A 218,710-nucleotide genomic window follows, 5' to 3' on the forward strand; every position below is an offset into this window, starting at 1 on the left:
TTAGAAGTAGAAATATGTATAAAATAATTTTACACACATATACATATGTGTGTATCTATATATCTTTGTGACTCCTGGCAGCCATCTCTAGGGTAGCGAGAAAAGAAAACAGAATAAATTACAAATTTATTATATATTTTAAAGGAATAGCAAGTTATATATAACAGATTTGCTATTTCATCCTTTTTATTATGCTATATTATGGAAATGCTTGTTTTATTCCATAAATTCAAAAAAAAGAAAAAGAACAGCTTCACAACACAGCTGGTTTGCCCTTACCCCATCATATAGGTAGCTGGGTACATTACCCATTCCTGAGTGGATGTATAGGTACATTCCTGAATTGATATTTTTTGAAGGAAAGATGTTGGTAAATCAGTTTTTCTCACTCTCACTCACTCTATATTTTATAGCTCAATAAATGTATTGATTTACTTTTTAAAAGGGTACAAAAGCTGGTGGCCATTTACAAAAAAATATATATATGCAAGAAAAGAGGACTAAAAACTGAGAATTTCTCTGGCCAAAAAACTCTTGCTCCAACTTAGGGATGAGTTTTTCTGAACCAAGTTAGCTTTGTCTACAGATAACAAACCATTGATAGTGGTAAGAATATTTTACCTTACTCACCTTCATGAAAATTAAACTAGCCATTACCCGGAACTGAACAGGAGAAAGATGTCAGGCCAGTTTCCCTTTGTGAAATAGCAAAAAAAATTTAATGATGCCAAGTGAAATAAAGATCTACATTTTTAACACCAATATTCTTCTAATGGTAGTATGAGCAGTAAGGTATGGGGCACTACCATTTCAGGGTAGGATCAAGCTGCTACATATCACAACCAAAGAGTTATATTCAAAAAGTAGTTTAAAGAGTATTACAAAAAAAAGCAGAGGATCAAAAAATTGAGTCAAAATATTGCACCATCCATGTAGCCACAGCCGGGAGTAGCTGATGGACATCTGACATCCTCCTGGTATTCTAGTGGTGTAAAGAAAACATGAAGAGTACAATTGAATGAATGCCCTTGTGGATAATATAGGCAGGAATCACAAAGAACAAGTAGCAATGGGTAGAATGCAATATTAGAAGGCATAGCCACATTGATGAGTTCAATGCTCCTTGAATTGTTGTGACATACTGTAGTGTTGAGGCTAGTTTTCCGGAGGACCTTGGGACCAGCCTTAATCGTAGTGTAGGAGAACAGGAGTGCAGAAGGCAGGACAGCCACCATGAAGCTGGTCCAAAAAAGTATGTCTCATTTCCAGTCCTTCTTAGCCCTTATATACCCTATTACAATTACATCATTACAACATACTATGTATATATGAACTAGAGAACCATTCCATCACCATGCTAAGTACTAAGTATATATATGTGAACTAGAAAACCATTATCTCATCAATTCCACTGAGTTAACACCTTATTTCAAGTATACTTCTCCAGAGTTCCCGCTTTCTACAACATACTTGATATTTATTTATGCATCTACATCTTCTGTCCCTGAAAGCAGGGTTGATTTTATTTTTGTTTTTGTATCTCCAAAACTTAGCAGAATTGGGAGAAAGAGAATTGAATAAATATATGAGAAAAGTGCTGTTATCCCTATTTTACAGATGAGGAAACTGAGGAATGAGGCAAATTGAGAGTAAAGTGAATTGTCCAGGGTCACACAGCTACTAAGTGTCTGAAGCTGGATTTGAATTCATGTCTTCTTTACTCCAGATCCTTCTCTATTAATTGCATCACCTCAAAGCATGTGATCTACACATAGGAATTGCTTGATAAGTATTTCTTGCATTGCACTGTATTGGAGTGCATTTTCTTCTCTGGGCACATGTCTATAACACTGAGAGTAGAGCAAGGAAGATTAGACTAAATGATTCCTCAGATCTCTTCTAACTCTATCATCCCATGGTTCTATGTCACTACAATCATTTCTTTCAGAAATGGTTCTTAATACATCATTTTGTTAGGAAAAACTCTCAAGACTCAACCTCCTCCATCCTCATCTTTCAGCCCACCAATATCTGAAACTATATCCCTAAATAAATGAATTATTTCTCCTTTCAGGGACAGTGGACCAAGAGATCCAAACATGATCCAAATACCATCCTTATCAAACCCGAAGATGTTTATGTTAAGAGCTGTATCAATCACAAGATAAAAAGTGCTTTTTTTCTCTAGTGGGCCAATATAGTGGAGCCAATATATACTATCTTAGTAGCATAACAGGTCTTTTTTTGGCACTTCTTTGATAATATATAGTACAGTAGTTCTCAGACATTATTCTTGATGTCTTACTATACCACCAATCACAACTTGTATATGAGGAGTAGCACAAAATAAATATTAACTAATTAAAAGTTGACTCAATATTTTACTATAGTGGAACATCTTTAAAAAGGAAGTTTTGATTGGCTTAACAAGATATTGTAATAAAAACTTCCAAAATAGGAAAACAAAGTAGCAACAGAGTTGTTTTAACGAACAACTAAAGAACAAAAAAAGGTTGGAGAATAGAGAGGTTATGATAGTAAATTTTGTTTGGTGAGGGATGGAGAGAAGCTGTTTTAAACCAGAACTTTGATTTCACTGGTGAAGATTTCAGGTGTCAAAATTGGGCCTTCAGGCTCTTTGAAGTACCCAAGACTCTGAAGTGCTTCCAGAACCAAATTAAAATGTAACTGGAAAATGTTTTTATAAAATAACTAAAAATACAACATAGATAACATTAACTTCTGGTTTTCTATATAAATATGCCTTTTACAAAGATATTTTTATTTGCATTTAATACTAAGTTGAAAGAAATCTGGAATGAGGGGATTCCCTCCATCAATACAGATTAAATCTATTCTATAATTCATGGTGTTTAAGAGTTTGATTTATGGAGCTTATTGTCAGAGATAGGACTTGAATCAATTACCAAGTCCCAGAAATTTTTTGAGAACCAGAAAGAAACAATCATGCAATATTATTTATTATCAAAGACTGAGTAAACTATAACCCAAATTGTTGAAAGAACTGGAAGACATGAAGATTGTGCAATTGTCAGTAATCTTTGTAATATCATGGAGCTTGGAGATAATTGAAAAAGTCCCTCCCAGCACAAAATCTAATGATGCTAACATTCTAGGAAATTTGGGGAAGCTAATATCCCTCTGAATTCATATACCCTCTTTGCTGAATTACTTTTACTTTTAGATTTGTTGTTCTTGCTATTCTTCAGTCATATCTGATACTTTGGGACCCCATTTGAGGTTTTCTTGGCAAAGATACTGCAGTGATTTGCCATTTCCTTCTCCAGCCCATTTTACAAATGAAGAAATTTGACTTCCCCATGATTATACAGCTAGTAAGTGTCAGAGGCCAAATTTTAACTCATAAAAATGAGTCTTCTTGACTCCAGACCTAGCATTCTGTCCATTATACCACCTAATGCTTACCTCTATTTAAATACTAGTTAGCTATTATTAATAATAATGTTTGGATTTTTTTTACACTAGGTATAGTTCCATGTACAAGTTCAGAGCAGATAAGATTTCAATGACTTATTATGCCATTGCTTACCTCTGAAGTGACCCATTCTGCTACTTTCAACAAAAAAGGGGAGGGGGAAGAATATTTTTACTTATGAATTTACTAATATTGTTTCTTATTATTTTAAAGCACACATATAAAATTTTATTTAATTATTGCAGTTCCTTCTTAAGGTAATTTATTTATTTAGTGTAGTTCCTTCTTAAGATAATTTGTTTCCTTTCCAATTCTGAACAAAAATATAGATTCTCTTGTTTAATTAAATAAAGGTACTTTTCAGATTTTCCTGAAAGTATTCTATTTATCAAGCATCTAATGAATATATTTGTTTGTGTCTGTGAGTGACCATTCTATGGATCAGAAGAAAGCTTTGAACATGCATAGTTTCTTTGGAATTCTCCCCATCATCATTCATGGATTCATTCGAGTGTTGCATCTTTGATAAGTCAATGGATAACAACCCTGGTGACACTGACAGAAGCAAGATGACTGACAGAAATCTCTTAACAAAAATTTCCAACTTTGCTCCATGATTGGATGACCTATCTCCCCTTAGCTGTCTAGTTGACTATTTAAAGAATTTTGTAGCTATCCTTAATGAGAATTCCATTGAAGGTATGTTATCAATCCTAAATTCACAAAATTCCCAGGGGAATTAACAATTGTGTGTTGAACATACTCAGCCTCAATGGGGAAATCATTAGTTATTTTGAAAGAATTGTGAAAAACTGGATAGGTAGTTTTGGTCTCCTAGAATCTGATACTATTGGAACTGCATTCAAACAAATTTAAATCTAATATTGTACATAACAACTAGAAAGTTAGTTTATCTTCTTGAATCATTTAAATATAGTCTATTTGTAAAGAGCCCTTGAGCAAAATTCCCACCTTCTTTGATATATCAATGCATATGCATATACATATATATATACATTTATATACAAAAACATATACACATATATGTCATATGTGTGGATATATGCTCAATATTTCATGTATCACATACATATACATAAACACATATACATACAAATATACACATTTTATCAGACTTGTGGTCTCATTAATATAATGGATTCCCAGTGAGAAAATTAATTCTAACAAAACAGATTGAGACCTGCTCAGGAATATATATCAGTCGTAGAGAGTTGTCTTGAGTTACTGAGATTTTAAGTGACTTCCCCAGGTTGATATAGTCAGTATATGTCAGAGGCAGATCTTCACACAAACACACAGTGGCGGGGAGGGAGGGAAGGAAAGAATGTGGGTAGGAGTATATGTAATTTTTCTGGGGAATTCTTCTGTGGTAAAATATCTATTTTCAAATTTTTGCTGAAGTTCTTTAGAAAGTTTCCTGTTTCAAAATAATAAGGCTGATTCTACAAATGAAATTTTGGAAATGACATTGCCCCCAAACTAAAGATTCTAGCTCTATCAATCCCAGTCTATTCTATTTCATGTGAAGCATTTAGTGACCCCAGGGATAGACAGACTTTGATTGAACAAAGACATGTTTGGTGCTAAGCAACAGTCAGATCAAAACACACTTAAGCTATCTATTGCTCTGATATGGCAGACTTCCTTCAAGGAATCCTTTGCGGTATGCAGCCTTCTGGGTTTGTAAAGTGGAGAGCACAGTCACAAAAGTAGCTTACAAATGATATAGAAAAACCTTCTTTTTTTCACTCTTCATAATTTCTATATTCCTATATTAAATGAAACATTACACAACATCTAAGGGCCCTCCAAATATTATTCTAGGATAGAAACAATGATTATTGTTCACTCAAGACCATTTCCCTCCCTTTTGCATGTGTAGGTGTATGCCAGAACTATATGATTTTATTAGTGTGAAAACTCCCTTCCCAATAGAGAGTTACCTACATCATGAAATTTAGTTACTTGCTTAGGGTGACAAACTTACAACTGAATTAATTTGTTCCAGTTGGAGATGTTTAAAAATAATAAGAAGTTGAGGGAAGAAGTGGTGTTAGCCTATAGGATATTTACCTGCTTGAGTTTGTCACTTTGAGCATTGTGGTGACAGTATTCCAGGCTACAGAATGAAGATGCTTCCCTTATGATGAATATCCTCTGCATCCTTTTGTATTCTGCCCCTTTGGCTCCAGCCTAAACATTGTCTTCATTCAAATTACTATGGAAAAATCATAAGCCCTTTGGAATAGAGAATGTTTTCAACTCATGTAACTTACATCAACCATGTTTCCTTATGAAATGTAGACTACCTTGGTCCCTACCACCTAAAGGCCAAGAATACTTCATTTCATTCCTCCCCCACCTTTTTTGGTACCTTTAATGGAATTAGGGAATGTCTATGCTCTCTGCCAATGGCTCCAGCCCTACAATTTTGTTCCCTCCATTGTAGAGCATGGAATCCCCTATAACCCAGTTCTTTGACAATTGGATTAATTACTATGATATATTTACATCAAAAGATATTCTCACAATGAGAATAAAAGATATTCTCACAAATATGCAAACTTTCTACCCCAGGTCGGAGGTATAATGCTATCACTCTCCTCTTGCACAACCTTGGGTCTTTGCTCAGTTTCTATACAACATAGTCCTAAGATTCAAGTCCAATACCCTGAATAAAGCCAAATCCCAGGCAGACTGACTTCCCAGGATTTCCAACTTGGTCCAACTGGTTTTAACATCTCACCTGCATTCTGGCTCCAAGTACTCCACCATTTGAACTGTCATCCAGTAAGGATAGCTTCTGGTACCTGAAACTGTGAAGATCAAACAACAAAAAACAGAAAGACATACCCCTAGATCCATTTTTCGGAACTAGGTTAAAAATGGGAGAGCAAGGAAAGTTGTTCTATAGTTAGCCATGCAATTGATGGCCTCCAAGTCGTGGATGAACTAGAATATTCATTCTTTGGAAGAAACGGAAAATTACAGCTGAAAAAGACAGCACTCACCTCAGTCTCTCCAATTTTAAAGACAAGGACAACCAATCAAAGAAGGCTATATCAATCCTTGGAATAAACACAACAGAGACATCCATGTTAAACAATTTGGACATGCTCCAAAGGCTCCTGAAGAGTCTCCATCTTAGAGGGATTGGCCATGCCTAGACAAATCTGGGTTACATTTAGTCCAACCCAATTTTTTTAGATTTTTCATAGCATTTCTCTCAAATATTAAAGAAGACACAATGGAAATTATGAGAATCTTTCTTAAGGCACATAGCAAATTAGGGGGAAAAACAAATTTTTAAAAGACAGATCCTACATTTGGATTCTCCCAAGATAATATTAACTTTAAGGTTTACAAAGTGTTTCTCAGTCAGAGTTATCATTGATATTCATATCAACCCTATGAAGTAACAAATGAAAGTATTATCATCCCCTTTTGAAGAGAAGCCTTGAGAAGTCAAGTCACTTGCCTATAGTAACATAGCAAATAACATAGCAGACCAATATCTCACACAGGATACTAGAAAAGGTCAAACTGGGCCCATAACTTAGACATAGAGGGTAATATCATAAGCAAATTAGGAAAGTATAGACTATTTTACCTGTCAGATTTATAAATAAGGGGAAAATGTATTACCAAATAAGGGGCAGAGAGCATTACAGGACATAAGATGAATTTTGATTACATCAAATTTTAAAAATTTTGCATAAATAAGAAGAAGCCAAGATTAGAAGGAAAACAAAACTCAAAAGTGATTCCTCAAGTGATAATTGGTGAAAGTATATGAACAAGCAATTTTCAGAAGAAGAAATCAAAGCTATCTATAGTAGTATAAAAATGCTCTAAATCATTATATATTAGAGAAATGCAAATTAATACAACTCTGAGATACCATCTCACATCTATCACATTAACTAATAGTACAGAAAAGAAAAATATGTTGGAGGGAATTTGGAAAAATAAGAATATTAATGCATTGCTGATGAAGTTGTGAACTGATCTAACCATTCTGGTGAGCTATTTAAAACTACATCCAACAGGCCTATGCATACCCTAAATACATCAAGGAAAAAGGAAAGGGGAAGCTGGGTGGTATAGAGGAAAGAGCACCAGCCCTGGAGTCAGAAAGACCTAAATTTAAATTGTACTTGATACTTAACACTTAAAAAAAAAGAAAAGAAAAGAAAAGACACATGTAGGAAAAAAAATGTTTATTGTTGCTCTTTTAGTGTGGACATTGAGAATTTTCCAGTAAGGAGGGATCTAACTTTGTTGAAAGAAAAGCTATGAAAAAGATTGAGTTGGTAGATTCCCAAGACTATGTTAGGATGTACCAATGCTGTAATAGATAAACTCTAATCATATGGATGAAACTTAGTTCCAGAGTTACAACTGATTGCACAGCTGTATAAGGACTGGTAAATCTGTAAATCTTATGGAAAATCTAAACACCAAAGATGGCTACCCAAGAACAGAATCTCCAACACTGTCTCTTTTGGACATTCTATTACTCACTGTGCCTCTTAAGATGGGCCATGACTTCCCTCAAGAAGGGATTTCTTTTGTTTGAAGGCAAGCAGAATTTAAATTTTGGCACTGTTACTAAAAGCATTCTTGTTGCTATAATCTGTAGTATTTGTCTGTTTTGTTTTGTTTTATTTTTGACACTTTCAATGTACTAGTGTTTTGGCTGATCTTTGTGATACACTTTGTCATGGTTTTATTTATAACCATGAAAAGGCAAATAAAGTATATGAACACAGGTATCTACTGTTTACATGTGGGAAGAGGAAAAGGGAAGGAAGACATTTGCTTAGTTAAAATCTGAACTGACCCTGTTGCTACATAATCCAAGAAGAAACATTTGTCATTGTATCAATGCCTTTTTCTTAATATAAAGTAGTTGATTATGAAAGACTTGAAAATTTTTGTAAAAAAGGATCTTCAATTATTTGTAATTGAAATGTCAGAAGGGTTCTTGAAGCTACTGGCATTTAAACCAGATTTCATCAAGTTCATTTTGTGGTCATGCCATATGTTTGATTCTGTCTGGCAGACTGACAATGGGTGAATAATTTCATGATAAAAATGACATTTTTCTATCTCTGTCACAATCTGTTGTATTCTCTTTGAGTGCTTCAAGTATGAGTGGAGAAGAATGGAAGGAAGCATGCTGGGAGCTGCTTTTTGTTTTTTAAATGACACAGCATTCATGAGGATGTTTCTACAGCTTCTTTCAGATTCAATCAATGACCTTCTGTTGATATTTGGAGGCCATAATCAAGTTACTGAATAGTAGACCTGATGAAGGATTAAATGCTGCCTTTTTCCTAAAGAACTTAATATTTTAGTAGTAATTTTCAAGTAACTATGTATGGGGATCTGATGCCATTTCTCTAACTGAAATTTCACTAGAAATGTTTAAGATTCAGCTCTTTTCAATAATGACTCAAAATTTCATTCTTAATAACTATGATTTCTTTGAGGAATCTGATTACAAATTTTATATATATATATATATATATATATATACACACACACATATATGTATGTACATTTGTATGTAATTATATACAACATACATATATGTTTACATGTATGTGTATATCTACCCATACATACATATAGGTATGTATATGTATATTATATGGAATGTAGGGAATATTAGTCCCATTTTACAACTGAGGCACCAAGAGGTGAAGTAGCATCATTGTCACTAATGACCCTGGGATATCACTTCATATTTCATAAGTTTACTAAGGGGAAGGCAATCAGAGATATAGAAATAATAAAAGCATAACAGAACTAAAGTTGCTTTTATAATTAAAAAGTGATCTGTTAGTTGATTATTGGTTTAACTAGCAAGTTTATCTAGCTACTCTGAAGACTGTCTTTGTTATCAGTGACCCTATAGTTAGCACAGTTAACACAACAGAATCCCATCCTAACATTTAAGGGAATTGAGGGGATTAGAACTGCAGGTAGTAATAGGAATTAAGTAGACCATACTGACTCCATCTTGTGACATAATTCTAGAGCAAATCAGTTTCCTTTCCTTTCAATAATGAGTTATTGCTAATATTGTCAATAACAAGAAATTAGTTCAATTTCTATCTCGTGAGAAAACTTTATTCAATTGTGAGAATTGGGGAAAAGTTTTATTGCATTATTTGAACTTAACCCTTAATGACTGGGAATCTGGACCTGCTGCTTAGAGAACTTTAACTAAGGACCCAGGTGAGGCTGATCCAGTGACAAGTGAAGATATTTTCTCAAAGAGTTTTCTCACAATTATACATCTCAAGTAATCCATATATTTTCTCTGAAAACTGGTCCCCATGTGATTAATTAGTTAATGTTTCTATATCCTTTTGGCTATTTACAGATACTCTTTTCTGATTCAAAGAATTGTGCCTGTTCCTTCTTCCTCTCTCAACTTTCATTCAGTTAGAAGTAAAATTGCCTAATATTGTACTTTTCCTTTTAATTAATTGATCTTCTTTGATGAATTATTTTTAATGAATAGTAATTTCTTTCCTTCTCTTTTAGGAGTCAGGCTTAAGGTGAGGAGGTCTGGTTCTACTCTAAAGCAATTGCATGCATTGTTTAATAAAACCATATCCTTGGAAGATCAAGACATTCATCTTTCACTCACCATACATACCCTAGTTATTTTAAGAAGCAGTGTAGCATTATGGCTAAATTGTCACACCTGGAGTTAGGAAGTTCTTTATTTAAATACCATCTCAGATACTTAAAAAGGCATTTGACCCTGAAAAAGTAACTTACTCCTGCTGAATCTCAATGTCCTCAGCTGTAAAATGGGGATAATAATAGCACCTGCCTCCCAGGAATGTTAGGAAGCTAAAATGAGGTAAAGCTCTTAGAAAGCTTTCAGCTACTATGTACATGTGAATTATTATTATCATTGTTATTATTATTATTTATCAATACATGGATTCAAATATTCAGTAACCAACAATATATAAACATGTTATGATGAAACTAGTTACTCTATAAATCAAGTGTCTCCTCTCCCACCCAACATTAAGATAATGAAAATGATCCCATTATATTTGTAAGTAGAATCTGCTGTTTTAAAATCCTTTGAGCTGTGGGATTTGGTGAGGTTTCTACTCCAGGTTTTTTGTTTAGTTTTGTTTTCTCCAAATAAATCTAATCTTTAAAGTTCAAAAATAACAACAATCATCTTTTCTATAAGCCAGACTCCACACTAGCTTGGAAAGGAAAAATTTTATTCCTAGTAACAGTAATTTTTTTCCCAACTTATAGCTTTTCCTCAGAGCTGCTTTCCAGATTTGAGTGTCTTGTGAGGCGTGAATGGCAGCTTATCTCTTTGAGAGCATGGAATAAACCCTTAGCAGTCCCTGGTGCTAAAGAGCTTAACTTATCTGAATTTAATGGCAGAGTGCCCTGGCTTACTTCTTTGTCTGATGCTTCTGCCTTACAGTTTAATGGAGCTGTCACACACCTCTAATAAGCACAAAAGCAGGTTGGTGGATAGTTCACTCCTCTCCAGGAAGGTAACTAAGGCTTTGATGAGCAATACATATATTAATATTAATTCACACATAGGGCTTATTAGGAGAAAGAGTTAAGTAAAACAAACTGACATATTGACCATATCTGACAGTATACACCTACTACAAAACAGTGCTGCTATAAATATTCTAGTCTTTGTCCTTTTTGAAGGATATGATCAGTGATAGTATTGATGAGGCAGTGTACATGAATAATTTAGTCACTTTTCTAACAATGTTAAGAATTGTTTTGCTTCAAATGAAGCTTCTATAGGGGAGTAAATAAAATTAATTTTAAAATTAATCATTAATTAAGAATAAATACATATACACACACAACCATCTTCCTTTGATTAAGTTCAGTATCATTTTAGATATTCCTTTCTTTGTATTGACTGACTATTCTGCCCTATATGTCAACTTCTCTAAAGTGCCAACTCACTTTGGCTATGTCTCCCACTCTTAGCGCCTGCCTTCTTCCCACAGATGCAGTCCCCCATTACCAATTTCTTCTTGGGCATTTCAAATTGGGTGTTCCAGAGACATCTCAATTTCAATGTGTCCCAAACTTAATTCATTATCTTCCTCCCACAAAAAAAAAAAAAAAAAAAAAAAAAAAAACTTTCCCCTCCTACATCTTCTCTTGTCTATCAAAGATACCACTATCCTTCCAGTCTCACAGATTGTTAACCTCAGGTTTTTCCTTCACAAATCACTCTACTCACTCCAAATATTCAATTTTTTGGCAAACTTTATCATTTTTGCTTCCATAGCAATTCTCTCATCCAAGCTCTTCATTCGATTCAAGCTTCCTCAATTTAGGCCATCATCATGTCTTGTCCATGCTATTGCAACAGCCTTTTAATTGACCTCTGATTCTAATCCTTCACCATTCAAGTTTATGTAACACACTGCTGCCAGAATAACTTGCCTTAAATAAAGACCTGACAACCTGACTCTCCAGAATTCAACCAATTTTTGCCTCTGTAATAAAATATAAATCCTTATGTTTAGTTTTTTCTCATTTTAAAATGTTTTATTCATATATTTTGCTTTTTATATCTCTATAATTCTCCCCAATTTCTAACTCCCCTTCCTAAAGAGCTATTCCATGTAATAAATTTTATTAAATATTATTTTATTAAATATTAAAAAGAAGATAGTGAAAAGCAATACCTGACCAATAAATCAAAAAAGTCTGAAATTATGTGCTTAACTTATGGGCTTCCTATTTCTTCAAAGATATGGAGTGGGGGTGTCTTCTTACTTCTCTTTTTTTAAGACATACTTGTTCTTTATCATTTTGCAATATTCACTTTTTATATTTTTAAAGATTTTTTTTCCATCTCCAATGTTGCAGTTATTGTATATATTGTTTTCTTGGCTTTGCTTACCTCACTTTGCATCAGTTTATGTAGATCTTCTTGTGCTTCTCTGTATAAGATTTGCATTTCTTACAGCACGATATTATATTACATTCATAAACCATAGTTTATTTAATCATTCACCAATTGACCATCAGCTACTTTGTTTCCAATTCTTTGCTATCACAAAAGTTCTGCTACAAATATTTTAGTGTTTATGGAGTACTTTCTCCTTAACAAGAGCCTCCTTGGAGTATAAATCTGGTATAAGCCTGGCAATGTCATCCCTGGATCAAAAGGCATGAATCTTTTAGTCATTTTATTTGTATAATTCCAAATTGTTTTCCAAAATAGTGGTACTGACTCACATCTCTCATCAATGAACTAGCATGCCTGTCTTTCCACAAATACTTTATTGTTTGTTGATTATTCTCATTTTTTTTTCCTCTGTCAATTTTCAGGGTATGAAGTGAAACTTCAGGATAGTTTTGATTTACATTTTTCTTATTTTTAGTTATTTGTGATATCCTTTGATGTGGTTGTTAATTGTTTATTCTTTTGAAAACTACTTGCTCACATCCTTTGACCACTGATCAACTAAAGAATGACTTTAGATACATATTTATGCAGTCATAAAAATGTTTAAATATATATGTATATGTTTAAGTATATACATGTGCACATATATATATATGAACATATACATATCTGTGAGTTGTTTAATATCTTGAATTTCTTATCAGAGAGATTTGATACAAAGATTTTTTTTCCAATTTGAGTGCTATCCTTCTTATCCTGGGTGCATTAATCTTGTGTGTGAACAAGCTTTTCAATTTTATATAAACTTATCTATTTTATCTTTTATAATTTCCTCTACTCAATGTTTGGTTAAGAATACATCTCCTGAGTTGTATAAGCAACAAGATGGAGAACAAGGCATTCTCTGACCCCTATAACCTCTCAAAATGCTATAAAACAGAAATTATGCTCAAAAGACAAAACAACTACGCCTCGGTCACCCCTTCTCCTTCTTTTCAGTGCTTTGGAAATTCCAAATTTGTGCTGTAGAAATTTCCTTTCAGTGACACACATATGGCTATAATCCTTCTGGAGCAAAAGCTTGCTGGGAACCACAACTTGTAGTATCAGTGCTGCAAAGTTCTAAGCTGCCTAAGATGGGGCAGAAAACTGAGAAATAGATCAACAAGATTTCAAAATATTGTATATGTATATTGTATATTGGGGAAGAAGAGTGCAGTATTCCACTATGCCTGAGGGGAAAAACATAGAATCAAGCTGGGGCCAATTCTGATGACCCAAAAGTCACTTAGGGTAGAGATCTAGTCTGGTCAAATGGGAATTTTCCAGTGTAGAAGGAAACTCATACTCTTTGAAATACAGCCCCCAGAGAAATCACCATTGGAGGTGACAGAATCAGAAAATGAACAGGGAAAATTGGGGATGGAAGAAGACTGAAATCATCAAAGAGCACAAGAAGAAAACTCAAAGAACTTGATCTTAAGCAGATAAATCAACAGGAGAAAATTAGTAATAACAAAAGGAAATATGATCTCGTTGCCCTAGTAAACAAGTTTAGGCATCTATAAATAAATACTGTTTAAAAAAAAAAGTAAATAATCCAGTACTTAATGAGACAGAAAATCCTGTGGAATGTCTAGGGAACATGGAATTACAGCATTCTGAATATTTCAGAAGGTAAATGAGAATGATGAGAGCAGAATTTATGAAGTGCACAACAAAAATGATGGGCAGAATAGAAAAGGTTGGATCTTCTATGGAAAATCCACCAAAGAAACAAAAGAGAAAGCACTAAAATTGAGAATACAAATATACAGGAGTGAAAGACAATTTAAAAGAAGAGAAGCAATATTAAAAATGTATATATCCTCACCATAAAAGCAAAACTTACTGATCTTGAAGACAGGATGACTAAAAGAATCATGTATCCCTGAAGTACATGATAGGATAAAAACCTTAATACCATAATGAAGGAAAAACAATAAAATTGGCCACAACTTCTAACCATGTAAAATAAAGGACCAATTAAAAGAATCCACAGATCACCGCCAGAAAAAAAAAAATCTCAAGGCTCCAAACTTAATGTAGTTATTAATTTAGCAATTCATTTCAGAAACAACAAATTCTAACAAAAAAAAAAGATTTTCAAATACAAAGGAAAGGAAATTCAAATAATGCAAGACTATTCTGTACCTAGCAGAAAATATATGAAAGGAATGAAATATTGTGTCCCAAAGAACAATGAAGCTCAGGATACAGCCCGGAGTGACATATCCTAAAAACAGGAACTTAACCATACACAATAAAAGATAGACTTTCAATAATAAAGAAAAGTTGGAGACAGCTTTAGAAAGAAACCATAATTTAAGAGATTATTTACCCTCAAACACCCCAAATAGAAAGGCAAAAATGAATAAATGAAGCAACCAAGGTTGGAAGCAACAACAGAGTGACAATAAAATTATTGATAAAAAATTTCTTTCTAAATGTATACAAGGAGACAGAAATGAAAATGGAAATTTGGTGGCCTTAGGGTGTTTGTTATATTGTATTATATTATATATATTATATATTTGTTATATTATATTATTTCATTAATAATTAATTTTGTAGAAAACTATATTATAACATGAAAAAGTACATGAAAAGAGGAGATGGGAATAGAAAGAACTATGTAATGTACTAGGGTCAAATCAAAGACTACCTATGAAAGAAAGATGACTCTTAGGGTCTCAGGAGGAAAAAAAAAAAAAGGCTTTAGAGGAATGGGAGAAAAAAATGGAGAAAAGAACTAAAAAGTGAGCAGAATAAAAGGAGGCTTTACTTTGGGGGGAAAGAAGATTCCATTGGCAAATGTTCCTAGGCTGAAAAGAGGGGATTTGTGGAGAGAGATGGGAATATTAAATTGGATGGTGCTTGAAAAGTCAACTTATCCTATATCAGGAAGAGAGGGGTTGAAACCCCTGAAGGTAATTAAAACATAGGGAGACTAGGATATGATTTCATATGTTTCACCTATTATAATTTTTTAATGTATAAAACAGATTACAGTTTTGTTTTCTTATCTAAAAGATCACATTCATTTCATTGGATTATTTTATCCATTCACATTCACATTTAAACTGGGATATGATGGAGAAGATTTTTGAGAGAACTTATGATAAAATGGTAATCAGAAAGAGAAATAGCTCAGTGGTTGATTTTTTAATTAGGGATGTGGTAGGGGAGAGCTTTACTATGTTCAGTATTCTCTCTCTGATATCTCTAATAATTGGCCTTGTTCTCAGAGTAAGGCATAATGGAAAGAGGGAATCCACAAAGGAAGCTCTCTAAAGAAATGGCAGAATTTGCATAGAAGAGAAAGCGTAGAATGAGTACTTTGGAAGCCTTGAATATGTGAGGAATTACAATCTTTCTGGACTTTTCTTAAGTGAACCTGCTCTTCATTTCTTATAAAACAACAATATTCCATTACATTCATATACCATAACATTCAGCCAATACCCAACTGATGGGCATGTACTTTCTAGTATTTCTCTAATCAATAGTGATTTATTTAAAGCATTTTTTCATATAACTGGAAATGGCTTTAATTTCTTTGTCTGAAAATTGTTCATATCTTTTGGCCATTTATCAATTGTGGAATGGCTTATATTCTTAAAAATTTAAGTCAAATGTCTTTATATTTTAGCAATGAGGCTTTTATCAGAGAGGTAAAAAATTGTCTCAACTTTCTTCTTTCCTTTTAATCTTGACTGCATTGGTTTTGTTTATCCAAAAAGTTTTAACTTAATATAATCAAAATTATCCCTTTTGCATTTCATAATGTTCTCTAGTTCTTTTTTGGTCATAAATTCCTCCCAAGAAGCCCATTTCTAAAACAAAAAAATACACAAAAATAAAACTGAAGGGATGAGAAAAAAAAATTTCACTATCTATTGAATGAACTCCCCAAAGTAGGATTTACAAGCATGTTATCTGAAAAAGCAAAAAGAAATATTCAAAAAAAAAATAAAAAGTGATAAATTATTAGTCTATATTATGCTGAAAGGAATCAGACAAAAAGTTATTTTGGGTAATGAAGTTATGCATTTAATAAAGGAAATCCTCATGCCCTAGCATGGAAATTCATAAAGGAAATATTTTACAAGACAACATAGACAGGAACACAATAGTAACAGGAGTTTCAATATTTCTCTCTCAGTTTTGGTTATATTTAACAGACAAATAAAAGGAAAAATATGTAACTGAAAAAATTTCTGGAAAAATCAGAGTAGACTTATGGCTTTGTATAACTGGTACAGCAAAAGAATATATACATATTTTTCAGCACCACATAGAAGTTTTACAAAAATTTTCCATATGCTAGGTCATAGAAATATTGCAAACAAATGTAAAAGGTAGAAATAGTTAATACATTCTCTATAGACCATGATACAATAAAAATAGTGATGATTTAAGGGTCCACAGACAAAAGACACAAGATAAATGGAGAATTAACAATAAAATTCTACATAACAAATTAGTTATAAAAAAAGTCATAGAAACAATAACTACAATTTAATAAATTAAAATGATGTACTATATCAAAATTTTTTCTTGTTGTTTGCTCTTTGTTCCCAAAGATCAATAAAAATTTCTAGGATGCAGTTAAAGCAGTCCTCAGAAGTAAAATCATATCCTTACAAGCATATAGAAAAAAAAAAAAAAACAGAAAAAGAGAGGTCTAACAAACTACATATGCATTTTTAAAAATTTGAAAGTCAAGAAATAAACAAATTTAAGAAGATATAACAAAAATTAGAGCAAATAAATAAATCAAATTTGGAAATGATAAATAATACAAAAAGCTGGTTATTTGAGACCAATAAAATTGAAAAACTTTAGCTAATCTGATTTCATGAAAGAAAGCAGAAAATTGAATCAACAAAATATCAAATGAGAAAGATGAAATCAGAGTAAATCAAGAAGAATTAAAAAGAATAATCAGAGCATATTATAGAATTTATACAAAAAAAAACACAAAAAATAAATTATCTTCAACAATATAAAATGCCCAAATTATCAGAAGAACTAATGGGGAACTTAAATGACCCATTCCAGAAAAAGGAAAAGATTCTAGCTATAAACAAACTTCCAAAGGGGGAAAAAATATCTTCTAATTAAGATGGAATAAAGGGACAGTTTTATCAAAATCTTAAAGAATACTTGTATTCATACTTAAGGAATTGTTCTGAAAAACTGAGAAAGCACTTATGAGCCTAATGACTAACCTAGGGAAAGATAAAACGAGGAAAGAAAATTATAAACCAATATCATTAACATTAACTTTAAAATGTTAAACAAAATTCTGTCAAACAGACCCCAGTGATTTATCCAAGAAATTATTTATTATGACCAAGTGGGATTCTTTTTTTCTTAATCAGGGACAGCAAGTATGGTTTGGCATTAGGAAAATAATCAATGTGATTAATCATGTTAAAACTCCAGAATATTCAAAACCACATAATCATCTCAATAAATGTGGGAAAGGTCTTTGACAAAGTATAACATTCCTTTGTGCTAAAAAAAAAAAAAAATCTAACAAAATATATGCACGTACAGGGACCTTTTCTAACATCATAAAAAGCATGTATGTAAAAACCAAAGAAAATATCATATGTCATGGAGATACACTAGAATCTTTTCCAATAAATACAGGAGTAAAGCAAGGATGCCATATCTCTTACTATTATTTGATATAGCTTTAGAAATGCTACTAAAAAACAATAAAGCAAGAAAAAGAAATTAAATTATAAAGATAGGTAAAGAAGAGATAAAACGATCCCTATTTGCTGATAATATGATAGTTTATTTGAAAAATACTAGGAAATCAGCAAAGATACTATTGAAACAAGTAGCTTTAATAAATTTTCAAGCTACAAAATAAACTCTCATAAATCAACAACATTTCTATATAAGAAGAAGAAAACATGGGAAACAATAATAGAAAAGGAAATCACATTCCAAATAATTGCTTAATACATAAAATTTCTGTGGATCAATCTATATACATTTATATACATTATATTATATACATTAAATATACATTAAAGACTATATGGGTTCAATTACAAAATTTTCACAAAAATAAAGAACAATTTAAATAGTTGGAATAATAGTCAGTGTTTTTAGGTAGGCCATGACAATAAAATAAAAATGACAGAACTTCCAAAAGTAATTTATACTTTTAATGCCTTTGCCAAGAAAAGCTGCTACAAATATTTTTTGTGCATATAGGTCATTTTCCTTTTTTATCTCTTTTGGTATTCATATTTAGTAGTTGCTATTGTTAGGTCATATACATGAATTTATAGTCCTTTGGGCACAGATCATATCTTTTAATCATTTATCAATTAAGGCATGGCTCTTATTTTTTAATAAATTTAACTCAGTTCCTTCTTTGTTTGAGAAATGAGGCCTTATCAGAGAAACTTACTTCAAAATTGTTTTTTACAATTATTGTGTACTTCCCCACACCTAATAGAGATCTTTAAAAATCTACAATACTAAGAGAAATGATGAAAAAAAGTAGGGATGAAGGGGAAATTGTACCTCCCAACTTCAAACTATATTATAAATCAACATCATTAGAACCATTGTACTTGGCTAAAAAATAGAACAATGGGATAGACTAAACAAGGGAGATTCAAGTGACAAGCTACTGTTTCATAAAATAAAAAATATAAATAACCTAGAAAAAACTCCACTTTTGGTTACAAAAAAAAAAAAAAAAACTGTAAAGCAATCTGGCAAAAATTAGACTAACCCATCATCCATACTCCATACATAAGCCATACTCCACAATACATTCTAAATATATATGTAACTTTAAAATTAGAAGAGAAACAGATCACATGCTTTTCATAATATGAGTGGCTATGTATTCTTAACCAAACAAGAGAAAAGAGCAATTACAAAAGATAAAACAGATAACTTTGATTATTTGAAACTGAAAAGCTTCTGCACAAATTTAATATACCTAAGAGAAGAAGGGACATAGTGGAAAGGGGAAAAAAATCTTTGTATCAAATTTCTCTGAAAGGGGTTTGTTATCCAATATATATAAACAGTTAATGAATGTATATAAAACTAATAGTCATTTCAGAATAGATGTGGTCAAAAAAACAAAATGTTCTCAAAATTTCTCTAATGTCCCAATAACAAGAGAAATATATATCAAAACAGCCTCAGTTTTGCCTCATACACTATAAATTGGCAAAAATAACAAAAAGTGACAATAGAAGGAGTTGCAAAAATATAGGCATACTGATACATTGTTGATGAAGCTTTGAAATGGTACAGGTCATTTTGTAAAGCAACTTAGAATTATGAAAAAGTGATTAAAATAGCCTTACCCTTGAATCAGAGATTACATTACTGGGTTTATAACCCCAAGGAATCTATTGAAAAGAAGAAAAAAATCTCATAAAAGTCCAAAACATTTATAGCCTCATTTTTTTCTGATGGTTAAAAACTGAAAACAAAGTAGAGACCTACTAATTGGAGAATAGCTAAACAGCTTATGAATGTAATGAAATATTCTTGTCCTGTAAGAAATAGTGGATATGATATATGTGAAGAAGTATAGGAAGATCTATATGAACTAATGCAGAAGAAAGTTAGTAAAGCAAAGAAAACTTCATATAAATACATAAATTTAACAAAATTATAAAGATCAAGCAGGATTCAAATGAAGAGATATGAAATCTCTAACCTATCCTTTCATACATTGCACATGTTCAAGGACCTTTTCAATGCATTGCTTGATTGTCCTGACCCGTTATTTTCCTCCTCTAAAATACTGCTTGTTATGTGATTTGGGGGGAGGAAAGTGAGGGGGGGAGAATACATGGGTTATGATGATGTAAGAAATAGGAAATATTGATAAAACCAAAATATACATTGATAAATACAATATAATTTGGAGGGAGAAGGAAAAGAATGGGAAAAGGCACCAATATCTAGAGAAGTCAGGAAAGGCTTCATGTAGGTAGCAGCTCTTGAGCAAAACTTTGAGAAACACACTGGACTCTCTATATATAGCCATGGTGACCAGCATTATGGATGACTAACAATTTAACTAGACTATGTGTATGAAGCAGAAAAATGCCTAGAAATGTTGGAAAGGTAGGTTGGAATTAGTTTGTGGAGGGTTCTAAATGGCAAACAAATTGATTCTAGAGATAATTGAAAGCTGCTATAATTTTTGAGGAAAGAAGTGACATGGTCAGTCCTATATGGGGAATTGTCCTTTGGCAGATCTATGGAGCTCTATAATAGGAATAGGAAGAGGAGAGGAAAAGGGCAGGGGCTTCAGGCAGAGATGCTATTGCAATAATCTAGGTGAGAGATAGGACCTGGATGAGAGGTAAATAATCTTAATTCCATTCTCATTCTCATTTATAGAAGAGGGTATGTATGTATATATATATATATATATATATATATATATATATATATATATATATATATATATGTGTGTGTGTGTGTGTGTGTGTGTGTGCGTGTGTGTGTGTGTGTATGTATGTATGTATGTATATATGTATACATATATATATGCTTATATTTATGTAATTATCCCTTCCACATGGCAAGATTGAGGGACACAGTGTTCCCATGATCTGGAAAATGCATGTAAAAATTTTTGGCTTCCCTTCACAATAGAGAAGAAGTGCTAATTTATTTTTTTTTTGCTTATGGGTGTTTACAATACTTTATTATTAAATTTGGGTTAAGTATTTCTGAGTTTCTAAATTTTCTCTCTGTAGTCTACTGGTCTTTTGTGTCATCTGATGCTTCTGCAAAATTCACCCAAAATTTCCATTTACAGTAATTACTTTTGCTACACTACAATATATCGAAACTATAATGGGGAAAGTCATGATGTGAAAGGGATAACTCTATGTACATGTATATACAGCCATCTACCTTTTAAAATTAGCTAAAATTTGTTAAATGAATTTTGAGCTACATATTACAGAAAGTGACCCAAATTTTAATCTAAGAATAATAATGAAAATTAGTTTTACATTTCTATAGCCATTTGAAAGCCTACATAGCATTTTGCTCACAAAAATCTCGGGGATAAAGAATGTTCATGTTATGATATATGATGTGACTGAGACTGAAATAACCTTGGCATCCCTAGAAAGAAGGGTCTGAGCATCCCCAGCATCTGGCACAGAGCTGGTCTTAAAAAGCATTTGATGAATTCAGATCACTTAAGTTTCAGGCTCTTCTTTTACTCCTGTACCACAATGCCTTGTTCCAACACTGAGCCAGCAAATTATAAAGAATAAATGAACCACACAAGATCAGTTTGCATTTGACTTCTTGTGAACTCAAAAACTGATTTCTGCAGTCTGGGATATCAGTGTATCATCCTTTCTACTTTCATTAGTATTTCTTTCTCTCTATTTCTGTATATATCTATGTCCATCTCTACCTGTGTCTCACTCTATTTCTCACTGCATGTCTCTCTGTCTTTCTTTAAGATTCGGTTTCTATCTCTATTTCTCTCTGTGGTTCCTCTGTCTCTAGTTGTCAATCTCTCTCTCTTTCTTTTTTCTTTTTCCATCTTTCTATCTCTATCTCTGTCTGTCTCTCTGAATCTCTCTCTTTGTCTTGGTCTTTGTCTCTTTATCCCCCTGTCTATCTTTAGGTCTCTTTCTGTCTCTATTTCTCTCTGGTTCCTCTGTATCTAGCTGTCAATCTCTCTTTCTTTTCCTTTTTCCATCTTTCTGTCTCTCTGTGTTTGTCTGTCTCTCTGAATCTGTCTCTCTGTCTCATTCTTTGCTTCTCTGTCACTCTGTCTCTCTGTCTCTCTGTGTCTCTGTTTCTTTCTGTCTCTCTCTTCCCACCCAGAGAGATAGCTTGCTCCACTTAGCAGTGGAGCCCCTCACGCATCTGTCCTATGGAGACCTTAGGCTTATGCCTGTCATTCAGCTTGTTGAAGTGTGTGTTGACATGTCTCTGTTTGTTGAAGAGAGGTGAATGCTTGTTTTGATGCAGAGCAGGATAATCAAGGCCTGGCTAGTGTGCTGTCAAAAAGCTTCATGTTAAAATGTTAGCACCACTGCAAACAGGATTACTCCGGGGTCCCAGGAGTGTGTCTATTCTGAGCCCCTCCTATTGGGAACCTATAACTAGCCTTTTTATTTTTAATAGGAATGACAACATTGTGGCCTAAGGCTACTGAAGAGACTTTCACCAGAGAATCTCATTTGAACTAATATCTTTAAGTACTAAAGATATAGTAAGTTATCTCAAGGGACAGATACCCTCTAGAATACTATGAAGAGACATCAAAAAGGTCTGCAGAGTTGGGAACTAGGAGAGGAATTGGAAACGTGATTAGAGAAAGAGACCAAGACAGAGAGAAACACACAGAGAGACAGTGAGAAACAGAGACAAAGAGAGAGGGAGAAGGGAGAAAAATTAATCAATTATGCAATTCCTTTTTTCCCTTGCCTTCATTATAGCCAATGGACTTTCTACATAAGCTTAGGGAGTTCAAAAGGTTTTAGATTTAGGACTGAAAAGAGTCTTAAAAATCATCACATTCAATTCCCTCATTTTACATATCAGGAAACTGAGGTTCATGTGGTTAAAAAATTTGTTCAGAGTTCCTTAGGAAGTATTTGCAGCAGGATTGAAATCCATTCTTCTGATTCCAAAGCTACTGTGCCTAAGCTATTGTTTGGACCCTGCTATATGAGGCACAAATGAGTTGTGGAAACTCATTTATTTGGATCCAAAACCAGATTGTTACATATAGAGCTTGTATGACTTTCTATAAGTCATTTTCCCTCTCAATTTCCTTATCTGTAAAGTGAGGGCACTAGACTAGATGTTCTCTAAGGTAGCTCCCTTCTCAGTCAAGATTTTAGAGGAATTATAGTATCAGAACTGATGTTTTCTTCTAGCCCAGCATCTTTCCTATAGTTATACTCCTGGCTCTGTTCAGCATCACTGGTTCAATGACATCCTAGTAGGGCTTCCAAACACCACTACAGACATGGGCCCCTGAATGAGCCCTATCCCATTCCATTTTTATTCTGTAAACATGTACCTCAGCTAGATTTAAATCTTTTCTTGTTGAATAGTGGATATTTAATCCCTCTGAGATTTCCTCCTATTTATCCTGTTTATGTCCTATATGTAAATAGATATTTGCAGGTCATTTCCCCTACTTAGGGGCTGTTTGTGCCTTTCTTCATATCTCTAATGTTTAGCACAGTGTTTGTCACATAATAAGGACTTTTAAAATGCCTGTTGACTGACTAACTAGGCAGGTAATAAAACTTCAATTCAAACAAATGCTAACAGGTCTTTGTGAGTGCTTCAGTGTTACTTAATTTTAAATTGTTCTTCTGATTTTTCATACCTAAAAAGCTAGCTGATTTTTTTTTTAAATTAAGAAGTTTGAATTAGCTCAGTGATGATGGGTATTTGGCGGTTCTTCAGAAATGTCACCATTTTTAAAAGTGAATTTGTATGTGGTGTTGACTTTGTTTAGACCCAAGTAACTTATGAAGGGCAATGTTTAAGGCAAGAAGGGATGGGGAAATGAGCCAGTAGAAAAGAGTTTTAAAGTAACAAAATCCTGGATCCTTGAAAGAATGAGCTAAAAAAGGGTGAATAGCATCCAGCAACGTCCTCTTCTTAATGTCTCACTGTGGTTTGGAGGTTATCCTGAACTCTCCATGGCCAACTACATAAGCTCTGGCCATGACTGACCAAGCCAAATGGCTTTAAGTATACTTGAGACCAAGCCTTGTTAATTGTGGAGAAGCTCATCACCAGACAGTTAGCTATAAAGAGATAATCATCAAAAAAAAAAAATCTACTAAGTCATAAACGGGTCAACATCTGTTATCAATAGACTCATTGTCAATATGTACAAATCATAGTTCCTGGAAGTATTGAAATAAGGAATAAGTTGATTTTTGACACCTATATGTTTTTGTGATTGACTACTCATTCTTCCCTGTGAGCTAGAAATGTTTAAGATGAAAAAAGTGTCCATGTCTGCTGAGAGAGGCTGCTTGAAAGGAAGCAAGACAGAGCCCTTTCAAGAAGAAAATTGTCCTATCTTCTCACCAGTGTCAGAATGTAGAAGTGTTTACAAAATGCTCATTAAAAGAAAAAGGAATTGTGAGATAGCTACAAAATCTGGTGCACAAGTTTACACTAGAGAGATAAGGAAGGCTAGGCTCCCATAGGCGATCCTGCTGTCCAATTACTGCAACCTGGCTTTTTTTGGGGGCAGAGGAAAAACAGAAGGGAAAGAGACAGAGTGAGGGAATGCTTCTGAAAGAGTTTCCAAACTTGGCAACTCCGGATGACATAAGTCAAGTCCTCTTCAGAAGATTCAGACCACTCGAACCACTGACACCTAAACTTCACTGGGATTGGGGGGCTTAAGCAAAGCCATGGGCTCCCAAGTCTTCCAGCTGTATGTAATCCTCTGTTTGGGAGCCTCCTTGGGATCTGGCAACCCCATCATGAGCCTGGAAGACTCTCCCCTGGAAGAAGATCTGCCCCTGCTGGATGATGTTTTTTCAGAGCAAGATGGCGTTGACTTTACTACTCTGCTACAAAGTGTGAAAAATGAATTTCTGAAGACATTGAACCTGTCTGAAATCCCCCTGCCCAATTCAGCTAAAGTCGACCCACCAGAATACATGTTAGAACTATATAACAGATTTGCAACTGATCGAACCTCAATGCCATCTGCAAATATCATTAGAAGTTTCAAAAATGAAGGTAAGTTTGGGTTTTTGTTATCATAAATTCAACTACACTTTTAAAAATAAGAATCTCTATGCATAATATATATTTATGTATTATATATGTATAAATTCACACATATAGGACTGTGATAGCCATTAAGCCTTGACTTTCACTGGAGCAAGGAATTCCCCAGGTGAGGAAAAACTCCCTCTACCAATAGAGTTCTATATCTTCTCTGCACTTGACTTTTAGAAAGGTACCAAGTACTCTGAAAGATTGTGACTTGTACAGGACCATATAACTCAAACCTACATCTTCCTGGCTCCAATGATGGTTTTCTATCCATTAAGCCAATATGTGTGTATACACATGTATATTGTGCACATATGTATTGTGCATTTATATGTAAACATTAACATGCATGTGTGTATGCTGAATATAGATTTTTTAAACATGAAAATATACTATAAACTTTCTGGAAAACTTTCTGGATGTGCAATTATATTCATTATAGACATAAATAGATATATGTTTATAAATGGTATATAGATAAAATCAATATAAAAATACTATAAGCTCTTATTGGCACCATATATACCTATATATGCATTAAATTATGTATATGAATATATGTATATATACATATATACACATGCATATATATGCCCATTGTATGTATATATATAATGTGTTTATATATACATTCATACATTTATATAGAGAACATATGTATATTTTTGTTATGATATATATACAGTGTCTATATACATATCTACAAACACACACTATATGTATTATAAAAATATATTGATGTATATATATAATATAAATGCATATGCAAGTCTTTACAATGACAATAAGAGCTTACAATATTTTTCGGTATGACTTTTATTTATATCTTGGCAGAAATGTCCCAATAGACCTTTCTGACACAATAGCACTGCATCTGAAATGGGATCATTTTCTTCTGATCAGATCACCATTTTCTGTTTGGATACCTTAAAACACAGATCGGCCAATTGTACCCCATCTATCAGTCTGCCTATAAGCTCTCCCAACAAATCAAGCTTATTGATTAGCTTCAGTTTGTCAATTTAACATAGGAAGGAAATTCTTTTTTTAAAAATCGAGAAAAAAATCAGGATAATGTGACAGGCAATTTGCTAGGAAACAGTCTCATTTTGCATATTTACTTAAGAAAAGTTAAAAAGCATAGAAATGAAAAGGGCTGCTTTGTTAAATATGCCAGTAAAGGGATAAGATGTCTTCACACAATTCAGAAAGAACTTTCTTCTTCATGATTCATCCAATCTTGAATGAGCAATCTCCCTCCTCAAATTTTTTATAATAATTTATCTCCTTTCCTTCTATATAATCTACCTTATAAGCTATTTATTTGTGCTCATGCAGTATCCCCAACTACTAAGCTACTCAAAACTCCATAGAATCATTCATCTAGAACTGGAAGGATCCTCAGAGGCCAACTAGTCCAACTCTTTCATTTTACAAATGTGTAAACTGAGGCCCACAGAAATTAAATTATTCACCTAAGGTCAAAAAGGTAGTAAGCATCATAGTTGGAACAGAACCCAAGTGTTCTCAAATTCTAATTCACTTTCCACTTTGCCAGAATTCCTCCAAGAGACTGTGCTGGAGTTTTTTATGTTTGTCCTCAGGAACAGGGCTTTGCTGAGTGTATAGAAGGCATTCAGTAAATATTTGTGGAATGGAGTGAAACAAAAACTATTCACTGAATCACAGGTCCTTCAAATTCTATTTACAATTTTTAGAACTGTATAAAACGTATTATTATTATTATTATTATTATTATTATTCACAAATTTTAATACCTAGCAGAGTTTTCTAAGTAATGGACAAGAAACAAAAGTTTGGGTTAATATGGCTTTGCCCAGACTGCTAGATTCAGTAGCAATCTCACGCTTTTCAATAGTAATGTTCCATCCCAAATTGAGCTATAACTTGCTCACTTTGTACACACTTCTTCATAGATCATAGAATTAGAATTGAAAAGGACCTTAGAGATCATGCCATAGTCCAATCTCTTCATTTCATAAATGAGAAGCTGAAGGCTGAGATTTGCAGAAAGTTACAGAAATAAAAGGTCATTGAGCAAAGATTTGAAGCCAGATTCTTCTGATCCCAAGTCCAAGGTTCTTTCATTCTCTACTACATGGACTCTTCCTAACGTACACAATATAGTTTAGGGGTAACTATTCATTTTTGTTATTGTTGTTTTGTTATTGTATGTTGTCATTGTTGTCTGGAATCTCACTGATGTAGAGAACTCCTTGATGTGAAAAACTCTTAAAACCAATGTAGATCAGCAAGTCATTTATACATTGGAGACAGCAGTGTATGGTAGATGTTTCATAACCAGCTCTGGGAAAGACCAAAAATGTGCACATCACACACTTCTACTTTTAATCTGCACTACTAATATTTTCTCCATCACCTTCTTAAATCTAGATAATCCACAAAAAAATTAGAGATTTATGGGAAAAGTTTCATGATTTTTAACAAAAGTCTAGTAGGTTTAAGCTGAGTTCCCACACATTCGTGCTACAGAGTTGCCTGGAAAATTGAGAGAATTAAGTGGCTTACATATCCATGAACTTACCAGATAGAATGTGTCAGTTAAATCCAGTTCTTCTCCTATTCCAAGGCTAGTCTTCTACACACTGTGCTCCATGATCTCTCAATGGTCCTTTCCAGCACCAGATCTATGACTTTATGACATATATTCATATATCCATCAAACCAGATAATATGTGAGTCAAATGTGTTTATTGATTAAACTCATATGTTTATTTTTTAAAAATTTAAGTTCCATACTGTCATTAGTAAAACATCACACACACATACACACACACACACACACACACACACACACACACACACACAGCACATATACATTGCATTATATTTACTAACTGACTTTAAATTTTGCTAAAGCTTTAAGGGGGAAACTGTAGCATTCACTGATTTGTGAAAGAAGAAAAATGACATTTGTATCTACAGACACATTAAGTAGGCAAGTTCAAACTCAGTAATAATCTCACTCTAAAACCTATTCTGAAGTGCTGCTGCATACCTCCATGCTTATCCCTAAGGGCTCCTGATCTGTTGAGAGACTGGAGAGTGCCATCATTCATATCCATGCATGAAAAAGACCCCATTAGCTATGGCATTCTAGTGAAAAACTACAACCAGCTTCAAAGTCCAAGTGTTGAAAGAATGATTAAATAAATTGTGATATATTCATGGAGTGCAATAGCATAATTAAGAACAATAAGTGTGAGGAATACAAATGTATCTGGAAGGAATTTGTTGAAATAATACAAAGGATGGGGGAGGGAGTATAGATCCAGGCAAATGGAGAACATTATTATGAATGTAAAAGAAGCAATGCACATCAGAAAGAATAGACCAAGAACATTAATGGGTTCTTGAAATATGTGTAAAAGAAATAGTTCCGAACTTGGAGTCAGAGGACATGGGTTTGAATCTCAGCTTTCCCACTGATAACCCCAGGTCAATCACTTAATTTTTCTCAGTTTCCTTATCTGTAAAACAAGGGGAATGGAGGAAATGATTTCTAAGGCCCCTTCTAGTTTGAAAACTATGAAACAAAACTGGGTTGCTATGACATGCTATGTATTTAAATTCATTTATTTCAATGGAAATAATTGCAAAGTTAATTTAGTTGATCATGCTGAGTGTTTGAAATTGTATATAACTCATGTAAAAATGAATCTATTATAGAAGTCAAGATTTTGAGTTTGATGATCCTGCAATTATCCAATGACAACAAAAACTTGAAAACTGAACTTGGCTGGTGAATCTAACAAGTCCATCCTAAGTGATTGAGGATCATAAAGTCCAGAATTAACAAAGGTCAACGCCCTCATTTTTACATATGAGGCAATTGAGTCCCCAGGAATGAAACGACTTGGTCAAAGTCAGACAGAATGATAAGGAACAGAGCTGATAGCTGAATGTAGACATTCTGATGCAACTAGACTGCAACCATAGGAAGTAGTGGGAGAAAGATAAAGCACCAGCAGTGGGTGTCAGTGTGATGCAGTGAACAGGCCACAGAGCATGTGTGTAGTGAGGAGACCTGGGTTTCAGTAGAAGGCTCTAAACCTACTAGCTGTGCAAACTTAGACCCCATCACTTCCTATCTGAAACTTAGTTTCTTCACCTGTAAACTGAGGATCATAATACTTGTGCTGTTACTATGAAGTTATGAGTGGGTAAAAGCACTAGATTTGGAGCCAGGAAGATCTGAGTTCAAATTCAGTTCAGATATTATTATTATTTTTCAGTCACTTCAGTCTTGTCTGATTCTTTGTTTCCTCATTTGGATTTTTCTTGACAACAATACTGATATGCTTTCCTATTTCTTTCTCCTGAAAAGATTTTTGTTGTGTTAACTTGTTTCACCCACATCTGGCTTTCCATGTCCCATTTAGAATTTTTTTGGCAAAGATAGTGGAATGATTTGCCATATCCTCTTCCACCTTATTTTGCAGATGAGGAACTGAGGCAAGCAGGGTTAATTGACTTTTCAAGAGTCACACAACTAATAAGTGTCTGAAGCTGAATTTCAATTCATGGAAGATGAGGCTTCCTAATTCCAAGTTTAGTGCTCTATCCACTGAGCCACCTAGCTGCCTTCCGGCCCATTTTACAGAAGAAGAAATAAGGCAAACATAGTTAAATAACATGTCCAGGGCCTTACAGCTAGTAAGTGCCTAAGACCAAATTTGAAGTCAGTTACTCCTAACTTCAGGCCTGGGGCTCTATCCATTTTACCACCTAGCTACCTTTTGGCAAATTTCTTAACCTTTATCACTTCAATTTCCTCATCTGTAAAATGGAGATAATAATAATAACTCAAAGAGTTATCATGTGGATCAAAGGAGAGCATTTTAAAAGCATTTTACAAACCTTAAAATGCCATATAAAACACTATTATCATCATTGTTATTTTTATTATTAGCAGTAGTAGTAGTAGAATCCTCTCCCAAGCCCTTAGATCTCCTTAATACAAATGGTATCCTAAGGAGGCTTTAAGAAAAATCTCTCTCTCTCTCTCTCTCTCTCTCTCTCTCTCTCTCTCTCTCTCTCTCTCTCTCTCTCTATCTATCTATCTATCTCTCTCTGTGTGTGTCTGTGTGTCTGTGTGTCTGTGTGTCTCTCTATCTCTCTCTCTCTATATATATATATATGTACATATATATGTATATATATTTGTAGTTACTTGTAAAACTGTTAGGTATTTATTTGCATACCTACAGACTTTCAAATATTTCTAATACAAAAAAAAAGTTTCCTCACTCATTCCTTACTTAATTCTCTTTAAACAATCACTATTTATGTTATTATGCCCAGTAGGAAACTTCAGGACAGAGCCATCTCTACTCAGAATGCTCCAGTGGAAAGAGCTCCAAGTTAGGAATCAAAAAACTTGAGTTCAAATACCAAGCCAACTATTCCTTTACAGAATGATCTTAGCCAAGTAACTTCCCATCTCTGGATCTAACTTTCTGCATGTGTACAATAAGGGGGTTGGACTAAATTACTAGTTCTTAATCTGTTTCTTGCTCACAGGACAGTAATATCTATTACCATGAAGAATCATGGTACAGTGTGAACTCCTGAGTAGGCATGTAATAACAAGTATGAACTCTTGAAAATTCCAAGGAGACTATGTATATGATTACAGGTGAAAGTTCCATACAATTCACAGAATTCCTGAATGATATTGCCACAACCTTGGAGAATCACTGGGTCAGATAACTTCTAAATTACTTCTATCCTAGATACTATGATTCACCTATTTAATACTGAATTTGATACACATCTACTGGCATGGTGTTTCATCAATCAGTAAAAGCATTTGGCCTATGGATTGGAATTGATTGGTGAAGATTTATTTGTTAAATATCTAGTGATTAGAGCTCTCATTTCTATGGGGCGCCAAGATTCACAAAATATTTTTTCTACAACCCTCTGAGGTAGGGATTATTATTATTATTGTCATTTCTATTTTATAAATAAGAAAACTTTGACTCATGGAAAAGAAATAATGATTTGCCCAGCGTCTTGCCCCTAATTGGTGACATATCCACAACTCAAATATAGATCTTCTGATTACAAGGCCAGTGTCTTGTGTGAGCTGTAATTCCAGGCTACAATAGGAAGTCAGAAATAAGTGACTAGGACACTGGAACTTGGAGTAAGGGACTTCTGGGATCAAATTTCTCCCTGGACACATACTAGCTGTGTGACCTGGAACAAGCTTTTCATTCCCTCTTTGTGTGCCTCATTTTCCTCTTTTATAAAATGTAGAGTTTGGATTTGATAGGCTCTAAGGTCTATTCCCATTCTGAAACTATGAGACAAAAATTCCTAAAATTATTATATAGTCCTTGCCTTTAAGAAACTTTTTTCTATCAAGGAGAAGGAAACCATAAATAGTGTTCAAATCCTTCCAGGATTATAATGTGGTCCATGTGGGTATTCACTCCACCAGTGCAACTCACAACTCCTCTCTTCAACAATTCAATCCAACAAATTTGGATTTGCATGTGTATGGATATGGCATATAAATTAATTTAATATAAGTTTGGTAGATGATCCTGGAAAGATGCTGTGGACACCCAAATTTACCATCCTGTGATAGTCACTCTATGATCAATCTGATGCTGAGCTTTTCTAAAATTAGCTAGACATGAAAAGGTAAGTAACAATAATGGGAAATCCATGATTTGACAAATAAGTGGCAAAAATTTAAGGAACTGGTTACTCCCATGGGGAAGGGGCAGAGAAGATTTCATTGGATATCAATGGGAGTAAGATTGGCCTCAAAGGTGATTAACTATGTAAACTAACAGAAAGGAAAGTAGAAGGCATTTCAAAAAGGGACAATGGCTTGAGCAAAAAGAGAATACCAAAAAACTGTGTTTGGAAAAGGAATTTCATGTCATCGAAGAGGGAGGTATAAACTTGAAAGGGTATAATGTAGGGGGCTGTGATTGTATTTGGACTATTCATTGGCTGGTGAAGAGCCACCAAAAGGTTTTGAATGAGAAGGATCCATGTAAGGATGTTGCACAAGAGGAAGAATGTTAATTGGATTTAGTGTAAGAAGACCTAGGGGCAGCTAGATGGTGCCATAGTGCTTAGAGTACTGAATCTGGAATCAGGAAGACTCATTTTCTTGAGTTCAAATCCAAACTCAAACACATACTAGCCCTGTGATCCTAGGCAACTCGTTTAACCTTGTTTGCCTCAGTTTCCTCATCGTAAAATGAGTTGGAGAAGAAAATGGAAAATACTCCATTATCTTTGCTAAGAAAAAGTTTCCATCCCAGTACCAATACTCACTAGCTATATAATCAAGTCAATTTACTTCTCTGAGTCTCAGTTTCACCAAATGTAAAAGTGGATATTTGCACTATCCACCTTACCTAGTTGTCATAAGAAAAGACTTTTAAGAACCTTAAAGTGATTCATAATTGTATTATACCTATACAAATATAAATTATTATATTCATCAAACCAAAGTTCTTAGAAATGAATATAATAGCAAATTAGATGCAGATAGACCAAATATAAGGCTACAGAGTAGTCTAAGTGCAAGATGACAAAAACTAGAAGAATACAAGCTCCTTGATGATAAAGTCTGTTTCATTTGTTTCTCTATGCCCATTGCCTAACATGGTACCAAGTACAGAGAAGGCACTTAATAAATGCTTGAATAGAATCATAAATTTAGAGCTCTTCAGAAGGGATGTTGGAAACCATTTAGCACAATCCCTCACTTAATGATTATGTGGAGACTGAATTTTGAAGAATGTAAATGCCTTAGCCAGGATCAATCATGGTAAGTCACAAAGGTAGTGTCTGGATCCAGGCTATCTCATTCCAAATTCAGAGCTCTTTCCATTTGCCATAAGGAACTAAGATCCAGACAAGGTCAAATGATTTATCAATGATCTCAAAGGTACTAAATAGCAGAAATAGGAATAAATTAAAATGAAATGAATGAGATTGATTACGATGGTAGCAATAGAAGTAGAAAGTAATAGGATACAAAAACCATTATAAAAGAAGCAAGTAATCTAATAAAAGGAAATCAAAAAAAGAAAATTTTATAACTGGGGATATTTATCTAAAAGAAGAGAAAACATAGAAATTGTCTCCAATTGTTTGAAGGACTGTGTTCTGAACAAGGGGAAAACCTATTCTATTAAGGATTGAAAAAGCAGAAGAACAATAAGTATAAATCACAAGGAGCTAGATTTAAGCTTTAATTTAAAGAAAAAATTCCAGTCAATTAGAGGTATTTGAAAATAGAATAAACTGCATTGTTTTCCAATAAAATCCCTTTACTGGAAATCTCCAAGTGATACTTGTCAGTTATATCATAGAAGGTATTTCTATTTTGAGGTTAGTCACATAACATTCATTAGATTCTGTGATTTTATCTGAGCTAATTGTAAAAATTATACTGTTCTTTTTTAGTCTTTTCAACCATGTCTGATTCTGTGATTTCATTTGGCACTTTCTTGGCAAAGATATACTGGAGTGTTTTGCCATTTCCTCCCCTAGCTCATTTTTACAGATGAGGAAACTGAGGCAAACAGAGTGAAGGGGTTTTCTCAGGTACACAGCTAATAAATTTCTGAGGTCAGATTCGAACTCAAGAGGAGGGGTCTTCTTGATTCCAGGCCCAGCACTTTATCCACTGTTCCATCTACATTCTCAAAATATGGTAATGTCAAAATTCTTCTTGTTTTAATTTGATCTGAATGTCTGTCTTGGGGTAAATACAAGATAGTCCAAAGCCCTAGTTCACTGATGCTGAAAATAGTTAAGCAAGCTTTGAGTTATCTTAAATTAAGATACAAGATGCATATCAGCCATTGATTCATAGATGAGTTGGTAAGACAGGGAAACAGTTTTCAAAAGTGTAACTTAAGCAAATACGTGTGTGGGTGTGTGTATGTGTGGGTGTGTGTAGCCTTTCTATATACCATGAATCTAAAAGTATTTTTATCAGATAAGGGCATTGGGACTTTAATTCACTATATAATAGCTATTTGATATGAGGTCTAGGCCATAATACAGTAAAATGCATAGGATAAATTGACATTTAGAATAAAAAGAATTTTCAGCTTCACTCTAAAATTGAGGTTAGATTAGATAAGCTTCTTCTCTTCTGAAGACTTAGAAGCAATTATCTTTGACTGCTCAAAGATAGGATTAATCACCTAATCCAATCCCATAATTATACAGAGATATTTACATCCAGACTTTAAGAATCTGTTTAGTGGGAAGTCATTCTTCATTCTGGTGAAATTCTTTATGTTAGGTCTCAGATCATAGACTCAGTCCTTTCAACTTGATAGGCTCTGTCATATATGCCTTTTGCTAGCATTGCCTTAAAGACTTGGAGGTCTGTATATAGACATAAATTCATGTATACATATATATCCATATGTGAGTGTGTGTTGTTGTTCTTTTTGTGAGACAGTAAGTTCCATATAGGCATATATTTTTTTTTAATCTTAGTAGCTCTTCCAAAGTCTAGACTAATGATCTGCATGTAGTAGACATATAAGTATCTTTTTTTATTCAATGGAAAATTTCCTTTTACTTGTTCACCAGAGGGACCTAAGATAATATGCAATGTTCTTGTTGCAACAATAGAAAGAGAAAATACAGGTTTTCATATATGGAATAAGATTGTTAATATGTATTAGGCACTGGAGTAGGTGGGATAAACAGTATTTCCACATAGGGACCAGGAAAAGATTTTTGAGCAAGGGCAATACTAGATTGGCTATTACATTATTAAGAGTATTTCCAAAATGAAAGATAAGTAAGAAGAAGGGAAAAACAGTAATTTCTAGAAATCTGAAAAATGCCCAATAGCTTGATAATTGACAGCTTAAAATTTGCTAACATTAACATAGAATTTTAAAATATATTTAGGACATATCATATGTTGTCTCATGGGAGCTTCACAACAATTTTTGAGGCATATGCTGAGAAGTATGGATGTACTAATTAATATTTAATAAAAGGATTTCCTTAAAATGTATTCACTTTGAAATCTAATAAGCATTATGAACATTTTCTCTACCACTTTTTTAGTTCTAAACTCTCAATAACATATTAAATCAATCCCTGATTTGTAAAATAAATAAAATAAAAAGAATAAAAATAAATTTTTAAAAAGACTTGGAGGTCACCTACACACCAAATAGGGTGGGCATCAAAGAAAGACTTTTAATTTGAAAGAGCTCCAGAGGAAGTTCAGCTTCTATTAATAACCCATTTAAAGACATAGAACCCTTCCTAGCTGTGTGATCCTGAGCAAGTCACTTAATCCCAATTAATTTAGCAAAAACAAAATACAAGCAAACAAAAAGACAGAACCATATAATATTAGAGTTGGAAGAAATGAGTTGAGGCCATAGCTTAGTTCCTAGTGTTTGGAGTGGAAAGGGATCTTGGAGATATTCTGGGTTCATTCCCTAATTTTACAGAGGAGAAATGAGAAACCCAGTCAGGGAAAATAATGATCTAAGATCATCCAGGTTAAGCAGCAGGTTTCATAATCCGGGTTTCCTAATTACCAATGCAAAGCTTTTGTCACATTAAGGAGCCCAACGAAAGGAGAGATATACATGGTGACATATCCCACTCATCCATATTCTTGAAATAAGACTTCCAGTGTTTATTCTCTGGGTCCCCATAATGCCTTTAAAATTACTTTTTTATTCATATAATCACAAAACCATAGACTTAAAGTAGGGATACAACTAATGACTGAAGTCGAAGGCTATGGGTTCAAATCCTGATCCTATCAGTTACTGTGTGACTGTTAGACAATTTCTGTCCTAAATATGTTTTCTCATCCCTAAAATGATAGAGTTGGACTAGAACTAGGGACCCTGAAAACTCTAGATATTCCTAAGTGATTATTTTAGCCTATAATCTTGATAGAGTAGAAAACTTAAGGTGCTCAAGGGAATGAGAGTGATAAGTCTCTAGTTCTAATGAGGTTAAATGTAAAGATTTCCCCATCTAGCAAACTACCCATGTTTTGGAGGTCTTGGAGTAACTTAGGTACAATACTTCGTACATAGTAGATAATAACTGTCAAGTTGAATTGAATTTAAATTGACTCTATTACTTTCATTTTGGCTTACTGGGAAGAGTGGGGAAGTTTTCACAGTTCAATAAACATTTATTAAATACTTTTTCATGTGACAGGAGCTGTGATGGAACCTGGGGTACAGATACTCAAAAAGTAAAACAATCCTTATTCTCAAAAGCTTACATTTTATCAGGGGAGAAAACATGTACACAAAAATAGGAGGTAGAACATTGGCAGGGAGAAGGGGAGGGAAGGACAACATCAGGAAAGGTTTAGTGTAGAAGATAATTCTTGAGCTATATCTTGAGGGAAGAATGAGATTTAATAAAATGGGGGGAGGAAAAAACATATTCTAGGCACAGAGAACAAGCAGTGGAAAAAATCACAGAGATGGAGCACCAAATGGAAGACCAGTATGACTGTACTATATAGCAGAAGGATAGATTTCTATAAAATGTGTGTATGTATGTATGTGTGTACATATATACACATACACATGTATATTGCATTGTTCACATATATGTATGCATGCATGTACACACATATATATGGTTGGAAAGATAGGTTGGAACAAAGTTATAAAGGTCATTAAAAACCAAAAACAGGTTTTATCCTAGAAACAATAGGAAACCAATAGAGTTAATTGCATAGGGGATTGATATGGTTAAATCTATTCTTAAAGAAAATGAATATAGGAAATGTCAAAATAGGAGAGCTTCAAAGTGAATTCAGTTTGGGCTATACTGAATTTGAAATGATTCATAAACATCCATTTTGAAAGATAAAGATAAAGATGACAGATGTAAAAGTGATATAAAACCTCAGAGTGAAGATGGGAGAAGGGAGGGAAAGAAAGGAAAAGAGTAGGAAGAGAGGGAGAGAAAGGGAGAGGAAGAGGAAAAAAGAGAGATTAGACATGGTAGGAGGAGAGCCAGAAGAAAATAATGTCACAAAAACCCAGAATGGAGAAAGTATCCAAGAAGAATGGATAGTCAATATTTTCAAATGAAGCAGAAAAGTGAAGAACAATAAAGATTGTTAGTGTCAATGAGGAGCAAGGGATATTGGAACTTTCCTTCCAGTGTCTTAGAAAATGTATGAAAAAAGACATACTATAGTCAGTGCTGGAGGAGAAAGATCAAGAATTCATATGAAGGAAATAAGATGTCTAAGAGCAAGTAGATGAAAAGAACATGAAAGGAAGATGTCCAGAGTGAACATTGTCATGGAATGGGAATTCCTGAGGGCTCAGTGGAAGCATGGGCAAAATTGAAACAAAACAAGAGGAGGATAGTGTTGATGAAGATAAGGAGAAAATAGGAAGTTAGGTGTTAGGGATAATTTATTCCCAAATATGGCGTAATTGAACAATATGGAAAAATAGTGCATGGGAGCTGTTGCATTGCCCACAATCTCCACTGGGCGGTGTTATAGGGCAAAGGCTGGGGTACTAGATCTTGATTGCTGCCCACTTTTGAGGACTGCTTGAGAGTGTAACAAGAGTGTGCAGAGGCAGAAGAGAACTCCAGGAATGAAATGACTCCTGGGAATGTAATCCTCTAGCCCCCATTAGAACTGTTTACTCCAAGCCAGAAAATTCACATGAGCAATGATGCTCTGGCTTTGTGGATGGAGAATTGAGTACAAAATGAGAGCTCATGGATAAAATTAAAGTACAGGAAATGACTTCATAGGGATGGGATACATATAACAAAAGGAATATTCATGAGCTATGAACATGGCTCCTCACTGCCTACCAAATAAAGCAAAAATTCTTCCATTGAAGGCACTCCACATTCTGGCTTCAACTTACATGTCCAGCTTTATCACTTCCCCCTCCTCTTCTGATGCTTTATGTTACAGCCTAATTGGAATACTCTTCATTCCCCATTTTCATGCTAATCCACATGCCTTTGCTCTCAATTCTCTATGCCTGAAAAGGACTCCCTGATGCTCTCCAACCTATATCTTCACTTGTTGAAGTCTCTCTTTTTAAGGTCCAGTTCAGGTGTCACCTCCTCCATTGTACTTTCTCCAATACTAACTCTGTGGATAGAGATATATTCCACCTCAGATTTCTCATAGAACTTTGCCTATATTTATCCTTTGCATTTATCTGATTCTCCTTTAAATTATAATTATCCATGTGGCTGTCCTTCCTCAAATCACTCACTTATATCTAACCCCATGTCATCCCTACGATTCTTGAATTATAAGCTGATACAAAGATCTCTCCTTGTATTTTCCAAACCTAGTACAAGGCTTTGTATACAAGAAACTCTGAATAAGTATGTTTTGAAATATCTGTTGCATGTACAAGGAACATATGAGGTAAGAATATACATCTAATCTATATAGAATTACATAATCTATAAATTTTCTTCCTATTTATGGTCAATGATTCTACTTTATTTTGAGGTAATTCTTTCCATTTAAATGCTGGTTTTTGTCTTTTTCTAGATCTGTTTTCTCAGCCAACCAGCTTTAATGGACTCCAAAAATATCAACTCCTCTTCAATGTATCCATCCCTCACCATGAAGAGATCATCATGGCTGAACTCAGGCTTTATGCTTTGACCCAGAGGAACCACCTGCTATATGATGGAGTGGAACGAAAAGTGACCATTTTTGAAGTGCAAGAAAATGAAGGAGAAGAAAGAAAATTGTTGGTTTTGGTGTCAGGAGAGATCTATGGAACCAGGAATGAGTGGGAGGCTTTTGATGTCACGGATGCTATCAGACACTGGCGAAAGTCAGGTTCTACTACCCACCGACTAGAGGTCCACATAGAGAGTAGAAATGAAGAGACTGAGCCTTTAGTGAGAGATCAGCTGGAGATAGACATCAGTGACCATAACAAACATGTTCCTTTACTCATTGTGTTTTCTGATGACCAGAGCAGTGACAAAAAAGAGGAAAAAGAGGAACTGGATGAAATGATAGATCATGAGGACCTTCTGGAGCTGGACAACCTAGAAACTGATGATTTCCACGATGGTCCTGGAGAAGAAGCTCTATTGCAGATGAGATCCAACATTATTTATGACTCCACTGCCCGAATTAGGAGAAATGCCAAGGGAAACTATTGCAAAAAGACACCGCTTTATATTGATTTCAAGGAAATCGGTTGGGATTCCTGGATCATAGCTCCTCCAGGATATGAAGCATATGAGTGCCGGGGAGTTTGTTCTTATCCTCTGGCAGAACACCTTACACCCACAAAGCATGCCATCATCCAAGCGCTTGTCCACCTGAAGAATCCCCAGAAAGCTGCCAAGGCTTGCTGTGTGCCTACTAAACTGGATCCCATCTCCATCCTCTACTTGGACAAAGGGGTTGTCACCTATAAGTTTAAATATGAAGGCATGGCTGTATCAGAATGTGGCTGTAGATAGCCAATAAGAAAGAAAGGAGTAATGTACAAGGATAGAATATTCAAAAACTGTAAATTTTGTACATTTGAAGTGCCTATTTAATAATATTATTTAAGGAGGGATGTACAGAAAACAGAAAGGGACTGCCTCAGAAGAATAGGTAGGTTGGTGAGTTGTAGAAAATGTATATTTTGCTATTCAGCCTGTTTCTTTCTGAGGAGGATTTCCTTGTAATTTGACATTTCCAGGAAATCTACCTGTAATTTAAAATGGCACATCCAAATAACAATTTCTACACATCCTCCATGCAGTATCTCACATAACACATGGCCCTCCAACCACAAAAACAAAGTTAATATGTACATACACATGTATATACATATATATACATAAACATTTGTATGTATATGTAGATGCCACAATGCTTCAAGACACCATGATTTCATCAGTCTGTTCCCTCCATTTACAAACAACTTAAATACCTCCACACCTTAGGAGATGTTTTTATTAGTTGCTATGGGCAATAAAATTCACTATTTGGTGTCTAGCTCTCTAGTCTCCAGCCACATAGCTAGTCTGGTCCTTGGACTACAGTCAGAGTTCATCACTGATATCATATTCAAAATCTTTCCAGTTTGGCAGTCTTGCCAACATTTGTGTTCTGCAGCCTTCAAGAAAACAAAGTCACTTTCACACTAAGAGTGTGATTACAGTGATCAACATATCTATATGCATATGGTACGTACAAGGATTTATACACAAATGCGTTCATTAAAAGTAAATTGATAGTATATCACAGATGAAAGGGTCCTTCCAGACCATGTAATCCAAACCAACCATTTTATAGATAAGAAAACTGAAACCTGAGAGGTTAAATGAATTCCCCAAGAAAATCCAGATATAATATATATCTACATATAGATAAAGGTAATTATATCTATATGTACATATATATTGTATAGATGTACCTTTTAAAAGTTTCTATATTTAAGCACAGTTAATAACTCTATCCCAAGCTAATTCAGATAGGGTCTGAAAAAAATCAATATAAAATTATATCACCCTGATGAAAAATGTAGGATTGGGTTTTTTGGTTGGGTTTTTTTTTTAATTTTCTCAAATGAAAACTTCTTCACTATTCTTTTGTCCTGTCCTCTTGTGGAAGGGCCTAGTGCTAATGCTAATTATTTGTGTTGTGTTTAATAAGGAAGTCACTTGACTTAGAGAGTTAGTCTAATTTCTCAAACAACAAGTAGGTTTGACAAGATAGCATTTAATGAACATAAGGAAAAAGGAAAGAACCTGGAGCTAATTTTTAAAGACCACAACCCATTCCCAGGGCCAAGGCCCTGTAGGAAATGTGTTTTGATTTCTGTGATCCCAGGACAGCAGAGTCCCTGTCTGGTATCTGCTTGTCTGGGCATTTCATTGTAGGTTGGAGAAACTCAACTGTAGATTAAGCTATGAGGTGGCCACTTATGGGAACAGACTTTAGGCTACTTTGTAGAATTATGCCAGAGACCTCTCCCACTCCAGTAAGGTGGCCAACCAGGGAATGTAGAATCTCTCATAAAGGTGTGGGAAATTTAGATGATGGTTAACTAAACCCAGGACATCTCTACTCTAGAAGGTTTTTAATGTGATTTGTCTCTTTTTGGTAAACAATAAATGCAGGAAAGTATGACTAATTGAGGGTTCTAGTGAACTGTGATTTAGTTTCTCCCTATTTTTCTGTTAATTTGAAGACTTCTCAGGAGAAAGAAAAGGAAAATGCTATCCACATATGTATTGAATGGAAATATCTGTGAGGTTCCTGCTATCCACCCCCACCCTATATGTAGTGGTGTCACATGCCATGTTTCCACCACTCTTCTGCAACAAATGGAAATGATAAGAAGGTGTCAGAGCTGAAAAACAATAGACCCTTCACTTTATTTATACTAAGGTGCAAATTTGTCAGATTCTTGGGAAAGTTTAACTGCCTGATGATCCCTTCTCTGGTCACCGTTAACTCCTACTTCATGCATCCATGCATACGTTGTACATTTTTAAGGTAAAATTATCTTCCCTGGAAGTGATAAAGAACTGTCTCTGAAAAGGCTAATTCTAACCATCATGGGAATCCATATAAAAAAAAACAAACTATCAGCCATTGGCTAAAACACCCATGTGAAATCTTCTCTTCTCCCCACTATTTATTGATATATTTATTGTTGTAATATACTGTAGAATACTAAATTGTTTATTTTGTTTTGTTTGTAATTCGCACTTGCGGAAAAAACTTTTATGGAATACATCAGTTAGTAGGCAAAGCTTTTCAGACATTATGCTCCGATGACTCATTTATAGCACATTGTTGCCTAAAGTTTCATCTTTTCTCACTTTGAATTCATATTTTTGGCAAACTTAACATACCATCTACTTTGCATGCTGTCAGTCTCTTGAAATATTTGACTTTTTTGTAAATGGTGCAAATTTAACTCAAGTGGGAAGGTTATAAAAAAGATTATAAAAATAAATATAGATTGTGCTACGGTCTCATGCCTATATGTTATCATACTGTTTTTTTCTGTAGTGCAGTGTAATTGCTCACATACACCTTGAAAAGAAAAGACAAATATTTTAGAGTTTTTTGGAAGAGGCTTATCATTGAGTTGGCTGAAGGATGATGCATCATTCACCCATAGCAATTCTTGAGGACTATCAACTAAATCAAAAATGGTCTGTAATCTGGATGGGTGCAGAGAATCAGTGAAATTGCAGATTACTGATGCTTGAAAGTAATGTATAAGTGAGTAGCCATCGGTCTGTTCACTGACTAATAAAAAGATTTAGTAGATTTTTTCAATCCCAAATGGGGTTTATGCTTTCTTCCTCATCTTGCTGAACTAGCTGGTCAATTCAGGTATTACTGAATCAACCCAGGACTTTTTTGAATAGTCAATATAACTCATCTAGTGACATCATATAGATGGAGTCTCAACATGTTCCCTAGGAAAAATCTAACTGATAATATCACTCCTGAGATGTTGATATATAAGCGGTATATATTCATCTTTATCCTTTAAGACATCATATACTGTTCCTTACAGCATTCATCATCTTCACTGGAAGTATTATTTAAGGAAAACCTACTGAGAATTGAAGATTAGATTCTTAGATCATCTGGTCCTATAGCCAATGTAATGCAGCAATTCCCTCTACAGTATTCCTGACAAGTGGTCAACTAGCCTTTATTACAATAATCCCAGTGTTAAGGCACTCACACCTTCCTAAGGCCCCTGCTCTCCTTTTGGATATGTCAGTTGTTGAGAAGTTCCTCTTTATATAAAAGCAAATTTTACTTTCCTATAATCTTCACCCATTACTTCAAATTCTACCCTCTGGAATAAAACAGGACAAACCTATTCACAATTCCTATAATGATCCATCAAATAGCTGATGAAAAAGACATAGTTCTCTTTAAGGAGTTCTTTGAGTTCCCTGAGGACAAGAACTGTTTTTAATCCTTTTATATCCCTAGAGCTTAACAGAGTTTCTATCATATAGTAAGTACCTAATAAATGCTTATTGATTAATGGCAATTAGGGATCAATTATGAAAATATGACCATTGGCCAGTTAAAGATTAATATACTACTTTTCCTATTTTTTTGTTAGGGCTATCAATCATGTTACATAATTACCCATCAGTTCAATTTAGTCTTATATTTCTATAAGTAATTACATTCTATGAAAAAACAAAACAAAATACTCCATGGCATAAATTCTGCTAGTTTACGTTTTTTACTCCAACCAAGAAAATTTCTCATTAATGCCTTAGATAGAAGAAAGTAATATATAATACCACAAGCAGTGAGAAAAAAAAAAGTTTTCTTAGCTGAATTATGTAACTCCATAAAAGCAGACTATCTTATCTAGACTTTGTGTCTTCCTGAATTGATACATTGTGTTCTTCACACAATAAATTCTTATTAAATGTTTGTTGAACTTGATACTTTGAAAATTACTTAGTTTCAAAATATGAGATGCATTTTCTCTGTACATATAATCTGAAATTAAAGATCATCAGATCATTCTGATTTTGTTTATAGGCTGAACTTCTGAATTCATCAGTACAGTGAACCTTCAATATGGAAACTCCTATTTATTCAGAATGCAATCTGTCCATAAACTATAGTCTTTGGAAATTACCTTGGCGCTAAGGATGACTCATAATAACATAGCTAGCATGTGTCAGGAGTAGATTTGAATCTATTCTTCCTGATCTTATGGCGAACTCTCTACACTTTTTAAATTGTAAACATGTTTCTACTTCCCATGGGCATCCAACTTTATTAGCCCCAATTTACTTTGAGAAATAAGAAAGAAAGAAAAGCAATAAATAAAGAATTCCTCTTCTAGAGATGTGCTTTCTAAATATTTTTTTCTTTCACAATCTTTTTTCACCCGACAAATTTTTGCATGATCCCGGGAATATAAATATATAAAACAGGTGTACAAATCAAACATTTACTAATAATAAATCATAATTTTGCTACATCCCCCACACATTCAGTTATGAGAGCCTATTTGAAGTCACAAACCAAGTCTGAGAAACTGGGCTTTAGAGCCCTAAATATTGTGTATGTAGGGATGATTATTATCATTATGACTTTTCAACTTCAAGTATCCATAATTTCAAGCTTCCTTTATCCAAGTCCAGTCAAATTGGCTTTAAACAAACAAACAAAAAAAAGAAAACAAACAAAAAAACCTCTTCCATATAGAACATTCCCATCTCTTACTTCTTTGTTTTTGCCTTAGCAGCCTTCACTTCTAAAACTCAATATCTACCTTTTAGAATCCCTAATTTCTTTCAACACCAGAAGTAAGATTTGAATATAGCTCCTCTGACTCCTGTGCCTCCCAATGGTTCTTCACTTAGGATCCATTGATGGTCCTGACATGAGCTCCAAGAAATGGTTTTCAGGAGGCACTGAAAATTGTTTGCTGAGTGGTTTTACTGTGTTCTCTCATTTGAACCTCATTTGACTTGTTATGGTGGCTACTACTATCATTCCTAATTTACAGATGAGGAATGTAAGATTTATTGAGTTTATATGATTTTCCCAGGGTTACACAGCTAGTAAGTGTCTATGGTAGAATTTGGTGCTTCCTGAACTACAAGGACCATTTTCTAGGGTTTAAAGTTGGACCATGTATTTCTACCTATTCCAACCTCCTTACTTTACAAATAGAGAAACTGAGTTCCCAAAAGAAGAAAATTAAGTATGAGACCTGGGATCAGAACAATAGCTTTCTAAATCCCCTTCAGGGACTTTTTTCACCATGTTGTTCTGCCTTATCACGTTCCCGGAAAAACACAACCCAACACTCTACTCTTCAGCATAAAGCAAGCTTTTCAGGCAATTAGCCTTCTGTTCCATGTGTTTAGAAAATACATCCTCAATCATTGGTAATTTAAACTTCCTCATACCCTAGCTCAATGTTTGCTAAGTGAGCAATGCTAACAGGATGGGAACTGTGTTGATGCTGGGTTACTAAATTAAGAAACATGACCAGAAAACAGAAACCAGCCCTCCCCGCCCCCTACAGATGTTGTGTTTATACTTTGGACCCATCTGTCTTAATTAACATAATATTTATTCAAAAACAGCTTTTGTGACATCTGCTCCTACAACTACCACATGTTTTTATTGTTCATCTAAAAAGTGAAAAACAAAATAGGGCCCCAAATGGACATGGAGCAGGAAAGAGCGAAGATTCACTCACTAGGGTTGAGTCCCAAAACAGAAATAGTAAGGGATCCAGAAGGCCTTGTTCATTCAGTATGACTGTTTTAAGGGGGAAACCTACAGATTTTAAAAGCCATAGATTTTGAGGGAATGCTGGATTTGAAGTCAGCAGACAAGATTTAAATCCAGACTGTGGCTTCTTTGTAAGTTCAGACATGTCACTTAACCTCTCTGAGTTACACTTTTTTCATTTGTAAAATTAGGAAATTGGATTTGATGATGTTTAACATCCCTTCTAGTGTTAAGTAATTTTCAATTTTGTTCGATTCTTTGTGACCTCATTTGTGGTTTTCCTGGAAAAGATACTAAAGTGTTTTGCCATTTCCTTCTCCATTTTACAGATAAGAAAACTGAGGCAAACAGGGTTAAGCGACCCAGAATCATATACCTAATAAATATTTGAGGTCAAACTTGAACTCCAAGTACACACTCTCCAGACCTTGTGCTCTATCTACCATTGTGGATACTACCCATCCTATGAATATTAAATAATTCCCTTTTATAATGCACTTAAAGATTGACAAAGCACTGCTTTCATAAAACCCTCAAGAAACTGTATAAGGAAACCAAACTCTGAATGATTCCCTCCAGTTTGTAATGAACTTCCTCCTCAGACCTCTAGGATAACACCTCTCCAATGTATTGATTGTTTTATATTGTGTATCAACATTTTTGTATTAGTGTTTTATCCTTTATTAGATGGAAAGCTCCCTGAGGGCAGAAGCTGTACCTTCCTTACCACCTTGGAGAGTGGGCTCTGACAATTAAAGATGCTGTATTATTTACTCTATATGTGCTTGTTTTCTCCCCTGAGAGCATGTAAACTCCTTAAGGACAGGAACTATTTCACTAATCCTTAATTAATAAATTAATATTTCTTGACTGGCAACTAGTCAGGATGGCCTGTGTAGTATTGTAAAGAGACTTCAAAATCTATAAGCATTTATTAATAACCTACTATATGCCAGAAACTGAACTAGGCACTAAAGATATACAAAGACAAAAATGAAATAATTCCTACCCTCAAGAAGCTTATATTCTATTGGGGGAGATAACAAGCACATATATAAATACAGAAAGAATATATACAAACTACATACCGTCAAGCTGATTAAACTAGCCTCTATCCTATGGGTAGCCAGAGTCAAACAGGCTAGAGACAGAAGAGTCAGGAATCAAACAGAAGTTTAATTTCAAAGTGAGGGAAATGGCTTGTAAGCAAGGACATATATACTAGGGCCATGTCCCTAGTGGAGGAAAATCTGCTTTAGTATGGCTGAACCTTGGTTTATATATTTGTGTCTAGACAAAAAGAGTTAAACAGTGTAATGTAGCAACAGTGGTGAGGTGCAACATTAGCAGTGAGGTGAGATTGTCTAGGGGCAAACAGTCCATTCAGAGTAGGGCTCCTGTGTGAGTCTGTTGGTGTTTGCCTGAGCTCAGGGAGCATCAGTTCCAGAAAATGAGTGCAAATTTTATTGTTACACCAATCTCAAGGCACAGCCTATTTGGTGGATTTTAGCCCTTGAAAACAGGGTGTCTCCTAATAGTATCTTGACAATACAAACCATTTGGGTGGTGGGAAGTAGACATCAACTGCTCAGGATGGAGTCCTCAGAAAAGACCTTATATAAAAAGTAGGGTTTTGTGTTGGTTGTTGACATAGTAAGATATTATATTCTCATTAGACAGGTGTCATCAGTATTAATATTCCCAAAACATTTTTACAGCCAAAGGTTCTGATAAAGGCTTCATTTCCAAAATATATAGAGAATTGACTCTAATTTATAAGAAATCAAGCTATGCTCCAATGGATAAATGGTCAAAGGATATGTACAGACAATTTTCAAATGAAGAAATAGAAACCATTTCTAGCCATATGAAAAGATGCTCCAAATCATTATTAATCAGAGAAATGCAAATCTGAGATACCACTACACTTCTCAAATTGGCTAAGATGGCAGGAAAAGATAATGCTGAATGTTGGAGGGGATGTGGGAAAACTGGGACACTGATACATTGTTGGTGGAATTGTAAATGCACCCAACCATTCTGGAGAACAATTTGGAACTATGCTCAAAAGGCTAACAAACTATGCATATCCTTTGATCCAGCAGTGTTACTACTGGGCTTATATCCCAAAGAGATCTTAAAGAAGGGAAAGAAACCTGTATGTGCAAAAATGTTTGTGGCAGCCTTCTTTGTAATGGCCAGAAACTGGAAACTTAATGGATGCCCATCAGTTGGAGAATGGCTGAATAAATTATGACATATGAATGTTACGGAATATCATTGTTCTATTAGAAATGACCAACAGGATGATTTCAGAAAGGCCTAGAGACTTAAATGAACTGATGCTGAGTGAAATGAGCAGGACCAGAAGATCATTATACACTTCAACAACAATACTATATGATGATCAATTCTGATAGACATGGCCCTCTTCAACAATGAGATGAACCAAATCGGTTCCATTTGTCCAATAATGTTCAATCAATAATTATTCAATAATGAAGAGAACCAGCTAGTGCTAGCACACCCAGCAAAAGAACTATGGGAAATGAGTGTGAACCACAATATAGCATTTCCACTCCCTCTGCATTTTTTATTTCCTTCTCAGGTTATCCTATTTCTAAGTCCAATTTTTCTTGTACAGCAAAATAACTGTATGGATATATATGCATATATTGTATTTAACATATACTTTAACATTTTTTTTGAGCCTGGGGTTAAGTGACTTGCCCAGGGTCACACAGCTCAGAAGTGTTAAGTGTCTGAGACCACATTTGAATTTGGGTCCTCCTGAATTCAAGGCTGGTGCTCTATCTGCTGCGCCACCCAGCTGCCCCTTACTTTAACATATTTAACATGTATTTGTCTACCTGCCATCTGGGGGAGGGAGTAGGGGGAAGGAGGGGAAAAGTTGGAACAGAAGGTTTTGCAAGGGTCAATACTGAAAAATTACCCATGCATATATCTTGTAAATAAAAAGCTATAATAAAAAAGTATTAATATTCCCATTTCCTAGATGAGTGATCCTAGGTTCACAATGGTGAAGTAACATCTGACAAGTAAAAAGTGTCTAAAACAAGTCTTTTGATTTCACAAAGTTTTGCTTTCTTTCCTCTTATACCTCCACAATTCACCTTGTATCTCTAAAATTAATGGTTCAAAGACAAAATAATAGCTAATGTTTATATACTACTTTAAGTTTGGCACAGTTCTTTTAAAATGCTAAGGCAATAGATAATTTATCAAAGCAAATTTGATAAATATACAATGCTGAGATAACACCCGAAGGTTGAAAATAAGTTTCCCTTCCAGTATGACCATAAGTTCTAATATATATTTAATGATTCCAAACATTTCACTGTAAATGTATAGGCCAATAAATATTTTGGTAATTCAGTGTTTCCAATATAGATGTCAACTTTTTGTCTCCCCCCTTTTTGTATTTCCTTCCTGTCCTCTCCCCCTCAAAAAAAAACTCACACACTTACAAATTCCAGGAAAGATGGAGGACCTAGCACTAGCATAACTTATTTTGAGTGAAATTTTTGATCTATGGCCTGTGCCAAGGAAAAAGTTCTGTTCACTGAATTCTAGAATAACTAAATTACAACTACCCTTCTATAGTATTTTAAGGCATTTCAACCAATCAAGAAATAGTTATTAAAGACTTACTATGTGCCAGGTCCTGGGCTAGGTCCTGGGGAGACAAGCACAAATAATGAAATAATCCCTACTCAATGAGAATTTGCATTCTGAAAGGAGAAGAAAGTATAAACACACACACATGTATATATAATAGAAAATTAATAAACACAAATATAAACAAAGTAATTAAATACAAGATAATTTGAGAATGAGAAGAAGTGGGAAGTTAATGCTGAGCTGTACCAAGGAAATGAGGCAGAATAATGGAAGGAGTGCACCCAAGCATGAGAGATGGACAAAGCAAAAAGCACAAAGATGTCATGCATGAGGAATAGAGAAGCTGGTTTGTTTGGATCCTGGAGTATGAGAGAAAGAAAAAATCTAATCAATCTGAAAAGATAAATTATGCCAGTTTTGTTTGGGGTTTAAAACCTCAACACAGTTTATATTTTATCCTTGATGCCATAGATAGCTACTGGAACTGATCAAATAAGAGAGTCACATATTCCAAACTGTGCTTAAAGAAATTACTTTGGGTAGCTGTACATAGAACAGACTAGAATGGTGAGAGATTTGAGACAGGGAAAACAATTAGGAGACTATTATGAGAATCTAGGGGAAAGTGATGGGAGTTTGAACTTCTGTAGCAATTGTGTGAGTGGAATGAAGGGATAAGATGTAACAGTTGTGAAGGTAAAAATAGCAGGATTTGGCATCTGATTGGATATGTGAAGAGAATAAGGAATCAAGAATAATGCCAAGATTCTGAAGTTGGAAGACTAAAAAGAGGTTAGTGCTTTCATGGTTTAGGACAGTTTTAAAAGACCAAAAGATTTAGATGGGAAGATAATGAATTCAATTTTAAACATGTTGAGATATACTTTTTGAAATGTCTAATAGTCTATTGATGATGTGAGACTAGACTTCAGGGAAAATATCAGGTCTGGGTATGAAACAATAGAGATCTAGAAATCATCTACAAACATGAAATACATACCTAGATTATAGTTAAATCTATTTGGGGTGGTGGATGGAAATAATTGAGGATGCAATTTGCTGGAGAAGGTAAGAGGGGATACAATGAAGTACACAAATAAAATATTTAAATAAATATTTATGTAAAATATTTAAATAAATATTTATGTAAGATATTTATTTCCTTGAAAAGGAAAAGATCCAGCTTTTGGTCAGAGATTGGAGGAATAAGAATTCTTTGAGAATTCATCAAATCCAAAGCATCATAATAGATTGAACCATTGCTCACAAGTACTTATGCATAGCATTAACCTATAAAAATTTAAGAACAACATTGTAATAGATACCACAATGGAAAATACTCAATTGTTTCCAAATAATATCAAATAAATATATTTCAAAATAATTACTTTAGAGGAAGAAATTAAAACCTTATATATACTTCATCACTGTCATCTTGTCTGCTACTGGAATTGTGTTAGAAAATCTTTCACTGAACCTAAAGATAAGATTACATCCTATTATTCTTATTCAATTATAAAAAGCAATTATTTTAGCCAACAAAGCAATAGTCCCCAGAAGATTAAATGTATAAGAATAACAGGTTAATGACTAATAGTTGCAGGATCATGTCCATCTGAACACTAAAACATGAAAATGCAGGTGGATGATGGTGGTGATGGTGATGGTGGTGATGGTGGTGATGATGATGATGGAGGCTCAGCTCCATATTACATTTACAAAGTGATTTCTCCACAATAACAAGGTCCAAAATGCAGGTATTACCCACCCATTTTACAAACAGGAAAGCCAAAACTCAGAGGGGGGTCTATATACATGGCAAATAGTTACAGGCATAACAGCACTTTGTAGTAGGCAGGGGCCTATCAAACTTGACTGAATGATATTTGTTTGGGAAGTTCCAAATGAGGAGCCAAGTGTGTCTGAGGTTAAGCAGAACACTGCATGAAGATGGTGCTAAAAAGCCATGTGTTGAGCTAAGTGAATAAGGCTCTGTACAGGACTAGGATTGCAATGCCAGAGCGGGATCTGACTAAGAACAGCAGTCCCATGATCCCTGGGGCTTTGGGATTAAGGTTGGTTTTGTTGTGGCAACTATTTCTCTCCCATAAATTCTTTGGGTCAATAGCTGACACTTTGGGAAGGGATTTTCTCAACAGGCAGACAAAGACCCGAACTGATTCTTGGGTTTACATATTGGAACTCAAGACAAAAATTTTTGCAGGAAATTTGTTCCCAGGACAGAACAAGCTACAACTGAGCTTCCCCAAACAAGATAGCTCTGTATAATGAAAAGAGAGCTGGCCCTGGAGCAGGAGAGTCGGATTCTGATTCAACTACTTTGTCACTGGGCTCTAAAGTATTGTCTTCTTTCCGCAAAGAAAAAGGTTAGAATAGAGTAAAGGTTGTTATCCTAGAGTCCCTGAATTTGGTTTTGTTTTATTTGGTTTTTTTAATGTTTTGATAGCTATTTCAATATAATTGCTTTCATTTGTAATCCCGTTAAAAAATTTTTTTCTGAAATAAAAGTTCAGACTCCACCAGACTGACAAAGGGGATTATGACACAAAAATGGTTAAAAATCAGTGGACTAAATGATCACTAGGCACCTTTTTTTTTCTTCTCAAAAATGACTCCCATTTCTAAATCACTTTAAGATTTATTTTCAAGGAAGCAAGCATTATGTTCCAGGCACTAAGTTCAGCTCTGAAGACAGATATACCAAAAAAAAAAAAAAAAATGACATCATTTTTGCTCTCAAGAAATTTATATTTTGTTGAAGCTGAGGGGAGGGGGAATATACATGAACAACAATTTATTAAGCACTTCCCATGGATTTTACTCAGTACTGAGGGAAAGAAAAAAAGAAGGAAGTAAGGAAAGGAAGAAGGAGGGAGGAAGAGAGGAAGGAAGAAAGGAAGGAAGGGAAAGAGGAAGGGAGGGAGGGAAGAAAAAAACGAGGGAGGAAGGAAGAGAGGGAGAAAGGGAGGGACGGAGGGGGAGAAGGGAGAGAGAGAAGAAGGAAGGAAAACAAAAAAGAAAAAGAAAGATTCCTTATTCTCAAGGTGGTCACATTCCATTGGGGAAAACAGAAAATACATAGATAAGCATATAGAGGATAAATATGAAATAAATGCAAAGTACTTAAGAGCATTTATCTCATAATTATTCTAAACAAAGGGACTCTTTTAGCTTTTCTATATTGCTACTTTACTGTATGTGAGCACAAGATAGTTATTTTCTTGCTTGCAATTAGTTTGAATTTCTAGAGTTATTATTATCATAATTAATTTTAACCCTAGACAATGAGTTTATTTTATGAGACACTGTGGCTATAATACTTAAAGGAAAACATTTGAGCATTATACCTGAAATTAGAAGACCTGGCTCATGGCCTAACTGCTGTATGACTTTAAACACAGGCTATGTGACCTTGAACAATTCACTCTTCCCATTCAACTTCCATATACTCTTATGAAAAATGTTAGGTTCAATTATCTCTAAAATTCTTTTCAGTTAATGTATTTGTACTTCTAAGATTAATTCAATAAAGTGTTTACCAAGGTCATAGAAGACATCCTACATAAAATCTAAATAAAAGGATTATCTACTGATGACTAAGATTCTACAAATGAACCTATCTGCTAATGATACTATACTAAATATGTTAAGCCTAGTAATCCTACAAAATCTCCTTACTATATCCTATAGAAATGTGAAAATGATCTAATAATTCCCAACAGGATAACAAAGTATATTAAAAAAAAAAAAAAAAAAAAAAAACATGCCTTCCAGACAAATGGCCAGTTACTTGGATGAATAATCCACTGACTTGATCTGCCGATATGGATATGTCACTCATGACCTAGCATCCCAAGCTCTGTGTTTATATAGACCAGGTCCAGTCTTGAACACTTCTCAAAAACCCTTTCTTATTAGTACATTTCATTCTGATTTAAAGAATCTTTTGGAAATTGCAAGTTTTTTCTTGAATACAGCAAGCATAAATACATGTATTTATATAAAATAAAGAATTCCCAAGATTCTATGTGACTTTCAAGGTAATAAGATATTTTGAGTTAGAAGAAATTTTTCATTTTACCCCAAAGAATATGCAAAAAGCATATCAAAATCACACACTAACCCATAAGTAGTAGAAATAATTCCCCCAATTTCTCTGATAAGCCCCACCTTCCTTCTTGCCCAGGGATATATTGTTGTTGTTCAGTCATTTCAGTCATGTCCATCCAATTCTTCATGATCTCATTTGGGATTTTCTAGGGAGAGATACAAGAGTGGTTTGCCATTTACTTCTCCAGCTCATTTTACAAATGAGGAAACTGAGGCAGACAGGATTAAGTGACTTGCTCAGAGTCACATAGCTAGTAAGTGTCTAAGAATGGATTTGAACTCAGGTCTTCCTGATTCCAGGCTTAGTGCTGTTTCCACTGAACCACCTCATTCCCCAAAACAGCCCTGTAATTTGTACTTCTCTCAGAAGAAAAACTAATTTGAAGTTACTAAAAAGAGACTTCCTTATATTCTGGTGAGTCCCTTTTTTATCCTAGGGACTGGAAAGAGGCCTCTATCTTTATTACTACTCTAAGAGTTTGAACTCTACTGAAAAGGAAGAAAATATTAGGGTTACTAAAAAAAATACACCCATTCCAATCTGACCTGTATTGTCTGAATGACATAGATAGTAGAAGAAGTTGAAGAAACTTTTATTTGCACATATTGTCCCCCTATTATATTCTATCTCTATTCATGGAGCTATGGGTATGCTCCTATACTTCCCAGGAGCTTAGAGCCACCCAGAAATTCTCCCTAGTTTCTAGAAGGCTAAGTTCTTCTAGAATTGCAATCCCTCCTGCATCCTAGACAGTAGGTTCCCAAACGCTTAAGAAATATCCCCTCCACTAAACTTCAGTAACTTCTGACAATCATCTAGAAAACCAGGATGTAGGAATTCCTATTCTTTGCCTTACTTTCTGTTCCTCAAACATCTGTATACTATCTCCTATCTCTGTGCCTTTATACAAGCTGTTTCTAATAATTGGACCACTCTCTCTCTTCTCACCTCTGTCACCTGGAAGTGTTAATATTCTGTAAGGCCCAGCTCAAATGCACATCCTACTAAAGAGATTTTTAATATTCTTGAATCTCAGTAGTACCATGTGCTCCCCAAACCACTTTGTATTTATTTGGTATATAATTTATATTTACTGTATTTACTAATTTTCTAAACATATTATATCACCCCAGTAAAATGTGAGCTTCTTAGGGCCACATATTATTTCATTTTTGTATTTTTAACCAATATTTGTTGTTAAGGGGTCCCCTGAACTTGTTCTTTTGAATTGCTATATTTTCCAGGAATACTGGATCCAGAGAGTTCAAGAAATCTTGAATATGTCAAGAATGATGTCACCTTTTCAGCTCCACCCTGAGCTGATGTAATTTGCTGTTTTCATCCCCAAGGTAGACTCCTTGCATGTCCTTAGGAGTCAAGTGATTGTTATATTGTAGGTGCTTAATAAGTTACTGATTGAATGGTGAGGGAAAACTTTGGAACTATTATAGTGTGGTTGGGAATACCTAAAGTCCAATAATAGGGTTGCTGAGTGTAAGCTAAGATCCCACAGCATATATAGTGAATGCAACCAAAATTTTTACATGATTTTGTCCAAAAATAGTCAGCAATCCAGAGGAAGAATAAAAGAAATCAGAAATTGTAACTTATCCAGAGTTGATGTTTAAGAAGGTGAGAATAGTTGAAGGTCAAGGGGTTGGGGATTCCAAGGTGGTGGCTAAAAAACTATTGAAGTGGCTGATTACATGGCCAAAGCTTGATAGGGAGATAAGTGATGCCAGAGTGGTAGAGATAGATTGGAAGAATGGGGAAAGGTCAAGGAACTGATGAACACAAGAGTGAAGAGGAGGATTAGTATGAGTGAGTGACTGGGAAAAGTGGAAAGATAGTCGGCTATGGTCAGATGCTCCTATGGCAAGAGGCAGCAATAGTGTAATGAGCAGAAATCACACTGGGCTTTATTTTAGCCCACACTGGGTTTAATTTTAGTTCCTTCCATGTCTCAATTTCCTCAACTCAAACAAATTCCCAATATTCCTTGATTCAGACAAATATATCCAAATAAATGGATCACTTCACAATTCCACTTCAACAGCGAATTAATGTCCTAATGTTTCCACATTTCCTCCAACATTTGTCACTTTTTTCTTCAATCATTTTAGCTAATTTCAAGTTGTTTTAATTTTAATTTCTCTAATCAATAATGGAGAGCATTTTTGCACATGAATATATTTTGGTTTGATTTATTCTTTGGAAATCTTCCTGTTCATATCCTTTAATCAGTTTTCAGTTGGGGAATGACTTGTATCTTTATAAATTTTATAAAGTTCTTTACATATTTGAGATATGAGATCTTTACCAAAGAAACTATTTATAAATTTTTCCCTATTTTCCTTACATTGCTCAAAAATATTCCAACTTCAAATCTTCAACATAAAGAAGATCCAACTCACTTCCAGTTGATCAATGATGGACGGAGATAACTACACCCAGAGAAGGAACACTGGGAAGTGAATGTAAATTGTTAGCACTACTGTCTATCTACCCAGGTTACTTATACCTTCGGAAGCTAATACTTAACATGCAACAAGAAAATGGTATTTACACACATATATTGTATCTAGGTTATATTGTAACACATGTAAAATGTATGGGATTACCTGTCATGGGGGGAGGGAGTAGAGGAAGTGAGGGGATAATTTGGAAAAATGAATTAAAAAAAAATATATTCCAACTTCTAGACATTGCTCATTGTTCTGTCTTGGGGAAAGGGGGATTCAGAACTAGTCTAATAATACTTCCAATGATGCTTCCAAATAACAATACTTCAAACATTCCAAAGAATTTGATCCTTGAAATGTACCAAAGTAGTTATCCAGTTCAGCATATAACTGAAAAATAAACTCCTCAACAAGGTTTTTAAACCCCATTTAAAAAAAAAAAAAAAAAAAAAAGGAAAGATTGTTACCTCCTCGGAAGCCCATTTCACCTATAGGCAGCTTTAAAGATTAGGAAGTTTTTCCTAACATCAGTTCTTAGTTTAACTCTTTGTAACTCAAACCACTGTTCTTACATCTGCCCTCTGGATCCAAAAAGAATAGCATCAATTCTTTCTCTAAATGATAGCCTGTAATGTTCTCTGGGAGCAGGTTTCTTGAAGGGCTTCTGGAGGTAGCCTTAGTTTCAGTTCAGTTCAATAATCCCAAATGCAGCCAGGAGTTAAAGTCCACATCCTTTATTTTCTCCTTCAAGTCTTATCTCCTTCCTTGGGCCCGGTTAGCTTTCTTAGAGGCCTATCTCTCTCCTTGGTTCCCTGAGAGCTCCTGTCCAAATGTCTCCAGCCAGCACAAATGTGGAAGTGGGAATGAATCTTGACTCCTCCCAGAGAGTGGGATTGTGGGTTTCTGTGGTCTTGTGAATCTCCCAAAGTCCATGAGCAAGCTTTTCTTTTCCTCCTTATATATGCTCTCTAAAGGTGTGAAATCTAATGTGTGAACCAATGAGTGAACTCCTTTAAAGGTGTGAACTAAGTACATTACCTTGTCTCAAGTTCTGGCCCATAACCTGTCTCCTTGTAGGATCAGATCAATCATACTGAATCATGCTAAATTAGCACCTTGTAAGAATGCTAACAATAACCCCTCCAATACAAAAGACAGGAGTCACATCCAATTTAAGTCAACTTGCCAGTTCCTTCAACCAACACTTACACAATATTAATTTGGGGTACTTCCTAACTCTAGTCTTCCTCTTTGGGACACTTGCCAGTTTATCAATGTCCTTCCTAAAAGGCTACACTCTGAACTGAATTCAATACTCCAGATGTTGTCTAACTAGAGCAAAAAATAGTCAAAGTATTATCTCTATTCCTGGAAGCTGTGCCTTTCTTAACACAATATGAGATTTCATTGGCTTCCTTGGCTACCATATAATACTCTTAACTTTTATCGAGCTAGCAGTCTCCTAAAACCCCCACATCTTTTCCAGATGAACTACTTCCTGTGAAATTTCATCTCAGTTGACTTAAGTCATTGTTTCTTCCTATCAATATTATTTGACATCCTATTTTCCAATTAATTAAATATTCTTCTTAGCTTTGTGCTATTTGCAAATTTAATAAGTATACAGCTTCCATCTTTACCCAAGACTTTATAAAAATGTTAAATAGCATAAGGCGAAGCAAGTGTAGATTCCCTGGGGGACTAAGCTAGAGATTCCCAAGTTAAACTATGTAGTTCATGCTTGCTATCAAATTATCCAAGTTGCCAGGAAATAGAATGACATTCTGAAAACAACACTAAGATAAGGAAAAAGACTTTAAATTCAACAAAGACACACTTCCACCCAGGGTGAGTACTATGTAACTTGTCAGGATCCAATCCACTTTTTAGCCATATCCGAGACAACACATTGAGATGACTCATTACCCTCCCACATTACCTCAAAGAATATAAAGACAAAAAATGCAAAGAAAGGTGGGTTGATTGAACTAAACCAGAGCAAACTTTCTTGTGAAATGGAACATCAATTGAGCAATTTAATGTGCAAAGAGTAGAAGCTGCTCTTCTACTGAAACTATAATAGCACTCCACTTTCCTTTGTGATATATAAATAAAGGATGAGTGCCTGCGTTAGTGACTATATGACTGAATGTGATGAGAGAAAGGAAAGGGGGAACCCCATTGGTTGGCACAAAGATAGTAAGATAGTCCCATGAGGCACGGTGTCCTCTGTAAATGAATTTATAGGCCCGAAAGCCTAGATTGATAAAAGGTTTATTGTAGAAATTTGGAAGTAAAGTTGAAGATAGAAAGACACCAGGGCCAAAAGCTGGGCGAGCAGGAACCCTTACATGGCCAGAAGGATACCATGTTTTGGGGGGAAGGGCTCCTGCAAAGAGAGAGCTCCAGTTTGGCTCTTTTATACCTAAAAGGTGCTTGTGGGTGGTACCCCAAGTTCCTGGCGGGCTTTTCAGATAAGGAAGAAACTGTTTGTGGGGGGTTGGGGAAACCTGAGCAGATAGTGGGGGCTGAAAAACCCAAGCCAGCTCAGATCTGGTGGGGGCTGGGTCTGGATATTCAAAAGGGTGCTTTTTGACCAGGATTTGTGAATCAAAGGTCAGCCATGGGGGTTGGGGAATCAGAAAGGAATCTTAAACAGTTAAGACTTAAATTCATTTAAAAAAATTTGGGGCAGTGTCCTTCATTTAAGGCAAGGTTGAAGATTTTCTCCAAAAATCTTCAGAGTAGCGGGGTCCCCTCATCTTGTTTCCCCCTCAAACTGTTACCTCCAAATGCATGTGGGAAAAGGGGCATCAATCTCTTCTTAACTGCTTTGAGCTGACAAGGGTCGTAGAGATTTGGGATTTCATGCCAGAAGGTGAGGCATAAGGTGTGGGAGATGGCAGCAGGGCATCTGGGGGTATCCCGGTCAGTCCCGAGTCAGTTGTCCCATGTTCTCCAGGCTAAAGGGCAACTGAGAATCCAAAGTTTGAAGCCTAGAGAAAACAGATCTCAGGAACAGATTAAAAGTGGGGTGTCATCCAGCGTGGAGATGGTGACATTCAGGAGAATAGGGCCTTTAGCAAGAAATGCATCAAATGCATCTGAATATGTGTGTCTGCATAAATGTGGGAAATGTGAATATATAGTAAAACTGAGGAAACTTTTTAGTAAATTTATTTTTTAATACATTTTGCTTTATGAATCATGTTGGGAGAGAAAAATCAGAGCAAAAGGGAAAAACCATGGGAGAGGGAAAAAAAAAAAAAACCAAACAGAAAAAAAAGTGAATATAGCATTTGTAGATTTACATTGTCTCCTTAGTTTGTTTTGTTTTGTTTTTTTCAGTATACAGATGGCATTTTCTGTCCAAAGTCTATCAGGATTGCTTTGGATCACTGAACCACTGAGAAGAACCAAGTTTTTCATAGCTAATCATCACACATTCTTGCTGTTATTGTGTGCAATGTATTTCTGATTCTGCTTGTTTTACTCAGCATCAGTTCATAAATCTTTCCAGGCCTTTCTAAAATCAGTTTGTTCATCATTTTTTATAGTACAATAATATTCCATTGCCTTCAGATACTACAACTTGTTCAGACACTCCCCAGTTGATTGGCATCTACTCATTTTCCAATTCTTTGCTACCACAAAAAGATCTGCTACAAACACTTTTGCATTTGTGAGTCCTTTTTGAGGAAACTCTTAAAAGTCTCTTGCTTATTTAATACTTTAATATCACAATGAAGACACAATCTCATTTATATAGGTAATTCTTTCATCTACACTTATCTCAACTCAATTATGCTTATTTATCTTGTTCAATTTTTTTTCTGTGTTCTTCCATAAGTCCTCCAAAGAAAATCTATTAAAAATGTGGGAGCCTTCCTGCAAGTCTATTTTTTACATTTCAAGTGTGCCATCTGAATAGAGGTGATAATTAAGCTTAAGGGATTAGATAAGGTAATGAAGTGAAAAAATATAAAAAAAGATGCTGGAGCTAAGAAAAGAGCCTTGGGCATCACTAGGGGAATGAGAATGACAATGAACCAGGGAAAGAGATCTAAAGAATGGTCAGACAGGAAATAGAAAACAGAAAAAGAGAAGTATCACAGAAAATAATGGAATACAGTGTATTTGGGAAGAAGTCATTATAAACTTTGAATACTGCAGAAAGGTCAAGAAGAAGGTGGATAAGAAAGGGTCATTTAATTTAAATCCAGTGACTTGTGAGTCATATTGTGAGTCATATCCTTATGGCTGGACTTGACCTTCTCACCATGCTTTTATTATGAACTTTAGAGGCTTGATCTCAAAATTGCATTGTCCTCTGAAAATGGTGAGATACCAAATAAGAAACTGGGGTTACATGGCTGGAGATTGCCAGCCCCAAGACAAGTGTCTATATCTTGGAGATTTCCTAAAAGCAGGCAATCAGAGAACAGTCTGACAGAGCAATTCCAACAGAATAACGGATTTCTAAGCTAAAGCATCAAATAATCATCCCACATATAAAGTTCCCATACATCCATAACAGCAATAATTGCACAATTTAACAATTTCCATCCCAAATCTTAAACACACACCTTATCTCTCTATTCCACACAAATCAAAGCAGGGAAGTCTGACAGGAATAAAAAACCTTACCTTTGTGATTCCACTCCCATGTGCTGGTTTCGTTTCCATCACTCTGTGACCTCGGGAAAGTTGTAGTCATCTCATTTCTAAATTTTTGGAGAAATTTTAATTATGTTTCCAGGAGAAATAAGGTAGAATCGAATCCATTAATTCAATATCCTAACTGGAAGTGAATCATTTCAGAGGTGAACTGAAAAGAAAACAACACTTTATTTTAAACTACTTAGGATGTCCCTCACTAAGAAGTGACTTTCTGTTGGAATACACGGCAGCCACCTGACAGTGGCTGCTGAAGATCCAACCCAGAATGGATCTCCTCTTGTGAAGGAACGAAACAAGGAGAATGAGACAGTTGCTGGTTTCTGACATCTCTGACTGAGAGGCCATTGCATTGTCTCACCTCCCTCTTCTTCCCTCTGCCTCCAATTTATCTCATTCCCAGTCCCCAATGTGTCAGCAAAGGTTGCCCTGGAACTCCTTCAGAGGCACAGCTGGGGAGGCTCTCAGGGAGCTGACCTGTCCTTTAATAATTCCCCATTTTTTTGTTTTTTGCTGTTATTTTCCCCTCCCTCCCCCCCACCCAGCATGGTCCGAACACTGAGAAAGGCAAGGCCCACCCACTATATGTGCTTGTTCACTCAAAGACTACAGGGACTCACACTTGAGTATCCATTAGTAATAAACTGCCTTGACTTGTAATTCATTGAAGGCTTGTTTTCCTTTTCAGTACATTATTCACAATCCAGTCTTCTTAAAGTTATGATGATCCATGGGTATTCATGAAGAAATTTACAAACACATTTTAACAGGATTAAAACACCCATAATTAAATAGACAAAAATCAGGGCCAGAACAAAGGCTGCCCATTCTTCTTGTCTTTTTTCTTTCATGTTTCTACTACAAGCATATACATCTAGAATTCATCATTTAGGAGTCGAAACTCATGATCTTGAAGACAGAAACTGAAGGTGTTTCAGACACTGCCTGATAGTTAACCTGTTGCCACCTGTCTCTTTTTTTCTTTATTTTCTCTGGAGAGTTCCTCAAAAATCAACTGCCTTATAAAAAAACAGGCAAGGCTTCAGTTTCCCTATCTGAGTACCTATCTAACAACCACAAAAGAATAAGAACAGTAATAACAATTGGATTTTATGTAACATTAAGTATATGGCAAGCACTATTCTAAGTACTTTGCAAATATTTTCTCATTTGATTTGGTGTTAGTTTCTTTTATTTCCAAATTGGGAAGATGTTTGTAACTTTTGAGGGTCATATGGCCAAAGCCCTGTCTGAGGTTTTTATATAAACTTCATCGAGGCAATTTCTGGCCTCAGATAACTACATTCTCATAAAGAATACAAAACATAAAAGAGGCCCTAGAAGAAGAAGTGGAGAGGGTGACCAATGTGAGCCAAACAATTATGGAGAAAGTGAAAGAATCTAGAGAGTTAGGTTTGTTGATGAAGAAACTTGACTTCTACAGAAATGGTCACACAGGTCACAAATAACAGAAGGATTTGAACCTAGGTATTCTCATTGTAAACAACACTTTATACCTTCTCACCATGCTTTTATTATGAGCTATCTCAGACAACCTTCTTTTAATAATTTTATAAAAAAGAAAAATGATATTCATATTTGTTGCCTCAGACAGGATCGTGAAACTACTAAGTTTCAGAGTTGGAATTAGTACATAGTGCTTCCGATTTCAAGAATCTTTGCATTAAAGATTTCTTCATAAAAATTTTGTTATTGTTGGATTGGATCTATTCTTCCCTTCTGCAACTACCATCCATCCCCTTAATTTGTTGTAGGCATTCAATAGTTTTTGTGAGTGTGTGTGTGTGTGTGTGTGTGTGCGTGAGAGAGAGAGAGAGAGAGACAGAAAGAGAAAGAGAGACAGAGAGACAGAGAGACAGAGACAGAGACAGAGAGAGAAACACAGTGAGAAACAGAGAAAAAGAGAGAGAAATAGAAAGAAAGAAGAGAGCTTGGAAAAGGAAGCTTTGAAAATTTATAAATTTGATAAGTTGTGTGGACAGATGAGAATATAAAATATTTTAACAATGTTGTCTTTATGCAGGAAATCATAATCAGTGACTAAACTAAAGAAATGAATATGAGAAAAGATTCTTTTTAGTTAAAACCCAGAACAAAGCTTGAAAATCCAGGCCAGATAAAAAAAACAAACAAACAAACAAACAAAAAAAACCACTCAAGGTGTCCTCAGCTGTTCTTCCTTATCTCCATCCTCCAAAGTGCCTCTTGTGTAGCAAAAATTGATATTTCCAAGGGTTTTCGAGTGACTCTTTCAACCACATTGGATAAAGCCAGTTCAACTTCTCTCAAAGTAATAGGCGTTGTGTTCTAGAGTGGGAAATGTAGCCCATGACTTCCCCCTCCATATGCTGCACCTTGACCTAACGTTTTTATGGTTTCATACTTTTGCTCACTCTGGGACCCTGTCGGGGTGAACTGATGGTGGCGGTACATAGACTGGGCAAGCGAGAAGGGGTGAGGTGTATCGGGGTTTATTGATTATGGAACAGGCTCCTCTAGGAGGGTCTAGGGCACCGCCAAATCCTTTGAGTTTTAAGCAGTGGTTAGTAGTTCTCTGGAGAGCAATCTTGTTATTTAATTACCTCAGTTTAAGGCTAAGCATAGTGGGCTCTAATTCCGGTTTGTACCTTAGCTTTAGTGTCTTCGGTAAAGTCCCGTTAGTTAGGCATTTTAATATCAACCAGGGTATATTACGGGACAATTGATTTTAACCTTATTGTGTGATTATTTTGCTTAAAAACACTTTATGCTGTTCTTCTGTTAATCTGGGCTAATAGGATGACCGTGGTTTCTGGCACAAGATTTACCGACCTTTTTATTATGATTTAGTCAAACTTTTGTTTATTGCTCAGTGTTAGTCACTGCTGTATCCCATGGGGGTGAAGGGGATTATACCAGGTGTCACGGACTACTTTAAGGAGTGTGCCTGATACCCGCTCCTTTAAATTTGGGTCAAGTTTTAAGTGCATTCTCACCGAGTTGTGGAAACTTGCATGTGTAGTTCTAATAAAAATTAACAGCAAGGCTAGGACCAAATCTTTGTGCCTGTGGGACTGATTAAAGCCCATTTAAGCATTTTCAGTGCTTTGTTTTGGGTTAAGCTACACAAACTAATAAATTTTTTACAAAATTTGAGTTTGTATACTATGTCAGTATTAAATTTTTTGCATTTTTTCCTCAATATACATTTTCCTATTATGTCTTTTCTGCTGGATCCTACACATACTGATTAATATCTCTATATTTGTGTATATACAAAAAAAATATAAAAAAGCAGTAACACTACAAGGGTATGGAATCTAGGATTCTGTTCAGAATCTGCTTCAGTGGCATACAGAGTCTCTCTATTAATAATGTTGTTCTTTATTCCTGATTTCCTGTGTGTAGGATTTATGTCCATATTCACTGGCTACCTGGTGCTTCTCCTGCAAAAACACCATCAACAAGTCCAGGATATTCACAGCTCCAGCAAATTATCCAGAAAGTCCCCTGAGACTAGAGCCACTTACCCCATCTTGGTGTTGGTGAGCACTATGTCACTTTTTACTTGGTCAAGTCCTTTTTCTCATTTTCTCTCTTGAATTTTGATAAACATTATCAGTGGTTAATGCCCACCATAGTTTTCTTGCATGCATATTACCCAGCCATCAGTCCATTTGTACTTATTAGCTCTGATTTCCAAATTCTCCATTTCTATTACTCATTCTGGCAAAAAGAAAAGATCCAAAGACTCTCTTTCCTACATGTTCCACTGCCCACCATTCTATTTCCAGCTTTACAAAAGATTACAAAATCAGCTACTAAAAGTAGCTGATTAGAACAGGTAACAAATATTAGAATCCTGAAGCTTATTAACTAGTAGTTGTTTTAATGATGACAATTATGGTCATTTTGAGCATTTGAAAGTTTGAAAAAGACTTTACATATACTTTACATTGAGTCTATCTGCATTGCCTTTTATTCTGAACCTCTTTGTTTCCCTTCCTTTTGGACATTTTAAACTCTCACTCCTGAAATCTTTGTTTTTTCATAAAACTTCCAATTTTTTTCATTTTATTTTTTAGTATATTTTTTCAATTATGTGAAATGATGCATTTTTACTTTCATTTTTATAAGATTTTAGCATATATATAGCTTATATCAAATTGCCCATCATTTAAACAAGAGGTGAGGAGAAGGAAGGAGAAAGGAAGACAAATTTGGAACTCAAAATTTTGTAAAAATAAATGCTAAAAATTGTTTTGACATAATTGGAATTGGAAAAAAATAAAATCTTATTTAAAAAAATAAATGCAACTCAATAAGTGTTCAGTAAGTATCTCTAATATACTTGGAACTTCCCTAGATGTTGCAGATACAAAGGAAAAAAAAAACAGGACCTCTCTTTGAAGTACTTATATTCTACCAGTAGGAAATAATATGTTTGTAGACAAGTACAAGTCATAGTTAGTAGATTCAAGGGGGATAATATAGTATCTCCCCGTAGATGTTTGAAAGGTCACAAAGAAAAGGAATGAGACTCATTTGACTTGGCAAAAAAGGCAGAACAAAATGCCAGAAGTTGAAGGTACATAGTACCTAAATTGGGATTGGGGTTAAGTACCTTTGTAACAAAAATCAAAAGAATGCCTTGGGATAGATCAGAGTTTTAGAATATCTAGAGACCTAGAAGAGTGCTTAAAGACCTTTCGGTTCTATGTAATTTTTAAAGATGATGAAATAGATCCAGGGATTTTAGTGAATTTGACTAAAACAAAGGGAGAATTCAACAAATATTGGATTTGAACCCAGTTCTTCTGATATCAAGATCAATGTTCATCCCACTTTACTATACTGTCTTACATTAAAATGTAAGTTTCAAGTAGGTTTCTAAGCTGAATGATTCAGATAACATTGTATAAGAACATTAGTCATCCCCCAATTAAAAAATGGCTGAATATATGAACAGGCAGTTTTTTTATGAAAAAAGTAGAAATTACATGTGGTCATGTTAAAAATGTTATAAATCATAACTGATTAGAAAATTTCAAATAAAAAGAAAACTTTAATGTAGTCCTCAGAAGTACCAGATTAGCTAAAATGATAGAAGGTGGATAGGAAAATATTGAAGGAGATGTGAAAAAATTAGAATCCTAATGTACCTTTTGTGGATGTCTGAAGTGATCCAACTATTTTGGGAGCAATCTGAAATTATGCACAAAGGGTTATAAAAGTGTGTATAACCTTTTATCCAGAGATTATTATTATTATGTTTGTTTTCTAATGTGGTCAAGGGAAAAAGAAAAGGAACCCTTATGCTCCAAAATATTTTTAGCAACTCTTTGTTGTGGCTAAGAACTGGAAAGTAAGTGGATGCCTATTAATTTGGGAATATCTCAACAAGTTGTGGTATATGATTCTGATGTAAGTGTAGTGGTTGTGTGACCATGGGAAAACCAGGAGAGAGTGAAAACTACAGGGTTTTTCCTATTTACTCAGATCAAGAACTCTAAGTAATATCTCTAAGCAACACATTGGGTTATGAATAGCATATTAGGCCTGTTGGTAGCTGTAGAATCCATTAAGGCTTCATTAGTAGGGCCCTTATTATTAGGTGGTCATGTTGTTGACTAAATCCTAGCCTAGCACGGGACGCATCCATTGGATATCTCCTATCAATTTCTGGAAGTCATTTAAGGTGTTTAGCTTCTCTGTTCTTAAGGAGAGATTTTGTACTGTAAGCACCTTAGGATATACTTCATATCCTAAATATTGAAAAGGAGCATGTCTTTGAATCTTTTCTGAAGCTATGTGCAATTTATAATTCCTTAATGTTTCTATGGTTTTTTGTAGACATGCTTCTAACATTTGTTCCTCAGGTGCACATCCCAGTATATCATCCATGTAATGTAATAGCATTACTTTTGGAAATACTTTTCTTACTAGAGTAAGAGCAGCAGCAACATACATTTGACACATAGTAGGGCTGTTTTTCATTCCCTGTGGCAAAACTGTCCATTCATATCTTTTATAAGGCTCAGCTAAGTTAACGCTGGACACTGAAAAGGCAAATCTTTTCATATCCTCCTTATCTAGAGGGATAGAATAGAAACAATCCTTAATGTCTATAACCCACAGAGGCCATTCTCTAGGCCAGGTGTCCTCAAACTACGGCCCACGGGCCAGATGTGACCCACTGAGGACATTTATGCGGCCCACCAGGTTATGGAAAAATCAGATCGGAAGTGACATTCAACCTAAACTAGCGTTAGCAACGCACACTTCTGGCACTGGGCTGAGGCGGCGGAGTGTGAGGCGATACTGAAGTGAGGTGAGTTCCCAGGCTGGGGTGTATGATATGGGGAAGGGAGAGAGATGCAGAAGACAGAGAACTGACGGCCCACGGCCTTGTAAAGTAATGGAAGCCACCACAACAGACAGGCGCGAGGATGTAAAGTGCATGCTGCACATGTCACAGCTGCTGCAGGGGGAATATTTGGGCTGTGTCTGGTGCGAGCGTATAGTAACAGTTAGTACTACAAGTCCCAGCTTGACGCTATCATTGTCATTATGCTGTAATGACAATGTAACGGCTTTCTCTCTAGAGCATGTTGCGGTACTGACTGCTGTTGTCGCCCAGAGTGAGGCTCCTGGTCCCAGGCCGTGGCCCTGTATCCACAGTGACCTCATGTCTGGCTGTTGTGGTCATCAGTTTTATCATTGTGTGTGTGTTCTGTAGTTTCATAAAGAGATGGAATATTGCTAACATATGTCATCACCTTATAATCATTGGGGGTCTGATCTTAGTGCCCTTCCACTTATCCTGAGTATGAGGAGGTGCAGAGCTGGTGTACTGCTTCATCCCCCTCCAGATTCTAAAGACCCCATATACTTGTGCAGCTTCAGGTCACATGATGACCTCCCCTGGAAGCCCTAATGTATGATTTGTCACTGAAGCTCATTCTGCACATACAATATGTCGCACAGTTATATACATATACGCACAGTCTTGCCTGTGATTATGATAAATTATGAGTGCAGCATGGACGATCATGCAGCGCTGGATCATGAGAATTGATCCCAGGATTCAGAGGAAGCCAGGGCATTTGGGAGGGCCGCCTGAGCAGTGACTTGTGTGCAGTGAAGGTCTGAAGTGGGAGAGAGAGTGAGGGAAACAGAGGCACCACAGCACAGAGGCAGCTTGGAGGAAGTTGGGCATTGCAGTCTGTATGTCTCTGTGTGGGCAAAGTTATTGCTGGTATATTGTTTTTGTAGCGCTGCATATAAATATTGGTATTTTACTAATAGTAATTTAGAATCCCTTAGAAATAATGATGTCAAGAAAAAGAAAATTTGACTTGGAGTGTAGGATATTCAAAGAACAATGGATTTATGATTACTTTTTCATGCAGTACAAAGAAAGAGCTGTATGTCTGATATGCCAGAATACAGTGTCTATGTTCAAAGAATATAATTTGCGCCAATACTATGAAACTCCACATAAAGATAAATATGATTGTTTGGCTGGAGAAGTGAGAAAAGATAAAATATTAAAACTGAAAAATACATTGACAACTCAGCAAAATATTTTTGAAAAGCAGCTAAATATTTCATCACTGCGAGCAAGTTTTCAAGTTGCCAAGCTAATAGCATGCACTGGCAGACCATTCATGGAGGGAGAATTTGTTAAAGAATGCCTTCTTTCTGTTGCCAAAGAGATGTGTCCAGAGCAGGCCAATTTATTTAGTACAGTGAGTCTTTCAGGACCTACAATTACACGGAGGATTGAAGAAATGGGAGACAATCTGCATCAGCATTTGCAAAAGTCCACAAAAAATTTTCATATTTTTCCTTGGCACTTGACAAAAGCAATGATGCTCGTGATTCTGCACAACTTCTAATTTTTATCCGTGGGATGAATGATTATTTTGAAGTCATAGAAGAGCTTGCTGCACTGCAAAGCATCAAAGAAACAACTACAGGAGAGGATATCTATGAAAAGATTTGCCAAACTATGAATGGTTTGGAGCTGGCCTGGGCTAAACTAGCCAGTGTGACAACTGATGGTGCCCCTAGCATGGTGGGGTCTAAGAAAGGAGTAATTGCTCACATTAACCAAGAGATGGACAAACATAACCATTCTCATCCAATAGCCATACACTGCCTCATCCACCAACAAGCGCTGTGTAGTAAATCACTGAAGTGGGGCTCTGCTATGAAAATTGTGGTATCTTGTGTTAACTTCATTAGAGTTAGTGCAATAAATCACAGAAAATTTCAGGAATTTCTGTCTGAGCTAAATGTTGAGTATGAAGATGTTCTGTATCACACAGAAGTCTGTTGGCTGAGTCGAGGGAGAGTTTTGAAATGTTTCTATGACTTCCACAGATTACAACTTTTCTGCTTTCAAAAAACAAAGAAGTCCCAAAGCTCAATGATGCAGAATGGAAATGGCACCTTGCCTTTCTGACAGATGTAACAGAGCTACTCAACAATTCCAATATGTAACTTCAAGGAAAGGGGAAGCTCATCTGTGATATGCAATCACATGTCAAAGCATTTGAAGTAAAATTAGGCCTCCTCATCAAACAAGTGAAGGAGGAAAACTTCTGCCATCTCCCCACAAATCTGTTAGCAGAAAAACCACTGATTGCATTTCCAAACAAAACGTGTGTGGATTCATTGGAAAAACTACAAAAGGAGTTCCAATTTAGATTTAAAGAGCTTCGTCTCCATGAACAGGACATACAGCTTTTCCGTAACCCATTTTCTATTGACATTGAAAATGTGGATACAATTTTCCAAATGGAACGGGCTGAACTGCAGAATTGTGACTCTCTGAAAGACGCATTCAAGTCAAGCAGCCTTCATAATTTCTATGCATCTCCCTCCTCTGAGACATATCCTCATCTCAGGAACCATACACTCAAAATGGCAACCATCTTTGGCAGCACTTATGTCTGAGAACAGACTTTTTCTAGAATGAAACATTTGAAACCTCCAACCAGATTAAGACTAACGGATGCACACTTGCATCACTTGTTACGACTAGCTGTGACAAATATGGAACCAGACACTGACCATCTCATTAGCCAAAAGCAGGCCCATAGTTCCCATTGAAATACTGGTAAGTTTGTTGATTTAACTTTATACTTCATTTTAAATATTGTATTTGTTCCCATTTTGTTTCTTCACTTCAAAACAAGATTTATGCAGCATGCATAGGAATTTGTTAATAGTTTTTGTTTTCACTATAGTCCGGCCCTCCAACAGTCTGAGGGACAGTGAATTGGCCCCCTATTAAGCAGATGATGAGGAAGTAGAAAAATCCAGCTGAGATGACTATTTCTGGGAGACTAACAGTGAAAAAATGAAATGTAGAATGATAGATTAGACCTAAGGGGGAGATAATTAATAAAGACATAAGGGTCTTGAGTCATCAAGTAGATGAGTTGAAGGATATTGTCTCAATATTCTCTGTAAAGTGGGTAAGGTGATCTGCTGAGAGTGGAGGTGAGAGTGGAGGGGGAATGGTGGGACCACACACATGGCCAAGATAATTCACATCTCTGATATATCACAGAACCCAGATATCTTTTCTATTCTTGTGGTGTTTTCATACTGTTTCTCTAGAATGCAGCATCTTTCCTGGGCAGATTGATGACTGGATCTCTGGAGTTGCAGATTTATAACAACCACTGTGAGGAAAGTGATAAAAAGAGATTGAAGAGGAAACCCCAAAACTCTGAAAAATCCTTAAAGGAGAAAACCTCTTTCAACTCTACCTCAGTGAGGGGACTCCACCCCAAGCACAAACAGTTTCATCTTTGTTATCTGGGTGGGGATGGCTCAGTCCCAAAACCCATTGAATTCAATTCAAATTCTAACCCTGGCTGAAACCCAGCCAGGAGCCAACCTGGGATTCCATCCACAAGCCCCCTTCAGCTTGTAGCCAAAGCCCCCTATTATAAAAGAGCCAGACTGGAGCTCTCTCCTTGCAGAGATCCCAAACATGGCAGCCTCATGCCTGGCATGCCAGGGATCTCTGCCCACTGGAACACTGATTCCAGTGCCCTCTTATCTCTACCTTCAACTTTACTAACTAGACTTTAACTTTACTTCCAAACCCCATAATAAACCTCTTTTATCAATCTAGGTTTTCGGGTCTGTAAATTCCTTTACTGAGGACCCTTGCGCCGCTACTAGACCTCATTTAACTCCGTATCCTTGCGCCAAATCCAAAGGGGTTGCAGGGAGCTCTATTTAATTCCTATATCCCGAACCTGCCACTAGACCTCAATTAAACCCTAATTTCATTTAGGTTCCCCAAATCTAAATCTCATCAAGATGAGAGATTGTCAGTGAGAGATCATTGAGAAAGGACTGTTATGCAGGAGTGAGGGCCCAGTTTAGGTTCCAGAACATAAACTTGGTGTGCATTCAAATAGCACTAAGCTTTACATCCTCTTAGGTCTACAGATGTTGTCTTTTTTTCTCCCAAGAGCAAATGAAACACAACCAGAAGTCAGTATATAGAGTCAGTGTATATAGTCTTTTGCTACCAAGAGAGTTGTCATCTGGGCCAAAATCTTTGCTCAAGCTGTTTCTAGTAAAAAAAAAAAAAAAAAAAAAATACTGACTCTCATGCTGACTGAGAGAAATGGGGGGTAGAGAAGGGTTTCTATTGAAAAGTAGGTAACAGATGAAAAAGAAACATTTTGTTCTGCTTTCCCTTTTGTTTTTTGGGGATTTTTTTGGTTTTTTTACAATTTTGTCTGGGGAATCAGGGATGCTTTTGGATATATTTCATTTGGATAAATAATCTTGTCCCCTATATTAAACATACTAGACTTTGGATACTAGTAATTGTAAAGGACAGAAAAGGCAACATAGTGTGAAGAAAGAACACTGAATTTGGAGGCACAATACCTAAATTCACTTAATTAACCAACCAATCAATCAACAAAGCATTTATTGAGGACCTAATATATGTCAGCCACAGCTTTGACGACACAAAGGCAAAAAAAAAAGGTGGGGGAGCAGTCCTTGTCCTCAGGATCTTACAATCTGTAAGAGGAAGCAATTATAAACAAAGCAGCTGTCCACCAATGGTTAAACAAATTATAGTATATGGATATAGTGGAATATTACTGTGCCTTAAGAATAAAAAGTAGGAAGAATTCATAATACTATAGAAAGTTTTGTATGATATGATACAGAATGAAGTAAGCACAATCAAGAAAACAATAAACACATTGACTATAATATTGTAAATACAAAAAAATTACTTTTTAGGCTATTTTTACAAATTATACTACAGATTGGGACTCCCAGAGGATGACTACCCCCATGTTCAAGATGTCATGTGAAGTCTCCCCATTCAAGATGCAGTTCACAAACCCTTACTCATAGACATACTCTCAATAGTCAACCATATAGAATATATTTGTAGAGAGTCATGCATTTAGGAAGCACACATGGCTAAGGCAACTCATATCACTAGCACTGCAGGACACCAATCTTTTTTATTCCTGTATCCTCACACTACTGCTCTCTGAGTACAGCATCTCTGCTGGGCAGGTCACTGGAATCTCTGGACATGTTCTTCTCTGAAATTCAACCTAATTCTGTAGCAATTCTCTGAACACAGAATTTAGCATTGCTGTATGAATGGGTTTACTGGAGAAAAAAATGGAAGGCAGAGGAAAAAAGAGAGCCCTTTTCACTAATTAATCAGGGTGTAAAAGAATCAAACCCTTTATGAAATGAGCCACTTTTATGTTTGAAAGGGGTGAATATATTTGTATGTATGTTTATGTGTATGTGTATATGTATGTGTACATCTATCTATAGCTATATATTTATATATGGGAACAAAAGAAAACCTACAAAGAACCAGAGAAAAGCAGGACAGATTTGAAAGTGATGTGTAGTATTTGTTACATAGATTTTCTTAAAATGGAAATTTATTATTTTATATTGAATCTTACCTTATGTTCTTCTGTGTACATGGTAACGTTTTCTTTTCTTTTTTTATTTAAGTTAAAAAAATTAAAAACTAAAAAGGGTAAATTCTTACACTATATGTCTCTGTTACTTAATCTCTGATGATTGTAATTTCATCAGGTAGGTTGGGTAAACTCAAGTAATCAGGAGTTTTTTTTTATCAATCCCGGCTCTTTGACAGAAAATATAACATATAATACAGTATCTGGCATAGTAGATATTTAATAAAAGTTTTATGTAATATTTATGTAATATATATATTTATATAATATATATATATATAATATAATTATAATGACCAATTATGTTTGACCCCAGGGAAAATTTGAGAAAATGCACCTTCTTCCCTTCTTTGCTGAGGTAGGGAACTATGGGTGAAGAATATTGCTGTCAGAAATGACTGCTCTGTTTATTAGTTTTTCTGAACTGGTTTTTTCCCCTTTTTTTGTTCTCTGTTTAAGAGAAGGCTCATTGTGTAGGGGAGGGTAAAGCATATATTTAGAAATGGATGTGATATAAAAATAAAAGATATATATAATCTATGTGTGAATATGTGTATTCTAAAAACTGGACCTCAACCATATTTGGAGGCAAAATGGGAAGAAAAGAACCTAATAGAAGCCCAGTTTTGTGATGGGTCCAAGACACTGCCTCATAAGGAGAGAGACTTCAAATATTGATTCTATAGGGGGAAAGACTTTAGGCCACTACCCTGGAGCAGGGCATCCCAGATCTACATTTAGCTGGATTCTGTTGATTGAATATATAGCATTAGGCCTTTCACCTCTACTCTTATCAAAGTAGGAAGTATAACATAAATATGGCCACCTCCTCTATTTTCTACGTGATCTATTGCATGGAGATTCCATGGAGTTATTTCCCTGGACCCCACTAATGAGCTTAGCCTCAGATACCCAAAAGATAGTTTAAACAAAAGAGGCTCTCATTTCTTCCTGCAGAGAAGGGGAGGGACAACAATTCTTGTATATTATGGACCTCAAAGAACATCCCCCACAGGCTCTGGAGAACTTCGTTTTCCATGTCATTTGAGAGATGGGAAGAAGGACCAAATGAATGGTGGGGTGTCAGCTGATTTATGAATAATACATTCTTCCCAACTGACTCATTCAGCTTTATAAAAGGAAATTTCTACAGAAGTATATATTTCATAGACATTGCAGAGATAGGAAAAGGCTGACCTTATGACAAAACTACTATATGTTTATGTGTCTTTGAATAAACACTGAAGGATTAAGCTACTTGATCTGCTCCCCCTTGCTTCTGCTCTCCAACTGCCTCAATAGTAAGCTCTTTTTCCCCATGGAGGATATGCTTCCTGTTACTGATGACTATGATGATATAACAGTCATAAAATTATAGAATATAATATAACTTTATAGAATCTTAGGAAACAGAATGTCAAATGAGAAGGATATTTTTTAATGTTTTTAAGAGTTGGAAGAGACTTCAGAGATCATTTACAGACATGGAAACTGATGCCCATGATTTTACTTAGACTGAGGTCCATGTTTTCACTTGATCAGAGTGCTTGGTAGAGAGTAAGTATATGAAGACTGAAAAGGTAGGTAGAAAGAAGGTTATATAAGGCTTTATCAGATGATTTTGCATTTGCCCCTAGAGGAAAGAAGGAACCATTGGAGTTTATTGAATGATCAAACCTGTACAGGCATGAAGAAAATTACTTGGAGGATGAATTGGAGTGGGAAAAGACATGAGGCAGGAGGCTATTGTAGTAATCATTGTAATGTCCATTATTAAAATCATCTGATATTTTATCATGAAATAGATGTTACCACTGGTTCTTGAAAGCTATCCCTTGAGCTACCAATAGTGGACATTTGGTATATTGTCCGAGGACAGTCTAGCAAGTTCAGAGATACTCATCTCCAGAGAACCATGGATCTTTGAAATGTTGAAGTTTTTGCAGTGAATGACAATGATAAGAAGAAATGGAAGATATCAAGAATCATATGAAAAAATTATCCAAATTACTAACTAATAATAAGAGATATACAAATTAAAACTGCTCTAAGGTTTTCTCTTACATCCATCAGATTGGCTAAAGAGACAAAAATAGTAATTGCTGAAAAGGTTATAGATAGTCATATTAATATGCTATTGCTGGAGCTGTTACTTGGTCCATTTTATAAAGTAATTTGAAACTATACCCCAAAATTCATTAAACTGTGCACACAAATTCTGACTCATGAATACCACTATGTGATATATAAGTGACCTCAAAGAAATCACATACATAAGGAAAGTTTTCAAATGTACAAAAAATAATGTACAGAATTATGCTTTTACAGTAAAATATAATATATGCCATCAATTAGGGAATGGTTGAAGAAATTATGGTATATAAATCAAAGGTTATTATGTCATAAGAAATAGGTAATATGACCAAATCTGAGAAACTTGGGCAACTTCTCATGAGCTGATCCATAGTGAAGTGAAAAGAATCAGGAAAACTATTTACATGCTAAGTATAATAATAAAAAAGAAAACAAATTTAACAGACAAGTTCTGATCAATGTTGTTGAGTCATCTTAATCATGTCCGACTCTTTAAGATTCCTTTTGGAGCTTTCTTGGCAAAAATGCTGGAGTGGTTTGCCATTTCCTTCTCCAACTCATTTTACAAATGAGGAAACTGAGGCAAACAGGGTGAAGTAACTTGCCCAGGGTCATATAATTAGTAAGTGTCTGAAGCCATATTTGAACTCATTAAAAAAAAGTCTTCCTGACTCCAGGTCCAGCACTCCCATCTACTGCACCACCTTGTTGCCAATTTGCTTATTAATCTAGTGACTAATTAGAACTCAAAAGATTGATATTAAAATATGCTTCCCAATCCTTGGCAGAGATATGCAAAAACAAATGCAATCAATGTCATAATTAGTTTTATTTAATTTTAATTATTAGTTACATAAAAAAGAATTTCTAAGCAGGAAGAGTTAGGAGGAATTGGTACAGATAGTGACAGAAGTAGACATAAGACAGCATCAATGAAACATTTAAAAATTGCACAGAAGAGCAAAAATCCAGAAAAGGACAGACAGGCAAAATCATTTTGTTATTAATATATTACATATATAAATATAGATAAGGTGTGTTTATGAATGTATATGTGTGTGTGTGTCTATACACACAAAGTACACAATTGAATTTTGTAGTTTTGGGGGCAGCTAGGTGGTGCAGTGGATAGAGCACCAGCCCTGAATTCAGGAGGACCCGAGTCAAATCTGGTCTCAGACACTTAACACTTCCTAGCTGTGTGACCCTGGGCAAGTCACTTAACCCCAGCCTCAGGAAAAAAAAAATGAATTTTGTAGTTCCATTTACAATTCTCTTTTCTGTAACTTGTTTTTGAATGAACATGTTTATTGATTTTTGTTAAATTCACATTTTTAAAAAAAGATAGTTTTAAAATGCACTTTCCCTCACATTTGATTTCTCCCCAAACTATGAGTTAGATTTTGAATTCCAGTGTGCTTCTGATGTCATATGGCTTTTGAGATGTTGAATTAATTAGTCTCTGCAGAATTAATTTGAAAAGGCAATTAATTTGAAAAGATATATTGAGAGTGAGTAGCTTGCATCACTTGGCAAATGAAGAATCACATGGAAGAAGTGGAATAATTAATATTTTCAAAGAAACGTGTTATTGGAGAAAGGGATGGTCTGGCCACATAGTAAAAGCAAGAGATAATGTATAACTTATGCATGTACTCCACTGATACCCAGGCAATGTCAAGATAACTAGAACAAGGCCCTCAACATGTTGAATAGATTCCTGGCAGTGAATTTTTCAGTAGGACATAAACAAGAGTCACACAGGTCAGGTAGCCATGGATGGGATACATCCTGTATTGTTGGAATGGGTTGCTATGAGATGCACAAGACACACCAGAGTAGGAGACAGAGCACCCACTATTGCTCTCACTTGACAGAGAAGGAAATTGAGGTAAGGAAAAATTAAGTGATTTAGAAGAGACAGCGCTATCATGTCTTCTGGCTTTAAAATTATAAAATAACCTGTTTACCTCTGGTATTATTAGAGTTCACTGCTGTGATGATGTTTGAGATTTTTTTTTTATTCTTATAGCTAAGATTTTTACAAAGTAAAGATCACTACCCTCAAGGAAAAAAGATCTCTATTTTGCTGTTTGGTTATTTGACAGTTATAAGAAGCAATAAAATGGGAGGATTCAAGATTTTAAATTAGGGTCCTGACCGAGCATTAACTTTCCTGTTTTCTCAAGTATAAAATATTTATTTAGGTTGTGCAATGGAAAGACCCCTAGATTTGGAGCCAGAAGAAATAGGTTAAAATCCTATCCCTATCATTTTTATATATGTAACTTTAGACAGTCACCTTAACCTTATTCAGTATGATATTGTCTGATACATAGAAGGTGTTTGATAAATATTTCTTGACTGATTGACTTAGAAGGAGGAGGAGGAGAGGTTGGGAAGAGAGGGTTTCCATTTCAGGGATGGACCCAGGACAACTGTGCTTTATTGCCCCCCCTGCCTGGGCTTCTGACTCTTCAGGCTTTGTTACCATGACGCAGATGTCTCCTCATCTTTGACTATCTCTCTGCCATACTGTACCCTTTCTTCCACTTTTGAGATCCTTCCAAGGGACCTCCATCTGAGATCAGGCTTGTGTTAACAATGGTTATGCATGCTGGTCATATTTTTGACTACCAAATACCAGCAAATGAATCCTCTCTTTTCCTCTCCCTTTTTTTAGCTCTTTTTTTTGCTTTTATTTGTATCTTCAACTCTTAAAAGCATGTTTGATATATAGTAAGGGCTTAATAAATGCTTAAAACATAAAAAAATTATTTCTTTGCCTTAACTTCTCTGGACCTCAGTTTCCTTAACTATAAAATGGAGTTAGACTAGATGATTTATAAAGTCTCTACCAGTCCTAACTGTATAATCTTAAAAGACTATTTTGAGAATTGATAGTATGTTATATTTATATGTTCAAAGTTATAAATGTATATGTATATTTCCATAACATAGTATAATATATATTATATTTAAATACATGTTTATAAATGTATATAGCATGTTACGTGCATGTCTATGAAGTCTCTAGAACAAATATTATTATTCTCATTTTACCCATAAGAAAACTAAAGTTCAGAGAAGTTGAATGGCCAGCCGGAGGTAACAGAGCAGGAAAGTGTTAGAACTAGTAACTAAATTCTAATCTCTGATTCCAAGCTCAGTGTTTGTGAGATTATAACAAAACTGCCTCCTTCCACCACCATTCACTAACTAAAAGTAATTTTATTAGTTAAAAGGAATTTCTTTATGATGTGACAGCCTTGAAAAATAAGGCTTTCGTGTCAGACATCTGAATACAAGCCTGGTTTCTCCACCTCTCCCAGCTGTTTCCGGCCATGCTAAGTGCCTGGTTTGAAAATAACTTTTGGAAGAGAGCAGGCAGGAATGGTGTCACCCAGCCAACTGAAGTGATTACAGGCACATTCCCTCATCCCCAGGGTTTGTTATCTGTACATTGTGTCAAGAGAGTTGAAATCTCACATCATGTTTTTACGCATGATAAAACACATTTTCACAAGCCGGACCAGCAATCACTGATGATATTATTGCCATTCCCTGCTCAGGATCCTCTTCCCCTCCCAATCCTGCCTTCTCCTAAATTCAGCATAATTCAACTCCATTAAAAAAGCATTGATGAACTGCCCATAGTGTGCCAGAGATTTGGCAGGTTTCCAGATACAAAGATAAAAATTTAATAGTCTCTATGCAAATGGAGCTTGTATTCTCTTGTGATGGGGTAAGAACATGTAGGCAGATAAATAAATACAAAATTTACAAAAAAAAATAATTTGGAGAAAAGATATTGCTGACAAATGGGGTTAGGGGATCAAGAAGGTATATAGGAGGTGACACTTTCAGGGAACTGGTCATCCATCCTAAAAGAGTAGAGGTGAGGAGATTAGAGTCATTCTAGCCTTGGGGAACTGCCTGAACAAAGGAAAAGGATGGGTAATGGAATATTTTGTATGAAAGGTAGTCTTGCCAGATAAAACTTGGGCAGGATTAGAAGGGAAAGGTTTTATGCCTAGTTGAAGATTTCCAGCTCTGTCTCAGGCATATATAGCTTAAGGAGTAAACTAAAATCAATGGGTGTAATTGGCAGAGAGGCAAATTGTGACCCAGCCATTTGGCGCTGTCCCTATCTGAGATGATCCTGCTCATAAAAGAGTGAATTCCTTGACCTTTGGAGATCCTCAAGATATGGCTGGAAAATCACATGTTGGAGAGGCAATTTTTCTTTAGGTAAGAGGTAACTAGAAGGTAACTTCTAACTCTAACTTCTAACTGTCCATCTCATATTTAATAAAATTTTAGCAATTTATTAGAAAATTATTCTGAAAAATCAATGATTAGGCAAGAAGTGCTATCTTCTCTGCTATGCCCCTGATAATCTTAATTCTCCTTTCTATCATCACAATCTTACATCAGAAGATTTAATATGAATTGCAAGGATTTAGCATCACTCACTACATGTCTATATCATGGACATCCAGGACTCATTCCTTCCAAAAAAGAGTAGGTAGAGTCTGGGATTTCTGATTCACAAGACATCCAATTCAAAATATCCAATAGATAGTTGGAAATGCTAAATTATAAGGTAGTAATGAAATTAGGAATGGATAAATGTATCTCAGAACCATTTGCATGGAAATGAAGAATTCATGGGATGAGATCATTAAGTAAACTAATATAGAGGCTTAAAAGAAGAAGATCACAGAGTCTTCAGGGAAACTAAAGGCTATTTAGGCAAAGCCTAGATGAAGAATAAGCAATGTTTTTTTATCTACTAAATAAGATTGCAGAATCTCATAATTACAATGAGAATTCAATAAGTATATACTGCAAACTATATAGGAAAAAGGTTCCTCTTCCCCCTCCAAAAAAAAACAAAAAACAAAAACACTAACAAATAGGCATCCTAGCTTCTACTTAGAGACTTCTAAAGAGGAAAAACCCACAACCTTTTAGCAAAGTCCACTGTACTATTGCCAGACAGACAAATGTGAGGAAGTCATCCTTAGATTAAGTCTAAATCTGCCTTGTTGCAACTATTCCTCGCTCCAACTTCTACCCTCTGGGGCCCAGCAAAACAAGTCTTATCCCTCTTCCCACTGACAACCTTTCAAATCCTTGAAGGCATATACACTGATAAAACACCAAAGTCTATGCATGCAACCATGTGTTTCTGTTGCCTTATCAGCAAGCTACAATTTTTGCTCTTTGAAATCATGGAGTTTTATGGTTATTATCTACCTAAAATCATTGAATGGTGGTGTAAAAAGATTGGTTTCATGATTATAATCTGAGATTCAAAGATGAATCAAAAGTTATGAGTCTCACATTTTGTATTATTCTGCTATCCGGAGGTCTTTGAAACTTATTCCTGATTTCTTTGATTCTTAAATTCTTTTCCCCTAAAGAGTAAGGTGGTACTGAGCATCAAGCAGGATGTTCAACCACATGTAACTCAATAACAATGAAAGGAGGCCAAACTAGTCTTGCTGACCCTTTAAGAACTGATGATAGATGCTTAAATCATTCTGACCAGAACTGAAAGGAGTCTTAGAGACAAAATCCCTGTTCTCACACGTGCTAAACAGTTGAATGACCAGAATTTCAGGGGGTGAGTAAACTAAGTCTAATTATGCAGTGGAAAAAGCTTTTTTTAGGGAGAAAAAATTATATAGCCTTTTCTCTGGAGTGGGGGCTAAGAGGTAGAGCTGTTTTGTTTGTGTTAATTTCCCATCAAAAAAATCCTGTATCTCAAAATAGCCAAATAGCCCAATCCAGGCCACCTGCTCTTTGTGGCGCAGTTCAAGTTCCCACTGACCTCCACCCTGGTGTCCCACTGAAGTCATTCCTCACAGGGGCTTGTGCTGGGTTCCCACGTGCTGGTCAAACTCAACAACCGCCATCCTTCCCCTTTTGGCTTATGGAAGCTGCTTCTAAGAGCAAAAAAGCCTTTGTCTTCAAGCCAAAATATTCACAAATGATAAAAGTCAAGGAGGAAAGGTCAAGTCTGTGTAAATGGATCATTAAGACAAGACCTTCTTATTTCCAGTGTTGTCATGTGGGAAAGCAGCTTCCCATCTTCTCTGTTTTCCCTAAGAGTTTGCCGAGAAGATTCATGTCAACAGTAAGCCATTGCAGCCATGTAGGTTCAAAGGAACTCACCAGTTAGGAAGAGCCTGTCTTAGTAAACTTCTGGAGATCTAGAACAGAGCTTGAGAAAAAGGAAAGAAAGATGTGGAAATGATGTCCTTTCTCAGCCCCCTAGTCGCAGGGAGTTCATTCATCCAGAGCAATATACTCCTCTTATGGACCTCAAGATTTAGGGAAGAGGAAGAGGAAAACAAACAAACAAAAAGAAAGAGTCAATGAAAACTATGGGAAGGTGTGAGGGTAAGACTTGGGAGATGTTGAATCAGAGATAAGTTAGTGAAACTAAAACTCAATCTGCTACAAGGAGAACTTGAAGTGATTCTGTGATTCTTAAAGCAAAAAACAGGACTTCAAGTTGAATGATTATTCAGAGGTCTTCTGGCCTAATCCATACCTTACCATGAATCTACAATATTCCCAGCGAACTTCGGACTGAAAATGTCCCAGGGAAGGAGAAGCTACAAACAAGATAGCTAGATGGGTCAGTAATTGGGGGGGTGAATAAATTAAGTCTAATTATGCTATAGAAGAGAGTATTTTTAAGAAAAAAAAGTCTTTTCTCTGAGGTGGGGGCTAAGAGGTAGAGCTATTATTTTCTATCAAAAGTAATCCTGGACCTCTAAATAGCCAAATATCCCAATCCAGGCCTACTCCTTGTGGTCTAGTTCCCACTGATCTCCATCCTGTGTCCATCCCTGGGTCCTGTGTAGACCCAAGTTCAAATCCTACCTCACACCCATTTCATGTATGGTCTTGCACAAGTCATTCAGCCTCTCCTTGCCTATTTCTTCATTTGTAAAATGGGTATAATAATAGTACCTCCCTAATAGAGGGTCCAACAACATATGAAAGGCACTATGTAAAATCCTAATGAGTTCTACAAATGTTAGTAATATTGTTGTTATTAATTTGTAGCCCATTCCATTTAGAGAAAGTTGTAACTGAAAGGATAAAACCTTCCAATATTGCCAATAAGGTTGAAAGCTGCTTCTTTACAACTTATACCCAGCAGCTACCTTGATTAATGGTGCCCAGGATGGTGTGCTCGGAACCAGCTCTGGGCCAAATGCCACCATGTCTTTCTGCACCACCACTCCCATTCTCTCCCACAGGTGGGAAATTTCAGGTCAGCTGTGAAGCCCCCTCTTATTTCTTTTACCAAGTGGCCTGAAATTCCACAATCGGAGTGTCACTTCTTTGGGCTTACCCTTGCCCTTCTGGTGTCCAGCCAGTCGGACAATAAACTTTTATTGAACACCTATTCTGCACCAACCACTGTGATGTCTGCTGGGGATACAACATAAATGCATGCAATTAACAGTGGAAGACGACACCAAAAAAAGAGGAAAAGAGAAAAAGGGGGAAGGGGTGGTACCTGGCATGGGAGCATATGGAGAAGCTAAAGAAATCCAAAATGAAGGCTTCCAAGTAGGCAACAAGAAGCCTTTTAACAGGCAAAGGCCATCCCCAACCCCTTGGCTCTCACATAATGGTGGTTGGTGTGGTACACTGCGATGAATTTGGAGAGAGAGCAGCTGGGCTTGGATCCTGTCTCTGCTACATTCATCCTATACAGTGAAGCTCTCTTGTCCTCCTTGGGCCTCAATTTCCTCATCTGTATATTGGAGGTTTTCCTATAAACCCATTAATTTGTTGGATCACCTTTTCTAGAAAGAATTCAAGGGTAAAATGGGTATTGAGGTAAGAAGGATCAAAGAGAGAAAAAAGCAAAGAAGGGAAGGATAAGCAAAATAAACCTCAATTATGTCATGATTTGACCTATGTGCCTGACACTATGCTAAATGGTCAGATAACCAAAAAAGGTTCCCCAAAATGGTCACAACTTTTCCTATCTTCAGTTTCCTAAACTTTAAGTAGGGATAATAATAGCACCATTTTCAAGAGATTTTTTTTTGATCAAATGAGATCATAAGTGGAAATCACTTTGCAAACCTTTAAGGTTATGCAAATGTTAACTGATATACCAATATGTGGTTAGCTGCTTAGTTCTTCTGAATATCAGTGTTTTCCATTTACAAAATGGCAGAGAAGTGTCATCTTAGGAGAGAGCTGTGATAGAGTAAAAAGAGCTTTGAATTTGAAGGAGTTAGAAAGATGTGAGATCACATTCCAGTTCTGCCTTAGTGGACCTTGAGTAAGTGATTTCACTTGTCTACATCTCAATTCCATCAGCTATAAAGGAAGGGGATGGAGTAGTATATCTACAAGATCCCTTCCAGTTCTACATCTTATGATGATCTTTCTGCCAAAATTTTATATCTTATATAAATAATGGATTTGCTTAACCATGTACCCGTTTCTTCCTGAAAGATTGTCAGCTCCCTGAAGGCAGGAACATATTTGAATGTGTGTGTGTGTGTGTGTGTGTGTGTGTGTGTGTGTGTGTGTGTGTAGTTGTTTTTTGTCTTGGTATTAACAATAACTAGTGCTGTGGTCTGTAAGTATAGAAGAGATTTGATAAAAATTTGTTGAATTGAATTGAATGAAATTTAACTAACCATACATCTGATAAATTTAGAAAATAAAAAGGGTTTGAGGGATCAAAGATCATGATAAAAAAAAATTAGTGAGTTCAGGAGGAGCTGAGAAATGGAAGAGACTGATCAGGGAAGAAAATTTCCATTTTAAATTGTTAAATCAAAGAAATCTGAAGTACTGTCTAGCTCTATTAGTCTATGATTTTAAAAGGGATCACAAATATAAAAGACAGGTGGCAAAAGAAATGATTTTCATTTGGAAATTTTCTTATTTCTGTAAATAAAAGTCTCCCTTAAAAAAATTTTAAGCCCAGAATTTTTAAGGAATCATGCTTCCCAATTCAGGACAATTTTGTTGATTTCTCAATGCCCAAGTCCCAAAATAATCCATCTTGATCCCCTTTTTCAAATAGATAACTGGATTTGGAGTTAACTGGAGTGTCTTACTCTCTGGGGTGCACATGACTTTAGGAAGATTCTTGCAAACCCTTCTGCTTTAATGGGAAGAAAAGGGGTCTTAAAGTATTTTCTCATTTTTATGCTGCTCAGAAAATAGTTGCTGCAGGACACAACCCCATTGCTCCTATCTGCAAAGGAAGTGAAGGAATGTGGAAGTTTATATTGTCGTAATGTGCACTTGTCTACATCTCAGAAGACTTGGAAAGGCTTCCAAAGGCTGCCTCTCCCTTGTCACCAAACTGTTCCCTCTGGAAAGGGACCTGAGACTGCTAAACTGCTTCCCATTGCTGTTTCTAGGAATGGAAGAGCTGCTGAATGGTCCAACTAGAGGATTTTACTCCGATGAATCCAACTGGAAACAGGCCTTAGAATGTCAGTTTTGAAAAGGATTTCATACCATAGAAGAATATAGCCTAATAGAACTGGAAAGATCTTTAGAACATAGATGAGAATACCTGAGTTGGAAGGGAACTTAAAACATAGAAAGTCAAATCTGGAAAAGAACTCAGAACTAAGTCTACCAGGGAATAATTTCAAGGGAAGAAATTTAAACTATTTATAACTATATAAAAAAAATTCCAAACTATTAATAATTAGAGAAATACAAAAAAGCCATTCTCAAGTTCTATCTCACACCCGATTGGCAAAGGTGACAAAAAAGACAAATGACAAATATTGGAGGAGCTTCCAGAAAACATTAGTGGAGCTGTGGATTGGTGCAGCTATTCTGAAAGGCAATTTGGAACTATGCCCTCAAAGTTACTAAATTGGGCATACCTTTTAAACTAGTAATATAACTATTAAGCCTTTATTCCCAAGAAGATCCAAAAAAGAGAAAAAGATCCTAAATGTACAAAAATATTTATAGCAATTCTTTTGCTAATGGCAAGTAAGGTGTTCTTCAGTTTAAGAATGACTAAACCAATTATGGCATATGAATGTAATAGAATACGTTGATGCTATAAGATATGATGAAAGACAGTTTCAGAGAAACCTAAATCATATGAACTAATACAGAGTGAAATGAATGGAACTAAGAGAACAATTTGTACTAGAATAAAATTATGAAAATGAACAGTTTTGAAATACTTAAGAACTCTGATCAATGTAATTATCAATCATGATTCCAGAAAACCAGTGATGAAGAATATTACCTATTTCTTGACAAGAGGAGTAATGGGCTAAATTGCAGAATGAAACATACATTTTTTGGCCTTGGACAACATAGATACTTGTTTTGCTTGGTTCTGCATATTTGATACAAGGGTTAGTACGGAGGTTTTCCTCCAATGGGGATGGAAGAATAAAAGGGGAGAAACACTTATAAATGAAAAAAACTTGAACTGCTAGTGAATGAATATATGTCAACAATGTGGGAGGGAAGTAAAAAATGCGACTTTGGTCAATCTGGAATAAAAAAATCCAGAATTAGGGAGTTGAGAGTCCTATTATATCCTATTCTAATCAGGCATCATCTGGAATTCGAGTTCATTTCTAGAACTTCATTTTTAGGGAAGACATTAACAAACTAAAGAGAATCCAGAACAAATTATCAGGATGGTAAGGCACTTTGAAATTATGTCATATAAGTAAATGAAAATATGTAGCCTAAGAAAGGCATAATCACTTACTGTCATGAAGAGAAGACTTGATCTACTTGATAATAGAAGTTAAATACTAGAGAAATATGTGAAAATTAATCATTTTTTTCGTGATACAAGGAAAAATTCAACAGAATTAAAAAATGGAATGGGTTGCCTTAGGAAGTAATCAGAACTCGTTGGAAATCTTTAAGAAGAGAATGTGTCTGCTTACTGGGGATTTAAAGAGGAGATCCAACTAACAAGCTGATGGCCTAGGAAGTTGTCCGAAATCCAAGACTCTATGAGCCATTTGTCAATATGTTGACATCATGGATCAGTATTTGGATCCTTGTTTTTTTTCAAGTTCACACAATAAGGCAAAGGGAGACTCTGGCTTCCTGTCCAGGAATGTGTTCCTCTCCTTTCCTTTATTTCATAACTCACAAGTTGATCATGAGAGATAACAAATTGCAAAGGCTTGTTCAGATCTGGAACAGTGTAAAACTTACCATAAATATCAATGGAGAGGTTCAATTTTCTTTCCAAAAGTACATCTAAAGAAGCAAAGCACTGTATTACTCTATTATAAGTGGTCCCCAGCACTATCCCATTTCAGAAGGCAAAGAGTGAAAACTGGTCCCTACATGAAGTAAAGCTTGTGAAGAGATGACCTTTCTCCTGCTGGTGGACGGTTAGTATAAACATCTGACTGCTTACTACTGTCTGTTGAACTTTGTAAATAAAAGAATTTCCCATGAGGACTTCTCGTGTAGAGGGATGTATGGACTATGACATGAATCGCTTGGAGAAGTACTCAACAATTCCTACTATCCTACAGATAAACCCAAGAATCCTGAGAGCAGCAGTACCCTCCCATCCCACCCACCCCCACCATCCTTCCTCCTAAATCCGCCCCCATAGTCATCATGGAGGAGAACAAATTTTATGGAGGAGTCCATCACCACCATCATCACTGACCAAATGGCAATCAATAAACATTTATTAAGTGCCTGCTAGTTTCTGGCACTGTGCTACTGGTTGCTAATATGCTGGGGATACTAATATGAATAAGAAAGATGGTCCTATACTCAAGAAGCTTATAGATTACTGGTGGAAGCTAAAAGCAAGGAAGGGAAGCAAGTCACCCTAGCAAGATAGCGAAGTGTCTAGAGAGACAGAAGGCAACATTTGCCATACGAGCAGTAGTAGGTCATAATATAGCTAACATTTACATGATGCTTTGAATTTTGCAGAATTTATAAATATTATATCATTTGATTGTAACAATTATGGGAGGTAGGTGCCATTATTATTATTCTCATTTTACAGTTGAGGAAACTGAGGCAGACATAAGGTTAAGTCATACAGAGCTGATGTCTGAGACGGCTTTTGAACATTAATCTGCTTGACTCCAAGTCCAGTGTTCTATCCTTTTATTAACTGATTATTATGTGACCAACCAGCACCTCAACTACCTCTCCTTCAGACCCTGATAGAAATAGCCTATGATCCAGAGTACAGAAACGCGTTGATATACTCCCGGGATACTGATCCTCCTTCTTATCTGATCCCTACAGCCTTCATCACCATCAAGGGGAGCAACCCTTGAGGAAAAGGGTCCATCTCCATCCTCATCTCCTCCAAAAACCTACTACCACTGGAGAGGTAACTTCCAGAGCTTTGTCCCACTACTTTTTAATCCAGTCAAGGAGGCTCCTCTCACCCTGCGGTAAGGGAACATAGTTGGCTCCATGTTAGAGGTCAAGGAATTTGAAAGCCAGTGCCCCATCCCGACCAAGCTGTCTTCTGGAGAGGGGAGGACCAGAAAGGGGATTTTAGAGAAGAGGGCAGAGAAGGACCCAGAGTGGAACATGGCAGAGCATCATCAGTGATTGCCTTGGAGACGGCTCACATCCCTGAGCTACCCTGTAGAGCTCTGCTCTCCTGCTGACACCTGGTGGCCATCTAGGGAAACAGCACCATGAGAACAGAGGCCGGGAGCTGTGGGCAGCAAGCCCAGCTATCTTTTTGGAGGCATAGAATGCTTGAATTGTAAAGGATCTTAGAAATAGCTCCACAAAGAAGGTGCCCTACCCAGGGCTGAGGAGACAGGTTCTTGTTTCTAGGGCCAGAAAGGTCAAAGACAATCCCTTTAGTTTCCTGTTGAGTTGTTTCTCCATCTCCCCATGACCCTATTTGGAGTTTTCTTGGCAAAATCCTGCAGTTTCCTTTTCCAACTCTCATTTTACAGATGGGGAAACTGAGGCAGGCAGTGACTTACCTGGGGGTCTCACAGCTGCTAGGTATATGAAGTTAGATTTCATTCAGGATTTCCTGGCCAGTGTGCCTCCTGGTTTTCTGTGTGTATGTGTGTGTGCACGTGTGCATGCACACTCATGTGTATACATGCACGTACAAAAGCATACATGTGTGGTTGAGCTGTTTTGATTGTGTCGGCTCTTTGTGATGTCTTTTCGAGTTTGCCATCTCCCTCAGCTCATTTTGCTCCCATTTAAAACCTGGAAGTCTTTTCAGGGAACAAAGCCCACAAGGCTAAAAATGCAAACACCTGCAGGGTAATAGAAGAGGGAAAGGAGTACAGGTACCTAATTCCCAATCAGACATCAGATGATTTTCTAAGAAAATGTTTCTATAAGGAAAATAAGTACAGTGGATTTCGAGGCACTACTACTAGGCTGGATTGTTTTTATTTGTTCTTCATTCTCCAAGAGGATCGGGACATCAAAGCTGGATTAAAAAAAACTTGCAAGGTTGCCAGAGACAAACCATCCAGACTTCATCATCTGGCCCTGACCCAAACCTTACTCTTCTTACCTTCTCAGAGACAAACCATCCAGTTCAGCTACAATGGCATGGAACTGCCGGAATATAATACATTTTTAATGCTCGCTACTTGCCTCTGAGATTATTTCCTATCTCTTATCTTGTTTGTACGTAGCTATTTGCATGTTGTCTCCTCTGTGAGCTCCTTCAGAATAGAGATCATCTTTTGCCTTTGTGTCCCCAGTGTGTTACACAGAGTCTGAAACACATTAATAAATGGTTATTGACCTGAAGGTTTTTAATTTTGCATCCCCAAAATATATTTAGAAGAGTGCCTGGCACAAAGTAGGTTTCAATAAATGCTTGTTAACACAAAAATATAGTTGCTTTGGTTTAGGTTATATATCCCCAAAATATTTATAGCACAATACCTAGCACATAGTAGATGTTTAATAAGTGCTTGTTAAGGTAAAGACATAGATACTTTGGTTTAACTTTTATATATCCTCAAAATATTTACAGCAAAATGCCAGGCACATAGTAAGTGTTTAATAAATGTTGGTTTACTTATATTACTATTGTAGAGGCAGAGTGTCTTAGCTCTCTTACAGATCATTAATCCAATGGAAATTCCTTTCTACTAAACTCCAAGACAATGGTGATCCAACTTCTACTTAGAAACCTCCAGTGACTGGAATTCATTATCTTCCAAAGCAACCCATCTTCTTTTTCTGTTATGAACCAGAACTCTGAACTTGAAACAAAGGATTCTTATAAGGCACTAAGTCAGTGGAATTGATAGAGACAATAGTTACCTAATTTAGCATGGTTCAGTATGATTGATTTAATCCTACATGGAGATGTTATAGGCCAGTACTTGAAACAAGGTACTAAGTGGAATTGAGGAGACAGTGGTTAAATCTAGTTTAGCATGGATTTAATCCTACAACAAATAATGGTTTATTAGTGATATTAGTGTATACTGAGTGTGGAGCATATAAGCAAGAAGCTCTCAAGGACACTAGAAGCTCTCGGAGGCTGAGACAGATTCATTCCATCGTCTACCTTTGTTGTGGCTGGAGGCTGATGCACCAACCCTTGGAGTCGGGAGATTCAGAGGCCAGAGAAGGAGGCAGGAGCTCAAGCTCTGGGAACTAAGACTACAGAAGGCCTCCAAGAAAGCAAGCTGAAGCCCCAGGAAAAGAGACAAGACTTTGAAAGAGATAATAAAGGATTTGGACTTTAACCCCGGCTACTCATGTGGTGGTTACTGAACCGAAACAAAGGCTGCTCCCAGAGAACCCCAAGAAAACCTCAACAGAGAACGTTACATTTTAGAGAGAATTTTACATTTTTCCACAGAACTCTTGATTAGTTTTTTCTTACAATGAGCCAAAGCCAGGTCTCTGTTATGAAGGAGTAGTGAGTTCCCTGTATAATAAAAGAAAAAGATAATGCAAAAGATGTTTCTTTTTAGCTTTGAAATAGTTTATATTTTCTTCCAGCAGATTCCTTCTTACAGAAGCAGTGTGGGACAATAGAAAAAACATTGAGTGGGAACCCAAGAGACCTGGGTTCTAGGTCCAGTTCTGCCCCTAACTCCATTTAGGACATCAAAAAGCATATCCCCTCTCTGGGCCTTAGTTTCCTCTTCTATAAAATGATAAATTGTACCAAACATACCCTAAAGTCCCAGTTTTGCCTTTCTATGATGGTTCCCAATCCTTGAGAATATAATAACTGAATGGAAGTAGTCTAGGATCTTGATAGACATTATCAAAAACAGAAACCAAATCTTTGATGTCATTGATATAAGGGATACTTAGATGAGAAAACAGCACCATCTCTGCAAGTACAAGTTGGAAGTGACTTGCCCAGAGTCACACAGCCTATATGTGTCAAAGATGATACTTGAACCCAAACCCTGAGCCCCATTGAGTCAGATTGCCTCATTTTTAAGGCAGTAATGGTAGGAAATTCAAAACTGGATGTCAAAAGGCATCCCAACCATATTACAGATAAACAAGAGTTGATTGACTATCACTGCATTTCCCTTGTCATTCAAAACTCAAAGAACCAGGAAACCAAAATTCAATGGCCCAGAACCAGCTGGTTTTCTGAATTCTCCTGAACTGTAGCTTTCCAGAGATATTTTCATTTTATATTCATTATTAGAAGAATTAATGTTACCTTCACTCAGAGGAAAAAGCCTTATCCCTTTCCAAACTCATCCAATAGGGAGATCTATGTAGCAGCCTTTTGCCACATCCTGTATAGACCACCATATTAACTTCCTGGGAGAAGTAAAGGGTATTTTTTACTTGTTTGTTTCCCAAATGGCCCTTTCTCTCACAAGGACCATTTTTGCTTCCAAGTCCCCCAACAGGAAAGAGAGGTAACTGTGTCTGCATCACATCCCAGATGCTCACAAGTCAGACTGTGCCCTAAATCAGCACCTCTGCCCTCTCCAACATCAAGCATTTGAATTGGGCTCCTTTGTCAACTTCAACTTGGCACACTCTTTGAGCTCTCCCTCCAAGACTTTGTTCCTCTTCTCCATGTCCTGCCGTGAACGTTCCATACTTTGAAAGCTGATTTCCAGCTCAGAAAACTTCTTCTTCTCTTGCTCCAGCTCTTCATTCAGCCTCACTACTTTGGCCCAAACTTCATAGTTCTCCTTCTCAAGGCTGCAGAGGATTGAAAGAAAGAAAGAAATGAGAAATCTGAGGCACTGCCTCTGTATTTTTCCTGAATTCTTCCCCAAGAAGCCCTTTTCTTTGTACAATCAGTGATTCCCAGTCCCTCAACACCAGTTCCACTATCATCCTATATGTGTCGAATCTATTTTTGTCCCTGTCCATCCAACTGAACCTACCCATGATCCAGGAATTAGCTAAATTTCCTCCTCCTCCATGACAAGTACAGTAGGGAGGCATGGGGTGAAATCCAAACTCTTCCACCTCTTGGTCAAAAATACCTTTTCCAGCTCAGTTTCTTCAATTTTAAGATAGGGGGAGTGATCTTTAAGATCCATCCCCGCTGTAACAGTTTGTGCTTAATGTTCTAAGATCCTTTTCAGGTGATGTTCCATGTTCTAAATAAAGTATACTCCAGCTATAGCAGAATCCCTCAGTTCTAACTCTCTACCAGTCCTTATTATTTTGTATCTATTTTTAATTTAATTATATTTAATCTATATGTGTAAAAAATATGTAAATGCTCTCCCAACCTCTCTTAACAAATTGCCCTTTCTATTATCCCCATCCTTTCTTATTTTCACTCCTCTCCCTATTAACTAGCTTTTCCCCTGATACCTACAAACTACAAACTCTCACTTCATCCTATCATCCCTGCTAGCTATTTCCCTATACTCTCCTTCTTTAACTAACCAAACTTCTTGAGAAAGTCTTCTACACTCAGTGCCACATCATATCCTCAATAAGCATTTATCAAGCACATATTATGTGCCAAGCATTCTGCTCTGGGCTAAGGATAAAAGGTAAAGCAAAAGTCAGTCTATCTTTTCAAGAAAATTTTGTGAGGTTTTTTTTAATCCACATAATTATATTTTTAACATATTTAACATATATTGGATTATTTGGGGCTGAGGGGAAGGAAGGAAAACATTTGTAACACAAGATTCTGCAAGGATCAATATTGAAAAATTATCCATACATGTGTTTTGAAAATAAAAAGTTGTAATAAAAAAGGAAAGAAGCCATCATACATGAAAAAAAAACATTCACAGATTTAACATTAGAAAAAAATAGGTAACTTGAAAAAAAAATCCTTGCTGCAAGTTTCTCTAATAAAGGTCTCATATATAATGTGAAAAGGGAATTGATTCAAATTTATAAGAATCATTGCCCCTATAAATGGTCAAAAGATATGAACAAGCAGTTTTCAAAGGAAGATATCAGTTATCAACAACAACAAAAAAATGGGGGGAAAGTTCTAAATAATAATTAAAGAAATGCAAATTAGAGAAAATCTGAGGTTGCCCTTCACATCTCTTTGGCAAAGATAATTAATTTTAGAGACACTGCAGGAAAAATGGAGAATGAATACATTGCTGGTGGAGTTGTGAATTGGTCCAATCATTCTGGAAAGCAATTTGGAACTTGTTACTAAACTGGGCTTACTTTCTGTCCCAGTTGACCTATACTCCAAATATCAAAGAGAAAGGATATTCATTCATTCATTTATGACAGTTCTTTTTATAGTAGTAAAAACTAGAATTTAAAGAGTGCATATCTATTAGGAATGGCTAAATACATTATGGTATATGATTGTAATTGAATGTTAGTTACTATGCCATAAGAAATGATAAAATGGACCATTTCAAAGGAAATTGGGAAGATCTCTATGAATTGATACAGAAAGAAGTAAGGAGATACAATGACAATATTATAAAGAAATAAAACTTTGAAAGATTTAAGAATCTGATCAATGAAAGAAACCATGAGTCCAAAAGACCAAAGGTAAAATATGCCATTTTTTGTTACTGGTTCTTTATTCCTGTTATGCTCACTAATTGTATGGTCCCCGAAACTGTCCTGGACTCTCTTTTTATTCTATGCTATTTTACCTGAAGCTCTCCTCAGTTCCTATAGTTCCATTATCTCTATGAAAATAATTCCCAGAATTACATGTTCAGCCTCAGCCTCTGTTTACAAACTTCCACATTATCCTTGAGTTCCTACTTTCACTCATCCAATATATCCAATCAGTTGCCAAATCTTGTCATTTCTATCTCCACAAAATGTCTCATATATGTCCTAGTTCAGATCTTTCCCTTTTGCTTAAACTATTATGATAACATTTTCTGATTTCCTTTCCCTCAGTTTCTTTCTCCTTCAATCCATTCTCAATTAAGCTGCATAGGTGATTTTTCTAAAGCATAAATTTAACCATATTACCTATATTCTCTAGTGGCCCCTAATTTCTTCCAGGATAAAATTCAAATTCTTATTTTTTTCATTCAAAGCTCTTAATAACCTGATCCCTACCTACCTCACTTTCCTTATGCCTTACTCCTTTTTATGAACTACAGAATCAAACTGTTAACCTACTTATAGTTCCTTAAATATGCTGCTCCTCCTTTCTCCTTGCCTTGGCAAAAAAAAAAAAAAAAAAGACTCCATACCTGGAAAACTATTTCTTCACCTTTACTGTGTTTTCCCTAACTTTCTTCAGCTCAAACTCTACCTTCTGCAGTAAGCTGCTAATTCCTCTCCTTCTGAGATTATTTCTGATCTACTATTTGTCCCTTGTATTTTCTCATTATTTACATGATATCTTTCTCCATTAGACTGTGAGCTCCCTGAGGACCAGGGATGTTTCTGCCTTTCCTTGTATCCTCAGTGCTTACTCAGCCCTATGTTAGGCACATAGTGGGTGCTCGAAGTGCTCATTAGATGTTAAGTTCTGTGTCCTAAGGTCTCTTCTAAGTCTGATATTTTATGATTGCAGACCCTTCCAGAATCATCCAACAAAAAGTAGTCTCTCCCTCCTGTGAACTCACAACCCTAATTGTCCATGAAACAATTGCCCTTTTTACACTATTTTGGCAGGTCTTATATTCTTCTGTTATTTTTCATATGTTCATGCTTTGTCTCCCCAACTAGAAAGCAAGCTTCTTGTAAACAGATATTTGTCAAGTCCTATCTATCTTTGGACCCAAGGACAAATAATAATCCAATAACACATAATACTCAGCACAAAGTAAATTTTCAATGAATAATCATTTTCATTAACTGCCTAAAACAACATCAATGTTTCAAGGTCTCAAAACCTCTGTATGTATATATATTCTCACCATCTCAGCTGAGTTGTTTCTACTCTACTGGAAATCTCTCTACTCAAAGGCTTCTGAATGGAATATTTTTATAGCACTTGACCTGGACCTCTCCTTTGTACTCATCTCATTCTTTGTTTCATAGTTATTTCTTTCCATGTGTTTTCTTCTAAGGTTCTAAAGTTCTTGAGAATAAAGTCATCACATTAGTCTTTATATCTCCCTATCTCCTATTTCCTTCATTCTGTCTTTCAAACATACTCAATTCTTCTCCATCCTTAAAAAAATGTTCTCTAGATCCTGCTATCTCTATCAGCTATGGTTCTATAGGATAGCAAGAAGGACAGGGAATAAAGGGTGGTGGGGGGGGGTGAGGAAAGCATAATGAGTTTTGTTATAGTTATACTTATTTCAAGATGCATAAAGGATTTTCAATTGGAGATATCACTGTTCAATAAGCAGGTAATAATACAGACTAAAGTTCCCCTTCTCTATATCACATAATTACATGTGACAATTATAAATGCATGCATAACTGCTATATCAATTACAAATAATTCTTCTCACATCACTAACAGAGGTACCTGAAGGATCAGGACTTTATAACACTTTATTAAGCACTTAACAAGAATTCATTCACCTAGATGGAGTTCTATATTCATTTGGAAATATTAACACTTAATTTTCATAAGCATAGTCTTCAGTACTGAAGCCATGTTTTGTAGTCTCACCAAAGTATATCAGTGAGCCTGGATTCTGGAATGTCATATCAACAGTGCTCCCCTTCTGGCAAGACCTCTCAAGCTGGAAAGGTTCTAAGTAAGGGCCTGGGGATAGATTCTGTAGCTGTCATCTCAGAGATTGCCTCTCTGAAGTAAGAGAGATTCCACACTAGCTGTTGGGCCACCAGCTGGTTATTTTCCTGTTATAAAGCCACCTACTAAGGCTGTCAAGGAGGGGATGCAATCTTTATAGGTGGAAGGAACACATCAAATAGCCATAATTAGGATGGGACAACTAAGGCTCTGTTCCCAGGTCATTGAAATTTAAAAGGTTCACTTATACTTTTTCAGCAGAATCAGAACTACTTAGCTAAGAATCTAGTTAGCAAAAATAATTAATTAAATAAAATAGGAAGCTACCAAATGATATTCTTCCTTTTCTCTAGCATTGTCCTACCTTAATTTCATATCTACTTCCAAACACAGACTCTTTCAGAAGTAGCATCAAAGTTTCCTTTTCCTCATCTCAGGATTTCATGTCACTCAATAAACATTTATTAAATCCTTATTGTGTGTCAGGAATTATTCTAAATTCTTAGTATACAAAGGCAAAAAATATAATCTCTGACTTTAAGGAACTTACATTCTATTAAAAACAACATGCAAAAAATATATAAATATAAAATAGATAGATATAATGTAAAAGGAAAATAATCTTAGAGAGAAGGTATTGGAGGGTGGGAGAAAGAACAGATAGACTGGAAATGACCTCTTAAAGAAGCAGAATTTGAGCAGAAAGGGCAGAATCTGAGAGAGAGAAATGGAGGGAAGGAGGAAGAGAGAGAATTGGAATTCAAAATTTCAACAAAAAATGTTGAAAATTTATTTTACATGCAATTGAGAAATATAATAAAATTTACTGTAAAATGGCCTATAGTGATGAGGGACTGAATAAGGGCTGTGACTATGTAAACTGAGAAAAGGGGACATGTAGTAGATATTTTCCAAAGGTAGATATTAGAAGATTTGGCAACAGAATGGACATGCGGAACGACCTTGAATCAGGAATCCAGGTTGTGATCCTCGGTCACTGGGAGGATTGTGGTGATCTCAACAGTAACAGGAAAGTTAGGAAGAGGACAGGATTTTTAGGAGAAAGAGACTATCTCAAGATCACTTTTCTACTATTAACATTATTAGTCCTAAAAAACACATTTGAGGGTACTTTTGCAGAGCTAGCCTCAGATACAAAATTTGCTACCTAGGGAAATTTTGTCCCACCATTCTATAACAGTGACCTTTCCCTGCAGTTAGCCCCTGATGTTGTGGTTTACACATGCATGTCATTCTCTGAAGATCATTTCTAGATAATGACAGTGCTCTTTGGGTTTCTAAAGAGCCCACTCACAGCCTGCCTGGTGAACACTAAGTGCCACCTTGTGCCCATGTCTTACCTTTTGATCCGTTCCTCATAATCCTGTCTCTGTGCATCCATTTCCTTTTTCAGTTCTAAAATCACTTTCTGCAGAGACTCCTGGTCCTCCTGAGTGGACTCTTTTTCCTCAGAGCTTAAACTAGCCAGAGAATTGGTCTTGGAGGCTGCCTGGACATCAGGTGGGCTGGTTTTGTCACCCTCAGATGACGAGCCAGTGGGGATGCTATTGCATGGGGAAGTCAGTTCTAGGTCAGAAAAGTGCCGCAGGTCCTGAGACAGTGTTCTCTTGTGCCCGCTGGTTTTGCCTTCAGGGGAGGGGGACCAGAACTCTGTGTTAAATATCTCTGCTTTGCTGCTGTTGTTAGTATATTGCAATGCTGAAGTTAAGAAACATTTCCTGTTTGGAAGCGTCTGAGTCCTTTTTCGAGGTTGCAGCTTCCATGATCCTGAGAGTTTTTTACTTGCTTTGCTGGCTGCCAATTCCAGGGTTTCATCAGAAGTCTTTAGACCAGTGGAGCTGCTGCTTTTAGAGTCATTGGTCTGAAAAATAAAGCTTTGGATATTAACTGGATTTTATCCAATTCAAAAGTGCTAAGATAAAAATCAGAAATTTGAAAATGAATATTCCTCTCTGGGTGCATTGTTTAAGGCCTTACTAATAATAACTACTTTTCTTTCTTGAATTCTGACTGCCTGTCGTTGTCCCTTAGCTTTGATAATTATTTAATTCTGGATCTCAGTTTCTTCATTTTTAAAACGATGGGCATGAACTAAATTATCTCAGAAAGATCCCTTCCAATTTTATATTCTGTGATGCTATAATTCTATGGTTCTATAAATATCATACTTCTTTGTACTTCTTTGAGTGATACTAGGATTTTTGTGGAGTGAGTGAGTGTGTGTGTGTGTGTGTGTGTGTGTGTGTCCATGACTCCTGGAAAACGTAACTGTAAAGGGCAGTTGAGTGGTACAAAGTATAGAATGCCAGGTCTGGAGTCAGGAAGACTCATTTTGCTAAGCACAAATCTAACTTCAAACACTAACTGTGTGATCCCTGGGCAAGTCACTTAACTTGTTTGCCTCAGTTCTCACTTATAAAATCATTTTCTGGCCATCATTTTGAATCCATTCTTCAGTACCTCCTCTTCCCACTTTTTAGTTCCCTTATATGTATTGCCTTCCCCCATTCTAATGGTGGAACATTTAGATACTTTGAAAAGAGAAACTGTGTTCTTTGCTAATTTATATCACTTAGCACATTCTCTGACACATAGTAAGCACTTAATAAATGCTTTATCTGCCATCCATCCCCATTCGTTCAATAAGAAGTCTTTAGAGCTTTATGAGGAAAGGAGGGATTTGGTCAGAGTTATGAACTAGGAAGATGATTTTAACAGTTTTGTAAAAAAAATAGATTAGAAAAGAGAGAAACTAGGAATAGAGAGACAACTTAGGAGATTCTCTCTCATGTAGGTCAGAAGATGAGGGCCTGCGTATGTGTTTCTCAAAATATGAGTTATAAAGAATCTTTATTTGGGACTGCTTAAAATAAAGCATCAGATGGATTAAAAGAGCTTTTCTACTCTGGGATAAACTATTACCTTACCATCTGACTAAAACTTTCTGTCCGGGGTATGGAGGAATCCTCAGCAGCATCCCAGCCAACTGAGCTCCGTGGGACAGGAGACTTCTTAGAGTCATGTTTCTGGGCAGGTGAAGATGGGGTGATGTCCTTGGATTTGGGGAAGAGCACTTCATGGTCTCGAATCATCATGGTCATCACTCTTTGGATCTGGAGAGTTCCTGAAAGAGAAGGGATGACAAAGTATTTCCAGGCATACACACACACATGCACACATCCTAAATCCATAGAACTGAAATGGATGCTACTAAGGTGTGTTTTTTTATCTTCCTGTAATCCAAAAATGTGATCTGTATGTGCATTTGCCTACCCATGTAAGTAGTTTAAGAAAACTTAAAAAAAAACTTTAAGAAAACCCAATATTAGAAAATCCTGATTAAGGAAACCAATAAAGTAGGGTCTGAGTTCCATATCACAGAAAGATTCACCAGTTTTGTATAAGATTAAGCTGTCTCTAAAGCCTAAGAGGATACTACAAGTCAAACAGAGGAAGATCCAGTAACAGTCCTCCCCTGGATGCTCTGGCTCCTCATTTGACTCCAGGGCACTACTCCCCCATTCAAATGGGCATGTATGCTGCCCCAAGAAATATAGAACCTATAGAGCTTATTGCCCAAGGGGTAAAAAGAATCTAAATGAGAAGTTTTGTTTTCTTTTCACTTTTAGGACCAAATGTATATGTTCCTCTTAGTCACAGAAGGAAAGAAGTACACTGGATCTGCTATGAGAAAACCTGAATTCAAATCCTAGCTCTGTGCTTATTAGCCATGTGATCCCAGACAAATTATTTGATATGTCAGAGCGTAATTTCTCATCCAAACCCAGGATAAAAATATTTATAGAATGTATCTCACGGAGTTGTGAGGATAATACTTACTCCTGTAGAAATGGGAGCCTGCATAATCTCTTTACCTGGTATTCCCAAATTGTGGCTCTCTGGTCTATTGTAGCTCTTCATATATGACTTCCAAACTGGACAAGTCTAATTTCTGTACTAAAATATTCTATTTCATCAGACTCCATGAAGCCCACAACAGCTTTCTGAGGCTTTGGATTAGGGGCAATTGTAGCTGGGATTTCTGACTCCCATGACTTGAAAGTACATTGCTGTGGATCAAGAGTTCTCAATTTTCATGCAGGGAGCTCTTCTGTCCCTTGCCTGAGCTTCTTTATTGCCCATAGAGTGTTGGGAAAGACTGGACAAGCACCCTGAGTCTGCTACCAAACGCCACATACCTTTCCCTATGTCTAGCCCTTGAACATAAGGAGTCACATCGAGGGAATTGCAGAGTAGCTACAATTTCCTAAGGAGCACCAGATTTGGACTGAGAGAACCTGGATTCCAATCTGGCCTGGTCCTCTCTTGTGAATCCATGCAAGTTACTTCTCTGCTGTGAGTTTCGGTTTGCTCCTCTGTAAAATGGGGTTGGATTTGATCAGTAGGATCCCAGCTCTAAATCCTGAGAGTGAGATGGCCTGGGTTGTTTTGTTCCAGGAAATCAGTCATCAAGGTAGAAATAAAACCCAAATATCTTGTCCATTCTTTTCAGCGACCCAACCATCTTACTTCATCTGATAGACTGGAAAGAGTATCACTGGGAATTGTGATGTCAGATGATCCAAGACCTATTCTTGACTCTGTCACTTTGGAAAGTCCACCTGTGGCAAATCCATTATACCTTATAAACTGACTTCCTAATCTTTAATAAACATGAAAGGATTTGATTTACTTACCTTACCTATTGGAAATCATTCATTTCTCTGAACTTCTAAAGATGGTCTATTTAGGGGCAGCTAAGTGTCTCAGTGGATAGAGCACCAGCCCCAAAGTCAGGAGAATCTGAGTTCAAATCTGTTCTCAGACACTTAACACTTTCTGATGTGTGACCCTGGGCAAGCCACTTAACCCCAATTGCCTCAGGGAAAAAAAAAGATGATCTATTTAAGTGTCTATTATAAACCGTGATTTAGGAACTGAAGAATAATGAGACAAAAATGAAGTGGATCTTACCTTCAAAGATCTACATTCTATTAGAGGATAATGATTTTTTTTACCTGCCTACTTTATCATAGGGAAGCCACTTCTACTTCTAGGAGCCTTATTTTCCTCAGATGTAAAATGGGGAGATAATATTGTTATAAAGATCAGTCATTGAATTAGCAAACATTTATTACATGCCTTCTAGGCACCAAGTACTTTGGAAGATGTTAGGATGTAAGGATAAAAATGAAACAGTCCCTGTTCTCAAGGAACTTAAATAAGATAGTATATGGGAGAATAACTTACAGAACTCTGAAGTGGGATTGAGTTCCACACGTATTTATTAAATGCTCTCTGTGTTTAGATGAGACATTTTAGTCTAATGGGGAATAAAATACAAACTCATAACAGATACATGTACCTGAGAGTGCATTAAATTATATGTGACAGGTTGTACAAATTCCTTCCTTCACAAGGGTCATCTGTAGAGAGAGAATTGCCTGGAAGCACTGAGGTACCTATTTTGACCATGGACACACAGTTAATACATGTCAAAGATAGGACCTGAATCCAATTCTTCCATACTCCAAGGAACCATTCCATCTCTATCTGCACAATTCTGATAACTAGCAACTGAGAATTTCATGTCATAGGATCATAAATTAAAAACTGGAAGGATTCTTCTTCAAGAATATAGAGTCCAATTTCCTAATCTGACAGATCCGGAAACTGAGGCTAAAAGAAATTAAGTGATTTGCTCATAGTTGTATGAGCAAAGATTTGAAATCAAGTCTGTTAGGTTCTTACTAGGTGCTAAGTCGGTACTTAACAATTCTCTAGCTCAGGGTTCACACCTTAGTTCACACCTTTAAAAGGACAAGTTCATTGGTTGTAAGTAGTTCCCACAATCTAGAGACTAGAACTTTACACAAGTCTTGCAGCCACTGTCATATATGCATGTATATGTAGAATGTGTATTTATATGTGTATATGTATCAAACATATTATGTGTTTAGAATTTGCAAAATAAATGCATAATAGTGATAAGTGTCACTTATTTTAGCAAGGAATAAATTATTTTTATCTTCATTGAATATGAAAAAGCAAGAGTAATGTATAAATTAATTTTATATTGTTTTAGTATGTATGATAGATATTGTTTATATGTTTATATACATGGATTTTCTTCTGAGTTGCCCTCTAACTCAAGAACCAATGCATACCTGTCATGATCACAGCAGGGTCTTCTACCTTGGGCCTGATGAGGTTTACACCAATCACAGTGGCCAGATTGTCCACACACATCTTATTAATTGCACTGTTCAACTGGATTTCATGTAGGAACCTGATAAAAAATATATTCCACAGGGGAAATTGATAAATGAAAGCCCTCATGTTTTCTACAAAATTCTGGGGAATAATCCAATTTCCTCTGAGTCTCTGCAACATAGCCAGTCTTCCCCAGTCCTTTGTCAGACAGTATCAGGACAGTAACAGATGTGAGGGATTGAGCTCACCATTGATAGATTTAATCTCACTAATGAAAAGTTCAAGAGCCTCTAGTCCTAATTCAGAATCTTCTGGGAGTACCAGCACACAGAGAAGGAACTCAAACACAGAGAAAAAGAAAGACAAGAGTGTCTTAACTGATCTCCCATCTACTGTTATAATCTCCATCCCTCCTCCATCTCCCCGCCCTTTCTTAGCAGCTCTCATATTTCCAAATCGAGAAATGAAAATGAACAAAAGTTTGTTTTGTTGGAGGAGACAGTGAGGGAAAATTAAGAAGGAGGGGTCACAGAGATTAGAGACTCGATTTGAGAATGCTTAATCAATCTGACCCAGATCATCTGAAGCATTTGGTATATAAAGCACTTATATAAATATAAGTATTTAATACCATATGTATTAAGTAACATAGATTAAAAATATGGTAATATCAATTACTAATATATTATTAAGGGAATCTAGATGGTGAAATAGAGAGAGAACTAGACCTGGAATCAGGAAGATTCATCTTCCTGAGTTCAAATCCCACCTCAGACACTAACTAGTTCTGTGATCCTGGACAACTCATTTAATCCTGTTTAGCCTCAGTTTTGTCATCTGTCAAGGAAATAGCAAACCAGTCCTATATCTTTGCCAAGAAAACCCTGAATGGGATCACAAAGAGTCAAACAACTGAGAAATGACTGAATAACAATATATTATTAAGTATTATAGTTTACATACTCTGTGGACTGAAGACAAGAACTCTTGAAATTCACTATGAACTCTAAAATGATTCCTCAAGGGAAAAAGTGAAATAATCCTTACTTCAGGAAATTTTAAAATAAGGTCACAATTTGTCAGAACATAGGATCATAGAGCTAGAAATGGAAAGACATTAAAGGTTATCTAGTCCAACTTCCTAATTTCACAGACCAAAAATTTGAGGTCAAAAGAATGAAGTAACTAGCCCTATCTCATATAGATGGTAAGTGGCAAGGATGGGATTTGAATCCAGGACTTCTATTCTGAATCCGTTGTCATAGAAATGAAGCAGATCCTCTCTGGTTTCTGGTTTCTGACATTGCCTCTCAAACCCAGGACGCTGTCTTTGGATCTAAGCCTTGTGAGTAGCATTAAGGCAAAGTGTACAAGGGAAGGCGTACTCACAACCAATTAGCTCAACAAAACCGCACAGAATCTTGGAATGGAAAGGAACCTTAAAAACCACTTAGTTCAATCCCTGTTTACATTTGGATCCTTCTCTATTACAACCTTGACATATAGCCTGTGCTAGAAGGCTTCCATTGGTAGAGAATTCATGTGAGATCACGGAGAATAAATCTGGTCCTTTCTGGATTGTGGCCCCCAAACATTTCAAACTGATACTGCCGGCCCTTTTATTAACAAAAGTGTTTCCTGTTGGTCTCATTGATCAGGAATATGACAGGAGGGTTCTATTTTTGAATATTCATTTCCCAGACAAATCAGCAGAATACATACCTACAGATGTAACTCAAAAGGTTATAATTGTCTCTGGGAAGATTGGAAATCTGCTTCATCAACTCCTGGTGTGCCTAGACAGAATTAAAATGAACAATGGTAAATATGTATGTGTAGAAGTACTTACATATGTATATATAATGTATATACACACAAATATAAACATAAATAAAATTTTAATATATTTCATGGACTCAAGGCAAAGACTCTTGAGATTCACTATGAATGATTCCCCAAGGGAGAGAGCAAAATAATCATTACTCCAGGAATTGTCAAGATAAGGTCACAAGCTGTCAGAGTTGTGAACATTCTCGAAGGAAAGTTTAAGAGGATCATAGAGCTGGAATGGGAGGGTCATCTCATCCAAAGCTTCTTAAATTGTGAGATTCACAGCCCCTTACTGGGTCTCATAAAAATGTGGAGGGTCATAAAATTATGAGTTATCATCAGTAAATGTTTGGTTTGTATATCTATTTTATATTCCTATGTAACCAGAATCACATAAAAATTTCTCAGGCAAAAAGGGATCACAAGTGGAAAAAGTTTAAGAAGCTCTGCTCTAGTTTATTTTCCTAACTTTAGAAAAGAAAAAACTGAGACTATGTGTATGTGTATGTGTTTTGTGTGTTTGTGTGTGTGTGTGTGTGTGTCCCAAATCCCATGTTACAATAGTTCCCATTTTGAGGTTCCAAGAAAATGTAAGCTCTTTGGGGGGGAAGAGAAGAGGGGTGTTTGGTTTTTTACTTTGTATCCCAGTGTCCAGCACAGAGTAGACATCTCATAAACACAGATTCAATTGAATTGATGGGCAGAGTGGTATAATCAGGAAGACTAGACTGGGTAAAATCCTGGCACTGAAAACAATAGCCAAGTCCTCTTTATCTGAAAAATGAGGTTAGACTAAATGACCTCTTGGGTGTTTTCCACCTTTAAATTTGTGATCCTATGATTCTATGATCTCTGATTTGTTGATTAAATCCAATTAATCATCCAACATGTGAGTTAATCACACACAATCACACTCCTACTTTTGCATCATCTGCAATTTCATGTGCTTCATCCAAGACATTGATTTAAAAAATTCAATACCAAGCCTTTTATAAACCTTATAAGCATCATATAATAGTCTGCTACACCAAGAGATCTTGAGTTTGAATTTCTACTCTGAAAATCACCAATTGTTACCCCAGCATTAAAAAAAAAAACAAACTTTGCACTACATACCTCACAGGTCTGCTATGAAGAAAGTGTTTTGCAAACCTTCAAAGAGCTACAACAAAGAGTCACTTTGGTCATAGGCAAATTACTTACCCTTGGTAAACTGTATCTTTTCCTAGTATTTCAAAGGGATGATAATATCTGAATCATATTACTCACAGGTTTGTGTTTTTTTTTTTAATTCCAAATGAACTAATATGTAAGAAATGGCCCCTAAAAGATAATTTAGGTCACCAAATGCAAGTAACTGTATTTGCAAATTAACTAAATGCAAAATAGTTTTATTATTAAATGAATGGGGAAAATGAATGAAAGTTGTTTCCTCATAATTTCTTAAGCTTTGCTTCATGCAGGAAATGAAAAACAAACTTGTATGGTTCAATGAATAAAAAGTACTTCTAGGAAATTTCTAGGACCTCCAAAAAGCATTTTTTCCACAAGAGTTTCGTGACATAATTAATAGAAATGAAAGATCTTTGGATATGATCAAATTGGGAGTTGAATTTCAGCTTTGCTCCTCACTTCCTTAGTAGCCTGAAGCAAATGACCTCCCTTCCGTCCTTAAATTTCTTCACCTATAAGATGGTAGAGTTGCAGATGAATTCCACAGTCCCTTCTAGCTAAGTCTGTGATTATTCACTAAGACAGTAAAACAAAATAAAACAAACAAACAAACAAAAAAACAGCCATGAAAATTCAACGTTCTGTTTAATCTAGCTGTCTTGAAAACTCTTTTTTGATGGTAAAACAGAGGATTAGAATCCAAGACTCAGGTTCCTTCTACTTTACCTTGTAGTAACCAAAATCTTGTTATGGGGACTAGTATCAAAATGAACCCACAAAATGAAAGGGGGAAAAAACTAACAAATTTGCTTATTCTACCTTTGGGTAAACTTAGTTTTTAAAAAGCGTGGGGGAAGAGGGAGAAAGGAGAGAGATAGATGTCTGTGGTTACTTTGTTAATCTGACTACAATGAATTTATTGTTGCTCATGGGCAGATTAGTGAAAAGCATTCCTCAAAGATCAAAAAAACCCAGCCCTTTGCCTGTGAAAAACCACAGCTTGTTCTCTCTTACCTCCAGCTGTTCCTTTCACTTCTCAAAGAGCAATAATTTTAAAATGTCACATCATAGATTATAGGATTATAACACATGGATTAGAGACCTTAAAAGTTATCTAGTTCTATCCCCTTATTTAATAGCTAAGGAAACTGAGAGACCTAAACCCAAGATGGCAAAGTTAGTACTAGGCCCCAGGATTCCTGACTCAGCCCCGTGTTCTATTCACTGGAATGGAGTTGTCCATTTAACAAAAGGCCCCTGTTCTCCCCACTTTAACTTCATTCTACCCCTTCAAATGGTAAGAAGCCAAAGTAATTCTGTTTCCCTTGACTAAGCTGGAGGCTGTGAGCACCCCTATTAAACGCACGCAGTTGCAATAGTCACAATTAAAATGAGAAGTATTTTCCTCTAAGACAAAAATAGTTGGTAGTGAGCATTGGGTGGGGTGATGCAGTGATGCAGAGGAGAATGCAACTTCCAGGGTCCCCCAATGTTATAAGATAGTTCCTGAACTTGCCCTTGGATGGAGCTGGAGAAAGAAGGGAAGACAGACTGTGATAGGTCTTGGGGAGGGGAGACAGCTGTACTTCTGATCAGAGTGAGCTGGTGAAGAAGGAAAAGGTGAGGAAGCACCAGCCCTTAAGATGTCAGCATGAAGAAATACAAGAGACACTTGATAGAGGTCTTCAAGTCGATGTAATACTCCAGATGGTAAGAGAGGAATTAGATTAGTTCAACTGGATCCCAGAGGGAAAAACAAAGGAATGAAGTTGAAAAGAAGCAGGTTTTGGCTCTGTATGAGGAAAAGCTACTTGACAAATTCATCCCATTTTAATTTAGAGTTCAGCTAAGCATCACATTCATAGTGGATCATATGTAATCTATATCAAATTGCTTACCATTTTAGGAAGAGAGGAGGGGACAGAGAGAAGGAGAAAAATTTGAAACTCAAAATTTTGTGAAATGAATGTAAAAAAATGTCTTTCCACATAATTGAGGAAAAAGATAAAATACTATTTTAAAACATTTCACAGGGGATCAGCACTAAGCTTAGAGGCAAAGAGTTCAGATTCTCCTTCAGACACTTATCAGTGGTGTGACCTTTAGAAAAAAGCTTATGCCCTCTCAGCCCTAATGTCCCCATCTGTAAAAATGATAAAGTTGAACTCGATGACCTCTAAAGTCCTATGATTTTATCATCTCTTAGATTTAATGCTCTCAATAAAACTTTTTACTGAAGGGAAGGAAATATTCTTTTTGTATCGTTTTTCAAAAAATTTTACTTTCTAGAATTCTATAGAAAAATTATTACAAATGTATACAGATCTGTATATGCATATAGATAGGTGTAAATGTGTTTGTGCAAATATAGAGAGATATTTTCATACAATCATAAAATCTGGAGCCAGGAAGACTAATCTTTTGGCTTTAAAAACAGGTAAGAGAGGATACCCATGGTCATACAAGTATAAATAGCTGCTACTTTGTGCTAAATAGAATTTTTTAAGAACTTGAATTAGGACTAATTTTGGCAATATTTGTCACCTAGAATAATTCCCAGTAAAGAAATTACTTTCTGAGCAAAAAAGCCCAGACTCAGGGCACAATAATACCTTTGATTCATCTGCATTCATAAGTTTGCCACACAGCAGAAATCCCTCATATTGACTCCAGGGCACCACAGGGACAGGGAGTTCTCGAAGGTAGAGCTTCAACAAGGAGGCCACGGTATGCACATCTGTGTCTCTGCAAGATAACAGGTAACCTTGGCTTTAAGGGAAATATTTAATTTCACATCTCAGCATCATAGAATACTAGAGATAGAAGGAACTATCTAGACTATAGAACATGGACTTTCAAAGCTAGAAGATCCCTTAGAACAAAGAGTCTGCAATGTTACAGCTAAAGGTTACCATAAAGACCATCTGCTCTGGCTTCCTTATTTTGATTTCTATTGTAACAGCAAGATTTTTTTTTTAAAAAATGAACCTGAGAACAGCTAGATGTCACAGTAGATAAAACACCAGCCCTGAAGTCAGGAGGACCTGAGTTCAAATTTGACCTCAGACACTTAACCCTTCCTAGCTGTGTGATCCTGGGCAAGTCACTTAACCCCAGCCTCAGGAAAAAAAATTATATATATCCACCTCACATGGAACAAGACATGGTGATCAATGTATAATGGTCTTAATGAGGTCTAATAAAATATCAATATACTAACTACATGGTCCAGAAAACCATTCAAATGTTTTTCTGCCATTTCTGCCATTTACAAGGCAAAAGACTACCAAAAATTAAATATATGGTTCTCCTTGGTTATCAGCATTCACTAGTGAACTCATAAGACATCATTTGTGCAATGTGACAAAAAGATTATGAAGTTCATACTTACTAAGCTCTCACATTTGCAAAAGAAGATACTCCAATAGTTTAGCATTATATGAAGTATATGATGGACAAAATTAGGAATCAGCAGACCTAAGTCCTTGTCTTGGCTCTGCCATGAAGTTCTATTTGCTTTTAGATAATAATGTCTCATTTCTATGACACTTTAGTGTTTACAAAATGCTTTCCTCCCAACAATCCTGTGAAGTAGCTAGCAGAAATATAACTTATTCTTATTTTACAGATTAAGAAATTGATCCTTAGCAAATGTCTCATCCATGGATCATGTAGCTAACTAGACAGTCTCAGAGCCAGGATTTATATGCAGGGCTTCTAGCTCCAAATCCACTCCTCTTTTTATTATACATCTGCTCAAGTCACACACCTACTTCTCCAGGCCTCTCTAAGCCTTTGTCCTTATTTATAAAATGAGGGGAATAAATTAATGATTCTCCATAGTCCCATCTAATTTTAATTAGGTCCTACAGACAAATAAGGATGATCTTGTGGACAAAGAATGAGCCTTTCTATTCATTCTTACATCCAGGGGGCATTGTCCAATTAGGCAGAAGGCTAAAATCTGGTAAGGATTTAAGACAGCATGAATTCCACTGACATTTTTTAAGTTTCCATCATACTGGAATGCCCTTTACTTATCTAAATTTTACTGCCTGTATTCCAAGGCCCAGCTCAAATCCCACTTCTTCCATATCTCTGGTTCCTCATTTCAGAAATGAAGACAGATGATTTCAAAGGCCACATCCAGATCTTCTGGGATCCTTCCCTGACTAAATCAGACCATATTCTTACAGAAGGGAAAGCCCTTCTCTAAACTTCAGTGGTACCAAGCCAGAACCACTCCATCTGGTGCCACATTATTCTTTAATTCCATCCTGAGTTAATCTCATCTCTCCAGCTTTGAATACTTTTCCCCAAAGGGAGGAGATGGGGCACCAGGCCAGTGATTGGAAGTGAGTTAACAGAGCCCCAGGGGAAAAACTCTCCTCAGGAAGGAAGATGTGGTCTCTGAATCATGATCAGAGAGAATAAACAAGAATCCATGCCAGGTCAAGCATAGAGTAGGCAGGGTAGTCAAATCCAGGGGCTAAGCAGGAGAGGGAAAGGGGCTTCTGAAGCACTGACCTAAAACCAGAGAACAGAAGTTGGGACAACTCCTTCAAGGATACCATTTTGTAACAGTAACTCACATTTTTAGTTTATGACATTTCACTCACATTAGCCTGTGGGGCAGGTTTTATGAATGAGGAAGCTGTCCCAAGTGAAGGAAAGTGATTTGTGGGTAGTCATAAAGCTGGTCAGGGGCCAAACTAAGATTTAAACATAGTCTCCATCCCACCACACTATCAAAGTCTCATGCAATTTCTGGGCCAAAAATTTTCTTGTGCAAAAATAGCATCCTTTCATAACAATGGCATGCTAACCTAGTATCTCAATGATTCTGCATTAGTAATCCCATGGCACCAGACACACAACTAAATTTTAAGTTGTTCAATGTCTTGATAAATAGTTGGCTAACTGATTGATTAAAATAGGCCTGAGCTATTCAATTTATCTTCTTAACTACTTATTGGAAAAGTAATGTAATCCTAGAGAGGTGCAAGATTTATTTTCTAGGACTGTTAAAAAGATAGTGAGACTCCAATAAAGCAGTAATGAATTGAACCAGCTACACCCAGCAAAAGAACTCTGGGAGATGACTATGAACCACTACACAGAATTCCCAATCCCTCTATTTTTGTCCACCTGCATTTTTGATTTTCTTCACAGGCTAATGGTACACTATTTCAAAGTCCAATTCTTTTTGAACAGCAAAATAACTGTCTGGACATGTATACTAATATTGTATTTAATTTATACTTTAACATATGTAACATGTATTGGTCAACCTGCCATCTGGGGGAGGGGGTTGAGGGAAGGAGGGGAAAAATTGGAACAAAAGGTTTGGCAATTGTCAATGCTGAAAAATTACCCTTGCATATAACTTGTAAATAAAAAGCTATAATAAATTTAAAAAAATAAAAAATAAAGACAACCTGAGGATGAGTGTCTAGGGCAACTGATTTATTATTTTTTTAATATCCAGAATATAACTTTACAAGTCATAGAAAGCCAAAAGAGAGAGAGAGATAGTGAAACTATCTTGGAGAAGGAGCTTAGGCTGGGTGTCAAGAATTAAGTTCTGGTCTCTAATTCTGGTTCTGATAGTAACTTGCTGTTTGACTTTAGATATATCACTTTATAAAATAATAGGCTGAAATAAACCCTACATATCATGTAGTCCAATTCTCTTGTTTTATAGATAAGGAACCTGAATTCAAAATAAGTTAAGTGACTTGTCCAAGATCACAAGGTTTAAAAATAAGATTTGAGCTAATGTCCTCTAAATAGATCTATCCAGTAAGAGCAATCACCACAAAGTCCTCAATCTATAGCACCAATTCTAGCATAAGAACAATGATCTAGGACAATTACTGATCTATTTCCTAGTTCAGTGAAAAAAGTAGTGCATTTGGGTCAAAAGATCTATGGTTGGGATTCTAATTCTGCCAGAAATAGTTGTATGATCTTAGGAAAAGCATTTCCTTTCTCTGGGTCCCTTCTGTTAAATGAAGATGTCAAATTATCTCAATCAATAAATATTTATTAGGGGACTGCTATGCTAGGGGAGGTAATATGCTAAACTCTAGGGACACAGAAAGAGGCAAAAGATAATTTCTGCCCTCAAGGAGATTACAATTTAATGGAAGTGTTTCCAATTTAATTCATTACTAATCTATATGATCTCTAAGATTGTTTTCAGTTCTGAATCTTGCAAATTTAACCTAGAGTTGGAGATTTTTTTCCTGTTCCCATGCATAATTCTTGCCTCCAAGACAAGATTAGGTCTTTTACCAATACTTTTCATCCAAAAGGATGAACCTCATATAATCTGTAGACTAGGAGATGGATTCTGCCCAAGAGTACAGTCTGCTTTTCTAGACAAACTGGTGATTTATTGCTCTGCACACCCATCAAAAACAGAGGATTTAAACTTTTAGTATTTAGAAACAAAAACACTGAGAGACCTAGAAAAGACACACCTATGTTTGACTATCTCCATGCTTTTGTTCTACCTGATTTATATCTACAATTTCCTCCCTCTCCTTCATCACTAGCTGAATTCCTACTTGCTCTTTAAAGATCAAATGAAATAACCCCCTCCTCCAGGGAGCCTTCCCTAAGGCCCCTCTTCTCCAAGTCAAAAACAACCTTCTTCCATGGAATTCATGCTTTGCATTTCTTTATTGTCTCAATTTCTTTATTTATAAAATAAGAGTATTGGACTAAATGATATTTACATTCCAACAAAGAAAAGCTCCCTAATCTGCCATTTGGGTTCTTCAAGGTCTGATATCACCCTATAGTTTCCCTCTTCTTTCATATTACTTAAAACAAGTAGTACACAGAAGCTCCTTCTCCTGATCCAAGTACATATGAGCATTCAGGAAAGGTTAGACTTACGGTTCAAAAGAAGGTCTCTCCCCAGCGTCAAAGGCATCCCTCAGCTTTTTTACCAAGTTGTCCTGTCCAGGCAGTCGGAAGATACCTTCCTCATTCAGGCCGTGTTCTCTGATGAATTCCATGCACTTCTCCACCAGGATGGGCACTAAGTAATGCCCGAATTTTTGTTCATATGCCACAGTCTCATCCAGCCGCTGACCAAATACCACTAAAGAGAGAAAAGCCAAAAATGGGACCTCCCCAACAGTTCCAAAACCAGCTGGCCCCGGTTTCCTCTCAATAAATTGGTCACCTTGCTATGTCAATTTTATCTACCCCCTCCCAAATGCCAGTAGATTCTGGATCTAGCAGGAACTTGAGAGATGATCTAGTTCAATATCTCTATTTTATATTTGAGGAAACTGGGACCCAAAGAGGGGACAAAATTCCCTAAAGACGGCAAAAGTCAATCAATAAAACTAATAAACATTTATTAAGCACCTATGATATGCCAGGCACTAAGCAAATCTTGGTACCTACACAGGTAGCAAGCAAGCAAACCAGGTCCCTTAATTCAAATTCCAATTCTCTTTTCTCTTCTCTATACCCCATCTCATGGTGCCTTGTATAGGCTCTTAACCTTTTTAATATCACGAATATCTTTAGCAGTCTAGGGAAGCCTACGGATCTACCTCAAAATGATGTTTTTAAATGCACAAAATAAAACAAATACTATTACAAAGAAAACAAATCATATTGAAACAGTTATCAAAAAAAATTTAAGACAAGTTCATGGGATCAGATAATTAATTGCACTGGATTAGAAATCAGGGAGGCAGAGGCAAGATGACTGAGTCACCAGAGTTCTCCAAACTCATCTGAATACCTTTAAATAAACAAATTTTAGAGCATCAGAATGCACAAAAAGACAGAGTGGAACAATTTTCCATAAAGGCAGCTTGAAAGGTGGACAACAGGGGTCCTGATGCAGGGCAGAGCTGGAGCTCAATCACAGCACAGGATTGGCCAGCACAGCACAGGAAACCAAAGCCAGACCACGAGGGTCTCTAAAATGGCAGCAGTAACAGCGATCTCCAGCTCTCTCAGCCCACAGAGGCCGACAATTCAGCAGGAAAGACTTGGCACACCAGGGTTTAAAGGGAGTCCCAGCCCAAGATTGTGCTTTGGGAGTCACTGAGTCAACAGCAGAGGAAGTAGAGCTGTGGTTGCAGCAGTTACCTCAGCACAGACAGTGGTGATCAGCAGGAAGCCCACAGGTAGGGGGGGCCTGGCAGCTGGTCAGGAGGAGATTGCAGAGACTGTTACACAACTCTATTGCTTTGCCCATAATCGGATCTTAACAGCAATGCTGGCTCAAAGTACAGGTCCCTGGAAGGCTCTCTGAAAACACCTGCACAAAAGCTCCTAAAGTTTGGGACATTACATCCTCCCTCCTGGAAATAAGGCCCTACTTAACAAAGTGTTAAAAGCCAAGTGACAGACTGGGAAAATGAGCAAACAACAGAAAAGGATTCTGACCATAGAAAGTTACTATGTTTATTGCAAAAAAGATCAAAAACACACTCAGAAAATGGTAACAAAACCAAAGTTCCTACATCTAAAACCTCCAAGAAAAATAAAAAATTGGTCTCAGGTCATAGAAGAGCTCAAAAGGAATTTTAGAAATCAAGTAAGAGAGGTAGAAGCAAAAGTGAGAAGAAAAATGAGAGTGAATCAGAAGGAAATACAAAAAATGAAGGAGGAGAAGAATGCCTTAAAAAGCAAAATTGGAAAAGGAGATATAATAGCTTACTGAGGAAAATAATTCCTTAAAAATTAGGAATGAGAAAATGGAAGCTAATGACTTTATGAGAAATCAAGATATAATTTTTTGAAAAGAATGAAAAAATAGAAAATAATGTGAACTATCTCACTGTAAAAGCAACTGATTTGGAAAATAGATCTAGGAGAGATCATTTAAAAATTATTGATCTACCTAAAAGCCATGATCAAAAAAATAAAAAGAGGCTGGACACCATCTTTAAAGAATTATCAACCATATCAATAACAAAACTAACAAATAATATGCTAATTCCAATAGATGCAGAAAAAGCTTTTGACAAAATACAGCACTAATTCTTAATAAAAACACTAGAGAGAATAGGAATAAAGGTAGTTTTCAAGCCATCAGCAAGCATTCTTTGTATGGAGAAAAGCTGGATGCATTCCCAATAAGATCAGGATGAAATAAGGATGCCCATTATCACTATTATTATGCATTATTATTATTATATTAGAATTTTTGGCTTTAGCAATAGGAAAAGAAAAATAAATTAAAGGGATTTAAACTATCACTCTTTGCAGATATGATAACATATTTAGAGAATCCTAGAAAATTATCCTAAAACCTAACTGAAGCAATTAACAGTTTTAGCAAAGTTCCAGTACATAAAATATATCCTCATAAATCAACAGAATTTCTATATATTACTGACAAATCCTGGCAACAAGAGACAGAAAGAGAAATTCCATTTAAAATAACTGTAGACAAAATATCTGAATATCTACCTGCCAAGACAAACCCAGGAATTATATAAATATAATTACAAAACACTTCTCAAACAAATAAAGTCTGATTTAAACAATTAGAAAAATATCAATTGTTCATGGATAGGCCAAACTAATATAATAAAATGGTAATTCTACCTAAATTGGTCTATTTCTTCAGTGCCATACCAATCAAACTACCAAAAAATTATTTTATAGAGCTCAAAAAATAATAAAAAAATTCATCTGGAAGAATAAAAATGCAATAATATCAAGGGAATTAATGAAAAAACAAATACAAAAGATGGTAACCTAGCAGTAACCAACCTAAACTATATTTTAAAACAGCAGTCATCAAAGCCATTTGGTATTGGCTAAGAAATAGAGTAGTAGATCAGTGAAATAGGATAGATATACACAACACAATAATCAAAGACTATAGCAAATCTACTATTTGATAAACCCCAAAACTCCAGCTTCTGGAATAATAACTCACTATTTGACAAAATTTGCTGGGAAAACTGGAAAATAGTATGTCAGAAATTTGATGCTTATCTACATCTCACACTCCATACTAAAATAAAATCAAAATGGGTACATGATTTGGATGTAAAAGGTGATATCATAAGCAATGTAGGAGAATAATCTAGTATTTGATAAACCCCAAAACTCCAGCTTCTCAGATAGATTCATTGTTTCACAAAAATGGCTAGAAAAAAATGAAAAACTATATGTCAGCAACTCGGCATAGATCTTCATCTCATATTCCATACCAAATAAGGTTAAAATGGATACACGATTTGAGCATAAAGGGTAAAGAGATAATTTATCTATAAGATATTTGGAGAAGGGAGGAATTTATGACCAAAGAAGAAGTAGAGAATATTACAAAGTACAAAATGGATAACTTTGATTACACTAAATTAGTGTAATTTTTAAATTAAAAAGATTTTGCATAAACAAAACCAACACAAACAAGATTAAAAGGGAAGAACAAAGCTGGGGGAAGAAATTTTTTACAGCCAGTGTTTCTGATAAATGTCTCATTTCAAAAATATATAAAGAACTGTGTTAAATTTATAATACAAGTCATTCCCTAACTGATAAATGGTCAAAGGATATGAACAGAAAATTTTCAGACGATGAAAATTAAAGCCATTTATAATCATTTTAAAAAATGCTCTAAATTAATATTGATTAGAGAAATGCAAATTAAATCAACTCTGAGATACCACTTCATACCTCTCAGATTGGATGATTACAGGAAAAGATCATGATAAATGATGGATGGATGTGGGAAAATTGGAACCCTAATGTCTTGATGGTGAAGTCATGAAATGATCCGACCATTTTGGAGAGCAATTTGGAACTATACCCAAAGGGCCATAAAACTGTGCATACCCTTAGATCCAGCAATGCTATTACTACATCTATATCTCAAGAAAATAATAAAGGAGGGAAAAGGACCCACACATGCAAAAATGTTTATAGCATCTCTTTTTGTAGTAGCAAAGAATTGGAAAGTGAGTTGAGGAATGGCTGAATAAGCTGTGGTATATGGAAGTAATGAAATATTATTGTTCTATAAAAAAATGACGAACAAGTTGTTTTTAGAAAGACCTGCAAAGATTTATACAAACTGATGCTGAACGAAACAACTAGGGATACATTGTACACAGTAACAGCAAGATTATGTGATGGTCAACTATGAAAGATTTGGTTCTTCCCAGAGGTTCAATGATTCAAAGCAATTCCAATAAACTTTGGATAGAAAATGCCCTCTGCATACAGAGAGAGAATTATAGAGACTGAATGTAAATCAACACATGCTGTATTCACTTTTTTTCCCTTTTTATTCTGATTTTTTTTCTCTTGTAGTTTTTCCCTTTTGTTCTGATTTTTCCCTTATAGCATGATTCATAAAGAAATGTGTATTTTTAAAATTAATGTAGATGTGTAACCAGAAAAAAGAAAACAATAAAAAGGAAAAAATGTTTAAAATAAAAGAAATTAACAAGGAAAACTGTTCTGATATTTTAGAACTAGAGGGTAAAATAGACATTTAAAAGAATCCATCAATCACCTCCTGAAAGCTTTCCCAAGATGAAAACTCCCAAAAGGATTATAGCCAAGTTACTGGATTAGAAATCAGAGGCCCTGGTTTTGAGTCCTGGCTCCAAACTCACTAACTCTGTGGCTTTGGGCAAGTAACTGAGCTTCAGACTTCTCCTGTGTAAAGGATGATAATAATCTCAAGGGGTTATTGTGTACAGAAAGTTCTTTATAAACCATAACATATATGGAATTAGGAGATAGTATAATTATTAATCCCAGATGCTACTTTAATGACAACATAGTTTGTGACCTGAGGACTATCTGTTGATTATATATTTATTTATTCACTCAGTCAAAAAGCGTTTATTAATACTTTTGTCCAGGCATTATGCTAAGAATTAGGGATACAAAGACAAAAATGAAAAATAGTCCTTATCCAGAAGAGATTCTAGAGTCTATTCCAATTTTTGCTTTTATACCAAGGGGTTTCAACATATCTGTTGACTATCTCTCAAATACCCTAACCTCCTACTCTATCATTTTCAGTTCTTGTGACCTTCTCCTCCACTCCATTCCACCGTAATGGGAATGATCAAATGCATCTTGCCATCATTGTCTAAGGTCTGGATTCTAAGATCAAAAACTCTGCAATTCCTTTATCTGATAATAGCCTCCAATCATAACATCTCTTACTCACCTTTGCCTCCTCAGTCTGCTCTTCATCTTCACCAAGACCTTCAATCCTTGTGCCCTTCAGTATTTTCTCAGGCCCTCACTGTGATTTCACATTCCTCTCTTTCCAAACTCAATCCTTAGTTAACCAAGTCAGCTTTCTCCACACCTTGTCCTACTCTTAAAAGGCTTATTTCTTTGCACTATCTCTACTCATGCCTTGTCAAAGGCAATCCATCCTTGGTTTTTTCCACCATCTACCTCTTCCCCTTCTCATTGTTGCTGAATTTTTTCACTCATGTTCAAATCTCTGAGACTCCATTTTGGAGTTTTCTTGGCAAAGATACTTTTTTTTTTTACATTTTACAAGTGAGAAACTGAGATACACAGGGGTCAATGACTTCCCAGGGTCACAAAGCTGGTAAGTGTCTGAGGCAGGATTTGAACTCAGATCTTCCTTAATCCAGCCCTGGCCCTCTATCCACTGTATCACCTACTTTCCCTAGAGTCAGGAATACTTTAATTCAAATCTTAGACATTACCTGTGTGACTCTTGGCAAGTCACTTAGTCCCTGTTTACCTCACTTTCTTGACCTGCAAAATGAGGATAATAATACCAAAACACTTCCAGGGTAGAAAATATTGCACTGGGGCCAGAAAGACAAATGGCATCTCATCATATTTTGTTGTGAAGTGACCAAAGACAAATCTCTGACTTTCAAAGACTTGGGCAGAGAAGTTACAGATAGGCTGGAATTTCTAGTGGGTAAACTTTACAAAGCATTTTCTCCACAGCAATCCTATAAGACTGAATTGATCAACTGACTTATGAAATTATTAAATGGGGACAGGAATGCCCAGTTCTTTGGGTACTTACTGAGAAAGGCCACAAACAACAGCAGGAAATGGGTGGCAGGCAAATTTAATAAGGTATTGAGACAAGTCGGGAAAAGCTGGACAGAGGAAGATGATGTAATTCAGGACCAAGGAATGGGATGGTAAAAGGAGGCAGAGTGAGAAAGAGGCTGGGAGAAAGAAAAGCATAGAATATCATTTCTGTAACTATGGATTAGAGTTGGAAGCATTAAGCAACATGGACCCTATGGAGATGGAAGAGTGCTTGGGGAGGTGGAGGAGGCAGGATTTTGAGTGAGTTTCCCACATCTCATCCAACATTTAGGGTTTTGGAGGAAAACAGAGTCTTATCTCTGCTATTTTGGGGTTACTTCATTAATACCTCAAAATCATTTCAAAGTTATCAGCATCTATTTGATGTTCTGCAGGTATAGAAATATGGAGGTTTGGCACTTGTCAGGAATTTACAACTAGAACCTTGACAAACTGCATCTAAATGTGTTCCCCTAATTCAGTACTATCAATAATAATCGTTAAAATCAATTTTAATTAATATATAATACAATTTGTAAATTATGTTCCTTTGATTTTAGAGAGGGCAGTTTATATGTGACTTACAGGTTCCCCTTTGCAATCTTATTTCCTACTAAAATTTATTCTAGGCTGAGAAGCTAGGACTGGGGTTGGGATAAGGGGTGAGGGGGATTAGTCAACAAGACCAGAACAATATAAAAGTTTAATGAGCTAGCATTTAAATAGCACTTTAAGGTTCACAAAGTCCTCCATAAATACTGTCTCATTTTTGTCTTCATAATAACCTAGAGAGAGGTTACTAGTACTGTCTACATTTCACAGATGAGGAAACGTAGTTATTTGCTTCAACATAACTGGGGTCGGAAGTTGTCTTTGAACTCCAGGACTCCTGACCCCAGTCCAGCACTCTGTCCACTGGGCCATTAAACACCCTCTACAAGCTATTCCCCTCCTGGACTGAGTGCCATTTTCAGCCTACCTGACCACATCTTTCTTTAATTCAAATTATGCTGGGAACACTGGATGCAGAGATTTCAATGTATATAGTGTTGGTATTATTGCCCCTATTTTACTTAAGAGAAAAATGAGACTTACAGAGATTGGATGACATGCTCAAAGACACACAGGAAGTTAAGTAGAGAGTTAAGATTTGAGTCCCCTGGTTCAAAATCCAGCATACTTTCCACAAAAGGCAACTGACCTCCCTAAGTTCCTCCAGTAAGTTCCCAGAAATGTGCTCAAAGGGGACCAAGTGGAAGTATGGGTTAGAGTGAAGCCATTCCCAAAGTTTGAAAAACATCAGAACACATTCTTTCCTATCAGGGAGGACATTTAGTTCATCTTCATACATTAAAGAACATATTTTCCCCCTTACGTTCTTCCAGGTCAGAATTTGACACATTTCCTGCACTTACTCAATGACTTGGAATTCCTAGATCTTGTCTAAATTTGTCATCCCAGAACAAAAACCCAAACCTGAGCTTATTTATTACCTAGCCATCCACTCTACCCACTCCACTCCCAGAGCTCTTCTTATCTCCACTCCTTTTAATTCAAATGATTCTAAGTGAGCTTTAAAATCAGAGGGAATGCAGGGACCTGTGGGTGGATGGATTTCAAGGAAAGGAAAAATCATGAATGAGGGCAATGGGCAGAGGATGACATTGTCCTCCCCTTAACTACCACACGGGGGCAGCCCGGGGAAGAAGGAGGAAGGATGCAATTTAGAGATTTTACATCCACATCTGCCTTAGGGGATGGGTACCTCCAGCAGCACTTTGCTGAGAATCACAGTCTCCTCATCTGCAAAAAGTTCATGATGCTATTTGTGCTGCTTACATCTCAAAGGTGTAATGTAATTGTATGAGCGCTATAAAAATGTGAATCATATAAATACCTTCCCTAAGTAAAATGTAATCTACTCCAGCGCTGGAATAAGAGTGTGCCACAGTGGGGATTTTGGATCTATGAGATGGATCAGCACATACCAAAATAAGGGTGTGGTTCCCATTACACTAACCACCCTTCTAATAAACTCTGAAAAGTTTCCCCAAAATCAAGGTTTATACTTTGCAGCCATCATTCTCTTCCCTTTTTTGAAAATCTGGATAGCATTTTTGCTTCTCCAAACTCATGGTTCCTCTCCCATTTTCCACATTTTATTGAAGATTAATGATAGTGGTTCAACAATTACGTGTGACTATTTCTTCAGTATCCCAGGATACTGATAATAAACCTGTTAACATGGAATCACCACGGGAATCTAGATGTTATAGTTAGAGGGCTTTATGGTTCATGAAATCTTTATGTGCACACTGTTTTGTGTAATTTTTAGAACAACACTACAAGGGAGTTACCACAGGTGTAATTTTACAAATGAAGAAACTGAGATTTCCAATGCAAGTGACTGATATTTATGAAGCACTCAAAATTTTGCAAAGCATTTTACCAAAATTATTTTCTTTGATCCTCGTGGCAATCTTGTAATGTAGGTATAATTTTTAATCACCATTTTACAGATGGGGAAACTAAGTCTGAAAGCAGTTTAAAGAATTGCTGAGTCAGACAGATAGCAAATGTTTGAGATGTGATTCAAATTCAGGTCTTTGTTACTTCGAATTTAATACTAGCCACTATTCCAAGCTGCCTCTACTACAAAAAATTGCTCATTGCCAAAAAACTAGCAAGTGTCAGACAGAATTTAAATCCAGATCTATCTCAGCTCTGAGTACAGAACCCTTTTCCTTAGTCCACAAGAAAAAATATCATTCGATCAGCATCATTTTATAGATTATTCATTTTTGTGGAAATATAGGTTTTTATTTAGAAGTTCTTTATCTCAAAATGGAATGGTTTATCCATTGCATGTGATTCTGAGACAGTAGTCATGATGGTGGTTTGTTGGGAGTGTAAAGAGATGGTTGAGTTGAGGTTTTATATGTTCTAGTGTCATGAAACACCAAAATCTTTGAAGAATTGAAATTGCTGATGAGTCAAAGGAGGAAGAAAGGTGCATGATGGACATAAACAGACTCTTGACTAAAACAAGAAGTGGCATAAGAGGGATGATCTAGGAAACATATGATCAGAAAAGAAGATGGGTCAGTAATATAGCAAGAATGAGGTATAGTAAATGAATTATCCAAGTACAGCACTGATATCTGTGAAATGTTTACAGACCTAAAGACCAAAGATTAAAAGTTAAAACAATCTAGATACATCTAGTCTGGCTACTTTATTTTACAAGTGAGAAATTGAAGCCTGGACTGATTAAATGACTTGCCCAATGTAAACCCACATTATCCATGCAGGTATTGAAAAACAAAAACAAAATTTGAATTTAGATCCTCTGAACTCAGCTTCAAAATTCTGTCCACTGTTGCACACTGTCTTCCAATGGAAGGGCTCTCTTACACTGGAAAGATTTCAAATAATAATAGTTTGTCTTTGCATAATGCTTTAAAGTTTATAAAATAAAAGTAATTAGTATAACTCTAGGCACTTGATCCAGGAAGCTACACTTCCCTCTACCATTACTACCACCTCCTGAAAAGCTTACAGTGAAATGAGTTTTTTGGGAGAAATTTTATGATACTTTATAGATGCTGTGGATAAGTCCCTTGACACCCCCCTATTGGATGAGTTTGACTGTCCGAGCCCATTGCCAAGATAAATGTTGTTCCAAAACAATTATTTTGGAAGAGGTCCCCTTGAATTAATGTATAAAACAGAGCCTGTAGACTTTTTGAAGTCTGTCCTTTGTCTTTTTTTGAAGAGGTCTGAGATTACAACAGAGCTAAGAGCAGACCTGGTTCCGGGAGAGAAATTCTTCTCCAACATCAGGACCCATTAATGGAGCAGAAGAGAATGAGTTACCTGACCCTCATTCATATGGTCCAAGCCTTGGGGAGCAGTGATGTAACCCCACAACCACGTGCCGGCCACAAAGAAGGGAACTATGTGGTCAGATGGTAAGAGCTCTTGAGGGGTGCCTCTCGGAGAGTCTAGAAGCCCTAAGTTTATGAGTCTTTGAATCTGGCTTCATAGTCAGAGAAATGATGGGCTGGGGCTGCTAGACAAAGAAGCATCCTGGAGCATTCTGGAGACTCCTCTTTTACCCTATAGAAACCTATCCAGATACTAACTCCTCTGAGGGCTTGGACTCCCCAAGAAGGGAATCACACTTACCACAACACAGATAATTTCCATCAAAGTATCAGCTGGAGACAGACCCCATATCATTTACTCCTGCCCTACTATGACTTTAGTACCTGGCAGTCGGGGCCAAATGTGAAAATCCTCTCTTCCTGGATTGGTAAAGAAATTCCTTTAGAACTTGGGATTGCTCTTAGGCAACTTCTGAGAATGGCAATGTCCAAAAAAAATCCTTATCTAGTGAAAAGGCCAGATTTTAAGATCACATCGCCCAAGAAATGCCCCTTCTCCAGCTAAAAGACCAAAAACCAAGATTTATTCTTGCAAGAAGGGTTATCCTCAGGAACTCTCACCAATTGTTTGTTTGCTGCCTCCCCAAAGCTAGTGCCAGGAATTTGTCAGTTGTCTAAGAACTCTCCTGTTGAGCCATATGGGTAAGAGCATAGGTAGCTCCCAGATGCTTCTGTCTCACACATTGGATAAATAGCTCCTAGTTGGGAAGATTCCCCATCCCAGACCAAGCTATGCTCTTAGCTCTACTGTACCGATAAGTCTTAAGAAAAATGAAAGGAAAAACAAAGGGGAAAGAGCAGGCCAAAAGCGTTTGGAGCCTCCCTTTTGTACATGCCAGCACAAAATGGTTTTAGCTTCTAAAATGGCCTATCCCACACTAGTTAGGACTGTCCAGTTCACCTTGGGGTTAGCCTAGATCAGAGAAATCTGATCTCAGAGAAGGCTGATACCTTCCAGTGGAAGACACATTCAAGGCCCAAGCAAAAGGCAGGAACAATTGTATGTAGATAGTAAGGTCTTGGATCAAGTCCATTTTATATAAAATGGAAAATGATATTTGTGTAAAGTGCTGATCAAGGGAGCTCCCTCATCATCTGGATAATTTTGAAGACCCTTTCCATCTCAGTCCTATAATATGATAACTAAATGATATCTCAAATTCAAAGCCTTTCTAGGCATATCTCATTTTTCTTAAAAGATATGTTCCTGAAAAATCATATGAAATTACATTTTTTTAATTGAATGAGGAAGCTTATAATCTCTTAGGAATACAAAGTACCCTTTTCAGAAGCTCACTCTTTAATTCATTCTTGCTAAGGTAAGCTGTCTCTTAAGATAGGGGTCTGGGGTCTCTTAAGGTAGGGCCCACAACCAGAGCATAAACTTAAGTAACAGATCCAAGGATATCAGTTTGTGGACCTTGTCCTTATTGTATCTCAGCTCCAAACCATTCTGTGTAATGTAAAACTACAAAACTCGGGAAACCACATATGAAACTTCCTTTATTTGGGGTTTTTTATTTTATTTTTGAGGAAGAGTAAGCCTTGAAGCCAGGAGAAATGAATTCCTATTTGGGTTCCAAGACTCAATTGGTAAAGTGTTTCTTTCAATTTCTTTCAGTTTCCTCATTTGTAAGACAGAATTATCCTGTAATGTTTAAACTACTTTGGGAGAGGCAAAAGCCAATTAGCAAGTAATTTTTAAAGTGCTTTAGAAAAGTGAACTATCACTTGTCGTGTGTTTGTCACAATTGTACTACACTGAAACTTACTTTCTCTCTCTAGACTTATTTCTTGGGATATAAAATAAAAATGTTTCTCTAGGACATAAACTCACAAAAATTCATAACACTCCCAAGTGTAGCTCAGCCAGATTAAAATGTAATTGGAAAATATTTAACAAAATAAAATATGATAAAACACAGATAACAGTAATACATGGTTTCTGAAATCAATATGTAGACTTCAGGGATCCTTAGGTATCATTTCATGGTTTCTGTTTCTATTAGAGTTTAACACCATTGGTCTAGATCATTGCTCTCCATTACCAATTTCATATTTGTTAACAAATAACACTAATTTATTTCCACTGTCTGTGTTCCTCTTTGAAGATTTGTTGCTCTAATAATATAAAATATTATTAGATAAAAGGCTACAGAATAAAATTAACTATAAGACAAGCAGTTTGATATAGTGGAAAGAACAATAACCCTGGAGTCAGAGGACCTGAGTTCAGAGACCTTTATCTATTTGTGATCTTGGGAAGTCACTTAATCTCAATTTCCTCACCAATAAATGGAAAAAAACAAACTAGATGAGGTCCATTCCAGTACTAAAGTTATAATCTGTTCCCTTCCACCCATTCCTATTTAATGGGAGATACCTGGAGAGAATGGTTTTTAAGGTATCATGAAACTGCAATGTTCTATTCCTTTTCTTTTATTTCAAGTCAAGTCAATATTATGTTTCAGGCACTGTGCTAAGCTCTGAGGATACAAAGAAAAGCAAATCCATAGGGTCTGCCCTCAATGGGTATACAATCTATTGAAGAGATGCCTTATAAATAATAATATGCAAACAAGATATATACAATATAAAATAATCACAGAGACAAGGCACTCCCTTTAAGAGAGATAGAGAAAGACTTCTTATAGAGAATAAGATTTTAGCTAAGACCTGAGGGAAGCCAAAGAGGTCTGAAAGTGGACATGAAGAGGGAGAGAATTCCAGTCATAGAGTACTGCCTGTGAAACAGTTAAGGAATATATACTTTGACATATTTAACATGCATTGGTCTCCTGCCATTTAGGGGAGGGCGTAGGGTAAAGAAGGGGAGAAGTTGGAACAGAAAGTTTTGCAAGGGTCAATGCTGAAAAATTACCCATGTATATGTTTTGTAAATAAAAAGCTATAAAAAAAGAGTTAAGGAAGTTCAGTTTGATATCTGAATGGAGGAGGAGTAGGGAAAGACAAGGCAGGGAGACCAACCAGCAGATATTATAATCACCCAGTTGTGAAGTTTTGAAAACCTGAACCAAAGTGGTGATAGTATCAAACACACACAAGATATATGGTGAAGGTAGTATCAGTAAGGTTTGGCAACAGGATGGATATGGAGGGGTTGGGGAAGGATGCAAGAAAGAAATTGATAAACTGATAAATTCAGTAATATGTGAATAGGTATGAGGTCATGACACTAAGTAGTGAGCCTAAGAAATGGGAAGATAACAGTGATCTTGACAGTAATCGGAAAAGTAGGAAAAGGAGAGGTTTTTTGAGGAGGAGATAAGGAGCTCAATTTTGGACAGGTCAATTTTTGAGAGATCAAGCAGGAGAACTGAGAAAAGGCCATTAGAAAAGACAATTAAGAGATCATGGGTAAACATTTGGAGAGAGCAATTTCAGTTAAATGATGAAATCTGAATTCAGACTGCAGAGACTGCAGAGTTAAGAAGAAAATAAGAGACAAAGAAGTGAGAACTCCAACTGTAGATGGCCTTGCCATGTAGTTTGACCATGAAAGAGAGAAGAGGTAAAAGAAAATAGCAGGGATGGATAGATCAGGTGAGATATCTATCTATCAAGTGATAGATGAGGGAGACGCAGGTGTGTTTGTAGGCAGCAAGAAAAGTAGATGGAGAGATCAAATATTAATGAGAGAGTGGGGATGATCTCTCTGTCAGAGAAGATAGGATGAAATAGGGTCATTTGTGCATAGAGAGCTTTGGCTTGGCAAGGCAAAGAGCCACTGCAGATGGCATGGTAGATAGGATGCCAGGCCTGGAAACAGGAAGATTTATTTAAATAAACAAGATTTTACTAAATAACAATAACAACCTGGCATATAGTAGGTACTACATGAATGCTAACTGCCTTAGCTATTAGCTTAGTTAATAAAAGCTAATTATCTTTATGTAAGAAAGTGGCAAAGAAGGTGGTAGTAGTAAAAGAACGTCTGAATGATTTAGGATGAAGAGAGGAAGTAAAAGTGAACTCTCCAAATTACCTCAATTTTTTTCAGTGAAATATGAGGCAAGATTCTCAGCTAAGAAGATGAGGGAAAAGGAAGTCAAGAGAGGTTTCAGGAAGAATGAAAGGGTTTGGAAAAACTGTTGTGGAGCATGAGATAGTAAATCAATTAGAGTAGTTGTAAAAATATTGCCTTGCCCCTATAAGAGCCAGTTAAAATTATTTTGAGATTATGCTATATGTATTTGTAGGTACCCAATCAGCAGAGTTTGGGGATTTTTTTCCTACCTTTGTTCAGTAATATGTGAATAGGTGTGAAGTCATGGAAATTGGTAGTAATCTAAGGCTGGAACTTCACAAAACAGCATCACTGATAGGATAAAGGGGCAAAGGACTGAAGATAGCGTTGAATTCATCTAGCAAAGGATAAAAATGGGGAAGGGAGGAGAGATAACCTGTGTCCTGGGTTTATGGTGTGGGAAAGAACTGAGGGGTTGAATGAATAGAGGTCATAGGAAAAAACAAAGGACAGGTTTATAAATGGTAAAAGAGAAAGATAGATAGACAACAAATTATGATCAAATAAAGGAATATCAGACTTCAGAACATGAAAGCAGAACCCTTGTGGATAATAGCAAGACCAAAAATATAAGCATCTCTTCATGAACTCATTACAACTTATAGTGGGATGAGTTATTTCACTCCACTGACCCTCAACTTCTTCATCTATAAAATAATAAAATACTTGATCTTCCTGCCTTGATCAGAGCTGTTGTGAGGACAGTGTTCTGTATATTTTTAAAACCTTTAAACATGTGATTTTCAATTTTTCATGCCTAACCCCTAGCTTTTCTTGGCTCCATTATTCTCCTGACCAAAATGGTCCACTTCTCCCAGGTTTAGGTCTTTATTATCTCCTCCCATGACAAATATACTTTTATGTGTTCATGTACTCTCCCTCATTAAGGTCAAAAATAGTTTACTTTAGTCTTTATATTTATATATAAATTTATATTTAGTTGCTTATTTATGTCCAATTTTTCATGACCCTGTAGACTATAGGAAGCCAGTACTGTTTTGCCATTTCCTTCTCCAATGACCTGAGGTAAACAGAGGTTAAGTGACTTACTTAGAATCACATAGCTAGTAATTATCTGAGACTGGATATGAACTCCAGGCCTAGTGTTCTATCCACTGAGTCACTTAGCATCCCTCCCATGCAGCATGTATTTCATTATTTTAATTAACTTCTTGTTCCCCTCATCTGTAAAAGAAGCTTAGAACAAGTAAATACTTCTTCTAAGGAGGATAGGACTGAGGACTTCCACCTAAAATGTGTTTTTCTCCCTTGATCACCCCTTTCCTGAGACTTCTCTTAGAATAAATGCATACAGTCTATAATACACTACTATGACTTTTCTAGACAAGTTATAAAAAATTCAGGTGGCTACCCAATGATAAGGATTTGTGATCAATCTGGGCAACAGTAACTCAAAAAGAACCTTCCACTAAAGCCTAGGCTCAGAGATAAGAAACCTGGTTCAAATAATAAACAATTATGGGTGATTCTCCCTGAGCCTCAGTTTCCCTAAGTGTAAAATAAATATAAGTATCTTCACTTTCTACTTCCCAAAGAAGCTGCCACAAAAGCATTTTGACAAACTGTAAATTTTTTAGCAAGGGACCAAGTCTCGTCACAGCAAATACCAGAGAGGTAAGTTCCCACTGGTTCTTGGAGACACATTCTGCATCCTCATCTCTACTGTGTGCTTCTCAAAAGTGTGTGGACCTGGCTTCTCCTTCCTCCAAATCCCCATAATGCTCTGATGATGGACAGCGCTCATCAAATGCCCTCCAAATAAGAGTGATGCTCAATGGTCAGTTACCTCCTGATGGTGATCCAGTGACTCTTCGGATGGATTTCACCCACTCCTCCATCTCTGACTGTGAGCTGGCCATGAGGACATAGGAGTCCTGTCCCATTCGATTCTGGTCACATGAGGCTGCAGGAAGAAAAAATAAATCATGAGGGGTTAGGATCAGCAAAGGAAAAAGAGATTGAATCGGCATTTAATAAATATTTATTAACTGATTGATGGATCAAGGGCTTGTGACATTAGAAGCCAAAGAATTATACTCATATTCATTTTTGGTAAAGTCAAATAATTAATAATAATAATAATGTCATTCTTACTTACATAGCACTTTACAAGGCCTTAATCTCATTGATATCTATAAGGCTGAAAGAGGAAATCACCCTTTTCCCTTTCCACCTCCATCCAGCTAACTAGAAGATTATTTTTTTAATTTGTTTTTTTTTAATTAGGTAAAAGAAGCCATTCTTTTCTTCATTCCATACCCAGTCTTAATCACTGATTGGAGGCTGCCTCAGTCAAACTAATACCTGTTAAAGACCTTAGCTTAAAAGGGACAAGGCCCCTCATCTGGGGCCATCTCCAATCATATAGATCTATATTTTGTCACTGGAGACAGATGGCTCCAGAGGAAAAAGTATCTTTTTTCTTTCTTTTTCCCTTCCTACTTCTTCCTTTCTTTTTTCTTCCCTTCTACTTGCTCCTTTCTTTCTTCTTTCTTCCTTCCTTTTTTCTTCCTTCTTTCTTCTCTCCCTCCCTCTTCTTTCTTTTTTGTCCTTTTATTCTTCCTTTTTCCCTTTCCTCTTTCTTCCCTCTATTTTTTCTTCCTTTCTTTTATCCTCTCTCTTTGTTATTCTCTCATTCTTTCTTTTCTTCCATTCTTCCTTCCTCTTTTTTCTTTCTCCTTCTGTCTCTTTTTCCTCCTCCTTTTTTTCCTCTCACTCTCGTTTTGTCTTTTTTCCTTCCTTCCTTTCTTTCTTTCCTTCCATTCTTTCTTCCTCCCCATTTCTTTCTCTTTTTTCTCATTCCTTTTTTCTTCTTCCTTCTTCCTACTCTCTTTCTTTTTCTCTTTGTTTTTCCTGTCTTTTTGTCTATCTCTCTTTCCTTCCTTTCTTCTTGTAGTGGGAGGAAGAGAAAACATGTTTTAATGGGAAAAATCACTAGATTCAGAATCAAGAAGCCTGGGTTTAAGTCCTGCCTCTGCTTCTTTTTAGCTACATTAAACTTGACAAGTCACAATTTCATTTCCATAAATATCAGTTTCCTAAACTCTAGAATGGGGACACTATTTGCTTTGCTTACATTTAGTTTTTTTCTAAAACATTCAAATAAACTAATGCATAGAAAGTGCTTTCTTTTTTTGTGTTTTTTTTATTTGTTTGTTTTTTTCTGATGCAATCGGGTTAAATGACTTGCTCAAGATCACACAGTTGAGGCTGTATTTGAACTCAGTAACTCAGGACAAAGTGCTTTCTAAACCATAAAACTTTATGAAATATGAGTTATTATAAACATTATTATTTTTAAAAGTACTCTTTGTCACAATGATCAGTTAAATTATAGAGAAATAAATGGCTTGAAGTTATTGACAGTCTCAGGGAGGGCCCTACTGATGCACAGCCACTTACCTGGGATGACTTCAAAAACAAACTTCCCAGCTTCTTCTGGATTTGTAGCAATCTCTCTGATGGTGCTCCCTGGTAGATACTTAGAGCCCTGTAAATATAAGCAATGGCATTTTTTTAAAAATCCACATCAGAATGCTTTCCTCAGGACCAAGGCATGGAAAGAGCATTGAACTGAAGTCAGAAGAACTGAATTCAAATCTGGTTGTGTCATTTCCTACCTTTATGAGCTTAAGCGAGTCACCTCACTCCTGGGTCTAAGATTCTATTCTCATAAAATAAGAAAGTCAAGCTAGTTGAGCAGTACAGGATAATCCTAAAGCCTCTAACCGAGAAATTATGTCATCTAGACATATGTCCACTTGAAAGGCCAACCCAAGAGCCAGAACCTTACATGGATCTAGAAGTCAGGCAACACACAATTATTAAGCATTTACTATGTACCAGCACTGTACAGGAGTTAGACTTGTAAATACAACAGGAATTTCCCTCAAGAAGCTTATATTCTATAGAGAGGATGAAATACATTCTCAGATAAATAAAAACAGAATGTAAACAAAATAAATATAAAACTGATCAAAGGGAATCCAGGGAAAAACTTATAAAGGAAGCGGCACTTAAGTTGAGCTTTAAAAGGAACCAAGAATTATAAGAGACTGAGGTGAGGAAGGAGAGAATCCCCATGCAAAAGCCTGGAGGTAAGAAATGGAGAATCATCCATAGAAGGAAATGAGTAAAAGAGTTTGGATACAACATAATAAGTGAAAATTGTGATGAGCGAGTATACGATGAAAATAGGCTGAAATGTATACTAACCTTAGAAAAGTAGGTTGGAGGCAGATTGTGAAGAATTTAAATGCCAAAGAAATTTAGATTTGATTCTAGAGGTGATAGTGGAACTTACTTCAGAAGGAGACAAAGTTGTCAGATTTATACTTTAATAATCATATACTAGCAGTTGTGTGAAGGATGGATTGGAAAAGAGAGAAGCTGGAATCACAGAGTTCAATAAGGAGATTCTTACAAAGATCTAAATGAGAAGTCATGGGGCCTTGGAGTAGGAGGGTTGAAATATAACCAGAGAAACTGGAAAAAACATAAGAGATGTTGTAAAGATAAAAATTGATAAGAGTTGAAAATAAATTTTAAATAGGAAATGAGAAAAGTTGAAGAAAAAAGATGATAACAAGATAGTGAATCTAGATGACTGGAAGGGCATAAAGAGATTAGGAAAGAGAGTGGGTTTATGGAGAAAGGGAATGATTTTTGTTTTGGATATACTGAGCTTGAGATACCATGAGATCTTCAGGAAGAGATGTCTAGCAGATAATTGGAAATTAAGGACTAGAGCTTAAGGAACTGATGTCTGTTGAGTATGTAGAGTTGAAAGTCATCTACATAATAGAACTCAATATGGCTGATAAGATCACTAAGAATGTAGAAAGAAAAGAGAAGAGGGACCAAGATAGAAGTCCCAAAAGAGACTGATAAAGATCAATCAATTAGAGAAAGACAGAGAGAAGAAAAAAGGAAGAGGAGGAGAGGAAAAAGAAGAAAAGAAAAAGAAAGATATGAAGGAAAGAGAGAGAGACGAATATAAAGAGGCATACATAGAGACACAGAGAAAGGGACATGGAGACAGGGAAGAAAGAGAGAGACAGAGAAGGGAGAGAAACAGAGAGAGAGATAGACAGAGAAACAGAGAGAGACAGAGACAGACAGACAGACAGAGAAAAAGAGACAGACAGACAGACAAGATAGAAAGGGGGAGAGGGAGATTGAGAGAGAGAGAGATTCGGAGAGAGGAGAGATTGAAAGAGATTGAAAGATTCATTAATGAATGTTCTCTTCAGAGACTTAACAGAGCATTCTCATGAAAACCCAGGCTCATGTCAATATGCAGAAATGTCAGGGTAGAGATGAGATAATTATCAGTCAAAAGCTCAGAAACCAATAAGGATGATAGCTAAAAAAAAAAAAAAAAAAAAAATTTAAAAGCCACTGGATCCATCAATAAAGACGTCATCGGTGACTTAGGAGAAAGCAGTTTCAGTCTAGTGATTCTATCAAAGCCAAATTACAAGGAGTTGAAAAGTGAGTGGGAGGTGAGACAATAAGAATATTTTACTATTGACTGTTTTGTTGTTTGGGTGATTTTTTCCTCCTGTGAGTTTGTCTGCTAAAGTGGGGAGAAACATAAGAAGACAGATTGTTAGGATAGTTGGAACATCTGAAGGCTTTTCAGCAATGGGGAAGATAACCAGAAATGAGACAATAGATAAGGTGGAGTGACAATTTAGGGAACTTGAAGAGATGAAAGAGTGTCACATAATCCAGAACTCTAAAAAGACAAACATACCTGTAGAGACTGTATGGGTCAATTTTTTTAGAAACTAAAGGCCATGAAGTTAATCTAAATCAATTCAATGTCACTTTTCCTATTAATAAAAAAAGTCTCTGTCCCTGGTGTTATTAAAGGACCATTATTAGGACCATATGTGTTTTACTCAATTAACTTTTTCATAAAAGTTATAAAACAATTCTTTCTTAATAACACTAAATAATTTACTAATTACTATTTATTAATTAATTTTTAATATTAAATAAGGATGAGTAGATGAAGAGACATATCTTTAATCCCTTATTAATGATTAAGCTTATTTTACAAACAATGATATGGTTAAAACCTAAATGCCCCAATTAAGGATCATGGGATCTTCAGCTAGAAAATCCCTTAGAGATCACAAAATCATAGCTAAAGAGCCAGAAAAGAACTCAAGCTTCTTATTTTGCAGGTGAGAAAACAGAGACTCTGAGGGGATATGTTATATTCCTAAGAAAAAAAGGCAACAATGACTAAATTTAAACCAAGTCTGATTCCCAAGTAGAATTCTCCTGTGTGATGCTTCCTTGTCTGCTATTATCTGTAACCACAAAAGAACAATTTGCACCTTTGGTAATTAGACTCTTATTTGTACTTCTTTACCAAAGTTTTAAATGTGGGGGAAAGGTTTACTTGAAATAACATTTTCTACCTTCATTAAAATAGGTCATCCATACCAGTAGATAAATGATATGTTGCAAAGTCTGTTTCAACTTCATATGTTCTACATTTCCCAGGAGGAATGTACATTAAATCAATGGCATCATTATAACAGAGGGTTTTTACTTAAACCAACAAACAACCAGGTTGCTCCAAATATTAAAAGATCTGGAGGAAGTCCTTCAATATGTTGGTTAAATCCCTAAGAAAAATGTATAGAAAGACATATATAAAATGAGATGAGGAAGCATGTATGGGTTACAATCTGTATCTTTGTAGAGATGGTCCCCACACAGGTATCATCACAGATTCATCAAAGAAACACATAATTCATCTTTACACTAGAAATAGCAACCAAATCCTAATTCATTAATATTTTTATTTTTATTTTCTAATGGCCATTGTGCCTGACAGTAATAGAGAGAGAGAAAAAAATTATACCTAAAAACTTTTAAACGCTAGGAAAGAAACTCTAAGCAGCATCACTAATGAGCTATTTAACCGTGGGTCTTGTCTATGGTTAAAGTTCATCTCATCAGACTTCTAGCTCAAAGAATTATGAACTTGGGATCACATGAGCTGGAACTGGACTCTGGACTCTGCCAGAACTAGCTACATGACATTGGGTAAGTCATTTAATATTTCTGAGCATCAGTTTTCTTGTCTTAAGAAACATAATCCAACATATCTTAAGAACTCACCATGTACAAGGCACCATGTTAGGTTCTGGAATTAGAGAGACAAAAATAAAACCATTTTTGCCCTCAAGAAGTTTATGCCCTACTGGGTAATACAATATGGACACGTGTAAATAGTAAGATGAAATTCGAGGAGACAAAAATATGGAAAATCAGGAAAGTATTCTATAACATGTGGACCTTGGAAGAAGTTTAGAGTTCTTATGCCCAAAGGGCAATAAAATTGTGCATGTCCTTTGACCAGTATTGCCACTTCTTAGTGTGTATCTCAAGAAAATCATAAAGGAGGGAAAAGGACCCACATGTAAAAATGTTTGTAACAGGTTTTTTAGTGGTGGAAAAGAACTAGAAAATGAATAGATGAGTAGATGATGAATAGATGAGTAGATGATGAAAAGATCAACTGGGGAATGGCTGAGCAAGTTGTGGTATATAAAGGAATGGAATATTATTGTTCTGTAAAAAATGATGAACTGATTTTAGAAAGACCTGGAAAGATTTACATGAACTGATGCTGAGTGAAACAAGCAGAACCAGGAAGACATTGCACACAACAGCAAGATTGTGTGATATTCAACTATGAAAGACTTGGTTCTTCTCAGTGGTTTAGTGGTCCAAAACAATCCCAGTAAACTTTGGATAGAAAATGCCATCTGCATCCAGAAAAAGAATGATAGAGATTGAATTAAATCAACACATGTTATGTTCACTTCTTTTTTCTGCCTTTTTTTCCTCTCCCATGACTTTTCCCTTTTGTTCTGATTTTCTCTCCCAACACAATTCATAAAGAAATATATTTTTAAAAAGTTAACATACATGTATAGCCAGAAAAAAATAAAATAATTTTTTTAAAAAGAAGTTGAGTTCTAAGAAACTCTTACAGGAGATAGTATATTCCAGGCATGGTAGGCAGCCCTGAGATGAGAGATATAATGCCAAATTTGGGGGGAATGAATAATCCAATTTGGATGAAACAAAGAATGGATAAAGGGAAGTAATCTGAAATGTCTAAAAAAGTTGGTTGTAGCCAAATGATAAAGGGCTTATTTTCCGGGTGACATTTATATTCTATCCTACAAGCAATAAGAAGGAACAGAAAACTTTTCAACAGCAGATTTGGGAACAGGGAAAAAAAACTTTGCATAGCTTGACCTGCATCACAGATTTTAAAGGAACAGATTTCAAAGAGTTCAGGAGAAGTATAGATAGGATCCTATAGGCCAAAATTCTACAGGAGAAGTCAGTGGAAGGAAAATGAAAAACTCTCAAAAATAAAGTTATGAAGGTACAAAGAAAAATAGATATAATTGTTTAAAATGGCTGTGTGGCTACACATGAAACTTGATAATCAACTTAAAATTTTTAAATAATATGTAGAGAAGATGGAAGGGCAGAGGAGTTAACAGATGGATACAAAAGCATAATATAGTCCTATAATAATGTAGTCAGATATACTCTTCTGCTCTGCTACTGACCCCTAAGGAACAAGAGGTCTTCCTATCATCCCTGCTCCTGAACCCTCTCAAGTATGCTATCTCCAACTAGCACAGGAGGATTTTTTGAGGTAAAGGACTTTCTCACTTTTCTTTTATTCCCAGTACTTAGCATACATAGTAATCAATTAATAAATGATATTTTCCTAATCATTCACTCCTGACAAAATGAATAATAATAAAAATATGAAGGAGTATCTGAAGGCCAGTCTTCCTAACTCCAAATCAAATCCTGTCTGCCTCTTAGCGGTCAATGACTTGAATAAAGGCATAGATGGAATTCTTATTAAAACTTTGAGGCAGCTAGCTGTATAATGGACTTGAGTTCAAGTTTTTGTGCTATTGTTGTTCAATCATTTCAGTTGTGACTATTGGATCCCATTTAGAATTTTCTCACAAAGATACTAGAGGATTTTTCATTTCCTTCTCCAGCTCATTTTACAAATAGGAAACTGAGGCAACTTGTAAAGTGATTAGCATAGTGCCTGCCATAGTGGTACTAAATAAATGCTAGCCATCATTATCATCATTATTACAACTCCCAGAAGCACTGTGAAGATTAAATAAGATAATATTTATAAGGCATTTAGCACAGTGCCAGCCATATTTATAAATTATAATAATAATATGAAATGTTATCATTGTTATCAACTCCCATGGTTATTGTGAAGACCAAATGAAATGTTAAATGTAGAATTTTTTTAAATCTTAAAGCACTACATAAATGCTAACCATTATTAATATTATCAAATTTGTGTTGAATAAAGCTGTAAAAATGGGAAGGATCATTGACATACAGAGTCAAGATCCAAAAAGACCAAGGTATTGGAAATTTGATAGAGGCCACTGCAAAGTTATATATTTGGATTCAAATAATCAGCTTCCCAAGAATAAGATGGAATATATGGCAAGATCTGCAAAAGATCTGAGGAGTTTAGTAGACAGCAAGTTAAAATAAGTCAACAATATAGTAGCTATTGTGTAACTAAACTGCAGTAATTTCTCAAAACCTATCTGGAATAGCCTATTTAGGACTACACTGTATTTTAGAAAAGCCATTTGTAAACTGGTGAACATCCAGAAAGCAACCAGAATTGTGAAGAGCCTCAAGTTTGTGCCATGTGGAGAGAACTTGAAGAAAATTGAGATGGTTAGCCCAGAGAAGAGAAAACTTGGAAGGCACGGGTTGGCTGTGGCCAGGTATTTGAAGGACTCTGAAGTAGAAGAGGAAATGAATCCGTTCTGCTTGACTACAGAGGGCAAAGCCAGTAGCAACAGGGAGAAGTTGCCAAGAGGTAACCTTGGGTTAGATGTAAGACAGACATTTGATCATGAAGACTGTTAACCAAAAGTAGATTGGTCTGCCTTCAGAAAAAGAGTTTCCCCTCCCTACAAGTCTTCAAGCAACTTAGTACATTTTGCAAATGTTAATTGTTATTATTATTTGTTATTTTGAAGAGGGGATTTGGAAGAAGATGTTAGTTGGGCTAAATGACACCTAAGACTCCATTCAGATCCTGGGATTTTGAGTGGAAAGACCAGATCTCTATCTTAGTAAGGTTAAAATGCAGATAATATTTACTCTACCTGTTTCACATATTTTTCTTTAAGACAAACACTATTTTTATGTAAAGAATTGTGTGGTCTTCAATCTATTGTCTCTAAAACAGAGATTTTGAATGATTTAATCTCTAAGGTCCCTTTCAATTATAAATGCTTCTTTCTATAAATCTATGATTTTTCACTTTCACTATCAAGTATTTTCCTAGCCAAAAATTCTAAATGAATTATTTAATCAATTGAGCATTTATGAATGTGACTTTAGCCCTGTATTTTTAATAATAGAGAAACAAGGAGGTGAAAAGCAAAGTGAGTTAGTTCGAACCCAGGAGACACAATGACGGAGCTATTGATTCATTCCCTTCATTTCTCCCTCACTCTCTCTCCTCTCTTTTTCATAAAATCACGAATCTCAGTGTTGGAAGGGACTTGAAGAGTCATCTGTCTACTCCAACCTTTAACCATGCAGGAAATTCCCTCTACAATATTTCCTAGTCCCTCTCCTCTCCTTTTGAGAAAGTCAATTCAGACAGGCAAGGAGGATTTTACACTTGGGAAACCCCATGCTACTCCAACTAGAGCATCAGTTTGGCTGACTCCTGACTTTTGTGATTACTGCTCCCATTATAGGTGCTGAAACAGATGGTATAGACTAACCAGAAGGACAAGGAGGTGATCTAGGGACTGCTTATGTAACATTGCCCTAGGAACTAAGCGGAACCAATCTTGTACAAAACTACCTCCTCCACTGCATCTCAATCTGCCTGAAATTCTGGTTGCAAATTTGTGCATTAAGACCCAATTCAAGAATATCCTATTAAAAAACAAAAAAAAAGGCTAATACCCTAAAATATTTTCAGCTAATGGGTTAAACAAATGAGAACCTTGAACATAGCACCATAAAAGCTTTTCAAATTAATTAACTAATTCATTATTATAATATTCCCTTTCCCACCTGGAATATTTGCTTACAAGTCAGTTTCTGGTCCTCTGCTAAGAGGTTCCTTGTTATCCCTTATAAGAAAATCCCCTAAAAGAACTGACCTCTCCCACTCAGACCCATTTCCATGAGGACTTCTATATTCCCAAGTAGCCTCAGTGGGGAATTCTCCAAACTGGAGAATGGTTTACACCCTTTCTTAGACATCATCCAGGTTCTTCACAGAGACAGGGAAGACCAGCAATAAAAAGGATAGCTACCATTTCTATTAGTTCCTTGGGATTTACAAAGCACAATAAATCTAAAGAGGGTATTAAGAATATTATTATCCCCACTATATAGATGAGGGGACTGAGGCCTACAGAAAATGAATCAAATGCAGTTCTCCTGTCTCTATGTCCAACACTTTTTTCACTCCACACCCTCAAAACAACAGGTTAAGCAAGTGGGGAGAGTTGGGTTGTATGGCTAAGCCCAGATCTACATCCCGGCCTCTTCACAAGTCAATACTGAGGCCTGAATTTCTCTTGCCCTTCCCTCCCAGGCTGGTGCAACTCCAGAAGTCATTATTTTTTTTAACTAGGCAACTTCAAAATGGCTTGGGCATGTGGGTAAAGAGACTCACTTTCAGTTCCTCTATCTGGGTTTTAAGAGAACTATCCTCTTTCTAAAATTAGCTTTTTTTTTTTTTCTTTCTTCCTCTCTTTCTCTCCATTCTCAGGCTTTTCTAGGTTCCTGTTAATTACCAAGTCTGGTTGCTCTATTTAGTTCTCTCTTCCTCGTCCATGGATTCACCTTGACCAGCATTAGCAGGTAAATTAAGAATCTCTATCTAATTAATAGGACCCCACATTTTGGAGTTCAGTAGAACCTGTGAGAAGTAAAGGGGCTGCTAAAAGGTGTGGAGCAAATGTAGGTATGGTCAAAGATCAAGGATCAAAACCTAAAAACCTTAAAAAAAATCTAAACTCCTCCCACCCACATCCACCAGCTAACAATGTGGGAGTTAGAAAGATAAGTAGGCTGAAGTCATGAAGATTTGGTTTTAATCCCATTCCTATTACTATCCTTGTGATTTTAGGCCTCCCCCTCAGTGAGTCTATTTCTTTCTCTATAAAATAAGGGAATTAAACTGGATTTGGGGTACTTAGTCCTTTTTGTATTATGGACCCTGTTATAGCTATGGTGGAGCCTATGGATCCTTTCTCAGAAGGTGTTTTAAAGACACAAAATAAAATACACATTACAAAGGAAAGCCTCTCTATGTATTTTTTAAAGTTCACTATGCTTATAAAATGAGAATAAGGCTCTACCTCATAAGGTTGTGGTGAGGAACAAGTGAGATTAAAATACTGAGGTGAGACAGTACCTGGCACACAGTAGGTGCTTCATAAAATGCTTCCTTTCCCTTCATGGCATAAGTCACTTTCCCTCTTGGTACTTCAGTTTACAGATCTGGGAAATGGGAATGGGGAAGGATTTTGGGCCTGCGTGTAAGAGCCTCCATGCCGCACTAGGTCCCCAGTGGAGGTGCCTACACAGCCTTCCTCCCCTGTCTCCCTGCTGAACCCCAGGATCATACCTGAGGCTTAGCATCCTCCTCCTCCTTGTAGTAGAACAGCTGCTGGCCTTTTAACACGAAGTATCTCTGCTGCCAGTTCTTCACTATGGACCGCTGCTTCTTCAGCCAGCCGATCTTCAGGGGCCGCTCCAGGGCACTGGGGGGTGATGGCTGATGGAAGGAGGCCATCTGCTCGCCAGTCATTACACTCCTTGACCGAGCTAAAGAGAGCAACAGGGAGGCGGTCTGAGAGAAGGACACGGAGAAACAATACTCAGGGCCCACAGGGCAGGAGCAGGGAGGGAGGAAGGCCGGGCGGTCTGGCCAGCCTCCTTGGACCCCGATCTGGATCAGGTCGGAGGTGTGCCGAGGGCTAACTGGGCTCAGGCCCGGGGGAGGAGGAGGGGGATCAGGAGGCACAGAGATAAAGAAGTAGTAGATCCAAGGCTACAGCTTAAAAACAAAAAACCACCTCGGGTCCTAGAGAACCGATCACAGCCGGGTTGGTCTGCAGAGTGCAAGGCTGGCTGGAGGCTTTTGAAAAGGAAGTGGCCACAGCATTTGACAAAAGATGCTTCCTTTTTCCTGCGTGGGAGTGAATATCTGACAAGAGAAAAAAAAAACCTAAAACTTTGCTGGGGGTGAGCCCCCACGCAGCAGCTGGGGAGGCAGCTGGAAGTAGCCCTGGCTTCCGTCCAGATCCAGCAGCTCCACAGAGGAACAAGGGGCTCTAACCTCGCCATCACCCCAGAACCTTTCCCCAGCATGAGAACCCATTCAGCAATGCTTGGCTGCGGCCCAGAAAATCTAATGCAAGGAAACTGTGTGACTCCTGAACTGGCCTTGAAAAGTGCCCCTAAGGACGTGGCCCAGGGCTGCTTGAGTGATGGGGGAGGGCACCCATGTGCACACCTATATAGTTGCCTACTGACAGGCTTCCCATTCCAAGAGGTCACCCTCCTCCCACCTGTGTTTCACACCCCTGCTGGAGTGTTCTTTCTCATGCAGAGATCAAAAATCTTGGAAAATTTCAACACTTCTGCCAGGCATTCCATCTGCTCTCTGCCCCTGTTTTATAATCTGTGTTTATTTTTGCTTTTGTTTTGTTTTGTTTTGTTTTGTTTTGTCTTTCATTTTTTAACGTATTTATTTTACAAGGCAATCAGGGTTAAGTAACTTGCTCAGAGTCCACAGCTTGTAAGTATAAACTTTCTGAGGTTGGACTTGAACTCAGATCCTCCTGATTCTGGGGCCAATTTTCTTTCCACTGTGCCCTCTAACCGCCCCTGATCTTATTTCGTGGTACTCCCCTCCGTGCACTCCATACTCCGACCAAACTAGACTGTTCACTATCCCTGCCTATATCCTACACATTGCTCCCTATGCCTGAGAAGGACTCCTAACTTTTCAATTTTGGAATTCCTATCCCTCCTTCAGTCAACTGATCAATAAGTATTTTTTTATTTGTTTTAATTTTTTTTTATTTTTATTGGTTTTTATTTTCAAAACGTATGCAAGGACAGTTTTTCAACATTGACCCTTACAAAACTTTGTGTTCAAATGTTTCCTCCTTTCTCCCTGACCCCTCCTCTAGATGGCAAGCAATCCAATATGTGTTAATCATGGTAAAAATATATGTTAAATCCAATATAGGGATACAGATTTATACAATTATCTTACTGCACAAGAAAAATCAGGTCAAAAAGGAAAAAATGAGAAACAAAATAAAATTCAAGCAAATCACAACAAAAAGGGTGAGAATGCTATGTTGTGGTCCACCCTCAGTTCCCATAGTCCTCTCTCTGGGTGTGGATGGCTCTCTTCATCACAAGATTATTGGAAGTAGCCTGAATTATCTCATTGTTGAAAAGCCATGTCCATCAGAATTGATCGTCGTATAGTATTGTTGTTGCTGTGTAGAATGATCTCCTGGTCCTGCTCATTTCACTCAGCATCAGTTCATGTAAGTCTCTCCAGGCCTCTCTGTATTCATCCCGCTGGTCATTTCTTACAGAACAATAATATTCCATAACATTCATATACCACAATTTATTCAGCCATTCTCCAATTGATGGACATCCTCTCAGTTTCCAGTTTCTGGCCACTACAAAGAGGGCTGCCACAAACATTCTTGCACATACAGGTCCCTTTCCCTTCTTTAGGATTTCTTTGGGATAGTAACACTGCTGGGTCAAAGGGTATGCACAGTTTTATAACCCTTTGGGCACAGTTCCAAATTGCTCTCCAGAATGGTTGGATCTGTTCACAACTCCACCAACAATGTATCAGTGTCCCAGTTTTCCCACATCCCCTCCAACATTTGTCATTATCTTTTCCTGTCTTCTTAACCAATTTAAGGTGTGTAATGGTACCTCAGAGTTGTCTTAATTTGTATTTCTCTGATCAATAGTGATTTAGAGCATGTTTTCATATGACTAGAAATGATTTCAATCTCTTCATCTGAAAATTCTCTGTTCATATCCTTTGACCATTTATCAACTGGAGAATGATTTGAAATCTTATAAATTTGAATCAATTCTTCATATATTTTAGAAACAAGGCCTTTGTCAGAACCCTTAAATGTAAAAATGTTTTCTCAGTTTCAATAAGTATTTATTAGGAGCCTACTATGTACTGGACATATCTCAGGTTCCCCTTCTGGTCAGTAAGTCTTCCCTTCTGGACTTCACTTAGCATTTTGGTTTTTTTTACCTCTTTAACATATTTATCACATAACATTATTCAATATAAGTTATCTGTGTTGGTGCCATCTTCCTACTAAAGGATTAAAAAAAAGCACACACACAAGTTTTTGCTGTTGAGTATTTTCAGATTCCATGATTGCATTTGAGGTTCTCTTGTCAAAGATTTGACATTTCCTTCTCCAGTTCATTTTACAGATGAGGAAACTGAGGCAAGCAAAGTTAAGTCACTTGCCCAAAGTCACATAGTGGTCAGTATTTGAGGCCAAATTTGAACTCAGATCAGGCCCTGTGCTCTATCCACTAAGCCACCCACTTGCCCCAAAATACTTTAAGTGTGAGCTATTAATATTATGAAAATAGGGATTGAGTCTTACCTAAATTTTTGTCTTCAGTGTCTAAGCACTGTGCATGTTATATTTGTGCTTGTAGTTTCAATGTCTGGAACACTTTATACTGAGCAGAAGACTTCACAATTCATCGTTTTAAATGATTCCCAACAATTCCCCTTCCCTACTAGGACAGGATGTGAAAGGGAAAGAAATATGAGAGGCTCAGAACCAGAGTTGTCATGGGTGGCCCTCAGTGTACCAAACCCTCTCATAGGACTGCTTTTCAATAAAATTCAGTAAAAGAATTGGTGAGATCAAGGTCATGGTGTGACCGAGAGCGACTGGGAACTCACAGGCTTTTGTCAGTAATCAGTATCGACGATGAAGTCAGAGTTTAGCCAGGTGTTACAAGGCCTGGATTCTAGTCCCAGGCTTTGTCATGGACCAACTATGGGTTTAGGGAATCACTTCCCTCTTTGATCCTCAGTTTCCTCATCTGTAAAATGGGGAGATTGGACTGGATGATGGCTAAGGTTCCTTACAACCTATGATCCTATGACTGAAGACAAGAAAACAATGGCCCTGACCTTTATAAAACTGGAATTCCTTCAGGAATGAATGACTCTAGACTCTACTAAGATGATAGAAGCTAGACTCCAATAAGCTTCTGGGTTTCATTTATGTACTTTGTTTTGTTAATTTTTTCCCTTTTAGTTTCATTTGGCAAATTTTCTGCTTCAAGGTCGTCCCCATTGACTTATAAGAGCAAGCTCATAGGAACATATGTCATTGTTAGTAATAGGTTTTTTTTTCCCCTGAAAACAAAAACAGACATAGTGATAAACTTTGATCCAGTGCCAATCATTGTACAGATCCTGGCATATTTCCTGCCCTTTGGAAGTTTAAATTAGACCGATAACATGCAGAGTAGAGAGGTAAACACACCCTTGCCCAATCCTTCATGTGGTCAATAGGCCTTCCCTGGGTTGTGGGCTGGGCACTATGGACCAAAGGAGAGGCAGAATCATAAGAGGAGGCCATAATGGTGTAGTTTAGGGAAAAGAGGGTATTCTGTACTAGGAAATGCTGAGTTCAACTCACAGGATCTAGAACTAGAAGGAAGCCCAGAGTTATCTAGTTCAACGCTTTTGTTCTATAGATGGGGAAAATGAGACCCAAAAAGGCAGGTTGACTGGCCAGAGTTATGCCGTAAGTTAGTAAAAGAGATGAATTTAAACCCAAATCCATAGCACTTGGTGCCTCCCAAACATGCCCCTTACTAGCTACGTAATGCTGGATGAATCACTTCTCCTCTCTGAGATTCAGTTTCCTTTTCTATAAAATTAAGAGGACAGGCTAAATGATTTCCAAGGTGCCTCCCAGATGTACATTCGATAATACATGCACACTGCAGGGAGAAATTCTGCGTAGACAGATGAGTCAAATCCTAAAGATGAGGAAGGGGGACTAGTCATAGACCATGAAACCACTCAGCAACTGCTAATTACACATATGATAAAATGGCGGCCCCCACCCCAATTAGGCGGCCATCAAAAAGAAAGCTGATTTGGCTGAGCTGCCAGTCACCACCACCTTTGTTAACTTTCCCTGTCACCACTTGAGAAATCAGCATTGGAGGGATTTCCCCTCTTTCTCTTCCTTCCACTCTCACATCCCCCTATTCTATTCACATATAATCAGTTTAAGTCCACAACTACTTTTTCTGAGTCTCTCTTTAAGGAATTGGAAATGGTTAACCCAAAAGAGGGAAGATTTATAGGGGGATGTACCCAAGTATCTGGAGAACAAGCATGTTGTTCATACAGTCACATCATGACTCCATTTTGGGGTTTTGGCAAAGATACTGAAGTGGTTTGCAGTTTTTCCTCCTCCAAATCATTTTACAGATGAGGAAACTGAAGCAAGCAGAGTTAAGTGACTTGCTCAGATTCACACAACTGTAAGTGTCTGAGGCCAGAATTTCACCTCAGGTCTTTCCAACTCCATACCTGGCACTCCATCCACTGTACCACAAACATACAGAATCCCCCTAACCTGGGAATCTACTCCATCCCTAGAAAGAGTGCCAAATTTGGAACCAAGGGGACTAGGTTTCATTTATTATTGATATGATCTTGGACAAGCAACAAGTTCTCTGGATCTCATTTTCCTTATTTGCAAAATGAAGCAGTTGTATTAGGTGAAATCTAAGCCTCAGTTGAGCTATAAATCCCAGGATTCACCTGGGGAGGGGGGTCCAGCCAGCTTGCTGAGGATGCACTGTCATCGCACTGCAGGGTTACAATTGAGCAGAAAGGCTATTCATTAACTATTTCTCACTCTCACTATATGACTAGTCCCTGTCTGTTTTTTCAGTCATATGTTTCTCTCATGGTATCTTCTGCATCACTTCTCCAATATAATTCCTCATTTGTAATCTATTGCAGCGGGCTCACACCCACCACACTCCACTCCATTAATCTTTAGATCATTGTCAACTTTAGGTCTTTGGAGGCTAGGCAATTCCATGACTTAGAATGATACAACATCAACGGAAAAATCTTAGTATTATGATAATTTTTTATTTTCAAAAGGAGCTTGGGTCATTAAAAGCTGTGTGTAGATCTTAAAGGCAATCCAGCCTCCTGCTCCATTCTGAGCCCAGTTCACTGTTCATTAACAGGATCTGCCCAAGGTATATGTACTGATGACCAGTTCTGTGGGCTATCCATCCAATTGCACATCACAATCTACAATAAGCATCTTTCATTCCCTTAGGCAAAATGGAATTTTCCTTGTTTTTTAAATAAGATTTTATTTTCCCTCCAATCCATGTTAAAACAATATTTAACATACAAAATTACCAAAAAAAATTTATAAAGCTAGAAAAATAATAAAATCCATTTAGAATATTTTCATTATTTCTTTAGAACATATCATTAATGGGGGGAACATACTTTCATTACTACGTTACGATGCTAATATTCCAATGAATGCTATAAAGGATGAGCTAGGCACTATTCTAAGTGGTTTCTTGAAGCAAATATCTCATTTAATTCTCAAAACAACCCTTTGAGGAAGATATTATTATCTCCATTTTGTGGTTGAGGAAACTAAGTCAAACAAAGGTTACGTGCCTGGCCCATTTTCATACAGCTAATAAAGTGTCTGAGGCTGGATTTGAACTCAGGCTTTCTAGGAACAGCACTCTATCCACCAGCTGCCTCATGTCCAAGGGTGATTAAACTAAGGGTTGTTAATCTTTAGGTCTATAGACTCCAGAGAGTCTAATCATCTGTGTTTATGAATATGGATGGGATATATATACACATATATGTATATTTCAATATTGTTGGTTTTCTTTGTAATCCTAAATATTTTATGCATTTAAAAATACTATTCTGAGAAGGGTCCATTGGCTTTATCAGACTGACTGTCCATGAAAAAAGGTTAAGAGTTCCTGCTTTAGGCAAAAAAGTCTATGTGGTCTCAATGAAAAAGATACCAATCATTATGGGCTGGAGTTGTAAGGAAGGTTCCCTCATCCTTCATCTGCTTACATCATAGACTAAAAAAAATGACACCTGTATCTCAATATCACCACTTCTCTTCCCTCAGTATCCTGCACAAACAACATGATGCTACTTTTTCCACCCAGAATGCACCTGGCAATCATCAAGTTCTAGAACAAATAAACAAATAAGTTAATTAAAACCACACAAGATGTACTTTAACCTCAACCCTACAAACAGTGGCTGTGTGAATAGACCAAGAGGAATAACCATATTTGGTAAGCAGATGATGCTTGACAGAGCATCTAGCCTAAGCTCTTAATATTGACATGTAGTCTACCTAAAAAGGCTAATGTGGCCTGAGGGAATCAGGAAGACTAACTGTGCTTACTTATTTGTACATTAGGGAGAAACAGACAAAGAGACAGAATCAGAGAGAGAGGGAAAAAAAACAGAGGGAGAGAGAAAGAGAAGGAAAGTGAGAGAAAAGGAGAGGAAAAGGGAGGAAGGGATAGAGAGACAGAGAGAGATGGATAAAAAAATAGATGTTTTTGTCCAGTTGTCTCAGATTCCTCACGATCCCATTTCAGATTTTCTTGGTAAAGATATTAGATTAATTCGCTATTTCCTTCTCCAGATCACTTTATAGATGAGGAAACTGAGGTAAACAGGGTTAAGTGACTTGTCCAGAACAGGATCTGAATATCCACTTTTGCAATGCACTTTAAAATAGCTGTAGAAATTCCATTTAAAATAACTGCAATTTATTTAGCTTTGCGTCCTTATGATCAGCTCACTTTCCTCTCTGTTTTTTGATCTATTAAATGATGTCAACAGTCTAAGTCCTGTGATCCTCTGATCATCGAATGGATGGCTTTGTTTCCTGTAAATACAATTTCACACATTGGCTGAGTGGAAAGAAGCAAACACGGAGGGCTGATACCTATTTAGTGTTGGCCAGAAGGCTGGCCCAGCTAACAATTCTACTTACTGACCTCATCAACTAAGCACACTTAGCTATTTCCTCTGAGGAAAGAAAGCGATACGGGGGAAAGGTCTTGATATGTGGTCAAAGAACTCAGAAGTCTTGGGTCTGAATCCTGACAAACTGCAGGTGGAGTAGGTGGAAAACAGGTCTCAAAGCCAGGAAGACCTAGATTCAAGTCCTGCTTCTGACACAAACTATCTGCGTGATCCGGCAGAGATTATCCCCTAATCTCTCAATATTTGAGTGTAACACATATAAAATGTATGGGATTGCCTGTCATCTAGAGGAGGGAGTAGAGGGAGGGAGGGGATAATTTGGAAAAATGAATACAAGGGATAATGTTATAAAAAAATTACTCATGCATATATACTGTCAAAAAAATTATAATTATAAAATTAAAAAATATATTTGAGTGTATAAGACTATAAGTAGAGAAGCTGTCAGCTGAATTTGGAGAGGTAGTTTCCGTACTTGGAAGTTCTCTACACCAAACATGGGTCCAATTTCTATCTCTATGACTTTGAAAAAATTATGTCAACACTATGAGTTTTCAGTTATGTATCTTGCCCAAGTTATAGCTATGAGAGCCCATCTTTTTCTATCATCCCACCAGGGAAAATTCTCTAAAAAAGGAAGACATGTATAAGGAGCTGAGACAATCCCAATCCATTTCCCTAGCCATTCACATCACTCTGGAAAGAAAGCTCCTTGTGAGGGGGATTATTTCAATCAGTTATATTTGAATCACCCAAAGCTAACACACAGTGCTGCCACATAGTAGGTCCTTAATAAATTCTAATTGGTAAATTAAATCTACAAATGCAGAAAAGAGGCCAACAATACTATTAGCATATTATTAATTTGCATCCCCAAAAAGGTGATAATACGTGTTTCTCCCTTTCCCTTTAGAAATTTCAGAAAATTTATGTGGCCTCAAGACTATAAATCTGAATTCCAAAGGATTCATGATGAAAAGTGCTATATATATCCAGAGAAAGAATTGGTAGATTCTGAATGCAGATCAAGACATGCTATTTTTCACTTAATTTTTTTCCCCTTTGATCTGTTACTTCTTCACAACATGACTAATATGGAAATATGTTTCATGTGATTGAATATATATTATCTATACCAAATTGCTTAACATCTTAGGGAGGAAAGAAAATTTGCAAGTCAATTTTTTAAATGAACACTAAAAATTGATTTTACATATAATTGGGAAAAAATATTATTAAATTTTTTTTAAAAAGACTATGGGTCTGGTCTATTTTTTTAATAGAAATGATGGTTTCATTAGTGTAACAAAATTCCAAGTCAATTAATTAACGAGCATTTATTGAGTGCTTACTATGTTCTGAATAGTTTGGTAAGCATTGGGAATACTCTTCCCCCCTCCAAAAAAAAAAAAAAAGTAGTTCATGCCTTCAACTGGATCACATTATAAGAGAGAGATAATCTGGAAAAAACTAGGAACATACAAAATATATGCAGAGTAAATTCTCTAGCAGTTGAGGAAGATTTGGAAAGACCTCTTGTAAAATTTGGGATTTGAGCTGCCTTGAAGATGCCAGGAAGCAAAGATGGGGCAAGAGAGCATTCTAGATATCCATAGCCAGTACAAAAGCACTGATAATATCAGCAGAGATTTGTAACTTATTTGCTTACAATCTTAGAGAGCCACCTGGGAGCACTAACAGATCCAGGTGACCTGCCCAAATTCACACAGCCAGTATGGGTCAGAGGAAGGACCTGAATCCAGGACTCCATTAGTCTGAGACTGGTTCTGTACATCCTACAGTTTAATTCCACTTACAGATGATCTACTATAACTCAATAAACTTTTAAGACCATCCATATGCAGGATGGAAAAATATAATAGAAAGAGCCAAGTTTGGAGATAGCCCGAGTTCATATCTTGACTATTTGTGTGAAATGAATAAATACATAATTTATACATCTCTAAATGAAAATGCTAGAGCAGAAGGGCCCCTCCATTCCTTTTTATATTTAAATCCTGGTTTTCCCAAAATGTAATCCTCAGTTTCCCTAAAGAACATAGAACTCAGTGTCTCTGGTGCATGTGCATGTGTGTCCCAAGTGTCAACATCCGTTGCAACATTTAACCAGCCCTTTCTGCCTATCTCTACACAACAGGAAGCTGATAGTAATAACAAGGACCTTGCAGAATGTTAAGCGTTTCCCGGCTTCCTATTCTAAGTTGCCTCAGAGACTTTCTTCCTCATGATGAAGTAGAAATGTAATAATTCATCAATTTTATCTGTGAAAACAAAAAACTGGCTAGCTTGGGAATCACAATTTGATTTTGAGCTCCCCATCTCCCTCAGATAAAAGTCCTAACAGATTAATAAAAATTTATTATACATAGTTGATATATAATAATATATCACATTTGAACTCAGGTATTGCTGAGTGTGAATTGGTTTTATTTATGACACTAGTGACCTCTAAAGAGAAATGTTGGTTGCTTATTTCTCACTCTCACCCCATAAGTGACCCATCTTTTATCTCCAGGAATACAAAAGCTCTGGTCCTTTATTGCACTTCTGCAAAATTCCTTGTGGTTTTATGTTGCAGCAGGGTTAAATTCGCGCTCAGCAGGTACTTATCCATTACCTTCAGTTTTAATGCTTTGGAAGCTAGTATATGCTGTGGCTCTCAGGTATATGGCACAATTGGGAGAATGTCTATATGTACCCACATGCATATAAGCACAAATGTGTATGTATACTATGCATATGGCTATTTAACTCCTATGATGTGGGGGGGAATATGGCCACATGCTTCTCTGTCATATGTTTATATGTGTGTATGTATGTGTATATATATATATATATATATATGCATTGTGTATATATGTTTGTGTGTTTATATGTACATACACTGAAAATCTAGTTCCTTGGGTATTCTGGACAACTACATAATGTACTTTTATAATATACATTCTTCATTCTTCATTTGTTTTTTTTCCTCTGTGGAATATACTTTTGAGTGATTATGTATGTCATTTAATAGGTTTCTACAATCATTCAGGGGCTTGATGTAATCAGCACCATGCCATCTGCCAACAGAAACATCTGGAGGACCTCCTCAACATCTACAGGAAATCCTTCTTCCATCAGGCTTCTGTGCAGGACATCCGCCATGAAAATAGTGTTTAAAAACACATAACTTTTGTTCTATTTTAGACCTTATTTAATATTAATGGTCAGGAAGGATTATCAAAGTTGTAGCCAGTGTCACCTTTTTTATGGAGTTTTGTATGATTTTGATGTTGGGTTGTTTGGGGTGGGGGTTTTGTGGTGTTTTATATTTCTGTAGGCATTGTGCTAAATGCTTTATAATTATTTTATTTGAGGCTCACAATAACCCTGAGAGGTATGTACTATTATTATTCCTATTTTACAGGTGAATAAAATGAGACAGAGGTTAAATCACTTGCCCAGTGTCCCATAACAGATAGAACTATCTGACTATGGTCAGTTTTAAACTCAGTTTTCTTGACTACAGGCCCAGCATTTACCCACTGGACCACCTAACTGCCCCTAGTTAGTGTGTGTGTGTGTGTGTGTGTGTGTGTGTGTGTGTGTGTGTGTGTGAAGTGGCACCTGTTTTGTGTAGCCTGGGAGATTTCTCCTTAAAGGAACAAGGAAGCTGTTCTCAGGACTTGCTTGCTCTGGAACACGGATATCCCTTCCTGCCTAGCTTAGATTTCAAAAGCCTGCTCTTTGGGTCTGACAGAATTGCCACTGTTGAACCACTTTAATATACTTCTCTGATTGGGGGGCTGCCTCTGTGAAAGATGCATCGAATGAAGAGAACAGCACTAAGCTGAATCAATGTTGTATCTGCTTTTCAAGATGAAATAAACAATTTTGTTGAATATTTTAGAGTCCAAGATGGTTTTATTGCTTTCTAAACCCAAAATTGAACGTGTGGACCAGCTAAGGTTTTACTAGGTTGTGATAGGACTAATATTTACTTGTGTTTCCCTACAACATGTGGACAGGGCCCATACTTTCCCTTCCAACATCCTCCCCCAAAATGGGTTAGGTCGACTTCTCCTTCCCTCCTAGCCATCAGGATTAATTTTGCCTAAAAATCAACAAAGCTTTCCTTGGGATCTGAATGACCCCTGCCTCCTTTGATCCATCCCTTGATCACCTAAGGCATAAAAAAGTCCCACTCACCTGGAGGACAGGCCCCACATCTTACCTGCCCTGCTAACCAGAATCAATTTCATAGCAAGATCTGGGTGGGGGTGGGAACCAAGTCCAGGAAGGGAAAAAGTCAATTTGCACATACTGAAAACTTCTTTTGTGAACTATTCGACTGCTTGTGAGGGCTTCATTTTATCCCTAACCTTAACCCAGACAATTTACTGGAAGATAGTCTTTCAGGCCTTATTTTGCTGTGGCCAATGAAAAACTTCATACCTTCTTCATACCTTTCATCAATTCTAAAACTATAAAGAAATGATCTGTTACAAATAACAGTAAATTATATGTAAATGAATAAGTGTTTGAATTTCCCTTAATTATAATAATCCTTGCAATTTCATACCAAGAATTATGGATCACCTTCAAATTTCACCAATCACAATTAAAGCATCAAGGTTAGCACAGCAATTGATCAATTAAATATCTTAAGGACTTGTGATAACAGAGATGTTATAACCACCTTTGCTATTTAGTATTTTTTAGGTACTGTGACAAAACAAATAAAAATAAAAGTAAAAATTTCAACACCTACCATCCTACCCACTGGCAATAATCCTTTGGCTGAAATTTAGACATCAAGCGCCCAGTTCAGTTCTAACAGTTGGTGCTCTTTGAAAAATCTCTACAAAGTCACTTTTACAATGAGGTAGCAGTTGAAGGGAATGCCTGAAGAAAGGATCAATCAACTGAAGAATGGATATTTTTTTTTTTTTTTTTGAGGCTGGAGTTAAGTGACTTGCCCAGGGTCACACAGCTAGGAAGTGTTAAGTGTCTGAGACCAGATTTGAACTCGGGTCCTCCTGAATTCAAGGATGGTGCTCTTTCCATTGCACCACCTAGCTGCCCCCTGAAGAATAGATAAATAAGCTGTAATTTATAATTGTGATTGAATATTATTGTGCTGTAAAAAATAAGAAGCAGGATGAGTTCAGGAAAATCTGTAAAATTTACATAAATTGATGATGCAAAATGAAGTGAGCATAACCAGGAAAAAAATTGTACACAGTAATAGCAATGTTATACAATGAAGATTTATAAATAACTTAGCTATTCTTAGAGAAGCAATGATCCAAGATAATCCCAAAAGACTAAAGATAAAGCATATTATCCCCCTCTAGAGAAAAAACTGATTTTGTTTGAATACAGTGAGAAGCATGCTATTGTTTAACTTTCTTTCATTTTTTTCTTATAGTCAAGTCTTATTTTTTTACATGACTGCAAATATATAACTTATATCTGCATACCATCTCAAGGAGGGGGGAAAGAAGAAACAGATAGAATTTAGAACTCAAAACATTTTTAAAAGTTAAAAATTGTTTTAACATATAATTTGGAAAAATATATAAAATATTTTAAAAGTGAAGAATCATCATAATATACACAAACTGAATAAATCCATTTATTTGCTAATTGTTCAACTTTGTAATAAAGAATGACTGTCATGTATACATATATTGTATTTAATTTATGCTTTAACATATGTAACATGTATTGGTCAAACTGCCATCTGGGGAAGGGGGTGGGGAGGAGGGGAAAAATTGGAACAAAAGGCTTGGCAATTGTCAATGCTGTAAAATTACCCATGCATATATCTTGTCAATAAAAAACTATTTAAAAAAAAAAAAAAAAAAGAATGACTGTCAGCGGTTTCCCAGTTTTTTGTTTTGGTGTTTTGTTTTATAAGTTTCCTATCCAGGTCTGTATAGAAATCTAGAGTTTAGGTCATTGAGTAAATTTCCCTCATATTTAGTCTTAATAAAAAGATTTTCTAAGATTTATTCGTCTCATAAATCATCTCACACATACTAACCATCACCCACACTGTTTCCCTGACTTCTACTTACATATCTTGTATTTACTCCTATGAGATAAGAGAAATATAGTATCACATGTACCTCCATGCCCTCACCCCCATATCCATGCTCCTTTACAGATTTATTATCTCTCTTCTTTTCTCCTGCCTGAGCATGCTATCTGATCAACGAAGGTAAGTGCTATGAGAATAGAATACTAGTCATTCCCATTTGTGGTATTTTACCTAAAATTAACCTTTTCTCAAACAGATGGTAGCATTTTCTTTTCTATGAGAGTTACATTTCAGGGTTCATTAGAAATTAATTATGTTGAGGGCAGTAGGTAATGCAGTGGATAGAGCACCAGTCTGAATTCAGGAGGACCCAAGTTCAAATCTGATCTCAGACACTTACCACTTCCTAGCTGTGTTACCCTGGGCAAGTCACTTAACCCCAGCCTCAGGAAAAAAAAATTAATTATGTTTGTAAAAAAATTACCCATGCATATGTACTGTCAAAAAAATTATAATTGTAAAATTAATAAAAATAAAAAGAAATTTTAAAAGAAATTAATTATGTTTTAATAATAGGAATCCTAGCCAATAGTGACAAGGTAAGGAGAGTAGTGTAGTAATAGAAAAATGCCAAACTCTCTAACTAAATATTTGGCTTTTACCAATGAAATTTGCAAATACACAATGATAGAATCAAGAACAATCCATCAGTCATTCAAACTGCAAGTATATATTAAGAAGTGACTGTGCTAGGCACTGTCCTTAGGCACTGAGAATACAAATAAACAAAAGTAAATAATCCCGACTCTCAAGGAACTTATATTCTAGTGAGGGAGACAACAAGAATATATTTAGGTATATTCAGAATATGTTTTTATGTTACAAAAAAAAAGAGAAATACAAGGAACCTTAGAAAGGCACAAGCAATGAAGGATTCTTTCCTATAGAGGTGGTCCTTGAGCTTTGCCTTGAAGGGAAAAGAAATTCTATCACTGGAGGAGGGAGCTCATTCTAGGAATAGGAGACAGCCACATCAAAGGCATAGAGACATGAGAAGGAACACTAGAACAGTAGGAAGGTGAGTTTGTCTTGATTGCCAAGTAAGTTGGGTGAAATAATGTACAATGTGAAATGGAAAGATAAGTTGAGGCAAGGTTGTAATGGTTTTATAAACTAAACAAAAATTTATTTTAATATATATATATGTGTGTTTATTTATTTATAAAATATATTTATATATCAAAAGAGACAATAGATTTGGAGCTTATTGAATAAAAGAGTGACATGATCCGATCTACATTTAAGGAAAATCACTTTGGCAACAATGTGGAAAAGGGATTGAAGTAAGGAGAGACTTGAAGTAGGAAAATCCATCAAGTGGCCACTGAAGTAATGTAGAGAGAATTAACGAGCGTCTAAACTGAGATGAAAGTTGTCTGAGTAGAGAGAGAGGTATTGAATGAGAGATGTGGAAGTAAAAATGACAAAATTTGGCAATTGATTACAAATGTTGCTGTTTGTCCTTTGTTCTCAAAGAAGACCAATGACATAATGAGGATGATTTCTTAAATTGAGAGTAAATTGGATGTAAGTGAGGCAGCACTGTACAAAGCCATCAGTCTCCCTCTTTTCTCCAGTTGTCAGAGTTCAGTGGCAAGACAAGAATCAAGACTATTAGTGATGACCCAACCTTGTATAGATAGGATAGAGAGTAGGAGTCAAGGATAATGCCATTCAGTAGAAATAGGGAAGTTTGTAAAACAGATGGGTTGGAGTAGGAGGGAAGAAATTGAGTTGTGTTTTAGAAATACTGAGTTTAAAATAATTTGAATGATTAACAAGTTACTGGTAATACAGAATTTGAGTTCAGGGGAGAAATTGGGGCTATATATATTAATAATAACAATAACACATTTATGTAGCATTTTAAATGTTGTCAAGTGCTTTACTAATATTAGCTTATTTTATCCCCTCAACAATGCTGAGAGATAGATACAACTATTCACATTGTTTTATAAAGCTTTTTATTTTCAAAATATATTCATAGATAATTTGACAACATTAACTCTTGCATAGCCTTGTTTCAGATTTTCTCCTCCTTCCCCCCACCTCTTCCCCCAAATAGCAAGCAATTCAATATATGTTAAACATGTTAAAATATATGTTAAATCCAATATGTATAAACATATTTATATAATTCTCTTGCTGCACAAGAAAAATCAGATCAAAATAAATAAATAGATAAATGAATGAATGAATGAATGAATGAATGAATGAATGAGTAGGAAAGCAAAATGCAAGCAAACAACAACAAAAAGAGTGAGAATTTTATGTTGTGATCCACACTCAGTTCCCACAGTCTCTCCCTGGGTGTAGATGATCTCTTCATCACAAGATCATTGGAACTGGCATCAATCATCTCATTGTTGGAAAGAGTCACATTCATCAGAATTGATCATCATATAATATTGATTTTTCATATACAATGATCTCCTGGCTCTGCTCATTTAACTTAGCATCAGTTCAGTCTCTCTAGGCTTCTCTAAAATCATCTTCCTGATTATTTCTTATAGAACAATAATATTCCATACCACTCATACCATAACTTATTCATCCATTCTCTAACTGATGAGCATCCACTCCAGCTATCCACATTTGACAGATAATGAATGCAAGGCAGACAGAGATTAAGTGACTTTTTCAGTCACACACTTAGTAAGTGTCTGAGGCTGCCTTTGAACTCAGGCCTTCTTTAGTCAAAATCCAATTTTCTACGTACTGTGCCATCTAGCTATCATTAAGTATCAGTGATTTAGATACAGGCATAAATAGCAATACTCATCACCACCTAAATCTGGAAATCAACAGAATAGCGATGATACAAATAAAATCTTTTTATTGAGGTCCAAAAAAAAATCAATAAAACAACCTCCAAGTCCAGTGTTCTTTCCAGTACAAAGACTGATCTTCTAGTTTAAATGCAAATATCCCTGGGAGAGGGATGGCAGTGATTTGCATTTGTACTAATGTAGAAATAACTGAGATCTGGTTGTGCAGATAAGGGATTCAAGAGTACAAAGATGGTGATTGAAATGGAAAAACAAATTCAAGATAGAGAAGCTGAATAGTAGTTTACCTGAAAAATGAAGGGGGGAGGGTTCCATCTGAAAATGTTCTATTTATTCCTATTATATTCCATCCTATGCAATTTGACCCAGTGTAGTTTTACAGATCCCCTAGGCGACATATGCTTTTCTACTCTCTCTTGGTGATCTCATCAGCTCTTGTTGGGCATTCTCCATTTAAATAGGTTTCAGAGGAAACTAAAGGTTGGGGGTAGTCACACATGGCTAGCCATAAAAACGGAAACATCTCCACAGATCAGATGTGGCAACTCAAAATAACTTGGTGAAATTCAACACCTTGTTACTACCTACATATCAAAGTATTTCAGCTTGAACTTTCCCCTAGAACTTTCTTGCCTCACCTCACTCCCACTTAAATCTTGCTATATAGCTTCTGATTTTGATTTTGCTTCCATTTCAAAGATTCTCTCCTACCTCGAGCCCTTTAAGCTTTTGTTACACCACCTGCGCAATTGTTGCTTTTTAAATATTATAATTCCAAACTATAAAACCTAAATTTGGATCCTTTTTTGTATGTGTACTATCTGTCTAATCTCAGATAAGTGATTTAACATCTCTCAGTCTCAGTTTCCTTTTCCATAAAATGAAGATAATAATTTGACTGTTTCTATCTCAAAATGCTATAGTGAAGATAAAAGGACTTAAATATAAAGTGTTTTGTACTCTATAAATGCTAAGTATCAGATTTGGTGATCATGGGCAAACCACTTAACTTTTTGGTATCACCAGAAAACTCTCTGAAACTACGAATTAGTCAAATTATTGATCTACATGAGTGGAGGATATTTCTACATCAGGAATTCCCCATATCAATGACATCACTTGTCTAAGCACCTATGTGCCTTCTACATGTATACAGTAATGTCACATATAACCTATACCATTCTACTCCCTCCCAAATGGGGAAAAAAGTTCAACCAGCACCATGGACACCTCCTAGTCATAGGACTTATCTCCAGCTCTTCCTTGGCTTTCCTAAAAGGTAGGAAATACAGGTGTAGGAACTAAGAGAACTGGACTCAAGAACAAAATCTATCACTAATTTGGCTAAGGCACTTTGTAAGATTCATTTCAACCAGCACTATGAAAACTACCCAGTCATAGGATTTGATTTTAACTCTACATTGAGAATGAGCAAAGCAAAAGTAATACAGGTCTAGGAAACAAGAGAGTTAGACTCAAATCCAAACTCTACTTTATTTGGCTAAGGCACTCTTTGGAATTTAGTTGCATCATCTATAAAGTAAAAAGATTGCACTAAATTGTCTCCAAGCTTTCTTCAGACTATAAAAAAACGATGATCCATTTCCTTACTTTCTTTTAAGCATGGATTTGAGTTCTATCATTTAATCATCAAGCAATTATTAAATGCTTGTTATATGCTAACTCTAAATAAAACTATGCACTATTCAACAAGGTTTACTTTGTCAGACCAAACAGATTTCTGTGTCTATACAAAAGTATAGTCCCCAAATTTTACATTTTCACTGAGTCTATTAAGAAAAAATGAATTTCTCAAAAGATATAATCTATGGCATTAAACATTAATAGTCTTGTGTAAATTGGGTAACTCCTTCTGACTTCCTCTGTCCCTGTTTTACAAATCTGCTTTTTTTTCCTATTTATAATTTATATTTATGTATAATTTATAATTTATGCCTATCATTTATAATTTATAATAATACTATTTATAATTTATAATTTACATTTAGTTTAGGAAGGTTGTTTTATTTTGTGCAATTTCATAGAGCTGCAGAATTTTAGAGTTTAAAAGGACCTTTGTCCCTATCCAATCTAACCTATACTTGAAAAAGAATTTCCAATATATTATATTTGACAAATATAAAGTGCATGAACACTTCCAGTAAGAGAGAATTCACTACCTCTTAAGATAGCTATTCTGCTTTCCAGAGCACTATAATTGTTCTAAATTTTTCCTGACACCTAGCCTCATTTTGTGTCTTTACAATTTCTATGCTTTGCTTCTAATCTGTTTTGGTCTGACAAAGTAAACCTTGTTGAATAGTCAAATGTGTTTTCCCAAGACAGACAGTAATATATTATCATTCCCTGTTTAAAAATAGCAAACCTGAGACTCATAGAGTCTCACAGTCTCACAGTTAAGAATTAGGAAAGCCAATAATCTAAATCAATGTCTCTGATTTTAAGTCCAACTTTCCACTGGCCCATTAACCTTTCACTTTCCACGTTCATTAATTACCTTTCTTCAATTCTTCTTTTTTACTCTTGGTTTGAAAACATATGTGTGCCCATTTGTGAGGTCCTGTGTCTATTTTCAATTCATCAATACATTCTTTTTGTTGCTTTTAAAACCCAAGAAGTAATTCTTAATCAGAGAACATGAGTTCAAGCTCAAAGTCTACCTCCTAGTAACTCTATTACCTTGAACATACCACTTAAACCTCAATTTTAAAAATAAATGAGGGAGGGTGGAATATATGATCTCTAAAGTAATTTCCAACTCTATGTTAAATGAAAAAGTATTGAGGTTAAATCACCATAGACTTTCATCCAAAATCCTTTCCTCAAAACCAAGGAAAGGTTCTTATCTTTATTTTATAGTTGAGAAAACTGAGGCAGACGGGCTTGCTCAGGGTCACACAGCTAATGTCTGAATTTAAATTCATGTCCTCATAACTCCAGGCCTAGTGCTCTAACCACCACTGTAGCTAGCTGCTTCAGTGTTATTTGGTAATAAATAGTAGAGTTCTCTTTCCAAAGAAGTATTGAGGATTCAAGTCACTGGTCAGAATTCAGTGAGCCCCTTGGTAAGTCCCTAGCATTATATTAGCCTAAATGGACTATGAAATAAATGTAAAATGTTACTAGGAATGGGTAGGACTTTTAAGGAACTCTGAGAAGCCAGTTTTTGCATAAAGCAAAATAAGGGAATAAGAAGTACGCATCTCAGAACTACTTACCTAGATGACTTTGGAGTCTCAGGAGTAAATAGTTTTATGAACTATTCATCTGACTTTTATGACCCAAATGACCCCGGTTTGGGGAAATTAGTTTGCAGAGGCCAACTTTCTCATCACCTTGCCACACATGTCTGGCTGCCATAAACAAACTTGCTATTCTCATCTTCTCTTGACCTTCAAAATTAACATTATGGGTGACATAACATATCCTCTCGTGAGTTAAGTTTGGTGACTCAGCAAGGAAAACATAAGGACAAGTAGAATATAGGAGGGTCCATGCATGTGGTCAATGATCAGTCATTCAAAGACAGTAGTCACCAAAAACAAGTTCATCTGGTTTCCAGTTGAAAAAGACGGGGCAATCTCTGCTGTTTCTTTAACTGTAAAATAGGTATGATAATATCACCTACCTCCCAGAGTTGTTGAGGATCAAATGAGATATTATTTGTTAGGTGGCTGGCACATGAAAGGTACTTAATAATGTTTCTTCCCTTCCCTTCCCTTCTCTGTTCCAAATTTTTATTACTAACTTGGATAAAGGCATAGTATGTGTGCTTAAAAGCCACAAGGATAATAGAAAGTTTAGAGGTATAATTAATATAACAGATGACGGTATCAGAGCCTAAGAAAATTTCATCAATCTAAAATCTGGATCCAGTAAGATGAAATTCAGGCTGATACATATTTATTAAGGATCTACTAGAAGTAAGGTCTTATACTTATATTCATTGGTATTTAAGAAGGATTATAATGATATGTTAGTCCTGTACTTGGGTTCCAAAAAAATCAACCTTTCAAATCTCTAAGTCATGTGAAACAAACTTGTGTTTTATCACAAGATAACTCTAAATGTATGTTAGAAAAAAATTTTCAACTTATGTGAAATGATGTTGAGTAGAACAAGCAGAACCATTGACAATAAGATTATGTGATGATTAACTGTGACGGACTTGGTTCTTTTCAACAATGTGGTGATTCAAGGCAATTCCAATAGACATGGCATAGAAAATGCCATTCGCATCCAGAGAGATCAATGAATACTGTGTTTGTTTATTTGTTTGTTTTTTCTTTCTCATGGTTTTTTCCATTTTGATCTGTTTTTTTTTTTCACCATGTGATAAACAGAAAAATATGTTGAAAAGAATTGCACATATTTAATCCATCAGATTACTTGATCTCTTGGGAAGGAGGGAAATAAAGGAGGGAGAGAGAAAAATTTGCATCACAAAGTCTTACAAAAACAAATGTTGAAAATTATCTTTACATATATTTGAAAATAAAATATTATTGAAAATAAAATTTAAAACCTTTTAAGGACCACTGGGGAGTGAATTCCAATTCAGTCCATATTAGAATACATGACCTTTGCAGGTCCTTTAAACTTTTGAAATTCCATGACAGCAGCCACACTCCTAAGCAATTTAATGAGTGTCCCAAGCTATTTAAAAAGATTATTGGGCATGATGTAGTTGCATGGATTACAACTCTCTTGACAGTGATTCTACTCTAAGCCATAACATTACCACAAATGGATTGGATTTAGAAGGAAATTTTAGAATACAAGTAGGGAAGACTTGACTTCATCTGGTCTCCAAAGTGATAATTGCTTTGGTTACTGCTCCTGCATCTTATAATTTTCATCTAGTACAAATTGTCTCACCTACTACACAGAAGGTTTGAAAATTTAAGCATGCGATGACCTATGAATAATCAGCTCACAGAGTTACAGAATCAAAGAGCAGTAAATAACAAGGGGTGATACTCTGAATCCCACAATTCAAGGAAACAAAAGAATGTGATCTCTAATGTTCTCTATCTGAATCTTTCTTCCTCTTTCTGTCTTCTCCTCCCTGAGTCTTCCTCCTCCCTCTTCTCTCTTCCTCTTTCTGTGTCACTCCCCTTTTTATACTTCTTATCCCTCCCCCACTGTCATTTTTACTTTCTACTTTTATCTGCCTCCACTTCTCCCCCATCCCATCAGTCTTTTCATACTTTGCCAGTTTCCCTTAAATGTTCATAATATAGAAATAAATATATTTCTAGTATTTGTACTTATTGAATAAAATTTTGTTTTCAGAGGTTTTTTTTTTTCAGTTTTGAAGATGGAAGAATCAATGTATGTGTATACATCCCACATATGTATATGTGTGTATGGAGTATAGAGTTAAAGCCCAAATGAAATTGTTATGTGTGGCCTTTGAATGTTTTGGGCAAGTATAGAGATGGGAGGAGAGAATTCAAAAGACCTCAGTAGAAAGGTTCCATAATCTGGATTGGATGTATAAAGGAATCTGAAGAGCTAAAAAGACATTAAGGAGGGAAAGAAATGCTAAGAGAAACTTGAGAGAAGTTAAGTCCAAGAGAGGGCAAATAACCGGCACAGTGGATAGAGTGCCAGATCTTAAGTCAGGAAGACTTTATTTGAATTCAAATCCAACCTAAGGATTACTACTAGCTGTGTGACCCTAGGCAAGTCACTCAGTGCTCTTTGCCTTGGTTTTCTCATCTGTCAAATGGGCTGGAGAAGGAAATGGCAAACCACCTAAGTATTTTTGTAATAAGAACCCTAAATGAGATCATGATTGAAATAACTGAACAACAAAAGTTCAAGAGAACTTGTCCTTCTTTAACACAAAATGAAGTCATTCTTCATGGAAAGGCAGAGTGAAATAGTACACTGGAATCAGAACACTGAATTTAAAGGTTAAAATCCTAAACTTGAATTCTAGCTTAGCCATTTATAGCTTTTCTGGATCTTGATTTTTATCATCTGAAAAATGGAGATGATGATACTATCTACTTCATAGGGTTCTTGTGGGGAAAACACTTGCTAAGCCTAAAAAGACTTTTTAAAAAGTGAGCTATTTATTGTTATTCACAATGACTTGATTGTGGGAGGAAATGTTTCCAATGTGAGTCTACTCACCAGTGGTCACTGTGACTCAAAGCCATCCACTTACCACAAAGGAGAGCTGCTTTGTTTGATTACCCTCAATTGGGTCCAATTTAGGTATTAATAATTACTCTTCCAAAAATGAAACTCTCCTCTTTACCAAGACATAAGAATTAACCCACTGGATCAAAACGATGACCCATCTGAACCAGGGCTTTATCTCTGACTGAGCTACCAAGAAATGAGTTAAATTATAGCATGCTTGATGAATATGAGTAATGGAACATAATAGTTTCAAAATAATTGAACATGAATTATCACAGAGGACAGCAAATATCCTACAGTGGGTGTGAGTAGGCTGATCGCATAATTGATGAGGCACTTAGAAAAAGAACAGGAGTGAAAGATATCATCAGAGAAATATGTGAATGAGTCAAAAAGAACATGACTTGGTCAAGTGTTCCACTGATATCTTCCCAATATCAGGAGAAAGTGAAAAAGGTCTCCAGGATGTGGAGTAAGCCTCATGTGATGAACTTTAGAAGCGGATAAGGGGAAGTCACACAAGACAAGCAGGCAAGGGAGCCCTGACAGAGGAAACATCCACATTGATGAGATCACAGATCTCTTTGAGTATTATTGGAGAAAAGAGCACTCGCGTTCTAGTCAGAAGGTCTGGGTTTTAATCTGGAATCCTCCATTTCCTAGTTATAATATGAGACCTCTGTGAATCAATTCTCACGTCTGTAAAATAGGAATGTTAATACTAAGTGCTTCTCAGGGCTGTTGTGAGGGCTAAATGAGATAATAATAATAACTGACTTTTATAAAGCCATTTCTGGGAGGTACCATTATTATCCCCATTTTAGAGATGAAGAGATGAGAAAACTGAGACTGAGGATAAGTGACTTGTCCAGCTGATAGTGTCTGAAGTCAGAGCCTAATCACTGCACCATCTAGCTGTAAGCACTTCATGAATCAAAGCATTATGTACATGTAGGTGATCACAAGTTATTTTCCCTTCTAGTTCAATGGGAGTGGGGAGAAGGAGAATACAGGTATAGATATGACCTGATTTTAAAGAAAAACAGCAAATGAGCCTTTGGCTGTTCCGATTTCCTAATCTACCAAAGACAATTTAGAAATACCAAACCTACCTACTCCACAAGAGTGTTTTGAGACCCAAATGTCATGGCATAGCACTTCATAAATTACATGAAGTACTACTTAAATATCGGCCATCTTAAAATTAGTATTATTATTGCTATACAAACTATTCTAAGAAATAGTGAAACTATTTCTTATAGCACAGTAATATAATCAGTATAAAAAAATTAGCATGGGGCAGCTAGGTGGCGCAGTGGATAGAGCACCAGCCTTGAATTCAGGAGGACCTGAGTTCAAATCTGGTCTCAGACACTTAGCTGTGTAACCCTGGGCAAGTCACTTAACCCCAGCCTCAGGAGGGGAAAAAATTTTAAAAATTAAATTAAATTAAAAATTAGCATACAAAATGACTACAACAATAAAAATGGAAAGAAAAACAATACAAAAATAATTGAACTTTATTTAAATTTAAATGTTTTTAAATAATAATGATAAATCTTAATCACTAGAAGCTGTCGGAAAGGACTTCCTCTTTTTCTTTGCAGAGGTGGGTGACTAAAAGCATAGAGCATTGCATATGACAGATTTTTTTCAATATGTTGTTAGTTTTGATGAACTTTTTTTCCCTCTTTTTTATTCTTTGTTACAAAGGTTAGCTCTCTGGGAATGGGAACAAGAGCTCCTTTGAGAAATGTCGGTGTTGTAGAAACAAAGATAGTGACAAAAATGTCTTAAAGGCCATCTCCAATTCTCTCATTTTAAAAAAAATCTAGCAATCCAGTGTTATACAATTCCTTTTTTTCCTTTTTTAAACTTTATTTTTCTTGAGGGTTTTTTATATTAGAATGGCAGATCCATGTTTTCTTTCACAACATTACTTTTATGGAAATGTTTTGCACTTTCTTGTCACTCCTACTCAAATTTGTAACAGGAAATTCTTGAGAGTCAATGGGCAGGGGCTGCCAATGTATTGGCATGTCAGACTGGGAACTGCCTTTTATGGGGTCAGGATGATGTTCCTGGGCTTCCTCTATTCCTGAATAAGTGAGGCCTTGGCACTCAGGAAGTAACACATCAACCAGTCAGAATAGTGGCCCTGTTCATGTGTGTGTGGCAGAGGTAGGGGGAATAATAAAGGGTGGGATGGGTAGGGGAGAGACTGAGGTAAGAGTAAGCTCTGGTAGCTTTTCCCTTCTTTAAGAGTCCCTCTATTTCTCTGTAGGTTCTAGGACAGGCAGCTTGATCAGTAATTAAAGAGCACAGGATTCAGAACTAGAAGGAAGCTTAGAATGAAGGATACTAAAGATAATCTAGTAACTTTTAATTATGTGATTTTCCCATAACAAGCACCAAAAGAACCGGTATTGTTATCAATTCTGTCAATTCCAAATCTAACACTATTGACACTATGTCACCCCCGGCTCCCTTCTCTCACTGACCACATCCCTTGTTTGACCAAGTATTTTCTCAGGTATTCAGGGCTGGTTCCCAAACCCACATCTAGAACAGTTTCAATGCACATCAGAGGCGCTGGCCTGGAGGGAAAACATACGTAAGAAGAGTCTTCAGATCCCTGGCTTTGAGCATGGAAATTGCCCGCTGGCAGTTAGAAAGCTTAATTTCCCACTGCAATTGATCCCTTCTTGCCTTGATTATATTCCCTAATTTTGTCTCTAGATTCCCCTCATCAATCCTCTCCTACTTTCCTCCTCAGTGGATCTTCCTCAAAGTTTCATGAGATCTAGCCCTTGGAGATCACTGAGACTGAACTCTTCATTCTCTATAAGAAATGAGGTTCAAAAAAATTAGTTGAAAACTCTTGACATTTAAACACAGTTCTTCTGGCTCCACATCCAAGAGTCGTTTTCCTTGACTTGGAGTTTCTTTGGCCAGCTTTCGTCTTCATAGCTGACCATTTTTTCTTATGCAAAGGTCCTCATCTGGTCTTATCATTTAAGTCATAATAACTCATAATTTTGCTCATGGGACAGCCCTTGATGAAAGTTGAGGAAGTCCAAGAAGCTATAACCTTCCAGTTAGTAGTAGCAACATAGTGATGCCATCGGTCATTGGTCTTATGGGCAGACACTGTGGAAGGGAGACTGGTTAGGGTAGCAATCGGAACCAATCTGAGAGTAACTGCTTCCAATCACCAGAAATATTTTCTGCACAGTCAGAACACCTGGCTGAATCTCCAGGCCTGATTAATATCTGTGACAGTATTCCAATGAATCTCTCAGTGGTCAAGAAAAGCCTATAGGATCATTTCCTATTCATTCATATTAACATTACAATAATACCTAAAACTACTGATAATAGAAGACAGCCCCCTGCTGGAAGATTTTAGGAATTTTATCTCAAGACTCAGGGATGATGATGATGATGTTGATGATGATGTTAACAGTGATGACTTTTCATAGCAGCTTAAGGTTTGTAAAACATTTTACAAATGATGGCGTTATTTGATGCACTTAACATTCCTATAAGATTAAGTGCTTTGCAGAGGAGGAAGCTGAGACAATCAGGTTAATTCACCTGCTTAGGATCACCCAGCTATAAAAGTTTGAAGATGAGTTTGAATCCAGGTCTTCCTAAATCCAAAGCCAACAATCCATTTTCAGGAATTATCTTTGGGATAAATTTTTATCTTTGAGAATTCAATCTAGTCTATGACAAACAACAAATAGATCTTCAAGCCAAGACAAGGTTCCTCTAACACTTTCTAGACACTGAATCAATGCTGACCCCATGGATGAGTTTTGGGGAGGGCATTATGGATGCACTTTGAGGATGAGCATGGAAAATGGGGGAGAAAATCTCATGTTGGTCCAACTGGGCTTATTGCAAAGTAAGTAATGTGGAAGACTCAGAAGTCATTTAGGACAATTGAAACCTGAATGAGAATCCTAAGAACTCACCCCCACAAATAGTCCCCCAATCTTTGATAGATGACATCTAGGGATAGGAAATCCAAAGCTCCTTAAGGCAGTCTGTCCCAAGCAGTTAAAATTGTTAGAAAGTTTATTTTGGTTTGTTTGTTTTTTCTGTAAGTCAGAACTAAATTGGACTCTTTTCAAATGCATCCTGACATTGGCAGTTCTGCTCTCTTGGGCTTGACATAAAAACTCTTTTTACATGACAGTTTCAAATTCTTGAAGACAGCTCACACAAGTCCCAGAATATCCTCTCCTTCAGGGTACAGGTCTTGAGTTCTTTCGATTTCTTCTCCAATCACTATGAAGGATAGGATGGCCTATTTAGGCCCTCCACCATCCTAGCCGCCATCCTTTGGATTCTGTCTTGTTTCTCAATACTCTTCTTAAAATGTAGTTCTAGATGTGGTCTGATCGGGAAAAATAAAGCAGAACTAAGATTCCCTAAGTCTGGAATTCTACTTTTCTTTGCAAAGCCTAAGTTTACCTTAAACAGAGACTTCTTGCTAAAATTTACCTTCAAAATCAGGCTGTCAAGTTTTAGGTCAGTGGACTTCAATAAAATTCCCACAGCACTTGGAGGAGAATTAAGTAGGATTGGGTTCTACTTGAGTCCTAGCAGAATGTGCCACATGCCTGGGGAAGGATAGTATTATGCTGCAGGTTCAGGGTCATTATTGGGACAGCTTTCTTATCCTCAGGCAGAGAAGACTTTAAGGAATGGGAAAGGGAAGAGCAGACAAGATGACAAACAGAACAATTCTCTTCATGTCTGGTCTGGTCTTGTTTGCAGCATTGCCCTGTGAGTAATTAGCTAGCTGTAGGGAGAAACTGTCAGAGTTGGCTGCCAGAAACAGAACAGGAAAGTATCTGACAGAAATTACAGGCTGCACCAGATTCCAAGTTGATGTACCATGATACAAGGAAGAAAAGCTAATTTCTGCCTCTGATTTTTCCCCTAATGATTGGCTTTGTTAGATGGAGTGAGTCAAACCTCCACAGGGAATTGCATCGCATGAGTAATAGAAAACTAGCTAATGAGAGCTCCATCTTCAGAGTGGGTTCAGTGGGCTCTGCCTGCAGCCAGACCAACTGGGGAGACTGCTTTTTACAAAAGCATAATATCATGTAACGGAAGGACCCTGCTCCCCCATTTAGACCCTGCTCATTCTGTAACTGGTCCCAGTCACCTAAATGTCTGCACTTCTGTCTGCTGAGCCAGAAAGGGAGTTCATTTGGAAGGCACTAACCAACCAAAGCAACCCTCTTCCTCTTTTTCTCCCTGGCTAGTGACAAGAGAACCATATTGTAAATCTCTATGTGAAGAGAGATTTGGAGCCTTTTCCACCTGGGGTCAGTATTTGACCTGTGGATATGAGTAAGTCTCTGTTCTTTGCCTCTTTGTGTTTGTTTCTTGATTTAGACAAAAGAATACCAAAGGGAGTTGTGATCTTGCAACTTCAATAGGTCATAGTGGCAAGTGTCTGATGCCCCAGACCTGAAGTCCACATCAGACAGCAGAACACAGACACCAGAAGACAGATGGTGAGAAGAAAAGCACCAAGTACCCTCTTTGACTCCAGACAGTTCAGGCAGCAAAATGAACCTATTCCAATTTATCTGTTACTCACACCAAATTTGGAAGTGAACTTAATGAAGGAAAGGCTCTGTTTGCTTAAGCAATCTGCTTTGTCTCATTATTGGGTCTGTATCCCAAAGAGATCAAAAAAGAAGGAAAGGGACCCACATGTGCAAGAATGTTTGTGGCAGCCCTCTTTGTGGTGGCCAGAAACTGGAAACTATGTGGATGCCCATCAACTGGAGAATGGCTGAATAAAGTATGGTATATTGTAGAGGGCCAAGTGTACTTGAAACAACTATACTAAGTCCTAAGTACATGTAAACTAGAGAATCATTATCTCAATTCTACTGAGTTAGCACCTTGTTGTAAGATTACTTGTTTCAAGTACACTTGGTCCTCTACATGTCCCATTTTCTTTTGTTTTAGAACACAGGTGGTCATGCCCTCCCTGACTTCTCAGGAAGAGAGCTGAAAACACCGAAAAAAGGAGGTGTATATGAATGTTATGGAATATTATCGTTCTATAAGAAATGATGAACAGGCTGATTTTAGAAAAGCCTGAAAAGACTTACATGAACTGATGCTAAGTGAAGTGAGCAGAACCAGGAAAACACTGTATACAGTAACAACAAGATTATATAATGATCAACTATGATGGACTTCACTCTTTTCAACAATGAGGTAATTTAAGGCAATTGCAATCAACTTGGGATGGAAAGTGCTGTCTGCATCCAGAGAGAACTATGGAGACTGAATGTAGATCAAAGCATAGTATTTTCAACTTTTTTTTTTTGCTGTTGTATGTTTACTTGCTTTTTTTTCTTATTTTTTTTCTTTTTTGATATGATTCTTTTTTACACAGCATGACAAATAAAGAAATATATTTAGAAGAATTGCACACTTTTTACCGTGTTCTCTTGAGGAAAGAGAAGGAAAGAGGAGGAGAAAAAAATGGAACACAAAGTTTTGCAAAGGTGAATTATCTTTTCATGTATTTGGAAAAAATAAAATATTATTTAAAAAAAGATTTACACAAACTGATGCTGAATGAAGTAAGCAGAACCAGGAGAATACTGGACACAGTAACAAGATTGCATGATGATAAATTGGCTTTTCTCCACAACGTGATGATTCAAGGCAATTCCAATAGACTTGGGTTGAAAAATGCCATCCACATTGAGAGAGAGAAGATAGAGACTGAATGTGGATCAAATCATAGTATTTTCACCGTTTGTTTTTTCCCCTTTTGCTCTGATTTTTCTTGCAAAATTTGAAATTTATGGAAATATGTTTAAAAGGATTGTACATATTTAATCTATATCAGCTTGCTGACTTGGAGAGGGTAAGGGAGGGAGAAAGAAATTTTTGGACCAAAAGTCTTACAAAAATGAATGTTGAAAATTATCTTTGCATGTATTTGGGAAAATAAAATATTATTAAGAAAAAATAATTTAAATTCCTAAAGTAAATAAAATAAACCATTTTAAGTTTGAATCTACTTCCTCCAATGCCTAAGGTAATAGGGAAAAAGCATCTTCCCTAGATGTTGGATGAAAATGTTTTGTAACATCTATTTCATCAAAATAAGTATCTCTTTTTAAAAGTTAATTGATGGTGATTGGTTAAATGAAAATAGGACATTAATGACTGGTAGTTAATACTGGTGTGAATACACTGGAATGAGGGATCAAGTTATTAATTATTAAGACAGAAATCTCCCAATCCCCTCACTAGAATCCAGGGGAAGAGTTGTATCCGGCCTCACTCTGCAACAATAAATCCATACTTTTTACTACGTTCTCTTCTTCAGGTTAAAAGTCCTTAATTCCTTCAACTGATATCCCCATCTCATGATGTGTAGACTATATCCTAGTGGCCATCTTCTGGAAGCTGTTCAGTTTATCAATGTTCTTCTTGAAATGAATCTCATAAAAGGGAACGCTTTACCCCCCTGGGCAGGAAAATGAATTTAAACTCTTCCCTACATTATCTTCTCCATCTGATATGGAGGACCCATAATGGCACATCAATCAAACTGAACTATGCATTTCTTAGAATACCTATGTTTGAAACAGTGTGCATAATTAATATCTAAAGATATCCTAGGTTGCAGCTTCACATATATATATATATATTGATTATTTATTGCCTTAGTTGTACCTATGCCAAGCATAAAATACTGTATAAAGTTAAGGATATTCTGTTTATTTCTGTTTAGAATGACTCAATTATGCCACAGGTTGTTACTAGAACTTTGTGAAATATAGTGGATTGAGGAAGCTGGGGTTTCCAATAGGATGGAATCTCAGAGTTAACTCCATTTGAAAAAATCAACACTAACCACCCTCCCTAGAGTGAAGAAAAAAAAATGTGCAAATACCCAAAGAGCATAAGAAGTCAGCTGAGAGTTATATTGTGTTGAACACTTCCTCCAGCTTGGTACTTCTGCTCAGTGGGTTCAAGAAACATAATTTTAGGTTAAGCATGGGATTCCACAGATCTTAGCCCTTTCTGCTATAGAGAAATCAGATAAGTAGCTAGCAATGCCATATGATGGTTGAGGAAGTAAATCAGAAAAGAAGATTGAAGCCAGATTATGGATGGTCTTAAATGTTTAAATAAAGGGTTTGTGGTTTATTAAGGAGACAATGGAGAACCATGGAATTGGCAGGCTTAGCAATGTAGAATGTGAAAAGTGGAACAGGGGATGGTGAAAAAGGGAATGATCAAATTGATTCTGAGGTTCTGAGCCTGGGTGACTGGAAGGTTAATAATGCTATCAACAGAAATAAAGACCTTAGGGAGAGGAGCTCATTTGGAATAGGTGGAGTTATCCAAAAGAGAGTATAGTGCTGGGAGGTCTTAGGGAGACAATGGGGATAAAGATAAATATTTAAGACAGATATCTATATTGTACAAGTCTCTGTTCTAGTTATTGACACAGATGAATGAGAGAAGGTAAAAATTACTTAAATGAATGTAAAAATTATTTAATTCCTATCTTGTTTAGGTCTTGCAAACAGAATCCATTCTCTCCTCTTCCCTCCATCTTGACTAATTAATGAACCAATTAAACTCTATCCCATCTTCCTCTTTTCAATCCCTAGCCCTCTAACATATATACATATACATTTCACCCATCCAAGTCTCAATGTTGGATGCCACCATTCCTAACTTTTGGTCCTATACCTATGCTGCTGAATGAAGGTAAAGAATATCATGCAACTGTTCTGACTGGATCCTATTTATGTTACCCAATCTTAACTGGGTCCTCTCTGCTACTAGGCAATTCTACTGTACCTCCCCTTTTCAATTAACTATTCCCCTCTTCCAAACTTTTCCATCTCTTCTCAAACTTCCCCAGGCTTTCCTTCCTCTCAGCTGAGAACCTAGTCTCATATTTTACGTTTAAATAACATGGAATCCCCGTTCTCATTTTTTCACCATCTTTTATTATTTTGGTTCCGCTCACCCATGAATAATTAATATTTCTCCAATTAATTAATTAATTAATCCATGGTATAGGGGACATTAGGGGAAGACTGGCACTTCCGGAATGAGGGCTTGCCAAACCTGTCTCAAGGATGCTCATTCATCTTTGGTATCCAATTAACTCTCACCTATGGCACCAGCTAAACCAGCTGGAGGGTAACCAGCAGGCCTTTAAATTCATTAAAGACTTAGGGAAGTATCTACCCCAACCATCTGAAGATTTCTCCTGGCAGAATGGCCTGATAAAAACAATTTGTTCCAAGGATCATCAAGGCAACTGAAGCAGGCCCTGTTTAATGCTTAGAGCTCAGTCAGACATCAAAGATGCCAAGGTCATTTACTATTTGCCTGGCCATTGCCAGTCATAGTGACTTTTGCCCTGTCTCTGGATTTCAATGGCACAGGAAGGGAGAGAAAGACTGACAACTTTGTGCAACTCCACATCATTTAAATCCAATTCAAGTGCAAGTTAATACATCACCCCATGATATCATGGTCTTCTAAAACAAAGGATGAACAACAACGTATATTTATTGTTGTCTTATCCAGGTCTCTGCTGATTCAAATATTCTTTCCACATGAGTTTTATCAATTCAAATGCTTTCTTAAAATAAACAAATAATAAATACAATATCATTTTATACTTTTTACATCTTTGGACTTTAATCCTGAAGATGTAGTGTATTATCTAAAATTACTTGCAAAAGTCTACCTCTTCTCATCTCATGTTTTTTTATGGTTTTACACTTAATTCGTATATAGACAATTCTCATGAAGAATGGAAAACTGTAAAAGCAGGCATATCAATCACTATTCAGTAATGTTGCTTTTTTCTCCCCCTTTGTTTATATTCTGTCTATGGTATTTTTCATTCCATCAGCATCTTGATTTGAGATATAATATCTATAGTACATTTAAAATCATGTCCCAAATACTTGAAAGCAAAGGTATAAATGGATTTTTCCTAAAAATGATAAAACCATCAGCAAGCATTATTTGTAATGGGGAAAAGCTAGAAGCCTCCCAACAAGATCAGGAGCAAAACAAAGATCCCATTATCACCAATATTATACTAGAAATACTAGTAATATCAATAAGAGAAGAAAAAGAAATTGTAAGAATCAGAATGGGAAATGAGGTAATAAAACTATCCTTTTTTGCAGATGATATGATAATATAGTTGGAAAATCCTAACGAGTCAACCAAAAATCTAATTGAAACAAAATAAACCCACAAATATCATTAGCATTTCTATATTCACCAACAAAACTTTGCAAAAAGAGATAGTAAAAGCTACTCTAAGATAATTATAAACAATATAAAATATCTGGGAGTATACTTGCCAAAACAAATAAAAAATCAGTATAAATACTATTTGTATAAATAAAGTCAGATTTAAATAATTTGAGAAATACTAATTATTCATGGGTGAACAGAACCAATATAATAAAAATTACAATTCTAACTAGACTAATGTACTTATTCAATATAATGCCAATTAAATTATGAAAACAAGTTTTATTGAGCTAGAAAAAAACAATAACAAAATTCATTTGGCAGGACAAAAGATCGAGAAGATCAAAGGAATTAATGAAAAATGTAAAAGAAGGAGATTTAGTGGTACCAGATTAGACTACATAATGGTTGGATCAGTTGGATCCAATATGCCAGTAGTATATTAGTGTCCCAAATTTTCCATATCCCCTCCAACATTTGTCATTTCCCCGGTCTATCATTTTTGCCAATCTGATGGGTGTGAGATGATAACTCGAAGTTGTTTTAATTTGCATTTCTTTAATCAATAATGATTTAGATTTTTTTTTCATATGACCATATCTAGTTTTGATTTCTTCACTGAAAAACCATCTGTTCACATCTTTTAACCACTTATCAATTGGGGAATGACATATTCTTATTACTTTGACAGAGTGTTCTAAAACTGTACTCTTTCACCCAGCAATACCAGTATCAGGTATGTTTGCCAAAGTGATCAATAAAAAAGGAACATAAGCCATACATTCTAAAATATTTGTAGCAGTTCTCTTTGTTCTAGAAAGGAACTAGAAATTGAAGGAATGCCTGTCACTTGGGGAATGGCGAAACAAGTTGTGATATATGATTGTGATGGAATACTACTGTGCTATAAGAAATAATGAGCTGGTTAGTTTTTAGAAAAACATAGAAAGATTTACATGAAATAATGAAAAGTGTAATGAGTAGAACCAAGGGAACACAGTACATAGTAACAGTAATATTGTTCAAAGAATTATCATGAATAACCTAATTGTTTTGAGGATTATAAATACTCAAATAAACCTCAAAGAATCTAAACGAAGGTGTGATCCATCTCCAAAAGAAAAAAAAACTGATATATAGACGTACATGTAGTATGCTTTTACATATGTTTATAAATCTTTGTCAAATGATGGCCTTTTTTAGAGAAAATTCAATATGATTGTGATGGAATACTACGTGCTATAAGAAATAATAAGCTGGTTAGTTTTTAGAAAAACATAGAAAGATTTACATGAAATAATGAAACTTAAATTTTTACCAAAAAATAAAATTAATTTTTTTAAAAGAGAAAAAAAAATCACATAACATCAGAATGGTATTTTTCCATGGTTATTTGTCTAAGTCCAGATCTTCATTACAACTTCATATTCTTAAATTTTATTGTTATTTTCTTCTATTCATTGTATGTGAAGGCAATACTATCCAAATACCATGCTTCCCCTATTGCAGTTGATGGGGTATAAAAACAAAAGCTTTCTTCCATTCCACATTTGTTTGTTTTCCTAGTTTCATCTATAAATGGTCTTAAGATAATATGATTTAACTGACTCTCCTACCAAACCTTTCACAAGCTCATTTTCTTCTTTAAGAGTAACTGTTTTGTGAAGCAAGGCTGCTTATAGTTTTTCATCTTCTTATTATGTAATGTTAAATAATTGTTGAATTATAATTGCTTTAGACCAAATCATTTGGTTAGAAATAATCCAAGACTAGAATACTTGCATTCTGAATGTCTAGAGGAGTAAAGTAGTGAATAATTTAAACTAAGGTTCTTCTAATATTATTCACTACGAAGGAAAAAATTCCTAGGTATTATTCTCCTTGATCCTCCAGAAATGCTTGAATAGTCTTAAAAATCCATTCTTGGAACTAGAGCATTAAAAACAATCAAGTTTTTTATTCGTTTTGAATCATTTGAATCATTTTGATTGTTCTGATATAGCAATGTTTAGCATTGATCACTGGGGCCAGCCTGACCCATGTTACAAAAGATAAGCTTGCTAATTCACATGGTCTTGCAGCACAGAGTTAGATATCTGTTTTTAATTTCTGTTCTCATGAACTTCCCCATTATAGGTTTCAAAAACCAAAAACCTCATTTTAAACTTGCTGTTTCATTGTTTTACATTTTACCTTGGGTGCAAAGACAGTACAAATTAAGAGACCAAATGTACTTTCAGTCCCCCTCTTACTAACACAAAGCTTCTATTTGGCCTGATACTGATGGGGAATGTACTAATCCTCACAACTCCCCCAGAAGTCTCTTTTGAAGAGAGGGGTTTTGTCAAGTTAAAAGAAGCGTTTTTAATTAAAAGACAATAAATTATTTCCAAGAAATCTCCCAATTCTTAACAGTTTATTTTTCAGAGGTTCCTATCAACTCTGACATCCTGTGTTCTAAAGTTCCTCCCAAATCTGAAGGTTCACATTCTAAGGGCCCTTCTAGCTCTTACATTCTAAGTTCTAAGGTTCATTAGGATGCTCCTACCCTTCTGTGATTTCTTTTGTGATTTTGTTTTCTGATTCCTTTTGTACAATATGGAGTTTACCTTTTTCTTTTCACACTGAACCCTTTGATAGTCTAAGGGTTTCCTCTAAATATGATATAATTTGCTCTCATATTGAATGTACCAATAGAAAGGATGAATTGCTTATTCACACCAGCTTCTTTTTTTTTTTTACACCAGCTTCTAACTTGAGATGAATTTTGAGATACGACCAAGTTGATAAGCTGGTAAAGATTATGTATGTAAATATGTTTACTGCCAAGAATTGTTGCATAAGAATATGACAACTAATTTAAAACAAGCCAGTGCAGAATATTACTCCATTTCAAAAGAAAAATGCTTATTTCCATTGTACAAACAAAGTCTTCAAAGACACGAACTTCACCTGAGCAATAATATCCTGAATATATTAACCTGTCATCCATAAAATAACATGGCACATTTCCTTTGACACTGGAAAAGTGTTACCTGGCAACAGCAGGCTATACATAGTCATCTTCCCCTCACTGATGCCATCTAAATCCATTACAGCTGTTGAAAAAGCAGTTGACTTGAATTGTGTTTAAAATGTGACTGTTTTGGAAATAAAGATGGGAAACAAACAGACAGATACTATTATTTTGGGTTTATTTTGATTTTTTTTTTCATAAAAATTCTTAGAAATTCATCCAAAATATCTCTACAATAAAGAGAAGTATAGCTGACATCTAAATCCTAATGTTTTCCATAGGATACGAATTGACTATGGCATAGACAGAAGCATCCTACAGTTGCTAGATAAACTGTCAGTTCAATTAAAGTTTGCAGAGTGGGTAATTGTACCTGGGAGTAAGTTCTGAATTTTTTTTCTATGTTTGTTTATGCACTAAGAATGGGTTAATGTTATTTTTATTTTTAACTTCATAGACAAGAAACTGAAATAAATTATACTAATGTGTGAAAAAAATTAATTATAGTACCTTGCCCTATTAGTTATTTCCTACGTATCCAGTATATAGATTGCTATGTATGTAACATGTATTGCATGTTGTCTCCTCATTCAGTTGTAAGGGAAGGGAATGTCTTCTGCCTCTTTTTGTATCTCCAGTGTTTAGCACAGTGCCTAGCACATAGGAAGTACTTAATAAATATATTGATTGATTAGTAACTGAGCTTTTGCTCAGTTCTCAGTAGTTCTCAGTGTAGTTTAGGGAAATGGGTCTACAAGGTCAAAACTAATTTCATAATAAAACCAGACATTTTAATTTTAGTACACAAATATTGGTAGCTATAACCCACATAAACAAAAACTATTTTGGGGTCCTAAGAAAAGAATCCTAAGACTAAAACATTTGAAAAAATACTACTCTAAAACAAGACTGACGTTGGCTGCCATGTTTCTCTGCTGAAGTATATGATGACTGGTTCAGTTGTTGTGCCTGTTTTTGCTGAATTAAATTTCTCTAGAAAATACTTGATAATCATAGTTTGCTTATATTTTTGTTCATTTTCAAATTTATTTTAGTAAGTCAAATTTTAAACTGAAATTGCACATAACCTAAATTCGTCTTTATTCCTTCCTGGTGTTTTTCACCCTGGTGCTGACTTTGATCTTCACTTTAACCAGTTGTTGATGTGACTGCACACATACAGCTGATTCTGAAATGACTATATGCCTGAAACCAATTATTTCCTGTTCACTAAACTATATCAGTTTAATGCTTTATGATTTTGTTTAATGATTGCCATATCCAGACCCTTATAATTAATCTGGGGGAAAAGTATTCAATCTCTGGTGAAACATAAATGCTATAATTTTGGAACTACTAGCCATTTATTGATAAAAGTTACTTGGGAAAAGATGAAATGCATTCATTCATGCTGTATTGTTTTTTAAGGGCAAGAAAGAATACAAGCTAATAAAAAATATTCCTTAGCAAATATATAAGCAAAGATATGTGAAGAGTTTTCAGAAGAAACTCAAATCATGATGGAAATGTTCCAAATGGCTTCTTCTGCAATAAAATTATCATGTATCAAATTATATGTTGATAATTTCAGATTTTGGCAAGTTCCTCATAAAATTTCTCTGTCTCTTTATCCTTTATAACAGATATTGGCAAAATAAGCTACAATTAATCTTCATGCTATGTTTTTTGGTTACTCTCACTGTGAGCTCTGAAAGATGAGGTGAAGACTTGTCACATTAAATGATTTTTCTTGTTTTTGTGCTTTCAGTGAAACTATTGAAGAGATCTCAAAGACCATCCTTTCATTCAGCTGCAATTTCTGCTTCATTTTTAGTGATAATGTGCTCAATCTGGACATGGCTCAATTCTTCCCATAGCATATCAGCTAATTGGTCATTGAATTAAGATCACACATTAAGAGGTCCACTGATTAAATTTAAAGCTTAAGACATCTAAATACTATAAAAGTCTTTACATTCAGCCATTACTTCATTACCAGCAGACACAAACCAAAACAAAATAGTATCATCTAATGACTAATCTTTTTGTAAATAGAAGATAATTGTGCTGATTTAAGCTTTAATAGGTTAAATTGCTCTAAAACTTTTGGGATACCCTGTTTAAGTAAAGCACATTGCAAACCTTTAGTTACTATATAAATAAATGTTGGATATTCTTTCGTTCCTTTTACCAATTGAGTACCTGCTATAAGATAATGAGCTAATTCTTTTTACTACATATAAACAAAAAAGGCCAGTTTATATGCCTAGAGCTAAAAGGGGCTTTGGAGGCCACCTAATCAACCTTCTTGTTTTATGGATGAGGAATCTGGGAGCCAAAGAAGTTAAGTAATATAATTCCTTGCTTACCAGACAGAATATTAAAACCATACCAGAGTAATGAGAAATTTTGTTCAACCCACTGATCAACATATTTTTATTAAGCACATACTTACTATAGCTAGGAACTAAAGAAGATGCTAAAAAAAAAAAAAAAAAAAAGATATGGCTCCTGCTCTCAGAGAGCTTAGTTGGAGAGAAAAAAACCTAAACATGCCAAATTTTTTAAATATAAGATAATAACAAGAGGTCAGGCTTAATTGTGCTTTAAGGTTTGCAAAGCACTTTTTATGTGTTATTTGCTTAGACATATTATAAATCCTGTGATTGAGGTACTTTTATCTTTTTAATAATAGCTTTTTATTTTTAAAATACATGCAAAAATAGTTTTCAACATTCATAACAACAAACAACAATAAAAAATGTGAAAATGTTATGTTGTGATCCACATTCAGTCCCATAGTCCTCTTTCTGGATGCAGAACATTCTCTCCATCACAAGCCTATTAGAATTGGCCTGAATCATGAGGTACTCACCAATGTCATCTCACTGTTTGAAAACCCAGCCTAAAAGAAATCAAGTGACTTTTTTTTAAATAAGTAAGAATAAAAAGACTAAGGTCTCCCACTGCATCCAGAACTATTTCTACTCCTCCTAATCTAAATCTTGCCACTAGACCCAGATGGCTCTGGAGGGAAATGTGAGTCAGGTGACCTTGCACAGCCCTCCCTCATTGAAATCCAATTCACTTGCATCACTTCCCTGATGTCATGGTCCTGTTTGAGAAGGAAGGACAAGTCACAACAGGATTCAAAAAGTAAGATTATTAGATTTGATTTTATTTCCAAATAAGTCTCTTTTCTTTGCCTTCTCATTATTTCCTCACCACATATATTTAAAGAAAGATTATTTCCTAAAGAGATCACAGACTGCTAGGAGAAGAAATCATCTAGTTCACACCTCATTCATTTTGCAGATAAAGCCAAAACCAAGAAAGTAAAAGTAATTTGTCCAAAGTTACACAATAAGATAGTGACCGATAAGCACGTTAAAATAAAAAAGAAAAGAAAAGAAACAGTAGCTCCCTTGTAATCAAATGTAACCTAGGCCCAGAAAACTCCCCAGGCAGAAACAGTGATCCCACACATCCTGAAGCCTCGGTTGGCTGAAGGCCTGGTCAGTCTTGGCTTTGGGCCATACTCTCTGCAGTATGGAGCACAGCTAATAGCTGCCAGTGTTGCATTCTCTGCAATCCCATCACAGTCATCTGCAGGTGTCATCTACCTCAAGATACTGGGGGATAGCATAAAAAAAAGCACTCCATCACATAAAGTGGTAGAGTTCAACCAAAAACACCTTCAATGGACAGCTAGGTGGCACAATGGTTAGAGTACTAACTAGTACTAACTACTACTAACTGGTCTCCTTCCTAGGGACTTCCTAGGGAAGGCTCATCTTTCTAAATTCAAATCAGGCTTCAGATACTTATCGGCTGTAGGACCCTGTATTGCCTCAGTTTCTTCATTTGTAAAATAAGCTGGAGAAGGAAATGGCAAATCACCCCAGCATATTTACCAAGAAAACCCCAAATGGGGTCACAAAAAAGTCAAAGATGACTGAAATAACTGAACAACATTAATAAAAGATGCAAAACTGGTACCCTCCCATCTCTTTAAGTTTTACATCCCTTAGAGCTCCACTCTCTCACTGCCTTGTTCTCAAGGCAGTTTTGCTGCCAGCCAGTCTTATAAGATACTCCTCTTCTGGGGGCATTTTAATAAATAACCCTTAAAAAATGGAAAGTTCTGAATACTAAATACGGTGTTTGCTGTGTGAATGTACACAGGCTTTACAATCACAGCCTATAGAGCAGCCTTGATTATATAAACAATTGGTACATGTTTTGGAGGGAAAGGGGGATGGGATGTTGGTTTTTTAAGAGCATTCAGGTTCATTTTCTTTCTTACTGTCTCCTCCTCTGAGGTGAGTTCTCCATCATAGATTATGAAAGCATTTCCTGTTGCTGAAATAAAAGATGCATATGGCAGCATGGCAGCTATTCACTGGGGGTGGGGAAGGGGTTTTGGAAACTTCTCTAGATCTATTTGTCCAAGGATTCTTCACTATGGATGCCTTATGAGATCAAATCTCTCTTCCTCCATCATTATCTTTATCAATTACAAAGTAACCATCTTATTGAATGGCTTTGGAAAAACCAATTTTACTTTCTAGTTCTCAGTTTTATCTACAAGTCCAGTTTCCTGGAAGGGAATACAAGGGCTTATCTGAAACATTTTCTGAAGCATGGATAAGGAGAGGGACGAGACCTGTGCCTTCTTGGGTCTCTCTCTGGATGAGGAAACTCTCTACTAATTTAGGTCATCTCTTCTGCAACTAATAGTTTTTAAATGATATCTGAAGGCATTGAAGAGATGAGCCTTTGTAACCAGTGGGTTTCAAAAGTGGGACTAGAATGCAGGCTTCCTGGCTCTCTAATCCACTATGCTTTTCTGTGCTGAGAGAGAATGATGCACATTCATAACAAGTAATATCCTAACATTAATAATAACTTTTGTTGTTCTAAGTTTGAATCTTACTTCTGATATTTATTAACTGTAAAGTAAATTAATCTCCCTAGGTTTGTGTTTTCTCATCTATAAAATGAAAGCAATGGGTTATGTAACTTCTGAGATCCCTACAATATTCTATAGCAAAATATAAAAGCTATGAAGAGAAAAATTAAAATTAAAATGTTTGCTGTTGTTTAGTCTGACTTTTTGTGACTCCATTTAGAGTTTTTCTTGACAAAGATGCTAGAGTGGTTTTCCATTTCCTTCCCCAGTTTTATAGAGAGGAAACTGATGTAAACAGGGTTAAAAGACTTGGCCTGGGTCACAAAGCTGGGAAGTATCAGAGGCCAGATTTGAATCCAGGAGTCCTGAGTGTCTGGGTCACAGAGCTGACTCAATGATAATAATCCTCTTGCAATTAAGTCTTCCATCACAGCATGGATTCTAGGGTTCTGGGTTCTTGGAGGCTGTGACAGTAGAAGGTAAATAAGATAGGCCCTCTCAAAGTAGACAAGTCTGAGGAACAAACAGTGACAGCAAACAGTGACAGGCTGCGTGTCTATAATCCTGGGGTGAGTTTTGCTAACTTTATAGATATAAAAGTGAGCTATGAGATGATGAATTCTTTTTGCCTCCTCCCCTGCTCCCCACTCTAGCCACCTATCCATCAAACATCTGCAAAGGTATGGAGAGGTTGTAGTCTGGATTAGTAAAGGCAATGGACAAATTTTAATTCCTTGAAGTATCAAAGCATTATTCAGAAACAATCAAGACACAATTCGATAGCACTTTAAGGTCTACAGGAATTTCCCTGGCCATGTACTGGAAGGTATGGGGAGAGTGGGCCTGAGAGAGTGGGGAAGAAAGGGTAGAGATGGAGGATGGAGGTGGAGATGACTCAGACCTATGATTTCATCAGTGGAAGGAACTCTGGAAACTCAATGTACCAATGAAGATCAGTTGCTTATCTGTAACTTATACTTAGAGGCTTTTCTGGGTCCCAGAAAAGTCAAACATAACACCCATAGTCACAGAGAATATATCTCAAATGGGACTTCAGTTCAGGTCTTGTCTCCAAGGCCAGGCTTCTATCCCAATTCCACACTGCCTCTCTGGAGAATCTTAACATTTTACATATGGGGAAAACAACCTGGAGGTACAGAGTAAGAATGGGGTTTAAACAGTGTTTAAAGGGACTTGTGCAAAGTAATACCACTGTTACATAGCAGACCAGGACTTTCTTTTCCCAGATTTCCTGATTTCACATCTAGTCCTCTTTACACAGTTCCTCATATAATTTTAGTTCTCATCTCTATATTTAGTAGCTTATATAAAATTTAGAAAACTAAATATATCATCTCAGTTGATAAAGGGTGCATTAGAAATCATTTAGTCCAACACCTTAATTTTAAAGATTAGGAAAATAAGGCCCAGAGAAGGAAAGTGACTTCTCCAAAATCACACAGCTGGTTAGCAGTACAGATGGAATTCAGATGCCAGGCTTCTATAGCTGGATCCAGAACTCCTAACAAAACATCCTATTGCAGGGAATATTCAAATGCCAACACTGCTATTTATAAGTTCCATTTCTCTTTTTTCTCCTATTTAATTCCTACCCTTCTTGGACAGCCCAATTCAAACTCATCTCTGTCCTCATTCCCTTATCTAGCTATTCCTTCTTCATGTGTAAAATAAAGTTTAGCTAGATAATCTTCATGTTTAGACAAAATATGAAGATAAGATGTGAATGGATCTCTCTTGCCTACCTCTCTCTCTACCAGAATGCTTTTTCCTTTTAAATTAAATAATTTATCATTATAGTTCTTCATTAGAAGAGAAGCAATTTAAACACATCTGAGGCAAGTTTAAGTACATCTTCTCAATACAACTATTGTCAGCTTTCCATTGGGAGAACAGCCAGTTTCATACTAATAAGAAGATACTTATACTAAGTTCACAGGATGATTTGCATGGACCCAGAATTTAAACCAGTTTAAAGACATGCAATCATACATAGTAAATCAAATACTCTGAGGAGAAAGTTTATGGAGAAGAAAACTAGGAACCAAGAGGATATGAGATATAGCAGGTTAAAGAATGGAACCTGAAGAGAGGGGAAATTTTCTGATGGAATATAAGCTAAAATACCTTTAGATAATTACTCTTTGGGAATACTTTTCTCCTTTCAATTTTTCTGTTATATTTCATACCCAATCCCATATTGCTTTCCTATAACTTAAAAATATTTCCAGTTTCTTTCTCTTTTTCCTCTTCTTTTTGCTAGATTCCAGGTACCCTGTAGCCCCTTCAATTATGAATGATTTTTTTAGTAACTCTGGTGCACATAATGAAAAAATCCCAGAACCTGGATTCAAAAGTATGGGTTTTAGTCATGACTCCACTATTTATATATCTATATAATCATGGGCAAATCATTTCATTTATCTGATCCTCAGTAACCTCATCTGTAAAATGAGGGGGATAAGCCTAGTATGGATTAGGTTGATCTATGTCTAAGTTTCCCCCCTGGGAATGGGGGTGGGGGGAAGGTGAGACATCAGATTGCCCAAGGAGGGGCAAATCAGTCCAGGCCAGAATCAGAACAGGTCACTTTTGCTAAGGGACAATGCCTATGAGCAATGGTAACAGGTCTGTGTATTGCCCTTGTACTAGTAACCTAGATAAGTCTTTAAATAAAATAAAATAAAGCAATGAGATGGACTAGATGATTTTGAAAGTCCCTTCCAATTCTAATATGGTAAATTACCTGAATGTATGAAATTACTGAGCTATTATGAAAGATTCATTAGTAATTCATGTTTTCTCAGTCTCCTTCACAAAAGTGTTCAATATACAAATAACCACCATAATTCAGGTGCAAATAAAAGAGAAATGACTCTTCCTTATTTATTCTTTTTCTGTCTCTTCATCCTTCTAATTTCTCATCAGCATAGGTGTCCTCCAATGCTCTATCCATAGCCCTATCAATTGATGATTTCCTTCACTCCTATAGTTTCACTCTCAAATCAGCTCTCAAATCTATAACATTATTCCAAGAATCCTCCTCAAACTCTATTCACATATTTCCAAATACCTGATGAAGAATTCCATGGAGATATTCTACAAGGACCTCTCAAGTCCCAAATGTCCAAAATTGAATTCATCTTCCCCCCACCAAGAAAAAAATTATTTTACTCTCCCTCTTCTTAATTATTATTTCTTATTTTTATTGATAGTACCAATAGGCTTTTAGCTACATAAGCCTAAAACTTTAGGATCATCTTTGAATCTTTCCTCTTCCCCAAACCTTCCTCTGATTCTTAGCCCATCCATACAATTGCTTAGCAGGACTGATTATATTCTCCAAAGTTCTAATCAAGAAAATTTAAAATACCTCATTGAGGAAAAAATTGATAGAAAATAGATCTAGGAGAGATAATTTAAGAATTATTGAACTATCTGAAAGTCATAATTTTTAAAAAGAGCCTGAACAGCATCTTTTAAGAAACTAGCAAGCCAAACTGTCCTGATATCCTAGAGCCAGAGAGTAAAATATTCATTTAAAAAAATCCACCAATCACCTCTTGAAAGAGATCCCCAAGTGAAAATTACAAGGAATATTGTAGCTAAATTATCAAATCAAAGAGAAAATACTGCAAGGACCAGAAAAAAAAACAATTCAAATATCAAGGAGCCACAGTCAGGAGTACACAGGACTTAGCAGTTTCTATATTAATAGATCAGCGGGCTTAGAATATGATATTCCAAAAGGCACATGAGCATATATTAAAACAAAGAACCAACCACCCAGAAAAACTGAGCATAATTTGGGGAAAGATGGACATTCAATGAAATAGGGGACGTTCAAACTTTCCTCATAAAAAGCTGGACAGAGCTGAACAGAAAATTCAATCTTCACCATACAAGACTCAAGAGAAGCATAAAAAGGTAAACAGGAAAGGAAAAAAAACATGTTATTCAATAAGGTTAAATTGTTTACATCTCTAGATATGAAGATAATACTTGTAATTCTATATCTCTATTAGAACAGTTGGAAAGAATTTGCATGGACTTTCTTTACTTATTTAGCAGCATACCCATTAAACTATCAAAGAAATCGTTTTCTAGAGCTATAAAAAAATCATAACAAAGTCCCTCTAGAAGAACAAAAGGTCAAGAATGTCAAGGGAATTATTGGGAAAAAAGCAAAGGAAGGTGACCTAGTAATTTCAAATTATATTATAAAGCAGATATCATCAAAATTTATTGGTAGGTACTGGCTAAGAAACAGAGTGGTAGATCAGTGGAACAGATTAATTATACAAGATCCAGTAGTAAATAACTACAGTAATCTACTGTTTAATAAACTCAAAGGTTCTATCTTCTAGGATAAGAACTCAGTATCTGACAAAAACTTCTGGGAAAACTAGAAACTAAGCGAAGACCAACATCTGATAGCCAAGATGATCTGACATTCCAAGATGATCGAAATGGTGATACCATATGCAACTTAAGAGAACAAAGAATAGTTTATCTGTCAGATCTTTGGATAAGGGAAGAATTTGTGATCAAAGAAGGGATAAAGAATATAGATTATATAGAATGCAAAATGGATAAGTTTTACATAAAATTTAAAAGTTTCATATGAACAAAACCAATGCAAACAAAATCAGAAGAAAAACAAAAGCTTGTGCAACAATTTTTATAGCCAGCAAAAAGCTGGCTCAACAAAGGCCTCATTTCTCAACTATATATAAAGAAAACTGAGTCAAATGTATAAAAATACAAGTAATTTCCCAAGTTATAAAGAGGCAGTTTTTGGATGAAATTAAACCTATCATCATATGAAAAAATACTCAAAATCACTGTTAGAGAAATACAAATTAAAACAATTCTGAGGAACCACCTCACACCTACCTGATTGGCTAATATAAAAGAAAAGGAAAATGATAAATGTTGGAGAAGATGTAGGAAAATTAGAACATTCATGCATTGTTGGTAGTGTTACAAATTGATCCATCCATTCTGGATTATGTCCAAAGGACAATCAAACTGCATATCCTTTGTTCCAGCAATACCACTATGAGGTCTGTACTCCCAAAAAGATCATAAAAAGCGGAAAGGACCCACATGTACAAATATATTTATAGGAATTCCTTTTGTGGTGGCAAAGAACTGGAAATTGAGATGTCCATCATTGGAGAATGGATGAACAATGAATGTCATGGAATATTATTGTGCTATGAGAAATGATGATTTCAGAAAAACTCAGACTTACATGAATTGCTACTGAGTAAAGTGAGCAGAACTAGAACTAGTGCAATGATCAACTATAAGAGATATAGCACTTCTGAGCAATAGAGTGATCCAAGACAATTCCAAAAAACTCATGTCCAGAGAAAGAACTATGGAGTCTGAATGCAGGTCCAAGTATGCTATTTTCACTTTTTTGTTTGTTTGTTTTTCATGGTTTTCCCCTTTGTTTGGATTTTTTTTTTTACAATATGACTAATGTGAAAATATATTTAAGAGGATTGTACACGAATAACCTATATCATATTGTTTGTCATTTTGGGAAGAGAGATCAGGAGGGAGAGAGGGAGGAAAATTTCAGAACTCAAAATCTTACAAAAATGAATGCTGAAAACTAACTTTATATATAATTGGAAAATAAAATACTAAGTGGAGGGGAACATGCTATTCTGAGAAGGGGATCCATAGACTTCACCAGAGAGAGAGAGAGAGAGAGAGAGAGAGAGAGAGAGGAGGGAGAGAGAGGGAGGGAGAGAGAGAGATGAGACAGAGAGAGAGAGAGAGAGAGAAGAGAGAGACAGATTAAGAACTCCTTGGTTTGAAAGATAAAGGAACCTAATGACTAGAGTATGCAGTTCGTTGTTAAGCAGTGTATGTTTATTCAGTAACCCTTGCCTCACAAGGGCACTTCACTGACTAGCTATCTATCCACTGAATGAATGATGGGAACCAATGCTATTTTACTCCAGTGTTGGAAATCAAGATTACTTGCTCTTTATTCAACTGGGGCCTACTAGAGACAAGAAGCTTCAGTCCCATATCAGGATTTAATGCAAATTTCTTCCTAAGCCCAACCTGACTTTTTTTTTTTTTTTTTTTTTTAAAGGAAACCATTCATTCTCTCTCTGCTGACCCACATGCAAATGATTGGGCAGCCAGTCATAAGCACATACAAGACACCATACCTATTTTCCCAGACTCTGCTCTCAGGTTGAACTCCCAGTTCCTCGGTAACTTCAGAGACATTTTTTGTGCCAGATCTGGGTGGAAGCAGTTGGGTGGATCTAAGTAAGGGACTGCTGCCGTTCTCAGTCTTTTATCCGAGCTTTCCCTGGGGCCTTGCCTTCTTTTGAGATTTCTTGAAGAAACACACCAGCCTTGGACTTATGGAAGACTTGCCAGAAAGCTTCCTCCTTTTCAAGTATTTGGTAAGCACCTCACAAAAAGTACCTTCTTTCGCTCTGGTCCTAGGGGGAACTTGGTCAGGCCTCAGCCGGGCTCTAAAAACCCCTGCCCAAGGTGCTGGATCCTTTTAGTTCTTCCTGGCAGGTGCCCCACGGAGAGCTCCACCCAGGCCTTGAGAGGCCCAGAAACTCCGGTGCTGAATCTCAGACTTCATTGAGAGGCCGGGATAAGCAACGTCTGACCTTGCTTCTCTCTCTCTTTATTTTTTTTTCTTTTTCTTGAAGCCTCTGCTTCCGTGCATTTGAGGAAGTGGGTAGCCACTCCGGGTGGATGATGCATTATGAGAATACTTTTTTTTTTTTACTTAAGAAAATGGCTTCTGGATATGCTTGAGAAAGCAAAACACCCACTCTCGAGACATACTGCTATGGTTTTAATTAAAAAAAAAAACCCTTAAGTTATTTCTTACTCCCACCCTTTAACATTAAGAAATCCCCAAAGCTATCAAGTAGAAAAGCTTGTGTTGATATCCTTAGTCAGAGCTACAGGTTCCCAAAGGAACTATAAAGGCAGCTCAAGTCACTAAATCAATTCCGGAATCTCACCTCCTCGTTATTACCCTGGTTTTCTCAAATCCCTGTGCCTTGCAGAGGCCTATTAAATCAGGCCAATTTCTCTAGATAAGGAGAAGTTGGAGTGGGAAGAGCACGGGATTTTAGAATTGTATCTAAAGTGAGGTAAATGGGGCTCTGCTCAGGGACTCGTAGTCTAGAAAACATTGACCAAGATTGAACTCCTCTTGTAGGCAGAAACAATCGGGCTTCACATCTAGTCAGTAAGGATAATTAATTTAAATAGAAATCTCCCAGATGGTTGCTTCCTCCCTCAAAAAAGTTTTTCCAATACCCAGATGATCTATACTCTCATACCTAGTGACTCCCCAGTACATGCCCTAAGATTTCTGCATCTTCCCCATAGGACCTTGTGCTCTAAAATCCAGTTCTTATTCCCTACTACCTTAATTCAGCTGAATTTGTCTTAAATGTTGATCCAAAGGCACCATTTGTTTTGATTGCTTAGACTACATTTTGTGGTGTTTTCCTAGATATGAAAATAGTGGGAGTTATGAATCTTCTCAATTTAGCATCCCAGAAGGTGAGTTCAAATCCTAACCCTCCTGTGTAAACTTCAAGTCACTTCATTTCACTATATCTGTTTCCTTATCTGTAAAATGAGGGGTTAGACTCCATCATTGTTATTCTTATTGTTCAGTCATGTGTGACTGTGACCCCATAAATGAAAGCATAGCAAGTTCTATTCCCCACTGCTTCTCAAATTGTCCAAATTTATGTTTGCTGTTTCTATGACCCTCTCTATTCATCTCATCCTCTTGTCTTCTTTTCCTTTTGCCTTTAATCTTCCCCCAAATCAGTCTGTTCCAATAAATCCTGTCTTCTCATTATGTGATAAAAGTATTTAATCTTCAGCTTCAGTATTTCACCTTCCAGTGAATAGCCTGATTAGTGACTTATTTTCATCTCCTAGTTATCCGAGGGACTCTCAAAAGACTGGATCAGAAAGTTTTAAACTTTTTATGTGATTGTTTCCTTTAGTAGCCTGGTAAGTCATGGACACCTCAGAATACTGTTTTTAAATACATACAACAAAATACCTAAGATTTCAAAGGAAACATTATTATTTTAATTACAGAGATCAAGATTTCAAAAAGAAAAAGCAAACTGAAGGATCCCAGGTTAGAAACATTTGAATTAGACAATCTTTAAAATTCTTTCCATCTCAAGTTCCTACGATCCACCTCTTATCTAGAAATAGATATATTTCATCATGAGTCAGCTGGACTCCTGGTTATTCTGTCAAAATTCTCAAGTCCTGTTTGTATTTACAACATAATACAACATAAGTTGTTATTATATAAATTAATTTCCTGGTTCTACATACTTCACTTTGCATCAAAGCACATATCTTTCCAGATTTCTCTGAAACTATTTTCCTCTTTGTTTTTTACAACACAATAGCATTTCATTAAATTGATATATTATAACTTGTTCAGCCATCCTCAATTGAACAGCACTCCTTCAGTTTCCAATTCTTGCATTGTTTTAAATATTTTTATAATTATGGGTTCTTTTCTTCTTTCATTGATCTCTTTAGGACACAGACATAGTAGCACTATCAGTAGGTCAAAGTATATACACAGATTAATAACGTTAGTTTAATCACTTAATTTAACAATGGTTAGATTAGTTCACAGATCCAACAACAGTGTATTAATACACCTGTTTACTTACAAAGCATTTGCAATTTTCTTTTTTTTGTCACTTTTCAGCAAACATTTTTAATCATTTTTTCCATGCAAAGTGCTAGATATGGGTATATAAAAAGAGGTACAAAACATCTTGCCCTTCAAAGAGTTCATATTCTCATAGAGAGGGGTTAGACAGGGATATAAATAGAGTGGGAGTGAAATATGTACAAAAAAGACATGTTTAGGTGAATTTTTTTATAAATTTGAAGTGGAAGTGATCACTTTAGAATAGGAGGATTTCCATAGATTCAGGGATGGGTCCTTGGAGAAGGCAGCACCTGAATTGAGGATTGAGGGAAAGAAGAGACTTCATCAAATTGAAGGGTTTTTGGGGGTTTGGTTTTTTTTGTTTTTGTTTTTTTTAGGCTAGGGTTAAGTGACTTGCCCAGGGTCACACAGCTAGGAAGTGTTAAGTGTCTGAGACCAGATTTGAACTTGGGTCCTCCTGAATTCAGGGCTGGTGCTCTATCCACTGCGCCACCTAGCTGCCCCAAATTGAAGTATTATTAAAGAAAAGATCATTTCAGGAAGGGCAGACATTATGATTAAGGGCGCAGAGACAATAGTAGGCAAGAAGAGAGTAATAAACAAATTGGAATATAGTGTATGTATGTAAAAGGACTTAATGTGAGGAAGCATGGGGAAAAAATTGGGACCAAGTTGGAGAGGCCTTTGGATTGGTGGGTTTATATTTAATTTGGTGGTAACAACTTCGGACTTTTGAATAGAAGAGAAACAAAATCTGAGCAGTATATTAGAAAGATTCCTTGGGCAGTAATGTAAAAGAGGGACTAGAGAAGGTATAGAACAAATTAGGAAGCTATTTTTGCATTAATTTAATTGCTCTGCATTATCTGCTGAAGTGAAAATAAAGGAACTAGGAGTGGTAATATGAAATTTGGGAGAGCATAATTGTAAAAATTTTGTTTTCTTTCACTTTTTTTCCTTATTGATCTGATTTTTCTTGGGCAGCATGATATTTGTGGAAATGTGTATAGAAGAATTGCACATGTTTAATATATTTTGGATCACTTTAGGGGAGTGGGAGGAGTGGGAGGAAGGGAGGGAAAAAAAGTTAGAACACAAGGTTTTATAAAGGTGGATGTTGAGAATTATCCATGTAAATGTTTTGAAAATAAAAAGCTTTAATTAAAAAAAAAAACATTCTTCTCCTCAAAAAAAAAAATTATGTCACAAGCATTAGTCACAGATAACCAAGATTTGCTATTTTATTTTACATGAAAGAGCTTCACAGACTCAAACAAATACAATTAGGCAAGGCAGAGTCATACATGAATGAACAATTTACTTTTGGGGGAACACAATTTTTAAAATCTCAGGGGAGCACAGTCAGGCTCTAGGGAGTAAGGGAGGAATTGGGGAGAGGTCAGGGACAGATCAAGATGAAGTTCCTGATATCTATTATATCTCTTCATTTTGTCTATAACCTCTTCTCCTAAATAAACCTACCTTTTGTCAAAGAAAATTCTTACATGTCTACATCAATCTTATAATTTGGAACTAGGAATTGCTCTTCAAAATCACATCATTTGGTGCCAGAATTGCTCTAACTGCATTAAAAGCAAAACCACACTTACTCAGTTCATCCTAATAAAAAAAGTATTATTTTCTTTAAAAAAACAAAAAAAAATATCTTTCTGGTAAGACAGAACCTCCCAGAGCTTTTGCTCTGCTAGAAAAACTTTTGGAAATCCAAGGTCACCTCCACATAGTGCTAAGGGAGTTATTAGGGGGATAATAATTATTAATTCTGTAACAAAAAGTAACCCCAATAGTTCAAAGCATTTTATTAAATGACAGAGATGTTGTCTGCCTTACTCTCTTGCTCTATCCAAAAAGCATTTATAAAGTGCAGTTTTATTTGCAAGGCCCTGTTCTAATTACTGAAGATACAAGCATAAAATGAAACCTAACATGCTTTATTAGAATTGTGTTGTAGAATTCTTGTGTTTGTGATTTAAGTAATATCATAATCTTTGTGAATTGCTTGTTCCAGACGGTAAAGTGGAGTTTATGTGTTATCTTTATCTTAGTGTATTCACTTTTGATATGGAATAGGAATGCCCTAAGACTGGGGATGGAGTTGAGAGTTCTTCTAGTTCAGCCCCTGAATGAACTTACGAATAAAACAATTCAGCTTTTTGAATGGGATAGCATTTACAAACGGTCCTCCTAGGCAAAGGAGAGCGAGCACAACTCTGAATTAGTCAGTGGAGGAACAGAGCAAATATTTTAAAATTTTCTCTGTAGTGGCCAGCCACCCAAAATATACCCAAAGACTGCTCACTCCCCAGTTTCTATGTTCCCTTTCTATTGCAGTCCAAAGTCGTTCCATGAAACACCCCTGAGGATACCCGTTATTCATAACCTAAGGTTTCAAGCCCTATGGGGACCTTCACGTTATTGCCAAGGAGGATCTCAACCCCAGAAAGTATCCCAAAGGCTTTGCCTCCTGTATGCATCTAGCTCAGGGACCCAGATTTGTATCAATTTATGGTTGCCCTGGTCAGGGGTACTGACCTGGTACCAAAAACTGGTACCCAAAAAATGGCTGTAAAGAATTGGAAGAGAATCTTAAGATAGACTGGAAGCAGAGGGCTAGGTCAGGACCACCTCCTGTGTAACGGGTGATAAGTTCCTTGAGGTCACATCTCTTACATTCCCTTGACCCACTGATTTAACAATGGTCCTAGATATTAAGTAGAAATCTGGAGAATCTATCCGTTTCAAGACAGACTCACCCAAGCTTTTGATACCAATTCTGGTCTTCAGCACGATGATGCAGTGAGGCAAGTTAATTTTTCTGTCCTATTTTGTTAATGTAAGAGACAAGCATCCTACCAAGAACTCTGCAGACTCGCTGATGAAGCCAGGCAAAGATTTGTATTCACAATCTTGCAAGAACGAATGTCTAAAAGAATAGGCATGCTCTAAAAGTGCTAAAATCTGATTTTATACCCTATTCCCAAACAGCAAATCTCTTTCCTGATTTCCCATTGGCTGGGTACCACAAAGGTTACAGTCTATATGAAGCCCCTAATTTCCCTCATGTGAGTCTCCACCCCTAATTACATCTCCCCTTGGTGTTCACCTTATTTGGACATACTGATGATCATTTACAAAACGAATTACAAGTTCTATGTCATGTAGGCATTTACAAGTTGCAGAAGCAACATTTTGGGGGGTTTTTTGGTTTTTTTTTTTAAATTAAAGCTTTTTACTTTCAAAACATATGTGGGGGGGGCAGCTAGGTGTCGCAGTGGATAGAGCACCAGCCCTGAATTCAGGAGGACCTGAGTTCAAATCTGATCTCAGACACTTAACACTTCCTAGCTGTGTGACCCTGGGCAAGTCACTTGACCCCAGCCTCAGGGGGGGAGAAAAAAAAAAGTGTGAATAATTTTTCAATGTTCACCTTTGCAAAACCTTGTGTTCCAATTTTTTTCCCTCCCCTTCCCCCACTCTCTCCCCTAGATGGCAAGTAATCCAATATATGTTAAACATGTAAAAATATATGTTAAATCCAATATATGTATTCATATTTATACAATTATCTTGTTGCACAAGAAAAATTAAATCAAAAAGAAAAAATTGAGAAAGAAAATAAATTTCAAGCAAACAACAACAAAAAGAGTGAAAATGCTATCCACATTCAGTTCCCATGGTCCTCTCTCTGGGAGTAGATGGCTCCCTGCATCACAAGATTATTGGAACTGGCCTGAATCATCTCATTGTTGAAAAGAGACACGTCCTTCAGAATTGATCATCGTATAATCTTGATGCTGTGTATGATGATCTCCAGGCTCTGCTCACCTCACTCAGCATCAGTTCATATAAATCTCTCTAGGCCTTTCTGAAATCATCCTGTTGATCATTTCTTACAGAACAATAATATTCCATAACATTCATATACCATAATTTATTCAGCCATTCTCCAACTGATGGGCATCCACTCACTGGAAACCTTGACAGTATTCTCCACTCTGTCTTCTTTATAGTCTAATGTCTCTCCTCCTTATTTACCTCCCTATTTACCATCTGTCTTAACATCTGTTGAGATGTGAGTCTTGTATCTCCCTATCTACTTCTATCCTGCATAAAAACATGTTCTAGGTAGTCAACTCTGCTCCATCTGCAGGGCCATTCTGGTCTTTGTTGTCCTGAGATTTATAATTTTCCTATTATTTGATGTATGTGTAATAATTAATCAAACTATTTAGATTTGTTGGAGCACCCCTACTTTTCAGGGGATCCTGACAGGGAAAGAGATTGCAGCTGACATATTGCAGCCATGACTGATCGATCAGATCCCCTATTTCGCTAAGAATCCCTGTGTTTGTAACCACCAAGTGAACTGAACCAGTTGGTCGTTGCTGTTCCTGCCACACTAACCCTGGTTCTGTGAACCTCCTAAATGATCACAAGGCTCAATAACACTAATGACTCGGACATAATCACAAGGCTCAATGACCCAAGAATGCCTGTCCAGCCTTCTTGTTCTGTTGTGGTCCAGCCTTCTGTGGCTTTCATATTTAAAAGCTCTATTGCTGCCATAAGCAAGTGAGCCCCCTTTCTTAGGAAGATGGACTTTGCTTGCAAGCTATTTCTCACTTTGAAATTAAACTTCTGTTTGATTTTGTTTGATCTGTCTCTAGCCTGCTTTATTAAGCTCCAACCACCCACAAGTTAGAGACAGGTCCAGTCCAGTTGACATTTAAATTTCTTTTGATATACACACCAAAAAGGTTTAAGAACCCCTAGAAGAATACAAGAGTTATGAGAAATGGAATGAGGCATTAACAAGTCTATCTATAACTCCCTGTTACAAGTGGCCCATGAGTCTATGTTATATGATATACATTTACATAAAGAATTGATATCATTACATAAGAAAAAAGAGCCATTCCTCAATAAATAAGGGGTCAGAAGAGAAGAATCAATAGATTTCAAGAGAAAAAATATAACATCAATAGCCACATGGGAAAAAGTATCCCTAAAATGCTATGAAAAAAGGACCTTAAAAACCTAACTCTAAGAGCCACTACACACCAGAGTGGCAAAAATGCCAAAAGATAAAAATACATTGTCAGAGTTTGTCAAAAACAAGGCAAACTAGTTCAAAATTATGGAGTTCTGCTTCAACCATTCTGGAAAATAATTTGGAATTGTATACCAAAGGTCATTAAAGTTCAAAACTGCAAAAAGGCTTGTAGAACATCTTGTGTTTCTTTTAAAATTACTATACAGGGTATAAGTTTATATATAGTTCCTTGTACATGCCTCTTCCTTGTTCTTTTCTGTGTTTTGAAATGTTTGTTATTTTTGATGATTGTTGAAAACAAATTTTTGAAAGAAAAACAGGAAATGAAAAGAAAATACTATTACACAAAAAGTGAGATCTTAGCATAATTGTCAAGGGGTATCCTCTCTGAGAAGAGCTATCTCATTTCATTGGTTAGGAAAACATCAGGACAAGAGAGAAGAGAGTGGAATCCTAAAATGAAATCTAAATTATCAGTAACCAAAAACCAAGCCAGGTCAGTCTCCGGTTTCTTTGTAGTGAAGAGATATCAAGGATTAAGATGGACAAGAAACAGAGTTGTTGAAATGAAAATTCAAACCTCTACCTTAATGCTAAACACCATTGCAATATAAAGATCAGTCAGAAAATCTGAGCTCAAGCATTTATGGTAGCTCCTGGCCTGCACATTCCCCTCCTGATTCAGTCATGCTATTTTTAGACTGTAGGCTCATGCAAAGCTAGACGCAGGATTTCTTGAGCATTAACTCCCCCTGAATGCTACCTTCCCTGGAGACTTAAAATGACACAAGTGACTTTGTCCTAGATTTTTTTTAGGGTCTCAGTGCAACAGAAAGAGACTCGGATCATAAGGTCCAATCGAAGTTCTGACATTTCCCAATAATACTCTGCCTACCTCTCAGAGCCAAGAATAAAGCATTTTATAAGCTTTAGTAAACTATACAATTGTGAGCATGATTATAAATGTTTAGAGTTTTAATTTGTAGTCAAGGTTTGTATAGACCATCAATATATGGTGAGGGACATGCATCAGACCATGTCAATGATATCAGGACTTGGTGTCCAGGGCCTGAGACTAGTTCTAAGAAAATAACAGTAGGGACCATAAAAGAAGTGAGGGATCTGGAGTATCTGGATTTTTCTCTGGCACCCTCTGGTTCTGTCCAGAAAAACCCCTGCCTCTAGGTTCTAGAAAGTGTCCTGGAGACTTTTCAATTATCACCTCAAGCCCTCAAACTAAGGATTGAGTCTTTTTGCCCTTCACTTCACAGTGACTATTTCAGTATGACACTCCCCCCACGCTACTGCTTTCTATTTAATTGGGGGTTTTCAGGTCAATAATTGTGATGACCACATTAACACCTTGGATACCTTAGAATCAGCCAGAGTCAGGATAAACAAAAGTCCTTGGTCTTTAATGGTAGAAGTGAAGGGAATGGACTTCCAGGACCTCCACGACCTCTCCTCTTCATCTCCCGCCCAGAAATGACTCTGGCTAGTCTTACTCCACACTCTAGTCCCTCCTACAATTCTTTGTATACACCAAACAATTGAGCCAGCACAGGATAGTGGGAAGGGCCATTTTCCAAGCATATTCTTATAGAGTATTGTCCAATGGGTAATTAGCCTCAAGTATTCGGTTGTCCGACCTCAGTGCATGAACTCAGAGTTTTAGCCTTTTACATCTCCCACTTTCTTTTGTTTTCAAATACAGGTAGTCACGCCCCCCCCCCAACTTCTCAGGAAAGGAGGCTGAGGGTTTTCAAGTCCTACAACAGTCTTATGATGTCTCAGAGAATCCAATGATTCCTGAGGGTTTTCAAGTCCTACAATTTTTGATGTCCATGGGTCAAACGCCATAACTGCCAGGCTTTTTCAGTGGTGGGCACAGTCAGCAATGGAACCACCCGATGTTTCTTGGATCTTCTCGTTTCAAGGGTCTGCTCTGTCTCTCTCCAATGGACAAGGCGAATACAACTCATTGGCGCCCATCTGATTCCTTCTCCGTCTGTGGAGATACAAAAAAACCCTCTCCCCCAAGCAGTTAACCTATCTGGTCCCTTCCATTCACCACTTTTTGGATCTCTCCACATCACCTGGCGATTATCTAAAGACAGGGGAGCTTTTTTGTAGTGGCTAGAAACTGGAAGATGAATGGATGTCCATCAATTGGAGAATGGTTGGGTAAATTATGATATATGAATGTTATGGAATATTATTGTTCTGTAAGAAATGACCACCAAGAAGAATACAGAGAGGCTTGGAGGGACTTACATCAACTGATGCTGAGTGAAATGAGCAGAACCAGAAGATCATTATATGTAAGGGGCCTTTAAATGGGTGCCACAGTGCATCGGGAGATTGAGGCCCAGAAGTAATTTCTGTGGATATTAGGACTGCCCTTGGGCGGGATCCTGGCCATATTGAGATAGCTTCGTAATGGGTGACTCTCTCGCTGATTGGCTGTGTGTGTGACCTCACAGGCCCTATGTAAGCCCACTGCAGGCAGCAACCGCCCTCTTTAACCTCGTGCTGTTCACCCTGGCTCCTAGCCTGGGTGGCCAAGCCAAGATGGGTAGCCAAAAGAGGTAAGGGTTTTGGTAGTGAACACATGGGTCTTCTGACCAGGTGTTCACCAGGGAACCAACAAGTCAGGGCATCAGTTAGGGCATTATGGGAGTAGGTATAATAAAGGCTTTTAAGATTACATGTGGTTGTTCTTGAGTACACTACTGGTTATTAAACTATAGATTCAAGAGATTGTGGCCAGAGACCTTAGAAGGCCTCAGAGGAGGCGAGCCGGGTAGAGCTCACACTGCAAAGGACAGTGGTCAAAGGTACTCTGGTGGGTCTAGGACAGACTAGTAATTGTAACTGCCAGGAGAGCACGTTACAAATGGCGCCCAACGTGGTGGACGCATCAGGAATTATCAGGTTTTGAAAATATTTAATATTCAGAATTAAGATTCTGAAAGATCCGGTAGAAATGCCACTTAAGAGGGAAGACAGAGAAGCAATATGGACCCAGGTAACTCTGGGATCAGGCTCAAGGACACAGCTGAACATAATGCTTATATCAAGAGGTTAAAGAGCCAGATGGAAGATCTTTTAACAAAGATCACCACTGAAGAATAGCAGGAAGCTTGTAATCAAGCTCCCAGAAGGCTATCCCCACACCTATTTGATATAGCTCCGAGAGGGAGCAACCTAGAGCTAATGCGATTGTATGACAGTATAGAGTACGAAATGCCACAGCAAGAGTTGCTGGAATTGCAGGTTAAACTACAGATGGAGATAGAGAAAGAAGAAAAAGCTAGGTTACTACAGATAGAACAGGAAGAGTTCAAACCAGTGGCTGAAATTAAGGAAGGAAATAAACGAACCACATGGACTTCAGTTGTAGAAATTCTTCTTAGCATTTTGTTGGTTTACCTCCTGCATTGTTGTTTTAAGGAATGTATTGATTACTCTTTCATTGAGAAGAAGTTTAGTTCTTTTTATGTGCAAAGCTCAGGTTTGATTTTAAATCAGCCTTTGGGGGATTTTCCAATTCTTCTTCCCTCTGCCTCACCTTCTTGGGCCAAGGGAGAAGGGGGAGGAGGAAAAGGAAGGGCGATAATATCATCAGCACTGCCCATCAATCCATTCAAAACTCCGGTGTCTTCATTTCAAAGGACTGGAGTAGGCTTTATGCCCCAAGGCAAAAAGGAATTGTGGGGTATTGAGTATAATCAGAAAAGTTTTAAAAATACAGTTCAGTTAATTTCTAAGAAACCTTACAGGGATAAGATCTTGCAGTTAGAGAGAGTGGAGTTTTATACTTATAAAACTGCTAGGATCGTCTTTGGAGAGTTGGAACTCCTCTTTTCTTACCTCGTGGATTTTCCACTTCCACAGGTGAGCTTGATTTCCCATCCCCCTACGGGTACTTATAAAACAGTGTTTATGTTTAGAATGGGTTGGAAAATTGCTGTTTTAATCACTAGAATAAATAGACAGTGTGTGATCTTTGACCCAGGAGGAAAAGTAATATCAGATTTATTGATTCACACTCCTGGAGTACAATTCGGTATCAGAAACTCAAACTTTGATTTTTAGGCAAAAGAATTCAGGGATATAGCCGAGTGTTCTAGTAAAGTCATTACTGCACAGACTATCCCCAAGATCTTCTCTTCTAAACAAGAGAAGGGAATTTTGGGATATGTGATTGCTTACAATTTTAAAATTTTTATTTTACATTTTTAAACACTTTTGATTTTACATCTTCAAAGTATTTTGATTTTACATTTTAAAGTTATTTTGGTTTTACATTTTTAAATTCTTTGCATTTTACCTTAGCAATGCACTTCAGGCATACACAGAAAGTGCAGCTAAGTGACAGACTGACTTTTGTTAATCTTTTTGACAACAACTTTGTTTCCACTGTGATGTGGAAAGGCCTGGATGGCATTTGGAAAGGCCCAAGTTGGGCCCCGGGGACATTCCTTCCTAGGTGCAGATCCAGCAGCAGAGTTCATCCCCACCAGAGACATTTGTAACCTGGGGATCCAAGAGAAGGACCAGACAACAGTCCAGAGAGACCAGCCAGATGTCCGCAGCCCTTCAGACGCTGATGGCAGCGATGCCCCTCCTGACCGTGACACCAGAGACAGCAGACACAGTTCCAGTGTTGCAGCTGAAATGGACTGTTTTGGGTGATACGCAATATAAAGACTGTAAATGGACAATGGGCCTGCTTGCTTCTCCCGTGGCTACTTGCCATATGGTGGCCTGGGAAGAGGCTTTGCCCTATGCTTTCTATTGAAGGACTATGCTTTTAAATTAGTGGGTGAAAAACCAACACACCCACCTGCCGTTGTTATTGAGACAATGTTACTGGACATGACTGCTTATGTGCACCTGTGAAACTAGAATTGCTCTAGGATTGTGAAAAGTGCAATTGAGAATTGTGATAAACTAGAATTGTTCTAGGATTGTGAAAAGTGCAATAGAGAATTGTGATAAGCTAGAATTGTTCTAGGAGTGTGAAAAGTGCAACAGAAAATTGTAAGAAACTAGAATTGGTCTAGAACTGTGATAAATGTAACTAGAATTGTGACAACCTACCTACTGATATTTGTTAACTAGAATTGTGATGTTTTACCTTGTTGACTTCCCACCTCAGTGTTGACATCCTACCTCATTGGCATCCAACCTCTTTGGCCTATTATCTCGAGTATGACTTTGATGAATGGGTTGAACATTTGGGCCACTGTTGAGCCTGGTTCTCATGTCATACTTCTGTTTACAGTTCTGCTGCTTTGTACCTCCTTGGGCATAACACTGTCATCTCATGGATCAAGTGAACTATAGCTGGTGCTAAAAGTTTAGCTTGGTGAGATGTGCGATTCCCGCAAAACAAGAGAAAGGGAATTGTAAGGGCCCTTTAAATGGGCGGACACAGTGCATCGGGAGATTGAGGCCCGGAAGTAATTTCTGTGGATATTAGGACTTCCCTTGGGCGGGATCCTGGCCATATTGAGATAGCTTCGTAATGGGTGACTCTCTCGCTGATTGGCTGTGTGTGTGACCTCACAGGCCCTATGTAAGCCCACTGCAGGCAGCAACCGCCCTCTTTAACCTCGTGCTGTTCACCCTGGCTCCCCAGCCTGGGTGGCCAAGCCAAGATGGGTAGCCAAAAGAGGTAAGGATTTTGGTAGTGAACACATGGGTCTTCTGACCAGGTGTTCACCAGGGAACCAACAAGTCAGGGCATCAGTCAGGGCATTATGTGAGTAGGTATAATAAAGGCTTTTAAGATTACACGTGGCTGTTCTTGAGTGCGCTACCGGTTACTAAGCTATAGATTCAAGAGATTGTGGCCAGAGACCTTAGAAGGCCTCAGAGGAGGCGAGCCGGGTAGAGCTCACACTGCAAAGGACAGTGGTCAAAGGTACTCTGGTGGGTCTAGGACAGACTAGTAATTGTAACTGCCAGGAGAGCACGTTACAATTATACACTTCAACAATGATACTGTATGAGGATGTATGCTGATGGAAATGGATATCTTCAACATAGAGAAGAACTAATCCAATTCCAATTGATCAATAATGGACAGAATCAGCTACACCCAGAGAAGAAACACTGGAAAATGAGTGTAAACTGTTAGCATTTTTTGTTTTTCTTCCCAGGTTATTTTTACCTTCAGAATCCAATTCTTCCTTTGCAACAGCAACAAAACAAAAATTCAGTTCTGCACATATATATATTGTATCTAGGATGTACTATAACATATTTAATATGTATAGGAATGCCTGCCATCTAGGGGAAGGGGTGGAGGGGAGGGGAAAATTCAGAACAGAAGGGAGTACAAGGGATAATGCTGTAAAAAATTACCTATGCATATGTACTGTCAAAAAAAGTGTTATAATTATAAAATTAATTAAAAAATAATAATAAGAGGGAAAAAAGAGAGTTATACAAGAAAAAATAAATAAATAAATAAATAATGAAATAAAATAAAATAAAGATAGTAAAGCTCCTCCCACTGGACACTGCCCTTCTGGTGGGTTATAAAACCTGTCTGCCAGAGCCAGTGCACCTTTTTCAAAAATCAAGTTAATAGTATAAAGAGCTAGATTTAGAAGTTCTCTAGAGTTACCTGTGGCTCCCCCTTTCTTTTGTTTTTGGAGGAGTGTCTTAATGTCTCTTTCTCTCCTTTCTTCTATTGCCTGTCCTTGAGGATCAAAGGGTATGGCAGTGGCTTGTAAAATCTTATATTGTGCACAAAAGTGTGCAAAATGTTTAGAAGTATATGCAGGTCCATTGTCTGTTTTTATTGCTTGTGGCACACCCATAATTGCAAATGCTTATATAGGGAATTCAGTGACCACTCGGGCTGTCTCTTTTGTTCCTGGTATTGCAAAAGTGAATCCTGAAAAGGTGTCTATCACAACATGGATAAAACAGACAACCAAAAGATTTATAATAGGTCACATCCATTTGCCAAATTTTATTGGTCTCTAACCATGAAGGTTCTTCCCTGGAGGGAGTGTAGGAGCATGGAAAGGAAGGCAAGCTGGCCAAATTGTAAATGTAAAGCTCGGACAGCCTGATGTTATTTAAAATGAGATTCTTGTGCTTCTTGAAATAAAGGTGTATTAGCCAACATAGTTAGAAGGCTATCTGCCTTTGAATTATCATCAAAAATAGGACCTGGAAGTCCACTATGAGAGTGGACATGCAAGATAAAAATCTTACCTGGATGCTTTCTCACTTGCTCTTGAAGTTTCTTAAAGAGCTGATATATGTTGGAGGCTACAAATTTTATTTGCCTCTGGCAATTCTTTGTACCACACCTACTGAATAGGCCGAATCAGATATTATATTTATATCTCTTGGATAATAAGTAAGAGCTAGAATGATTGCATACAATTCATTTTGCTGTGTGGACTGAAAAGGAGTTCTGATTACTCTCTTTATAGTTAAGTCACAAGAGTGTACAGCGCAAATATTATGTTTGGATGCATCTGTAAACATAGTTGGTCCTTTAAGAGGAACTTTAGAAACCTTTTCTTCAAGAATCTATTGTCAATTATGTAACAGTCTGGTTGTTTTTAATGGAGACCCATGTGTAAAATTTGGAGCCATGGCTAATAAAATTTGCCACTCTGGGATGGTTTCACAGCACACATTAACTTGTGCATTAGTATAAACGGTGTATATTTTGTCAGGTCCCATCCCAGATGATTGTACTACTCATTTAATGGCCTTTAATAAAATTCTAGCCACAAGCACTGGGTAAGGAATAAGGCTTTGTTCTTTGTGCTGGGAGGTTCACCCACTCTATCACACTGTCTCCTTGATGAAGGACGGCTGTGGGTGCCTCCTTAAAATGTTAAATAATGGTTGTAATTGACAGGTCATCAAGCCTAACCCTGGACTATCAATTTCTGAAAGTCATTTAAAGTGTTTAGCTTCTCTGTTCTTAAGGAGAGTTTTTGTACTGTAAGCACCTTAGGATATACTTCATATCCTAAATATTGAAAAGGAGCATGTCTTTGAATTTTTTTCTGAAGCTATGTGCAATTTATAATTCCTTAGTGTTTCTATGGTTTTTTTGTAGATATGCTTCTAACATTTGTTCCTTGGGTGCACATCCCAATATATCATCCATGTAATGTAATAACATTACTTTTGGAAATGCTTTTCTTACTGGAGTAAGAGCAGCAGCAACATACATTTGACACATAGTAGGGCTGTTTTTCATTCCCTGTGGCAAAACTGTCCATTCCTAGCTTTTATAAGGCTCAGCTAAGTTAACGCTGGGCACTGAAAAGGCAAATCTTTTCACATCCTCCTTATCTAGAGGGATAGAATAGAAACAATCCTTAATGTCTATAACCCACAGAGGCCATTCTCTAGGCAGTTGAGTAGGAGATGGAAGTCCAGGTTGAAGAGTTCCCATAGTTTCCATCTGTTCATTTACCTTTCTTAAATCAGTCAACATCCTCCATTTTCCAGATTTCTTTTTTACAACAAATACTGGGGAATTCCAAGGACTTAGAGAAGGTTGTAAGTGTCCTTGGTCAAGTTGTTCCTGTACTATGTCTAATAAGGCCTGAATTTTATTGCTACCTAAGGGCCACTGTTCTGTCCACACTGGTGTATCAGTTTTCCATTGGATAGGAACAGGTGCTTCAGACCTTCAACAGCAGCCCTGGCTAAAAAACCGAAGTACTCATTTTTAACCCTAATTGTTGTAAAATGTCTCTTCCCCATAAATTGATGGGGATTTTTTCAACTATAAAAGGAGTAAAAACTCCTGTTTCATCTTCAAATATCCATCTCAAAGGAGTAGCACTAACTTCAGCTGCTATTGATCCTCCTACCCCAGACATGTAGGTGTCTGGGCCAGTTGGCACCTCTAATGACTGTATTATCTGCACCTGTGTCCACCAGTCCTTCTAATGCTATGCCATTTATATAGATGGTGAGCATAGGTCGGTCAGCTGTCACAGCTGCTGTCCAGTATATTCCTAGGTTTTGCTGCTTGTAGTGACAACGTGGGCTACTATAACCAGATTGCTTATTAGGGGTCTGTATCAATAAACCCTATGCTACTACTTCCCCTGGTTGATAAGTCACACATTGTCTACCTGTATTAGTGACTGGGATGTTATCTACACATTCCCCAGTTTCCCACATCAGTGTATGGATGGACACCTCTCAGGAGGTGAAATGGTCAAGCCTACTGTGCCTGGAGGTAAGGGATCCGTAAGCTGGAGAGGAACAGATTTCACTTCTCCAGGGGGTATCTTAGTTGTCCCAGCTACATACAACTCTATCCTCCCTAATTGTAATCCTTTTCTCCCATCAGGATGCTCGGTTGTTTGATCTCAGTACATCAATTCAGTTTCAGCCCTTTACAAATAATAATTGCTAGTAGTTATAAAGCACTTTTAATTTGCAAAGTATTTTATTTATGTTCTCCTTTGATTCTCACAATTTTTTAAGTTCTATTATTATCCCAACTCTTACAGACAAAGCTAAGAAAGATTAAGTGACTGGACTAATATCACACAGTTCCAGATTTCAACTCCAGCACCATGTACTGTAACACCTACCTGCCTGCAACTTAATTTGAAGACCTGAATTCAAATCCTCCCTCAAATACTTATTACCTACGTGATCCTCAGCAAGTTATTTAAATTGTTTGCTTTAGTTTCCTCATCTGTAAAATAAGCTAAAGAAAATGACAAACTACTCCAGTTTGTCAAGAAAACCCCCATGAGATCATGAAGAGTCAGACACGACTAAACAACTAATGTGTTAAGCACTGTGCTAAGTACTAGGAATACTAAAACAAAACAAAAAAACAAAAAATTAAAAGTCCCTGCCCTCAGGGAGCTTAATGTTAGAGACAACATACAAATAACTATGTACAATCTAAATACAAGATAAACTGTAAAGAGACAAGGAGTAATTCATCAATGTTTATTAAGCATACCCTGTGTACAAGGCACTGTGCTAAGCATGAGGGAATATGCAAGGTTTAGTTTAAGGAGATAATGGAAAGGGTGATGGGCTTGATGTGTTAAGAGAACCTAGGTTGGATTTCTAGCTGGGTCACTTATGACCCATGTGGTCTTGGACTAGTCACTTAACCTCTCGTTTTCCTCATCTGTCAAGTGAGAGGAATGGATTAGATGATCACTCAAGTCTTCCAATTCCAAATCCAGGATCCTCTGAAAATAGAAAAGGCAGTTTCTGCCTTTATAGACCTTTAGTCTAACATAGAGCTATAACATCTACCTAAGTAATTAAAATATAAAATGAAGATTCAAAGAAAACTTGAAGACTTGGGGAATAATGTCAACAAAGGCATGAAATTCCAGGGCACTGAGGGATGAAGGGATGGAGGGATGGAGGATAGAGGGATAGTAAGCCACTTTTGTTGAAACAGTTTGACGGGGAGAAATAGAAGATAAGACTAGAAAGGCAGTGTGACACCAGATTGTGAGAGCCTTGAACATCAAGGTAAGTTTACTTGGTAGGCACTAGGCAGTTTTGAGCAGACAAGGTTATGACCAGATCTGGGCTTATGAAAAATGGAGGAACCACAGGGGTCCAAGGGTGGAAATGGGGAATAGTTGTTAGGATTCTAAGGGGAAAGAATAAATTTAATTCCTATGTTGAGTTTTAGCTTTAAAGCTGGGACAGTTAAAAAGAAGTATCTTATCGGCAGTTATGGGTGTAACCTTCTGTTCAGAGGAGAGATCAGACCTGGGGATTCCTGCAAAGGTACGAAGATTGAAGTGATCGAAGTGAGGAGAAAAGAGCCTAAGGGAAAAACCTTGAGGGATTGGAAAATGAGGCTGCTCAAGAAAGGGAGCAGGGAAGAGGGAGCCTTCACAGGGAGAGGATGGTCAACAATACCAGTGCGATGGCAAGGAGGTCTGAAGAATTTGGCAATTAGGAGTTAGTAATAACCTATGAAAATACAACTGTCCTAGCCACAACAATTGGTCTAATCCTGCTTATGGGTTTGACCACCATCTTGGCTTGAGAGCCATGGAAACAAGATGAATTCCACCTCCTTCCCTCACAAATTCTTATCTTGGGGGTTTCTAATTAACACCGGAACTATTTTTAAAGTAATATATGGGAACCCTAGGAAAATCTTTTTTTCTTTTTTCCTTTTTAGAGTTGTTTCCTTTTAGTCCTGGAAAATCCCATGACTGACTGGGGAAGTAAGGAGAGATTACAGGGATGATCTATAAGCAAATAGCATGGCTGAAAAGGAATGTAAATCTTAAATTATTGTGTCAGATGAATTTTGAGTCATTTAACTGGATTATAACATGTAGGCAACTAGGTGGCAGGCATGGAGTTAAGAAGACTTCTCTTGCTGAGTTTAAATCTGGCCTCAGTCACTTACTGGCTTATGACCAGGATAAATTATTTACCCGTTTGCCTGAATTTCCTCATCAGTAAAATGAGCTGGAGAATGAATGGGATGAACTAAGTGAAGACTTCTCATAAGAATATGGCCTCCAGTTCCAATGGTCTTGTGATGGAGAGAGCCATCTGCACCCAGAGAAAGGATTATGGGAACTGAGTATGGATCACAACATAGTATTTTCACTCTTTTTGATGTTTGCTTGCATTTTGTTTTCTTTCTCATTTTTTCCTTTTTGATCTGATTTTTCCTAAGCAGTATGGTAATTGTGTTAATATATATAGAAGAATTGTTTATGTTTAACATATATTGGATTACTTGCCATCTGGGGAGGGTGGGGAAAAGGGAGGGGAAAATTTAGAACACAAGGTTTTGAAACAGCAAAGGATGAAAATTATCCATGGATGTTTTGAAAATAAAAAGCTTAAATTTTAAAAAAAATCATTTTTAAAAAAGGATTTGTTTTGAGGATACCTACTTGTTTAGGAGTGACCTAAACTAACAGATATTTCCTCACCTAGCCTATACTTCATTTACATTCCTAATAGTCTTTAGAATCTCCAAAAAAAAAAAAAAAAAAAAAGGCTATATCTATGTCCTAATTGTAACCTGAAACTTTCCATTAACAAGTTGTGCTATAGCTAAAAGCTGAAGGTGTTCAATTATATTAAATTTATGTTCTCCTCTTATTCCCACTTCCCTTCATTCCCCCCCCCCAAAATTTTTCATTAGCATTTGAATTTATTCTTTGTCTCTGGGTTAGATTTTCTTTTTTTCTATTTATTTTATAGCTTTATATTTACAAGATATATGCATGGGCAATTTTTCAGCATTGACAGTTGCAAAATCTTTTGTTCCAACTTTTCCCCTCCTTCCCCCCACCCCTTCCCCCAGATGGCAGGTTGACCAATACATGTCAAATATGTTAAAGTATAAGTTAAATACAATATATGTATACATGACCAAACAGTTGTTTTGCTGTACAAAAAGAATCCGACTTTGAAATAGTGTACAATGAGCTTGTGAAGGAAATCCAAAATACAGGCGGAAAAAAATAGAGGGATTTGGAATTCTATGTAGTGGTTCATAGTCATCTCTTTGGGGTAGATTTTCACATCAGAATAAGAGTCCAGACTCCCAGGCCATGGGAAGAAGGGCCAGGAAAAGGCAGGGAAGGCAAGGTTCTGCATTAGGGTCCATATAATCTTATGTTTTGCAATTTGTGCTTTGCACTCCTTTACTAAAGATACCTTGTCTGTTGGAAATTGCCCTTTCTCCCAAGATTGTAACATATCTTTTTTTGGCTTTTCTACCTTGAGAGTGTTTCTGATTTTAATTTGGGTAGGGGTCATAACTGTCCCACACAAGAAAGAAATGGCAAACTACTCCAGTATCTTTGCCAAGAAAACTACATGGACAATACTGGCATATTATTAATCCAGGGGTCACAAAGAGTAAGAAACGAGTGAACAACTAATCAACAGCAACAATCATCAAAAGATCAAGTCCATGTAGTGATGAATCATCCCGTGGCTAGAAGAAGTCAAAGAGTTCATTATCTCCCAAATGCTCAGTTGGAAACAAGAAGGGCAATTTTGATTGTGGACTTAATTATACTACATGAAGGGAGAAAGGGCTAAGTACAAAAGAGAAGGTCAGGAAAATGATAAAATTTAGGGGAAATGACTTCTTAGCTGGGGTGAGTGGAAAGGAAAGGAAAGGAAAGAAAAGAAAACAGGTTAAGTGATTTTCCCAAGATCTAGCTAGTAAGTATTTGAAGTAAAATTTGAATTCAGGTCTTCTGACTCCAGGCCCAGTGCTCTGCCCACTGAGCCACCTAGTTGCTTTAAGAAGGAAAAAAATATATAATTCCTATTTTTCTTATTGCAATATTTCATTAAACAGCCTTAAAAAAACAAACTAACTAATTGTATTCTCTGGCAAACTATTAAGTGTAAACACATTGATAGGTTTTAGTGGACATTATTAAGGCACAAAGTAACTTGAATCTGGGATTCCCTGCTTTGGGGATGTCTGCCATGCAGTTGGGTGTCCCCAGATGATAATCATTACTGTGGATCACTTGGAGGCCTCCAATAGATGAAATGACTAATAGAAAGTCACCTATCTAGATCAATAAAGAAGCATTAACTAAGCCCTTACTATAGTAAGTAAGGGCCAGGCATTGTGCCAGGCCTTAGGGACATAAAAACAAAAGTCTCTGCCTCCAGAGAGCTCATTTATGAATTATATAAACAGACAAAATATAGGTATACACACACACATTTGCACATATACAACACAGATATATAATATATATAATGTTTTATTTATACATCTTTGGGCAGAAAGTAAAAATAGCATTTTTAAAGATCCTACAATTCATATTATTCATCAATGCAGACTAGTCAAGACTTCCTTAATCTGGGTCTCCACCAAAGTAGTCCAGTGCCTGAACGGAAAGTGTAGTGTTCCTGTCTGGGCTTGCGGCTAGAAGGCTGTGGTAGGGATGATGATTTGCTGCCCACAAGCCGTTAGTGTGATTTCCAACATCCCTCCCACCAGCAAGGAGCAGTGAGAGACTCACAGCTTTTACAACACTTTGGAGAGCGAGCCACCGATTCCTGGCCCCTGGGGACTCCTTAGCAATCAGGGTTTGGCTGAGAGGAAGCCCGGCCTGACTAGTGGAAAGAACCTCCAGGGGAGGAAGCCAGGCCCCGCCCAGAGGAATGGGCCTGCTCCCACAGCGACTTATCATAAGGTTCTCAGTCTTGCAGGAAGTGTCATGGGCAGCTGATTTCTGCCTGTGATATGAAAGTTCTCTCTCCAAGGGTTGGTATTTGTAGTTTTACATGTGACTTAGAGAGCAGACAGGGAGGGGTGGGGTAAGAAAGTACATCTCTTATTAGTCATTTCAATAAATAATAAACAGAACTGGGCATTTGTATATAACTTTTTACTGATCAAAACAATTTTTACATCTTACCTTCATAATAACCTTGGTAAGACAGGACAGGATTCTTTTTAACTGTCTCATTACCGACTCTTTTGATTCTCTCTATATGCTTTTATTTTTATTTTCTTAATTTATGAAATAAAACAAGCTATTTCCATAACATAGTATAACAAAAAAAGGTGACTGCACATGAAACTTCAAATTTCCTATGTACAATTTTGCTGTTCCTTTTAAATATACAACAAAGTTATCATGTGAATTTCTTTCTTCCTTTCTCCTCCCTGGATGAGCATCATTAGATAGAAACAACCACATATATGTGAAATTATTTTATATGCACTTTTCTTTATCAATTATTTCTCTAGATGCAGATGGCATCTTTCTATATATGTTCTTTATAGTTAATATGGGTATTTATAATAGTCAAAAAACCTTTTTCATTCAAGGTTAAGACAGGAATTATCCCCATTTTATGAGTGAGAAATTCAAGGCACAGATCAGGGAAGTGATCCATTCCAAGTCAAAAAGGGTCCAATAAGACTATGTGAATAAGAGAGATTGGGGTTTTGTCAATTATCCCACCTGCTTGCTAGTCTATAATAAAGTCAAGTCCAAGGAAAGCAGAGATGACTTAACTGTTTCTTGTATTACCAGCATTTGGTACAATGCTTGGCACAAAGCAGGCACTTAATAAGTACAGTTCAACTAAATAGAATTCAGGCTACCAACTTCATAATCCAATTATCTTCTCATGACTGATACTTTCAGGGGCCTAAATAGTCTCTGCTTACCTCGAATTTTCTGCTTCTTATGAGCAGGCAAAATGGGAGGTGAGAAAGAAGTGGGAGAAATGATGGCTAACAAAGTGATCTCAAATCTCATTGAATCTGGCTTCAAATTCTGTCTCTGAAATATAGTACTTACACATCAAATCACTTCATCCTTCCATGCAAGACTCCCTCTAATACTCTAAGTTTCAAAGAAAGTGTCAACCTATACAGGTAGAAATCATGGCAGGGATTTCACCTGGGATTTCACTATTCTGCAGAAATCATAGTCTCAGTCTCTATTCATGTAAGAAGGCAGGGACTACTTTGGTAGTAACATTCCTTGGATTTAAACAACTGAGTTGCTCACTTTATCAAGAGACCACAATAAGAAGTAAACTTGGGAGTTCTGCTCTCCCTCTTCCCTCCTCCCCCTCCAATCACTCTTTCACCCATCTATCTGGCCATTTAATCATTAAATAAATACAGATACTTATGCACAACGCCTTTATTGCTTGGAAGGAATAAACATTAGACAATACATGTTTCTGGCCTGTGGGAGCTTGTAGTCTAATGACAATAACAATAATTATTACAATATTGTATCACTTTAAGGTTGTTAACTTCCATTTTACAAACGAAAAAACTGAAGCTCGGAGATGAAATGATTTATCCGGGACTATACAGCTAACAATTGTCAGAGATAAGATTGAAAATATGCTCTTTCTTGACTCCAAGTCCAATGCATTTTCCATTATATCATAGGGGGCTCTGTAAAGTATTACAGATATGGACAAAACTTGGAACATCTCAAATTCCTTTTTCCATTCAGCATAGGGAACTCAAGGTATGACTATGGAGCAATACATTATAACATGCTAAACTTTAGATATCCAAATGGGTGTTGCCCTCCAACAAAGTAGTCCCCCCTTGGATGTCTGTACACTTAATCCAACAATGATGTCCCTGCTTATTTATGTATTTATGAATGAGCTCTTCTTTGAGAACTGCCTTTAAGGCCTTAATGTCATACTTTATTTTGACTATCCTCAATTATAACAAATCTTCATCTTTTCAAAATAGATCTGGCTTTTGGAAACAACCAGCAAGTTATTCAGAATAAAATAAGATGAATAGAGTGCCCAAGTTGGAGAATACTATTTTGGTTTTAAAAATGAAATATGATTATTAAGTGATGAGATGGGTTTTCTTGTATCTCTCATGAATCTATTCAAAAGGCAATCCCAAAAAGAATATTTTGAGGCTCATGAGAATAAACAGGCTCCCCCAGTTGACTACTTTCAAGGAAAATACAGGTTCAAAGACTGTAACAATAATAGAGATCATTAATATATCATTATAAGGCAATGCCAAGTGCTTTACATATATTATCTCATTTGATAGTCCCATCTATCCCTTCCTTTTCCTTTTTTTTCCTTTCTCCTCCCTTTTCTTCTTTTCCCTCCTTTTTCTACCTAATCTTTCCTCTCCAGAAATTAGTAAGCTTCTTTGTCATTTCAAGCCTGACTGTACATCAACTAATTAAGCACCTACTATATGTCAAGCAGACAGGTGGCTCAGTGGATAAGTCTGGAGTCAGAAAGACCCGAGTTCAAATCTAGCCTCAGACCTTTACTAGTTTTGTGACTGGACAAAATTACTTAATCCTGATTGCCTCAAGATTCCTCATCTGTAAAATGACCTGGAGAAGGAAAACAGCAAACCATTGCATTATCTTTGACAAGAAATCCCCAAATGGGGTCAGAGTAGGACAGGACTAAAACAAAAACAACTCAAAACTGGTGCTAGAGAAATTTGAGAATCTTCAAATGGGATTAGAACCACAACTCTTGATTCTCCAGTCAAGGTTTTCTCAAGCCATACATCAGGCTATGTCTCCTTCCCTCTGCACCCCTTTCCAACAGAATTTATTGTATTCATTGCTGTTTCCAGACAAAGCTCAAGAAGCAAAAAATTCGGGGGCGGGGGGGGGGGGGGGGGGGGGAGAAGAGAAATGCATGAGGGGATGTTTCACAAATGGCAGCAGAACAGATGGCAAGATGCCCTGAGAAAAAACTTACACAAAATGACACTTCCAATGGATCCCTTAAAAGAATCAATAACCACAGAGAATTTTTCGTATCTGGCCTAACATATGTTGCTTTTGGTTCTGCTTCTTACTCCTACCACAAAAAAAGACAGAACTCAAAACTTAATAGAGAGATATTTATTTATATAACAGTGACATATAGGTACATAAATATGGTAAGTACTTTAAAATATACAATATATCACATTCTGACATTCATTTAAAAAAATTAGAAGTGACTTTACAAGAATTGTTAAACATTGATCACACAGTGCACAAAGATAAGCTAGGGCAGCAAACAAATCAGTCTGGAGGAATGACAAGCTAGACATATGAACAGCAGCTTTTACAAGAGATGGCTCCAAAACGATTTGGTTTTCACAGGAACACAAGAGCCACTGCAGTTATACAAGGAGCAGACCTAGATGAAGCCTAATGTTTTCATGCAGAGAAGAAAGTGTAATTCAGGAGTCTATTCAATTAAATCTCACACCACCATGCCGGGGAAAGACCGGCCCCAATATGGTAGAGGCAGAAACAGCAGTCTCCAAACAGGGGAGGTGATCTGCCCAAACCGGGGAAGGGGGCCAGAGAGGAAAGAGCAGAAAAGCTAAGACATGGACCCCAGAATCCCCAGAGTGCCTTTCATTCCCCACAGCCAGATTTAATGACTTTGACATCACTCATGATTTCAAGGTCCTACTTTCTGCAAAACCCCCTACATTTCTTCAGTATTCTTCCAGGGAAGGAAGAATAATTAATGATATCCACAGCACACTGTGAAACACCTGTGTAGCTACATTCTTGTTACCAGGCTTGGAAGTGGGTTATACCAGAGACTGTCTGCCCAGTTTAAGGATGATTCCAAATAATCTTCGTCCATTTCTGTTCCACCCAGCATTAAACAAAGGTTTAATATTGACCTTGATTCTTGGAAGACAATCTATAGCAATCCAATTAATCTCGCCAGATAATCAGGAACCTATTTTCAGCTGCAGCTCCCTACATTCTCCAGTTAACAAATGGTATCCACTTTCCAAATACCTGCTGACCTGGACTTTGAGACAACTTCCTACCACAACAGGAAGGCCCTTAGAACAAAGGATGAACACCCTAGAATCAGAGCCAGGATTCCAAAGCTAAAGTTGTGTTCTTTCTAGCACACTCTGCTGCCTGTTGGCCTGGTTTCCTCATTATTCTGGTCTCATTTGGGTTCTACCTCTGCCCACACACAGCTGTGACAAATTAGTATTACATTAAAGTTTACTGAAGCACTCCGGTTCTTTTTGTATATGGTGTTTTGAGAGCCATGACACAAAACACAACACAAACAAGTGTAAGTGTAAACCAGTTTCAGGATATGTATTTGCCCTCTCTGCAAAAAACAAAAGGAGTCTGGCCTGAACTACTACTCTTCTTGAAGAAAAAGGAAAGGGAAGGAGGGGAAGTAAAGAGAGAGAAACTAAAACACAAAACAGTCCCAAGGTCCATCTTAATAAACAAGAATAATCAAGTCAAGCAAATGACCTGCTGATTAGAGTGCAGCTTATTTGGAGCAGGGAAGGTAACCTCACTCTGGATGTTGTCAGTAATAGTATTTCCCATTTGAAATATCTTCTTGGGAACATGAAGGCTAAGGAGTTTTAATATAATCTCCCCAAGACCACTGTAGAAACACTCCCCAAGCACAAAGCTAAGAACCACTTGGATCAAGGATCTTTAAATTAAAATATTTCTACAACAAACCTTCTAAAGTATCTTCCCTCTAATCCTATGTAATATACAAAAATTTTGTACCATCTTGGCACAAGTCCTGGGCACTGAGCTCTCACTCTCCAAATCCTATTCTTACTAACCACTTCTTTGAAGAGACCCTCATTCATATTTTCTTCTCATTTGCCGACATCATTATACTTCTCTTAAGGAATAATGAAGTCTGGTTCTGTTCCTTCCTAGCTGTCACAATCAACACTAATTCCCAATTACCACTCATCCCCAAAGGAGTTTCTAAATACTTTAGCTTACTTGGGCAGTTTAAAGATGCTCTTCTTCAGCAGCAGCACTAAAATTTGTGACTTTCAAGGGGTGCAGTTCAGAGACCTGTTCTGAGAATGCCAGGTGAAAAGCACCATTCCAAAGATTCTAATGATTCCTGTGTTAGGATTGGGTAAGAGATATTTCCTTGCTCATGGATAGAATGTGAGGGCACCTGTTTATGTTTGTGAATGTAGCTTGCTTTATGTTCTTTCCCTCTCATTAGTGCCAGTCTGCCCTGGTAGTGGGAGACACCCAGTTCTTGAGACAGTTGATCAAATAAATGCTTGTTTTCTACTTTGAAAAAATAAAGAAAAGCACTATTCCTCACTGCCATCCCCATGCACTACTCTCCCACCTCTTATTGAAAACTATTTCTCCCCTGACTTGAAGTAGTAACCTCTTCTCTATCCCAGGATTAACCATCTGCTTCTCTTGACAAGAATCAAATCAAAGGGTTCAAGGCCAGAATACCCCTAACATTGTGTTTCTTAAATGAGACTTCTATTGGAAAAAGAATCCTACTTTCCTCAACTCTGTTGTTTGAAAGGAAAGCATTTCGGAAAATCATACAGTGCTACAGAAATGCGTTATTCTCTTAAAGATGTTTCCAGACACTGAAATATATAGTTTAATTTTTATTTTTAAAATACATATATGTATATTTTACATGGTCAAATTCTCTGATAGATTACCCTTCAGTCCCCTCTACCCCATCCCATTTCTCCCCACCCCTTAGAAATAGACAAAATTTCTTTATTCAGGAACATAAATGTGGAGTTGCAGAGGATATTAAGAGATAATAAATCCAATCGCCTCATTTTATAAATGAAGAAACTAAGGCTAGAGAGACTAAATGATTTTTACCTGTGGTCACCAAGCTAATGAGCATATCAGGTGGGATCTGAACTCCGGGGCTTGCTGATTCTTTACACCATACTGCATGAAAGGGCTACAATCTAGACTGGCAGAGACAGTCTCTACACTGAAAGAGCTGTAGGTCCAATTTTTTTTTTTCTTGGCAGAAGTGGGGAGAAGATAAGAAGGCCTTTTGGGGGCAGTTTCTTCTTTTGGTTCAATGCCCAGTGTTATTCAGATAAACTACTGCAGTCCTTGCCCCTGATGCTCCAAATGTAGGTTCAAAATGAAGATAGCAAAAACAGAAACTGGCAGAGCAATGTTGCTGGGGAAGCTCAGAATGGCACAGAGAGGAGGTTTTTGGCCAATCTGAATCATACTTGCTAAGATCTATCTGGTCAGAATTGCATGTTTCCAACTTGATCTAGTTCGTACAAGGGTCTGTTGGGGCAGCACTCCTTGGGCCCTTCTTGCACTAACTTACTAAAATTTAACAATAAAAGTCAAGGTAAAACCCATCTTTGTCAGCTCCTTGTCCTAGCTTCAGAGAAGCAGGTTTCCCCAGTGTGCATTCACATACCACCCTCTTGTAAAACTAAAGCTGCCTTCTTAGAACAGGGTGATGTGGTATAAGTCAAATGAAAAGAAAGATTTGAGTACCCACAAAGAACATGAGTCAGCAAAGCGAAGTCCAAATCTAATCAGAGGATGGGAACCGAAAAAATGAATAAGTTTCTGTCCAAACTTTATACCAAGAATAGCCTAGAAGAGTTAATTACTGAAGGATATTTTCTTTCTTTCCACTTTACTGAGCTGGCATATCAACTGGGCCACAAAGCATCAGAGAGAGCTCTGTGCACTATAATGAGAAGACCACCATAATGGAAGGCAGAGCTGGCTCTGGCCCTGGACTGGGCAAGCCATTCCCATGCTTAGATCCTCAATTTCCCCTTCTACCAAATGAAAAGGTTGGACTAATAAATAACCACATTCCCTTCTCTTCTTTGAATCTGTGAGGATATCAGTGATTTAGCTCTTCACCCTTAAAGGAACCACTGGATAGAGTGGGCTGTTAAAAAACATTGTATTCAATTCATTGTGTTCATAAAAGCACTACTGGCTTTATTACTTCTTGGGAATCAAGTTCAAATCCTGTTTCAGACACTTACCAGCTGTGTGACCTGGAGTAAATTACTTAAACTCTGTGTGCCTCAGTTTCCCATCCATAAAATTAGGATAATAACAGTCCTACTTCCCAGGATTGTTTTGAGCATAAAATGAGATAATAATTGTAAAATGCCTTGCAAACATTAAAGCACTATATAAATGCTGGCAATTACTAGGGGATCTCTAAGGACCTCTCCCTATAAAGAACTGTGTCCCAAACCTTGTAGCTGAACATGTGCTTCTGTAGAGCAGTCCCTATTAGCAAGTGAAATCTTGAGATTTCTGGGAGTTGATAACATTACATCACAAGATTTAATTACAACCAAAGTGTCTTACTTGTGTAAAAGATTTGCTTGTCCCATGAAAAGTTTCCCAAAACAAAAATAAATCCAAGCACCAAACCTTAAAACACATTTCCCAGATCTTTCTCACTAATTCATCTGATAACAAATTCAGTGAAATTCTGCCCTGTTGTTTAGTCAAATACTCAATTTGTCAAGTGGCTGTCTGAAAAATGGCAATGACTGAAAAGATGTGAATAATTCTACCCAACTGTTGAGAAGTATAATTGCTGGAGGGGATTGCAGTAATAGCTTCAGAAGAGTGGCTGGGCTTCCCATGGTCAGAAGCAGCTTCTAAGGTCTATTCCCTAGCCAACATAGATAACAACAGTGCAATGACAAAACCTTATTCTTGAGTTAGGAAGATCTGCCTTCAAATCCTACTTCAGACTTATATTAGTCAGATTAGGTGAACTTCTTTCAACCTATTGTCTCATCCAAGGACAATCATAAGAGCACCTACCTCCCAGGCTTGTGGTGAGGATCAAATGAGATAACTGTGGTTATCTAATAACTATCACTCTGCTAACTTTAGAGCATGACATAAATGGTTGTTAAAGATCTCCTTTTCCTGCACCCCTCTCTAAATGATAGAGGATGGGATAAAGAGGAGGCAAGAGACTTAGATCCCCTGACAGGGTAAGGTATAAAGACCACTTTTTACTGCCAAAGCATGCTTCCCCAAAGACATTTTGTAATGTCACCAAGATGCACATGTTATTGTGAAGGCACAGGGTTTCTAACGGATGACATAACAGTGGCAAAATTTCCAAACACAGACAGCCAGCACAGGCCACAACGTCCTCCTCACTGCAGTGTGCAAACAACTGTAGATACTGCTGAGACCACGTCAGCAGAGTGTAGGTCCAGCTAAGCTGGACAGTCTCAGCAATGGACCAGGCGCCTGTTGTCTGAGGACCACTCTGTCCAGCTCCCACAAAGCTTTTCACCAGAGGTTTGGCACCAGGACAATGAACTGGTCACAACAGTTTATGAAGAGCAGTCTGTTAAGGTGCAGAAGGGTCATGACCTGAACTGGTGGAGAAACTTTCTATCTTAAGAAAAGCATATATCCTTTACAGCTCAGAGAAATGTCCATCAAGTCAGACCAACATCATGGTCCCAATACTAAGAATGAACTAAGGAATAGGATGACCACAAATCTAAACACAGACAGATCTGTAACACTGTTAGGCACTTTGCAAATGTTTTTTAAAAGAGTCCAGATTCAAGGTTTAGGTCATTAAGAAAGTAAGTCAAAGATCTCTGTAGGTCCCAACACTTGGTTCTTCTATAAATGAATCCTTTTAACTCAAAATTGACAAATAATTTATTTCCTTCATAAAACCCTGTAGACAGTTTTCACATCTGCTTTTTCATCTCTGTTTAGGTACTAAAACCTAGGAAATAGGTAGGGCAGGTATTGGCATCATCATTTTGCAAAAGAAGCCATATCAAGTTAAATGACTTACCCACAACCAGTCTAGATCAGAGTCTGGACGAGGAGAAAGGTCTCCTGCCTGCCGGGCGGGGACTTCTCTCCAGCTGATTACACACACACATTCACCTGTGCTATAACAGCAGGTAGGGCCAGCCCCGAGCCAGGATAAGAAAACTTCCTCTTCTACTAATAGGAATCAACACTTATTCTGCAACTTACAGAGCTGTTTGGGGCACTGAGAGGGGAAGTGAATTGCCTTGAGTTCACCGACCAGATGTGGAGGAGGGCGTCCTTTCCCGAAGTCTATTCTTTTCATTCCTGTACTTCACTGCCTCCAGGTTTCTCTTGATTTCAAATATAATACCTTAAAAATGTTCACAGTTGAAGAGAAACAGCAAGTTAAATAATTCAATTTTACTGGACAAATTTCTCCACAGTCTCATATTAGTTATTTATGTATTTATACCAGATCTGTTGCCTCACCCTAAGGTGATCTCAGGATCCACATCTTATTCAATACATTTGTGGCTAGGCATGGGGATGACAAAAATGGAAATGAAAATATTCCAGCCCCTCAAGAGGCTCTGACTTGACAACATTCTGCATGTTAATAAGATGAGTTTACAACATATGAATTTATCAAAAATGTTAAGATGAATGGGCATTTATTTTCTCATGAACCCTAATGTGAAGAGAGAAACAATTCTCTGGCATTATTCTTCTGTCCCTTTAACATAAATACATAGTGTTTACTACATAGAAATGGACCTTCTCCTCTAGTTGTAACTATAATATGAAGAAAAGGTTCTTAGATGAGTGTAGAGGATGCTCCAGTATAGAGGGGATGCTGAGTTCTCCTAGGCTCTATCCAGCAGAGCAAGGCCTTTGGCAAGCTATGTACTGAGCTAGAAAGGCTTCAAATAGGGATCGACTAATAGACGGTCTCATATCAGAATAGCAAAATCTAACTAACTTTGTAAAATTGCAAACATCCTGTGGTAAGCAATTGATCCTTTTTTTTCCAGCTTCAGCAACTCAGGAAGGTATAAAAGGATAACAACATACATTATACATTAGGAGAGGGGATGAAAATACAACTGCCAGACCTCGAAGTCGATGAATCAAGATCTCATGAATGAATATAACAGCTACACAAAGAAGAAGTTAGAGGTGGCAGCAGCATAACCACTAGCCCAGATCCTTGCTTTGAAACATGTAAAATTTTGGAAAGAATTATTAAATCCCAAATCTCTAAAAATTAGAAACTACTACTGCATTAACTAGCAGGTAGAATCTATAGGAAGTAAAGTCAAGTGACGTCTTTTCTAGTCAAGAAACCTTGAAGAACATGGCCAACTTAACACCATACTAGATAGCGACTAGCTTGAAACAAAGAACTGATTAAGCTTCCTCTCATTTCACCAAAAGAAGAGCTTCAGCTTCCAAAGAGGATAGCTAAGTGGTACCTTTGAGTGGTACCCTTTGCTGGGTTCCTACAACTGACCTACAACTTTGTATCTGCACTTAACACCCTCTCAGTTTTTGAAAAACCATTAACTTAAAGAAGTATAATCAAATTGTCTAAGGAGAAAAATCATCATTATTATTAATATAAATTTCAATGTGTTCAGTTTTTGCTTGCAGAACATACATTCTGGTCTTCTTGGCTCAGACACCAAGCTAATGAATTATGTGTATAACACTTAGTCAACCCCTTTGAACCTGCCACTGAACCTGAAAATCTGCCATACCAGCAACGAGCAAGGATACAAGCCAATAAGTTGCCATGTTCAATGAGGAATAAGAAGTGGTTTGGCTACTGAAGCCAATAAATAAAACAGATCAAATGCTGAAGAAGCCATTCTTGGCCAAAGAATCTGCCTCCACTCTAGACAGTCAATGACTAACTAATCAATGGAGTGCCGTTGTACTCTCAGGGAGAACTACAGCCATCAGCACTACTACAAATTATCCTGTGCTATATTTATGCCTGATATGTTTCCTATCATCACCAGATGTTCTACAAAGATTATGACAATAATACCTTCAGCTTGAGAATTGGGCAAAGGCATTATCACTCAGATCATATCAACAACTTCAAATTATCTCAAGACCATAGATCGAACCAACTTTAGGGGGAGCACAGGGTAGGGGTGGGGGGAAGAAAAGGAAAAAAAATTGCAACAATTCAACAAATACTTTTTCAACTTGCTTTTCCCAACTGAGCTATTGGCAGAAAAATAAAACATAGCCAGGGGAAGCACAAATTTGAGAGTTTGAGACTTCATCTTATGACAAATTAGAGGGAGAGGAAAGAAAGAACTAGTCTCCAATCCATAATTGCAAATGGAACATAATTCTTGGAGCCTGAAACAGACTGTTTTCCTAAACTGTATGTACCCTGGTTTCCTTTATAAAAAGCCACCTAGGGAAAAAAGGGTTAATTTTTCTAAGCTTTGTACTGTTCTAGTTATAGGAAATCACAGAATATTAGCACTAGTTGGAATCAGAATGTAAAATAGTAAATTGGATGGGATCTCAGAAATCAATTAGTACAAACTTCTCATGTCAAAGAAATCAAGGTTTTGAAGAGGATTTTTTAAGGGATTACATGACTACTATGCGGTAAGAGTCAATACTAAAGCCAGGTTTCCCAACTCCTACTCCAAGGTTCTTTCTATAACACAATGCTCCCTATTATCTTGATGGCAACATCTGTATAATAGGATCTCTCTCTGATAGTCCACTTCCAGACCTTTACCTTCAAATACCACTATTACACTGTGATGAAATCTGAATCTGAATTTGAATAGGTATAAAAAGCAATCAACTTCCTTCTCTTAACTCCTCTTCTCAGTACTTGTTCTTTTATCTAATAATGTTCTTGAAAATAGACAAATTAACAAGAAATTTCCCCCTCCAAAAAAAGTTTTTAAATGTTTTAGTTGCTATTAATAGTGAAAGAGGATGATGTCAAAGAGAATGGATAAAGAATCAAAAAGATGAATTTTTTAAAAAAGAAAATCCAATAATTTGTCAAAAGAAGAGGCTGAAGAACTACTCTTCAAGGTCAAAGAAATTAATTCCCACATTAATTTTCTGTATGGTGGAGAGAGTCCCAGATTTGCAATTAGGAAAGTCCTGTCAGAAGCAGAAACTGAAATACTGACCCCAGCAAACAGTCTTTAGAAAGGCCAGAGCATCTTTCTTTATTCAACCTCAATATTTCAAAGAGCTCTTTACTAACAC

The 218,710-nt window shown here is 36.5% G+C and overlaps 2 protein-coding genes and 1 long non-coding RNA gene across 4 annotated transcripts; 2 read left to right on the forward strand and 1 right to left on the reverse strand.

Annotated features, from left to right (window-relative positions):
* Nucleotides 1-24,781: 24,781 nt before the first annotated feature.
* Nucleotides 24,782-41,924, forward strand: BMP10 (bone morphogenetic protein 10). Its single transcript, XM_074285033.1, has 2 exons — nucleotides 24,782-25,241; nucleotides 38,869-41,924. Exons 1-2 carry the CDS (start codon nucleotides 24,908-24,910, stop codon nucleotides 39,801-39,803), a joined length of 1,269 nt encoding a protein of 422 aa, XP_074141134.1. The 5' UTR covers nucleotides 24,782-24,907; the 3' UTR covers nucleotides 39,804-41,924.
* Nucleotides 41,925-89,567: 47,643 nt separating this feature from the next.
* On the reverse strand, nucleotides 89,568-184,950 carry ARHGAP25 (Rho GTPase activating protein 25). 2 transcript variants are annotated; one of them, XM_074287150.1, is made up of 11 exons: nucleotides 184,761-184,950; nucleotides 137,729-137,928; nucleotides 128,416-128,503; nucleotides 126,800-126,916; nucleotides 110,857-111,064; nucleotides 106,563-106,695; nucleotides 102,670-102,743; nucleotides 100,902-101,023; nucleotides 97,662-97,858; nucleotides 96,075-96,595; nucleotides 89,568-90,788 (listed from the first exon to the last, which is right to left on the reverse strand). In XM_074287150.1, exons 1-11 carry the CDS (start codon nucleotides 184,819-184,821, stop codon nucleotides 90,575-90,577), a joined length of 1,935 nt encoding a protein of 644 aa, XP_074143251.1. In that variant the 5' UTR covers nucleotides 184,822-184,950; the 3' UTR covers nucleotides 89,568-90,574. The 2 variants fall into 2 exon arrangements, with proteins under 2 accessions (XP_074143251.1, XP_074143252.1); XM_074287151.1 differs by lacking the exon at nucleotides 184,761-184,950 and adding an exon at nucleotides 138,180-138,311.
* On the forward strand, nucleotides 184,915-201,976 carry LOC141554830 (uncharacterized). Its single transcript, XR_012485972.1, has 3 exons — nucleotides 184,915-185,003; nucleotides 186,086-186,135; nucleotides 201,890-201,976. It is a non-coding gene; the product is annotated as an uncharacterized LOC141554830 (long non-coding RNA).
* The last annotated feature ends 16,734 nt before the right edge of the window (nucleotides 201,977-218,710 follow it).

The sequence above is a fragment of the Sminthopsis crassicaudata genome, chromosome 2 (assembly GCF_048593235.1).
Source record: "Sminthopsis crassicaudata isolate SCR6 chromosome 2, ASM4859323v1, whole genome shotgun sequence".
Taxonomy (NCBI): Eukaryota; Metazoa; Chordata; class Mammalia; order Dasyuromorphia; family Dasyuridae; genus Sminthopsis; species Sminthopsis crassicaudata.

What these genes read in the sequence shown, in the direction of transcription:
- BMP10 (XM_074285033.1), top strand. Translation starts at nt 24,908, where the DNA reads ATGGGCTCCCAAGTCTTCCAGCTGTATGTAATCCTCTGTTTGGGAGCC. An exon ending in TAGAAGTTTCAAAAATGAAG is followed by an intron (nt 25,242 to 38,868) that starts GTAAGTTTGGGT and finishes GTCTTTTTCTAG; the next exon opens with ATCTGTTTTCTCAGCCAACC.
- ARHGAP25 (XM_074287150.1), bottom strand. Translation starts at nt 184,821, where the DNA reads ATGTCTCTGAAGTTACCGAGGAACTGGGAGTTCAACCTGAGAGCAGAG. An exon ending in AGCAGAGTCTGGGAAAATAG is followed by an intron (nt 137,929 to 184,760) that starts GTATGGTGTCTT and finishes TGCTCTCTTTAG; the next exon opens with CTCGGTCAAGGAGTGTAATG. An exon ending in TGAATGCAGATGAATCAAAG is followed by an intron (nt 102,744 to 106,562) that starts GTATTATTGTGC and finishes AATTCTGTCTAG; the next exon opens with GCACACCAGGAGTTGATGAA.